At 41.9% G+C, this 288,358-nt stretch overlaps 3 protein-coding genes and 4 pseudogenes across 12 annotated transcripts in view; 2 read left to right on the top strand and 5 right to left on the bottom strand.

The window, feature by feature from the left end:
• Nucleotides 1-16,754, bottom strand: part of AP3B1 (adaptor related protein complex 3 subunit beta 1) — a 208,541-nt gene extending 191,787 nt beyond the window's left edge. For 3 of the 7 annotated variants that reach the window (XM_059694255.1, XM_059694261.1, XM_059694257.1), the window contains exon 1: nucleotides 16,462-16,754. In XM_059694255.1, the coding sequence (XP_059550238.1) occupies nucleotides 16,462-16,589 (128 nt within the window). In that variant the 5' untranslated portion in view covers nucleotides 16,590-16,754. Of the gene's footprint in view, nucleotides 1-10,296; nucleotides 10,316-16,461 lie in introns of those variants that run through there. The other 4 variants (XM_059694259.1, XM_059694256.1, XM_059694262.1 and 1 more) reach the window with 4 other exon arrangements.
• A 36,512-nt stretch (nucleotides 16,755-53,266) lies between these two features.
• Nucleotides 53,267-53,768, top strand: LOC132232426 (mitochondrial import receptor subunit TOM22 homolog; annotated as a pseudogene).
• Nucleotides 53,769-69,340: 15,572 nt separating this feature from the next.
• Nucleotides 69,341-148,928, top strand: SCAMP1 (secretory carrier membrane protein 1). Of its 3 annotated transcripts, XM_059694249.1 has the most exons (10): nucleotides 69,341-69,568; nucleotides 88,820-88,897; nucleotides 91,700-91,774; nucleotides 115,988-116,086; nucleotides 117,010-117,118; nucleotides 119,213-119,341; nucleotides 125,095-125,254; nucleotides 129,697-129,798; nucleotides 133,681-133,798; nucleotides 146,125-148,928. In XM_059694249.1, the coding sequence occupies exons 1-10, from the start codon at nucleotides 69,512-69,514 to the stop codon at nucleotides 146,287-146,289; spliced, it is 1,092 nt and encodes a 363-aa protein (XP_059550232.1). In that variant the 5' UTR covers nucleotides 69,341-69,511; the 3' UTR covers nucleotides 146,290-148,928. The 3 variants fall into 3 exon arrangements, with proteins under 3 accessions (XP_059550232.1, XP_059550234.1, XP_059550233.1); XM_059694250.1 differs by lacking the exon at nucleotides 91,700-91,774 and having other exon boundaries at nucleotides 69,348-69,568; XM_059694251.1 differs by lacking the exons at nucleotides 88,820-88,897; nucleotides 91,700-91,774 and having other exon boundaries at nucleotides 69,343-69,568.
• LOC132233493 (protein SET-like) lies at nucleotides 94,552-95,527 on the bottom strand (annotated as a pseudogene).
• Nucleotides 142,948-145,740, bottom strand: LOC132233496 (DNA primase small subunit-like; annotated as a pseudogene).
• A 7,244-nt stretch (nucleotides 148,929-156,172) lies between the features above and the next one.
• LHFPL2 (LHFPL tetraspan subfamily member 2) lies at nucleotides 156,173-288,140 on the bottom strand. Of its 2 annotated transcripts, XM_059694252.1 has the most exons (4): nucleotides 288,065-288,140; nucleotides 235,144-235,201; nucleotides 179,997-180,632; nucleotides 156,173-160,211 (listed from the first exon to the last, which is right to left on the bottom strand). In XM_059694252.1, exons 3-4 carry the CDS (start codon nucleotides 180,427-180,429, stop codon nucleotides 159,955-159,957), a joined length of 690 nt encoding a protein of 229 aa, XP_059550235.1. In that variant the 5' UTR covers nucleotides 180,430-180,632; nucleotides 235,144-235,201; nucleotides 288,065-288,140; the 3' UTR covers nucleotides 156,173-159,954. The 2 variants fall into 2 exon arrangements, with proteins under 2 accessions (XP_059550235.1, XP_059550237.1); XM_059694254.1 differs by lacking the exons at nucleotides 235,144-235,201; nucleotides 288,065-288,140 and adding an exon at nucleotides 180,820-180,907.
• LOC132233495 (ADP-ribosylation factor-like protein 2) lies at nucleotides 224,999-235,204 on the bottom strand (annotated as a pseudogene).
• Nucleotides 288,141-288,358: the final 218 nt, after the last annotated feature.

Raw genomic sequence — 288,358 nt, 5'->3', positions numbered from 1 at the left:
TTACAATAGCTAAGATTTAAAAACAGCCTAAGTGCCCATCAGCAGATGAGTGGATTAGAAAACTGTGGTACATCTACACAATGAATACTACGCTGCTGTAAAAAGAAGGAAGTCTTACCATTTGCAATAGCATGGATGGAACTGGAGAGCATTATGCTAAGCGAAATAAGCCAGTTAGAGAAAGATAAGTATCACATGATCTCACTCATTTGTGGAATATAATGAACAACATGAACTGATGAACAAAAATAGAACCAAAGTCATAGAAGCATCGAACAGACTGTCCTACCTATGAGGGAAGGCAGGGGGTAAGGGGAGTAAGAGATCAACCAAAGGACTTGTATACATGCATATGAGCATAACCAATGGACATGGGAGGGGGGGGGGGGAAGTGAGGGCAGGTGCTGGGGGCGGCCTGGGAGAGATCAATGGGGAGAAAAGGAGACTTACGTAATTCTTTAAACCAGCGGTTCTCAACCTGTGGGGCCCGACCCCTTTGGCGGTCAAAGGACCCTTTCACAGGGGTCGCCTAAGACCATCCTGCATATCAGATATTTACATTACGATTCATAACAGTAGCAACATTACAGTTATGAAGTAGCAACGAAAATAATCTTATGGTTGGGTCACAACATGAGGAACTGTATTTAAAGGGCCAGAAGGTTGAGAACCACTGCTTTAAACAATAAAGAATTTAAATTAAAAAATAATAAGTAAAAATACCCAACAAAAATAATAAACAGCCCTAGCCAGTTTGGCTCAGTGGATAGAGCACAGCCTGCGGACCAAAGAGTCACAGGTTCAATTTCGGTCAAGGGCACGTACCTTGGCTGCAGGCTCCTCCCCAGCCCAAGCCCTGACAGGACTCATTCAGGAGGCAACCAATCTATGTGTTTCTCTTACATTAATGTTTCTGTCTTTCCCTCTCTCTTCCACTCTCCCTAAAAATCAATGGAATAATATTCTCAGGTCAGGATTAACAACAACAATAAAAAATAAATAAAACATTTAAAATTATTTAAAATAATAATAAACAGGCAAAGTATAAATCATGAGGTTCGTGGTATAAGGGAAAAGTAAAACAGAGGGAAAGAGAATGCAGAAGGGAAAGGAGGAGGCAATTTTAAATAGGGTGGTCAGAGTAGGCTAAATAAAGAGACAGCTGAAAAAAATATCCTTGGGTGAGGATTAACAAACAAAAAACCTGAAGGTGAAATAAAGTGGGTTTCAGACAAATAAAAGCTGAGGATCTGCTGCCAGGGAACAAAAGGATATCATTTAAAAAGGAAAATGACATAACTCTATATGTATATATGTCCTAAGTTTATAGTTTCCATCTATAAAGCAAAAGCTGACCGAATAGGAGAAAAACATACATCCACAATCATAATTGGCAATTTTAACACACCTCTCTCAAGCAGACAAAAAAAATTTCATAAAGGTTAAGAAAATCTGAACAATTAATCAACTTAAGTTGAGACACACAGGGCACTATATTCAACAACTGCAGAATAACGTTCTTCTTAAATGCACATAGAACATTTATCAAAATATATGCAAATAAGATCTCAACAAATTTCAAAGGTCTGAAATCATACAGAGCATGTGAAATTTAACTAACAATCAGTATCAGAAGAATAACTACAAAATGGCCAGATGTTTAGAAATATAAGCAACATACTGTAAATGACCTATGAGCCAAATAAGTCACCAGGGAAAATTTAAAATATTTTGCACTGACTAATGAACCTGCAACATATCACAACTCATGAGATGCAGCTAAAGCAGTACTGAGAAGTATAAATTTACATTTCTAAATGCAATATAAAAGATTGAAAATCAATAACCCAAGCTTCCATCTCAAGAAACTAGAAAAAGAATAGCAAATTAAAGGCAAAGAACAAGTTAGAAAAGAAGGATAAAAGAATTCAATAGAATAGAAAGCAAACTATAACAGAAAAATCAACAAAACTAAAGGTTAGTATCTACTTCGAATAAGTTGTTATGAAGACAATGAGAAATGCACTTATCACTGGGCCTAGCACATTCATTTATTCAATATCCACTATGTGTCAAGAATTATTCTAAGTAGTGGGGTCCCTGACTTTTGAGACTTACTTCCTAAGTGAGAATTTAGGGGGAAGGAAGTATGAGGGGAATTACAGGAGGAGGAATAGGGAGGGAAGGAGGAAGAGGAGAAAATATTAAAGATTGGGGGAATCTTAGAAGCAATAAAAAACTGAAAATTATAAGCAAAGAATCTTGTTAAACTTCTGCATTAAAAAATGACATAAGCCCTGGCCGGTTTGGCTCAATGGATAGAGTGTCGGCCTGCGGACTGAAAGGTCCCAGGTTCGATTCCAGTCAAGGGCATATACCTTGGTTGCGGGTACATCCCCAGTGGGGGGTGGGGGGTGCAGGAGGCAGCTGATCGATGGTTCTCTCTCATCAATGTTTCTAGCTCTCTATCCCTCTCCCTTCCTCTCTGTAAAAAATCAATAAAATATATTTTTTTAAAAAATGACATTAACAAAAAATAAAATGAATTTGGGATTCATCTGACAGAAGTAGCGATTTTCTTAAAATACAAAGAGCCTTAACTAATCAATAAGAGCTGACTCAATAGGGAAATGGACAAAGGACGTTTAAAAGTATTTCACTGAAAGAATAAACCAGGGTCCTCAAACTACAGCCCACAGGCCACATGCGGCCCACCGAAAACATTTATCCGGCCCGCCGGGTGTTTTTGCCACCGCTGCCTGTTGCTTAGCAGCTGACTAGTTTTTTTTTTAAATTATAGTCCGGCCCTCCAACGGTCTGAGGGACAGTGAACTGGCCCCCTGTTTAAAAAGTTTGAGGACCCCTGGAATAAACCAATACATAGAAGGGAGAAGACTTAATGCACTCACAATTATAAGGATTCAGTGTAATAACACTTTACACTATAAGATTGGCAAATATTATGAAATTTGATGGTATCCAGTATTGGCAAAAGTATAATGAAAACAGACTTTACTGTTGTTGCAACCCATCTGGAAGGTAATTTAGCAATATCTATCATAATTTAAAATGTAATAACCTTTGATCTACAACTCTATGTCTAGGATTTTTTTCCTACAAATACCTGGTAGATACATTCACACAATTATGCAAAATTTTATGTTTCAATATTGCTTATACTCAACAAAAGTATTATCAATCAAATATCCCTCAAAAACAGAACCAATGAAAGAGAGTGCTGGGAAATATTATATAGTGATGAAAGAGATTGAAATAGCTTCATATGCTAACATGGAAAGGCCTCCAAGATATATGAAGGGAAAAGCAACATACATGGAGGTTTTTATATATATTACTAGAGGCCCGATGCACGAGATTCGTGCACTTGGGGGGTGGGGGGTGGGCCTTCACCCTCAGCCCGGCCTGCACCCTCTCAGTCCATGAGCCTGGCTTCTGGCTGAGCGGCACTCCCCCAGTGGAAGTGCACTGACCACCAGGGAGCAGCTCCTGTGTTGAGCGTCTGCCCCCTGATGGTCAGTGCATGTCATAGCGACTGGTCATTCCAATGTTCGGTCAATTTGCATATTAGCCTTTTATTATATAGGATCATTTGGTTTTTAAAACATTTTCTGGAAAGATACGTACGAACTTGTTCATTGTAACTAACTCTGGAGTTTTGGTCATGTGAGTTACATCCCTTCTATATCATGGATTAATTGGCCACTAACACTTGCATTTATAACATATAATTATTTAGCCAAGTGATTATAGTATTATTTTATAGAACTTATAATACTATCTAATTTTAGTATTACAAAGTCTCTATGAAGCATGTTTGGCTATTATTCCCATTTAATAGATAAGGAACTGAAGCCTAGAAATTATAAGGGCAACAAAGAAGTAAAAGATTATACAACATAAGAAATTCTTAATTCATATAACTTTTAAGTATACGACCAGAACTAGAAAATGACAAGAAATTAAACTTGTCTTGTTTTGAAACCAACATTCTTCACATTTATCACATTGCTGCCAATTTCTGCTATAAAGTTGAGCACATTATATGAACACATTTCAAGAACTGTAAAGTAATACCTTGTAAGTATAAGTCCATAAGCTACAGTGCCATACTTCCTCCCTAATCTATAATCTGCTATAAGAAAACTGTTGTTGTTTTTTTCTCTTAAATTCAAATTTTTTATGAAAAGAAAACTGATCACTGGAATCATAATATACACTAATTCTAACTATCCTCAATAGTAATCTAAAACATCTGTGATACACTTCCGTCTAAGTCAAAATAAATTTTATTTTCACTGACATTATTTTGACTGTATTTAGTTAACATTATCTCATGTAGATTCATCAGCTCAAAATTAATTAGTATTACGGAATAGTGTATTCCATCCAAACAATTCATCTTTGTTGGCTCACACACCTCACTGCTATTGGCATGCCACTGTAATAATGGGCATGGTGCCACAGTAACAGATGGGCATATACACAGACATGCCAAAGAGTTAGTGTGTGCATCAAGTCTGAGTATTAGCATTAGGTTTTCCTCCAAGAAATTCATAAACTATGGTAGAATAAATGTAAGTTTTCTAAACTGTGTTAATAAGATATGCCAACTCAAAGCTAGATTAATTTTTAAGTTCTTTAAAAATAAATAATGAAAACTTTCTAAGGCCACAGAAGGCAAGTTTTCCATCTGATGAGTTTGGATCAGCCTTCTGTGTAGGGAATTGAGGAAACCAATATGCAATCTCTACCTCAGAAAAGCTCTGTCCCTGAAGCATTTGAAAAATCTCAGGAAAAAATTGTTTTTACAAAGTTACATAGCAGTGTTGCAAGATTAAAAAGTCTTGAGATATGTCACACAACACTGAATATACTTAACACTATAAAACCATACACTTAAAAATGATTACGAAGGCAAATTTAATGTCACATGTTTTTTACCGCAACTAAAGAAAAAAAGTCACATAGTCCCGCCAAGTGTCCTGATGAAGGCTATCCAGGCCTAGAAAGAGAAAAAAGGTCATACAAAGTCCTACTTGACAGGAATAAAATCTAAAAGTGCAAATAACTGAAACTTATATAATTATTTAAAATTTTGCCATCTGTTGAAAAACCACTGTCATCTAAAAAGTAGCCAATTTAAAAAGACTATGTTATTTCACACGTTTTAAATTTTTGAAATATATAATATACATACTATTGACCAAACTATATTGAAAAGTTTTATCATTTTTACATTAATGAAAACAGTTTTAAAATACTAAGAATGCTAAGGGAAAAAGTCATTTGTGGACACTATCATCCAAAATCATTTAAATAATGTTCTAGGCACCAGAATAGAAGGTTGTATGTGCGTGCGTGCTGCGTAAATAGAAACTATCTCTGACTCCCACTTCCAAGCATTTAACCACACTTTTTCTTAAAAAAACAACAACAATGTTCAGCCCAGCTGGTGTGGCTCAATGGTTGAGTGTCAACCTATGAGCTAGGACAGGGGTCCTCAAACTTTTTAAACAGGGGGCCAGTTCACTGTCCCTCAGACCGTTGGAGGGCCGGACTATAGTTTAAAAAAAAACTATGAACAAATTCCTATGCACACTGCACATACCTTATTTTGAGGTAAAATAACAAAACAGGAACAAATACAATATTTGTATTTGCATGTGGCCCACGGGCCGTAGTTTGAGGACCCCTGAGCTAGGAGGTCACAGTTTGATTCCCAGCCAGGGCACAAAGTCCTCTACATACACAAATCCAAAACTCACTTGTTAGTAATCATCCTACTTGACCCTAATCATACTACTTGACACAATTACTCCAGGAATGTGATCTCCTCTTTTTACACTCATTCCCTTGGTGTCTCATCCAGTCCATGATATTTAATACTATTACCTGATGACTCCCAACAATTGCAAACCTCCAGCTGTTCAGGCAAAAAACCTTGTGGCCACCCTTGATGTCTTTTTCTCTCACCTACCACATCCAAACCGTCAGCAAATTTTATTGGCTCTACCTTCAAAATACTGTATTTTCAGTCACTTATCTCTACTACCACCAACCTAATTTAGTCATCATCTTCTCTTGCCTGGATTACCTCCATAGACTCTTTGCAGATGTCCTTGCCTCAGATCTGCGAGTTCAGAAGGCAAAGTGATCCATTTAAAAAGTAAATTGGATCATTTCATTCCTCTGTTCCAAACCCTCCGATGGCTTCTGTTCTCACTCGGAGTAAAATCAGAAGTCCTTAAATGATTTACAAAGCCCAAATCAATCTGGCCCCTTAGGTCTCTGACCTTCTCATCTACTAACTTCCCCCTCCTCTTCACTCACTCTCCCCCAGCTATACTGGCCTCTTTGTTGACCCTCACACAAGTCAGAAATTATCCTGCCTCAGAGCCTGAGCACCTCTGAAGACTCTTGTATTCTTCTTACTGAACACTCTTCCCCAGACATCGGTATGTTACTCCCTCACCTCATTCAGACATGTGCTCTATTAACAAATTCTCAAGGATCTTTTCCTTGACCCGGCTTTTTCAAACTCAACCCAACCTCCACTCTCTCTATCCTATTTCTCTGCTTTATTTTCCTCCACAGTACTCCTTGTCATCAAAAAACCAACTATATATTGATTTGTTTATTGCCTATCTACCCTCCACTAGAATGTATGCTCCATGAGAGCAGGCATTTTGTCCACTTCTTAGTCCCTAGCATCAAGAACAGTGCTTAGCATACAGATGGCACTCGTATTTGTTGAATTGATAATTTCTAGTTTTTTAAAGTTGGGAGAAAAAACACAAGAAATAAACAAACAGGTCCCAAGTACCCTGGACTATAACCTCTTTGAAGCAGGAAATATATCTGGCATACAACAGGCACTTAATAGTTAATGACTGATTAAAACCCATTCTGCTCAAAACCCTCCAATGGCTTGTCTTCTCAGTGGAAGTAAAATTCCAAGTTCTTACCAGGCCCTACATAATCTGGTCCCCTTACCTTCTACTCTGCTCTTACTTCTCTGCCCTCATAGTACTGATTTCCCCCCACCCTTCACGACCACATTTTTAACCTAGGCTTTAAGAAATGTAGAGAAAACCCATTCCTAGAGTAAAGTTGGGTGATACATAGCTCTGCCAACCCATAATTTTGGAACCAGGCTTATTCATGAGTCTCTTCCTTATCCAGCTGCCATGCTAACTCACTCAGCTGAAGGATTAAAGACACTGGCCTCCAATTAGGTCTATTCCTACCAGAAATACAAATAATCAGCCCATCAATAAGCAGACATCGACCATAAATTGTTCACTTGTGTAAATCTATGAACTCTTTCCAGTTGATATGCTAAATAAGTCTTCCCTAAGTACACAAACCAGCAAATGTTATTCACAGTAATATGAAATATATGAAAATCATTTCTTCCTGATTATTCTACTTTGGGCTCTTCGCTTTAAATTTTGAATTTGGACTGCAGGCAATTTGTTTTTGTCAACAGTTCATTTATATACACAACTGCAACAGTGTCAAATTATTTCACTATAATACATTTGTCATACCATGAGCACTTTAACCTTTGATGCAATAAAAGAAGAACATGTCAACCAACCATCTGTCTGCCTTTTTTGTTTTAATCATTTAGTTCTACTATGTAGTTCTAAATTCTAAGTTTTTAAAAAATAATGTTTTAAGTAATGGTAAGATTTCAAATTTCTAGATTTCCTCCTCAATTTCAGCAAGTCAGTGATCTTAAAATATCCTATGTCAAAGGATGAAAATCCTTTTAACTGAATATTTGTTAAGATAATTTGTAAAAGTCAGAACTGACTCTCCTCCAAGAATAAAGCAAGCCAAGCAAATACAATGTAACACCTTTACAATCTGTTGGAAAGGAAAACTCTGCTTACAGGCAGTATTTCATCTTTTTTTGTTGTTTAATGGATAAAACCTTATTTGATTTTAACTGTATTTAAAAAATTAAATTATAGAAGGCCTACTTGAGTAATCAACCCTTTGTAAAACTAGCAGTCTTATTCACGTGAAGACAAAACAACTCATCCAGCCAGGAAGGCACTGCAGATACCACTACACAGTTTTTTCTCTTAATAGACAGACATCTTGGAACAAAAGACAGTTACTTAAGTGAAACATCAATAAATCATTGAAGTTGGCTAATATTTTATGTGCCCTTTGTAAATAAAATAAAGTAGGATTCAATTTACATAAAGGGGCGGGCAAAAAGAAGTTTATAGTTGTAAGCAAAACACAGAGTTAACAAAGCTATTGTAATAATCATAATCTGCATGTCTTTTTCCATATGAACTGTAGACCTACTTTTGCTCACCCCTGTAAATAGCATGCCAAGTATGTTAACATCTCCAGAACTAGAGCTAATGACCATAAATTTCAACCAGTTAGGCAGAATTAACAAAATAGATTTGCTATCAAAACTGGAGTTATTAGAACTCAGTATGCAACAGACTGCTGTATTTCAGAGGAAAGAGGGTAGAGGAAAATTAACCAATGAACTTATATGCATACTACAGGCCTGGTGCATGAACTCATGCATGGGTGGAGTCTCTCAGCCTGGCAGGCGATCGGGGTCGACTGGGGCCACAGGAGGTTGGCTGGGGGGAGAGGTCACGGGAGGTTGGCTGTGGCAGCGCACTGACAACCAGGCAGCAGCTCCTGAGTTGAGCGTCTGCCCCCTGGTGGTCAGTGTGTGTCATAGTGACCGGTCAACTGGTTGTTCGGTCACTTAGGCTTTTATATATATATATAGAGGCCCGATGCACGAAATTTGGGCCTCTGCCTCGGCCCCCGCTGCAGCAGCTTCATCTAGAAGGTCATCCAGTCTAATTAGCATATTATGCTTTTATTATTATAGACATGCACAGCCCCTAGACCAGGGGTGGGCAAACTTTCTGACTCGAGGGCCACAATGGGTTCTTAAACTGGACCGGAGGGCCGGAACAAAAGCATGCATGGAGTGTTTGTGTGAACTAATATAAATTCAAAGTAAACATCATTACATAAAAGGGTACGGTCTTTTTTTTTCAATAGTTTTATTCATTTCAAATGGGCTGGATCAGGCCCACGGGCTGTAGTTTGCCCACGGCTGCCCTAGACAGACAACAGTGTGGGGAAGGCCTGGGGAGGGAACAGGAGTGGGGTAGAGGGTATCAATGGGAGGGGAAAAAGGGACCATTGTAATACTTTCAACAATAAAGATAAATGCTAAAAAAAGAAAGAACTCAAGGGATTTAAATCTTCAGAACTTAAAGATGATGATAAGGACAATAGTATTGTTAATGTAAAAATATTCAAACCTGCCCTAACTGGTTTGGCTCAGTGGATAGAGCATCGGCCTGCGGACTGAAAGGTCCTAGGTTCGATTCCGGTCAAGGGCATGTACCTTGGTTGCGGGCACATCCCCAGTAGGAGGTGTGCAGGAGGCAGCTGATCGATGTTTCTCTCCCATCAATGTTTCTAACTCTCTATCCCTCTCCTTTCCTCTCTGTAAAAAAAAAAAAAAAAAAAAAAAATCAATAAATATATATATATATATATTTTAAAAAAATATTCAAACCTCTAAAGAATTTTTGTGAGTTTATTTGAGCCAAACTGAGTAGAATCTCAATGGTTGGGATAATTCTCCAGAGAATGGTGGTTTTTCACCTTGTTTTATATATTATAATCAAAAAAAGGAGCCATAAGTGGGTTACATGAAATCCATTGGTGACAGATTAGGGAGGCAGGAAAAAGCAAAACGGGTGGGGGGGAGGGGGAGGGAACCTCTGGGATTGGATAAAAAGTAAAATGATAGATAGACACTTCTTTTACTTAGGTGGGTGCAGGATAGCTAACAGTCAACAATCAACATGGTAACAATAACAGTGAAGGAATTTATGGTTCTCTGTCCTAGAGTCCAGGGGTCTGGAAAAAGGAAAGTTACAAGTTACTGACATTTCATAGGTGTGTTATCTTACATGCAAAAAGACAACAGGCTCAGTTAAGATAAAGACTGACCTTGTGCCTTGCCTGGTTTGGCTCAGTGGATAGAGCATTGGCCTACAGACTAAGGGGTCCCGGGTTAGATTCCAATCAAGGGCACATGCCCGGGTTGCGGGCTTGATCCCCAGTAGGGGGCGTGGAGGAGGCAGCCAATCAATGATTCTCATCACTGATGTTTCTCTCTCTCTCCATCTCTCCCTTCCTCTATGAAAAAAAAAAAAAAAAAAGACCTGGTCAGGGAAGATACCAGCTTAGGACATGACTACCTACCATAACTGCTTTTTAGTTAAAGTTTTAATTTCAGACCATCCTTTGTGGTTACTGTAGATCTTTGAGTTTGCAAAACTGCCATGCAGGCCTTCTCAGCTTGTCAGGTTAGCATGTGGCCCCTTTCATCCACAGTGTGCCATAGAAATCACTAGTGGATTGTATGTTCATGCCTGAAACCTTAGACTCCTAAGCACAAGAGAAAAGAATGCAATGAGGAAAGTCTGTACCTCTTCATAATATGCCAACATTTCAGCATCTCAAACTAAAACATGTTTGACATTTCAAACTCCAGCATTTCAACTTTCTTCAGTAAGTCATACTTTATATTTAAAAAGGCTTACAATAAATACCTTTTGGTAGGTATATTACACTGAAAGGTTGAGAATTATTTCACAATTTAATATTAGTTATATACTTGTAATACTGTTAGTTTTCACTGGCCTTATCTCGCCAACTAAATTCTAAGTTTCTTAAAGGCAAAGTAAAAATCTCATAATTATTTTGTATTTTTGTGCTGAAAACACAGAAGAATAAACTATAATCCCAAATTTACAAATAAAGATGTCTTTGAAGAGAAGAGAAATTTAAGAAATCCTGATTGTAAAGTTCATTTAACACCTATGTGACAATTCTGAGTCAATTAACCCTAGTCACAGCAAAGACTCAAGCAATGCTGACAATAACTGTAATGCAGTACAACACAACAGGGATACCAGAGCAGGTTTTCAGCCTGTATAAGGGCCTTTGAATCAGTCATGCTTTACTTTTCAGTACACTGGCTAAGGACATGGTAAATGTTAGAATCTGAATCATTCAATTGAATAAAGGACCTGGAAATACTTATTAAGCAAAATTATGAGCTGAACGCTTTGCTAAGCAGCTTCATATAAATTATACCATCTAATATTAGGTGATTGTGTGAGAGATTCCTCTATACAATATTCAACAAATAGTCATTGAGTCACTATGTAATCTGAGAATACTGAATGAGATAAAGTTATCAATGAGAAATACTAGGACAAGTAAAAACGAAGTGGAGCAAGCTTTGAACACTGAAACTATAAAAGTGCTGAATGAAAAAATTACAAAAATATGGTATACCAGTGGTTCTCAACCTTCTGGCCCTTTAAATACAGTTCCTCATGTTGTGACCCAACCATAAAATTATTTTCATTGCTACTTCATAACTGTAATGTTGCTACTGTTGTGAATCATAATGTAAATATCTGATATGCAGGATGGCCTTAGGCGACCCCTGTGAAAGGGTCGTTCGACCGCCAAAGGTGTCGCGACCCACAGGTTGAGAACCGCTAGTATAGATCCTAATTAAAATACGTTATAAATAAAAATGGAAACAGTCACACACAAAAAACAAAACAAGTTTAGAAGCTCCTATTAAGTGACATCTGGGACTGGTTTTCTTCATTTTTAATAAACTCAAGAACATCCCTATAAAAAGGTTATGCTAATTCAACTGCAATTCTGTATCCTTCCTTAAAGAGAGAAAAAGTAGTGGAGCTATATTTAGATTTTCTGTAATTACAGACAAACTACAGACCCACATAATCTCCCTAGGAGACTCCAGTGGAAAACACTAATGTTAAAGTTAAAGGGTTATATGAAATGTAACTTTCATGGCTGATGTTATAATAAAATTGACAATAAATAAAATTTAAGTTAAAAATAAGCAAGGCTTTACTAATGCAATGAAAATACACTGATGTAGTACTGACTATATCTTAACTACACAGGAAAGCATATAATCTAAACAAATGAGAAGTCCAGCCCAATTTCAGCAGGGACTAAAAATGCTACCTTTCAAAGTGTTCAGATGGCACTCCACTGATAAGTTACTGGTTGCTAAGGTCAGCTTTTAATTGTTAAACCTAATGGCCTCTTTTCAGCCTATATTCTATTTGCCCTCACTATGAAATTCCTAACATAGTTAACTATTTCCTCTTAACTTTCCTCCTAGCTTCTTTTTCTTTTTTTAATCTTCCTCTGGTTTCCTACCCCTCTGAGCACTGTTTCTCTTCCTAGTTCTTCTTCCATTCACACCTTAGGGACTTGTCTAAACTGCCTTTTCTTCTAACAAGAAAAGTTCTCCCTGGATGATTTTATCCATTCCTGTGCTTTAATTACCACCTACAATTCTAAATGTTGGTGCCCTAATCTGTATCTCAGCTGAAAATGCATTTTCTTTTGCAGTTCTCCTGGTTTCTACAAACTTTGTCTGAAGAACTCCCCCTTTCCTCCACCTAACAAAAACCTTCTCAGCCTTTAAGATTTAAAATGTCACCAACTCAGTGAAACTTTCACCAACTTTTCAAAATAGTGTTAGTTAATATTCTAGTTTAGAAATCACTTATCTCACAAAATAGGCAAGATTATCATGGAGATCAAGGAACTTGAACAAGGCAATATTACAAGTGGAAACCATTAACTTAAATCCAGATCTTCTCACTCTAAGTCCAATCTCTTTCTAATACACTGAGTTGCTCTCAAAAGAAACAAGATCAGAAAACTTAGTCTTACTATTCTTAAGAAAATGTCATTGGTCTTGTTGTTTCTTTCTAGAAATTAATCCCTAAGTAAATGTTTAATCCAGAAATAAAATTATTAAAATTATTTTTAAATTATACACACAGCCAAATGGTAAAGATAAAACAAGAGCTTCATTAAGTTAAAGAAAAAAATGATATAGGAAAAAACTAAAAGCAATAAAAGTTTACAATAGTCACAAAACAAAGGAATACAAAAAATTTAATTCTTTACATATTAAGTGAAGAAACTGAAAATCCTGAAGCCAATAATCTAATACACAGACTTGGTTAACCAATAAATGATATATAGGATCTTTCATAAAACCACCTAAAACTCCCTAATTATGGTTTTGTTTAAAGGGGAGAGGGAATAAATAAGACTAATAAATGTGATTAAATTTAGAAAACAAAAATCATCAATAATCCTGTGACTAGGAAGTGATTAGGCATGCTGGAGATGGTCAGTGAAGGATCAAAGACAGAGCTCTAGAACAAGAGGCCACAGAGCAGAATACTGGAAAGAGTCAGAGAGTTGAAACATTTTGCAACCATTATGAAGACTGGTTCAGGAGATTCATCAATGGTTGCTAAATACAGGGGTAGTGAATTTAATGAGAAGCAAAATATCTGCATGGTCTCAAAGTGTCCCCCCACAGGCAGATTATGGGGGGCAGGGGGAATAATGGACAACTGGACAAATTATCATGAAGATGGGTATCCTATGCCTCTGGATGTAATAGTCTGAGAAGGCCGCATCAGCTATGGTAGCACTATAGCTAGGGATACATAACATGAATCTAAACAAGAAGAAAAAACACCAGTAAACCCAAATTGATTATCATGCTATAAAATAATTGGCTTGCATTTTTCAAATGCCAAGTTAATGACAAAGACTAAGGAACTAGACCAGATTAAAGAGATTACATAGATTAGACAACTAAATGAAATACAAGATCCTGTACTAGAAGGGAAAAAATGCTAAAATAAAAAATTATTTATTGGAACAAATGACAATGCTGGATTACAGATTGTAGACTGTATTGATGCTAAATTTCCTAAATATAACAGTACTGTGGTTGTGCAAGAAAATATCTTCATTCTTAAAAAATACACACTAAGGTAAAGGGACATGAAGTATACAACCTAGTCTCCAATGGCTCAGAAAACATAATGTGAATGTATGTGTATGGGGAGAGAGAGAGAGAGAAAGCAATGTAGCACGTTTTAAAAAATTGTTGAGTCTGCATAGAAGGAAGTTTTCTGTATTATACCTGATTAGGCATCTTGGAAATAGTCCAATGAAGGATCATCATTTTTTGTAAATCTGAAACCATTTCAAAGTAAATCATCAAAAATTAGAGAAGAGGAACAGGGTAAGCTTTTATGCTTTTTACATAAATTTTGTCATTTGGCTTGTTTTTTTCTAAGCAAGAAATATAACCATTTTATGAGAGAATATAGGCTCAAAAAAGATTAAGTGACCACTTCCAGAACAGGAGTCTCCTTGTTTCTATACAACCCCATTATGTTGCAATTCATTGGCCAAAATGTTTCTAATTCCTGAAAGCTTCAAGTTCACACTGTCTACAGCTACTACTCAAAATCTTCAACTTTTAATGAGTTGTAAGGCTTCTCTAATAAAAGCACTATAAATTTTAGCAAATAGAATAGCATATCCATTATTTGTCATTGTTTGTATATTGTTTCGTGTTCACTTTTACAAAATCACATGGATACGCTATTCTATGCTACTTGAGAAAGTAGCGTATCCTAGCGCAGTGATGGCAAACCTTTTGAGCTCCGCGTGTCAGCATTTTGAAAAACCCTAACTTAACTCTGGTGCCATGTCACATATAGAAATTTTTTGATATTTGCAACCATAGTAAAACAAAGATTTATATTTTTGATATTTATTTTATATATTTAAATGCCATTTAACAAAGAAAAATCAACCAAAAAAATGACACGCGTGTCATAGGCTCGCCATCACTGTCTAGCGTCTAGGTGCAAATTCAGTCAGTGCAGTGTTCTAGGGTGTGTGTGTGTGTGTGTGTGTGTGTGTGTGAGAGAGAGAGAGAGAGAGAGAGAGAGAGAGAGAGAGAGAGAGAGAGAGATCTTGAGCAAATTAATCATTTGCAAAGTGGGATCAAAGAAGTATCTGGTCCCAAGCAATAGAATTGTTAGTCACACTGAATGAGATAATAAAGGTAAAGTATTACGTACAAATATATAAGCACTGAATAAATTTTAGCTATTTTTATTTTAATTCAACCTCTTTAAGTCACCTCAACTGGTCATAGTCAAAGTCATACATTTTCCCCCCAATATCTGATAAAATAGGATATCAGAGGCTCTAAGAGGAAAACATCTTAGATATTCACAAACCCGAAAAGTAATTAATTGTAAGCAAATCACATTCAAAACAGACTGACGCAGACTTATGGATTAATTCAACAGCTGAAACCTTTTGCTAATAAAGCTGTAGAGCTGCAGCAAGCTCCTTGTGGAAACAATCCATCATCTAAGAGCACAGATGAAAAGAAATTAGTTATCTTACTGTTAAATTTTTCTAACCGCAGAATAAGGAAAAAACAAAACAAAACAAAACAAAAAAAACCTGCATTTTATATGCTGCATATAAGATTTCAATCAGCTTCATACGGTCAAAATTTAATCCCAATTTCAACTCCTAGCACTGCCCTCTCTTGTTAGTAAAATTTAAATTTAAATTTAATTATCCGCTTTGGCACCTCCAAAGTCAGGAGCACAGGTACTTTACCTTAATTTAACATGAATCCAGTGACAACCTATTATGTGACCAAAGCTTTTAGTACTGACAGATTAAAAATAAGAAAAAATGTAAAAATGATGACAATAAAATGTAAAGTTACTATGATTCTGTAAGTTTAAACCCCCCTCCCAAAACAAAACCATTTGGAAACCATTTTTCGGTGGTACTTACATTTATTTCTCCTTAACTTTTTAAAAACAAAATGTATATTGTTTCGTGTTCATTTTTACAAAATCACATTATTAATTTATAAAATGTTAGGTTTGTTCATCATAACACTAAATACTCTCTAATCATATGCGTGTTATTGGTTGCGCCTGGAGGGGGGTCTGCAGGGCAAAGGCGATTGTCCGAGAACATCAACGTCTGCACAGTCTGCCCACTCACCGACGCCTGCCCTCCTTGCTTCCACTCCAGGGGTTTCCCGTCAGCAGCACTCACACTCCAGCTCTCCCCCTCACCTCCCCGAACTCGCCAATGTGCGAATTTCTCCAACTCTGATCAAACACGCAGTCAATGGCCTACAAGTGTTTAATCAAATTTCCGTGTCCCAGACCCACTCGGAGTCTCCGGGGATGGAACTGAAGCTCTCCAAAAGGTTCTTCTTTCACTCAAGTTTGAAAATTGCTAGAGACCCCCCCAAACTCTCTCCCCCGCACCTCCCACCACTCCCAGCTGACTCGCCCCCACCCTCCGGAGGGAACGTTACCGCCGGACCCGGACCCGGTGCGGTCTCGGGGCCGCCCCACTCCTCTCCCGGAGCCCGAGCCCGGCGCCCCCGGGGGCCCAACTCCTCGGTCCCATCCCTGCACCCCAAGCCCGTCTCCTCACTTCTTCAAATCGCTGCTGAAGAGGCCCACGGCACCGGAGTTGGAAATGGCTGAGGTCGCGTCCTGACCCAGCTCCGTGGCCTCCCCTCCCCCGGAGTTCTCATTGTAAGCGAAGCTGTTGCTGGACATCGCGGCGGTGCCGGCGGGGGTCGGGCCGGTCCCGCTCGGGGTTCTCTCCGAACAGCAACTGCCCGCAGGACGCGGAACAAAACTACTTCTCCAGCGGAGGGGCACGCGCAGGCGCTTCCGGGCTCGTCACGGCTGCCGAAGCCAACCCGGCGGGCCACCCCCTGCGCATGCCCAGTGTGCAAGCTGTCCCGAGCCCACCGCAGGCCACTCCGGCGCCGGCCTGGATTTCCCTTCTCCGGGTTTTTGCGGTACCTGAGAGGCTCCAGCCCCAGCGGTGCCTAAGGCTGGTTTCCAGGCTTTTAAAGTTCCATGGAAGGGAGGTACCCATTCTGCCCATTTTGATCCTATAAAGGAGCTTCCCAGACCCACGTGGCTCCTGCTGTAAACCAGTACCTTTCAGATTTCTCCTGAAACACCATTTACACACCAGATCAACTTTCCTAAACACTTCATGATCTCTTTTCCCATTTAAGCTGGTTTCTCCTCTCCCTCCAGCCACCCTGGGCCCTGCTTTCACAGCCACCCCAGGAACCTTGATCCAGTAGCCCTCCATTTGAATGAAACCTTTCTCTCCGCTGCATTTTGTAAGATGAGCATTACTGATATCCACACCTGAATTTTTTTAATACAAAAAAGGAGAGCTATATAATTTTCTAAATAAAATACGAAACAAGTACTAAATGCAAACATTAAAATTACCCAGTAGTTTTTTTAAAATATATTTTTTATTAAGATATTACATATGTGTCCTTATCCCCACGTTGCCCCCTACGCCCCCCCCCCCCCCATGCCCTCACCCCCCTGTTGTCCGTGTCCATTGGTTAGGCCTATATGCTTGCATGTAAGTCCTTTGGTTGATCTTTCCCCCTTACCCCCACCCTCCCCTACCTTCCCTCCAAGGCCCGACAGTCCAATCAATGCCTCTCCATCTCTGGATCAGTCCTTATTCATCAGTTTATGTTGTTCATTATATTCCACAAATGAGTGTGATCATGTGGTATTTATCTGCTCTCCAGTTCCATCCATGCTGTGGCAAATGGTAAGAGTTCCTTTTACTTCTTCCTCTTCTTAAAGAATACCTTCCAGCATTTCATATAATGCTGGTTTGGTGGTGATGAACTCCTTTAGCTTTTCCTTATCTGTGAAGCTCTTTATCTGACCTTCAATTCTGAATGATAGCTTTGCTGGATAAAGTAATCTTGGTTGTAGGTTCTTGCTGTTAATCACTTTGAATATTTCTTGCCACTCTCTTCTGGCCTGCATGGTTTCTGTTGAGAAATCAGCTGACAGTCGTATGGGTATCCCTTGTAGGTAACTGTCTTTCTCTTGCTGCTTTTAAGATTCTCTCTTTGTCTTTTGCTCTTGGCATTTTAATTATGATGTGTCTTGGTGTGGTCCACTTTGGATTCCTTTTGTTTGGGGTTCTCTGTGCTTCCTGGACCTGTAGGTCTATTTCTTTCACCAGGTAGGGGAAGTTTTCTGTCATTATTTCTTCTAATAGGTTTTCAATATCTTGCCCTCTCTCTTCTTCTGGTACCCCTATAATTCTGATGTTGGTACGCTTGAAGTTGTCCCAGAGGCTCCTTACACTATCTTCATATTTTTAGATTCTTTTTTCTTTTTTCTTTTTCAGTTTGGTATTTTTTGTTTCTTCGTATTTCAAATCTTTGACTTGATTCTTGGGATCCTCTTGTCTGCTGTTGGATCGCTGTATATTATTCTTTATTTCAGTCAGTGTATGCTTAATTTCTAGTTGGTCTTTTTTCATATCCTTCAGGGCCTCACTAAATTTATCGGCAGTTTCCATAAAATTCTTGAAAAACCTTATAAATGTGGCCTTGAACTCTATATCCAGTCGTTTGCTTTCCTCCATTTCTGTCATTTGTGACCTATTTCTTTGTCTCTGCATTTTTTATGCTTCCCTGTGTTGATAGAGTGGCTTTGTGTGCTAGGTGTCCTGTAGGGCCCGGTGGCTCAGCCTCCCCAGTTACCTGAGGTGGACACTCTTGGTGCACCCCCTTGTGGGCTTTGTGCACAGTCTTGTTGTAGTTATGCCTTGATTGCTGTTGGTATCACTGGGAGGAATTGACCTCCAGGCCAATTGGCAGTAAGAATCAGCTGTGTCTGCAGTGGGAGAACTTCTGTGCTGAAGACACCCTTCTGGGGCAAGACTTGCTTCAGTGGGGCTTTGGTGCTCACTGATTCTGCCCCCTGAGTGTGTCCCTTATGGATCTGAGGAGTTGTAATCTGGATGGTCCCCCTCTGACCACTGGGTATACTGGCTCTTGGATCTAAGGAGGTGCTAATTTAGCCTCTGCCTGAGGTTACCCAGCAGGAGCTAAGAAGAGAACTGCAGATTCCCCTTCCTTTTTTGGAGTTTGGAGGTGCACAGATGAGGCCCAACTGTGAAGCAATGCAAGCTGATGTGGGGCCTTGGGCCTTCTCTTGGAAGTTCTGGGCCAGGGCCCCGCTGCAGTTTGTTAGGTAATTTTCAGGTTGCAAAGGGCCGGGGCATTCATATGCAAAAGACTCTGCCGCAGCCTGGGTGGGGCGGGATCTCAGGGAATCAAAGGGTGGAGCAAGCAGCTATGGCGGATCCTCAACCCTGCCCTAAAGGGCCTCCCGCATCTCAGTGTCCCGATAATTGCTGCAAGCGCCTCTGAGGGAAAACTGCCCTCAAGTTCCGAGTTCTGCCCGCTGCCAGACAGTCCACTTTCTTTCCGTATGAGTCCTGGGTCCCCAGAGACTTCCCGGAACCGGAGTTCAGAGCAGTTGGGAGCTTGTGACTCCCTCCTGATTCAAAAAGACAACCGCGTCCTCAGGTGCCCGCCCCTTTTCGTGGGCTCGAGCCTCCGTACCTCTGCACTTTACTTCCGCAAGTCCTCTGAGTCTACGTGTGCTTTTCTTTTTCCTTCTAGTTGTAGAATTTCCACTCAGCCAGCCTTCCTGTAGTTCTGGATGATGTCCGTTTTGTCTTTTCGTTGTATTTTTGAAGTTGTTGTGGGAGGCAGCAATTTCCGGTTTTTACCTATGCTGCCATCTTGGTTTCCTCCTACCCAGTAGTTTTTTATCTGATAAAAAATTTTTAACATTAAGAGAAGTATTATACTTGTTATATAATTATATTTTACATATTAATAGATATTGAAAACTAATAACACTTCATCAGTTTTCTGGTTTAAATAAATAGTAAACTAGAAATAGAGGGAAATAGTCTTACTGTTTTTATGCATATGTAAAGAGATAGATAATGTTAAAATACCTCCACAAAATATACAAAGTAAAACACACGTCATATTTAATAGTGAGACACCAAAGGCATTCCAGCTAAAGTCAGAAAAAGGACAAATATGCCTATTAACACCATTACCATTTAACACTGTTTTATAGATCCTAGTTAATGTAATAGGACAAGAAAACTAAGTAGTGAAAAAGAAGAGAGAGATTATAATATTTATAGATATGATTGTCTTGCTGGACAATCTTAGAGAAAATTATTAGACCTTTAAAATGATTCAGCAGTATGGCCAGATTCAAAATCCAATAACACTCCTATACACTGATAATATCTAACTAGAAAATGTAATTTTAAAAAGATCCTATTCCACAGTGGCAACAAATAAGCCTTAAGAAATGTATTAAACCTAAGTGAAGAGAAATTATAAAATTCTATAGTTTAAATATGGGGTGTGCGGGTGAAGACATGAAAAGAAAATATGTTTCTGGATAGGAATATTCAAGTAAATCTATATATTTAATGCAGTTTCAGTCAAAATTCTTTCTTCTTACTAGATAAATTGAATCTAAAGTTCATCTGAGCCCGGCCAGTGGGGCTCAGTGGTTGAGTATTGACCTATAAACAAGGAGGTCATGGTTCGATTCCTGGTCAGGGCACTTGCCTGGGTTATGGACTTGATCCCCAGGGGCATGCAGGAGACAACTCATCAATGATTCTCTCTCATCATTGATGTTTCTATCATAACTAATTAATTGTCCTAGTACCATTCAGTTAGGAAATACTGTATTCAATGAATGGTACTAGGACAATTAATTAGCAAAAAATAAAGTTAGATCTCTATATTAGCTTCCTTAATTCAATCACATCTGCAAAGACACTTTTGCCAATAAGGTAATATTCACACTTTCCAGAAATTAGGATTTGGGAATATAGTGAAGGTCATCATTCAGTCTATCATAATCTCTAACTCACACAATACCTATAAGTAAATTCCAGATTGCTTAAAAAGAAACCACAGAAATTGAATAAATTTCAGGAAAATATTTTAGGAATTGAAGGGTCTCATGGTTGAGGATTGGACCAAAAAAGCCTCTCAGCATAAATACAGGGTAGAAACAATAAACAAATATTTATAAAACAAATCCTATATAATAAAAGCCTAATATGCTAAGTGTTCGGTCGTCCGGTCATCTGTTCAACCAATCAAAGCATAATATGCTAAGGCCGCTCAACCACTCGCTATGGCGTGCACTGACCACCAGGGGGGCAGACGCTCCGACTGGTAAGTTAGCTTGCTGCTGGGGTCCAGCCGTTTGGGACTGAGCAAGATGGGCCGGACATGCCCTGAAGCCCTCCTGTGGTCTCTCCCTGGCTGGCCAACCTCCCACATCACTCCCTGGCCTTGATCCTGCACAGGTGGGGTCCCTCTGCCTGGCCTGCACTTTCGCAATCTGGGACCCCTCAGGGGATGTCGGAGAGCCGGTTTCAACCCAACAGCAAATGACCGGTCACTATGATGCGCACTGACCACCAGGGGGCAGACGCTCAACGCAGGAGCTGCCCCATGGTGGTCAGTGTGCTCCCACAGGGGAAGCACGGCTCAGCCAGAAGCCTTGAGCCAGGCTCACAGCTGGTGACCACAGTGGCGGTGGCGGGGAGCCTCTCCTGCCTCCGCGGCAGCACTAAGGATATCCAATTAACGGCTTAGGCCCGTGGGGAGTGGGCCTAAGCCGTCAGTCGGATATCCTCTGAGGGTTCCTGGACTGCGAGAGGACACAGGCCAGGCTGAGGGACCTTCCCCCCCCCCCCCGAGTGGACAAATTTCATGCACTGGGCCTCTAGTTCTATATAAATAGTTCTAGCAGTCTTTATAATCAGAAAATGACTCTTTGTGTGTGTGTGTGTGTGTGTGTGTGTTTTAATATTTCTTTATTGCTTTCAGAGAGGAAGGGAGAAGGAAAGAGACATAGAAACATCAATGTTGAGAGAGAATCATTGATTGGTTGCCTCCTGCGTGTCCCCTAATGGGGATCAAGCCTGCAACCCAGGATGTGCCCTTGACCAGAATTGAACCTGGGACCCTTCAGTCTGCAGGCTGATGCTCTATCCACTGAGCCAAACCAGGTAGGGCTTCTTATGGTTTTTAATAGAATTTAAACTTTACAGATTAGTGAAGACAGGAGCTTTGAATTTCACAAGTATTTTCTAAGTGTTCATCATTTGAGTTTATTATTATAAGGAATAAAGCTACTTCTATTTTAAAAAAATATTTAAATTTGAATTATAAACAATAATATGATCTTTAATAACTATGAGTTTTCATTTGCTAAGCTCTTTTTGAAAAAATATTTATTGTTCAGAGTATTACATATGTCCCCCTTTTCACCCACTGACCTCTTCTAGCCCAGCCCTGCTCCTCCACCCCCACCCCAGGCCATTTGTTAAACTCTAAAAGTTTGAAACTCCAAGTTAACTAATTTACATGCACTTATCGTGGTCCTAATTGATCTGTTCCTCCTTTACATTTCTTGACTTCATTTTCCCTAGTTTACTATACTCCAGACAGTCTGGCCTTTCTGTTCCTTGTAATCTACCAAGCTTGTTCTGACTTGAAAGACCTTACTTCCTGAGCTCTCTGCCAGCAACATTCTTCCAAAGGGTCTTCAAAAGGCTGGTTCCTTCAGCTTTACTCAGACTTTATTCTATTCATCTGTTAAAGCAAATATCACCTATTCAGAGAGGTCTTCCCTAACCACCCAATCTATTATGACACCTCCTCCTGATCCCCACCCCCAATGGTTACAGAATTGATTGGCTCAGCTGATGTGTTTAGGTAGCTATGGGCCACTCTCTGATACATATTCCTCTGGAAGCTTTGCAATGCATTACAAAAAGGACATTTTTTTTCCAGATAGAGTACAAAGTTTCTTTTGCCAAATGAACATGAGTTGCCATGCCCTCCTGTTTAGAGAAACCACATGATTAATTATTTTGGAACATGAAGAACTCTTCTGTAATTGAATTTATGCAATCCTACAATTTACCAAGCATTTGCGGATTTTCATACTTCAGGTTTTCTAAAACGGTACACATCTGCAAATGTATACCTTAAAAATGTCATGACCTCATTATTATATTTTATAATAAAACTAGTGGCCCAGTGCACAGATTCATGCACATTGAAAGGAAATTAATTAGAATATTTTAATTTTGCTATTCGCCCTTTCTCTATAATAGAAGTGTCAACCAAATTCACGATTGATGATGACAGATTGAAACACACATGTGCAATTGGTGCCAGTGAGAGCTGTATATGTATCACGCATATGCAAGTCAACGTTTATTTTTAAATTGCCAGTGCATGTCATATGTACGGGCCAGTTGATCAGTTAGATGGTCAGATGGACATACAGTTGACCACTTAGCTTTTTATATATATAGATAGATCTGAAAAAATGAAATGTGATTAACCCTGATTAGATAATTACAAATGTTTATTTCAACTGATGATTTAGGAATAGAGAGACTATATTATTAAACTAGGGGCCCAGTGCATGAATTTGTGCACCTTGAAAGGAACTGTGGGCCCGCTCAGCTGCAGTAGGCACAGGGGTGGGTCTCAGCCCATCCTCTGTACTCCCGCTCGGCCCCTCCCACTGCGACCCCCAGGTCTCCTGTCTGCCAGCAGCCCCACTCCTGCCACCGCCACTCCCATGTGCTGACGGCGCTGGCCCTGCTCGCACCTGCTGAAGGTGCAGAGCGATTGGGGCCGGCGCCATCAGTGGGTGCGAGCAGCAACTGCTACCCCAATCTCCCCTCAGGAGCAGGGGTAGGTGAAGAAATCCTCAGGGGCAATCAGGACAGGCAGCTGCTGCTTACACCCACTGATGGCGCTGAGCAGTTGGGACCAGTGCTGGGCACTGGCAGCGGGTGCAAGCAGAAGCTCTGGAACTGGCTGCGGGTGCAAGTGGGGCCGGCACCAACAGTGGGTGTGAGAGGCAGCTGCTTGCCCTGATCTCCCCTCAGGAGCAGGGGGAGATGGAGAAGCCCTGAAGGGCAATTGGGGCCGGCGACCACCATTCGCACCTGCTGATGGCACCGAGCGATCAGCGCCGGATGCCAGCAGTGGGTGAGAGCGCCAGGCAGGACTACGGTGGGTGTGCAGGAGCAAAGAATTGTAAGTAACCACCAGAGCCTTGCCCCAATGGCAGCGATCAGTGCCCCACCTTGGTCTGGTGCCCCCGCTCACCTGCTCCACCATCCCACTGTGGCTGGTGCCTGCCATGTTCTGCTCACGTCAAAGCGACCGGTTGTTCGGTTGTTCCGGTTGTTACACTGTATAGTCAATTTGCATATTAGCCTTTTATTATATAGGATACCACAAAGGGAACATTTTAGGCCATCCTATATAATAAAGAGGTAATATGAAATGGTCATTATGCTGTGATGCCTAACAACCAATCAGCAGGAGGGCAGGGCAGCGAGCTACAAGCAGTGGAGAGCTACAGGAGGGCAGGGCAACGAGCTACTTGCGGCGGAGAGCTACCAGCGGTGGTGGGTGGGATGGCCAGCTGAGGCAAGCAGCAGCGCGCATGGATTCGTGCGCAGGGCCACTAGCTTATATATAATTCCCTTATTTTATTTAAGAATTTAGATGGCCTTATCTCAGAAGCAAAGGCTTACGTTATACAAAATGATCATGTGTTGTTATACTTTTTCTTATAATACATTGAATATTTGTAATCAGTCCTGGGTTTTGAAAGAAGTTTAAATAGCTAGGAAATGTGCGTAGCCAAGTGAAGCACGACTGAAGTACAGGCCTACTGGTAATCTAATCTCATGTCCTCTCTGAGTTTCACCGAAGTCAATGAATATAGATTTCCTTTCTTCCTCACTTTTGCAGCAGGAAGGATGATCGGCCAGACTCAGATTTGAGCCCTGATTCCATCTCTAGCTAGATGTATGAAGGCAGGCAAGTTCTTAACCTTTCTGAGACTCAGAGGTTCTAAAAATCATTATTTAAAAATAAGACTCCTTTTTTTTTCTTTTTTCAAAAAATTTTTTTTTAAATTCTCACCTGAGGATATGTGTTTATTCATTTTTTAGAGACAGAGGAAGGGAGAGGAAGAGAATGAGAGAGAAACATTGATTTGGTTGCCTCCCTGACCTTTCGGCGTAGAGGATGATGCTCCAACCAAATGAGCTACACGGACTGGGGCAAAAATAAAACTCCTTTTTGAAAAAGGAAATAACACTGTACCAAGTAGAAGTAAACTTCCTAACTTCTATGCTAATAAAATCTATAGACTTGCTCCTAAATGTTGAAATGATATGACCGGCTCCCTTAGACATCCTCTAAAACTACTCTCTAAATGTTAAAGCTCTGAAGTATTTACATGCAGAGAAGCATATGAATATTTTATTAATACGGTTAACAAATACATATGGAACTCACCTGGAACATGCTGGAAATCATATAGGGCACACACTTGAGGACAAGCCAAGCCTTATCCTCAAAGACATTATAATAATAGAGGAGATAACCCTCTACAATGAATAGGTACAATACTACAACACAAGGCAGTACTGATGAAAATATTTAATAGCAATATATTGGAAAATACTTAATTTGTTTTTATAAATTATATTACATAATTCAAAAATCATTCACTCACATCCCATTCCATTGTTATAGTTCAATTGTCTTACTATGTGCCAGGCACTATTCTAAGTTCTTTGCATGCATTAAGTCATTCAATATTCATACAATTCTATGAGGTAGTAGCCATTATTAGCATCCTCATTTCACAGTTGAAAAAAACTGAGGAACTGGGCTTGAGAAACTTCCCCAAATTCACAAAGGTAATAAATAGTAGAGCAGGTCTTTGAACCAAGGCCAGACTCTGAGGTCCACACTTTTAATTACTCTACTATAACTATACCACTTCTTCACATACTTAATAATATATCTTCTTGCAGGTTGTGTCATATCAATATTTACAAAACTTATTTGTTGCATAGCATATTTCATTTTACAACTAACCCTCTCACGATGAACTTTTGACTTTTTTCTAATCTTTAGCTATCACAAATTATGCTTTCATCATAATTTGATGGTAATATGTTTTGTAGTATATTGCTACCTATGATTCTCTGCAAGGCAATTCTATGACTATTACAGGACCCTGACGTGGCATCACCCCCATTACTGTATCACTTCTCACAGATAAAAGGGAGATTTACTAAGTGCAATGAGAGGAGAAAACAAATTGTGAGCAAATGATAAAAGAAATCACAGAGAAAACAATAACATTTGAACTAGATCTTAAAATATGGAAAAGTTAATTTATGCAGGTAAATGAGGTACAGAGAGACTTCATAGTAATGAAAGAATCAGAGGCATTTTCATAGACATTAGGATAATAGAGTAATTCTATATCTGAAGTGAATATAAAAGTCTTAAAGGCTTAAAATTGAACAATATAGTTTTTGAGGTTAATAGTTAAAGGAAATCAAAAAGCAGGTCCTACAATGGTCAGAAATAAATCCTTGTGATACTATAAAAAATTTCCTAAATCACTGACATAGCACACTAATGCATTCAAATGTGTCCATGCAGCTGGAGCAAATGGTGCCACAACATTTGGTATAATCACAGATGGAATGATTATAATGGAAGTAAAAAAGCAAAAGGGATAAAGCAAAGCTGAATGGCCTTAAATTAGGTGGTAAATCACTCAATTTAAAATCTTGTAGTTCAGAATTCAAAGCAAGGGCCCATGTTTGAGGAAACTAATGGAAAATTGGCTAGAAGTCATTCAGAAGGCAATGAAAAAGAACACTGCATTTATAATGGAAAATATTTCAAATCACTTTAAAATTCAATGTTAGAATAGTTAAAGAAATCATGGCACTACAACTTGAGGAAATATGAGCCATTGTATATTATTAACATGCGTACTATTTTCTTAATCAGGACTTTTTTTGTTGCAAGCAAAAGTATCCCCATTAAACCAACTTAGCAAAAAATAAATGGGAAAGAAGGGTGTGGGCGAAAAGATTTATTTTTTTCTATTTACTTTCTTTTTTTTTCTTTATTGATTAAGGCATTACATATGTGTCCTTACTCCCCCATTACCCCCACCCTCCAACTTGTGCCCTCACATCCCCTTAGTGTCTGTGTCCATTGGTTATGCTTACATGCATGCATGCAAGTCCTTTGGTTGATCTCTCCTCCTCTCCCCCACCCTCCCCTGCCTTCCCCACTGAGGTTTGAAGGTCTGATCTCTGTCTCTGGATCTGTTTTTGTTTATCAGTTTATGTTGTACATTATATTCCACAAATGAGTGAGATCATGTGATATTTATCTTTCTCTGACTGACTTATTTCGCTTAGCATAATGCTCTCCAGTTCCATCCATGCTGTTGCAAATGGTAGGAGTACCTTCCTTTTTACAGCAGTGTAGTAGTCCATTGTGTAGATGTACCACTGTTTTCTAATCCACTCATCTGCTGGTGGGCACTTAGGCTGTTTCCAAATCTTAGCTATTGTAAATTGTGCAGCTATGAACATAGGGGTGCATATATCCTTTCTGATTGGTATTTCTAGTTTCTTGTGACATATTCCTAGAAGTGGGATCACTGGGTCAAATGGGAGTTCCATTTTTAGTTTTTTGAGGAAACGCCATACTGTTCTCCACAGTGGCTGCACCAGTCTGCATTCCCACCAGCAGTGCACGAGGGTTCCTTTTTCTCCACATCCTCGCCAGCACTTGTTTGTTGATGATAGCCATTCTGACAGGTGTGAGATGGTACCTCATTGTCATTTTGATTTGCATCTCTCGGATGATTAGTGACTTTGAGCATGTTTTCACATGTCTCTTGGCCTTCTGTATGTCCTCTTTTGAAAAGTGTCTTTTTAGGTCCTTTGCCCATTTTTTGATTGGATCATTTATCTTCCTTTTGTTAAGTTGTTTGAGTTCCCTGTAAATGTTGGAGATTAGGCCCTTATCAGTGATAATATTGGCAAATATGTTCTCCCATGCAGTGAGCTTTCTTGTTTTGTTGATGGTTTCTTTTGCTGTGCAGAAGCTTTTTATTTTGATGTAGCCCCATTTGTTTATTTTCTGGAAGAGATTTATTGACAGGGGTTGCACTGCCTTCAGATATTAGTGGATCTAGGAGCTCAAATGATACCCTCTGGGTTTTCTTTCCCATCTCTCAGCTCTGCTTTCTGCCTGTTGGCTTCATTCTTTTCTCCCTCAGACAAGCCAAGGATATAGCTGAAGAGAGCTTCAACTTTACAAGATTACAGTTTAGCAACCCACATGAAGTGGAGTCTATTTTCTAGCAAATCACCAGGAAAGAGCTCTGACTTGCCCAATTTGGATCATGTGCCTATCACTGAGACTAACCACTGTGGCTGTGGAGATACATTATTATGACTGGTCAGGCCTAGGTCATTGGTTCACACCTTTGACTGAGGGAAGAAACCTAGAATCAAATGATTGAGGCGAGGAAGGCACAGTTCCACAGTAGACAAAGGGGTGCTGGTACTGGATAGAGGAGCAGGGATGCTAAATAGACAGAAACAACAAATTTCAACGTCATATAGCAACGGTGAAAATACCTGTTACAAAATGTTACGTAAAAATAATAGAATAAAAAATTGTATCTATGCTATGATTACAACTACATAAAATTTTTAACTCATATTGACCAGAGTAAAAGGAAAATTATTAAATAAAATAAGAATCACTACCAAAATAAGAAGCATTTGGCAATAGTTCCCAAGCAGGTACAGTTTTGCCTACCCACCTAGCTCTTTGGCGGGCAGGGAGGGACATTTGGCAATATCTAGAGACTTTTTGGCTTGCCACAAATGGAAGAGTGATACTGGCATCAAATAGGTAAAATCCAGTGATGCTGCTAAATATCCTACAACGCACAGAATAGCACCCTTTACCCCCCAAAACAAAGAATTACCTAACCCAAAATGTCAATAATGCTACTATTGAGAAACCCTGGCAAAATGAAACAGAAAAAACAAAACAAAAAACACACAATTTTTTCTTTAAAAAGATATGTTGTTGTTTGCTCAATAGAAGCAAGGAGAAATAGGAAGGAAAGGAAAAAATGGAAAAGAAAGCAAATAAAAATGATGGATGCTGATCTCAGAAATGATGAAAGAATTAGGGGCACAAGTATATTGGAAATCTAGTCCCTTCTCTACATTTAACTGGCAGTGTGACCTTGGGACTCTGAGATTCGGTTTCCTCACTGGTAATATAAGGAACTGAGCTTATTAACTTGCCTCTGAGGTTCTTCCAGCTCAAAAATTCTATAACATTATCAATGATAGGTAAGCAGACTCAGGAAAAAGCTAATCAAGTTTTAATGATCTATATGTTCCTGGCTACTTTTAAATCCTGGACTTCCTTGCTATTATGGACACATTATTGGATTTTTCCTTTTGTTAATATTTTTGGTATGAAATGAGTTACGTTGCCAAATTTAAGCCAAATAGACTTTTTTTTTCAGACACTGGCAACAGAAAAAAGTAACACACAGTCCATTTATTAGTGCTCTTTTTTTTCAAATTTTTAATTTTCTTTTAGTAAGAAAGAACACGTAAGTCTGGACTCTGAAAAATTCTGTTATGAGTCTAAAAAGGCAAGAGAATTACTTTAGAATAAAAGAGATTAAATAAAGACCAAATGCAATATGTGAAACTTGATTGGTTCCTGGATTTAAAAAATAGTATGACAGATATCTTTCAGACATTTAGGGAAATGTGACTATGGACTGTATATTAGATGATATTATTGAATGAAAGTCACCTTTTTAGGTGTCATAACGATATTGTGGTTATTGTCCTTATTTCTAGGAGGTGTATGCTGAAATATTTATGGGTAAATTATCCTGATACCGCAAATATCAAGCGGATCAGGAAGAATAGTCTCCATAAAACATACATAAAAGATATAAAAATGTTTTGATATACCTATCTATCAAGAAAGAGAAATGTGGCAAAAAATTAATATTTGGTGACTCTAGATAAAGAGTATACATGTATTCTTTGTTTCATTTTTTAACTTTTCTATCGGCTTGACATTTTTTTGTGTGTAAACAAAAAGAAAAAGCACATATATCTGAAATGTCAAGGTTGTAAAGGCTCTTAAAGTTCTAGCCAATTTCTTTAATGTACCCAATAGAGAGTAGACCTCAGTGTGAATTGGAAGCCTCAAGTGATCTTCTTCGCCCACGTAAACTGCTGAGCTGCGTGACTGAACATTATTTTGTAAGAGTCATCCACTAACACCATTGATAAAGGAAATGGATTATTAACTTTCAATTAAATGTGATTATAAAGAAACTAGAGGCCCGGTGCACGAATTTGTGCATGGGTGGGGTCCCTCAGCCTGGCTGGAGATTGAGGTCAATCTGGGCAATCTCGCCCAGTCCCAATTGGGGCTGATCAGGGCCGGCCAGTTAGGGGGAGGGACTGCAGGGAGGTTAGCCGGCTGCAGGAGGTTGGCTGTGGGAGCGCACTGACCACCAGAGGGCAGCTCCTGCATTGAGCGTCTGCCCTCTGGTGGTCAGTGCGCATCATAGAGATCGTTTGACTGGTTGTTTGGTGGACCGGTTGTAACAGTCGCTTAGGCTTTTATATATATAGATGTGATAATAACGTAAGACCCCATCACCACACAAACAAAATAAACCAGAAAAATACACACAGCGTTTTTCCAAGAAATGCACTTGCCCATTAGTTATATTTATCTCCCGTCACCTTTTCCATTTTAAGCTTTGAAAATCAATGTAAAACACCTCATGATGTTAAATACTCTCTTTATACCTATCAGACTGTACTCATCAAGTATTAGAAAACTTGATTGTTTTTATACATCATGTCTACATCACAGAAATTTTTAAATAAGTTTTCACACTTAAAACTGATCTAGAAACACTTCAGAGGCATAGTGTCCATTACAATCAGCATGGTTTGTTGACTAGGTGGGTTATGAGGGGAGAAAGGTGAAACTCTGTGGTCTACTGATGCAAATATGCCATCCTAGTCAATGATACAGGATTTCTCTCAAGCCAAAGACATTGAAAGCCTGTCCTTTCGCATAGTAGCTGGAGCAATAATGTGCTACAAGTTGCAGTCACACTGCCAATTAGTTGCAGAGATGGGACCTGAAGTCAACCAAATAAAATGCTCATTGAATTAGTGTTTTATCCTCTAGGGATCAATGGATTTTATTTTGTCTACAGAAAGATCACTAATGACACCTACATTATCTTTCAAAACATATTTGTCTCTTTTAGCAAAGGTAGGAGGTAAAACTTATTTTAAGATAACTTTAAGATGAGAGCCAATATTATTCCCATATGTGTCCCCCCCGAATGATTCTAATAAATCACAGGATTAAGTAAATTATTTTGGACTAACTTTAACCAATCTGTAGGTCTCCATTTAGATTAAAGTTTCTCAAGGGTAGTGACTGTATCTTACACTTCTTGATGTCTCTCTACCTAGCACAGATTCAGTAAATGCTATTGGTATTTCTTGCAATGAAAATAAAGGAAACTGCTAACTCTATTAATCCAGTGCAATTTTTGAAAGATAATAAAGTTCTTTACTGTATAGTTATTTGATACTAGAGGCCCGGTGCATGAAATTTGCCTAGGCCTCACTGACAATCGAAGTGCAATGTCTGGCGTGGAAGAGCAGGTCCCAGCTGACCTCTAGGCGATGGGCAGCACCTGGGCCCCTGGGTCCCGTGCGCCCACCTCTGCCTGAGTCACGGCACCCGAGTCCCCACACGGAGATGCGGTGGGCACGACCAGACGCTGCAGGCCAGTGTGCAGCGTGGGCCTCTGTGCTGCCCAGTGGCGCTACACAGAAGCTGGGTGGGCAGCATGCTCTCTCCTGGCCGGCCTCGCAGACCCTCTCCTGTGCGCACCCACGGGGAGCCTGAGTGGCCCCTACAGTCCCAGCTGCTGCTGCCAGGCTCACCTGGAAGATGCTGTGCAGGGGCAGGGCAGGGTCCTCGTGGGAACCCTGCACTTGAGCGTGGGGGCTTCCCAGGTGCATGAGCCCTGGCGTCCTGGTGGAGGGTAGCAGGGGGAATGAGAGCGAGCTTGGCGGACACCCCACATTCTCAGCACACCTCTGTTCCCGTCACCTCCATCCCTAGGTAGCCAGCGAGAGGTCACCTCGCATCGCTGATGCCTGCCATGTTCTGCATTGCCCCCTGGTGGTCAGCGTACATCATAGGAAGCGGTCTAACTCCTGGTCTCCCAGTCAAACTACTGGTCGAACAACCACCTGAGGGAAATATTTGCATATTAGCCTTTTATTATATAGGATTGCCTGGGTAAAATTCTATTGTTTGAAGAGTTTAGCAAAGGTTATAAATTTTAATTAACTCAGAGAGAGTGATGCATACTTGAGAAGATTTTATTTCCCTTTCATAATTGCAATCGATAGGATAAAATTGTCCTCAAGCAGTCATTCCTGTCACATTAGCATGTACAGTAATAGTTTGACGTCCCAAATGATATGTTCTCCCATTGTTTCATGTTTCTTGACTGTTAAGGCTAATAGAAAAGGCCCGCATTCATTAGAATAAAAATGTACTAAAAATATAATCTGACCCAATTAGTAAAAGAAGCTCTTTGTCTGGGGAAAGTGGTAATTCCAGTTGTCGGCAGCAGAGGTAGTTGTTTTCACAGAAAACACGAGATACTAATTGCTTATATTTGAGTTTCCTAATATAATTTTAAATGTTAAAATCTTATAAATTATTGATTTTAAGTATTATAATTCCTTATCTTGTCTTTTTCTTTTTGTCCTCCCCGCCCCCCTTTTAGCAAGTTTATTTTACTATACAGGTCATTACTATCAATAATTTTTTGTTTACTCAGTTTTTAACTCTCTAATTGGGTCCTCAATACTATGATAAGCATAAATATCCCAGGTTGACACTAGCATAATTATACTACTTTTATACAATGACTGTTTCCTGTTGCTCCTGTAAGAAGATTTTAAATTAAATTTAACAAATATTTATTAAGTAATCATACAGCGATAGTACTGTGGAAGGTGGCATGGGAAAAATAAAGATGAACAAATGTCTACTTCAGCACAAGAGGTTTAAAGCAAGAGTCTGGGGATAGAGAATATCAGACACTCACCTTTGAAAACGATTTCATTCCAAATCCTCTCATGAGACTATGTTAGGGCGGTAGTGTCCTGAGATTAGACTAGTGTCAACATTCAAAAGAATAAGAACAAATCCATGTTGACCTATTTGGTCCCTTTCTTCTTCCCCATTAATGTTGCTGCTAGAGCAATTACCTCTACTTACTGAGTAATCAGTGAGACTGTGAGTGAGTTACTTAACCACTCTCAAGTTCATTATCTCCAACAGTAAAATGAAGATAATATGAGTTTTAGAGGATGATAATGGTGGCCAAATGAGATATGGAATTGTGAAAGTATCTTTATAGTGCCTGTCACCTGTAGGTGCTCAATAAATATTAGGTGTTTTTTTTTCTTTTTCTGTGTGTCTCCCAGTAGCACATCAACCCAATTGGAATATCTAGACATTTAGGACCACAAAGGAGTATGGCAAAGATAAATGGTAATACTAGGCTGTTGCCAGTGATAATGCTGTTAAGATGCTGACTTCAAAGCTTCTATGCAGGATAATGTTCTTCTATTTAATTGTGTTCATTTCCCCTGCTCCCCTCACTCCTCAACCCCTACAGCCCTCCTGAGAGTCCCAACCCTCCAAGGCTCCTTTCCCACTGAGTACCACACTTTCATAAAGTTCCGTAGTTAAAAAAAGTTGGAGATAAAACACAGCAAAGCACACACATGTTGATAAAGGAATAATAATTTAGATGGCCCCATGAGAGCAAATACAGGAATAATGATAATAAAAATTTAACATATTTTATTTTTCTGATATGTGGGAAATTGGGCAAGATTTCTAAGAGAGAATGGATAACTTCAATCACTTTCAGTATGCTAAAAATCATTTTAAGATATTGCCAATGAGTCAGCGAGATAATGCCTTATAAAACTAGAATGTATTTGTTTTTATCATATCCATGATGACCTGTAACAGTTTTACTGCATAGAAATAGATATGAATGTGTGCATCTGTGTGAAGCCCTAGGCAAATCAGTAAGACTAGCACATTGTTTTTACCCTCTTTAAACAGAGGGCAAAAATAAATAATTCAACCAGAAACTGGTGTCTTTTGGCTGATCATGCATTTAATTTAAAATAAATATAGCCCTGGCTGGTTTGCTCAGTGGATAGAGTGTCAGCCTGCGGACTGAAGGGTTCTGGGTTAGATTCCTGTCAAGGACACATGCCCAGGTTGCAGGATGGGTCTCCAGTAAGAGGGATGCAGGAGGCAGCTGATTAATAATTCTCTCTCATCATTGATGTTTCTATCTCTCCTTCTCCCTTCCTCTCTGAAATCAATAAAAAAAATATTAAAAATAAAATAAAATAAATATAGAAAAATTCCTGAAATATACAACATGGAAGCTATATTGGGACTATGTTGGGGAAAACTTTTGTTTTGTCCTGATTAAAGAAATTTTACAAAAATTGAAGTAGCAAGTGCTAACATAATAACATTTTATGTTTACCAAAAACATACTTTCCTGGAGTATTTTTATTTAGTCAATTTTTTGTCTAACAAGATAATATTTTACAGTGAAAACCCGTGACCTGATTTTATTTTTTTCTGCTGAACTCAAGAGAATACAATTAAACCAGAAATTACTAGAGTTCAGCAATACTAAAATAGCTAAACAGCTGAAATGGTATTGATAAATTATTCATAAAATGTAATTTTGATGATAATTTAATATTATTTAGTAAAGAGTTTAATTTCCTATCTAAAAGTTATTATTTCCAACTAGGAAGTCTTACTCCAAATAAATTTATATTTTTGTTATATAGTAGCAAAAATTACTTGAAATGGCTGGAGGCAAAAAGAGAATAACCCTCTGAGCCCAGCAAGTCATAATATTTCAATGTAATCTAATGAGTAGAGTGAATCAGTAATACAAAATCATTGTCGACTATTTTTGCTCTTCTTTCTGGCACTAGAGTGAAGAACAGCATTTGTGGAATACTGAGCATTTCAAACAAGAGCCAATGTAATTTAAATTTTTATTGCTACATTTAGTCCTTGGCTTTAAACAAACAGAAAAAAAGAAGAAAGCTCAAAAAACATAATTTGCTAAATCACAGTACCAATCAGATCAGGAACAATCCAAATGCGACATTTGGCTTTCCTTGGTTTCCTTCTGTGTTGCTAAGACATTGGACATGACTGAATGACAAGCAATATTTTGCAGAAAAGGAGTTCAGAATGTTCCCTTGACAAGGCTGAGATAGGAATATGGAGTCTGAGGCTATCTTCTTATTCTGTAACTAAGATGCTTTTGCTGCACTTCCCTCTTACTATTAATTGCCCTTGGGATGATTAACATTGGTTCCAAATTCCCAGTTCACAGGCTAATCAATCTGGTGAGGCTCCAGTAAATCTGCTAAGTAGCTTAGGTCAATTACATAAAAAATTCTATTCTTCCTCATGGAACAGAGTGTGGAATCTCAGAGGGAAGGCGGGGGAGGGTGGGTAGGTGGAAGGTAATCAGCCAAAGACCTTGTATGCATATATGCATAACCTGTGGACACAGACAATAGGGTGCTGAAAGTCTGGGGGTGGGGGGGAACAGGCTGGAAGGAGTCAAAGGGGGAAAAAGGGGACATATGTAATACTTTCAACAATAAAGAATTATTTTTAAAAAATTCTATGCTTTCTTAGAGGAGCAATCAGTGACCCAACATGTTAGTCATCAGGGTACACACACACACAGGGGTTTTAAATATAGCATAACCTTTTTTTTTGCAGTTAAAATCTTAAATTTGAATCCCCTTCAATGAGCATCTAAAATACCAGCAAGCCCTGGCTGGTTTGGCTCAATGGATGGAGCGTCGGCCTGCGGACTGAAGGGTCCCAGGTTTGATTCTGGCCAAGGACGCATGCCTACGTTGCGGGCTCGATCCCCGGTCGGGGGTATGCAAGAGGCAGCCAGTCGATGATTCTCACTCATCATTGATGTTTCTATCTCTCTCTCCCTCTCCCTTCCTCTCTAAAATCAATAAAATATATTTTTTAAAAAAAAAATAAAATAATAAATATATTATTTTAAAAATCACTTAAAATGTATTGATTTTCTACTACATAACAGTTTACTGTGCTGGACACAGTGAATATTAACTTCTATAGCATCAGATAAGTATTTACTGAATGATCACCCTGTGCCAAGCACTATTCTATGTCCTTCTTTGTATGAATCAGTCCAATTAATATTTGCAACAACTCAAAGCAGGAATAAGTCATGAGTTCTTCTCTTAGATTTGGGCAAGAAAGGCCCCACTCTGGTCTTCGTCTGGTTATACCACTTTCTGCAGGACAAGGCAATGTGCTTTCCTAGAACCTGCCACCTCCCTTCTTAACCACTTTGGTCACATGAGACGTTGGCAATGCCTGGCTAAATGGTCTAAGACCACTTTAGGGACTGTGTGACCCTTTCCCCTTTGTCCATTTTGCTTAGCAGTGATGGCGAACCTATGACACACATGTCAGAGGTGACACGCGAACTCATTTTTTTGGTTGATTTTTCTTTGTTAAATGGCATTTAAATATCTAAAATAAATATCAAAAATATAAATCTTTGTTTTACTATGGTTGCAAATATCAAAAAATTTCTATATGTGACATGGCACCAGAGTTAAGTTAGGGTTTTTCAAAATGCTGACACGCCAAGCTCAAAAGGTTCGCCATCACTGGAGTAGAGCGTGCCACTTCTATTGCAGCTGTAAGTCCTTTGATCAACTTTGAGAGTTTGTCGCTCCATTATCTTTGACACACTTTCTTCACATGGCTTTTGGCTCACCATTCTCTCTTGCTTTTTCACGGAACTTACTCACCTGCTTTGTCTCCTTTGCTATTTCCTCTTTATACTCCCCAACATTTGAATGTTCATGAGCCTCAGGGCTCAGTCTTCAGTCTTCTTTTGTCTTTGCGGTCCATTTCTAAGAGGCCCTATAAATATGGGCAGAAGATTCTATCAAATCTGTGTGTGCAGACAAACCAGAGTTCCCTTAGAAGAGCCACCAAAGTGAAGGGCTCAAAAACAGCTGAGGAGAACAGTTAAAGGAATTGGTCTGGAGGAGAAATGTCAGAGTGATGCAATGATTGTATGTCTTTAAATACTACTTTTAAAGGCTTCCAGGTAGAAAAGGGATTAAGCTTTTTCTGCATGTCTACATTAGGGATAATCAGGACAAGTGAGTGGGAGCTTGAGAGTTGAAGAGATCAAATAAATATGGAGCTTTCTAGTCATCATAGCAGGAATGGCTTTTCTTGACAAAGAAAAAATGCTCTGGCACTCAAAGTATGTGGTCATGGATCAGGGATCTGGGGTTGGGGAGAGGGGAGGGAGTAATCCTATAAAATCGATCTCAATCATTGGAAGGACTATAGAGTTAGATTATATAATGTTTGAGTCTACTCTAGTTTGGGGAACATATAGTTAATTCTCACATTAATAAACATAACCATGATAGTCATCACAATTCCAGAAGAGAAAATTAAATCTGGCCTATGAGAAGTTAAATCCAAATGAAAATACAAAAATTTTTGTCATTGATTTAACATTCACATTTTATTCTGTCCTCTTTCATTTTGAGAAAGGAATCCATATGAAGCAAATCTACAAAGGAGAGCAGTAGAGGTGAAAATATCACAGAAAAGGCAAGTAGTTTGACGAGTAAATTCATCGAGTTGAAACAAGTATGAAAACTCATTACAACCTGAATTTCTCACACATTTCAGTTTCTCCTCCTCTTTAAACTTCCTAATAGAAAAAGTTGAATTCACATTATTGCCAACTCCACTATTTGTGCTCACTTCAATAAAAAAATAAATAAATTAGAAATGCCTCCCTTTCCACATTTAGTTTAATTTGGAGTGTTATGATCTCTCGGGATTTATTTTCTGGTTTCTCAAAAGACCAAATCTTGAAAATCTCACTTTTAAACCCATAGGGTATATGTCTATTTCTACATTATTAGAGCGGGTAAATTGAGAGGGAATAAGGTTTGATTTAACACCTGTTAAATTCTGTAGACTATATATCAAAGAAAAAGTAAATACAACAATAAAGTTCTATTTTATTTTATACTTGAAGATAATCTTGCTGACCATTGTATAACTTGTATATTAGTGAAATTGGAAAAGAATAAATTTATAACCTCATCAGCTTTTATCGGTGTATATGTTTCTTTCTCCAATTCAACAGTTTTGTTAACTCATTAAAGGCAGAAAAAGTCTTTTTTTAAAAGTCATCAAGTCTCAAATAAATCACAGATAAAATAACAGTGATTCATTGAACACGTTTTGTGTGCCTGGTGCTTTACATATATTATTTTCTATTATTAGCAAACTGCTTTGTATTTACAGATGAGAAATCTGATACTTAAAGAGTTTTAGTTACTGCTTTTCCAAGGACACATAACTAACAAGTTGCAGGGTCTCTAGATTCAAAGTCTGGCTTCTGTTACCCCATCCAACAGTATTATCTACTACTAGAAGCCTGGTGCACGAAATTCATGCACTTGGGGAAGGGGGTTCCTCAGCCCAGATTGCAAGAGGGCGCAGGCCAGGCCAAGGGATTCCACTGGTGCATGATTGGGGCCAGGGAGGGATGCAGGAGGTTGGCTAGCTGGGGAGGGACTGCGGGAGTGCTCCAGGGTGTGTCCATCCCATCTTGCTCAGTCCCTATCAGCTGTACCCCAGCAGCAAGCTAACCTACCAGTTAGAGTGTCTGTCCCCTGGTGGTCAGTGCACATCATAGCGAGTGATTGAGCAGCCTTAGTGTATCATTAGCATAATACACTTTGATTAGTTGAATGGATGGCTGGGTAACCAGACACTTAGCATATTAGGCTTTTATTATATAGGATGTTACATTCCTTATAAAGCATGTGGCAGGGGCTGTTTTTGCCTACCAAATATCCATTCTCTCCCTCTTTCTTATTGTAGAACACTGAATTTTAACTGAGCACTGTTTTTCAGCCTCCCCTGCATCTAAGAATGAACAGGTGACTATAAAATATATGGAATATGTAATCTGTAAATGGAATGTTTTCTGGAACTTCTTTCTCCCTCCCGACCCCACCCTTGCTTTGTGAGATGTCCATGGTATACCTAGAGCTTTAGCAACTATTTTGACCCATCAGAGGACTGAAGTTGTTCCCCTCAATGTCAGGCTAAACTCAGATGTTTTGAAAAAGGATAAACTTTTGAAGGATAATTCCTTCATAGATAAAACTTAGAAGATAATGTAGCTAATATGAAGTGTATCAGGAATTAACTATTAAAATCTTTCTGTGTACTGTATTAGGCCAAAAGTGCTTACATTTTTACACGTGAAAGAATAACATAAAGATGTCTCTAAAATGCGGAATCCTGGGCTCAAGATTTAGAGAGTCTGACTAAGTTGGTCTGAGGGGATCTTTATTTTTAGCTAGCACTCACAGGCATTCTAATGTTGATGCCCTGTATCCAAAAACTTTGTTTAGAAACTATTAACTCTTTTGTGCCACATATTTTTATTATCAATTTAGCCACTGTTAAATAAATTTGAATTTGATTCCGTATACGCTATGCTCATAAAAATAAAATATTATTTAACTAGAGGCCCAGCGCACGATTAAACCGTGCACGGTTAGGATCCCTAGGCCTAGCTGCCATCAGGGCCATGTCCACCGCCCAGCATTGCTCCTCCACCTCCGTGGCCCCTGCCCCGTGAACCTCCATGCTCACAGCCTCCACCCTGCGAGGCTCCTTGGCCTCAGCCGCCCAAACCCCGAGACACTCCTCTGCTGCCCCACGAAGCTCCGTGCTCATAGCCCCCCGCCCCACTCCTCCACCTCGCCTCCACTGCCCTGCGGAGCTCCACGCCAACAGCCTCTGCCCCGCGAGCTCCTTGGCCTCACCACCCGGCGAAGCTCCATCCTCACAGCCCCATCCCGCTCCTTCACCTCGTGTCCACCACCCCTGCCCCGCAACATTCCTCCGCCTCAGCCACCCAGGGAAGCTCCATGCTCACAGCCCCCCACCCCGCAAAGCTCCTCCGCCTCTGCGGCCCCACCCCACCACGCCGTGAGAGCCGGACCGGCCCTTTGGTCATTTGGGCTCACAGCTCCCTCCTCCCGCCGCTGTGCCATGGGCGGCCAGGGGTCCACAGCTCCCACTCCCTCAGTTCCCTAGCCTGCTGTTTGGTCGTCTGCCCGGGTCGTGATGGCACCTGGCTTTTTATATATATGAGGATGGCTTCCTTAAAATACACCCTCTTAATGTGGGACACTGTGGGCTACTCCCAGATCAGCCATGCTTGGAGCCACCCAAATAAATAAATGGTAACTGTCATTACCACATGTTCTACAAAATTTTTTAAATTTTTGAATAGATATTCCATTTGCCAGGGTTAAAAAATCAAGGTGTCCTGTACACCAAAAGGTGGTGGGTTTCATTCCTGGCCAGGGCACATTAGTGGCTGGAGGTGGAAGGAGTCAGAAGTGGCTGCTAATGAGTACAGGGTTATTTTAGGGGTAATAAGGATGTTCTGGAACTAGAGAGTGCTTGATAGTTGCATAACTTATGGATATACTAGAAATCAATCCTATCTAATAAAAGAGAAACATGGTAATTAGTGTACGACCGCTACCCTTCCCATTGGCTAATCAGGGCGATATGCAAATTAACTGCCAGCCAAGATGGTGGCCGGCAGCCAGGCAGCTTGAAACTAACATGAGGCTTGCTTGCTTCAGCGACGGAGGACTCCAACGTTCCCCGCCTGCTGCTGCAGGCCTCTGAGCTGCAACTCTAAGCAACAAATATAGAAGCTAAACAAAACCCCAGAAACCTGCTTTAGTCTACCGGGCTTCAACCAGCAGGATCGCAACATTGTAAACAAAGGCCAGATACCTGCTTTCAGCAGTGGAGGCCTAAGCTAAAGCTGGCCCAGAATAAAAAAGAAAAAAAGGAGCAGTTGGGAGCTTCAGTCACTAGCCAGCCTGAAAACAGCCCTCAGCCCCTCACCCAGACTGGCCAGGCACCCCAGTGGGGACCCCCACCCTGAAGGGTGTGTGACCAGCTGCAAGCAGCCATCATCCCCTCACCCAGGCTGGCCAGGCACCCCAGTGGGGACCCCCACCCTGATCCAGGACACCCTTCAGGGCAAACCAGCCAGGCCCAACCCGTGCACTAGGCCTCTATCCTATATAGTAAAAGGGTAATATGCCCCCCAGCACCGGGATCAGTGGAGCCGAGAGGCCTTTGGCACCGGGATCAGTGTGACAGGGGGCAGTGCCCAAACCCCCTGATCGCCCTGTGGCTCTGTGTGTGACAGGGGGTGGGGCCACAACCTCCCTATCCGCCCTGCTCTGTTCGTGACAGGGGAAGGCGCCCCAACCCCCTGATCAGCCCTGCTCTGTGCCTGATAGAGGGGAGCTCCCCAACCCCCTGATCGCCCTGAGGCTCTGTGTGTGACTGGGTGCGGTGCCCCAACCCTCTGATTGGCCCTGCTCTGTGTGTGACAGGGGGCAGCGCCCCAACCCCCTGATTGGCACTACTCTGTGTGTGACGGGGTAGAGCCATAACCTCCCCATCGGCCCTGCCCTGAGTGTGACAGTGGCGGCTCCCCAACCCCCTGATCGGCTCTGCTCTGTGGGTGATAGAGGGCGGCGCCCTCACCCCCTGATCCACCCTGCTCTGTGCATGACAGGGGGCGGTGCCCCAATTCCCCAATCGGCCCTGCTCTGAGCCCGACCAGGGGCTGCACCTAGGGATTGGGCCTGCCCTCTGCCACCCGGGAGCTGGCCTAAGCCAGCAGGTCGTTATCTCCCGAAGGGTCCCAGACTGCGAGAGGGCACAGGCCGGGTTGAGGGACCTCCCCCTCCCCCCGAGTGCACAAATTTTTGTGCACCGGGCCTCTAGTAAATTATATATTTTAAAATGGCGACTTTTACATGTGAATTGTATTTCAATTTAAAAAATAACTTTGTACATATCATTTCATATGAGTATAGATATTCTTATAGAATAAAATCCCAGAAGTGGAATTGGTGTGTCAGTGTGTCAGAAGTCATGCACACTTTTACTTTGCAATTTTCATAGATTTTGCTGAATTTTTCTCTAGGTTTGTGTACCAGTTCATACTCTCATCAACATGTATGAGGGGGCTTGTTTTATCATAACCTTGCCAACACAGTGTGTTGTCAAACTTTTATCAATCTGATAGATTTTTAAGTGATATCTTGGTATTATTTTAATTTGCTGCTCTCCTATTATGCATGAAGTGGAGTTGTTGTTTTTGGTGTGTGCGTGTGTGTGTGTGTGTGTGTGTTTGTGTGTGTGTGTGTGTGTGTATTTATTTATTTATTTATTTATTTATTTATTTATTTATTTTGCCTATTTCCTATCAAGTAACTTTAATTCATTGGAAATGTTTGCTTGTACTGCCATGTTTTACAACATAAGAATCTGTAATTCTTATGGCAAGAAGGAGCTTGCTCTGTTTCCAACCCTCTCAATCAACCCCAATTTTAGTTTTACCCTTCAGCTCAGTATATAATTACTCAAATTGCAATGATTCTCTCTAGCTACAAATTGTACCTTTACAGAAAATGAACCAACTGATATCAAGAGAAAATAATTGCTGAGTTTTTAGCCTTTGGATCTGAGCTTTGAAAACCAAACAAAAAGTTGCAACCTCTCCACACTACAATAATCTCTCAATCCTGACTTCTGAATCCCCCCGCCCCACTCCCCTCAAGGTTAAATCTATGATTTATAGCTCTTTTCTTCTAGCTAGAAACATAGACCATATAAACACTGTTCATTACTTAAACACATTTATTTGTATAGTTCCCTTCATCACTGATGATTAATGTGTAATAACTTGGATCACAAAATGTGCCCATTTTCTGGGTGGAAAAACAGGCTCTGATGAGAATTTCCATGTTGAGATCAATGGCTAGTCTATCTGCCAATAATGTACAGCTATTTCAATTTTCAGCGGTAATATTTTAGATTCTACAATTTCAAAACAAATATTTTTACTGTAATTTCTAAAATGCTCTCAATTAAATTCATTTCCAAGCAGATGCGTAATTTAAGACTTAAGTAGTACTTTACACCAATTTTCTCTTAGGATTTTCCCTACCTAGATCTGAAGGCTTAACATCTCTGAGTCTTAGAAAAGTTGTTCAAGATTGTAGAAACAAAAGTCACAATTGCATTGGTTATATTACATTAGTGTACAAAAGCCACGTGGTTTGTGGCTGCCATATTTGACAGTGCATTTAAAATAATTCCATCATTATAGATAGGACCAGTTTCATTGGTGTGCAACCCAAGCAGCTACACAAAGCCCCAAGCTTAGAGGGATCTGTGTTTGTTTTAATGCTTTGCTGTTGCTGTCTTGAAATTCTTTATAACTTTTAGACAAAGGGCCTCACACTTCTATTTTGAACTGGAACTGGCAAATTTTGTGTGGATCCTGATGGAAGAAAGTTGTATTTGGAGTGCTTTATTATGCATCAAAGTAGTAAAGAAGACAGGTTATAGTTGCAATAGACCTTATTGGAGAAGGGAGATTTGAACTGCTCAATGTTGCCATGAGCTTGTTTCTCCAGCCTAGAATAAAACACTTGTCCAGCCTCCCCTGTGGAAAAAGGGCCAACCAGATACAGATCTTCACACAAGATTTGTACTTGTGTGCAGCATAGCTGGGTCCTGCCCCCTTGGGACTGCCTCTTGCACTGACCAGCTGCTCCTACCCCATGTCTATCCTGGAACTAACCCTAAAGAAAAATTTTCCCAAAACTCACTCCAAACAGACAAAACTCTGAATTCAAAATCAGTGAGCAAGTTTTTACGTAGGAATAATTCTCACATGGGTACAAATGTCTTTTGAATCCAGTCTTCTCATTGCCTAAATACTTTCAGATAAAGTGCCAAGGTGAGAGGCAAGCCCATATTTAGATTCATAGCTGCCCCATAAACTGCAACAACCAAAACATGCTGACTTATCTGAACTACAATACCAAACCTTACATTTTCATCTCCCCATGCCACAAAGTTCTCACAATTATGATAGGTGGGAATGTTCTGTATTTTCCCGTTTTCCCATGCAAATCCTATGCCTGTTTTTTCACTTACTAAATAAACTTGCCCCATTATGGTGATAATAGCTTTTAGAGAAGCATGGAGTAACAGAGAGTAGCAGCCAGTAAAGCTCTTTCTGGGGTGTTTTCCTTGAAGTTTAGGAGTTAAGGAGCTATTATTTGTCAAAGAGAACATAGGGATTTCCAGATGTACAGCATTGGTGAATTTATCTCAAGGGATGTTGGGAAATGAATAATGGAAGGAGCACAAGCTATGTGCCTGGGAAGAAAACTTCAGGGCAATAATTACCAAGATTATAATGAAAACCAAGTGGTAATTAGCTCTATTGGTTAAGCTAATTAAGGGAGCAAAAAATACTTTGAGAAAATAAAATTTCAGATGTTTAATATTATAGCATTTTTACTACAACTTCAGAATAGCTTTGAGAACATGTAAGTGTAATTTAGAAGATAGGTCTCTATATAATGGAGTGGTAGGAGTGGCAATAAATGGTGTTAAAAGCACATTAAAAGCTGTATGTAATTCACAAGTCCATACTTTGGATTAAGCATGCCAGAAAGTGCTTGTGTTTAATGTCATATCTGAGCCTTCATTAGATTGTTGTGCCTTTGAGTTTCTGCAACTGAAAATTATAGAGTTAGCCATAATATTTTCCCCACCCAAATTGTTGAAATCTGTGCTTTTATCATTACACAACACAAAGAAAAAAAGGAATGTCTTATATCAGAATTATTTTGTACTTTCACAACCAAAGTTACCTGAATGAAGACCCTTTACCCATCCATCTATCCATTCATTCATTTGCTCATTCATCAAACAACAAGATTCCCCCATTATTCTTTGCCAGATGCTGACCTAGGACATAGGGTCACAAAAGCAAGTGAGGTAAGGCTATTGTCTTCAAGTAGCTTGCAGTCTGGTGGGAGTAGAAATATCTGTTTGGTGGATGACATTAATTTGGAGAAATTCTTAGTCATTATTGTTTCTGATATGTCTTCTGTTCCTTTCTCCGTTCTCTTTCTATTATTCCCATTATGCACATGGTACATCTTTTGTATTGTCCTACAGTCCTTGGATATTCTGTTCTATTTTTTCAATCTTTTTTTTTTGTTTGTCTTTCATTTTGGGAGGTTTCTATTGATATATCCACAAGCTCAGAGATTCTTTCCTAAACCCTGTCCAATCTACTAATAAACTCATCAAAGGCAGTCTTCATTTCTGTTACAGTGCTTTTGATCTCCAGCATTTCTGTTCATTTCTTTCTCAGGATTTTCATATCTCTGCTTTTATTGTCCATCTGCTCATGCATGCTGTCTACTTTATCCATTAGAACCCTTAAAATGTTAATCATATTTGTTCTAAATCACCAATCTGATAATTCTAACATATCTTCCATGTCTAGTTCTGATGCTTGCTCTATCTCTTCAAATTGTGTTTTGGCCTTTTGGTATGCCCTGAAATTCTTTTCTTGAGAGATGGACATGACATACTGGTAAAAGGATCTGCTATATACAGGTCTTTAGTAATGTGGTGGTGAGGTTTCTGGGGAGGGAAGCATTCTGTAGTCCTAGGACTAGGTCTCAGTTTTTTACTGAAAATATGCCTATGGCCTGTGAACTACTCAAGTGTTTCTCAATTTTTCCACCCGTTATGTGGGACAGGATGGCTAGAATTGGCTATTAGGTGGGCTGGAATTGGCTATTTCCCGTCTCCCAGATTAGTTAGGCTCTGGTAATATATATCTCAGCAGGTTAGGCTCCGGTTGACTAGTTTCTCCTGAGGGCAGGCCTTGTGAAGAAGAGTGCTCTGGCATTTCAACCTTGTTCCTTTCCCCCTCCTTCTGCCCACAACATGAGGGGATTTCTCTCCAGTATTCACCATGAGAACCTGGTCAAGCTTTTGAAGGTAAAAGCCAAAAAGTGTGGGGCTCCCCTATGAGTGGGTCCCTGTGGAGTTTTTAACTCTCAGACTTGTGTACATTGAATCCCCAGCAATTTGTCTATTACAATCCAGGTTTTCCTACGTTGGCATTGTGTCCTCTGGCGGTTTCTGCTTGTGAGTCTTTGCTCCGGTGAGCCATGACTCCTTGTATTCTCCAGTTTGCCTCTCTACTCTTGGGGGCAGTGGTTTTCCCTGTGTCCTCTTCTCTCATGGATCCAAGAAGAATAGTTGATTTTTCAGTCTGTTTCTCAGTCTTTTTTTGTATCTCCTTAGATACGAAACCAGAAACCAGAAGTAGAATATTTTAATACTATTTGTATTGTCAGATAAGGGTAAAACATTTTAATTTCCACTTCCCTGACTTGTGGTGACATTGGCATCTTTCATGTATGCCTTTGAATCTAATCTTAAAAGATGAGTCAGTGTTCAGCAGAGGGAAAAATATGAGCAAAAGCATAGTTGTATGAATTGTCCACAGTTCCCAGGGTGTTTTATGGGCACTGAAATTGCTTAGGATAGAGGATGAGAGAGTGACTTCAAGAAAAATGAGGCTTAGAGTAGAGAGGGCCCACAGTGCCAGTTGTTTGGACTTAATCCTGCCCCATAGTGCAGAGCTATTGAAGGGTTTTAAACCGGGCTGCAAAAGGTCAGATTTGTTTTTGGGGAAAAAAAGTAATCTCTCAGCTGTGAGAAGAGTGAAATGGGATGAAAGCACAGAGACTGAAAAGAGAAGATCAAATTGGAGGGAACTGCAGTGGGAGGGCAGAGGTACAGGGCCTGGAGGTGGAGGAGTAGCGGGGCAGATGGGAGAGGGGTTAGGAAGACAGAGCCATGGCACCACCTGCCAATTATCTGTGAGGGTGGGAAAGTGGGAAGCCAGTTAGAGAGTCAGTTTTCCATCTGAGTGTTGCTGTAAATGGCTTTACATAGAAAAAGACAGTTACAGAGTAGTTAAATTTCAGTAGGGTTTCTACAGATATATTTTTCTAACTTAAAAAAATGCACATTTACTTAAGAGACAGACAATATTGGCTGACAAGAACCAGTAATAAATGAACTGCAAGGGAAAACTAATAGAAAAATATTTTTTAAAATGAAGGGAAAAAATGTAAAATACAGGTGATTGAGGATATGAAAGAAAAACAGAGAGGTTTTAATATTTGTTTGTTTGTTTACATATCCTTTACATACAACAGCATATGCTCTGAGAATATAGAGTATTAATTTATGGGAGACAATAGATTCTGAAACATAAGTCTGATGAAAATCTCAAAGTGACCACTACTCCAAACCGCCATAGTTGAGTTCTCTTAAGAACCTGAGTATCACCGTGCAGCACTCCCTTAACCTCCCAATGCTGTTTAATATAAAGAGAAATTATTACCCATATTTTATAGACTGGAGTCCTGAGGTATGAAATAAGTTATCTGTTAGTTATTTATTATTAGGCACTTATTTCATTGCTGGGGTAATTTTCATCTGAGTTCTGAAATCCCTTAACATTCCTGGACTGCTTCCCTTCCTCAGAGTGTTTTAGGCACAGCAATTACTGATGCTATTTCTCTAACTCTGTATATGCCAACCTTTGGATAAATACTGATTTATCTTGGAATCAGTGATACTTTTTAATGTATGTCTGTAAAAATCATCTTTGGTTGAAGGATACTGTGGAAAACAATGCTTTGTATTATCATCTTCCTAAAACTCCCATGAAATAAAACATATTAACTTAGGGAATGTATAAAAGCAACATTGGGCATTTCCATCATTTTAATTTTATAATTTAATTTTGGCATAGTTAGCAAATATGCTGTGAATGTTGGTGCCCCCCGCCCCCAACTAACCCACATTGTAATGAATGGTGTTAGGAGGTGAGCCTCTAGGAGATGATTGCATCATGATGCTGGAGCCCTCCTGAAGGATTAGTGTTCTTATAAGAGAGACCCCCTGCTTCTCCCACCATGTGAGGACATAGCCAGAAGGCGCCAGCTATGAACCAGGAAGAGCGTCCTCACCCGAAGTGCAGGTGCCTTGATCTTGGACTTTCAGCTTCCAGACTGTGAGAAATAAGTTTTTGTTGTTTATAAGCTACCCAGTCTGTGATATTTTGTAGTAGCAGCCCAAATGGACTAAGACAAGCACAAAGAAAAAATAATAATCATCCATATTCCTGCCATCCTTAACTAATCACTATTATCATATTGTCATTGCCCTCCTCCCCCATTTTAAAAAGAAAAATTAGTCTAGTCTCATACTTGTTTCAGGGAATTCAAATAATAGAATTTCACAAAGAAAGAAAAATTAAAAGAAACTGTTGAACTGGAAATAATTTTGTTGTTGTTGTTAATCCTCACCCAAGGATTTTTTTTATTGATTTTTAGAGTGGAAGGAAGGAGAGAGAGAAATACATCAATGAGAGAGAGACACATCAATTGGTTGCCTTCCTCACATGCCCCAGGTCTTGACTGGGGTGGGGATTGAGCCTGCAACCCAGGTAGATGCCCTTGACTGGAACTGAACCCAAGAACCTTTAGTCTGTTGGCCGATGTTTTAACCACTGATCAAAACCAGCTAGGGCTGTAAATAAATATTTCTTTGCCATAAAATATATTATTTGCTGCAGGACTCTAAATACTCCGACATGTTAAAAGGCTGGATTCACTGTCCTTTTTAAAACACACACACACATTTTAATTGGATATATCATCAATGACTAATGACTTTCTGCTAAAAAATGAGAACTGTAGCATCTTTACACTCGCTCCAATCTCTTTATCCTACCCCAGTTCAAAACATTACCTTCTATTTTATAATCATAATTCTCATATAAATTTTAGCAGGCATGGCTAATGCACTGAAAAACCCTCTGTCTAAACCTCTGCCATTCTCAATATTTTCCACATGGAAGCAGCTGCTCCTGAAAACTCTCTCCCCCACTGTCAACTTCCAACCACAGCTTTTCAACACAATCAACAAGTCTGACTTCCTTTCTCCTGCCCCCACATCTCTAATAAGGTCCAAGAGAAAGGTAAGTGGGAAAATGCCTAGAGAATTAATAACTACAGAGTTTTACTTTGCTTGTGGGAGAGGGAAAGAAGCTATGAACATTCATGCATTAATAATTTTGACTCTATGATTTTTTGTAACACTGCAATGATCTAGAATGAGGAATGTAAACAGTAGAACTCAAGTGATACAACTGGCTTCTGAGAACTTAACAAGGAAGTGGTGACAGGAAGTCCAGGGAGAACAGGGTCAAGAGGCAAAGAATGATGGGAAGGGTATTTCCAGTGTTTCCAGTATCAGAGAGCCTGGCATAGGGGCAGCACCCCCATCTCAGGGGAGTGCAGCCAGTCTCTACTCATCTCCAGGCTTCCTACTCATTTAAACAGAAAGCTCAGTATTTAGAGCTAAACATCTGGCTTGACAGCAGGGAACATGTGTTAATGGTAGTTCAGAGGAATTGCTGTGTTTGCAGCTGTTTCTTCTTGATAAAATAATTGTTGTTTCAAATGGGGAATTATTATGTAGAATCAGAGTCAAATGAAAAAGTGGTGTCTTACCACAGCTTGATTTAGCGGTATATAAATAGGTTTTGGGAAAGGAAGGTATAACATTATAAAGCAAGATCATTATAAATAGTAGATAAGGACTTTCCTAAAGAACAAAAGGGAACAATTCCAGAGAAATGTGACATGTGACAAGAGGCTTGGGTCACATGTCAAATCAATGACTACACACGTTTTCTAACCCTATTTCATAGAACACACACACACACACACACACACACACACACACACTTACTTGTTTAATCTGCTTTGCCCAGATTACAAACTTAGTTGTGTACTGAAAGGCACAGAAAAGCTGGTTGAAGCAGCTATTTGTATGATTTAAAAATATTTCCAAAGTACTGAGCCAAGGGTCAAACTGTAATTTACTTGCAAAACTATTAGTTGAAGAAAGAAATTAATTTAAAAAAAAATTTTTTTTTTTGCCTGTATCTGCAAAGAGCAATTGAGAGAGTGCAGATGACTTAGGTCCTAGGGTGAGAAGGTAGCCTGGGGGACTAAAAAGAAACAGAAGCTGAGAAAGAGATTGCAGAACATGCTGCATGTGCTGATTTTCTTTTCCTGTGATACTTGGCCATGGTAAAGACCCTAAACTAGCTAAACATTAAAAATGTGAAGGTCTTGCCGAAACCGGTTTGGCTCAGTGGATAGAGCATCGGCCTGCGGACTGAAGGGTCCCGGGTTCGATTCCGGTCAGGGGCATGTACCTGGGTTGCGGGCACTTCCCCAGTGGGGGATGTGCAGGAGGCAGCTGATCGATGTTTCTCTCTCATCGATGTTTCTAACTCTCTATCTCTCTCCCTTCCTCTCTGTAAAAAAATCAATAAAATATATTTTAAAAAAATGTGAAGGTCTTATGTTACAAGGGCAGAATAGATGGAACTTGGTAAGTACAGGGTAGCAAGAATTTCAGAACTTGGAAAACACAAAGAATCTGGATGTAAACTGCTCCTCAGACTGGAAGATCACAATTGACTGATTCATTTTTCTCAACTCACTGATTCATTCTTCTGCCAGCTCAATCTTCTATTGAACCCCTTTTGCATGATTAATACATTTTATCTTATTAAAAATATTAATATAGCCCTGGCCGGTTTGGCTCAGTGGATAGAGCGTCGGCCTGCAGACTGAAGCGTCCCAGGTTCGATTCGGGTCAAGGGCATGTACCTTGGTTGCAGGCACATCCCCAGTGGGGAGTGTGCGGGAGGCAGCTGAATCGATGTTTCTCTCTCATCAATGTTTCCAACTCTCTATCTCTCTCCCTTCCTCTCTGTAAAAAAATCAATAAAATATATCTTAAAAAATAAAAATATTAATATACATGTACCATATAAGCACTTACATTTTTATATTACCATGAAATATTTACAAAAAATTGGTCATATTTTAGGCTGGAAAGGAAATAGTGCAAAGTGTATAATTTGTATTTGCTACATACTCAGATCACAAAATGCAGTAAAAAACTAACCACTTTGAAATTTAAAAACACCCTCCTAAATAACTATTGGGTCCAAAAAATAAAATTGAAATGGAAATAACTGATAATTTGGACATTAAAAATAATGATAATACCACACTTAAAACAAATGGGAGTGGTTCTTATTTTTAGAGGACAATTCATAGATTAAATAATTTTATCACTGCAAAAAAATTTTAAGTTAATAACTAAGCATTTACCTAAAAATCTAGGAGCATAATTGCAAAATAAACTTAAAGAAATATAATTCATAAAAATTGGTCACAATTTAGTGAATTAGAAAAAGAAAAACAATGTATAAATCCAAAAATATAGTTTCTTTAAAGTTATATTTTATGTTGTTGGTCTTTAAGATGGTTACAGATAGATAGATAGATAGATAGATAGATAGATAGATAGATAGGTATTTGTATTGATTTCAGAGAATAAAGGGGAGAGAGAGAGAGAGAGAGAGAGAGAGAGAGAGAGAGAGAGACATAAATGATGAGAGACAATCATTGATCGGCTGCCTCCTGCACGCCCCACATTGAGGATCGAGCCCACAACCAGGGCATGTGCTCCAACCAGGAATCAAACCATGGACTTCCTGGTTCATAAGTCTACACTCAACCACTGAGCCATGCTGGCTGGGCTAAGATGGTTTTTTATAAAGATTATGAAATAGACATATTTTGGTCAAAGCAGGTCATTCATAGACAAATCAGGCCATATCTAGGGCCTTACATAGGCTATACACTACTATAATTTTTCTCTTAATATTCAATAGTTTTTACTTGATAATATTTCTTATTTTATTCACACATATGTTGTTTGAATATCCACACAATATCAATGTGCCTGCATTTCCACCTATATCTCTAGGTGGAGGTATATTTATAAACATTTCTGCAGCAGAATAAAGTAAATATTGTCAGGAAAGGAGTGCTGTTTGAAATAGAAAAACATAAACATGTTTCTCACTGGACTTTGGACTCTGTAAAAACTAACTGCTCTTCTGGATAACTAAATCAACAGAGATTTCAACCAGCTGGACTATAATCACACACCAGTGTAATTGGTGCCTCAGGGAAATCGGTGAAACTGGAAAACCAGTTAGGACAGTGGTGAGCTATTTCTTGGATCCTGGAATTTTTCCTTAAGCCTGGGTCTGCTGCAACCTTTTGCAGCAAGGATTCAGGATCTAGAGAAGGGGCTGATGTACAAACGGATACACTACACAAGAAATATAAATTTAGAAGGCACAAGGAGCCAGGCGGAGACCTTACTCTCTAGCAGAGAGGCTCTCTGAATCCCCAAACCCATTAGCTTTTATTTACTAGAATACACATTTGCCCTTTAGCAAAGCAAACAGGCATATCAATGGTAAAGTTTGGTAAACAATAAAAGGATTACTAGGTTAGGGGATTGCTTTCAGCCATTCGCCAAAAGCAGGGCAATATTATGCTGATTTTCAGCCCTTGCTGAATATCAAAGTCCATTAGCCTTCCAGTAGGCTTCTTGCATAATTACGCTATCTACTTGTTGGTCTTAGCCTCCTGCATGGGTCTTCACTTCTCTTTGTTCTGGGTGTGGCTCCTTTGATGAACTTCTAAAATCATTTTGTTACAAACAAGGACCTAGCCATTGTTCTTATGGACACACCAAACAGAATGCAGATGTTTCCAATTGAGATAAATTTTGTTTAGAAATATAAATTCTGTGTCTTTCTTGAATGAGGCTACTACAGAGTTAGGAGGAAAAATCTTTGTACTAAATTGAAAAGAATTGTTCTTGAGAGATGAGAGTGCCTTTTTATTCAGTTATTAGAGGCCCAGTGCACAAAATTTGTGCACTCAGGGGGGGTCCCTCAGCCCGGCCTGTGCCCTCTCACAGTCCGGAAGCCCTCAGGGGATGTCTGACTGCCACAGAGGCGGGAGAGGCTCCCGCCACCACCACTGCGCTTGCCAGCTGTGAGCCTGGCTTCTGGCTGAGCAGCACTCCCCTTGTGGGAGCGCACTGACCACCAGGGGGCAGCTCCTGTGTTGAGTGTCTGCCCCCTGGTGGTCAGTGTGTACTTGTCACTTTTCATAGATTGGGGGGGACCAAAGGATCTCTGAGGGTGTGGATTGGGAAATCTCTTCTGGAGAAAGAATAAAGGTGGGCCCCCCTACAGCCATGGCTGCCATAGTCGCTGCCCCTGGTCCAGGTGCTCCCCTGCCCCCCAACGAATTGCTTCTGAAAGGTGATGTGGAGAAGACTGAGGGGGAGCTGGAAGAGGATGAGCCCAGTGAGACCCGCTCGGAGAGACTCTGGGGTCTGACGGCAGAGAGGATCTGGTCCACAGCCGGAGCCACTTTTGATCTCTCCCTTTTTGTGGCTCAAAAAAATGTACAGGTTTCCAGGGCAGCCTTATGGATCGGGATACCTTCCTTCACGATCCTGGTTCTTCCTGTTCTCTTTGAGACTGAGAAGTTGCAAATGGAGCAACCGCAGCAACTGCAGCAGCAGCAGATACTCCTAGGACCTAACAGGGCTGTCAGGAGGAAAGCCAGGGGCTCTACCTTCACTTCCTGGAAAGATCTAGATTGTTACTGCTCTATTTGACCTGTCTTGGTGGGAAAAGTTTGCAAATTCAATACTGTTTGAACTGATTTTTTTTCTTTTTCTTTTTGGCACCAAAAAAACCTGGTTGGGGAAAATTTCCCCTTCATTGTCTCATGGAGAGACTCCCAACTTGCAATTGTGCCCTCCAAGCCTTCCTGACTGACTTCTCTCCTCACTCTGACACCACAGTGCATCGATGCAGATGGTCACTCCAACTCCAGCCATGCTGCCTCTCCCTAAGTTACTCCTAACCCGAAGGTCTCCTCAGCGTCTGCTTGCGGAGTAGGAACTGATGCCAGTGGGAAGGATGTACCCCTGACCATTAACGACCATTTTGTTTTGACATGCACACTATATGAAATACAAAATGCATTACAGCTGTAGCTGGAAAGCAGCCACTGTGGATTTCTATGTCTGCTGGAAACGATGGAGGGCTGGCAGCAGTTTTAACCGCAGGATGGGTACTGCAGAGGGCAGAGCAGGAGCTCACTTCCTCTGCACCTTTTGGCCATTAGACCTGTGTGTGTGTCTAAAAGAAAGTCAGTGCTCACTTTTGTAATTAAATACTTAAAATGATTTAAAAAAGTAAAGGTGGCCTTAGGTTAGATTAGAGGAAGAAAGGGCTTCATCTTCTCTATTGGTTGATGGCAACAGGACCAGACTCTGGTTGAGGAGGACATGATAGAGACACATAACCGTAGATGACAGGATGACCTTGGCTACTTGTGGCACACTGAGGACTAATGAGGGAAAGGGCTGCAGAGGATCCGTAGTGCAGGCAGTGGCTGACTGACTCTAGGACCAATACTTACATTTCCATTTTATATTTTTTTCTTTTGTATGTTCTAATTCTCTTTTTATATTTTTGAGCCTTCAGTAAATTTTTAAGTGCTACAGTCCAAGGTTCTTCATGTGGGGAATTAGGAATCGGGCTGTGTTTATAGCTGAGACAGTAGTTTACGAATGTGAATTTTCCTCCTTCTGTACTCTTCCTGAAGTCAGCTTGGTGGTAGTTATCAGAAAATTAAATTGGCATTCTGGCTGAGTAGAGAGTCACATGCAAGGCAATAAGCTGAGTGCAAGTGGACACTATTGCCAATGTGAAACAGCTTCCCCACCTCCAAAGGGGGGAAATTGATTAGGGGTTGGGCCGTGTTTTCATATTATATAGATGGGACTATCTAGCCAGCAGATATTTTAGTTGTAGATGTCAGTCACATAGGAAGAGTCATTCATGCCAGCTAGGCTAACTTGGCAATTAAATTGTAACAGCTTGTGGTACTTTACAACTACTATAGAAAATGCAACTGAAGAAATAAATTACCCATGGTTAATAGTTAATTATAAAATAGTGAGATTATTACCATCTCCAAAATGCCTAATATTGAGCAGAATATGATAAACACAGAAAATTGAGTTTATACCAAATGAAAACCAGATTTAAAACGAATGCAGCCTGCTTCCCATATGAGTTTCTCTCTACAATCTCTTTGACAAGATTGAAGGGACAAGTTGACCATCAAGACATGGAAACAAATGTTTATACGTTAAAACAGGTATTGTTTGGCATTGCTTTGTTTATGGGCCAAAGGTACAAATTTCTCCTGTTTCTTGGGAAATTCTGTGGTTTTTGTTGCTGTTATGTCATGATTCCTGTAATACTGCTTTAGGAGTCTTAAACACATGCTGAAGGGATTATTTGCTTTCTACTATAGCATGGTGGGAAACTTACGTTGATTTGCAAAGTACTGTAGTTCTTCAAAGGCCCAAACATTTTTTTGTTTATTTATTTATTTTATTATTATTATTTTCAATTCTCACCCGAGGATATTTTGCCATTGCTTTTTAGAGAGAGTGGGAAGGGGAGAGACAGAGAGAGAGAGAAAAACATCGATGTGAGACACATAAATTAGTTGCCTGTTGCATGCTCTCTCCCTCCTCTCCCCCTGCACCAGAGGCCTGGCTGGGGAGGAGCCTGCAACCAAGGTACGTGCCCTTGACTAGAATCAAACCCAGGACCCTTTAATCCACAGCCTGACACTCTATCTACTGAGCCAAACCGGGTAAGGCAAGGCGCAAACATTATTAAAAATGTAATTTAATATGGGCAGATAAGAGGAAAGTGCACATAAGAAAATAAGTATCTTTTTATTTTCAGCATCAATTTTGTCACAAATATGTTGCAGTTCAGTTATTCTGTGTATATATAAAACTTCTGCAAATTTTGACAATTAAAGAGTCTATTTTGATTGGTAAGATATAGCTTGTTTGGACACAATTATGAACTTTATATTCATCACAATAAATTATATGTACACTTACACTGTACAGATATTTTAATGAGCTAGAAGAGGGGTTGGCAAAACATGGTGTGAGGACCAAATTATCACACCCATTTTTATGTATTTTCTACATGACTGGAGTTGGTCAAACTGCAAATTTTGAGGGCACACTCTCCAAGACTGCTATCACTACACTATCAGGAAGTTTGGAAGATTCCAAAAACCACTCAAACCTAGTGAATTTAATAGTTCACTAGAAGTGTTCATAGCACTCACTGAAAGTTATTATTATACTTACAATCATGATTTATGACAGGGAAATTATACATATTAAAATCAGCCAAAGGAAGGGAAACATTAGACACAGCTTGGGAGGGTTCTTAAGGCAAAGCTTCCGTTGTCCTCTCCCATGGAGTAATGATCCATTACCATCCCAGCATCAGTATTTGACAGTATCCATGAATTGGTGTCAGAGTTTTGTTGGAGCTTCATTTCATAGGAATAATGGATTGATTGATTACCCACATGATTGAATTCAGTCTCCACATCCACTGATACCACATGACTCAAAGTCTTCACCCTAAATCACATGGTTGTTCTTTCTGGCGTGGCCAGCTAGCACCCTAAACAAAGACACTCCTATTAATGATGGCATCGATCGCCTTCCAGAAGCATTTTTATACCTGTTGATCAACAGTAAATTAATTACACATTTAACATACAATTAATGCCAGTATCAATGTTTAGTCCTAAGCCATTAATGGGCAAATGTTACTGGTAAGAAAAAGGATGGTAAGTAGGGAGTATTCTTGCTAGGGTTGGATTTAAACCTCTGAACATTGTTTTGTGCTTTTGTGCATTGAGTAGGTTGATTAAATTTTGGGAAAGGTCCAGCAGTAAGGGCCTTATTGTTCCATCAGTAAACTTTTACCAAGAGCCTCCTTTCAGCAAGATAACCAACAGGCACACAGTTCTCCAATTGTTCACTTATCTGCTCCAGATAATGTGGGAGAAAAAATGGTGAGAAAAAAGTGGTGATTTACACGCTAAGGCACAGGTTATTGGATTCAAAGCAGTTTTTTTTCTAGATTTGTAAAGTCAATTTTTTCCCCCTAATTCTAAGCCCTGTGAAGATTTGGCCTTTTTTACACATATTATTAAAATAAAATTTAAGCTATATTCTTTCTCCTGAACTTATTTGTAAGTTGTTTCAGTAATCGATTATCATTAAAGAAATTGAAAGTAAAGTAGAAAAAGAAAAATAGTCTATTATTTCATTTATCTTCTTTTCTAATTTTAAATCTTAAAAATGAAGGTGTGCCTTTCCTCTTCATACTCTATGTAACTTACCTTTTCCCATTTATTATTATACTTGTTCTTACAAATTATTACAGATTAAGAAAAACATTTTAATTGTTATATAATAATCCTTGCATGGGTTTAGCATTGTTAATTTAACCATTTGACTTTTGTTTTCTACATTTTTCTCAAATGGTGTTTTTGCTTCTTTGTTTGTTTGGTGGAGTAATAAACCAGAATATCATTCCAAAATCCTTTTTATAAATTTATGCAAGCTGATAGGATAATCCAGAATCTTTCCTCTAATGCAGCGGTTCTCAACCTGTGGGTCGCGACTCCTTTGGGGGTCGAACGACCCTTTCACAGGGGTCACCTAAGACCATCAGAAAACACATATGTAATTACATCTATAACAATATGATATAACTAGGGGCCCGGTGCACGAAATTCGTGCACTGGGTGTGTGTGTGTGTGTGTGTGTGTGTGTGTGTGTGTGTGTGTGTGAGGGGAGTGTCCCTCAGCCCAGCCTGCCCCCTCTCATATACTGGGAGCCCTCAGGCGTTGACCCCCATCACCCTCCAATCGCAGGATCGGCCCCTTGCCCAGGCCTGACGCCTCAGAGGCGTCAGGCCTGGGCAGGGGACCCTCATTTCCCCCCATCACTGGTTCTGCCCCCAGCCCAGGCCTGATGCCTCGGCCAGAGTTGTAGACCCCCATCACCCTCTGATCACCTGATCGGCCCCTTGCCCAGGCCTGACGCCTCCGCCAGAGGTGTCAGGCTTGGACAGGGGACCCCCATCTCCCCCTGATCACTGGCTCTGGCCCCCGCCCAGGCCTGAGGCCTCTGGCCCAGGAATCATGCCTGGGCAGGGGACCCCCATCACCCTCTGATCGCTTGCTCCACCCCCCGCCCAAGCCTGACGCCTCTGACCCAGGCTTCAGGCCTGGGCAAGGGGACCATCATATCCCCCCAATCCCCGGCTCCGCCCCCCACCCAGGCCTGATGCCTCAGCCAGAGGAGTTGACCCTCGTCACCCTCCGATCACCAATCACCGGATCGGCCCCTTGACCAGGCCTGAGGCCTCTGGCAGAGGTGTCAAGCCTGGGCAGGGGACCCCCAGCTCCTCGCGTTGCAGGCTCCGCCACTGCCCAGGCCTAATGCCTCTGGCTGAGGCGTCCGGCTCAGGCAGCGGGGACCCACAGCTGCAGCGGCCCCGTGATCATGGGCTTTGCTTTAGGCCCAGGCAAGGGACCCCTAGCTCCTGGGACTGCCAGCTTCGACCGTGCCCAGCTCCCATCGCTGGCTCCACCCCTACTTCCTGCTATCACTGGCCAGGGCGGAAAAGGCGCCTGATTCGCTGATCATGGCTGGGGGGCAGGGCCAAGGTGGCCCCAGGGCCGCCTTGGCCCTGCCCCCCAGCTCTTAGCTCCCCCCTGGGTTTCCGATCACTGTCAGTGGCAGGGGGCTTCTTCCTGCTTTCCCTTTCGCCTCCCTGCATTGTGCCTACATATGCAAATTAACCGCCATCTTGTTGGCAGTTAACTGCCAATCTTAGTTGGCAGTTAATTTGCATATAGCCCTGATTAGCCAATGAAAAGGGTATCGTCGTATGCCAATTACCATTTTTCTCTTTTATTAGATAGGATAATTACATATTATTTTTGTGATTAATCACTATGCTTTAATTATGTTCAATTTGTAACAATGAAATTGGGGGTCACCACAACATGAGGAACTGTATTAAAAGGTTGCGGCATTAGGAAGGTTGAGAACCACTTCTCTAATGGATATCAATTGCTTATATAATAAAACACATGTATTTACATAAGTTAAATTTCATAATCAAGTCAAATAAGTTTCTTATTTATAATTTTCTTTATCTTAGCGAATACTAAGACGTATTTAATACTATATTCATTTGCATGTTTAATCAATTGAATTTTCAGAAATGTTGCATATGAGGAAGAACAAAAATTAGTGTTGTCGAGGAACTATCAGTGAAACTTATCTTGGTCAGTGTGGTTTGGCCTGAAATGGGCAGTCACCGAGTAAGAGGATTAGAGGATGCCCTTTACAATTGGGCCACCCAGTGTGGTTTCAATCTCAGCTCTGCCTCCTAGCTGTTGTCCTGGATACCTCCACCCTGTCCCCTTTTCTCTGCAGGTCATTTTATCATGACTTCCACCTTCCACCTAGAAGTGCATGACACTGCCCCCTGTTGCCCAGCCTGACCCCTCAATCCACTCTCTCAGTATTGGCAAGGTTCTAAGTTCTGAAGTGAGGTATTTTTTTCCTCATGCAAGGCAGAGCCGTCTGTTGTCAGTTCCTTGCTGTGCTTCTAGTGATAATAGCTCTTTATGTAGCTTCCTTTCTATTACAGCATTTTTCTCCCTAGAAATTTGGCATGAGTTTCTGAGGGCTCCATCAGAAGGCAATCGAGGGAAGCATCTCACACTGCATCCAGAATTGTCCTCCCTCTCAGACCCCAGCCGATGTCCACAGGATAAACCTGGGTTCTCCTATTCCCTCCTCTTTCCCTGAACTCTTTCCCCACCAACCACATTGCCCATGAGAGGATAAAAAAAGAGTTTCTGTTCCCCAGTGGCTTCAGGGCCTCGGGCTTAGAGGCTGGCTGTCAGCATCTCCCCCTGCTCCTCCCAGGATGCTCCTTGATCCTCTTTAAGCTGTTCCCTGGCGAGCCTGTCTACCGGCCACCCTGACATGGTTGGACCCGTCTGAGATCTCCACTTCTTAACTTGCGCTAATGCTCTGGAATCCTGATTCCATTGATTTTGAAATTATTGGACTTGACTTTTTTGTGTTAACAGGTTTAAATTCTCACATTGCTAAATCTCCATTGATTTTATTTTTTAAATTCATTTGTGTACCAGACAATTTAATCAGGAAACTGGTCTAATACTCTGGTGAAATGTGATCTATTTCTTCAGAACTTTGCCTGACAAAGTAGCTGTTTTCTGTTCTTATTTTATGATCACTGATGTTTCTTTGCCCTTTATGGTGAAAAGTGGGTGACAAAGCAGGCAAAGGGAAGGCAAATTATTTTTTAATTTTATTTGTTTTACAGAAATTTTATTGTTTCTAAAAAATCTTTTTAGGCCTAGCTGGCATGGCTCAATGGTTGAGCATCAACCTATGAACCAGAAGGCCATGGTTTGATTCCCGGTCAGGGTACATGCCTGAGTTGTGGGCTTGCTCCCTAGTGGGGGGCGTGCAGGAGACAGCCGATCAATGATTCTCTCTCATCATTGATGTTTCTATCTCGCTTCCCATCTCCCTTACTCTCTGAAATCAATAAAAATATTTAAAAAATTTTAGAAGCCTTACTACAGCTTTTATGCACTATAATAAAATATAGAATTATATGGCAAAAATTCAGAATGTATGGTGAAAACTACTATTAACAAAGCAAGTAACAAAAAGAGATTAGAAAAGCCATTAGGTGAGTGAAAATTTGATGTGAAAGAAATTTCTTTGGCTTTATCTCCATCGATCTATCCATCTATCTCTCCATCCATCTGTAAATCCATTCATTTATCTATCCATCCATGCAATCATTTACCTTCCACCTATGTCAGATGTTCTGACCATCAAGGATGTGAAAATGATCAAGGTGTGGTGTATGCCCCACAGGAATATATAATCTAGAGGGGGACAGAGATGTGTCAAGAGGTATGGCATTCCTTTGGCCATGTCTGACTTGAGCTGTGGTAGACAGTAACCACGTACACGGATGGCTCCTCCTAGTATCCACTGAGTTTCTCAGCTTTACTGCCTCAGGGATTTCCCTGAAGCTACAGCACTGTGTGTGTGTGTGTGTGTGTGTGTCTGTGTGTGTGTGTGTGTGTGTGATTAACAGCCTAGGGAAAATCCCAACCAATGGAGGACAGGAATTGGTAGCTAAATGCCTCTGTCTTCTCATCCATCAAAGGACAATTATAAGGAACGTTTTACATGGTTCCTCAGAGAATCCCCACTGGGATTTGAGCCCCAATTACCCACAGTTGTAAACTGCTTAATACTTTCCCCTTTATTGGCTCTCCTTTATTTACTTCGTTCTTCCTTCTTCCTCACTCTGGTTTCCTTGGAACACCATCCACATACACTGCTTGTATCCAGTTTCCTTGTCACTTTTACTCAAGGTCCTGCTTTTGACAGAATCCAATTTTTGTATTTAATACAAAATAATAATTTCTATAGGTGATAAAGACATAAGCAGAATTCTCTTGTTCTATAGAGGACGAAATAACTAATTTCTTGGGTAGGAGTTGCCAGGAAAGTTTATAAGTCAATTGCAGGAGCCAAAGAAAGGAAGAAATTTGAAACTTATAGTTGAGAGATAAGGTTCTCCAATTTCTTTAACTAGAGTTTAACATGGGATATGTAGTCCTTGGATGATATAATGAAGGATAATTTGCATATTTCCTGTTATTTGAGTGAGTTACATATGCCTGAGTTTTTATGGGCTTTTGGGAGGAGTCAAGGATGAAATAATTTGGAGCTAATGCCCAATCCTTGAACTAAGCAGATTGAAGAACAAATAATAGGACAGGTCTATGTTTTGACCACTGAAATCATTCCTTGGAACAGGGAGGATGTCTGGAGGTAGGAGAACATCAGAAAACCCAGGCTTGGTCCAAGGATAATGGTTGTGATCAGGGATGAAAGGACAGTTTGCTTGCAACACTATATGGTGGCTTTCTACTGTCTTGTAACCAAGCTTCCAGGGCAATGTGTGCCAGATTCCAAGATAGAGGGGCTGTGAATATGTAAAGAGTGTCAAAAGGAAAAGTTGTGATTCATCAAAGCATTGTAAAACACTAAAATCCTGAGAACCTCTCTGGGGAAACCCATTCACCAGAATCTAGATCTTTGGCTAAGATCTCTGGAGAGTATGAGGTTTGAGAAGGTCCATACTAGTGTTAATGGGAGGAACAATGTCCTTCTTCAGCTCCAGAGCCTTAAACTATACCAAGAGACAGGCACAACTATCAAAGTTCCAGAGGTCACAAATGGAGGGAAATCAACTGTGGCAGCTGTCCCACAGACTGGTCAGATGAAGGAGGTTATGCAACACAGATGGGCAAGAGCTCCGGCTCTCAGACCCAGCGACTATGGATATAGTTATCCACATCCTTCTGGCTGTTTCTCCCCAGTCATCTGGTAGTCAACATAACCAACAAGATTATGGCACTTCTCTCATTGTTGTTGAACAACAACATGAAATTCTCTCCTGGGGCAATATAATAAAACCTAATATAGAATGCAATGACAAACAGTACAAAACTCCAGATATGAGGTGTCTATTGTTCATAATAATTCTTAAAATAACTTTCAGATTCACTTCACCTGTCTGGGTTCCCATTTTCTCATTTGTAAAAGAGAGATAATAATACTTATCTCCAAAGGTATGTCATCTATGAGAAAATGTGTGCTGAGCCTCCAGCATCTCAGTACCTGACAATGCCAGACATTCCAGGTAGTTTAGCTATCTCTACCCTCTCCTCCTGCAAGGTAAGGAAGAGAATAACTGTTCTAAATAAATCTGATTTCTTTTTAAAAATTCCTCAGCATTGAAGTAAAGAGGGAGCATCTGAAAGTAACCTTTCTTTTTTAAAAGACCTGATAATCAGGTTTGGGGTACTTCTTTGGGAAGATCAGAAAAATGGTTAGATTGCTGTGATTATTTTCTTTCTTACAATAGTATCCTAAAGATTTATACATAGTTTGCAATTTAAAAATTATAAATTGTTTTTCTTTTGAAGACTTTTGTTAAATTGCATAGACATTAGGTAATATCAAATATGATTACATAATTTATGGCTCATGAAACAAACAAAATCAATTTTCTGGAATTGCACCTAGATAAAAATAATGGTAGTCTACCTTCTATCTCTTTACACAAACCATCCAATGTAGTCACAAGCCTGTAATACTTATTTTACTACATTTACATATTGCTATATATTATATATCACTACATTTATATTTTACTATTTATGTATAAATGTATATAGTATATATGTACATATAATATAGTATGTTATATGCTACATAATATATTTTACTATAATACTATATTTTACTTTTGCTTATTTTTTATAGCATTTCAAATATGATCACTGATAAATGCCTCCTTAATATTTAGGTATATGTATCTGTATGTTCATAATGTACATACTAGTATATATACACAATAATATATTTCTGTCTTGCAAAATAAGGATAAGTTCACCATAACATTCTTTTTTTTATATGTGCAAAGTTGTTTATTGCCATTTTCAATGTTACATTTAAAGGTAACATTAAATGAAAGCAAAATGGTTAAAAGATTATGGCACATTTACACTATGAACTATTTCATAGCTAAACTAGGAAATAACTGCTATGTAATGAGGAAATATTAATAAGCTAACATTAGTGAACAATATAGAATATATAATTGAATAGATAAAAGGATTTCATCCATGCAAATAATACATGAACCATAACATTCTTATGCACTCTTCTAGGAAATAAAATGAGCTCTGCAGTTAGTTCTTGCATCGCATTGGCCCAATACCCTTTGAAATTCATCCATGGTCTTTCTATGAAGTTAACGTTTAGAATTCAGAATCTCAGTCCAGAAAATTTTATCATGCAGCTGCACAATTCTGTTTGTATTGACTAATAAATTGGTTGCTCTTAATCTTATATTTGGGCTCACTCTGACCAAAGATGTTATGTGGCAATTACTTTTAAATATTTTTTTAATTGATTTCAGAGGGGAAGGGATTAGAAAAGAGACATAGAAACATCAATGATGAGAGAGAATCATTGATCAGTTGCCTCCTGCAAGCCCCACACTGGGGACTGAGCCTGCAGCTTGGGCATGTGCCCTGACTGGGAATCATCAACGTGACCTCCTGGTTCATAGGTTGATGCTCCACCAATGAGCCATGCCAGCTGGGTGGCAATCCCTTTTATAAGCAAAGTAACAGTAAACACAATTATTTCTTGAGTACCTTCTTTGAGCAGAATACTGTGTTAAGCTCTGTGAATACTATAAAGATAAAATTTCTCCCTGTCTTCAGAAGAGAGATAGATACATTCATTTACTCCAAATATTGTGAGCTACCATATATGCTGGGCATGTACTAATGATTGATACCCCTAGGATATGGTATATCATGAATTCTATAAGAAAGATTCAAACTGTTTTAGATACTATGGGAAAGGAGAGACAAATTTGGATTAGGGGTAGCCAGTATGGATCTATTCAGGACATATTATTTGAAACTGGCCACGAAAGATTGATTGAACTTTGACAAGTGGAAAATGAGAGGGAGGAGGACATTCTTGGTAGAAGGGACTCTATGTGCATCTATAGTCTTAGTTACACTGAGACTCAAAATATACACTTATTTTTGTTATGCTTCTTGTGTTCTGAACTACAGAATACTTTTGTCGTATGAATCATAAAAGAACAACACTGTGATGTAATTATCTGAAGGATTACCCAGACCATTCAGCCTTTTGAATAGCATATAATCATATGGGAAAGGGTGATTACTTTAGATACAGTTAGCTGGAGTTAGCTTAGGTGGTGAGCTTGGAAGGCAGTGAGCTGGATAATGGGTGGTAGTGTGACTACCTTACAGTTCTGTAGGTCAGAACTCATTAGGCTAAAATAAAGATGTCAGCAGGGCCAGGTTCCTTTTTGGAGGCTCTTGGGGAGAATCATTTCCTTGTTCGTTTAGGTTGTTAGCAGAATTAAGTTCCTTGTGGTATCTCCATTTCCTTGCTGGCTGTCAGCTAAGGACTGTTCCCAGCTTTTAGAAACCACTCAAAAGGGGCTCATGAACCCCTTTCTCCATCTTAGAAGCCAGCAATGCTTCTGCCTTCCACTATTAAGGATTCATCTGATTCCATCGAGCCCACCTGCATAATCCAGGATAATCTCCGCCTCTCAAAATCCTCACCTTAATCACATCTGCAAAGTCCCCTTTGTCATGTAAAGTAACATGTTTGAAGGTTCCAGGATTAGAGTGTGAACATTTTTGGGGGTGCCATTATTTGGCCTACCACACAGTGCCTTGTCTCCTCTGCCACCACCTAGAAGTGTAGCCAGTGGCAGAATAGAGAGCGACATATGCTCCTGTTAGGGCAGTGGTTCTCAACCTTGGCTGCACACTAGAATCACCTGGGAATCTTTTTAAAAATCCCGATTTCTGGGCCTCATCCTCCAGAAATTCTGTTTCTTTGTTACTAATGTGTGGCCCCACCCCATAACAAAGAAACAGAATTTCTGGAGGATGAGGCCCAGAAATCAGGATTTTAAAGATTCTCAGGTGATTCTAATGTGCAGCCAAGGTTGAGAACCACTGTGTTAGGGTGTCTGGGTATCAGTTACAGTAGTCACAGAGGGGGCGGGGCACAGTTAGGTAGGGTGAGCCACTGCCACAGATAAATCAAATGGTAGAGCTGCCCAAAGGACCCGAGATATCATTTAGTCATGTCCTAGACCAGTGATGGCGAACCTATGACATGCGTGTCAGAGGTGACACGCGAACTCATTTTTTGGTTGATTTTTCTTTGTTAAATGGCATTTAAATATATAAAATAAATGTCAAAAATATGTCTTTTTTTTTTACTATGGTTGCAAATATCAAAAAATTTCTATATGTGACATGGCACCAGAGTTAAGTTAGGGTTTTTCAAAATGCTGACACGCCGAGCTCAAAAGGTTCGCCATCACTGTCCTAGACCTTCCGGGAAATTTCTTGGGAATGGACCCTACTCTTATATCTAGTACCCTAATTTATCTCCAACATATAAAATATTGTTTACTGCCTAGTGGGCATTCAGGAAATACTTCTTGACTTACTATGTGGAAACTCAGGTCAGAAGGGTGAATTGGTATGATTAAGGTCACACAGCTTGTTTATGGTAGAGCTGGATCAGAAACTAGTTTTGATTTTTCATTCATTGTTCTATCAAATTTAGAAGGCACCTCCTGGAAAAATGAACTACTTCAACAAATGAAGCCGCCTGTATGCTTTCTTTCTACCTTGCACATAGCATCTCTTCCCTCTTTATAAAATATTGCTAACCAAATCTATAAATGTAATGTTTGCATCATGAGTCAATAGGTCTGAGTTCTGTTCTCAGTTTGTTCATTTTCTTTATGGCTGAAGCAAATTACTTCACCTGTTCAAACTCAGTTCATTTATCATGAGAAATGCTAAGGTTCCTTTCAGCTCTTATGTCCTGTAACTCCACATTTCATGAAAGCTAATGAATTAATAAGCTTACCCGTGGACCCAGCATACACCTGAATATCTTTATATGAGTGTTCTTTCTTAAAGTGTTGTCAGAACATTACCTCTATCAGAATCACCTGTGGTGATTCTGCAATTGTTAAAAGAGTGAATTTGATTAATAATTGTTGATTTGGAAATATTTCCATTAGGCCATACTTCTCAACCCTTTTTACCTCTATAGTAATAGTAGCCATAAAAAATAATTATATTTATGTGGTTTACTGAGGTAAGAAACCTTAGACTTTTTGCCAATGTACATCTCACAGAAAAGTCTGTCCTAAGTATCATTAAATGAAAAAAATAAGTTGCAGAAAAATATACAGGGTGTCCCAAAAAATGTATACACACTTTAACAGCTGATAGTTCAATTTTGAAAATGAAATGTATTTTTAATAAACATTGCCTTTATAATTATTTAGTGTGTATACATTTTTTTTGTAACACCCATATATCTGTTACCATTTTTAAAGACAATGCCAAAACTTTGTATGAGTATATGTCTGCATGATTATGTGTTATATATTGTATATGATTATGTGAGTGTAATGTAAATTATATAGACAATATTATAAGAATATTAAAAGGAACATACCAGGTTGTTAATGTAAGGAAGAGACAACAGAAGACAAAGGATAAAAAACTTACCAAAAAAAAGCAAAAACACCGTATGTATGCTATGAATCTATTTATGCATTTATGTAAAATAATGTATTTGTATATAAAGACATTTAAAAAATAAAAAAAATTCCGATTCAGGGCCTCTATCTTAGATCCCTTAAAGCAGAATCTTAGGGATAGGAGATGTGGAGAGGTGGGGACCTGCACATTAACAAGTATTTCAAGTGATTCTGGAACAATGTAGTCTGTAAATTTTTGCATTAGGTGCTAATGTCACTGGCGGTAAACAGCATATTTGGAAATTTCCACTCTGCAATTTCCACCAAGCAGGCTCAGCTTATCCTCATTGTCTTGGAACATATTAGATGCATAATAAATACCTGCTGATTATTTGGGTCATTTGGAGGACAGATGGAGGGAGAGAGGGCCAAAGTGCTGAGAGAAGCAGATCAGCTGGGCTAGATCAAGCCTAGGAGAGATGAGGAAAAGCACCTGGGAACAATGGGCTGGGCCCCTTTGCCATTTGCAGACATTCAACAAATACTACTTAGGCACTAGATTCATGAGGGAATTCTTCTGTGTCTTATTTCATTTACTTCTTCAATAATCCTTTACAGACCCAAAGAGGTGAAGTGAGTAGCCCATGTAATATCATAATTAGAATTTGAACCTATAATTGGGTTTTGAGCACCGAAGAATCAACCAGATACGAGGCTGCTGCTAATAGGGTGGTGAGCACAACAGATTGTTTGCTCTTTTTCATATCTAGAATCTTGCAGCTCTGACAGGATCATCCCTGTCTGTTGTGAGTTATTAGTCGACACTCCTAGTCGGCTGCCTAGAAGCAGCTTGTCATATACCCTAACCTGGATCCCGCCAAAGACAGATCACAGCAAAATGTGATTTTTGTTTTCACAGCAGGGGAAAAGTGTTTCCCAGCTGACTTTGCATAGCACAAGCCTTCAAAAGGCCAAGGCAACTTCCCAATCTTCGGCACCTACCAATTCTGGCTCTTTGTAGCTTCATCTGCAAAGTGCTTTTCGGTTAGTACAGAAGGAAGATGAAAGTAGAGGAAAGAGATACCCTTAGTTCAGGGGTAAGGTAATGAATCGTTCAAATAAATTCCTTATGCATGCCCATTTTTCAGTAACCTCATCCCTGGTGTTGGGGAGGGAATAGGGAAAAATCAGAGGTGTATATTTTGTGCCCAAATGCTTGAAAGTCAACAAAACGGCATCTTTGTTGTCCACTAATATTAACTTGATCTCTCGACTTGTGGCCTTCCCCCGCTTGCTCACCTGTCCCCCCGCCCCCCCCCCCCCCCCCCCCACTGATTTCCGAAGTAGCCATTTTGCAGATTCCAGAGGATGGGAGCTGGGGCCGGACCTAAACCTCTGCAGAGCCAATCCGGATCAGTAGCCCCGCGGCTGATCTCCGATTTGGCAGCAGAGGGACCGGAAGATGGGAGGCTGGGTGTGCCAAACTCCATTAGCTAGGGCTGGGCCTCCAGGACAGGGGGTTTGGAGCCAGCTGCAGAGCTTCTCCCTTCCCCACGCCTCTCCGTAAGCAGCTGTAAGTGTGGTTAAATAGCCACTGGCTCCCCGGTGTGTAGCCTGCGTCGCAGGCTACCTTCCCGACCTGCGGCCGAGGTGTCAGCGGACATACTTTTTTTGGTCCACAAAATACCACCTCTTTTCCGAATCACACGTGGCCGGTTTTAAGTCGATGACAACACAATCAAGTCCACCTAAACCAGTTGCTGCTCAAGATGAGATGCGGTCGGGTAGCAACTGCCGGGGTTGCGGGCTGGATCCCCCCCCAATTGGGGGCGTGCAGGAGGCAGCCAATCAAAGATTCTCTTGCATCATGGGTGTTTCTATCTCTGACTTCCTCTCTGAAATCCATAAACATATTTTAAAAATATAAACACATAAAATACCCATGTTGTAAAAAAAAGAGATGAGATGCAGAATCTCAGTCGGGCCCAAGGAATATAGGACGGATCTAGCAGCTCGGAGTCCTCGTTCCAGGCTTCCTCCGCCCCCACGCAGTTGTCGCCAAAGCCCGGAGCGCGGGATTTCCCCGAGGAACAGGACGGCGCACGGGAGCGGCGGCGCGGCCGGGAGCGGCGCACGGGGCATGCTCAGTGGCGCGGCCGGCTGGGTGGCCCAGCAGCTGGACCCGGATCTGCTCGGCGCTCGGCGCGGCGGCGACGTGAGCGCGCAGGGGGGCGGCGGCCTCGCCTCGTCTCTTTCTCTGCGCCTGGGTCGGGTGGGTGACGCGGAGCGCGAGAGAGATGTCGGATTTCGACAGTAACCCGTTTGCCGACCCGGACCTCAACAACCCCTTCAAGGTGAGCGTCGCCCCCAGCCTCTCCCGCCGCCGCGAGGTGTCCTTGTTTGGGAAAACCGACAAGTTCCTTCGCGCCCACCGCGCCCGCCCCTCGGCTGCTCTCGGCCGCCTCGACTGGGGCTCCGGGCCGCGGCGGCACTCCTTTTGGGGTTCGCACCCGGGCTCCCTCGTCACTGGCTTGGGGGTCGGAGCGGAACCTCTTCAGCTCCGCGTCCGGACCCCCTTCCCCACGTCCCCGACGGAGGAGCGTCATGCCCTGGCCCGGGAGTGGGCCCGAGCGCCCGAGGGCTCCCGGCCTCCTGTCGGGAGCGGGCCGGGTGGGAGCCCTGGCAGGTGGAGTTGTCACCTGCCAGGCTGGCTCGGCTGGCCCGGCCCGGCCCGGCCGGCGGCGGAGGGGGAGGGAGGGAGCTTGCCCTCCGTGGGGTTGTCATGGGGACCCGAGGCGGCGCCGAGGAGCTCTGCCTGGAGTGATGGCCGAGGTGTGTAGAAGAGGTGAGGGCACCGAGTAGGCTGCAATTAAAAAAAAAAGGGGGTGGTGGTGGTATTTTTATTTCTTAAACTTGTGTTGCGCTCAGAGATACTTGTGTGGCGCTGCCACCCCTCTCTCGACATTTAGGCTGAGGTGGAGGGTCTGCTATCGAAGTAAAAAATGAACACACCTGTCAAAGAATAGCGCAGGCGGACGATCGCCTGCCCACCTAGCTGCTCCTGGGGAGGGGAGCGCCGGGCTGTGTTCCAAGCTCCCCGTGCGTCACCGGTCCTCCGGGCTGTATCGGGATACCGTTCCCTCCCCACGTGAGCTCCCGTCCTTCTCGGAGACAACCTTCTCCATCAGCCGCAGCCCCGGAAGGGTCTGGCTCAGGAACGGCCAAGGGAGGAGACGGAGGCGTTCATGATCTGCGCTTCCCTGAGTGCGGTAGCTAAACAAGTAGCTGCCGAAAAGCACACCGGGTTTGTCCATGAGCTCCGCTGCCTAGGACGTGAAAGTTGTTCCCAAATGCTGGTTGGAAGGGAAGTCGTTTCTTTATTTCCCCTGGATATATGCGGTAGTAACCTGAATTCGTAGTCTCACAAAATGAAATCGTAACTTTTAATTTGTGGTCACATGAGTGCCACTCTTGGTTTGTTGAGTTTACATTTCTTCTTTTGACTCCTGGTTTGATCTCTGATGAAGAATCTGGGAGAGAAAAAAATATCCCAATTTTGATTTTTCGCCTGATAATTTGATGGAGGATTGTGTTAATTAGATGACCCTGGTTATAATTGACAACTGGACGCACTCTGTATAAACGTAGAATGGACCCATTTGTCACTATCCTTTGCCTCTAATTTCACTTGAGAAAATTCTGTGCAACTGGCATGAAACTTTCAGGTTTTTACAGATGATATGGTTGCATTTTGAGGAGATTTTTCTCACTCAGAAGTGTAGTATGTAGTGTCCTATCATTCCATGTTGTGGAAAATCTGATTATTTAGTCATAGAACTTCTAAAGAGAGACTTCATAACTTGTCAAATGGGTGTTATTTTAAAGTTATAATATTAAGAACCTGTTAGATTTTCCTAATTCACTTAATTCATTAATGCTATTTTTCAGTGTCTGACATTGTGGCTATCAGTTTCCTATTTGGTCATTCCATTTCATACCATATTTCATATATCTGGTTCTCTTTTATTTATTAAATTTTTTCCTTTATATTGAACTTATTGGGGTGACAGAGGTTAACAAAATTATACAGGTTTCAGGTGCACAATTCTACAGCGTGTCATCTGTACACTGTATTGTGTGTTCACCACTCCAAAGCAAGTCGTCTTCCATCACCATTTATCCCCCCTATACCTTACTCCACCTCCCCCTACTCCTATAGCTGGTGTTCTTGCTATTGCACAACATTGTCTTCTTCTTAGCCCAGAATGCTCTTTTGTGACAGCTAGTGTTGCCATGACACTTTCCTCTTCTGCCACACATAAGGTTTCTGTACTAATTCTAACCCCCAAAATAGTTTTAAATACTCATTGATAGTGGCATAAAATTATAAACTCTTTGTTCTTTATAAGTGGATGCATACAGAGGGTAATTTTTATTCAGGTTCATAAAATATTTCAAGGGATGGATAATTTAGGCCTAAAGAAGACCTGATTGCACACATGTTCCTGTTTATGGTCTTTCCTTGTTTTTATTGACAGTCCCAGCACAGTGTATCTGACCCTTTATCTTTCCATTTGTTTCCAGCGGCCCTTCCTCTTTCAAAGTCAAACTTGACATCTATAGCATATTCTTTCTTCCTTCACTTTTGCCTGCCTTCCATATAAATGTCATTTTTGAAATAGCATTTCTGGTCCTCTCTACCTAAATATAAAAAGTTTCTAGATCGATCTTTGTATTACGTTATAATCACCTTTCTTTTCAAATATGTCAATATTTTCAATATTATAAAATAAAGTTCATATTTTCAAAATATATGATATTTTATATTTGGCAACTACCCAATTTCTTGATTAAAAGCTACTTGATTTCCATTGCTTTTTCAGAGTTTTAAAATATTTCTTTTGCTTCACTTTTATGTTAGGAACACTTTTTAAAATATTTTATTGATTTTTTACAGAGAGGAAGGGAGAGGAATAGAGAGTTAGAAACATCGATGAGAGAGAAACATCAGCTGCCTCCTGCACACCTCCCACTGGGGATGTGCCCGCAACCAAGGTACATGCCCTTGACTGGAATCGAACCTGGGACCTTTCAGTCCGCAGGCTGACGCTCTATACACTGAGCCAAACCAGTCACGGCTTAGGAACACTTTTTGTCAGCATCTTCATTTGAGCCATGTCATGAAAATAATTTCTGATGATATGTCTTTAGGTAATGTGACTAGTGGTTTACTTGATTTTATTAGCTGTTGTAAAGTTATTTGCTGGATTCAGTTCATTTTTTTGATTAATTGCTTTATTTTAGGAGTTGTGATAGGATCAGTTAATGAGTTTATGGCATTTGATTAATTTTCATTGTGCATCAAGAAACTTGGAATAACTGGAAATGTATAATAATCTGAAAAAAAAGATTATTATATGGTCGTTTTTGATAATCCAATCTTTAGTAAAATGTGGTTTTAAAGCTAGAGAGGAAAAATATTTTCTGTATAGTCAATGTATTTATTGAGTAATTGCTGAATGTTATTCTTTTCAGTTATCATTCTTTCAACAACTATTTAAGAAACATTTCTATTTTTAAGGATATTAGCTTAACATGGCAGCAAACATGCTTGGAAAGTGAAATAAAAGGAGAGAGTTTAATAACCAGAGGAGAGATCAGTAATATAGGATCTTATAAGTCAGTGAAAGAGTGTATGAGTACAAGTCATTATGAGTGTGACTTGTTCAAAGGAGGGAACAGTAAGTGGCCAGAAAATTTTCATGTCTCCTAATATGATTTAGTATATGGTATTAATGTGCTAATTGATTGTATTAGAAAATTCACTGTAGAAATAACAGTTAATGTAATTTCTTAAAATAGAATAAAAATATCAAAGTTAGGAAAGGAAAATCTTAAAATGTATTTAGTTAGAGCTTATTCTATGTATGAAAAAAAGCCTAGATACATGCTATTTTACATTTGACAATGACCCTAATTTCTTCTTGATTAAGAACCTTTTGATTTCTATTGCTAGCTTGCAACTTGCTCATGGTTGTTTTTTTTTTAAAATCCTCACCCGAGGATATTTTTTTCCATTGAGGGAGAAGGTGAGGGAGAGGAAGAGGGAGAGGGAGAAAGAGAAAGAAACATCCACGTGAGAGAGACACATTGATCGGTTTCGGCCAGCATTGGCCCCTACTGGTCTGGGATGCAACCCAGGTGTGTGCCCTTGACTGGAATCGAACCCGAGACCCTTTAGTGCACAGACCAGTGCTCCAACCACTGAGCAATCCTGGCCAGGGTTTGCTCATTGTATTATATCCAGGTGTAGGTAGTGCAGAATTGGCATTAGAACTTAGATCTCCTGATTCCAAGGCACTTATTTGGTTGCATTTTGCACAACAGAATTCTTGTTTTGTATTTGGTGCATTTGATCTTGGCTTTGTCACTAACCAACCATGAGACCTTGGAAAGTTACTTAGCCACTCTACATCTCAGTTTACTATTCTGTAAAATAGGATAATGGTACCATTACCTTCTCCATAGGATTGTTAATAGGATTAGGTGAACATACATTTAGCATGTAATAAGTGCTCAATGCATGATGGCTTTAATCTGATAATAATAAGTAGTATTAATAGTAATTCAAGGAATTGTATTTAATTGCATATAACCATATTATTCTTAGCTTATTAATTTGGTGAAGTTCATGTTCCTTTTGACTCTTCTAGAGTGCTAATAGTAGTTTTTTGGCAGGTCATAGTTGAGGAATTAAGGTAAAAAATAATGAAGTGGTTTGCCCTGAGCCACCCTGCTAGACTAATTCCAGGTTGTCTGAATTCTAATGCTTTGTCACTGCATATGCTTCCTCTCTAATTAAGTAACTCTATTAAAATGGAGCACAATGTCCATTTTGTTTTGGCCTCAAAAATTAATTCTCTGTCTCTTAAACATGGCTTACAACTCGGCATTCTTATTTATGTTATCTTTTAAGTTATAGTAATGTTGAAAGTATTCTAAGAATTTAGTTGAAGTTAAAAATTGAAAACCTCGTCATTAAAAAGTGACCCATAATTCAAAGATGTTATCTATTTTGTTTTCATTTACATTAAGTTGATGTCACTCCTCCCTTATCCATTTAAATTTTAAGATTGGAGATGTTTTAGCATTAGGAAAGGATTTTGAGGATTTCTTCTGTAGTAGTTTAACATTGCAAAGCTTTATATTTCAACATTAATATGGACATAGTGATAGTAGTAGTTATTGGTATTTTACATTCAGATCAACTGTGTAAGTTCCCACTCTTTTTTCTTAGGTTGATGTTTTTAAAAAGCTTGTGTTCTGCTGCTGATTATATTTCATCAAATTAAGATGCATTATTATTTACCATTGTCTGTTATCTGTCACTGTATAACAAATAGTCCCAAAATGCAGTGGCTTAAAACAATTATTTGCTTACTATTCTTTTGCTTAGCTGGTCAGTTTGTTTACTTTTGAATGTTAGTGGTTGAAGTCATTCAGGTGGCTTCAATTATCTAGCCCAGCAATTTTCAACCGGTGTGCTGTAAGAGTTTTTAAAATATGTAATACCTGACTAATTTAGTCAGAGGCACAGACCCCTTTTCCCTTAGATTGTCAAATAAAAAAATGACAACAGCCAACACAACAGTAGTCCTCTGGCATGAATGCCCTGTCTTGAACCATAAATGTATAGGTCACATAATAGAATTGCATCTTATTGGTCATGTCGCATAATAAGGTTGCATCTGATTGGTTAATTCTTGGTACCAGAAATCCTTATATACAAGTATAGGCACCTGATTTTTTAAAAAGTCACTTTGGAGCAAAAAGGGGAGGTAATTACTATTATTATTATTATTATTTTGTAAATTAAAATTATACCTGTTTTTTGTCAGATTGGCAAAAAATATAATTTTTGTGTGTGTGTGCTGTAGAATTTTTGAAATTAGTTTATGTGTGCCATGAGATGATGAAGGTTGAAAATTGCTGATCTAGCCTCTTCACTGAGGCTGGATTGTTTAAGATGTCCTCATTAAAGTATCTCAGTTACCTGGGGCTGTCAGTGGGGGACAGCAATTGGTTCTCTTTCATGTGGCCTCTCTACTAGGAATAGTTTAGGTGGTTTACATAGTGGCCACATTGTTCCATGAGGATAAGAGCTGAAGCTGCAAGGCTTCTTGAGTCATTTCACTTCAGCTACATTGTTAGTCAAAACAAGCCACAAAGCTAGCCCAGATTAAAAGGAGAGGGGAGGATTAGATTCCACTTCTTGATCAGAGCAGCTGTGTCCCTCTTGATACAGACCTAGGACCTGGAAAGATATACCCAGAATCAAATGGTGAGACAGTTACAGGATAACCTCAATACACACTTCTATTCAAATAGGGGAGGAGGGGGAGGCACGATTGCTGGTCCATAGCAAGTCTGAAATCCAGCCAGGTTCCTGTATTTATAGTCCCCTACTTCAGGGGCAGTGAGTGTTCCTTGATTAGGTACCAGTTCTACTACCTGGAAGTCTTTCCTTAATACGTTCCTTTCTTCTGCTTTTGGCTCCACCTTCTGAGAAGTCATTTTCCTCTGTCATAAATGACCCCTGTTTGCAGCTGAGTAGCATTTTCAGTCAGCTTCCTACCTGTTGAAAGTTGGGAGCTCAAAAGCCTCTTTTCATTTTGAAATGTCTCTGTTCCTTTTAGTTCAGATTGGCACAACTCTCTTAACAATTTCTTGTTAATCTTATCAGGGTTCAAACTGTACCTTAAAACACATCCATTATTCTTTTTTTTAAATATATTTTTTATTGATTAAGATATTACATATGTGTCCTTATCCCCACGTTACCCTCTACCCCCCCCCCACCTCCCACTCATGCCCTCATCCCCCCCCCCCCCCCGGTTGCCCGTGTCCATTGGTTAGGCCTATATGCTTGCATATAAGTCCTTTGGTTGATCTTTCCCCCTTACCCCCACCCTCCCCTACCTTCCCTCCAAGGCCCGACAGTCCAATCAATGCCTCTCCATCTCTGGATCAGTCCTTGTTCATCAGTGTATGTTGTTCATTATATTCCACAAATGAGTGAGATCATGTGGTATTTATCCGCTCTCCAGTTCCATCCATGCTGTGGCTAATGGTAAGAGTTCCTTTTTCTTCTTCCTCTTCTTAAAGAATACCTTTCAGCATTTCATATAATACTGGTTTGGTGGTGATGAACTCCTTTAGCATTTTCTTATCTGTGAAGCTCTTTATCTGACCTTCTATTCTGAATGATAGCTTTGCTGGATAAAGTAATCTTGGTTGTAGGTTCTTGGCATTCATCACTTTGAATATTTCTTGCCACTCTCTTCTGGCTTGCATGGTTTCTGTTGAGAAATCAGCTGACAGTCATATGGGTACTCCCTTGTAGGTAACTGTCTTTCTCTTGCTGCTTTTAAGATTCTCTTTTTGTCTTTTGCTCTTGGCATTTTAATTATGATGTGTCTTGGTGTGGTCCTCTTTGGGTTCCTTTTGTTTGGGGTTCTCTGTGCTTCCTGGACCTGTAGGTCTATTTCTTTCACCAGGTAGGGGAAGTTTTCTGTCATTATTTCTTCAAATAGGTTCTCAATATCTTGCCCTCTCTCTTCTTCTGGTACCCCTATAATTCTGATGTTGGTACGCTTGAAGTTGTCCCAGAGGCTCCTTACACTATCTTCATATTTTTGGAATCTTTTTTCTTTTTTCTTTTTCGGTTGGGTCTTTTTTGTTTCTTCGTATTTCAAATCTTTGACTTGATTCTTGGGATCCTCTTGTCTGCTGTTGGATCTCTGTATATTATTCTTTATTTCAGTCAGTGTATGCTTAATTTCTAGTTGGTCCTTTTTCATATCCTCGAGGGTCTTACTAGATTTCTTGAGGGTCTCACTAAATTTATCGGCGGTTTCCATAAAATTCTTGAAAAACCTTATAAACGTGGCCTTGAACTCTATATCCAGTCGTTTGCTTTCCTCCATTTCTGTCATTTGTGACCTGTTTCTTTGTCTCCGCATTTTTTATGCTTCCCTGTGTTGGTAGAGTGGTTTTGTGTGCTAGGTGTCCTGTAGGGCCCAGTGGCTCAGCCTCCCCAGTTACCTGAGGTGGACACTCTTAGTGCACCCCCTTGTGGGCTTTGTGCACAGTCTTGTTGTAGTTATGCCTTGATTGTTGTAGGACCACTGGGAGGAATTGACCTCCAGGCCAATTGGCAGTGAGAATCAGCTGTGTCTGCAGTGGGAGAACTTCTGTGCTGAAGACACCCTTCTGGGGCAAGACTTGCTTCAGTGGGGCTTTGGTGCTCACTGAGTCTGCCCCCTGAGTGTGTCCCTTATGGATCTGAGGGGTTATAATCGGATGGTCCCCCTCTGACAACTGGGTACACTGGCTCTTGGATCTAAGGAGGTGCTAATTTAGTCTCTGCCTGAGGTTACCCAGCAAGAGCTAAGAAGAGAACTGCAGATTCCCCTTCCTTGTTTGGAGTTTGGAGGTGCCCTGATGAGGCCCAACTGTGAAGCAATGCAAGCCGTTGTGGGGCTTTGGGCCTTCTCTTGGAAGTTCTGGGTCTGTCTGGCCCAGCTGCAGTTAGGTAATTTTCAGGTTGCAAAGGGCCGGGGCATTCATATGCAAAAGCCTCTGCTGCAGCCTGGGTGGGGCGGGGTCTCAGGGAATCAAAGGGCGGAGCAAGCAGCTATGGCGGATCCTCAGCCCTGCCCTAAGGGGCAGCGCGTCTCAGTGTCCCAGTAATTGCTGCAAGCACCTCTGAGGGAAAGCTGCCCTCAAGTTCTGAGTTCTGCCCGCTGCCAGACAGTCCAGTTTCTCCCCGTATGAGTCCTGGGTCCTCAGAGACTTCCCGGAATCGGAGTTCAGAGCAGTCAGGAGCTTGTGACTCCCTCCCGATTCAAAAAGACAGCCGCGTCCTCAGGTGCCAGCCCCTTTCTGCGGGTGCGAGCCTCCGTACCTCTGCACTTTACTTCCACAGCTCCTCTGGCTCTCAGCGTGCTTTTCTTTCCTTCTAGTTGTAGAATTTCCACTCAGCCAGCCTTCCTGTAGTTCTGGATGATGTCCGTTTTGTCTTTATGTTGTTTTTTTTGAAGTTGTTGTGGGAGGCAGCAATTTCCCTGTGTTTATGCCACCATCTTAGTTTCTCCCCATTATTCTTTTTGAGACAATTGTTTTTATGTAGGCTACTAGATTGTCAGGGTGCTTTGGATCAACACTCTTAAGTTATTTAGAAAACCTTTTGTCTAGGTTGAGCATCTCCTATGGCCAGTGAAAGCTCTCAGGCAGGTATAAGGGGAAGCTGCTAATGGGGGTGGGGTATTTTTTTACCATACTAGTATTTGAACACAGTTTTATTTTGGTCCCATGAGTCTAACAATAATCATAATGGAGATGATGGTGACTGAAAAATTTTGAAAGTAAACTCTTTTACTGATATTACCAAAACAAAGTTTTTGTGTGGCTTTTTTGGGGAGTACAATTATTATTTAGTAGTGCTGAATGCAGATTCAGGAAATTTATTGGATATTTTCTTAATATGATTCACCAGTGTGATATAGTTTCTGAGAAATATATATTGGATTAATGAAATTAGTGATCATTTTTAAAAAATGAAAGTATAATATTCTGTTCTGATCTATCCCACAGGTATGCCAAGTACTTATTTAAAGAGTTGGTTGAACAAAGTAGAATGTGCCCAGAGAAGAAGTCAGAATAGTCATGAGTCTGGAATCAAGCTCTAGGAAGAATAATTGAAGTTTAGATTACTCAGTAGGTTTCCGTCTACAGAGGCTAAAGGGAAGTACGAGACATTCAGATATTTGAAAAGTCTTTATTGGTTGAGTAAATAAACTGATTTTGCTTCAGAGAAAAAAAAGATCTAAGGCTAATTGTCAGAGTTTACATTGAAATACTTTTGTCCTAACAAAGATTTAAAAGCATCTGTTAGAATAGCCTGACAATGCTTTTTTTTTTTGGTAATGGAGTTCCCCAGTACTTGAAGGAATTCAAGCAGAATTGGGATGACCTATCAGAGATGCTGAGGTAGAGATTTTTTTTTATGTTGTTTTTGATTTTACAGAGGGGGGGGGGAGTGGCGAGAGGGGGAGGGGAGGGGGCGCACATTGATCTGCTGCTTCCTGCACACCCCTACTGGGTATTGAACTTACAACTCGGGTTGTGCCCTGACTGGGAATCAAACTGGTGAACTTTTGGTACATGGAACGATGCTCAACCAACTGAGCCACAGCGGCTAGGGCTGAGGTAGACATCTTTGTATCTTAAGTTTTTTGTACTTTGAACTCTGTAATTACATTTTTGTACCAGTATGGACCATTTTGTGAATTAATAAACTCTTATCTTTTAATGTGTTGGTATTAGGATTGAGTCTGATCATCTCAGCTAGAAAGGAGGCTTCATGTTTTAGGGGCCTGCTATGCTCTGAGCCTCAGTTTCTGCTGAGGGAATAGCCCTTAGTGGTTGCTTACACAAAGGTGATCATGTCCTCTGTTGTGTGACCCTTGCCACACTGGCCTCAGCTGACTGGTCTTACCAAAAGTACCCGGCCCAAGAAAAGCCAGTCTCTGAGCTTATCAGAAACAAATAAAATTGTTTAGTCCAAAAATTTTGCCCCAATAGGAACAAAGATAGCTAACTGTGCTATCAGGAAAGTGAATGAAAGCAGAGAGAGACAGAGAGAGAGAGAGAGAGGGAGGGAGGGAGGGAGGGAGGGAGGGAGGGAGGGAGAGAGAGAGAGAGAGAGAGAGAGAGAGAGAGAGAGAAGGAGAAAGAAAGAAAGAAAGGTAGTTGTAGTGGGAATAACTGTGGAAAGACATGAGGAAAGAGCCTAATTATCTTAATTATGAAACACTAGAGAAGAAATCATCTGGCCTGGACTTCTGAGGGTTATTTTCTAGAATTCTTGTCCCTTATTAGAACTGATCTTGAGCTACAAGAGATATTGCCATGTCTTGAAGAATTCCAACTTCTGTGAAACCTGGCATCTTTTTTTAAAAAATAATCCCTCCCTTCCCCCAGCATTTGAGGTGACCAGAATTTGTTTCATTCAACCAGAATTGCCAAAAGGTAATGCAAGGTAACATTTTCTTGTGAAAACCGTGATAGAGTTAAATCTGTATTTAGACTTAATATAGATCTGAATGGTAGAGTATAGGTCTACATGATAGAATTAAACCTGTATTTAGTTTTTGGTGGTAGAGATGTTTTTAAATCACATAGGGGAAATTTCCCAACTTTCAATAGGTGTGGGAAGTAAAAGATGAAGTGGAGGGTGATTGGATTTGACTTTGTACCAAATCTTATCACTTTATGCATATATACATAGCCCATGGACACAGACAATAGTGTGGTGAAGGCTTGGGAGTGGAGGGTGCGGGGCAGAGGGGGTCAATGGGAAAAAAACAAAGGGGACATCTGTAATACTTTCATCAATAAAGATAAATTTTAAAAATATGTTTTTATTGATTTTTAGAGAGAGAGGAAGGGAGAGAGATAGAAACATCATCGATTGCCCACCTTCTGCACGCCCTCCCCCGCCACCTCTGGGGATTGAGCCCACAATCCGGGTTTGTGCTCTGAAGGGGGATTGAACCTCGATCTCCTGGTTTCTGGGTCTGTGCTCAACCAATGAGCCGTGCAGACAGGGCCAAGTCTTACCACCTTTATTTTGTTTGTTTTGTTACTCCTGAGGCAGCCTGTACTGCCCTATAACTTCTGACTTCACATGGTAGACCAGCATGGAGCCCCTGTTCTCCTTCCTTATGCAAGAACTGCCACAAGAAGTCTTTGTAGACCTATACACAGAGCAATCCAATAATCTCCTTCTCCCTGGTGGGTGCTTTTAAGAATTAGTAATATTAGTTCTTCAGTTGATGGATATTTGGGTTGTTTCTACCTTTTGACTATTATGAATAGTGCTACTATGTGTATTTGTGTACAAGTTTTTGTTTCAACACATGTTTTAAAATCTCTTGGGTATATAGCTAGGAGTGGAATTGCTAGGTCATATGGTAACTGTTGAATGATTTGAGGAACTGTTGGACTGTTTTCCAGAGGGGCTGCACTATTTTACATTCTTGCCAGAGGTGTATGAGGGTTCTGCTTTCTCTACATCCTTGTCAACACCTGTTATTATCTGTTTTTTATTCTAGCCATCTTAGTGGGTGTGAAGTATCTCATTGTGGTTTTGGTTTTCATTTCCTTGATGGCTATATGATGTTGAAGCATATTCTTATGTGCTTATTGGCTATTTGTATATCTTTGGGAAAATATCTATTTAGGTCCTTTGCTTATTTTAAAATTGGGTTGACTTTTTTGTTATTAAGTAGTAAGAGATTTTTATATATTCTGGGTACAAGACCTTTATCCAGGTGTATGACTTACAAATATTTTTTTCTATTTGTTGATATTGTCTTTTTACTTTCTTGTTAATGTGCGTTGAAGCACAAAAGTTTTAACTTTAAGTACAAATTATCTGTATTTTGTGGCTTGAATTTTGATATTGTATCTATGAATCCTGTGCTAAATCTGAGGTAATGAAAATTTAATCCTATGTTTTCTTCTAAGAGTTAATAGTTTTAGCTCTTTGAGTTAATTTTTGTTTATGGTGTGAGGTAAGGTCGAACTTCATTCTTTTGTATGTGGATATCCAGTTATTCTAACACCATTTGTTGAACAGACTGTTCCCCCCCCGCCCCCCCATTGAATGATCTTGGCACCCTTTTAAAAAATCTCTGTACTTTTTCTTAATCTTGCTAAACAAATGGAATATTTTATCTAAAAAGCTCTTTATATTTCATGCAGAATGGCTCCCAAATACCTGATGATTGTCCTTAGAGTATATATATGTTAGCTTGCCCAGCTTTCAAAATTGCCAGAGCTAGTGTTGCAACTGCTTCTAAATCTCTGCTTGCTTTAAGATGTTGTTTTTTTTAAGAAACAATGTGATAATGGGTTTTACACTTGTTTTTAGAATATAATTTTGAACACACTATCAATATTACCAACTTGATTTTTCTTTTTCCATAAAAGAAACACTTCCATTTATTTTACAAAATACAGATGAATTACTGAATACATATTGGAACCTCTTAAACTAATAAAACAAGGGAATAAGTGTATTATTGTAAGGTGTTTTGCATGAGTGTTGTGAGATCAAACATTGAGTATTGGTGGGATAAAACTAGGAAGAAGGGATTTGTAATAGCTATACACTGATAATTTTAACTTGATAAGTTAAACAAGGAGAGATAAATACAACACTTGAATGCAAGTGACTTAGAATGTGTAGCTATTAAAGGTTTTTGCTTATCAGTCAAAACAATGGATATTGTAGAAACATTATTACACAATAAATATAGTGGCCTAGTTGTATGCATGCTGTTGGCAGCCATTTTACTTGTGGGAATCCTCTAATGGTGGTTAGAATCCTCATATGGGCATTTGGAATACATATAGAAAGTGGTGAGAAATGAAAGTGGAAAGTGGTGGGAAAAGAGTAGGAATATTGGCTAGTCATGGCCAGGAGTTGGTATACTAGTGTAATTTTACTACCATTTAGCAATTTCCCTAGAGCTGTTAATACTTGTTTTAGGTTGATTTAGTCAATCTTGTCATCTTATTTTTTGGCATCTGAGTCATAAATTTTAGTGAATTTGCTTGCAAGTAAGTGGCATATTGTAAAAATGCAAATTAATGTATTTTCAAAACTAAAACCAAGTATATTACATGCTTTTTCTATTTGATTAAAACAACTTTTTATGGAAATGTTTATATTTGAATCTCAGGGGTACTTAACCACCATGTAGAGTTGAGTTTTCAGGAAAATATTCTATGAACTATATGTATTGCAGACAAACATTTCTGTGTCTTGAACCTGGTGTTAGAGGGGTTAGAGCAGGGGTGGGCAAACTTTTTGACTCGAGGGCCACAATGGGTTCTTAAACTGGACCGGAGGGCCGGAACAAAAGCATGGATGGAGTGTTTGTGTGAACTAATGTAAATTCAAAGTAAACATCATTACATAAAAGGGTACGGTCTTTTTGTTTTGTTTTGTTTTATTCATGCCCACGGCTGGGTTAGAGGAAGGAGTAAATGAACTTTGCAGAGCTTTGTCTTCCACTAGCAGAGGGGAGTAGGTAAAAGGGTGGCTCTAGAACCAGGCCGCCTATCAAGTTTGCTTTCTTACTTCCTAGCTAGGTGACCTTAGACAAATTACTTAATTTATCTGCCTTCTGTATATAGTTGTTTTGTTTGTTGGTTACATTTTTTTACAGTTCCAGGAGTTGTTTTTTCCCTGCTGAATCAAGACAAAGATGGGAAGCTTTTAAAATAACAGTGCAAGATTATCTTTGGTTGCAAGATGTGATTATTTATCCTCCCTATTTCATCCCTAAATTGCCTATATTTTCTAAGGCAGACTGTAATTTTTATTAACTTTTGGGTATTAACAGAAATAGTAACAAAGACAAAACATACAAATTATTGGTTGTCTTCCAAAGTTTAGGGCTTTTTATATATCATAAGAACTGAGGGTAATAATGAGAGCTGTTTATTTTTATGACAGATTACCTTGTGATGTAAGTTTTCTTTAAATTTGGAAAGTTGTGCACACTTGTTTGTTTAATGTCGGTAATTTTTGAAGAGGACTGTTTTCCAAAGTGGCTATACCATTTTATATTCTTGCCAGAGGTTCTTTTTATGATATTTGAGTCTGTTCTTAATGTTATGATTACTTTTTGAAGTCATGGAAAGCTAGCAGGAGGTGAATTCTGGTCTCACAACTGTAATTCTGAACATTTCCCCCTCCATCCCCCCCTCCCCAGATATATTGTTGTAGAGAATGCTTAGATTTGGTGGTACTATGATTTTAAGTACTGACCTGGGGAGCTTACCTACCAAGTTATCAAGAGTAGATTATTTGTTTAGCCAGAATTGGTTTCATAAGAAAATCTTCTATGAACTATACATTTACTCTTAAGTGGTAAAACTACATTTAAAAGTTAAATACTTATAATATGACCTAATTACTAAGACCTTTTAAAATTTGTTCACATAATTTTTGCTTGGCACATTTAGTGGTATTTTGGTATTTCATATATTAAAGGAGCAGATGACATGATATACTGTATATAGAGAACCCTAAAGATAAGTGAATTCAGTAAAGTAGCAGGATACAAAAGAAATATCCAAAAATCAGTTGCATTTTTATACACCAATAATGAGCTCTCAGAAAGGGAAACTAAGAAAACAATCTTATTTACAATTACATCGAAAAACCCCACGTAGGAATAAATTTAACCAAGGATGTAAATAGCCTATACTTGGAAAATTATAAGATACTGAAGAAAGAAATTGAAGATACAAATAAGTGGAAGCATGTACCATGTTCATAGATAGAAAAAATTACCATCATTAAAATGTTTATACTACCCAAAGCAATCTATGGATTCAACGCAGTTCCTATCAAGATACCAATGGCATATTTCATGAAACTAGAACAAATATTCCACAAGTTTATATGGAGTCACAAAAGACCCTGTATAGCCACAGCAATCTTGAGAAAGAAGAACAAAGTTGGAGGAATAATTCTCTCTGATATCAAACTACTATAAGGCCATAATAATCAAAACAGCATGTATGCATGGTACTGGCATAAAAACAGACGTATAGATCAATGGAACAGAATAGAGAACCCAGAAATAAACCCACGCCTCTATATCCAACTAATATTTGACCAAAAAGGCAAAAACGTATAATTGGGTAAGATAGGCTATTCAATAAATGGTTTTGGGCAAATTGGACAGATATATGCAAAAAAGAAAAAGAAACTAGACCACCTTCTTACACCATTCACAAGAATAAACTCAAAGTGGATTAAAGACTTAAATCTTAGACTAGAAATCATAAAAATCCTTCAATCTCTGGGTGATAAAAGAGTCAATAGGCACTGCTGATTTTAAGTTCGCCTTCTTCTTTAGCAGTCATTTATCTAGATGGTAAGAATTTATCCATCTTTGTAATTCCTGTCCCATAAATCATTTCACCAGTCATTCATTGTCCATTCCCAAGTGTTTTTTTTTTTTTAATTTTTAAAGACCTAAAATATGCTCTTTGATTACTTAGAGTATAAATCAAACTTAATATACATTTGTTCTCACATTAATCAAATCTGGCATGAGCAGGTTTGTATTTTGAAAAACTCCCCATTCTGGTTTATCATGAAGAATAGATTGGGGAGCTGGTCAGAAGATGGGAAGAAGACAAGTAAAAAGGCTATTGTAATTTACATGTGAGAAATACTAGCATCTTGATCTAGGGTTGGGGGGCAGGTGGAGAAGTGGATAGAAAGAAAGGAAAAGGAGGGAAGGAAGGAAGGAAGGAAAGAAGGAAGGAAGGAAGGAAGGAAGGAGAGAGCTGGGGCTGATAGAAGCTTGAGGGTGATATATGGTTGAATGAATGTTTTTGTTTTTATTTGATTGTGTGCATTTTAGATATGACTGGGACTTGAAATGTAGGTGTGAGCCATCCTATCGAGAGGAAGCAGTTGAACATAGAGAAAAGGATAACTGAAGGTAGAGATGCAATTTAGTTATCGAGAGAGGTCTCCCCCCAGCCCAACCCCTCAGCTAAGTTTTGTCAAGTTGGCTTTAACTTTTGAACTGTAGGGAGTATCTAATACGAAGAAAAATAAAGGATAAATTAAAGACTAGACTTATATTTGTGTTATTCTCCCTCATTTTTTGAAGGGAAAGAGAAAAAAGGGTAAAATGAGTTAAACAGTAATTTAACAGCAGTTTTTGATTAGTGAGTGTGTTGTGGATCAGTATGTATGCTAGTGAGCAGTAAGTATTCATACCTACTAAATTTAAATACTAGAGGCCTGATGCACGAAATTCATGCAAGGGGCTAGGCCCTGGCAGCCCCGGCTTCGTCCAGAAGGTCGTCTGGACAGTCATTCCACTGTTCAGCTGTCCGGTCTAATTAGCATATTATGCTTTTATTATTATAGATAGTTAATGGCACAAACTTTTTATGTAGAGTTTTAATGGAATACAAAATGGTAGAGAATATTGGTTTCACCTGTTCCAGTTTTAAGGCATGAAGATGGGCTCAGGTTACCTTAGGTGATAGAAATCTATTGTTAGGATTCTTGTAGGAGGGAAGGTAGCCCAACAATCACTGAAGTTGTACTGAATTCATTCTCTGGAAGCTAACAAGTTGTCTCCTCAAGCCACACCTTCCTGCCCTCAACTTCCTTCCACCAAGTGGTGGAAGTCATTTTCACATGAAATCAATATGTATAAAACAGGAAAAAATTGAGTTGCATTGATTCAAATGAAGATTAGAGGGTTGATCTGTTGCCCTCTTTTCCCTCTTGTGCCCTCACACTTCCTCTTTTTCTCTTCACCTTGAGGACCTTTTAAGGTTCTGCAGTACCATATGAAAGAAAACTCCTGTAACAACAAGATATTACTCACTAACTAGAATAACTAGTAACTCTGTGTGCTCTGTTTTTGCTTTGGTGATTCATTGGCAACTCTAGTTATTGCCATTCCCTTCAGATGCTGTACCTACTGCTCTTTTTTCTGGTCACTATCTGGATCTACTAAGTCTTCACTTGCTGACTATAAACCCAGTTCTAAATTAACTGCAGCAATGCCAAATCTAAAAATTTGATTACAATATTCATATTTTTATTTTCTTAATTTTCTCCTGAAGGCACACGTTCCCTCTTGATAATCTTCCTGCTCTTCATTTTTAGAAAGCTTGGGAGGGGAATCCTGGGAAGTAGAATGATTTCATTCCCTCCTTCCCATGTTCTTGTGGAGCAAGCCTAGGACCTTTATTTTCTGTCTGTGCTGTACTTTTAATTTATCCTTACTACTTGAATTTTTGTTGTTGTTGCCAAGTTTGAGGTTCGTTAATCAGTAGCTGGTTTCATTTGGTTAAGGCAGAAGGATTTGGCAAGGTGAGGGTGGTTATGAGAAAGTTGATAAGGCTGGAAAGGTAGGCAGGTGCTGGGTAAGATGGTCAGAGCCTTGTATCTCATTTCAAGGAATTTGTATGTTATCTTATAGTTAGTGGAGAGCCTCTAAAAAATTGAAATAGATGAGGGACATAGGAGAGGAGTTGGAAGAGGGGAATGACAAGGTTAGCTATTAATTTTTTAAAGGTAATTTTTATATCTGTGTTGAGGAAGATAAATAGGAGAAGGTACCTTATAGAAAAGAGAGCAGTGGTCTTCAGACTAGCAGCACCACAACACCTGGGAAATACAGATTCTCAGGCCTTCCCCCAGACCTATTGAATCAGAAATTCTGGGGGTGGGGTGCAACAGTCGGTGTTTTATTTGATTTTGATGTATGCCAACGTTTGAAAGTAAGGATATGGAGGCCAATGAGGTTACATTTCAGTTTGCAAATGTTTTTCACATTAATTATGTAGGTGATTTAGTTGAGGTGTTCATTGTGTTTGTGTTTCATATTCATAATTACATTCAGAATCAGAGAAATCCTATATATCCTCCTATATAATAAAAGCCTAATATTCTAAGTGTCCAGTTGTCCGGTCGGCCCTTCAACCAGTCAAAGCATAATATGCTAATGATATGCTAAGGCCGCTCAACCGCTCGCTATAACGTGCACTGACCACCAGGGGGCAGATAGTCGACCAGTCACTATGAAGTGCACGGACCACCAGACGCTCTGACTGGTAGGTTAGCTTGATGCTGGGGTCTGGCTGATCAGGACTGAGCGAGACAGGCCAGACACGCCCTGGAGCCCTCCCGTGGTTCCTCTCCAGCTGGCCAACCTCTCATGTCCCTCCCTTGCCCCAATCATGCACCTGCGCCCTCTCGCAATCCGGGCTGAGGGACACCTCCTCCAAGTGCACAAATTTGTGCACCGGGCCTCTAGTAGGGTAAATATTTAGGTTATTTTGATTGAGTTATTTGCAGGAAGGCCTAATATTAAAAGATTTGAAAAGCTGGGATAGTGTGGTAGGTAATCTATTATACTTGGGAAAGGGGAGACAGTCCAGGGTTATGTGGGAAAATTAACTATGGTCAGTGGAAGTATTGGAGTAGAATAAACAAGTAAGAGGTACTCAATTTTGAGTGCTCTAGATGTTACCTGTACAAGACATTGATTTGTAAAGTGGTACTTGGAATCTGTATTAGGGAAAACTGATGGAAGATATAAAAAGGGGGGGGGGTGGGGGAACCTGAACTCTGTGTGGAGTCTGAAGGAAAGGATGGTGGGGTTTTCCAAGATTTGTTAAGATGCTCTTGTGCAATCAGTTACACAGCTATTAAGATGTGGTCTATTTTCAGTCTTTATATAATTGCGGGCGTCTGATTTGCATCTAACCCAGTCTCCTTTTGTTTTTCTTTGAGGGTGCAAAGGCTGTGTGTTTAAATTTCAACTTTGTTGAAATGGAACTAAGTAAATCTGATAATCTTCTTTATTTTCCTCTGTTAGCTTTGCTGGGTGACCAAAAGTACAGATAAAGCAAATGCTTTGTAAATTGTGTCTTAAAGGATAAGTAATTTTTTTTCTCCCCTTCACATTTTATTCCAGGACCCATCTGTTACACAGGTGACAAGAAATGTTCCACCAGGACTTGATGAATACAATCCATTCTCGGATTCTAGAACAGTAAGATTATTCTTAATTGAACTACTTTTAAATGTTAAAAGTGAAATTAAATAGCAATTATATACCAATTATGTTTTTTTTTAGTTGAATGGTTAAATTTATTTAAAACAGGCTGTTAGTATTTTATTTAGAATTTAGCAATTTAATTTTTTTAAACAGGAAGTAATATCAGTAGTAATCGAAACTTACTTTGATGGTCCTAATGAAATACTGCAAATTTTCTTTTATGTTCTACAAATTAAGTTGCTAACAATCCCTCTAATATGTAAATCTTACTGCAGTTCTTTAAATAGGAGAGGGAGGTTTTTTTTTTGTTTGTTTTTGTTTTTTGGGTATAGGTGTTGTCTTCATGGTAATGTAGGGTGATGTTTTCTTACAATGAAAGAGACCTATGTATGTAACTGTACCATGAATATTTGTATGATTGTCATTTGAATTATGTTATTCTAAATAGTATTAGCTGCTGGTAGACTAGAACCTCTGGAACTTTACCTGGCCTAGGAACATATTCTTCTCTTCAAAATTCATTGATTTATAAAATGTAGGAGTACGAGTAAAAATCCTTGTAGAACAGGGATTCTGTACCCTAGATGCATATTAGAAAAACCTGGGGAACTTTATTATACTATCCATTAGTACCCTAATCTCTTATAGTTAGGGCAGTTTTGTTGTTTGTTTTTATTTTAGCCCTTTCATTGTGAACCAATTTCGAGAACTACTGAGGTAGGTTCTGTTGAGAATTCTCCTTCAAAATTTCTCTGGCAAATAATTTTGTCTTCTCTGTTTGAGTATTTACTTAAATATCATACTTATGAGGTCTCTAATTTTAAACAGTTGTTGGCTCTTGAAATATTAGTCATCCTCTTAACAATACTAGAGTTGTATGCTTGGTTGTACATATCAGGATAATGATCCTTATTTGATCACCTTTTTCAGATATATGTTTTCATAGTATAGGAAATAATTTTAAAAGGTTATGCAGGAGCTCCGGTCAGGTGGTTCAGTTGGTTGGAGCATCGTCCCATACACCAAAAAGGTTGTGTGTTCGATTCCTGGTCAGGGCACATACCTAGGTTGTGGGTTCAATTCCTGGTTGGGGCATATAAGAAAGGCAACCAATTGATGTTCTCTCTCATATTGATGTTTCTCTCTTTCTCTCTCCCTCTTGCTACCTTCCTTTCTCACTTCCTCTCTCTAAAATCAATAAAAAATATCCCCAGGTGAGGATTAAAAAATATTACGTAGAATTTCACTTGGAAATATTTTTCAAGATTTATTATATTAACTTTTAATTTTTTGGAAGAGCTTTGTATAAAGTAAAAGCCTTAAGATAGGAATGAACTTTTAAATTTAAAGCCCTCATTTAGCATCCTTTGCTTATGTGTAGTAACTGCAACCCAGGCTGGTATCACTACAATTTAATTGAGCAAGTAAATTTCAGATTGAACCATGTTAAATGGCTAATAAGTGGACCAGTTTTGACATGTAAAAATGTCAGTTTCATTTGGGGGGGTGGAGATGTGAAAAAGACTTGAAGTCTACTGATAAAGAATAAAACAAAGTTTTCATATAATTTTTTAGAAGATTTTACTAGCAAGAAATAGGTTTAACCTTGACAGGAGCAACTTTACTTTTTTTTTTTTTTTTAAATCAGTGATGGTATTCTTTATCAAGTTGTCTACTTTGTGTCATGTGCTTTATCTATATTATCTTATTGGATTCTTATAACATTCAAAATGGCTATTTTCTAATAAAAAATCTGAGACAAAGGCCATTCAGCTTGTAAGTGGCAGAACTGGTTTACTAACGCATTTGTTTTCTATAAAACCTTTGCCTTTTCCATTTTGCTAGTAGTGTCTTTAGATTTCCTTTTATATCTAGTTTTCTGTTTGAATGGACATGTTAGGGCAGGGGTGGGGAATGTTTGGTCTGCGGCTGTATAAAGGCCCGTGAAATCATTTGTCTGGCCCTGCCAAGGCATTAACGGTGAATTAATCAAATGTTTGAACAAATATAGCAGGCTAATTTTTAAGTTGATAATTTTGTATGCCTTCGAATGATGTTATAAATATCTAAATGACCCTTGGCAGAAAAAAGTTTCCCCACCCCTGCTTTAGGGTATTTAAGGAAAGCAACAATTAAATATTCAAATAATTTAAATAATTTATATATTCACTCTATATTCTAAACTCAGAGAAGGGAGTTGTCACAGTATAAACTAAGTCTGTTGGCAGTATAATGGAAGGCTATTGAGCACTTGTGAATGGCTAATGTGAATTGAGATGTGTTATAAAAAATGGATACTCTTGAGTTTTGAAATCACTTTTTTGTTCGACCTAAAATGCATTTTCCTAATGAACTTATGTTGAGCATGATGGGTGAGTTCCCTGGCCTATCCTCTAAAATTTAATGTATAAATTACTAGAAGAATTCGTTCATCTTTGAGACTTGGTATGTATTTATGGAGAATGTTTCCCTTTTAAATTAGGTAACAGTTAAAAATGCATACTGCAATTTGGTTTTCACTAGTTTCAGCCACTGATGATGGCATTCATGGCTTCAGACAGGATGGCATTCATATCTTCTGGTGGGACATATATGTGTTGGGGGAGTGTGGAGCTGCTGATACAAATCATTAGTGATATTTTTCAGGGCTTTAGTTTACTGTCATATTGATTTTCGTCAAGGATAGGCTACCTGGACCTTTTCTGTTCTGCTAGTTCTTGCCATATATAATTTCTGTCATTTATACAGAAGAATCCTTTCTGTCATATATATAGTAAGATCTGTACTTTCTGGCAGAAAGAAGAACCAGGAGAAGAAAATGCCCCGTTTTGGTATGCCCACATTGTTATTTCTGACCATAAAGGGACACAGGTAATTGATTTATGAAAATAAGAGCTGCCTCTAACTAAGATAATTCAGGACATAAAGATAATTCATACTGAGAGTCATAAAACCTGGATTCTATTCCAGACACTGGCGCTGATTAGTTGGTAACTTTAGGCAAACCATCTTATCTCTTTGGGCATCATTTTTTTTTTTTTTTTAGTATATTTTATTGATTTTCCACAGAGAGGAAGGGAGAGGGATAGAGAACCAGAAACATCGATGAGAGAGAAACATCAATCAGCTGCCTCCTGCACACCTCCTACTGGGGATGTGCCTGCAACCAACGTACATGCCCTTGACCGGTATCGAACCTGGGACCCCTCAGTCCATAGGCCGACGCTCTATCCACTGAGCCAAACCGGCCAGGGCTCTTTTTTTTTTTTATGTGTAAAAATAGAGGCAGGGTGGAAAGTGTTGAGTTGAATTGTTGAATTATTTCTAATATAAGTTTTTCTTTTGAAAATGGATAAAAATTTTAGCTCCAGGGATTGAGGAGATATAATTGTATTTAGCAGTTTACCTATCTCTAATACTGAAAAAACATTTTCTGTACTGTAACGCCTGTCTTTATTTTTTTCTTGTGCATTTCCTTTTTAAATCTTTTCCTTTCTCCTTTTCTTTTTACTATTTTTTTTTTTTTTTTTTTTTTTTAGAGCTTATTATCTGTCCTTTCTGGAACCACTCTTTTTGTTTCTAATCCCAATTAATGGTAAATATTGCCTTCTATCCTCTTAGTGTCATTTGTTAGAAATACCTGTGTCCTCTTTAGCTCAAAAGCTTCTTCTTCTTCTTTTCTTTTTTTTTTTTTTAACACCTAATCAGTTGCCACATCCTGTCACTTATACCTCCAGGAGATTACCGGTCTGTCCTTTTCATTCCTATTAAATTGTCCTAATTCAGGTACTCCTGTGAAATAATATAGTGGCCTATCCACTTACCTTTTTCTTCTTTTTTGCGCTGTAACTGTAATTAGAATTATTTTCCTAAAGCAGAGGTCTTATTAGGTCTACTCTCCTTAGAAATGTGCACATGGATTAAGCATTGGCTATTTAGTAGTGTGGAAATGTGGGGCCCTACATGATTTGACCTCAGATTGCCTTAAAAAATTTTTTTTCTGGACTCTTATTTAGAGCAGTTTTAGGTTTACAGAAAAATTAAACAGAATGTATAGAGTCTTCATGTACTTACCCACTAAACTGTCTTTTTAGTGCTATCCTCTAATGTGCCATTTGCTCCAGCTGAAGTCATCTACTGACTAACATCCAACTCTTTTGAGACCACCACCCCTTAGCCTTTTATCAGTCATTGAATGGAGTCAAGAGAGACTCTGTGGTCACACTGCCTGGCTTCCCTACATTATCTTCACCTTCTTCACTGGGTCAAGATGAACCTCTCATACTAGATACATTACTTTTCTATTGCTGTGTAACAAATCACTACAAACTTAGCAGCTTGAAAAACTGCACATTTATTATTTCACAGTTACTGTGAATCAGTAACCGAGTCACTTGCTCAGGGTTTCATGAGGCTGTGATCAAGGTGTTATCTGGGCAGTATTCTCATCTAGAGGCTTGATTGTGGAGGAATCTGCTTCCAAGCTTATTCAAGTTGTTGACATTGCTGGCTATCAGCTGGAGATAGCCCTCAGTTCATAGATGCCATCCACAGTTCCTTGCATGTAGCCTTCTCCTGATGCTCACCTAACTTCATCAGGTCTTCAGAATATCTGTCACTCTAGTCTGATAAGATGAAGTCTTATATAATGTAACATAACCAAGAGAATGACATCCCATCACATATATCATATTTTGTTGGCTAGAAACAAGTCATGGACCTGCTTGTACTCAAAGATGTGACTCTAGGAGGGGATAATCATTAAGGTTCACTTTAGGGTCTGTACACTACACTGAAATAAGAATATGTTGCTCATCATCTCTTCACATCCATTTAAAAGGGTCAAAGTGGAGCCCCCCGAGTATTTATCCCTTCTACCCATAACATTTGTCTAAATTCATCAGGACTAATCTCATTATTCCCCCCCCTTTGTTTAATATACACATTTAGTTTTATTGTATGTAACAAAGCAACTTGTACACTTTTAATGTTTAAAACAGCAGCATCTTTCCAGTGAAACAAAAATAAAATTTAAAAATAAACAGGAACAAAATTACAATAGAGAAATGTCAATTCCGAATAAGATCCTATAGGTTTTGCTGATTGTTCCATCAAGTGGCATGGCTGAAGTCATCATTAGGAGAATTGTATTTCCTGCAAGGATGTCCAGTAAACATCACAATTAAACATGCCAAAGGAGAAGCCATGTTGTCAAAATGCCCACTTAATCCACCCAAACATTTCAAACCCACCTTTTGCTGACCTTCTATTACCTCCCTCTTTTAAAGTTTTTTTTTTCTTTTTTTAAACGAGAAAGTAGACAAATACATGTTGGTAAATGCTAACTGTCCATATTCACATAGAGACATAGTGTAATCTCTCAGCCCAATATACAGAGAAAGGAAGAACAAAGCTAGAATTCTGTGCACTACTACACTGGGGCCTAGGAACCTCCAGCTTCCAGCAGAGCTAAGGGAGCAGAAGGTTTTTCTTTTTTCCCACAGAGCACGGTGGTGTTGATTTCATAACGTTTTTCTTAAGACAGGAAGGGGTAAAAATGAATTTGGAACAGAAAGGGGCACAGAGTCTTTTCCCATTGTATTCTGCTGAAGGTATCTCCCTGCCCCCCAAATAAGGTGAGAACTATTGTGTAAAGGAGAGAAAAGAGACCTCAAAAACAAGGCGACTGAGCACAAGGGGGGGCGGGGGGGGGGGGAGACTGCAAACCCAGGGACTGGAGAAAATTAAAAAAGGTTGGAATCCATCAGTGTTCATTAGTCATCTTCTCCTTCAACTTCCTCTTCTTCCCCCTCCTCATCTTCATCTTCACCTTCATTCTCATCCCTTCTTCATCAATATCTTTCAACCCTTCCTCTTCATCATTATCATCATCATCATCATCATCTTCTCCTTCCCTTCTTCATCATCCATGTCAGGAACCAAATAGTGCTGTAATGGATTTGGCCAAATGTCATCTTTGATGACTCCTCCTAACTCATCTGCACCTGCATCAGGATGGTCAATAAGCCAGGTAAAGAAGCTCTCAGGTTCCTCAGGCTGTCTCTTCCTGCTGGCTGTATTCTGTGTTTGACTTGAACGTTTCGTCAAATCCTTTCCAGATTTCCATATGATTTCAGTGGACTTTGAAAGTGAATCGCCAGATAAAACTCTTTGGAGAGAACTTTATTTTCTTAGTAAGGATTTTCATAAAAAAAAAATCTATTCTGTAACCTGATTTAATATCTTCAAATTCTGTCACTTCAACTCTTGTCAAATAATGCAGCACTTCTTCATCCTCTTCTCCAAGCAGTGCAGTCACTTGTGGATGTTTGACAAATATTGTTACCCCAAAATTTGGGATTTTGATGATCAATTCTGACCTCTTCAGAAAAAATGGTTGGCGGAGTTTGTTATATTTCTGTTCTACTTTCAAAATCTCCTCACTCGATTGTTCATTAAGTCTATTTCATTTTGTACATCACCAATATGTTCAATTGCTTCTTGCTATTCTTTTTCTCCTTTTGGCAAGTCCTGAGGGGTTGGCTTCTTTTCCAGCTTGGGGGCTGGAGGCGCTTTTGATTTCTTCATTTTGGGTAGAAGCGAAGACTGGCGTTTGGGGGCCATGCTGTGAGGTGAGGAAAGTCCGAGGATCTGAACACTGGGAAGTCACCAGGCTTGAAGACACTCTGAGCACTCTCGTTATGCCCTTTATTCCTATTTATGTCAGTCTCTATAAGAAGTCCCATACTCCCAGGGTGCTTTTAATCTCTTGGATTTTAATCCTCATGGTTCTCTGCACATTCCTTATTCTGTACCCTTGTATTTCCTTAATTTCTGAACTTTTCTATTGTGCTCTCTAAATGTCACAGTCCATTTTCTTTTTTCTTTTTTTTAAAATTAAATCTTTATTGTTCTGATTATTACATTTGTTCCTCTTTTTTCCCCCCATAACTCCCCAGTTCCCACCCCACCCTACGCCCTCACTCCCCACCCACTGTCCTCATCCATAGGTGCACAATTTTTGTTCAGTCTCTTCCCGCATCCCCCACACCCCTTTCCCCCCTAAGAATAGTCAGTCCATTCCCTTTCTATGCCCCTGATTCTATTATAATCACCAGTTCATTCTGTTCATCAGATTATTTATTCACTTGATTTTTAGATTCACCTGTTGATAGATGTGTATTTGTTGTTCATAATTTGTATCTTTACCTTCTTCTTCTTCTTCCTCTTCTTAAAGGATACCTTTCAGCATTTCATATAATACTTGTTTGGTGGTGATGAACTCCTTTAGCTTTTTCTTATCTGTGAAGCTCTTTATCTGGCCTTCACTTCTGAATGATAGCTTTGCTGGATAAAGTAATCTTGGTTGTAGGTTCTTGGCATTCATCACTTTGAATATTTCTTGCCACTCTCTTCTAGCCTGCATGGTTTCTGTTGAGAAATCAGCTGACAGTCGTATGGGTACTCCCTTGTAGGTAACTGACTTTCTTTCTCTTGCTGCTTTTAAGATTCTCTCTTTGTCTTTTGCTCTTGGCATTTTAATTATGATGTGTCTTGGTGTGGTCCTCTTTGGATTCCTTTTGTTTGGGGTTCTCTGCGCTTCCTGGACTTGTAAGTCTATTTCTTTGACCAGGTAGGGGAAGTTTTCTGTCATTATTTCTTCAAATAGGTTTTCAATATCTTGCTCTCTCTCTCCTTCTGGCACCCCTATAATTCAGATGTTGGTACACTTGAAGCTGTCCCAGAGTCTCCTTACACTATCTTCGTATTTTTGGATTCTTTTTTCATTTTGCTTTTCCAGTTGGGTGTTTTTTGCTTCTTCGTATTTCAAATCGTTGACTTGATTCTTGTGATCCTCTAGTCTGCTGTTGGGAGTCTGTATAATATCCTCTATTTCAGACAGTGTATGCTTAATTTCCAGTTGGTCCTTTATCATAACATTGAGGGTCTGACTAGATTTCTTGAGGATCTCACTACATTTATCGGTGGTCTCACCAGTCTTTTCGAGGATCTTACTAAATTTATCGGAGGCTTCCAGAAAGTTCTTGAAAAACCTTAAAAGTGTGGTTTTGAACTCTATATCCAGTAGTTTGCTTTCCTTCATTTCTGTCATTTGTGTCCTGTTTCTTTGTCTCCGCATTTTTTATGCTTCCCTGTGTTGATAAAGTGGTTTTCTCTGCTAAGTGTCCTCTAGGGCCCAGTGGTTCAGCCTCCCCAATTACCTGAGGAAAACACTCTTGGTGCACCCCCTTGTGGTCTTTGTGCACAGTCTTGTTGTAGTTAAGCCTTGATTGTTGTAATTAACACTTGGAGGGAATGACCTCCAGGCCAATTGGCTCACAGTCCATTTTCATCAAAATCCCATGTATCCTTATCATTTTCTATGAGTGTTTTCTCTTTTGCTCCGTGGAAACTGGCCTGTTTATGAGGACACTCTTCCCTTGCAATCATCTTAAAAACTAGCTGTTTTTTCTCTCACAGCTCTCAGACAATTGGGCATAAAGATAGGGTAGATATGTTATTTCTCATTTCTGCTTCCAGACATTCTTCCTTTTTCTTCTCTAAAAAATACCCACCTTTGAATCTCATGTCATCAGATTATATTTGGGTCTCACTACTCTTTGTGGATATCATCTACTGAGCCCTAAATTTTATTACCCCTCATTTCTTTTTCTAAAAATGTCTTAATTTTAGTTCTTGATTTACCATTACTCTTTCTAACATTATTTTTTAAAAATTAAAACATACATATTTTTACTGATTTCAGAGAGTATGGGGGAGAGAGAGAGAGATAGAAACATCAATGATGAGAGAGAATCATTGATCGGCCTCCTCCTGCATACCTCTACTGGGGATCGAGCCCACAACCTAGGCATGTGCCCCAACCGGGAATTGAACCATGATCTCCTGGTTCATAGGTTGACCTTCAGCCACTGTGCCACACCAGCCGGGCTCTAACTCCATACTTATTTTGAATTCTTAGTGGTTGTATACCCAATATTCTGCCTCTCAATGCCTTGACTTCATTTCTTCCATTGATTTTTGTCTTCCATGTTATCTCAAGTCATTCTCTCCTCTGGTCATATCCTAGACTCATTATAGCCACTTACTCTTCCATAATTTTAAATTCAGGTTCTTTTTTGTCATTCCTCTAGTTCCTCAATATCAACACATCTTTAAACTCTACCAGGACCTCTAGTTTGTTTATCCTACTTTGCCACTGCCCTTTATTCACCTGTTGTTTTCTCTCAACTTAAATTCCACATTCAGTTATTATAATCACTCCCTTGCATGCATCTTCAACTCCTTGCCTTCCCCCTACTCCCTTATTTTAACATAATCCCTTGGCTAAAACCCAAGCACTGGTTAAATACAACTCTATTATCTGCCCATACCCTAGTAGCTAAATGTGGTTGGAGAAACCATGTGAAGGGTCTCACTTTCAGTTCACGACAAGCTCTGAATTGTGCTGAATATTCTAGTTATTTAACTGTCCACTCTCTTCTTCCTCTTTCCTTATCTTTAAAACCTTTCCCCCATCTTCATTCTTGGCTAATAACCTTATTTTACTGAGAAAGTTAAAGCAGTCAATAGAGAACATGCAAGGACTTCCACCATCACATCTACCTACCAGCATTTACACTCATATATGCTGCTTTCTTGACTTATTTACAGATGAACTATCTGTGCTTCTGTCTAAAGCCATTCTTTCTATTTGTGCACTAGATTCTATACCTCCTCACCTTAAGAACTTTGCTAAATCGCCCCCACCTGCATCATTTGTTTTTTTCACTTTCTGCTGGATTATTCCTATAAAAAGTATGTTGTGTTTTCTTCCATCTGAGGGGAAAAAAAACCCCCACAAAATTCTATTCATGTGTTTCAACAGATTTTTTTGAAAATATAATTAATATAACATACACTCATTTAAAGTGTACAATTCAGTGGTTTTAGTGTAGTCATAGAATTGCACAAGCATTACCAAATTCTAATTTTAGAATATTTTTGTTCCTCCCACTTCCAAAAGAAACTCTACCATTTAGCCGTCACTTCACATTCCCCCTCCCTTTTCAGCTCTAGACAACTACTAATTTATTTTCTGTCTCTATAGATTTTCCTATTGACATTTCATATAAATGGAATTCTACATTATGTGGTCTTTTGTGTCTCCTTTTTTTCACTTAGCACAGTGTTTTAAAGGTTCTATATTGTGGCATGTATCAGTACTTCATTTCTTTTTATTGATTAAAAAAAAATTTTAATGCTCACCTGAGGATATATTTTTAAATAAATCTTTATTGTTCAGATTATGACAGTTGTTCCTCCCCCACCCCCCATAGCTCCCCTCCACCCAGTTCCCACCCCACCCCATGCCCTTACCACCCCCCACTGTCCTCGTCCATAGGTGTAAGATTTTTGTCCAATCTCTTCCCGCACCCCCCACAACCCTTTCCCCCCTGAGAATTGTCAGTCTACTCCCTTCCTATGCCCCTGATCCTATTATATTCACCAGTTTATTGTGTTCATCAGATTTTTTTATTCATTTTGATTTTTAGATTCACTTGTTGATAGATATGTATTTGTTGTCACTTTGTTCATAATTTTTATCTTTACCTTTTTCTTCTTCTTCCCCTTCTTAAAAATACTCTTTAGCATTTCATATAATACTGGTTTGGTGGTGATGAACTCCTTTAGCTTTTTCTTACCTGTGAAGCTCTTTATCTGACCTTCAATTCTAAATGATAGCTTTGCTGGGTAGAGTAATCTTGGTTGTACGTTCTTGCTATTCATCACTTTGAATATTTCTTGCCACTTCCTTCTGGCCTGCATAGTTTCTGTTGAGAAATCAGCTGACAGTCGTATGAGTACTCCCTTGTAGGTAGCTAAATGTTTTTCTCTTGCTGCTTTTAAGATTCCCTCTTTGTCTTTTGCTCTTGGCATTTTAATTATGATGTGTCTTGGTGTGGTCCTCTTTGGATTCCTCTTGTTTGGGGTTCTCTGTGCTTCCTGGACTTGTAAGTCTATTTCACTAGGTAGGGGAAGTTTTCTGTCATTATTTCTTCAAATAGGTTTTCAATATCTTGCTCTCTCTCTTCTTCTAGCACCCCCATAATTCGGATGTTGGTACGCTTGAAGTTGTCCCAGAGGCTCCTTACTATCTTCATATTTTTGGATTCTTTTTTCTTTTCCGGTTGGGTGTTTTTTGCTTCTTTGTATTTCAAATCTTTGACTGATCTTGGGGATCCTCTAGTCTGCTGTTGGATCTCTGTATATTATTCTTTATTTCAGTCAGTGTATGCTTAATTTCTGATTTGTCCTTTTTCATATCCTTGAGGGTCTCACTAAATTTCTTGGAGGTTTCTAGAAGATTCTTGAGTAACCTTATAACTGTGGTTTTGAACTCTGTATCCAGTAGTTTGCTTTCCTCCATTTCTTTCGTTTGTGACCAGTTTCTATGTCTCTGCATTTTGGCTGCTTCCCTGTGTTGATAAAGTGGCTTGTGTGCTAGGTGTCCTGTAGGGCCCAGTGGCTCAGCCTCCCCAATTACTTGAGGTGGACACTCTTGGTGCACCTCTTTGTGGGCTGTGTGCACAGTCTTGTAGTTAAGCCTTGATTGCTGTTGGTATCACTGGGAGGAATTGACCTCCAGGCCAGTTGGCTGTGAGGACCAGCTGTGTCTACAATGGGAGAACTTTTGTGTTGGAGACACCCTTATGGGGCAGGACTTGCTTCATTGGGGCTTTGGCACTCACTGAGTCTGCCCCTTGAGTGTGTCGCTTATGGATGTGTGGAGTTGTAATCTGGCATGGTCTCACACTGACCACTGGGTACACTGGCTCCTGGATCTCCAAGGAGGTGCAAAGTCAGCCACTGCCTGAGGCCACCCAGCAGGAGCTACAGAGAGAACTGCAGATTCCTCCTCTTTGTTTGGGGTTTGTAAGTGCCCAGATGAGGCCCAGCTGTGAAGCAATGCAGGCTGCTGTCTAAAGCAGGGGTGGGCAAACTTTTTGACTCGAGGGCCACAATGGGTTCTTAAACTGGACCAGAGGGCCAGAACAAAAGCATGGATGGAGTGTTTGTGTGAACTAATATAAATTAAAAGTAAGCATCATTACATAAAAGGGTACGGTCTTTTTTTTTTTTTTTTTTTAGTTTTATTCATTTCAAATGGGCCGGATCCGGCCTACTGGCCGTAGTTTGTCCACGGCTGGTCTAAAGCCTTCTTTGGGAGGCTTTGACGCTCTTTGACCAGCTGCAGTTTGTTAGGTTTTAGATTGCAAAAAAACAGGCCATTCATATGCAAAAGCCTCTTCTCACAGCTTGGGTGGGGTCTCAGGGAATCACCAGGGCAGAGCAAACAGCAATGGCTGTCAGTCAGCCCTGCCCTGGAGAGGTACCCGGGTCTCTGTGTCCTGTGGCCCTGTGCAGGAACAATGATCGCTGCGAGCACCTCTGAGAGAAAGCTGCCCTTGTGTTCTGGCCTAATGCCAGACAGTCCAGTTTCTCCCTGTATGAGTCTGGGTCCCCAGAGTTTCACCCGGAACTGGAGTTCAGAGCAATCGGGAGCTTGTATCTCCCCCCGATTGAAAAAAACAACAGCGCACCCAGTTGCCAGCCCATTTTGCGTGCGCCTCTGCACCTCTGCACCTCCTACCAGCTTCAGTGCACTTTTTTCTCTCCTTCTAGTTGTAGAACTTCCACTTAGCCAGCTTTCCCGTGATTCTAGATGATATTTGTTTTGTCTTTTAGTTGTAGTTTTGATGTGGTTGAGAGAGGCAGCAAGTACAGGTGTTTACCTATGCCGCCATCTTGGTTGTTTCTCAGGATATTTTTTCTTAGGTTGTTTATATATTTGGTGTTATGTGTAAGAAACCATTGCCCCGCTGAAGGCCATAAAAACTTACCACTGTGCTTTCTTCCAAGAGGTGTATAGTTTTAGAGTTTACATTTAGGTTTATGATCCATTTTGAGTTAATTTTTGTGTATGGTAAGAGATATGTTTAAAAAGTCATTCTTTTTCATGTGGTTATCTACTTGTTCTAGCACCAGTTGTTGAAAAGACTTTTTTTCTCATTGTATTATCTTGGTGAAAATCAATTGATGAGAAATGTAAGGATTTATTTTTGGAGTCTCAGTTTTATTGTGTTAATATATATATCTATGCTTATGCCAATACCATACTGTTGTGATTACTGTAACTCTATATCAAGACTTTATCTTGACCTAATTTTCTTTCTATCCAATTCTGGTATCCATTTTCTTCTCTGAAGTATTTTCTTTGTTTCCCATTGCTGCAGAACTCCTCTGAAGAGTTGTCTACTTGTTTTTTTGTTTTTTTTTTCTCAGTCCCTTCTCCTAAAAGATACTTCAATAAGGTTTTGTTCCCAACAATGTACCAAAATGCAATTGTCATGGTAGCTCTTGACTTCCACATTACCTTATCCAATGGTAAATTTTCAGTCTTAGTCTTAGTCTATAATCAGTACTGACATTCAATCAGTATCACATTCTTGAGACACTTTCATTTGGCTTTCAGAGCACTTGAGTTTTTCCTTTGCTGGTATTTCTCCTACTCCTTCCCCTTAACCCCAAATACTGGAGTGTATCAGGAGTTAGGCTTTGCTGCTTTTATCTATTTATGCTCACTCAAGTGGTGATTTCATCCAATCTTACAGCTTTAAATACTATCTATATGCTGGTGACTCCCAAATCTACATCTCCAGCACAGACTACTACTCTGAACACCAGACTCATATATTCAACTGCCTACTAGATATGTCTACCTGGATGTCTTAGAAATTGCAAATTCAACATGTCAGAACTGAACTGAATCCCATGCTTGTAAATCTGCTCATTTTCATTCTTTCTTATTTCTGTCCTACTGGTTGGTTAGTCCAAAACATTGGTACTGTTTCACTATTTCCATTTCCTTATCTCTCACACTGTTTTGTCAGGAAATCCTGTTGGCTCTTCCTTAAAAATACATCCAGAACTGACCCCTTATCTCCATAGTCATGACTTGGCTTAAGCTGTGGTCATCCCTTGCCTGGATTACTACAGTGGTGGTTTCCTAACATACCTCTATCTTTGCCTCACTTTCATTTATTTTCAACTCAGCAGCCAGAGTGATTCCTTAAAAAAAGTCGATCATTTCAGTCCCCAGATTAGAACTCTTTATGGTAAAAACCGAGACTCCTTAAAATAACCTATAGTTTGGTCTCTAATATCTCTGTTATTTATCTCCTTACACTCTATTCCCTCATGTATTCCTATCCAGCACACTGGTCTTTCTCATGTATGTTGGGCATTCTCCTGACTTTGCACTGACCATTCCCTCTGCCTAAAATGATCTTTCCCCCAGATATTGGCAAGGCTGACTTCTTCACTTCCTAATCACATTTGTAAAATTATCCCCACTCCACCTTTACTCACAACCTATTTATCCTGTTTGTGTTGTTGTTGTTCCGTAAAATTTATTGCTTTCTTAAGATACTCTACAATGTGTGTGTTCAATATACGTATTGTTTAACTTTCATTGCTAGAATGTAAGCTCTGTGAAGGTGGTAGGGATGTTTACCTGTTTTGTTCATTAATACATTCCAAGTGTCTGTAATAGGTTTTGATACATTATAGTTGGTCAATAAGTGTTTGATGAATTTATGAATGAGTATGTATGGTCATGCTTCTGTTTCTTTATGTGCCTTTCTCTATTTGGAAACTCCCATTCATATATATATATCCTATATAATAAAAAGCTAATATGCAAATGGTTGTCATGCCCTCATGCCATCATGCTGTAACGGCTCAGACCCTTAACACTGCGGGGAGAGGAATGGGGACCAGCCAGGCACAAATTAACTCGCGAGAGAGGAATGGGGACTTGCCAGGCACAAATGAGCTTGCAAGAGAGGAATGGGGACCAGCCAGGCACAAATGAACTCACGAGAGAGGAATGGGGACCAGCCAGGCTGTGAACTGGGAGAGGGACAAGCTGCCCACCCCATGGTCCCAGGTGCCAGCTGCTGCACTTGCGGCCCGTAAGAGGGACAAGCCGCCTGCCTCGCGGTCCTGGGCGCCAGCGGCTGCACCTGTGGCCTGGGAGAGGGACAATCCACACACCTCATGGTCCCTGCGGTCCTGGGTGCCAGTGGCTGTGCCTGTGGCCCAGGAGAGGGATAAGCCGCCTGCCCTTTGGTCCTGGACACCTGCGGCTGCGGCCCCAGGCGAAGCTGCCTGCCCATGGTCCTCTGTGTCTGCCGCTAGCCCAAGCGAAGCCGGCCTGGGTCCTGGGTGCCTGTGGCCGGCCAGAGGAAGGGAAGCCTGGGTCCTAAGTGCCTGTGACCAGCCGGAGGAGGGAATCCTGTGTCCCAGGTGCGGGGCAAGGCAGAGGTGGTTAGGGGTGATCAGGCCAGCAGGGGAGCAGTTAGGGCAATCAGGTCAGTAGGGGAGCAGTTAGGGGTGATCAGGCAGGCAGAAGTGGTTAGGGGTGATCAGGCAGGCAGAGCTGGTTAGGGGCGATCAGGCAGGCAGGTGAGCGGTTAGGAGCCAGCGGTCCCGGATTGCAAGAGGCAGTCAGACATCCCCCAAGGGGTCCTGGATTGGAGAGGGTGCAGGCCAGACTGAGGGGACCCCCCCCCCTGCACAAATTTCATGCACCGGGCTTCTAGTGTGTATGTATGTGTGTGTGTATATATATGTGTATACACACATATATCTTCTTTCCATTATGCATCTCCTCCCCCAATTATTCTCATCTTTAAAAGTCTTGTTTTAAAATGGTTATCTATTCTGATAAAATTATTTCTGTTTGTCCCAATTCTAACATTAGTATATATCATTTTCTTTTCTTTTTTAAAAAAATATATTTTATTGATTTTTTACAGAGAGGAAGGAAGAGGGGTAGAGAGTTAGAAACATTGGTGAGCTGCCTCCTGCACACCCCCTACTAGGGATGTGCCCGCAACCAAGGTACATGCCCTTGGCCGGAATCGAACCTGGGACCCTTCAGTCTGCAGGCTGACGCTCTATCCATTGAGCCAAACTGGTCAGGGCAGTATATATCATTTTCATACTAATAACAAGAGAATCTGTGTTAAGCACAGTCACAGTCAGTTCTTGTCTGCTCAATCAGAGGCTGATAAAGTCAGTGAAAGCTGCAGAAAGTTTTAGGTTTCTTTTGGCAGTCTCTCCACTAGGTGGAAAGGATAGGACAGTGGTTTATAGAAACTGTAAACTAGAGGGGAGTTCTCAAATTTCAAGGTGTTTAAGAATCACTCTAGGACACTCCATGACTTAAACGAATCTTGAACATTAAGTAATTTATTTAATTTTGGAATTTTCAGTGCAAAGATTTCACTGTATTATAAACAGTCCATCTATTATTGTATTACCATGATTGTTATAATGCTCTAAATTCTATTGAGCCAAAATATGTATCTTACTATAACTTTTATTTATTGGTCCTGGTTTAATTTTCCAAAGCTACATAGAGCAGGCAACTGTCGTATGGTAATTTCTGTTAAAATGTAAAAATTAGAAACAACCTAAGTATCCATCAATGAATGACTGGATAAATAAAATTGTGTGTGTGTCTGTGTGCGTATGCACATACATATATACATACTAGTAGACCCACACAATGAAATATTATTTAGCCATAAAAAAGAAGGAAATCTTGCCGTTTGTGACAACATGGATGGATCTGGAGGGCTTTATGCTAAGTGACATAAGATAGAGACAAGTACCTTTTGATCTCATTTATATGTGGAATCTTAAAAAAACTATCAAGCAATTGAGCTAAAAGATATAGAGAACAGATTGTTAGTTGCCAGAGACAAGGTGGGGATGGGCAAAATAGGTGAAGGGGAGAGGGGGAGGTAAAAAGATAAAAACTTCCAGTTATAAGTCATGGAGTTATAATGTATAGCATGGTGACTATAGTTAATAATACTGTATAGTATATTTGAAAGTTACTAAAAGAGTAGATTTAAAAAGTTCTCATCATAGAAAAAATATTGTAACTACATGGGGATAGATTTACTAGACTTATTGTGGTGATCATTTAGCAATATATACAAATATCGAATCATTATGTCATATACCTGAAACTAACAATGTTTTATGTCAATTATACTTCAAAAAAAATAAATAAAAGAAATAACCCTTAACTTTCACAGAGATGTTTTAAAATTTAGTCTACTCCTAACTGGTGAAATTTCATCCACCAAGGGAGAAGGATATACAGCTTTGCTCTGCTAGACATTGTTTTTTATTCTGCCCCAAAGCAGCTTTCTTCCTGTTCTCCTGACTTGTCTGATTGTTTTCCTTCATCTCTGCCCTTCTGTTTTTCTCAATACCTAAGGTTTTCCCTAGGGTCTGCCAGAGCAGACACAGTTTCAGGGTTGTCAAGAGAAGACCTCATCTTACTCTGGTACATTCATTTGTACTAGAGTGGCCACTTTTTCCCTATAGATAGGTTCACTTTCCTTCCAATCTGTAGTTTTTGATGAGTGTAAAATAAGATGATGTACTTAGAAGTGACCATGGAGGCAGAAAGATACTCCTTCTTGCATCTCAGATTTCCCTTCTGGTATCATTGTTCCTATTCCTAAATTAGAAGTTTTTTGTGAGGGTCTATTGGTAGTAACTTTTTCAATATCTATCACCTTGGTTCTCAAATGTAATTTATGGGATTTAGAAATCGACGTTGACACTTTTTCTCTCATCAGCTTGGCATTCTGTGTGGACTTCCATTTTTGCTGTTGAGAAATTAGCTCTCAGTCTTAGTAACTTTTTTTTATGTAGGTTTGTGTCTTTTTTCTCTTGCTGTTTTTAGGATCTCTTGTTTTTAGGATTTGCTCTTTCACAATGAACTATCTAGTGTTATTTTTTCGTAATTTAGCTGGGTTTTGGAGTTTTGACTTTGAGAATCAGTTTCACAATGAGGTATCTAGTGTTATTATTTTTTTCTTAATTTGGTTGGGCTCTGGAGTTTTAAATTTGAGAATCACTGTCCTGACATTCTGTTTGGATATTGACTCATTCTCTCTGTTCTCTGGAACTCTTTAGTTTTTTAGACTTTCTCACTCTGTTATCTCTCTTAACCTATCGTGTTTCCTCCCCTCACCCCTCTGCTATGTTCTGTGCAATTTCTTTTTTTAAAAATTAATTTATTTATTTTTTAATTGCTTAAAGTATTACAAAGGGTATTACATATGTGTCTTTCCCCCCCCCCCCCCCGCCCTTGACTATCCCCTGGCCTCCCCCACCCCCCAGCGTCCCATGTCCATTGGTTATGCATATATGCATGCATACAAGTCCTTCGGTTGATCTCTTATACCCCTCCCTCCTGCCCCCCAACTTTCCCCGGCCTTCCCGCTGCAGTTTGACAATCTGTTTGAGGCAGCTCTGCCTCTGTATCTATTACTGTTCAAAAGTTTATAATGGTTTCTATTATCCATGAATGAGTGAGATCATGTGGTATTTTTCCTTCATTGACTGGCTTATTTCACTTAGCATAATGCTCTCCAGTTCCATCCATGCTGTTGCAAATGGTAGGAGTTCCTTCTTTTTTACAGCAGCATAGTATTCCATCATGTAGATGTACCACAGTTTTCTAATCCATTCATCTATGCAATTTCTTTAGACCCTCTTCTATTTTTCTAATTATCTCTTTATCTTTATCATTGTGTAGTCTGCTGTTTAACTTCTCTATTGTAATTTGAATTATTACAGTTTTTTATTTATTTATTTATTTATTTATTTATTTTTTGCTTAAAGTATTACAAAGGGTATTACATATGTATCCATTTTATCCCCGCGCCCTAGACAGTCCCCTAGCCTCCCCTATCACCCAGTGTCTTATGTCCATTGGTTATGCTTATATGCATGCATACAAGTCCTTTAGTTGATCTCTTACCCCCCTACCTCCTGCCCCCCAACCCTCCCCGGCCTTCCCGCTGCAGTTTGACAATCTGTTTGAGGCAGCTCTGCCTCTGTATCTATTATTGTTCAAAAGTTTAGAATGGTCTCTATTGTCCATGAATGAGTGAGATCATGTGGTATTTTTCCTTTATTGACTGGATTATTTCACTTAGCATAATGCTCTCCAGTTCCATCCATGACGTTGCAAATGGTAAGAGTTCCTTCCTTTTTACAGCAGCATAGTATTCCATCGTGTAGATGTACCACAGTTTTCCAATCCATTCATCTACTGATGGGCACTTAGGCTGTTTCCAGATCTTAGCTATGGTGAATTGTGCTGCTATGAACATAGGGGTGCATATATCCTTTCTGATTGGTGTTTCTGGTTTCTTGGGACATATTCCTAGAAGTGGGATCATAGGGTCAAATGGGAGTTCCATTTTCAGTTTTTTAAGGAAACTCCATACTGTCTTCCATAGTGGCTGCACCAGTCTGCATTCCCACCAGCAGTGCACAAGTGTTCCTTTTTCTCCACATCCTCTCCAGCACTTGTCGTTTGTTGATTTGTTGATGATAGCCAGTCTGACCGGTGTGAGATGGTACCTCATTGCTGTTTTGATTTGCATCTCTCGGATGATTAGTGACTTTGAGCATGTTTTCATATGTCTCTTGGCTTTCTGAATGTCCTCCTTTGAAAGGTGTCTATTTAGGTCCTTTGCCCATTTTTTGATTGGATTGTTTATCTTCCTTTTGTTAAGTTGTATGAGTTCCCTATAAATTTTGGAGATTTTTTTAGGCCCTTATCAGATATGTCATTGGCAAATATGTTTTCCCACACAGTGGGTTTTCTCGTTGTTTTGTTGATGGTTTCTTTTACTGTGCAGAAGCTTTTTATTTTGATGTAGTCCCATTTGTTCATTTTTTCTTTAGTTTCAAGTGCCCTAGGAGCTGTATCAGTGAAGAAATTGCTTCGGCATATGTCTGAGATTTTGTTGCCTTTGGGTTCTTCTAGAATTTTTATGGTTTCCCGTCGTACATTTAAGTCCTTTATCCATTTTGAGTTTATTTTTGTGTATGGTGTAAGTTGGTGGTCTAGTTTCATTTTCTTGCATATATCTGTCCAATTTTCCCAACACCATTTATTGAAGAGACTATCTTGGCTCCATTGTATGTTCTTGCCTCCTTTGTCAAATATTAATTGAGCATATTGGTTCGGGCCGATTTCTGGGCTCTCTATTCTATTCCATTGATCTATATGCCTATTCTTGTGCCAGTACCAGGCAGTTTTGAGAACAGTGGCTTTGTAATACAACTTGATATCTGGTATTGAGATCCCACCTACTTTGTTCTTTTTCAGGATTGCTGCAGCTATTCGGGGTCTTCTTTTATTCCAGATGAATTTTTGGAAAGTTCGTTCTAGATCTCTGAAGTATGCTGTTGGTATTTTAATGGGAAGTGCGTTGAATTTATAGATTGCTTTGGGTAGTATGGACATTTTAATGATGTTGATTCTACCAATCCATGAACACGGTATGTTCTTCCATCTGTTTATGTCTTCCTCTATGTCTTTTTTCAACGTCCTGTAGTTTTCTGAGTAGAGGTCTTTTACCTCTTTAGTTAAGTTTATTCCTAGGTAGCTTAATTTTTTTGGTGCAATGGTAAACGGGATTGTTTTTATAATCTCTCTTTCTGAAAGTTCACTATTGATGTATAGAAATGCCTCAGATTTCTTGGGGTTAATTTTGTATCCTGCTACATTGCCAAATTCATGTATTAAGTCTAGTAGCTTTTTGATGGAATCTCTAGGGTTTTGTATGTATAATATCATGTCGTCTGCAAATAAGGACAGTTTTACTTCCTCTTTTCCAATTTGGATGCCTTTTATTTCTTCTTCTTGCCGAATTGCAATGGCTAACACTTCCAGTACTATGTTGAACAGTAGTGGTGAGAGGGGGCATCCCTGTCTTGTTCCTGTTCTTAGGGGAAATGGTGTTAGTTTTTGTCCGTTGAGTATGATGTTGGCTGTTGGCCTGTCATATATGGCTTTTATTGTGTTGAGGTATGATCCTTCTACTCCCACCTTGCTGAGAGTTTTTATCAAAAATGGGTGTTGAATTTTGTCAAATGCTTTTTCTGCATCAATTGATATGACCATGTGGTTTTTTTCTTTCAATTTGTTTATGTGATGTATCACGTTTATTGATTTGCGGATATTGTACCATCCTTGCATCCCTGGGATAAATCCTACTTGGTCATGGTGTATGATCTTTCTGGTGTACTGCTGGATCCGATTTGCTAAGATTTTGTTGAGGATATTGGCATCTATGTTCATGAGGGATATTGGCCTGTAATTCTCTTTCATTGTGTTGTCTTTACCTGGTTTTGGTATTAGGGTGATGCTGGCTTCATAGAATGAGCTTGGAAGTGTTCCTTCCTCTTGAATTTTTTGTAGTAGTCTGAGGAGGATAGGTTTTAGTTCTTCCTTGAATGTTTGGTAAAACTCCCCTGTGAAGCCGTCTGGTCCGGGGCTTTTGTTTGATGGAAGCTTTTTGATGACTGCTTCCATTTCTTCCATAGTTATTGGCCTGTTGAGATTTTTAGATTCTTCCTGATTGAGTTTTGGAATGTTGTATTTTTCTAGGAATTTGTCCATTTCCTCCATGTTGTCTAGTTTGTTGGAGTAGAGCTGTCCATAGTATTTTTTAGCAATCATTTGTATTTCTGTGGGGTCTGTTGTTATTTCGCCTCTATCGTTTCTGATTTTATTTATTTGGTTCCTCTCTCTCTGCTTCTTGGTGAGTCTGGCTAGAGGTTTGTCAATCTTGTTTATCCTTTCAAAGAACCAGCTCTTGGTTTCATTGACTTTCTGTATTGTTTTTTTGGTCTCTATGTCATTTATTTCTGCTCTAATCTTTATTATCTCCTTCCTTCTGCTCACTCTGGGGTTTTCTTGTTGCTCTCTTTCTAATTCTTTGAGTTGTAGAGTTAGATGATTTACTACCATTTTTTCTTGTTTTTTGAGATAGGCCTGTAGAGCTATAAACTTCCCTTTCAGGACTGCTTTCATTGTGTCCCATAGGTTTTGGATTTTTGTGTTTTCATTGTCATTAGTTTCCAGGATGTTTTTAATTTCTTCTTTGATCTCATTGGTAACCCAATCAATATTTAATAGCATGCTATTCAGCTTCCAGGTGTTTGAGTATTTTGGGTTGTTTTTATTGTAGTTTATTTCTAATATTATGCCATCGTGGTCTGTGAAGACGCTTTTTATGATTTCAATCTTCTTGAATTTGGGGATACTTTGCTTGTGACCCAATATGTGGTCTATTTTTGAAGATGTCTTATGAGCATTTGAGTAGAATGTGTATTCCCTGGCTTTGGGGTGAAGTGTTCTGAAGATGTCTATTAAGTCCATCTGATCTAGTGAGTCATTTAGGATTGCTGTATCTTTGCTGATTGTTTGTTTAGAGGGCTTATCCAGTGCTGTCAATGGTGTATTAAAGTCTCCTACTATGATTGTATTGTTGTCGATCTCTCCTTTGATATCTTCCAGGAGTTTTTTTATGAATTTGGGTGCTCCTACATTGGGTGCATATATGTTTACCAGGGTTATATCTTCTTGTTGTATTGATCCCTTTAGTATTATGAAGTGGCCTTCCTTATCTCTTGTTAAGGCCTTCACTTTGAGGTCTATTTTGTCCGATATAAGTATTGCTACCCCAGCTTTCTTTTCCTTTCCATTTGCCTGAAAGATATTTTTCCATCCTTTCACTTTCAGTCTGTGTGAGTCACTTCTAATGAGGTGGGTTTCTTGTAGACAGCAGATGTATGGGTCATGTTTTTTTATCCATTCAGCCACTCGATGTCTTTTGTTTGGAGCATTTAGTCCGTTTACGTTTAAAGTTATTATTGAAAGGTACTTGTTTGTAGCCATTTCTTTTTTTGTGTGGCTGTTTTCTTTCTGAGCTTTTTATTTCTTATTTTTATACCAGTCCCTTTAGCATTCCTTGCATTGCTGGCTTGGTGGTGACAAACTCCCTTAGCCGTTTTTTGTCTGTGAAGCTTCTTATTTCCCCTTCAAGTTTGAATGATAGCCTTGCTGGATAGAGTATTCTTGGATTCAGTCCTTTGCTTTGCATCACTTTGTAAATTTCAGTCCATTCTTTTCTGGCCTGATGTGTTTCTGTTGAGAAATCATTTGACAGTCTAATGGGAGATCCCTTGTATGTAACTTTCCGTCTCTCTCTTGCCGCCTGTAAGATTCTCTCTTTGTCCTGAACATTTGCCATGGTGATTATGATGTGTCTTGGTGTGGGTCTTTTCGGGTTCACCTTGTTTGGGACTCTCTGGGCTTGTGTGACTTTTTTCTTCCCCACCTCAGGAAAGTTTTCTGATATTATTTCTTCAAGTAGGTTTTCTAATCCTTGTTCATCCTTCTGTTGTTCTGGTACTCCTATTATTCGTATGTTGTTTCGTTTCATGTTGTCCCAAAGCTCCCTTAGGCTCTCCTCCTGTCTTTTAATTTTTTTCTCCAATTGCAGTACATTTTGGGTGTGTTTTGCTTCCTTGTCTTCTAATTCACTAATTCGGTCCTCCGCTTCTCCTAGTCTACTGTTGATACTTTCAATGGAGTTTTTCATTGCAGCTATATCACTCTTCATTTCTTCTTGGGTCTTACTTAAGTTGTTGATTTTTTCATCTGTTTCTTCTAGCTTCTCCCATATGTTATCGATTTTTTCATCTGTTTCTTCTAGCTTCTTTCATATGTTATCGATTTTTTCATCTGTTTCTTCTTGCTTCTTGTAGAGGTTGTCGATTTTTTCCTCCATCCGGTTTATGCACTCTAGGACCCTTATTCTGAATTCTTTATCTGTCATGTTGCATGCCTCTGTATTACTTAGCTGCTTTTCTGGAGAGTCCTCCTTCTCTTTCCTTTGGGGGTTTCTTTGTCTACCCATGTTTGATCTCACTGACATATCTAGACGTTGAGTCGTTCAGTGGTTGCTCCCTTGGTGGCAGTGACTCCTTGGTCTGTGGTTGCTCTTCGGGCGGTTGCGGTAGCAGCTGCTCTTCAGTTGGCAGCAGCTCCTCTGGTGGGTGCTGTTCACAGCTGTGGTGGCTCTTCTGGCTGGTGGGGCGAGGTTTCACGTACAGCTGCTGTTCCTCAGCAGAGGATGTGGTGCTCAGGAGGTTGCTGTTGCTTGGATCTGCTGCGTTGATTTAAAGGCACAAAATACAACACAACAAGGCACCACGTACCAGGCACTATACACAAATATATTCACGATATTAATAACCCCAAATAAAGGTGACCACCTGAATTAAGAGAATTAGGGGATAAGGAAGAAGGAAGAGAAAAAGATAAAAGAGAAAAAAGAAAAGAAAAGTAGGGACCAAAAAAAGGAGTGCAAAAATGAAATTGGGAAAAAGGAGGGGGGAAAATAAAAGCGAGAAAAGAAAAGAAAAGAAAAAAAAAGAGCGAAAAGAGAGAATGAGGTGGAAGAGGGGAAGAGACTTTTTATATGAGGAGAATACTCCTATAGAACAGCCATTAATCCCAACAAATTCCAGCAACAGCTCCCTGGATATGAATGCAAACTAGAAACAACCAATAATATAACGATGAAAATAGAATGGAGAACACTAATCCCAAAATAAAATAAAGAGAAAATAAAATGGCACTTTAAAAAATGGTAAAATGGTAGCAGTAATAATACTGGTTAAAAATAAGAAGGTAGTAATTAAAAGGGTAAAATCAGGTGATGGAAAAAGAAGAAAAGAAAATAAAAAAAAAGAACAGAAAAAAAAAAGAAAAAAAATTGGTTTCTTAGTTAAAAAGTGAAAAAAGAAAAAAAAAATTGCAGTTGTGAAGGCCCTTCGGTTCTTCTATTCTTCAGTGTGGCTCGCCTTAGACCTTCCAGGTATTCAGGAGAGTGTTGAGTTTCCCTGTGATATACTGTTCCTCTGTGTTGTAAACCACAGTCCTTATTTTAAAGCATGCCGCATTTATTTCCCAGACTGCCTTATTTTGTGTTTAGCAAAGAGTCATTTTGTGGGTCAGCCTCTGGGTGGCAGTGTTCTGGGGTTGGCCTCTGAGGCTATAGGGCCTCTCTGTCCAGTGGAAGTTCACTGCCCAGAGCTGACTGCGTAATAGTTAGTTACCTGCGCTATGTTGTTGCTGGGATTGAAAATCCCTCTATAGGCCAGACCCTGTTAACTCCCAGAGACTGATCAGGTTATCTTAATCCTTGATCTCATACAGGGTGGAATCTGGGTGTGGCTGTGCTCCTTGCCTGGGGGCTGGGGGGAGGAGTCTCACTCTCTGGAGAGGATGGCTGCCCCAGTCCTGGGCTCAGGGGTGTCTCAGCACTCAATTCACTGCCACCTCTCCCGGCTCCCCCTCTTTCCCCAGTCTCTCCCCGGATTCCACTCCTCCGCACACTCTCCCTCTCTTCAGCACAGGTGAGTGTCTGTATCCGAAATGTCCCATGAACAGGATTCAGTGAAAACAAACAAACAAACGCCGGCCGCGGAAACAGGGAAGGCTTGGTTTCTGTAAGCTTCTTCTCTTACCGGGACTGCATGGTCAGGTCAGCTCTTCAGGCTGCCCCCTTTAGGCTCAGTCCTCCGTGATCACAGAACCCAGCTCTCAATTCCCCCGGCGGCGCCAGGAATCCCGCGGTTCTCCTTTCCCCCCGTCAGGGGCTGTGCCTGTCCCAAGGGACGCGGCTGTCTGCCACGCGGTCTCCCTCTGACTCTCTGGGCTCAGAGGTCTGGCAAACTTTCCTGCCCAAATCCCTGTTTTTTTTACCTTTCCAGGGGAGTTCTGTTCTTCCTGGCTGCAAACCCTCTCACCAGCTGAGCAATTTCGCCAATTCGGTGTGAGTGTTACTAGTTTCAGCTGCTCACTCCATTTGCTCCGGGACACGACCTGGGACGCGTCTGCCTATATCGCCGCCATCTTAGTTCCTACAAAAGTAATTTAAAGCCCTGGCCGGGTATCTCAGTTGGTTAGAGCATCGTTCCGATATGCCAAGGTCAGGGCACATATAAGAAGCAACCAATGAATGCATAAATAAGTGGAACAACAAATCGATGTTTCTCTCTCTCTAACTTTCTCTCTCCCTTCCCCCTCCATCCCTCCCTCACTCCCTCTATCTCTCCATGTCCCTGTCCCTCTCTCATCCTCCCTCTCTCCCCTTTTCCCCTTCTTTCCCTGCTCTCCCTTCTCTCTCTCTCTCTCTCTCTCTCTCTCTCTCTCTCTCTCAATAAATAAATAAATAAATAAATAAATAAATAAATAAATAAATAAATAAATAAAAGTACTTTAACATTAGTGTAGTATATTGGGGAGGAGAAAGCAAATAATAGAAAACTATATAAGCAAAAGGTACAAATCCCTCTGATATTAGTTTGCTGAGATCTTTCAGAAATTTTTCTGAACATGTACAAATGTGTGTTTATAAAAGTAAAAATTGTCATATACATACTGTTTTATAGTTTGCTTTATTTCATTTAGTATTTAAAAATGCATTCTTCTGTAACTGTAACACATTCCTTTTAATGATTGAATTCCTTTTAATTTCATCTGTATATATAGTAATTTAACCAGTTCCCTTTTTATGGGCTTGTAGATATCTACCTACTTTTTGATCTTGCAGCTTTCAAATACTGCTGATCCCTATCAGCAAAGTGGAGGTTGTGCAGTTTATTTCACATTACCTAAGGTCTCTCCTCTTAACTCTTTTCAAGGGTATTAGTGGGGTTCTGTCAAGAGCTATCATCTTAGGGCACTGGCATATACCTTTCTTAAGAGGGAAGAGTTGATAGTTAAGCTTGGTATAAACCTTTAGTTTGGTGCTATGTGTATTTTACTAAAAAGAAATACTCAAAGGTGTTTATTTGTTACATGTGGTATCCTAGAGGAGATTGTTTCTGGTGTAGTGTTAGAGGTAGCACCCAGATTGAAGAGTACAGAAATGAATGAGAAAATGGAGATGGAGAGCTTAAGCAGGTCTTTGTCGCAACTTGACTAGGAGATGGTAGGGGAAGAAGAGAGGCAATTCTTGGCATTTTGTTTTTGTCGGTATTTTGCCTTTTGAAAGAAGTTGAAGTTGGATCTGTATGTTATGTAATTTGCCATTTTCTTAATTTTCCTAGCCTGCACCAGGCAATGTGAAAATGCCGAATGTACCCAGTACACAGCCAGCAATAATGAAACCAACAGAGGAACCTCCACCTTATACACAGATTGCAAAGGTTAGTTCATGTTACATTTGCAAATTCATATGGAAATTATAATATCAGTATCATTTACTTCCAGAGCTAAATAATTTTTTAATTGTTGCATTCCATATTGTTTACTTTTTAACTTACTTTTGAGTCTAGGTTAGCCACCTTGTAGACTCTATAATGCTCACATGTCTTTTTCAGCTTATAACATTTGCTTTATTCCATGATTAGCAATTATTGAATTGTATACCTTGGTATACAGTTTTTATAGTGAAAATTTTATTGCCTTTGGTATCACTTTTTAATACACAATGCCATTACAGTAACAATGACAGAATAATAAATCTTACTGGAAGAGAGAGTTATAATGGCTAAGCAAGAGACATTGGTAGGAATATATGAAAAATACAAGATCAAAGTAGATGACTAGGAATGCTGCTATCACATAAAGGCAGGTGGAGTTATAGATCATAATTTCTGAACCATGTCATTTCATGCCATTATTTTATAAAATATAAGATGTTATGAGTTCTTGCATTGAGAACCTTATATGCCATTTAATCCAATTCATAAGAGTCAATTCAGTTGCTCTTCTCTCCATTTGTCTGTTTTCCTCAACACTTCCCTTTGTCTTTGTTATTCACTCATTTAGGCACAGAGGTGACATCAGCTTATTTTCATTTTCCTGATTACCTTAGGACTCTGACCACTCTTAGGATTTTTTCTGTCCTAATGTGCCCAATATTCCATGAAGGTTTTCATAACCAAAAGATCAAATGGATCAAATATCTATATAATATTTTCTGAAACTGAAATCTTCAGTAAATTCCTATACTTTGGAAGAACATTTGAATTAGGTTTCTAGCATAGTAGAGGGAGAAGAGATAGCATATCAATGTTTCAATATTTTATGCTTATGACAACCTATTCATTTACTATTTTTTGTGTAGGAACATGCCTTGGCCCAAGCTGAACTTCTTAAGCGCCAGGAAGAACTAGAAAGAAAAGCTGCAGAATTAGACCGTCGAGAACGAGAAATGCAAAACCTCAGTCAACATGGTAGTATCCAAGATGCTTGAAATAAAAATAACTTTAAACACTTTAAATAATGTCTGCACTGGCTCTAGGTCATTTGGTTTGTGAATAAATTCTTCCCTGTTTTCCATTCTAACAAGGAGATCAGACACAGCAGATAGTCTACTTGATACTGTGTAGCTCTTTGAAATTGGCTGATTTGCATAGTCTTTTGATAGATTAGAACAGTGTTAGCCTTATCACACAGAAAGTGAATTCAAATATGATAATTTTGGTTTATTCTAAGGCCAGGAACCTTTGATTATGCACTTGAACTGTCTTTGCTTCTAATGAAATTTTATGAGTACATGGGAGTGTGCCCTACATTTGACTCTTCTAGTTTAGTTAGCCTACCAGTATTTTCAAATGATTTATCCCTGTCCTCACAAGTATTTTGTATCTGTTAAATCATGTGAAAGAAATAAGTCTGTGGTGACTCTAGAAAATTTAGGGTATTTTGATGATGCCAAAGAAATAAATAAATGCTGAATTGATTATTAGCTATGAAATCTACTCAGGCTATTATTACCAAAGGCCACTTCAAGAGAGTATTTTAGGGAAAGCTAGCAGTCTCTGGGTATGAAGGGATAAGAGAGCTAGACAGGACTTGAGCCATTGTTAGTATGTCTGGGATAGTGATGGGATGACAAGACTAGGACAGCAATAATAAATTATCTGTTTCTTATCTTAGAATGTGTAAATCCAGGGGCTCCTGAGGATACATTTATTATGGGCCATTTTCTTATTTGCAACATCAGAGACATCTCTAAAAGGAGAAACTAAAGGTGTAATTGAGATCAACATTTCTGAAATACCTATAACTAAAAGCTATCCTATTTCCTTAGCATTGAATAATACAAGTTATTTCTATGAGAGACATTTTAGTAAGGGTTGTAATAAAGAGTGGGAAATTAAGAGTTAGATTTGTAGTATGTTATACATTTAATCCTCAATACAGTTCTCTGAAGGGTGGTAGAGTTGTTATTCTCATTTTTCAGATATAGAAACACAGTCTTTAGAAGCTTAAGTAAGTTGCCCAAGGCCTCCTAGACAGTAAGTGGCCAGGCACGTCTGGTTTCAAGTCCTGTTCTTTACATTCGTGCTCTGTTGCATCTCAAATAGTGTGAGACTTGTATGAGAAATGCATGAACTACATGAAATTAGAAAAGAGTGATAACAGTGGAGACATGTGTGGGAGGATCAGAAATAGGTCATGCTTTTTTCTGCTATGAAATTTTTTCTGGTCAGTAAAATCTAATTTTAAAAGGTTGTGAGATTATCATATCTAAAATGATAAAATGGCCTTTAGATGTTATTTTTACTCTCTATATTTAATGTTTGACTTCTTGCTTTAATTTTATATTTTCCTTATTGTTTCTTTATTTTCAGTCTAATTGCTTTATATAGACCCTTTACCTTCCCCCTTCTCAGTTTGAATTTGTTTTTTCTCTAGGTTTTTGAAGGTGTTATAATTCCTTAGTGTCTTTCTCATGACTGTTTCATGTTTTCTTATAGTTTTGTAATTTACTTATATGTCTTTTGGATTTTTTTTGAGACTTTGGGATTTCTGAATTTGATACTTTTGGTATTGGTTAATTTTGTGTGTGTTTTTTTCATGGAGCTAACAGTAGAAAATTCCAAAGATTCAAAAGCTTGGTCTTCCCTCTCCACACGGGTTAGAAATTATATTTAAAGATGTAAGACCCTGAGGAAGAAATTGTAGAGATTTAAAAACTGCATGACCTGCATGTGAGAGCCAGACTCTTGGGACTTTGAAAGAAATATTTTAGGGCAGAGTCACAGGGTATGTGTCCCTATGCTCTTTTTCCTTTTCTCATTTCAACTGTGCATAAATGGTTCCTGCTAAATATTATATGACCCTGGAAAATTATTTTACCATCCAATGCTTTAAAAGACATAAAGACTGACTTTTAGAGTTCTCCAAGAATGTAAAGAATATAGTGTTGTATTTGTAAAACACCTATTAAAACAATAGATATTGTTCTTTATTCTGAAACCAAAAATAAGAATAGCACATATTTGTCCTAATATAAATAACTTTTTTTTTTAATTTTGCAGGCAGAAAAAATAATTGGCCACCTCTTCCTGGCAATTTTCCTGTGGGACCTTGCTTCTATCAGGATTTTTCTGTAGACATTCCTGTAGAATTCCAGAAGACAGTAAAGATTATGTACTACTTGTGGATGTGTGAGTACAGAATAAATTATATATTCAATAAATTTTATATTTTATTGTCAAAACTCACCTTTTTTGGAACTCATATTAAGGATAGTATCATTAATTGGCCTTTTTCTATAGATCTTCTAATTTTCAGAGCGAAATATATATTTGGGTACTTCAAAATTGTACTATATGTGACAATCTAAGTTCTTAGCTAAAGAAAACTTATATATTAAGAACTGGCATTCTCTTGAGGAAAGGTCTTTTCTGTTACATAGGTAGAATTTTGCAGTTATTTCTTTTCCTTGAAAAATCTTCTCTGGGCAATATTTACTTTGAAAAAAGTAGGCATATATTTTTATGTAAATGAAGGCCATTAAACATCCTATTAAAGCATTATGACTATTTTTAAAAGGGGCTTAAAATATTATAATATTATAAACTTATTTTTCTTATAGCTTTGAGTACAATTTATACTTCATTTTCAAGTGGGGATGAATACTAATATTATTTAAAGTACCTAATTAATATAGGAGGTTTTATTGAACAGGACATTATGACATACATTTTAGGTTATGATGCTCACATTGCTTTGAGTATAATTACAACTCACGGTATACCATAATAAAATGTCAAGCTGTTAATAGTTTGCTGTATGTATACAGAATTTCCACTTACTCTGTTTCATTTTCATTCCAGTCATCTCAGTCCCATTTAATATCATCATGTCAGTAGGAGAGGTAGCTGTCACAACTTCTCACCTGCACAACCTCTGGGTTGATGGATAATTTGTAGGGCGCATTCTTGATGGAGGAAATTTGTGTGTTTTTACTGTATGATCAGGGAGCTTTTCCCCCCTTCAAATATGAGGTAATTTTCCTCAAAATCTTTTAGGAGCATTCTTTATATAATGTGAACTTCCTCTGGAATGTGAGAAATGATTCCTTATGGATAGTACATTTTTAACCCTCATTTTGTGTTTGTGTTTGTTGTTGATGTAATATATTTTGCTGAATCCCTAGTATCAGCAAGGATTATACTAGTATATTGTTAACATTAAAGGTTTTTATTCTGTGTATGTACATGCTAACCAACTCATATTTTACTTAACATAATCATATACATGCAAATATATAATAATTATTTTTCAATGGGCAGAAATTGGCTTAGCATTTTAGGTATATGTTCTTTGGCTTAGTGAAAACCATATTTTGATGGTAGAGATGGGGGTTGGAAGAAAATTCAATAAGGAATTTAGTAAATAGAAATTGAATGGGGAAGATGATTAATTTTAACCCAATGATTAACTGGTTTCCCAGTGCCAATTTGTTTAAAATAGGTCTGTTTTGTCTTAGAAATATATAACTTTGAGGTTCAATATATAACTTTGAGGTTCTTAGAAATGATATAGTTGGCTATAGTTTTTCCTAATCCTGTTCATTTGGCAGATCTGTTAACTGTATTCAAACAGTGCCCAAGATTCCAGTTAAGGTTCTTATTTGAAGAAGCGTTAACCTGGAACAATGTGAAATCTAGTACCAGCTCAGTAATGCCTCTAAATTTCATAGAATAGAAGTATTTAAATAAGTTCTTTTTAAGACGTGTCCACTTGTTACTGATTTTAGAGTTGACTAATGCTTTTACACTCTAATGATAATTACAATGAGCTAACATTCATTGAGGATTTACTTTGTGCAAGGCACAATGATAATCACTTTTATGTACATTGTGTTATTAAATTGTAACCACACTATGAAGCAGGTACTATATTACTTAGTTTTGTAGATAGGGAAACTAAAGGATAGAGAATATGAGTTACTTGTCCAAGATGACACAGGAAGGAAGGTTGGAGTTGGATCGCTTGACTCCAGAGCCCAGAGTCTAGAGTTACATGTTATTCCGCCTTCAGAGTACCAAAAATGAAGAAGTAATTGACATTTTAAACACAAATACGACAGATATGCTTTCAAAGATACCTTAAAGTGCTTAGTAAAGCAAATTGAAATTTTATATGAAGAAGAGTCATTCAGCTTGCAAATGAGGTCAACAAAATGGACTAAATATTTCATTAGTATTCTACCTACATTTGGAATCCAACAAGTGGTTTGGAATTGGATAGAAATTAGCAACAAAGTCATTCATTTCACATTACCTTGCCTTTCTGTGTGTTTTGATCTTTATAAAGTGGACCAATTGCTTAGTAAGTAGGCCTAAACATTTTATTCTTCATTGGAGTGTAAATAAATGACTTTTTTATTATAGTTGTTGGTTACTATAAAAACACTTTGAAAAAGATCTTAATAGATTACACAAACTTAAATTGATATCTTTTATCTAAACCTGGAAGAATTTCTATAAACTTTAAAATTCTCATACCCATATATTTTCTTTTTTAAATAGATTAGTAGATAAACCTTTAAAAATTATTTCTCTAAAGGCTGATATTTGACTTAGGACAGTGATGGCGAACCTATGACACGCATGTCAGAGGTGACACGTGAACTCATTTTTTTTGGTTGATTTTTCTTTGTTAAATGGCATTTAAATATATAAAATAAATATCAAAATATAAATCTTTGTTTTACTATGGTTGCAAATATAAAAAAATTTCTATATATGACATGGCACCAGAGTTAAGTTAGGGTTTTTCAAAATGTTGACACGCCGAGCTCAAAAGGTTCGCCATGACTGACTTAGAATGTTCTGAACATTTAATACTTTTAAGGCAGTTAGATGCCATTTTAGTGTTACAGAGTAATACTTTTCTATCTCACAATCTTTTCAATTCTGTTTTTAAGCCCTCCTTAACAGAACTACTTTTATTTTGAGGCAAAATATTTTGAGTAAATTTGTTAGTAAGGAAGCTTTCATGAGAGTTAGAAATCCTAATGGGACTAAAGTACTCCCTCTGTCCCATAATAATAGTAGCAGTTGATGAATGTAATTTGTCCCATAATAATAGTAGCAAAAGAAAATAAATATAGAACGTAACATTTATTATCAAAAAACTAGATTAAATTAAACAATAAATTAAAAATAGTACTCCTAATTTTTATTTTGCGTGTTCAGATAGTTTCTGGATTTTTCAGTAATTTCGTTACTGCATTTTAAACTTGTAGGTAGGATCCCTTGGCTGCGAAGCTTTGCTTTCCCTATATGCATGAGCTTAAAATGATTGGAGCCATCGTTCTTCATTGCTTCCAGCATAACTTGTTGAAATGACAGAAATGTATTATCCAGTATTTCGGGAGAAATATTATCAAAGGCTAATATGGTGCCTCTTCTGCTAAGAGGAATATGTCTAAGTTTTTCAAGTTTTTCTCCATAATCTTTGCATTTACGTCCACAGTTTTGTTTTTTACAAAGAATCAACATTAGCATAAGATTCTCCTTGACAATTATTTTCGGAAGCACATTTCCAAATTCTTGATATGGTCATTCTGTTGCACTTAACCCTTTGCGGTCGTTTGTCTACTCTCAGCCACCAAAGCTTTTTTACCGTTCCGGTCGTATGTCTGCTCTCAGCCCCCACAGCAAGGAACCGTACGAATCTTAACTCTATTCATTCATGTATCAGTTCATAATTTCTCTGAAAGCTCTTAAGTGTCTAAGCGACCTTGTCACGAACCAAAACATTGCCCCGACAAATCGGAGATATCGAAACTTAATATAAACAAACGCGATCGTTCCACACTCGCCATGCAAAACACTGTGGAGAGTCAGTCGCCTTTTGAGAGTGAAGAAATCGACAAGCTTCGGAGATACTTCGCAGAATTTCAAATAAAGCTTTACAAGTTACGTTTAACTGTAATTAGGCATTCTCGCTTGTTAAGATATTTCAAAATAATACTCCAAAATGGCAAAAAGAAAGTTACCGAAAGAAGTGTACTGCGAATCTGAAAGTAACGATGAAGAGTTTTATTTTGGCACCTTGAATACTGACTGACGTAGAAAGTGATAACGTTTGTAGTGATTCTACTAGTAGTGACGTAGTTCCAAAAAAGAATTAATAAATCTTGTTTATCCTTCATAATCTTGCATGTTATGTATCATTGCTCTTTCAATGGAAATTAATTCCGGCCAGTACGACCCCCATGTCCAAATTTAATACGACCACAAAGGGTTAAATTGTTTTGCAGCTAACGTAATTGCACCTTTCTGCAACTTTTCCTTTTTCTTTTGATGCATCAAGAACTGGACTATCGCAGCTCGATCTTTGCTTGAAAACTCTTTTTTTCATCTTACTTTTATAATGGGTTGATATTCAACTGAAATAAAACAATTGATTTCCATCAGCGGATGAAATTAGAAAAATAGTTATAATTTGTAATAATTAGATTAACCTAAAAATTGAAAGATGTGTCAAAACAAATGACAGATGTCATGAAACACTGATTTTGATTTGAAGGCTTCGCAATTTTGTGCTACAACATAACAGCTGCATTCGCCAATAATTCCCATTTAAATATTCACTTGCTACCATTATTATGGGACAGAGGAAGTTATTAGTAAGTCGTTCTTGTGTAATAGAGGGGAATGGAATTTTAAGGCTGGAAGAGCTGCATTTTTATAGATGAAAAATTGAAATACACAGAGATTGATTAGCTCAATAGTATTATATCACTATTATCTAGATCTTTTCCTCTGGAGCTTTTTCTTCTATTTTAGAGATTGTGTATTTATCTAGTTGTTAGAGCAAATTAGATGAGGCATCCTAGAATGTGTGTTTTTGTCCTGTTTCATTAATCATTACTCTTATTTGATGAATAATTTAAAGAGATTTTATAATTTGTTTTTAATGTGAGTTTTTTTATTTAGATTCACTAGGTTTTTATTTATTTTTATTCAAGTAGTAGTTTGTCAATATTCTTTTATTGTATTGATAATTTGCATTAAAAATTATTTTCACTCATGAAAGAATTTATTTTCTATAATAAATTCAGCCAGTAATAAATTTTTGAAAGTGCTTAAAATGATTATAATGAGTAAATGTGGTTTTTAGGATTATAGTGTATAGTTATATGTTATCCAGACTTTTTGTTTTTGGTCTGTCAGGGAAAGTAATTATTAATAACATATGAAGAGTTTGCCAAGATCTATTTGTGTTAACTAAAGAAAGGTCTGCCACTGGAGCTGAAATGCATCATAGTGTACTTTTTTTCTTTAATAAGTGTAATCTTCTACCAAAACACAGTTTGAATCCCAGGACTTGAAAAAAAAATGGACAACTCAGTGAAGAGGAATTAAAAATCCTGATTATTTTTAGTCCAATGATTCCAATTTTATTGTTTAAAAATGTCATAATGAGATTGCACAGGTTACTTCTCTTCTGTGTATAATCTGCTTGGAGAGACGTCTGCAGACCCACTCTGTAAAAATATAGTTCTGAGTGTAGGATCTTTTCCCTCCCAAGTTCTGGTTCCTTTCCTGGCAGGCACTACTTTCTTCCTGAGTCTTCAATCAAGAGACATATCACATGTTCCCTTCTCAGGGGAGAGGCCCTTTAGGTAGTGCTTCTCTGGTTTACCTGTGTAATTGCCCTTGAAAAAAGGGCCAAAAAAATTTTTGCCAAACAGTGCATCTATTAGGACTCCTTTTCCTGTGATTACTCTATTTTCAAATCAAATGCATAAGAAACAACAATGTTTTGAGAAATACTAAATGAAAACATGGTGTAAAATACATTCACTCTTGGGAAGTATTTTTTTCATTTATAATTTTTGTTGAATGAACTCATAAATTGATTGTAAACATTTCTATTTTGTTTTTTGATTCCACAGTCCATACAGTAACACTGTTTCTAAATATCTTCGGATGCTTGGCTTGGTTTTGTGTTGATGCTACAAGAGGGGTTGATTTTGGATTGAGTATCCTGTGGTTCTTGCTTTTTACTCCTTGTTCATTTGTCTGTTGGTACAGACCACTTTACGGAGCTTTCAGGTAAAATATGTGTACTTTAAAATATGCTCTTTAAAACCTGTGAAGTAAATACTCATGGTACACTTTAATGGGAAAATTGGCATTTTCATTAAAAAATTTTTTATTATTGTATAACACCTTCAGAAAAGTCGATATATCATATGCATATGTATTCAATCACAAGTGGTCATTATAGCCTAAATCTTAAATGAAACTAGGTAATGTAAATGCATGTAATGTTTAAAGTGAATCACTTTCACCTAGCAACTTTGTAAGTATGTTCTGTGTAAATTCACTTTTGGTTTTTCAAAAGACAGCAACATTTTAAAACTATTTAGACTGTAAGATGAAGTATAATACTTTTCATGGTATATTTAATTGTTGGTTAGGAGTAACATTTCCTAAATGCATATTCTGTGGGCAATTAGTAGGTGTTGTGGAAAAAAACAGTTCATTAGTTTTCCGTTTGGGAATAGCTGGATAATAAAGTTAAGCAAGTTGCTTCATTTTAGGATTTCTTAGACTCTTTAAGAGCCTAGTGTGTTTTATGATTTGACCATGAAACCATTATTATTATACTTATTATTTTGTCAAGCACCTTTTTAGACTATTGTTTTAAGAAATAAACATTGGGAAATGCTGATTTAGATGCTAGCACTGTTTGAGTCCACATATTCAGTTCTTTATCAACTCATTTTTATTTGAATAAACTAATTTATGAATAATGAACCTCTTTCAACTCTCATGAATGAGAGGTAGCATTACTGAGAAATAGGCATGTACCAGTATTGTGCAGATGATATATTAGGGAAATGAGAGGGTCACATTCAATTATTTAACTTTTTTTCCATTTCAAGATAAAATTTCTTTGGTTAACTAGAATGTTTACCATCCCCACCTCACACACACAAAATATGGAATTAGAAACCCAGATATGTAAACAGATGGGGTTGGGGGGACAGAAAGAAAAGAGAGAAGATTGAGAATTTGGAGAGAAAAGGTGTCACTCAACAGAAAACTAAATTGGTTAGAAATAAAATGCAGGGGAAAATAGGTGGGAGGAGAGAAAATGAAGAAAGAACCTTTGGGTATATATTGAAATATGGGAGGTTGGTTGTCAAGGAATGGGGCGAGGGACCTCTGTAAATGTGGGTTGGAGAGAAATTAAAAGGAACTATTTACTTTTTTACACGATGTAGGAAGAGAGTTCTTTTCCTTGTTATATAAGCCTGGCTCACAAGGTTTATCAGTTTTTAATTTTTTTGACATCTGGCCTCTGCCTGCCTACTTTCGTTATGTTACCAGTATAACCGTAATGATACTGGTGGGTGGCAATGGGGATGTATCAATTTGAAATTTTAAAAGTGACCTGAGACTAGAGATTTTGGATTTTAAACCTCTATGACTAATGTAGCCAAACAGACTATTAAAAACCAGTTTTTGCCCTGGCCGGTGTTGTTAAGTGGTTAGAGTGGCCCTGGGACCACAGGGTCACAGGTTTGATTCCCAGTCAAGGGCATGTACCTGGGTTGTGGGTTTGATCCCTGGCCCCGGTCAGTGCATGAGTGGGAGGCAATCAGTCGCTGTGTCTCTCTTACATCTATGTTTTTCTCTCTCTCCCTCCCATTCGCCCCTTCCACTCTCTCTAAAAAAATCAATGGAAAAATGTCCTCAAGTGACAAAACAAACAAAAAGCCAGTCTTTTGCCATTTATTACTTGAAATCACTCAGTTCCTTTTATTCTCTTTCTTTGCCAGTTGTAGGCTAGATTTTTAGCTGAATTGCAAGCCTTTAGAGTATATCACAAATATGCTAATTATCTGGGTTTCACTATTTGGAGCAGAACTGAGGAAAAAAAAATTTATGGGGAAAGTTGAAATTAGAATATTTGAAATCATTAATATACCTACTCAGTGTATAACTTCGGGATTTTCTTCATCCAGAAAGCCAAGTGTTGGTGAGCCAAAGTATCTTTGGAAGTACTTAGTAAAGTTTGTTAAACATTTATTAACCGCAGATTTCTTCCATAAATATGAAACTCAAACAGGATACATTGGATATGATTATTTATATTAAATATAGGATTTTAAAAGAGATTTTACTTATTCATGTAGGTGCTTTACTAGTATTTGAGATTGGTTTTGATAGAGATTTCTGCCTTTGAGAAAGGGCATTCGGGACATTTAAGGGCTTTGTATTATATTTTAAAAACGATGATTAAGAAATGAAACAAACATCTGAACATACTATGTAAGTCCGTAGATAATGGGTAACTAAAACTTTTTAGGCTGGGCTTACATATATATACATACATGTATATATATGTATATACATGTATATATATGTATACATGTATGTATATGTATATATGTATATATGTGTATACACAGACATATACATATATATATATATATCTTTTAATCCTCACTTGAGGATATTTTTCTTTCTTTTTTTAAAAATACATTTTTATTGATTTCAGAGAGAGGAAGGGAGAGGGAGAGAGAGATTGAAATATCAATGATGAGAGAGAATCATTGATTGGCTGCCTCCTGCACGCCCCCTACTGGGGATTGAGTCTGCAACCTGGGCGTGTGCCCTTGACTGGAATTGAACCTGGGACCCTTCAGTCCGCAGGCCGATGTTCTATCCATTGAGCCAAAACCGGTTAGGGCGATATTTTTCCATTGATTTTTAGAGAGAGTGGAAGAGACAGGGAAAGACAGAGAGAAACATCGATGTGAGAGAAACAATAATTGGTTGCCTCCTGCACGCACCCTCACCAGGGCCCCAGGCTGGGGAGGAGTCTGCAACCGAAGTATGTGCCCTTGACTGGATTCAAACCTGGGACCCTTCAGTCTGCAGGCCAATGCTCTATCCACTGAGCCAAACCAGCTAGGGCTATATGTGATTTTAAAAGTTAAGTTTATTAGGTATCAGAATTAAACTTGGAGTTGCCATTTTGTCATTTACATGTGTGTTTTTTAAAAATATATTTTTATTGATTTCAGAGAAGAAGGGAGGAGTGAGAGGTAGAAACATCACTGATGAGAATCATTGATCTGCTGCCTCCTGAACACCTCTTACTGAGGATCAAGCCCGAAACCTGGGCATGTGCCCTGACCAGGAATTGAACTGTGACTTCCTGGTTCATGGGTGGACGCTCAAACACTGGGCCACACTGGCCGGGCTCATTTATATGTTTTTAAAATATTATAACTGTTCTTAATTTTATGCTTCCCAAAATCACTAAGCATTATGTAAATACTTTAAAATATTTATTAGGCAGTTATTAATGCAGCAGTGTGTTGTTGAAGAAGTATAACTATTGGAAACATACTGAGAAAAGGTTAGAATTCTGGCTTCCCCACTTAAAAATTGTGTGCTTCTAGGAAAATGCAGTAAAAACTAGCAGTGCCTTAGTTTGTTGAGTGTAAATTGGTGATAGTATTTGCTGAGTTGATAAGAGGATTAGAGATAATGTATGCAACAGTTTTGGCTTTGTGGGTGGTCAACAGTTCACCAAAGATGTATGGATGACAAAAAGCACTTGAAATAGTGCTCAGCAACATTAAGTATTAGGGAAATGCAAATTGAAATCAGATGAGATGTCACTATATACCTGTTAGCATGGCTAAAATGTAAAGGGTTGACCATACCAAGTGTAGATGTGGAGGAACTGGAACACTTATATACTGCTGTTGGGAATATAAAATGGAATAAATGCTTCATTAAACAGTTTGGCAGTTTCTTAAAATGTTAAACATAAACTTCCCAGGTGTTCCAGAAACAATATAAATGACTATCAGTAGGTGAATGAATAAAATTGGTCTATCTATACAATGCACTGCTACATAACATTGAAAAGGAAGGAACTTTTGACACATGCAACATTGAGTGAATCTCAAAATAATTTTGCTGAGTGAAAGAGGCAGACAAGAAAAAAGTATATAGTGTATGATCCCATTTATATAAAACTCTAAACTATGAAAGCTATGCTGACAGAAAGTAGTGGGGTGGAGAGGGAGGGATTACTTATGTGCACAAGAAACGGGATAAGTATGATTTTTATTGGAGAAGGTTCATGGGTATATACATATGTCAAACCATTGAACTGTACATTAAAATATTTGCAGTTTATTGTATGTTAACTATAATTCAGTGAAACTAGTAAAAAAAAGGAAAACTACATTTTTTTGTTAAGATGTTTTGTTGTACAGCTGGAAGTTGAAAAGTGAGGTTGCAGTAATAAAAACAATATCATCTAGTATTTGGATAAAGGTTTCACATATATTATGTTATTGTAATATCAAGCCTCAGGTAGTTGCCGCTGGTATATTTAAAAATATTTTATTTTTTAACATTGAGTGTCAGTCTGCGTGTGAATATAAAGGTATTAAGAAAAATGACATTTTCTCCTTTTTTCTCTCCCTCCCGCCCCCCCTCCCCCCGCCTTTTTTAAAAAGGAGTGACAGTTCATTCCGATTCTTTGTATTCTTCTTCGTCTATATTTGTCAGTTTGCCGTACATGTACTACAGGCTGCAGGATTTCACAACTGGGGCAACTGGTAAGTCATTTACTACTCTAGTTCATCTGTTCATCTTGTATCTTTATGTCATTTTTGGCTTCCTAAAAATAGTTAACAGAGAAAAGCCACATTAGCAAAAGGAAATAAATAAAAGTAAAAATTGCAGTTTTTAGTATTTAATTTTCTAAGATATAACCTTTTGAAAAACCATTTTATTTGAAAATTATGTTCCCATTTTTAAAATTGGCACATTTTATCTAGTTTAAATAAAATGTGTATATCTTGGGCACTAAGAGGAAAATTTGTAAAAAGGAGACTGAGGAGTGATCAGATAAGAAGGCCAAGGACAGTGGAAGGGAGAGAAAAGAAATTCAAGGGTTTTAAGGAAAAGGGACCTATTATGTATAAAGCACTATTTTAGGTATTACAAAGCTGTTTTCATATACACACACATGTGCATGGACATATGTCTTTGAAGAGTGGAATCACTGTATCACATACATACATATATATTTTCTTTTCTTTTTAAAAAAAAATATATTTTATTGATTTTTTACGGAGAGGAAGGGAGAGGGATAGAGAGTTAGAAACATCGATGAGAGAGAAACATCGATCAGCTGCCTCCTGCACACCCCCCACTGGGGATGTGACCGCAACTAAGGTACATGCCCTTGACCAGAATCGAACCTGGGACCCTTGAGTTCACAGGCTGACGCTCTATCCACTGAGCCAAACTGGTCAGGGCTATATTTTCTTTTTTATTGAATTTATTAGGGTGGCATTGGTTAGTAAAATTATATAGGTTTCAGGTGTATAATTCTATAATACATCATCTGTATATTGTATTGTGTGTTCACCACCCCAAGTCAAGTCTCTTCCCATCACCATTTATCTCCCTTATACTAACTCTTCTACCTCCTCCACATCCCTTCCCTCTGGTAATCTCCATACTGTTGTCTATATCGATGAGTTTTCTTCTTGTTGTTGTTTTTTTCTTAATCTCTTTACCTTTTTCACCTAGCCCCACAACCCCTCCTCCCCTCTTACAGCTGTCAGTCTGTTCTCTATCTGTGAGTCTGTTTCGATTTTGTTTTTTAGTTTATTTTGCTGATTAGATTCTACATATGAGTGAAATCATATGGTACTTGTCTTTCTCTGGGTTATTTCACTTAGCATAACACTCTTCAGGTCTATTCATGCTGTCACACAAGGTAAGATTTCCTTCCTTTTTTATAACCAAATAGTATTCCATTGTATAAATGGGCCACAGCTTTTTTATCCACTTATCTACTGATGGACACTTCATCTGATTCCAAATCTATACATATATTTTTAAATAATATAATCATTCTCCGTATGACAAAATGGTCACTCATTAGGAGGTCCTAAGAAGTGGACACTATTTGGACCCAGGCTAGGAGGTAATAGCAGATTGTTATCTCCCTTCATACACTGTGGAGCAAACACTCCTTGAATGAAACAACAGGTGGAAAAGAGCACACCTCTAAATTTATCTTCCTCTCTGAAATCAATATATATATATATATATATATATATTTATTTTTAAGAATTCAACTTTAAATTTGTAACTCAAGTTATAAAAGAAAGAAGAGAGAATCATCGATAGACTGGAGAGACTGCCTCCTATATACCCCCTACTGGGGATTGAGCCCACAACCCAGGCATGTCCCCTGACTGAGGTTCCAACTGAGACCCCCAGGTTCATAGATGGACATTCAACCACTGAGCAACACTGGCCTGGCACAATTGAATTTTTATAAGATAAGAGCATATTCTGGGCAAGTTTACTGCAGTGTACATAAACTAAAATGAGCATGTAACTACAGTGTATTGAGGACTTACATTTAGTATGCTACTACTGAATTGGAGTAGTGACTGGCAATCAGATAACTTTCGGTAGCTTTGCAGATCTAATGCAAATAATATATTGATATTTTAAGTCCTAGGAAAAAGCATTCATTATCTTTTTTATTTTTTAAGATTTAAAAAAAAAATGTTTTTATTTCAGAGAGGAAGGGAGAGGGAGAGAGAGATAGAAACATCAATGATGAGAGAGAATCATCACTCCTGCATGCCCCCTATTGGTGATCAAGCCCACAACCTAGGCATACGCCCTAACTGGGAATCGAACAGTGACCTCTTGGCTCATGGGTCAGTGCTCAACCACTGAGCCACATAGGCCGGTGCTTTATTACCATTTTAAATAGTGCTTAGTCTTTGGCATTTGAGGAAATGTTTTAAATATTTAATTAAAAAATACTGCTTATGTTAAAAGCACAAGTTTTTTTTTATTATGAAATTGAAGTAATATCTTACTCTTTAGCACAAACTTTGAAAAAGTGTTAAAATTGAGCACAGCAGCATGTGCAGTAATGAAGTAGCACAGGAGTCTGCAAGTGAGTTTTGCATATATGATGACCTATTTTAAGATGAATCTCATGTAATTCAGCAGATTTAAACTATTTGAGTTAATTGTAGATTCACATACAATTATAAAAAAAATAATTCAGAGAGATCCCAAGTATTCTTTCCCTAGTTTCCCCCAGTGGTAATATCTTGGTCAAACTATGGTATAATACCAAAACCAGGATTATGACATTAAGTCAGGATAGAGAACACTTCATCACCAAAGGATCCCTCATGCTGCCTTTATAGCCACATTCACTTTCCTCCTGCTCCGATTCCCTCCATAATGCCAGCAATCACTAATCTGTTCGTTATTTCTCTTATTTTGTCATTTCAAGAATTATATAAATGGAATTATATAAATTATATAATTATATAAATGGAATTATACATTGTGTAACTTTTGGCTTTTTTCCCCTCAGCATCATTCTTAGGCAGTTCATTCAGGTTGTTGTGTGTATTTATTCCTGAGTAGTATTTCATGGTACGGATGTACCACAGTTTGTTTAACCAGAGTGGAAGGACTCTGGAGTTCCTAGTGTTTGGGCTATTATGAATAAAGTCTAGGGCGGGGGGGAAAAATGGACACATATATAATGCCCTTTGCAATACTTTAGCAATAAATAAAAAAATAAAATAAAATAAATAAAGTCACTATAAACATTTGTGAACATAAATTTTTATTTCTCTGTGATAAATACCGAAGATTGTAATTGTTGGTTCATATGGAAGTTGCATATTTAGTGTTTTTTAAGAAACTGACAGTTTTCCAGAATGGCTGTACCACTTTACATTCCCACAAATTATGTGTGAGTGATTCAGCCTCCACATCTTCACCAGCATTTGGTATTGTCACTGATTTTACTTTAGCCAATCTGATAGGTGTGTAGTGCTATCTAATTGAGGTTTTAATTTGTATTTCCCTAATAACTCATGATGTTGAACATCATTTCATGCGCATATTTGTGATCTTTGTATCCTCTTTGTGAAATATGTCTTCATTTTTTTTGCCCATTTTCCTATCTTTTTTTTTTTTAACTGTTGAGGTTTGAAAGTTCTTTATATATATTCTGGATGCTAACCCTTTGTTGGATATATGGTTTGCAAATATTTTCTTCCATAGTTAAGCAGAATTTAAAATGAACTCTAAAAGAAAGTAATAATGAACTCCTAGGCTTAAAAAATATAAAATCTGATGGTATACACTTAAGGCTGGAGGTTGATATCTGGGTTTGAATTCATACTATGCCATTTAGCTGTATGACCTTGGGCAGGTACTGAGTAACTCAGTGACTCAGTTCCTCACCTGTAAAATAGAGATTAAAAACAACATTATCTTATAGGATTGTTGTGAGAATTAAATGAGTTAACATGTATAAAGAACAAGAACATTGCTTGGTTCATAAGAGCTGAATATATGTTAGTTGTTAATGTTATTTTTTAATGTGCATTGATTTATTTACCTAATTATACTTTCTTTTTGTTACTTCATAGTGGTTGGATTTCATCCCTTACTGGTCTCAACAAAAGTATTCCTGTTGGAATCATGATGATAATCATAGCAGCACTTTTCACAGCATCAGCAGTCATCTCACTAGTTATGTTCAAAAAGGTAAATGAAATTTTATGTCTGCAAATTTTTATAGTGAAACTCATTTTCCTATTTTGCTCTTATTGTAACCTCAAGCCATTTTTTTTTTGTTCTTTTTGTGCAAGTTTGCTCTCTGAGGATTACTTTTTACAATTAATAGTTAATGCATAGATATATTTTTGAAAATGGCATCACATTTTTAACTTCCTATAAAAAGGAAATACTTTAAAATCCTGTTAACAAGGCTTTTTGCATTAACTGAAGAGTCAACCTTATTTTTAAAATTTGGATTATTTAAAAATATTCTGATTTCTTTTTTGAATATTAAATATATTAGCCTGATTAATGAAGTGTGATGTGTGCATTTTATTTGTATTTAAAATGTAAAGGCAGTTAATTATTTATATAAGGTGTAAAGTGAGCTAGTGACAGGTTCAGGCTGGGTTATGACATGAATTTTTGTTTTTAGTGACTGCTCAATTTTCTACACTTCTTCCTATTGAATTCCCATGGCTGTTTTCACAGCCTTAAAAAAAAAATCATTACATAGTGTAGGAGAGAAATCCGTGTTTTTATTTATTTATATAAAGCTTAATGGTGTTTTATGATGCATTACAGAAATGTTTTCTATTCTACATGTGTTCAAACTTGATATAGAAACCCTTGGAATAACACCTATGTTTTAAAATGATAGACTTTTGATAGGCCTCACTCTGAAGAAAATAAGTCTATACAACATTTTTCTTTATTTTTTAATGCCCAGTTAATTGAGATATGTACAAGGAGTGGATAGAAATAATTATACCTTATATTTAAGAACACTCTGTACTCTTGAAATATTTTACTTGTACATTTGCCTTTTGTCCTTCTCAAAACTCGCTGAAGGTTAGACTATTTTTTTTTCTGTCCAAATTTTGCTATTCATTTTCTGTTAATAAAGCTTTTATTTTCTGAACTGCACACACATACTATTGAAACTCAGCTTTCTAAAGCTACTGAATCCTAGTCATTTTGCATTCTTCCTCCTCTTTGAAGCCTTCTGTGCTATAGGTGACTCCTCTTCCTCAGTCTTCATAATTGTGTTCTGATTCTTGAGCCTATTCTTTCTACTTCATTTATTTATTTGTCCATTTCATTAGTAAAAGTCTTCTTAAATGCAGTCAGTTCACTGCTTTTTGTGCTGTAAAATCTAAAGACCTCCAAACAAACCTAGCACTCTGAAGATTTTTGAAGTGGACATGGGGTGGGAAATGGAATAGTGGTGAATGTGGGAGGTAGGACTAGTCCTTTTCACAGCTCCTGGATCCAGACTTTCTACTCTAGTCAAACTGTACTATGTATTCAGTTTCTTAAAAATACATCCTGCAGCTTCCTTTGCCCCAGTTCATGCTATGCTTAACTTTCAGGTTGCTTCATCTCTATTAGTGTTCTTTCAAGCACTTGTTCAAATCTTCCTGCCTCTTCCACAGAATCTTTCTTAGGGATTATGTCATCCTCTCTTTTATCGGGGAATTTGCTGTCTGTATTACACACTGGGATCTGGGCATAAGCCACTTTATGTACCTTATAGTGCACATTTTCTGGGTACCCAGCTTGTTAAATTCCTCCACAGTGAATATATCTTGTTGCATTGGAATTAAATGAGAAGAGCTTCGGAACCACACAACTCAAGTCAAAAATCTGACACCTTCACATACAGCTGTATGGACTGAGGCATGCTTCTGTAACCACTCAGGTTCATTACCTTCACCCATACTCTAAGCTCATGGCAGCGGGACCTAGTCTGTGTGCTTTCAGGCTGTATTCCTCACATTTAGAACAGTGACTGGCAGTGATTGGCATGTGATAGGTATATATATATAGGTTGAATGAATGAGAATAACTGCTACTTTTATGGGGTTGGTGTGAGGATTGAATGAAATAATGAATGTGAATTGCATAGCACAGGGCCTCAATTAAAATTAATGTTCTTTTCTGGTCTTTTGACCTCTTTATCATGTTATATTCAGGGTCTGGTCTGATGTGTAGTTTTGTTGAGTAGGTGCTTGTATCAGTCACTGTTCCATCAGAGAAACAGAACAGAATAAAGCTATTTATTGAGATCAATTGGCTTATGTGGTTGTGGGGGTTGGCCAGATCAGTCTGAAACCCACAGATGGGCGGTCAGGAAGGGTTGTAAGCTCAAGCAGAAGCTGAAGCTCTAGTCCACAGGTGGGATTTTTTTCTTTCTCAGGAAAACCTCAGTTCTGTTCATAAGGCATTTTAACTAATTGAATCAGGCCCACCCAGATCATTCAAGATATTCTCTTTTTCTCAGAGTGAACTGATTATAGATGATAACCATATATGCAAAATATCTTCACAGCAACACCTAGATTAGTGTTTGGGAACTGGAGAGTATAGTCTGACCATTATAACATCTCTTTGGACAATTTATTATTCCAAATATATCATAGGGGATGCTTTCTAAAACTAGAAATGTAATAAATTTAGAGTACAGTAGAGGGTTTTGTGGTATGTTGCAGGTTCCATTCATTTGTTAAACAACCATTGAAGAGTATGTGTTCGTTTGCCATATGCTCAAGGAGTTCACATTGTGGTGTGGAAGAGAAACAAATGAATGGGTATCAAAATCTGATGATTTAGTGGCCATTGTGTGGCCAAATATAGGGAGCACACAGGAGGGACATCTAACTAAGTTTTGGAGATCTCTTTTAGTAGTGAGGTCTTTTTGTATTGCCTTGGGTGAGAGATCATGATGAACAGGAGTTACCTAAGTAAAGGATTAACGGGGAAGGAGAGGATAAGTAGGTACCAGGTAGCAGGGATACCATTTCATATCTAGCTGCAGGGAATAGCATGGTATATACAGGGAATTAAAAGTAGCTGAGAATGGATGGGAAATAAGCTTGGTGCTTGAGTCCTGCAAGGAGAAAGTGAGCTGTTGGTGATAGAGGAGAGGGAAAGATGAGGCTGAAAAAGTAAGTGTACTTTTATTCTGTAGGTCTTATAAACTAGGAAACCTTGTTAAGAAATTTGGATCTTGCCCCAGCCAGCTTGGCTTGGTGGATAGAGCGTCGGCTTGTGGACTGAAGGGTCCCAGGTTTGATTCCGGGCAAGGGCACATGCCCGGGTTGTGGGCTCGATCCCCAGTAGGGGGCGTGCAGGAGGCAGCCAATCAATGATTCTCTTTCATCATTGATGTTTCTATCTCTCCTCCTTCCTTCCTCTCTAAAAACAATAAAAAATAAATAAAAAAGTAATAATAACAAAAAAGAAATTTGGATCATCTTCAAAGAGTAGTGGTGAGCCATAGAAGAGGTTCAAAGAGGAGAGCAGTTGAATTGATCTGATTTGAACTTTAGAAAGACTATTCAGAAATAGATTTGGGATTTGTGGGGCACCAATGTGGTACTTAGAGAAATTAAGACTTGGATATAAGCTAGGAAGCTGGTTACTACTAGAAAGTAATGATGGTAGCCTAAACTGAGAAAGTGGCAGTAAAGTAACCGTAGCACGGGGAAAATGAGCAGGTAGTGATCGATTTGACTTGGGCCTGAAAGTGGGGGATGAGGGAAGACTCAAGGATGACAACCCAGTCTTTTAGATGGTGGGTCATTCAGGAAGAGAGCATCAAGATGTTTTCAACTTACACACGGAGAGTTTAAACTTCTAGAGGGGCCTTAAAGTGTAATTAATCACTTTGTAGGCTTTTGGATAATAAGTTGGGAGCAAAGGAAAGAGCTTTAGGCTGGATTTCTAGACTTGGGAAGTATTGACTTCTTGATGTAAATGGAACATAGAAGGTGAATATGAAGTGAGAAGAGGGTCTAGGGTAGAATACTCCCAGCAATTAAGAATCTATTGAGGGAAGAATGTGGAAGAAATTTTAACCAGCAGTGGTGGTGGTAGGGAATGTGTGGCATAGATGCTTAATAGAGTCAGAGTGTAGAGGAAGTGTTTATTTTGCAGCTGCTGTGTAACTGACTGCTGTGTACAGCACTCTGGTCTTTGACCTACAATGTTCTTCTCCAGGTAACAACAATTCTTCAGGATCCAGTTGCATGAAAAGAAAGGTTTTAGAGCTGTGCTAGTTGTATTCCAGGCATTCAAAAGAAGTATGACTGCTTCTCAAATCAGTATATTGATATGGAAATTGTGCAACATACTATATTTTGGTTGGCTTTTTTTTCTGTTACTACATAATTAAAGAAGTTCCCAGTTATTTCTTTTTTATATGTGTTCACTGTCTTTCAGTCTGTATAAGCTTTTAAACTTATCTGAATCTCATAGTCTTTATCTGTGAAAGAAGGAATTTAGATGAGATGATTTTGTGACATACAATCAATGGGGATAATATAAGCTAAAATGTGATTTGAGCTAGCTTTCATATTTGTAATGGCATAGATTTCTCTTTGATAGAAATTGAGATCCGATAAAAGCACCTAATTTTTTCTTTTTCACTTGCTCAAAAAAAAAATTAAAAAATTGGCATTATGTAGCCATAGTTTATAACCACTAGGGGTCAGGCTCTTCATAAACCCTCTAAAAGTTATCTGTGCACACACTATTTTAACTCTAGAATTGTTATGTTTTATTCGGCTATTTTGTGTTTCCATCCCTAGCTAAACACATTCTGTGATATATGTTTATTTCTCTTACAGTGAATACAATTTTGAGAATTTTGTTGGCATTCTGATATCTTGTATAGTTGGAGTAGGTAATCATTGGTATGTAGAATTCCCAGTATGAACATTATGGTAACTTAACATTGTTTCCCTCGTAGCATCATCTTACAATCCAAATTTTAAAAAAATTGAAATGCAAGAATACCTGTCTCTTGTACCTCTTCATAAATGAGGGAATAGTTCAGCCGTACCTTTCACAGATAGATTTCTTAAAATTTTCATTAGATTATTTCTAAATGATGTTTTGTTTTTTAAATATCTTCTTTCTATAGTAAATGATTAGAATTGAATAATAGTTTGGGGCTAAGGCAGAGGTGTTATAAGTGGGTCAAATAATAAATGAATGAATCACAGGGGAATATGTATGAGGGGTATCCAAAATTTCCCCCTTTTTAAAATTTGTGTGAGAGCTAGAATAACTTAGTATGGAAGACATAAATAGATAATACATAATTCATATTCCTCTTGGGTCCTAGTTGTGAATGATTATTTTTTCCATGAAACTTTAAAAATTGTGTATAGACTTTTGTGTCCACATTCATCAGGTAATTATTAGTAGTAATTTAGTAAATCAAGTATTTATAATGCTATACATAACATATTTTCAAATCTTTATATATATATTTTAACAGCTTCATTGAGGTATTTAAATATGCAGTTTACTCATTTAAAATGTACAATTCAGTTGTTTTGAATATATTATTAATCTTTAAAGATTGTGGGGAAAAATATATAACATAAAATTTGCCATTTTAATCAGTTTTAAGTGTACAAGTCAGTGACATTAATTATATTCATAACATTGTATAACCATTACCATTGTCTATTTCCAAAATTTTTTCATCACACCAAACAGAAACTCTGTAGCCATTTAGTAACTCCATTTCCCTAATCCTGGTAACTACTAATATACTTTCTGTATCAGTGAATTTGTCTATTCTAGATATTTCATATAAGTGGAATCATACAATATTTTCCTTTTGTGTTTGACTCATATCACTTAGCATAAAGTTTTCAAGGTTCAGCCATGTTGTAGTATGAATCAGAATTTCTTTGTTATGGCCGAATAATATTCCACTGTATGTACATGCTACATTGTGTTATTAATCTGTTGGTCACTTCGGTTGTTTCCTCCTTTTCGCTATTGTGAATAATGCTACGTGTGAATATTGGTGTACACATATCTGTTTGAGTTTCTGCTTTCAGTTTTTTTGGGTATATACCTAGGAATGGAATTGCTTGGTGATCAACTTTTAGCTTTTTGAGGAACCACCAAATTATTGTCCATAGTGGCTGCATTATTTTGTATTTCCACCAGCAAGGGTTCCAATTTCTCCACATCTTTGCCAACACTTGTTATATTCCATTTTTCTAATTATAGCCATCCTAGTAGGTATGAAGTAGTATGTTCACTTTTTAAAAAATTAACCTCTGAGATAATTACAAACTAAGCATTTTACTTTGTAACACAGATACGTATAGTCTACTAGAGCAGTATTGCATTTATTTGCTAACTTTTTAATAACGAAGATAATTTTAGGCCATTTGTTTAATTCCTAGCAGATAAAGAAACAAATACTTATTCAGGGGCTTCTGCCACAATTTATGTCTTTATTAAAGGGTGTAACAAAAAATGGAAATGTTCTTCCCCTAAAGGAACTAAAAGCATGTGGGGTATCAGACATGTAGAAGCCCTCCAAAAGAAGCAGCATAATTTGCATCCCTAAAAGATGTACTAAGTGTAGGAGGTACTCACAATAGGGAAAGCCACAGCTAGTTCACGCAGAAAGAGGACAGCAGTATTGGAGTTAGGCCCCAAAGGATGAGTGGGATTTCAATAGCATGAAACTAAAGTTGGTAATTCAAGAGGTTACAGAAGGGGGATATCTGACCTAGATCTATGGGCGAGAGGCTTTATAGAGGATTTCTTGGAAATGGTTGATTGAAAAAATTGGGCTTATGGATCCATAGTTTATTAAAAACTCAAAATAAGAATAAAAATATTTCAAAAACTCATTTATTTGTATTTTCCCAGCTTTTATAAAAGTTAAAATAATTTTGGTACGACAGGGGTCTTATATTAATAAAAGCATGAATTATTGAAATTGTGTTTTATAAACTTTAATGAAAATATGTTTGGAAAATTTTGATTAAGTAAAGTACCATGGTTCTTTACTTTCCATCTAATTTTTTTTTTTGTCATACACCACCCCAGTGTACACTAAGATATTTTTGAAGGTATATTAAGGAAGCAGCATTCCCTTCTGGAATTGCATCTTGTTAGTGACCCATATGCAGATATTTAAAAATTAATTTTAAGTTTTATTAGTGCAACATATTTACATAATTATTTTATCCTGAGGAAAACTCCCAGAGACAGGGTAACAAATATTCTTGTTTTATGGAGGTTTTGAGTGGTGATAGTATGTGAGCATTGTGCACTGAATACTTATGAAGTCTTTTCCCTCTAGGTGGCTCTCTGGGCCTATATAGATAGACTATTGAGAAAGTGTGCTAGTCCTACCTTTATTTTGCCTCTGTGCTCTGTGGGGCTATGAATTTTATTTTAAGTGTTTAAACTATGAAACCTGTGAATATATCACATCAGCTACTCAATACGAATTTGAAAAAGGAAATAACAAAGCAAATTCAAACAAATGTTTATTACATGTCTATAAACTTGGGGGGATCTAGTGAACCTGTAATTACATTGCACTGTGACTGGGTCTAGTAAGTAAAGAAGGTTTATTAGATTTCTACAATGTACTTCATTTACTAGAATCTAATCATATGTACTCACTCTGAGATAATTTCTTGAACATAGGAATTGTAATTTATCTATATTCTTAATGTTCTATTAAAAATGTGATTTTGAAAGAGGAGTAGAAATAATCTATACTTATAATAGTGCTATGGTTACTAGAAGAAAGGACTTTTAGGGTTTACCAATATGCATACTTGTCAGTCCTCTCCTTTTCTCCCTAACATTTTCACACTTTGATGCATGATAATATTGCATGGCCTTGCACCACTATATCAGAAGAATTCAGGAGTGCCTGGGTATTTTTATCTTTTACCCTGACAGTTCTTCATTCCTTAATATGCTTTCTTCCCTTGCCATCTGTAGAAGAGTCCTTGTTTTTTCCCCCTTCCTCTCCTAATCATTCCTTGTTGCTGTCGGTACCTCTTAAATATTGGTGTCTTAAATAGACTTTGGTACTTTTTAAAAAATATATATTTTATTGATTTTTTACAGAGAGGAAGGGAGAGAGAGAGAGAGTTAGAAACATCGATCAGCTGCCTCATGCACACCCCTACTGGTGATGTGCCCACAACCCAGGTACATGCCTTGACCGGAATTGAACCTTGGACCCTTTAGTCTGCAAGCCGACGCTCTATCCACTGAGCCAAACCAGTTAGGGCTTTGACTTTCCTCCTACTTTGCGTGTGTGGTGTTTTAAAAATTGCACAATAGTCTTTATTTTTCTCAAAAAGTTGAAAAAGAGAAATGCAAGACATTTCAGTGTGTTGACTGCATTATAAAGTGTTATATGTAAACTAAATTTTTTTTTAAGATGGTGCAGCTATAGAGAAAAAAATGTTAAAGGAAATGCAAAGGAAGGAAAATTTTCATAAATCACAGAAAGTACCAGCCTGATAGCTTGCTTCCCAGTGTTTCTCAGAAGATAGAATGCAAACCAGAAGGACTGTTTTGTTTAGATTGGTTTTAAAATCAGACAAAAGAAATTTGACACTTCAGAATCTATCACAGAAAATCAACTATGGAAGAAATAAAAACTTTAAAATTAAATTTAAGTATCTGGATATATAGAAAGTTCAAGTGTTTTGACAAGTATAATAGGTTTTATGTAGGTAAAGTTGGTTAGTTTTTCTAAGCTGCTACTTTATGATGTAGACAAATCTAATCATTCCAGTTGTTTTATAAGGGAAGAAGTTAGGAGCTACAATTGCAACAGTTGTAAACAATACTCTAGTAGGCCCTAATATTATTATCTAGTAACTCACATCTTTTGAATTCAAGTTTTGGTAGATTTAGATGTTCAGTTTAAAACTATTTTTAAAAGATGGGCAGTGGGATGTGGCCTGACCTATAAAAATATCAGTAAGCAAAGAAGTGACTGAATATACACTTTAGGTATAATTAACTTAAGTATCTTAGACTTAAGAACAAAGCCCTCATTCACCTAGAATATTCACTCCAGAAATATGGAGGCTATATCTAGTGAGCTGAGATTAAAGTCATGGGCATATTACTGCTCAGTTACCTCTATATATGGCAAGTGGTAGAAGTGGGTATTTATATTAGAAATCTTAAAATTATCTTTGTATAATATTAAATTTTACAAATTTATCTGCAATCCATTTATTTCTCCCAATATTGATCCTTCCAGGAACCTGTACATTCTTCTTTGGTAGTCTTAGGAATCTTTTTAACATAGTTATTTTTCAAGAAAAGGAGATTTTGCTTTGGGCATTAAAATACATACCTGGTTCTGCCATATTTATTATTAAATATCTCTTGAAGTATTTGATTCGTGGTTGAAGGTAGGAGTTATCCACATTGGAGGGGATTTGTTATTTTCGGAAGTTTTTTTGTTATCTTCTTGAGAAGTTCTTTTTGGGATTTATCCAGGTTTTCAAGAAACTGTTCAAATACTTTTACGTGAAGACCTAGACTGGTCTAATAATCTATGGTTCTGTGTTTGATATGGGATTCAGCTTTGTTCTCTTCTTTTTCCTCTTCATTAGTGGAAATGGCATCTAATTCATGGCAGATGGAGCTTACAGTTGGAACAATAAATGGATCAAACTGATGCATTTTCTGTAAATCAGTAGACACTGAAATTTGACCTGTTTTAGGATGAACACTAGAAGGGCTTCTTAGCAACTGGTAGAAGTGAATACTTAGATCAGAAATTACGTAGCTAACACTGATATCCAGCTATGGAAAACAGTACTGGAGCATGATCTCCCACTCAAGCCAGGCTCCACATTTGTCATATTTTATGTCATTTGGATATCTGGCTACTTTCTTCAGATGGTCCTTCAAATGCTCCCATTGCTGAAGTGAACTGTGATCCTTTTAGAACAGCGGTTCTCAACCTGTGGGTCGCGACCCCTTTGAGGGTCGAATGACCCTTTCACAGGGGTCACCTAAGACCATCGGAAAACACATATATAATTACATATTGTTTTGTGATTAACCACTATACTTTAATTATGTTCAATTTGTAATAATGAAAATACATCCTTCATATCAGATATTTACATTACGATTCATAACAGTAGCAAAATTACAGTTATGAAGTAGCAACGAAAATAATTTTATGGTTGGGGGTCACCACAACATGAGGAACGGTATTAAAGGGTCGCGGCATTAGGAAGGTTGAGAACCACTGTTTTAGAAGCTGTGTTGAAGGTCATCATGAATTTTGTTTCAGGAACACTAGCTTAAAATCTATCTTGACCAACCAAGGCATATTCTTCAAAGTATTTATTTATTATGTTTATAGATTTTCTGACAAAAGGGTGAATTTTTTCATTTTGGTGCAATTTCTCTCTAATATCTTGACCACCCTTTACATACTCAAATACTCAACTATTCCCAACTGTACTGTGGAGGACAGTTTTCTAACTGATTCATTATAGACCCAACAGTGAACACCTCTTCTAGAACAGCGGTTCTCAACCTGTGGGTCGCAACCCCTTTGGCGGTCGAACGACCCTTTCATAGGGGTCGCCTAAGACCATCCTGCATATCAGATATTTACATTACGATTCATAACAGTAGCAACATTACAGTTATGAAGTAGCAATGAAAATAATGTTGTGGTTGGGTCACAACATGAGGAACTATATTTAAAGGGCCAGAAGGTTGAGAACTACTGGTCTAGAACATACCCAGAGACAATGTTTAAATTCATAGTCCTCTTTCAGTGCTCGGTTGATGATGTGTATGGCCATTGTCATGAGGGTCCAGCACTTAGAATATATGTCTGCAGAACTACAACATCTCTTCACATCATCATAGTTTATGTCAATGTCAAACACCAGTTTGTTTTTTTATGATCCTGAAAAGCTCTCAGCTTCACTGTATTATGTTTATTGAGTTTGTGGGAATATACTGTACCTATATCAATCTCGTATGGATTCAAGGTTGTTGAAAGATTGGTAGCGAAATGTAAATATCATCTTTTAGTGTGAATGTAAATTAATGGTGTTGAGAGTAATTCTCTTTATCACTCTGCCATAATTGAGCCAATGATAATATTAGGTGAAGAGAAAGAGCTCCTATAGCTTAAGCAGCTTGGGAAGCTCAGCGGGGTCAGATGCCTCCATGGAACTCAGTACTCAGCCCCAGCAGGATAACCGCAAGAATTGGAACCACACTGGAGCCTCTACTTGGTGTTCTTCATGGATAGTTTCATTTGTCAAAATTGTAGCTACCATGTATATGCCAATGGTTTCCAAGTCCATGTCTCTAGCCCATTCCTCTCTTGAGCTCTAAACCAAATCATTACCTGAGTAGGTATTCAGTAAACATTTGTAAGAATATATGACTGTTTAGAACCTAACCAAGCATCTCCCCTTCTCCCCCAAATCAGCCTATCCTCTCTATTCTTTTTGAAATGACTTCCTCGTATCCATACTTAACTTGAATGTCTTTGACTCATTCTACTTTTTTTCACTTGACATTTACTCTTTAATTATGAGTTCCTATCCAGGTTGGGGGAAAGGACTGACTTTGGTGCTCTGACCCCATCCTCCAAACCTGCTTTGATTGCATTTCATTCAGGCTTCTAATTTAGATCTAATCACAGTGCAGTGTAATTACAGATTTGATTTACGGTCTCTTCCTCTCTCCCCCCCAAGTTTGTAGGCATATAATAAATATTTGTTCCAATTTGCTTTATTATTTCCTTTCTCAAATTTGTATTAAATTGAGTGGCTGATGTTATATGTATTGATATGCTTCATTGTTTATGCATCTTAAAACACATGCTAATAGAGTATTTTTGATCCTTACCCATGAAAAGAAATCCCAAGATTTGAGTGATAGATCAGTATGGACAGACAGTTCACAGAATTGTTTCTTTGTAAATCCTTTAAAACTTGACCATTCACAAAAGGTTAAATGTATACAGAGCGGACAGCAGAAGTACCTTTGAGGACATAAATAGTGCTTGGTACATTAAATGATAAAATTATATAGAGGACTATAATATGGTCAGTAGTGTATATCTAGCCAATATAGAAATAGGTAAGGTGTTATTTTCTTTGATTTGTCTAGGGTAGTAAATTAATGTATTAAAGTCAGAATGTATCTTGTTATGTTGAACTAATTAGGTACAGCAGAAAACAAAGCTTTTTTCATTTGATTAAGTTCTTTAAATTATTTTTGGTTTGGTGTAGGCATAATTATTTTTTCTGGATTGGGGATTAAAAGGAAAATCTATGTTAAGAAAATATTTAAATACAATATTTTGTGTCAATGTGATGGCTGATGTTTTTGATCTTAGGAATCATGCCTAGAATCTACTCCTTTTTTCTGAGTCATGTTATAATTAATTAAAGAGCTATTGAAAGTGAATGTATAGATGACCACTTATCTTCTTCTGCTTTTTTGTTCCTACGTAGGTACATGGACTGTATCGCACAACAGGTGCTAGTTTTGAGAAGGCCCAACAAGAGTTCGCATCAGGTGTGATGTCCAACAAAACTGTCCAGACCGCAGCTGCAAACGCAGCTTCGACTGCAGCAACTAGTGCAGCTCAGAATGCTTTCAAGGGTAACCAAATTTAGAGAATCTGCAAACAATACACTGTTACCTTTTGACTGTACTTTTTTCTCCACTTACTGTATTCTATAAATATTTTTATGTTCAGTACACACAGCATGTATATCTCCTATTTACTTGTTGCATGGGCAAAAACCAGAAAAACTTCCTTGTCTTATTATTTACCTAACAGTTTCTTAAGATTTTAGTGCCCCTTGCAGAAAAAAATATTACATGCTAAATAAATATTCTCCATATTTTGGGGGCGATGAATGTTCAGCAAATTATTTCAGTGACAAGACACTAAAATTAATATGGTACTTATGATTAAAAATGCACTTAGTAATAGCTGCAGTCATTCTTTCAAGAATCTTAGACTTAAGGATTACACATTGGAGCAGTAAATAGATGCTTCATTTCTTTTTTCTTATTTATATTGCAGAAATAGACCATCAGAGACTTGTGGATTTTTAGATTGACTTGCTTTTTTTAGCAGTTTGTCACCAGTGAAGAGCCTATGTGCATTTCGTAGTAGATAATGTAAATTTTATCTTTTTATTTTCTTTTTTTAGAGTAGCTGATATTTTGATATCATTCTATGATCTTGCATGGGCACCAGGTTTTTTAAATTAAAATAATTAGTATTTTGGGTTCTGCACTGCTTATGGTTGTACAATTGGGGAGTCATTTGTAAAATTTTAAAAGTGATTTTCTGTAATAGTTTCTTTTAAATAAAAGTTTATTGGGGTGCAATATGAGAATATAATATGTAGTGCATTATCCAAAAGAAAAGGTAGAAAATTGATGGAATAGAATGTACTGATGAGAATACCTTTTTTTTTTGAATTTTCAGTATTCATATCATAGTAAAATATTACTGTATGAAACTTTGGTATATTCTGTGGCTACTCTTTTTAATTGAACTGAGATTATGTTTGGCAGCTCTTTGTGTGTGTGTGTGTGTGTGTGTGTAATTTTTAACAGAGGTATTAAAGTCTAGTCTTAACTTCTTGTCCATAAAGAACGTACAGTATTTAAGGGATTTTTTTTTAGTATCTCATCTTTAGTGGCATTAAATATTAAAAGACCCTGGCATTTTACATATAATTGAATTTCTAATACATATCAGTCTTTCAAATTTTGAGACAGACTGAATATATTAAAATTTTTCAGTAATAGAAAAAAGAAAACATTTAATTTGCACCAAGCAAGAAAATATACAGTTGAACGCATTCATTATGAATATAATCACTTTAAAATTATTACTATGCAGCACAGGAATTCATTCTTATAGTATATTTGGGTTGAAAGTTTGAATCATCTTTAATACTGATTAAGAGACTCAATGCATTTGTAAAGTCATTATATTGTGTTTTACAAGTAATTAGCTAATTTAAGATTACAGAATAATAGTGATTTATTCAACTTGATTTTAAGTAAGGATCATTTATTGGATTATATTATTTGATATTGCACATCCCTTAAAAAAATCAGGTGGGCACAAATGGTTAAATTATTTTCATTTTCTCCCCAAATCTGAAGTTAAAATGAAGTCCATGCTGGGGCTGGATGGTGAGTTCTTACTATTTATGAAAGAAGCTTGGCATGATAGTGCTACTAGGTGACATAGATCCATCCCAGTGGTGTTTACAGATTTACTTGGGACTTTATTGTAATATACTTGGAATGTATTTCTTTTATTTTAATGAAAATAGGCTTCCGAATATGAATTTAAAGCTGTTTGTGAATATTTCTGATCAGCGATAATCTCCACCTACTTTCTCAACCAAATAAGCCAGTCAAGTTTTTCAGAATCTATAGTCTTATTGAAAATTTGTTTCATCAGTGTGCTCTATTGAGTGTGGATTTTACATATATTGAAAACGTTCACCACAAAATACAACAAGAACACCATGTCCATATCTCAAGCCCATTTTTTATTTTTCTTTAAAGTGCAAATGAAAGCTACATCATAGAGACTTTTGAAAAATGCTGAGATACTTTCCTTCAAGAACAGGAATACCTTTATCCTGTAGAACTCCCCATTGCTAAATAGCAAAGAATAATTACAACCAACAGTATCTTTTTGTGTAGATGGGGAAAATATAGTTATAAATTCAGTTATCTGGGTTAATACAAGCTTATGAGAGAATTGTTTCTTAAGAACATAAATGTGCATTAAAATGAGGGCAATGCTTACAGATTGATAAGGTATAGGGATTTTAAATTCTTAAATTTTCTATTAACAAAATCAGTAAATAGTCACATTTTCACCCAGCAAAAGATTGGCATTTGTTAGTGTTTTATGCTTCATATTAACATTACCCATTATCAGAATCATGAAATGGTTTTTTACAGTGTAAGCACCCATGTCATTTTTTAGTCTGCAATATTAAGTGGTGGCTGTTTTTATTTAAAACTGAAGTTGGAACACTGGAAAATCCTTCCTCAGTGACTTGTAATTTGGGACTTGGATTATTTATGTAGGGATGTTTGTATATTTTGTCAGTGAGTAATCCTGCGTTGCCATCATGGTGACTGTCATGGTTCTATATAAATGCCCTCCATCTGTCCCTCTAATGTTGCATGTCTCCGGTGGTTTGGAAGTTTTGTATATTTATTGTATTAACACAGAGTGTTCTAAAATAAAATGCTGTTTAATGGATGTTTGTTTGTATAATTTTAAATACTTCATTAGCATTTCAGAGGCAGAAATTATGCTGAGGGTTTAATGTATATAGAAATTCCACATTTGAATTTAAAAAAGAATCTGTATAATTCTGTCATTTGCTTACAAAATAAACATAAAAAAGATTAGTTAAAAACTCTCATCAACATAAAATGACAACTTTTCTGTTGCATTAGACCTTTATAGGTAGAGGAATATGAGCTTCACTCATAGTAAATATTTTGACCACTTTAAGGTCAATATACACAGACTGCCTAGAGATTTAAAATGGAAAAATGTGTTTTGTGGTTCAGATTTTTCCTAGTGGGTTAGAATAAGTGCCTGTGTATTAATAGGTCATTGATGTGAGTGAACTTGTGTTCTGTTTCCTAACCTCGCTATCTATTGCTGTTTTATGTATCAGTGAAAATACCTGTTTGATTTTTCACTGGTTATTTAAAGAGGATGTTAAATCATGTTCATGATGAATCTTATATTGAGAAATATGTGTTCAATTAAAATAGGAACAGCATTTTCAATTTGCTGGGTTTACCTAAAAAATGAGTTTGAATTGTCATTGGATATATCTCCTTCTATAAATCATGTTGTGATAATGTATAGTTTGCATTTTTGAGGGAATTCATGTTAAATTTATTAGTTGTTTCTGTAAATTATTTGTAGTAGCATAATGTTTTTATCTTTTTCTGAAAACACTGAAATTAGCATTTAATTTTATCTTTCTTGGTAAAAATGTATGTTTAGACTGTTACTATATAGAACTTATCATTTTATCCATATTTCCCCATTAGAACTACTATGACTGTCACACACCATTTCACTGTATCTCCTTCCATTTTTTCCTTAAGGAATATGTTTAGAGGAATCTGTTGATTTCCTGTGATTAAGACCTTTAGGAGTGAAATAAAAGTAGCTAATAAGTGAATGATGGTTAAAAATAAAAAAATACCTTATTTGATGCCCTAACTGGTTTGGCTCAGTGGATAGAGTGTCAGCCTGTGGACTGAAAGGTCCCAGGTTCGATTCCGGTCAAGGGCATGTACCTTGGTTGTGGGCACATCCCCAGTAGGAGGTGTACAGGAGGCAGCTGATTGATGTTTTTAGCTCTCTATCCCTCTCTCTTCCTCTCTGTAAAAAATCAATAAAATATATTTTTTAAAAATACCTTATTTGATAAATTTTGAAGTACCATACTATAAATTTATTTAGAATAATATGTTTTAAAACAGAGTTGTTTTAAGTGCTTGTTTATTAAACTAAAAAGTTGTATCTCAATGGTTAAATATTATGTAAAGTGAAGTATTTCCATTAGAGATTAGGTTATTGATTGGTATTTTTAAACCTATTTTATGGCTTTATCACAGTATATAGAGAGCAAGAAAGAAATCTATCAAAATTTACTAAGCCAGGCATTGCCACTGTTCTGTCCTAGATACTAGTAGATACAGTATCTTTCATTGAAAGATTCTAGGAAAATAGGGAAAGACTTTTCTCTTGTGTTCCTACCATTCCTGAGGGTTCCATATTTACAATTTAACCTTGTGATTTTGGTAGGACAAAACTTACAAACTGTAGAATTTTCATTGGCACTGTTAATGTTTTCAAATGGCAAGGGACATGGGAGCCACCATGTAGCAATGCAGTGAGTGTTAAATTTTATGTTTATCTAAATCTTGATTTGTTGTTCGGCTCATATCTTTCTGGGCTTGGCATGGCTGATGTAACTAAAACCATCTTGCCACTAAAACCCATTTTATCTTTTCTCTAATGGGGACAGAAAATAGTTAAGTCTCTTCTACCTAGTAATGTTTCACATACGTTATGTATTATCTTCTTTTCATTTAAACAGTCCTAATTTATAATAGTATGCAAATTTTATTTTTTTAACACTTAGATATAATCCCACAATTCTCCATAACTTTAAAAATATTTTGTGGGTCAGTGATTCTCAAGATAAATCATGGTTGTGGTAGTTGTTATTATTGGCAATTTGTACGATTCTTCAGGTGTTTCGGGGCTAGGAAAAAAAATTGCCCCAAATCACTGTGTTTTATCTGGTGATCAGGGTGATTCCTACAATGTTATAGTCACCTCCATGAAAACTGAGCATACTGGGCATACACATTTCTCAAACTCATTTTTTTCTGGTATGAAAGTAATATATGTTGAACAATTGAGAAATATGGAAAATGATAAATGAGAAAATAAAAATAATTTTTCATTTAGTAATAGCACTGCCAATATTTTATTGGATTTTCCCCATTCTTTTTCTATGCATACATAGTTTATGGAGTGAAGGGATATAGCAATGTTTAACTTTTTGAATTGATAAAATTAATACACTTCAGTCTAAATTATAGGAAATATTTGTAAGCAAAAGAAGGTAAAACTGCTCATAATTTTATACCCATAAATAACTACTATTAATATTTGGTTTATATCTTTCTATTTTCTCAGAAGACAACTTTTTCCCTAAAATCAAAAAATAAGATTTCCCTCTATATTGTCATAGATCCTTTTAGGGATGTTTATCGAGCTCTCACATGCCCATTTCTTTGGGGCCCCTGAACACTACATTGGTACTGGATGTCATCTAGCCATGGTGGACCCATGCTTGGCTCATTACATTTTTTTCTGGGTAGATGTGTCCACAACTATACTGTTTTAGTGGCAAGATGGTTTTAGCTGTACCACATTCTTCCATGAGGAAGGAGTCACCATCAAGCTGAAGAATGAAGCAGACATCAAGGACAAGTGGGATGGAAGGACATAGGAAAAAACCTTGATAGCTTTGCATTTCCTGTATGGGGCCTGACTGCTCACCCATATTTCGTCCCATTAATCCCAGTAATATTTTTATTCTGTTTTCTCCCTGAGCTAGTTTGAGTTGGTTTCCTGTTACTTTCAACTGGAGAATTTTAACAAACACAAAGGTTTGTAATCTTTTTGCAATTATGATGTAAATAATATGTTGAACTTTATTTCACACTAGAGTCCTGGTGCACCGGATTCATGCACTGGTGGGGGGCGTGGCCTGCGGGGATCAGCCCCTGTGGGAGCGCTGCTCATCCCCGTCAGCCAAGTGGCTGTGGCCGCTCCCTGGTCCGGCATCTTCCATGGAGCCGGAGCACTCACCTCTCTAGGGGACCCGGTAGGGGCTGGGTCCAGGGACGATAGCATGGAGAGGTGGTGGAGTAGGCCTTACTCCCACAGCAGCCACGAATCTGCCTTCCAGCCTCCCGGGTCAGCTCTGCGAGCCCAGCGGTGGTGCTGCGCAGCCTGCAGGTGTCTGGAGGAGGTGGCAGGGGCGAGGAGGCGATGATTGCAACCCGAGTTCCTGCCTGTTGGCCCGGGGTTTGCAACGGGAGCAGCTGCTCATTCTGGTCAGCTGAGCGGTGCTCCCACTGTGGTAGTGCACTGACCAACGGGGGGCAGCTCTGGCATTAAGTGTCTTCCCCCTGGTGGACAGTGTGCGTCATAGATACTAGTCAACCGGTCGTTCTGGCCGTTACGCTGTTCGGTCGCTGGGCTTTTATGATAGAGGATAGGATTGCTGAATGCATTTCTATAACATTTAATAGCTGTACGGCTAGCTACCTTTATGTACGTGTATCATAAACTATTTTTGAAGTCCTGTTATTCCTTCAGGTTCTGTTTTTTCATTTTTTTATTATAAATAATTTATCAAGGAATATATTGTAGCTAAATTTGGGGACCCAGGCTTTTTTTCTTTTCTTAGGACAGATTTCTGGGTCAAAGCATAGTTTCACTTTTTTGAGACCTTTGATGTGCATTGCCAAATTGCTCTCCAGAAAATTGTATCAATTTATATCTCCATCAGCAGTGTACGAAAGGACCTCTTTATCCACACTCTACCAACATTGGATGTCCCTTTTCTAAAAAGTCTTCCCTATTGTAGGTTTTGACAGATAATCAGGTGGTTTATTTTCTGAGCATTCTGGTTTCTCATAGATGGACTCGTCCAATACTACCTGTTTGTTTTTTCTTGGTTTTGATAACTAGGAGTGACCAGGTAGCCTACATCCACAGTGAAATCATCTACTTCCTGAAGCTCGAAGCTAAAGATGATTCGTACAAGTTGGAAAAAGAAAAGGCGGCCTTAGGCAGCCAGCCATTGAGCCTCTCTAGGTAAAATTAGATTGGTTTTAACACCAGGTGATGTTCATCTTCACAATTTTTTTAGAAGTCTTAATTTTTGAGATCAATTCTAAATGAGATTCTGTCTGGACAGACAGAAGATTTTCTTAATTTACTTCTAATAACTTTTACTCATTGAGGGCATACTGTATATCAGAAACTATACTAAATGCTTTACTTATGGTATTTACTCCTCACACCAAACCTATGGTGTGATTTCTATTATTGACCCAATTCTTATAGAGTAGGAAATTATCCTGATCACCCAGTGAGAGAACAGAATGCCTGTCCCTTCTGGGAGAGGCAGCTAGACCCATGTCCCCTGACTCCTGCCAAGTGTGAGGCTGCTGCCGCCATGTGGTGCCACCTCTCTCCAAGACCCTGTTTCTTTTCCATCCTTCCACATTTCCAGTAATTCATATCCATCTTTTAGGGACAGTGGATCCTAGGGGAAAAAATCAACCAAGAAAAAAATTACAGCATATATTTCTGATGTCTCCAGACCAAGGCCTACCTCCATAATGTGTGAGTACCTGCTGCCTGCTCTTCAGCAGTATTAACTGACTAAATGGTCTTTTGCTTCTGTATGTGTGTTTGGAGAAACTTTAATTGAAGACAAATCCCTAATTATTAGTTTAACTCTGAAGAAAATATGCCTTTTATTTAATTATAACAGCTGCTTATCCTGGATAAGAGATTATAAGAAAATAACAAAAACTTGTCAAAACGGTCATTTGTTTTACTACTGTCATAAACCCAATGGATTTTTAGTGGCTGTTTTCAGGATTGAGTAAACTGAGACACATGGTCCATCTTCAGAAGTATGAAAAATGACTAGGTTTTTCTCTGAAAAGGGAAGAAAGAGCAGTGTTTTCATCAGTTGTCATCCTTTGGTGTGGCCTTTTTTGAATTATAATTGGAAATTATTTTAGCAGTTTACTACACAGAGATGTTGGCATCCTAAGGGTTCTGTATGGGCCTGCTTTTCACCCTAAATATTCCAGGTAGAAGGAAATGACAGCTGTTTGAGAATGTAGACTTTGGTGTCAAACCTGTATTTGAGCCTTGGCTTTGCCACTTACTAGCTTTTTTTTTTTACCTGGGACAAATGACTTAATTTCAGCTAAGTAACTTAGTGACAGTTAATTTATCTATAAAATGAGGATAATAGTTTCTATTCATTGGGTTTTGATGAATAAATGAATTATATGAAGTGCTTAGCACAGTACTTGCACATAGAATGTGCACAATAATTAAAAACTCTTGCTGTCTGCCCATGTGTATTGATGGCTCCCAATTCTCTTATCTCCAACGTGGTCTTCTCTCCAAAGTATGTTCCTAGCTGCACAAGGGACTTCTCCATTGGAAGCCTAAGCTGGACCTTCCCACCTTCCCTGTCTCTGTTTCTCTTGAATTCCTGATCTTGGTGGTTGCATCACTTTCCTTCCTGTGCCCAAACGAAATACCTGGGAGACATGTTGGACTCTCCTTTTCTCCCTTTACCCCTTCTAGTCAGTCTCCTGACTATCCATGCTTTCCCCCTAACATTTACCTAATGCATCTCATTATCTTTGCTGTCACTTGCCTTAATTCAGGCTTTATTCTCTTGAGAATACATTATAGTGGTTTTCCCCAAACACAGGCAGTTGGTGGACTGCTTGCCTTCAGGTGTTAGACTTTTGAGGCTATTTGACTACAAAAAGCCAAAGAGCTGTTAATATCTAATTTTTGATTGGTTTTTCTTTTCCTATGTGGTTTTGCTACTTCCTCTTATTTATTTATGTTTTTATCTATATCCTGTGTCCCTAAGCAAAGTGAACAGTTCATGTCTTAAAGATTTATCTTGCAGAACTCTTCAGGGTGAGGAGGAAGCTGCAAGGAAGAAGATAGTGGTAGGGACAGCAGTAGGATGGTCCCAAAGACATGACTAAGCAGCTGATAGGGGTTATGAAATAAAGACAATTATTGGTTCTTGCTGATTTAAAGAGTAGGCAAAAGTTTACTTTGATGATCTTACTCTTTAGCGTTTGAGTTGAAAAAGGTACTGAATTATTGGAAACTACTGAAATGACCCACTTAAAGGAAATGTCAGGCATAGTCAAGACTGTGCTTAAGTGGCTTTATGTAAAGCAAAGACTTTAAGGAGAACTAGGAGTAAGTTGAATGTGTTCCGGAAGGGCAGTCATGGCAAGTTCATCCAGCAGCAAAATTGCTAAAAACTAAGGATGAGCGGGAAGCACATGCGAGGGTTCCCAGCCTCTGCTGAAATTTAAAGCCAGAGTCCTTTCTTTTGTAGATTAACTCTTCAGAATGATGCAGTAACAGCTGAAAAAGTAACTTGAAATTTCCAATTTTGCACAGGTAATTTAGATCATAATTTGAAAATTTTTTTCTTTAGTGACTTGGATAATTCTGTCAGCTTTTAATTTTGGTTTCTATTAGAAACTTGGAAGTTGTCAGGTATGTTTGGAAACCAAAGCATAAATGTAGTTTCAGGTGTCACAGGCCTTAGATCAGGAGAATAACCATTTTTGTTTATTCTATCAAGTGAGTGCTTCATGAGATATAGAGTTGAGTAAGAGTTTATGAAAAGGGTTGTTGGTGTCATCTTTGAGAATTCGGCTTCTGGATGAGGCTCTTTATGGGCAGGTTACTTTCAGGAAATGTGGATATGGAACTGTTCCATGTTTGGCTTTTAATTTTGGCGTTTTTGTTGGAATAGGAGAGAGTGACCTTCAGTAGACCTTTTTCTTTGTCATTATTATACATATTTCGTTTTTTGTAAAGCCTTGAGTGCTTTGGAGCATTTTCATAATTCTTAGTTTTACTTTAAAATTAAGACATTTGTATAGTATTTGAGAGGGTTTTTCTCCCTCTTTATAATGACATTGATGCTTCTCTGAGGAATAAATATATATAGTACCTATTTTGAAGTTAAAGCTAACCTAAGGTAGGTATATATATCTGTTACTAATAAATGGAATAGTTGAAATACCTGAATATCTTTTTTCCTGATCAAATTATATACATCATAATTGAAAGAAATAGACTTAAAAGAATCAAAATGAGTTTGCAAAATCTGGTTTAATTCAGATCTGGGGAAAGGAAGGGAGCAACATGTTGTGAAAATACATATGCACAGGGACCTAATCAATGCTAGACAAACAATGTATTAATTTACAATATAATAGAATAACCACAAATTTGAAGGCTCAAATCGAGTCCATCAGCGGTAAATACAATTTCATATTTGGCTCAAGTGGCTGTTGAATTATCAAGTGGTGCTGAGTTCCTCCAAAGCACCTAATGACTCCCCCCAGACTTGGAAGGAGTTTCACCACAGTCTCAGAAGAAATCCCAGTCGTGCCTGTAACTCTTTTGGCCCTTGGGAGTCATTGCTGCCCAAATACAAATGCAGGCCAGGGATTTCCAGTGGCCACGTGTTATTGCACAGAGAAGTCTGTTCTAGGCCAGACTCTTATGGCTAAGAAGGTGTGAGATCAGCCCTTAAATAGTGGTCTAGCATTAACATGGTCTATCAAAGCATGTTAAGAAATAGCTCCTTAGTGATTATGTACCAGCTACTAGTTATCACACTAACAGAAAAGGCAAAAGGGCAGCTTCACATTTCACATGAAAGACTAGCATTAACTGGGCCTGCCTGCCAGCTTAACGTTCACATAAATCTAGTGATTATTTTAATTTAGACCCAGAAAAAATGATTTCATACCAGTCTTTTCTTCACATAGGTTTGTGTAGCATTAAAATCATTATGGGTTAAATACTAGGCCATAAAGGCAAAACTGTTTAACTCTCCTTTGCCAAAACAGAAACAAGCCCTGTTCTGACGCCTGTCCAGTTTCCAAAAAACAAAGCATACATACACCTTTGTTATTGCACATCTTTCACACAGACTTGTGTATGTATAATATATATATATTTTAAATATGCTACACATAAAAAAAGACTATGGCACTTTACAGAATACGTGTTTTAACAAAGATCATTACACCACAGATGTTTGAAAACTATACAAAAACCCTTACACAATTAATGTAACATTGTTGAATTAGCACACAGGTTTAAAGAATCCACAGAGTCCAAAACAAGTATTTCTGCCTTTTTGGAGTCCATTGAGAAGCCCAGCCATCACAAACTTTAAGCACAAATGCAGGCAAAAATAAATAAGACTTTTCTGGTAGTTGTAATGGTGCAGGTATATTAGATTTTTAGACTGAGGCAATTAGGGGATAGAAATTAGAAAAATAGGTGTGGGTCAATCAGTCTAATTATTTTGTACACATTTATTTCAACATATTCCTCATATTTAGTGTGTTGTTCTTTTTAATCAGCTATGCAGTTTTGGTCTAGATTTGCATGATTTTGAATGTTCCATTCCTTCCAACCAAAGCTTGGCTAGTGAACTGAAGGTTTAAAAGGCCCAACATTACCGCTTACTAGGTCAGTGTTTGAGTAGTTTCAGTGGTTTGGGGTTTTGTGTGTGCATGTGCTTTTTGTCTTCTGAGCATTGAGACTAATGAAGTAGACACTGTCAAGTGACTTTTATTATCAAGGTGATCTAGGGATACACTGCCACCTTAACCAAGGAGCAGTTGGGCAGTAGGGATGAAGGACTTGCTCAAAGGGTCCTCTGGGCTATGACAACTTGTCTGTAAGGAGAGTGAGAATGTAAAATTCGTGTTAGAAAATGGGTTCTTTATCTTATACCAAAAAAAAGTAGAGTGAATCTTCTGATGATACATTTAAGAAAAATTGGTGTTTTTATCAAAATTATTTGCCTGATGAAGCGAATTTCTTTTTTTAAATGAAAATTATTGCCAGGGCTTGCTGGCATCGGGACTTGGTTAGAGCATATAAACACTACATCAGGTACAGGAGCCAAATCCAGTGGCTGCCATAACCTATTTCTGTGTAGTGTCAGAGATAGATTAATGTTTCCTGAACCCTTCTCTTGTTAAGGAAAGTCATAGGATTTACATTTTGCTTATTCTGAACTTTGGACTAAGAGTGGTGAGCTCATTAAGGCCTGATTCCACACCCTTTCTTCTCCTGCCCTTAACTCTTAATCTATAAGAAAAGATGGTTTCTGGTATAGTCCAAAGGCCAGAATAGAGTGAGACTTTAGTTGTTCCATTCCATCGACACATAAAGGAATTAGTTTTTCTGCACTAGGCATGGCTGTAAAATCTGAATCAGGGTTCTATGTCTGGTGGCACTTAGTACATAATACCTTGCCCAAACAATGTATGTAATTATTTGTTAAATTTTCAAAATGAAGCAAGCCCTCAAGTGAGCAGATTCATAAACCAAAAGAGACCTAATCCTTCCAGAAATCTGGCAGGTCCATCCCACTTGCTTAAGTTGTTATAGAGTGTTTCTGTATCATTCTTCAATTCTGATCTTAGGATAATATCAGACTAGGTTCTTTCTGGCCACTTCGATCATTTCAAAGTAAATATGAGGTGATGGCTAATACCATTTTCCTGAATCAATGATATTGTTAATTTATAGAAACTAGATTAAAAGCACCCAGAACTTTTTTAATAGTGGTAGTTGATTCTTTTTGTAAACAGGTACAGGCAGGTGCTATAAGTTTGGTCTAGCTCTCTTATTTTGCATTAAATTTCTACTCTGTTTTCCTGGGAATGAAGCCTTTGATGCAGCTCAGCATTTGCAACAATTTAGTGTTATTTTAGTCTGCTTTCAGGATCAACCAGTAACTAAAAAACTTAAGTCCCATGATTAGCTCTTTTTTTAACCCTTTTCGGTCCAACATGGAGGCTGACTTGACAGACCAGGCGCTAGGAGCAGGTCCAACGTCGAGGCTGAGGTTGACACTGCAAACCGATTCAACATTCAATCCCGTCAATTAATTTGGACCGCAAAGGGTTAATGCACAGAATGGCATTTTGCTGCTGTTGGGGTTGAAAATATAGCTGACTACAGCATGGTTACCAAACAGTGGGAAAAGGTCTCCCCGTAAGTGCTGAGGTTCTGGCAGTTTCTCCCAGTGAATATCTGAATGAGCCACATCTGGTTTGGAGACCTCTGTCCTGGAATGAGGAAACAGTGAGGTTTCCTTTGGCAGTCAGTGCAATCCCAAGCCTAGGAGAAAAACATGTGATCTCTGGTGGAAGAGGAGGCTGGGCCAGTGCTGGCGCTAGCTTGGCTGCTGGGAAGTGGAATGCATTTGTCTCCACTAGCAGGATTTTTTAATTCTCATAATCTTATAGGCCCTTATTTTTTGCTTTAATCTTGGAGTGACAGTTCAATTGATTCACCTGACCCTGGAATTTAGCTTCCAATAAGTTCCACAACAGAATTCCACAGTCCCTGCTTGATCCCGTTGGTGAGCGAAGAAAGATCGTGTTTTGCTATGATGCCTTTTAGCACACATCCCACTCCCAGTAAGTGTGTAGTCTTCAACTGAGACACTTGAAAGAACCAGGAGGAAACAAAAACCCCACACCTCTGAACAGCCAGCAAGTCTGGCTAACAGTCTCTTCTGGTTACCAGAGAAATGCTGCTTTCATGGTTGAGAGCATTCTCCTTCACTGTGCCTTGGGAGTGATGCTGTCTGACACATGTCAGGGTTTATGTACTGTTTTCATGTTCCATCTCTTACAATTTGCACTGTGGCCCTCATGTGCAGTCACTTTGCTTGGCTGGATGTTGCCTCTCATTGGTCCTGTTAAGGCTCAGGGCTGTGGAATGTGGATTTGGTAGTAAAAGGCTAGTTCTTCACTTGACTCAGATGATGAAACCAGAGGTGAACTGTTTCACAAGGATAAACAAGGAAGAAAATGGTATAAATGTCTCTTCCAAATTAAAGGAGGCAGATGAGGTTTTTCCCCTCTTCAATCTCTTCCTGTACTTTGTCACTGGAGGTTGCAATTTCTGCTTGTGCGGAGAAGATGGCACAGATGAAGGTGAGGACCATCCCACCGATGGCAGTATAAAAGGCCCAGCCCAAGGAGCAGTCTCCAGGTTTGTAGGCCGATGCGTAGTGTCCACAGTAGGCAACGGCCTTCTGGCAGCCCCAGCCAGCAGGGTAGAGTATCAAGCCGAGGATAAGAAACAGGCCTGCAGGGCAGAAGAGAAAAGAGGTGACAACCCCGTGGCTCCACAGATTTGTTGTCATTGTTACTTGACTTACCTTCTTTGGGCTATGGCATCCTTTCTGCAATAGCAAGTGTTAGGGGCTGTTTTATACAAGTAATCTGGCCTGATCAAGAACTATTACCACTTTATCAGAAATATTTTTAGCCTCTTCTGTACATGGTGGAATGTACACCCACTAATCATTTCCCTTCCAGGAAAGCAAATAAACTTGTTTCTTCTCACAGGGCTCTTATTGAGGTGAGAATTTCCCTTGGTCTAAGGCAGAAATCAGCAAACTAAGGCCAAGTAACTGTGGCCTTGTTTTTGTAAACAAAGTTTTATTGGAACAGAGCTCTGCCCATTCATTTATGGATTGCCTAGGGCTGCTTTTGTGCTGGAACAGCAGAGTGAGCAGTTGCTACAGACCCTATGGCCTGCCAAATTGAAAATATTTAATGTTACAAAGACCTGATTTTTAAATACCAAGGAGTTCTATCCTTATAAACTAATCTTGGCTCAATTTTCTTTTCCTACCTTTACTAAAATTCTCTGGGTTTATCATACCAAAGCTTCCAAGTTACTTAAAGCAACTTCCCCACAGAAAGAACATGACTGAATCTGTGGTAATATTAGGTGTGAAGGAAAATGAGGGACAGTGTTTAAAACCACAGGTCACAATTTCATAGCGCTGTCTTCATCCTGTGATAGTATCTTCTCACCAACCATGGCAGTTCACTACCTCCCAAATTAATCCCAATGTTCTAGTCCAGTGGTCGGCAAACGGTGGCTCGCGAGCCACATGCAGCTCTTTGGCCCCTTGAGTGTGGCTCTTCCACAAAATACCACGTGCAGGTGCGCATGTACAGTGTGATTGAAACTTCGTGGCCCATGCACACAAGTCGGTATTGTGTGGAAGAGCCACACTCAAGGGGCCAAAGAGCTGCAGTTGGCCGACCACTGGTCTAGTGTGAGCTAGAACACAAATCAGCAAGATGACCACAGCAAAGACGCACTAAATTGAGATGGTCAGTTAGTAGTTAAGAGCTCAAAATTGGGATTAAGATAGAGGTTTGAATTCAGCTCTGACATTTATAAACTGGGTGACCTTAGAAAATCGTAACCTAAGTATGATTCCTCACCTGTAAAATGGGCTAATGTTTAATTCATAAGGTAGTTGTGAGTATTGAAGTATGTACAGAGTACTCTCTACACCCATAACAATAACAGCAGCAATAGAACTGGAACACAGACTAGTACCTGACAACAGGATATAGTTTTTTGCAGACCCCTCCTATACATAGCACAGTTTAAAGCAGTGGTTCTCAACTTTCCTAATGCCGCAACCCTTTAATACAGTTCATGTTGTGGTGACCCCCAATTTCATTGTTACAAATTGAACATAATTAAAGCATAGTGATTAATCACAAAAACAATATGTAATTATATACATGTTTTCCGATGGTCTTAGGCGACCCTGTGAAAGGGTTGTTCGACCCCCAAAGGGGTTGCGACCCACAGGTTGAGAACCGCTGGTTTAAAGTGTACCAGTTATGTGTAAGTGGGTCAGCTTATTTTTTAGGGTATATTTTGAAAGGTGTAATGATTTGGGGAGAGGAGAGAACCCAGACTACAATTTAGTCCCCTTGAAAGACTAAACCATTCTCATCTGAACAGATCTTACTTAGGTGGGAGATCCAAAAATTACTGATCTAATTTTTTTATGTTCCCAAAGCCTGTGATAAATCCTAATTAATCCCCACCTTGTTCCCTAGGAAACATCACCAAGCAAGGTACCTGGAATCTTGTACTTTCTCCCTCAGGTTCTAAGTTACCACCCAGGGACTTAGATTCAGAGGTGCTCTCTGGCATGCAGGCCCCGGGCAAGGAAGTGTGAACTGCTCTGCCTTATAAAGACCAGTGTGTTCGTATTTTAAATGTGGCTCCAATTAAATATTAGTTACACATGTTGTTAGTATTACATGGCTTAAACAAGCCCAGTAAGCAAAATTAATGCATTTTAATATGATAGGGACAGAAGACAGAAAGCATGGAGTTTGTTGTCACATAGCAGCTCTGCTACCCTCTGCCAGGCTCACAAAATACCTTCATTTGGTTGTCTCAGATCCTTCAGGGAAGTAGGCAGACTTAAAATAATGAGTACAGCCAGGAACATTCACTCTAGTTCTTCCTAGCTCTCTTAGGTGCTTCCTTTTATGATAGCTCAGCTAAAGTTCCCAAAATTGTTTAGGCCACCTGAAAATCTAGTGGCTGCTACTGGCCAAATGTGAATGACAATAGGGAGACATGCTTATGAGTTATGCAAAAGCCTCAGCTTCAATATTTATAAGCCCACAGGGCATTTCACATGGGAGAGTAATAAATAGTGGACTGTGGTATGTCTCCAAGTCTTAGTGGCTGTGATGTGTGCCGAAACCACACTCTCTCAACCTGGGCAGCCAGCCTAGACAAACACAGTGCCTTATCCAAATTCTCCACGGGGCAGAGAAGTTGCCGCTGTCTACCCTACCCTGGTTGCTGACCTCTGCTCCCAGCATTCATCAGAGTTGTCATTAGCATGGTTGATGCCATGAAAATGCAAGCCCTAGGTCAAGGGAAAGAAAAGAGGGCCTACGGGTAAGCAAAAAATGAAAGTCACCTTGATCATCAGTCTGGGTGTTTAGAAAAAGGCCCTTCTAGCAAAGGAATTCCAGACAGTTTAGTGACTCAGGTGGACCTTTCAGCTACTGCCACACTGCTCTTGGGGCCCAGCACAGCTTCTGAGCAGCTGTTCTGGTCCTAATAAGCATCCCTTAATGAAGCACAAACATCATCTGAACATAATCTTTTGCTAACTAGTAAAATTACAGAGAAAAAGCCAATTAAGTTTTCCCATCTCTCAGAGTAAAGTCCAGCCCCCTCTCCCTGGCTTTCAGGCCCCATGTGATTCAACTCCTTACTACCTGTCTAAACTCATCTCTGCCTTTGACACCCTTGTTCTCTGCTCTGGCCACCTGGCTCTTCCTTGGACACACCAGGCATACTCCGGCCTTTGTACTTGCTATTCCTCTCACCTATTGTGCCCTCCTACCAGGTAGCTTTCAGGTCATCTTCAAATGCCACTTCCTCAGTGTGGTCTTCTGTTCCAAACTATTTAAAATTCAACCACCTACCTCTCCCCTGCATGCTGTCCTCCTTCCTTGCTTTGTTATTTCTTCTTAGCACTTACTACAGACACAGACTATATTACTTTGAGTCATATGAAGCTGTCAATATTTGACCTTTTTTTTAACCTGAATAAATGGTCAGTTTATATGGCTCAACCTACTATTTTACTTCATTATTTTGATTGTTATCCTAAACTTTTAAGCTCCACGGGGGGAGGGATTTTTGTATATTTGTTATAAAGCTAGTGCTTAGGATTGAGTTTCACATAAGAGCTGAGCCAGGATATGATCTGATTTTCCTATGCAGCTTTAAAAAGGCAGTTCCTGCCTGACTCTCATGGCTCAGTGGTTGAGCATCGACCTATGAACCAGAAGGTCATGGTTTGATTCCCAGTCAGGGCACATGCCCAGGTTGTGGGCTCAATTCCCAGTGTGGGGCATGCAGGAGGCAGCTGATCAGTGGTTCTCAAGTCTTATCATTGATGTTTCTCTCTCTCTTTCCCTCTCCCTTCCTCTCTGAAATCAATAAAAATATATTTTTTAAAAAGGCAGTTCCTAAAGTTGGGCCAGCCCGTAGTGGTGTTTGGGGCCTTTCTACTGCCTTACTGCATCGTTTCAGGGTGTGTTTGTTATGTGGAAAGCGATAGAGAAAGTAGGACTAAGATAGTGGGCATTTGATATTCTTTTGACTGGCACCTCTCCCAGGGAGAGGGCCCAGCTGGGAGGAGAAGGAAAAGTACACACAATGATACTGGCCAGTAACCAAAGAAAATGGCTACTCCTGAAAGGAACTCAGAGGGCTTGTCATCTCTGCCATGGTTCTACTTGATAGGATGCACCCAGAGTCATACCACTTTCCACAACCTTAAAAACTATCCTAATCCTTGGGTCCTCTATCTTCTCTTGCTAACCACCTCCCAGTTCACTATACCAAGAAGATGCCAGCATCTGTTCATTGTGGGGGCCACCTGGGGAATGACTCAACCTTACTTGGGGAAGAAAAAATAAAAGGAACTGATGGTTAGTCACTTGGACTCCCCTACAGATGCCACCACACACTGGAGATAGAACCCTGACAACTTCAGAGACCCACCTTATATGCTTTCTCATGATCAGCTGGGCACCAGCTATTACAATGCAATGTTTATCTTGCCCCTCTGCTATTTTAGTAATATTTCCCCCTACCTGGAATGAGCTTTTGGACTCAATCCTGGATTCCCATCTTGCTGCACAGGAATTTTCAGAGCCTCTATGGGCAACTTAAACATGTGGTTTGGGTTTAACTCAAATAATTAGATTCCATGAGCTGTGTCTCATCACTGCATTTCCAGTGCCAAAAAACATAGAAGGTGTTGAAAAAAAAATGAATGAAACCCACCAGGAAAAGTAAAGTCATGGTCTTCCTGCTTTCTTATCAACATTCGGGACTATGATTAGACCAGCCACAAAAGTATAGCTCTTAGGTAACTTTTTTGCTACTGCCCTGGAGTTAAACAATGTGATATCAAATCCCTTAGGTGGGAAGAAAAACATCTCCATAATCTAGCCAAGTCCCCAATTTTGGAAAGATGAAGCATTGCTAAATGCATTAAATAATATTTTGCTTGGTCTAAAGATTCCCACCTCAAGCTTTAAGGACATGGGATGCTAGCAATGGAGGACCCAAGTCTGAACCACAGCTCCTAAGTTTGTGAAAAAGTGGGCAAAGGCTCCATGGCTATTTCTCATCTTTCCCTCCCGATCAGTCACAGTTTTACAACCTGCTGGCCAAGGGAAGGGACTCAAATTTTGCTTGTTTTTTTATGGGTACAGAAGAACGCCATTGTTCCTGTTCTGAAAAATGTAAAAACTAAAGAAAGGCTGGCTCCTTTCTACAGAATAACAAGCAGGTCTTTGGACATCACACTTCTACTTCCTCTTCAGACAGACTTCTAGACTAAATAGTAAAGAGTGACTAGCCCTGGTTTGCAAAGGAAATTTACTACGGACAGGAAGAAAGCGCCATCTGTTAGTGCAACTGGCAATATGTGGAGGCCCATAGTGAGAGACACGACAGCTTTCACAGGGTTGTAATCAGGAAGCTCATACTAAAGCTATGAAATTTCCTACTGTCTGGAGGGTGCATTCACAGCAGACAGCTAGTAGCAAGCTTAGTATCTTGATAAACCTGGGTTCCAACTAGGTAATTCCTGAGGTGTGTCCACTGAGTGCACTCAGGTGCCTGTTCTGACACCAGGCACAGCAATGAGTGGCTGTGACGAGAAGAGGAGTAGGAGAGCACTGGGTTCCATAGGCTAAACATTTTCAGACCAGTGCTACTCAAGGAATCTGGTCACATAATACACATCACCATTCCCTGAACCAGGGCCCTCATCCTAGTTCACATGTCACCACTTCCTGCCAGAATGTTATTCTCTGTGTGCTCCTACCACCCTGTGAACATCTCCTTTCAGCTCTTTATCACATTGTTATTTTTGTATATTTAATCAGCAGATTTTTACTAAGTTACCTACTAAGTGCCAGGCATTATTTTTAGCCCTGAGGATATAGCAGTAATCTAGTCCTTTGAGGGCAAAAAAGTTTTATTCTTCATGGTATATGTCACAGTTTTGTCTTAGCATTTACCATAATAAGCCTCATGGGTGTGTTACAGGTTAAAAGGGTCAAGAATTCAACTTATTTCTGGCTTTGAAACAGCCATTGACTCACATAGGAACATAGCAAGAGACTCCATTCCCCTTTCAACATATCTCTGAGAAAATGAAAAAAAACAACAACACACAAAACACCAAAAAAGTCACCCAGTGTTGATTATCCCTACCAGGTCTACCCTGTGACTCACAGGTCTGGAATATGGGCCTAGCTAAGCCTTTGCTTTGGTTTTGTTGACCCAGCTCAATTCACTATAGCATACGCCCAGGGGGCTGTTCGGCCACCACCACCCTTCCCCTTCCCCCTTCTCAGGCAGCCATCTCTGTAGCAGGAAGCAAAGGCAAATAAAGCAAGAGGGTGACTAGCTTCCTGTATCTCATCCCCATTCTGGGACAGAACTCCAAGAGCATTCCAGGCTTTCGGGGGTGCTAGCTTGAAAAAGTATTGCCAGTACTGGATTAACGTAAAACTAAGACAGGAATAGTCCTTGCATGAGTTTCAGATCATCTGCCAGTGTTCTAACTCCAGGTGAGAAGGTGGCCTCATTGGCTTTTCCATTTTAGTATCCTTTGCTGTTTGTTCTTCCTTACCTTCCCAACATCTACGCACTGGGGAGCTAGGCTCAATCCTCTGTCCTCTTCTCTACATTCTCCTTATTGATCACAGTTGATCCTACAGCTTAAAATACTACGTCTAGGCTGAGGTCTCCTGAATTTTCTCCAGCTTTGAACTCTAGATTTGCAAATCCAACTGTTTACTCTTGACCTCCAACCTCTACTTGGATATCTAACAAAGTGCTTGAAAATTGTGTCCAAACCTAACTTTTGATTCCCACTCCTCACTTTAAAACCTAGCCTTTATCCTGTGGGCCTCATCTTAGCACATGGGAGTTTAGTTATACCCAGTAAGATCAAAAACCTTAGAATCATCTTTGACTCCTTTCTCTCTCAGAGCCTACATTACTCCATCAGCAAAGCACTGGCCTTCATTCTCGCTGTTCCCTTTGCCTAGAAAGCTCTTTCTTCTGATTACCCACATGGCCAACTCCTTGATCTCTTTCAAGTTTTTGATTAAATCTTTTTTCACTGAACCCTACCCTGACTTCCTATTTAATATTACACTTCCCTCCCCTTATCACCTCAGCATACGCAATCTCCCTTACCCTGGCTATACTTTTTTTCTTTCCTTCCACAGCACCCATCACCTTTAACACACTATATAGTATACTTTTTTGATTTACTGTCTGTCTCCATCAGTCTAAATGTAAACTCCATGAGAATAGAGAACCTTATGGCTTATTCTTTATGTATCCCAATTGCTTAGGACAATATCTGACATGTAATAAGGTGTTCAGTAAATATTTATTGGATGAATGAAAGGAGAGGAGCTGTGATACAGATTATGTTCTATTTTTAACTGAAGCTAGTGTGGAAAGTTCTTGCCAAGTGTTGTAAGTGGTTAGAGGAAAGGCTTCATCTGATAACGTGAATCCCAGGGGTTGACAATTTGGGCTAATAGAACGAACACCAGCCATACTTACTGGCGAAACACACACAGGCTCTAACCATGGGGCTGGCCTTTTATTAGACTGAAGCACTGCAAACTTCCTTTCTGGCTACAGAAATAGCTGTTTGTGGAGATCTCACAGGAAAAAGTAGTAAGTCAATTAAATGTAATCAGTTTTAAGTTATCTAGAGATCAACCTTAGTTGAGCCTCAAAACTCTGAATGTTTCCAACTATGCTTGGCTGCGGTGAGGACAGCTGAAAAGACAGGCTGTGGCTAACTCGTGGAAACTGCCCAAGACACCAACTGGGCGGGAGTAGCAGGGCAGGGGTAAACCTGGAGAAGTGCAGGAAAATGACAGAGGCAGAGGGGTAGACAGGGGAAATGAAGGAGATGGGCCATGGCAGTTTGCAGAGAGGTAAGGGTGGTTTCTAGAAGCAGCATGAGCCTGGAGAATGGAAAAATTAACTGAAGGAGTTAACACTGAAGGCAAGAATGTAGAACTTCTCTATAGCCCAGGAAAAAATCCACTCCTGTCAGCAGCACAGAGGGCAATATCTCAATCCCAGGGGTTGTGGGGGAGGGTGTTTCTGTGCTTCCAGTAGAGGAATAACATGTTAGTTATTGATTGTCCTATGTTAACTCTAAGCCTGGGACCATCAATTGGGACAGTTGATGTACAGAGTTATGCAACAACCTTATGCATGTTAGTTGACATTTATCTGTATACTGACTCCTCTTTTCTGTTTAAATTGCCTCCCTGTCTCCCCCACCCCCCCATCTCCTATGCTGACATTGGAAATCATTTTGGCAGTCTGCAATAGCTATTTGTGGGTCATTAACTGTTGTTGGGTGGGGACATTTTCTCTTTCACAATACCTTAAGGCACGTGTGCCATGAAGTTTCAATCACACTGTACGTGCATGCCTGCACGTGGTATTTTGTGGAAGAGCCACACTCAAGGAGCCAAAGAGCCGCATGTGGCAAAAGGTCAGTATTATTGAGGTTGTGCTTGTAGGAAGGTGCATCACATCCACTTCCCTATCCATTGAATTTGCTATGGAGCTACTTTCCACCCAGAGATCATGGTATGCACCTGTCAGTTCTCATGTGCAGGGACTTGGGAAACACTCTAGTGATCATTCTCACTCACCAAGACAAGGCTAAACTAAGTTCCTTGCGCTATTTTAAGAAAGAAAAGATTCAACTTAAAGAATTTCATGGGTGAAATAGAAATAAAAATTATAAGTAAATGGTTCATCAACTACCTGGAAAACTAACTAGAACAATGATAGTAAAAAATAGAAGTCTTATTATGACATAATATATATTTGTCCCATATAAAATAGCATGGGTTCCAAGGCTGCCTAGATGCCTCAAATTCGTATGTATTTTACACTCATACGAATTCCTAGTCAATGGTGAACTTACTGACAGAGGAGAGGAGTGTGTTCCCTATTCCTTGGCTTCTGTGCCTCCATCCCAAACCCACACTCAGTTCTCTACACACAGTGTTATTGATCAAGTTCATGTGTCATTTCTGGTTCCCATTCCTTTCCAGTCTTCACATCTTTGAAAGGTTTTCTATGATAAAAAATGGTAAATTCCAAGTAAAGATGACATGGAGTTATTAGTAGTGAATTTTATAAATTCACTAATACACTAAAGCTGGAAGTTTGTACAGGTGATTAGAATCTTTTAATAATCATACTGGTAATTGTTATAATAACAATGGCAGCAGTTCATGCTATGAGAACTACAGTGTGCCAGGCACTGACTAAACATTAAGTATAACTCATTTAGTTCTTGTGACAGTCTTATTTGAGAGATGAAGAAACTGAGGCACAGAGGGATTAAGTAAGATTACACAGCTAATCAGTGGTGGAGCTGGGACTTAAACCAGGCAATATGTCTGCAGAGCCCCCTCCTAAGCCATCACACTAGACTGCTGCTTTACTGCAAACCAGTGACTAACTTCTAAAACAAAAGCATTTGTCCAGCTGAAGATGGGAAACTGATATATACTCAAAGCTACTGAGAGGTTAGAGAGCAAATGATGAAGAGTTATCAAGTGAAAAACCCTGAGTGCTGTGAAGGGCTGTGGCGAGGGGAAGGCTGCACCCAATACAGGGTCACCTGTTGTCAGTCAGGTTGATTTACTAACCTAACAGTAAGACAAGATAAAGAAGTTCCATGCACACCTTCTCTTCCATTACAAGTGTCACCAGCCTACATACTGCAACATAGATGCCACTTTGGCTTGGCTGCCTTTGGCCAAAGTAACTTCTAGAAAGAAAGCCTAGTGAACAGGACAGAACAATGCAGGTTTGCTATGATGTCCTCTTCTGCAGGATGAAAGAAAACTGCAATAAAGCACAAAACCCTCAGGTACCAGAGGGGCAAAGATAGGCAGTATAATCTGCTTACATTGTAGTCTTTGCTCTGAGATTCTGTACGGTTGGGAACCCTCTAAACTCGCACATCCACCTAGAACATGACTGCAACCCACAGGGAAAACGCCCTCTGTCCTCTCCAGGACAGATGGATGTTGCCGATCAGACCAAATCCAGTGCTGACAGCATTCTTAGGCCCCCAAATTACATCCCTTCAAACAGCCCTTCTTAATTCACAGAACAGAGCTGATGACCCCTTTGTCTTTCCTGACCTCTTCGAGCCATTATTCATACATGGTAGGTTTGAGTTCCTCCTGCTCATCTCAGTGTCCACATGCAGAAGATGTTGCTCTCAATCTTAGGCATCTGGCACTCATGAAATCTTGCTTATAACAACTGCTTATAACAACCAGACAACTGGTGGTCCCCAGGCCTCTTCCTCCACCCAAGGAGAGTGCTGGGCCTCTGCCTCCCAAGCCCCAAAGCTGATGAGTGCTGATATTCACCTGCTCGACCTCTCCAGATGCCAGGACAGGCCACTAACCTCAGGACCAAAATTCATTAGCCATTCAGAGTCAAGCATTTTTGAATGACATTTATAAAAAAGAGGAATATAAAGTATTATAATATGAATCAAGGATTTCTGTCCAAGAACTGTTTGTTAGTCTATACCTTTGAAATTACTTTGCCTATTAAGTTTTTTCAACTTCTTAATGAAAATTTATTCTATAAAGCCCAAATAGAATTTGGTTTTAGTGACTGCTGGTTCTGAAATGATTCTTATTGGAACTTCATGAGATGGCTCCATTAATTTTGCTTAGAATTGAGACTTAACCAGCCTTTGCTAAATCCTTTACACTTTTCAAATAGTTTGCTATTTGAAAGTTACAGTTGTGCTAGCACAGTGAACATAGATTTACTGAGCACCTATTATGTACGTAGCAGGCCCTATTCTGAACACTAAAGATAAAACCTTGAAAAAGACACAATCTATTCCTCTGCTTATATTCTAGAATAGTGTTTCCCCCACACTTCTGGATTTTACACACTAATACAACAGCCAGAAAAGTTGGGAGGTTAATATATTTATTTTGCTAATCTAAGGACACTAAAAATAACTATTATCTCCTCTCATCATCATATATTTTGAAGACCAAAAGGCTAAAAGATATAATCTAAGAACAATGGACAGTTCTTTACATTGAATACATTGAGCTCTATAAAATCTTACTCAGGTCCACTCGGCACAGAGTGGACCTGCCCTTGTTCAAGGGAGTAACTACTGAGAGGCCCTTCGGGATGGGGCCCCATCTAAGAATCCTCTTTTTACCCTGTTGCTTGCACAGTAAACAGAGTAAGGAGCCTCTTTCTGAGTAGTCTAAAATCTAAACTTGTTTTCATTGTACCTCATTTTAAAGTTTCAAGAGTTTATGGACAGGCTAGCCTGGGCCTAAGGTTGATATTTAATAAATGTTTGACAGCCAGGTCAGGAACTGGAGGTCAGAGGGTTCATGGTAATGAAAGGGGTTTTCAGCAGATGACCACAGTATCCTTGTAGAGCAGAGCCAGCTTAGTGCATAATCAATAAAAAGGTTTTGAACCAGCAAGATTCTGAGGGGAAAGAGAGGAAAAGTGAAGGATCAGGTGTCAATTTTTAAAAAATGCTTGTATGAATCCTCACACTATCTCCCTAGAAAAATCTAGTAGGGTACTTGTTTTCTACTAAAAACATTCCCATAGAATTATAATTGCAAGAAAAATACTCTTCCAGGGTGGGGGCTAAGAGCAGATGACAGCAACATGAAGAGAATTCTTTGGAAGACAATCAGAGCAAAGTTGGCAACCACAGCCCCAAGAGGAAGTTTCTGTTACAATTACTCAGAATTAATGACCACCAGTTAAGAATTGTCAGATGCCCTTAGAATATGTGGCGAAACAATCTATAAGATGCATTTCTCCCTTGCTGAAATCTTTCTCAGCATTGATTCATGTTTATATGCACACTAGAGGCCTGGTGCACAAGCGGGCCGGGGAAGGACCGTGGGAGGGCTCCAGGGTGTGTCTGGCCCATCTAGCCCAGTCCCAATTAGCCGGACCCCAGCAGCAAACTAACTTACTGGTCAGTTCATGTCATAGCGACTGGTCGAACAGTTGGACACTTAGCATATTAGGCTTTTATTATATACTAGAGGCCCGGTGCACAAAAATTTGTGCACTCGGGGGGGGGGGTCCCTCAGCCTGGCCTGTGCCCTCTCACAGTCTGGGACCCCTTGGGAGATAACGACCTGCTGGCTTAGGCCTGCTCCCTGGTGGCAGAGGGCAGGCCCAATCCCTAGGTGCAGCCCCTGGTCGGGCTCAGAGCAGGGCCGATTGGGGAGTTGGGGCGCTGCCCCCTGTCATGCATAGAGCAGGGCGGATTGGGAGGTTGCCATGCCACCCCCAGTCACGCTCAGGGTAGGGCCGATTGGTGGGTTGGGGCACCGCCCCCTGTCACACTCAAGGCAGGGTCGATGGGGAGGTTGTGGTGCCACCCCGTCACGCATAGAGCAGGGCCGATCAGGGGGTTGGGGAGCTCCTCCCTGTCACGCACAGAGCAGGGTCAATCGGGGTGGGGAGCTCCCCCCTGTCATGCACAGAGCAGGGCCCATCAGGGGGTTGAGGAGCTCCCCCCTGTCACTCACAGAGTAGGGCCGATAGGGGAGTTGGCACACTGCCCCCATCACACACACAGCAGGGAGGATCAGGGGGTTGGGGCACCGCCCTCTATCACCCACAGAGCAGGGCCAATCAGGGGGTTGGGGTGCCGCCACTGTCACACTCAGGGCAGGGCCGATGGGGAGGTTATGGCTCTACCCCGTCACACACACAGCAGGGCCTGTGGGGTGAGGGGGTTGGGGCGCCGCACCCTGTCACGCTGATCCCGGTGCCGGGAGGCCTCTCAGCTCCGCTGATCCTGGTGCTGGAAGGCATATTACCCTTTTACTATATAGAATAGAGGCCTGGTGCATGGGTGGGGACTGGCTGGTTTGCCCTGAAGGGTGTCCTGGATCAGGGTGGGGGTCCCCACTGGGGTGCCTGGCCAGCCTGGATGAGGGGATGATGGCTGTTTGCAGCTGGTCACACACCCTTCAGGGTGGGGGTCCCCACTGGGGTGCCTGGCCAGTCTGGGTGAGGGGCTGAGGGCTGTTTTCAGGCTGGGACTGAAGCTCCCAACTGCTTCTTTTTTTCTTTTTTTTTTTTTTATTCTGGGCCAGCTTTAGCTCTGAGGCTCCAGCTCTGAGGCCTCCGCTCCTGAAAGCAGGTATCTGGTTTGTTTCGGTTCTATAATCAAAACTCTGTATCAACTCCAGCTCTGAGATCCCAGCCGGCTGAAAGCTGGTTTCTGGAGTTTTGTTTAGCGTCTATATTTGTTACAATGTTTGAAACTGCAGGCTCAGAGGCCGGCAAGGCAGGCGGGGAACGTTGCAGTCCTCCGTCACTGAAGCAAGCAAGCCTAATGTTAGTTTCAAGCTGCCTGGCTGCCGGCCGCCATCTTGGCTGGCAGTTAATTTGCATATCTCGCTGATTAGCCAATGGGAAGGGTAGCAGTTGTATGCCAATTACCATGTTTCTCTTTTATTAGATAGGATAGGATAGGATTACTTTACTGACAGTTTCTACAGCCTTAATTCCTAACTGTTAAATTGCATCCCAACAAGCTAATTTAGCCAGATTATTCTTTCCAGTGAGTAAATAATAAAGTTGTACTTCACATTCCAAGTGAGCATGTTTTCTGAACTATTTACCTACAACTGGGAGAAATTTATGAAACACTGTCTTGATAAATTATTCATCTGACATGTGGGGTCAAGAAAGTGCTCCTGTTTGACTATAACCAAAATACATTGATATTTCAAAATAAGCTGCCAAAATAAATAAAATGCAGTATATTGTAGAGTAAAAGACACAAAAAATTTAGTTACTGAGCTATGAAATATTCAGGATAATAAGTAAATTTCTTTCCTACTAAGGTCTTGGGGTCCAGATAATGTTAACTAATGAAGCAGGCACCATCTTTTCAGCATGAGGTCCCTGCGGTCAGCCTTGAAACACTGAACACAGCCACTGCATTGTACTTTGAAATTTTTAATATTGGCTATATGTATTTTTTATTTCATCTGTACTGGGGCTATCATTAAAAAGAGAAAAAGATTGCTGGCCATTCAATAAAGCTACTGGGAAGATTGTATACAGGACTGAACTCATTTACAGATATGAGATGCGACAGCCCAGTTCTTCATTGGAGATGCAGGTCACGTTTGAAGTAGCGTCACAGCTGAGAATACGACCATTGCATTAAGAGTGCCTGGACTCTGTGAATATTCAGAGCCACACTTAAGGGATTATTTGTTAATGCAACCTGAACATAGACCATCCATGTCTCTGTGATAATTTATGGCTGCAATTAAGTGGTTACCATGGCAAACCACTTTCCACATTTTATTTGCATATCAATTGCTATATCTGAATTTTAAGAGAGTTGCAGTTTTTTCTAGATCTTCCAACTGATTATTTAAAAATAGATCCCAATCCCTAGATTTACTTAAATTAATGCCTGCTTGGTCCACTTGCTTTCAAATAGTAGCTTTTTTATCTAATGACACAGTTGAGTTCTTTGTTCTCTTTATATGTGTGTGTGTGTGTGTGTGTGTGTGTATAAATTATATATATATATAAATAATAATTTATAATTTATAAAAATATATATAAATTATAATACAGGCCTGGGTGTGGAAACTCAAAAAATTGTAGACCTGAGTCTACAGGTCTTTGCACTTAGTAGGCATCCCATAGAAACTCCTTGAGTTGAAATTTAATTCTGGCTGCCTTATAGCAGTTCTGCATTCTTTAGTTTTTACCAAGGGATTACTGAAGGTTGATGAATTAGTAAATGTGCCATAATCAGTGCATTCTTACACTGATTTAGACATAGAACTATTAGAACTGATTTCTGGTGGAGGTGTTATCTGTCTGGAGAGCCAGAAATCAAGAGCCTCGTTTTGACGGTCAAAAGCTCCCAGTGCCTCTTTCTCAGAAGGAAAACCAGGGGATGCTCCCTATACTTTCCCCATGCATTTTCTTTGAGGATATTTTGAAGTTGGGCAACCAAGGTCGCACTGCCTTCTCAGAGAAAGCCAGGTGGACTTTTCAGGTGTAAATTTATGGGGCAAAGTCCCTGTGAAAGTCAGGAATCTCTTCCCCTTTCTGTCTGCTTTTTAAGCCCCTCTTCTTATCTCTCTCCCTTCCATAGTGCCTGCCTGATCTGATCTTTTTGGCCTGGGAGTGAATGGGTAGGGCATGGGATAAATCAGAAAGGTTGCTGGGACCGGGTTGAGATGTGGTTTACCCTGTGAAAAATGACAATTAGAATATCAAGTCCTGGATAATGACCAGGTATATTTTATATGCCTATATCCATACTTCCACATACATTCTGTTTCATGACAAAGCAGTTCCACAAGCAGCAAAGGCAAAACTCTCCACTTTTCTGATTCTTACCCTTTTATTCCTCCCCCTTTCCCCTCTTCATAATGTCCTCCTTCATCCTCAATTATTGCTCACTTGCAATAAAGCTGAGTCTGCACACACCAAGTCCTGAGCTGCCACAGCCAGGAGCAGTCCCCATGAGCACACTCTCTACCCCAGCCCAGTAGAGGCAGAGTTCAGCCCCCAGCAATCTATCTGGTCAGACTGGTGGAGCAGCTTGTGAAGCAATCCTGCTGGACTGAGACGGCTGTAGACAGATAGAGGGCTACAGGGAGTAGAGAGCATGAGAGCCAACCAGACACAAAGATGCAAATAGGCCTAGGAGGGGAGATGGAAGACAACAGGCAGCCAGGCCGGCATCTCATGAGCTAGTTCAACCCTCATGGCAACCCCAGTGGAATAGGCCAAGCCAGCACAAGTGAGCCAAATCCTGAGCTCATTTTAATGGCTTCTGTCCCAAACCTGAGTCACTGGGGATTCCACAGATTTCAAGACAGCCCTTCATGCATTTCCAAAAACAAACTGCTTGATGCTGTCATGGAAAACCTGGATCTTTGCATTCTATGGTTTCACTATGGATTACATCCAGGTCACAACCTAAGGAAGACAGCTGGCAAATCACCCTGCTGGGCGATTACCCAGCTTTTGTAATGAATCCCAGAGGGCTATGAGCCGATGTGTGTTTCTGGCTCTGCCAAGTCCTGGACAAGTCCTCACCAATAAAGACCAATCAGTCTGAGATTTATTCTGCAAGGGAAGCCTGAGAAGCCACCTGCAATCAACACTCAGCTGCTAGAACCTGCTCCAGAAAGGAAAGGAATGGAGAATGTATAAGTCAAGGGGAAGAGAAGTGAAAGAGATTCTTTGCTTCCCTCTCAATTCAACTGCTATCTTCTGCTTTTTTTTAAAAAAAATGCTCTGAGGATACCTTAGTCACACCAAAGTCAGAGGACTGCTCTGTACTCTTCAGCCTTAACTCAGGCAGGCTTTTAAGGGGCCAGAGAATAGCACTATGCAGTGGTTGATTTCAACAGAGCAAGGTCAATTATAAAGGCTTTTATAAAAGACACCCCTATTCCTTAGAATGCAGCAATTCTAGGAAACATAAAAAATGTACTAAAACCTGCCAAGAAAACAGAAATACTTTAAGTTTTATCACATATACCTACCACTTATTACTTATTATGTGCCAAGACCTGTATTTAAGCCATTCTCATATATTATCTAATTTAATTCTCAAAACATTACACCCATTTTACAGGTGAGAAAACTGAGGCTTAGAGAAGTGAGGTCAATTGGGCAACACATCACAGCCACGTTAAGGTGAGATCAGGACTGATCCAGGACCATATGAGGCTTGAATTTTTAATTGCTATTAAGAGTGAGTATGGAACACTAAGGGCATTTATGCACAAATACTTAGGAAATGTCAGCTGGGTGTCCACATAATGGGCCTTGAAAGTAAATCCTGCTATCGGGGTTAACTTAACCGTGAAGAGTTGTATTTTATTATTATTTTATAAGTAACCCAGATCTTGAGATTTTCACTGAAGTAGCAGGTTCTTTCACACCAGCTTCTAAAGTAAAAATATCAAGATTATTTATGTTATGTTTTTTATAGACAACGAAGGCTATAACACCTATGGCCTATTCTTTAAAATTAGGTATAATAAAGGAATATTCTTACAAATCTTGTAATTGCTCAACCAATTGCATTTTACAAAATTGCCATTTTTGCCAAAATGAAAGGTGCAAGAATAGTCTGAATGTATTTCCAAAGAGTTATGCTGGCAACAGCCTCCTTTCTCACCATTTGTTTCGTTGTCAAATAGATCCAGGCAGGGCTGAGAGAAAGCAGGCAAGAGGAGAGAAAAGACTGATGCTCACAGCTGCGGCAAGTCCTTGGCTGAGGCTGACCACATGCTGTTACAGATTGGCCAAGAGGAGAGAAAGCAAGTCAGCTGCTTCGACACACTTTCTCAGCCATAGATCCAAGGACCATGGCTGTCAGTTATGTTAGCTTGAACTGCCTGGTGTAGACCTCCTTGAGGGGAGAAAGAGCCCACTGAGCATCCCTTACAGATGCCTCTCACCCAACCCCAACACGAGGGAGTCGGCGGACTAGTCCTTCTTTCCTGTGACGACTTCTCAGAGAGATGCTCAACTGGAAGGAGAAAAGCAACAGCTTTCCCTGTATTTCAGTGCTTAGTCTTAGATCAGTGGGCCCTAGAGAGATAGTCTGATTATACAGGAATTTCTGCCTCCTGCCAATTTAAAATTTTTAGTAATTTCAGACTTAAGATCCTGTGTGTATGCAGAGGGAACATAAGTGATGGGGGTTGGGAGAAAGTTAAGATTTCTTTTAGGAAATCTAAACTTTGGAGGAAACCTGTGACCAACAGACTTGCAATGGGGATATGCTGCTACTTTCTTCTCTTCAACCCTTCTTCCCAGAGGCCTGAGACAGTCAGAGAGAGAAAGAGGGAGAGAGATAGAGAAGTCAGAAATAGCTCATTGGAGTGTGTGAATAATACTGAAGATATGTACTAATCTTTGTGCCAAAATGAACGTTCTTGCCATTTATGTGAAACAGCCAACAAGAGCACCAAAAAAAATTGTTGGACTAGTCCACTTTCTTAGAGACTGAGTTCAATGGACTAAACACTATTAAAAACTGCATGCAAATAGTCTTTAAGACTGAAGGGTATCTAAAGTTATTTCTGCATGACTGTAAAAACAGGTGTGGTGGTATAGCCCAAGAAGTCCCAGCCCTTACTCTAAATGGCCACTAATTTGCTAGAAGATACTGTTTCCCAGGATGAAAAGCATTCCTAGGAATGACAAACCCATTTCACCTGCATACCAGCATATTGATAAAGCTCACTGTAAATGCATGGAAAATTGCCTCTCTGGTCAACCAGAACTCTTCAATAGGACTAATAAATTGTGTGCTGGCTTCCCGTCATCTGCATGTTCACACTGATTCCTAAAAGCTTTCGGTAATACTTCTCAACAAAAGTTTGAAGATATACACATGAATATAAACACAAATCCTTGAGGCCCTGTGTGTCTGAAGGGAATAAAGATAAACTTCAAATTTCAGAAGTGAATAAAAAAGAGGACAAAGTTTCTTCTTCCTCTAACCAAAGCTGAAATCAAAAGTCTAAGGTAAAAAAAAAAAAATCTAAGGTAAAGTCATATTTTCCAAACTCCCTATTTTTCAGAAGAGGAACGCCGGGATACAGAGAGGTGGTACATTTATCTCTGGGCCCATTACCCCCTACACACACATACTCCCCCCTTAAGATCTGAAGAAGGAAAACATTTATCTTATCAGCTGTTTTTTGGGGGAAAAAACCTGTGTTTGATCTATTTACTTGGAAGCCAGCCTGCTGAGCTCAAGAGTTTGCTATCAGGCAGACCAGAGTGAATTCATTTAGGCTGTTTCTTTCCAGGCCTGGACACCAGGCCCAGCGCTTATCCTCACTGTCAAGGAGTTCTGTGCACACACTTTAGAATTTGCTGAGGGATGAGTCATTGTGCCCTTCAGTTAGGGTTGTAGGTGGATTGCTGTTTCTCCTGTTAGAGTTCAGAACAATAAACAGCTTGGTTATGATTGTTGAAATGTTCATTTCTTTTCTGAAAAAGCAAGAGTCTATTCCTCTGCTTCCTTGAGGATGTCTTCACTCTGCCTCGCATGTGCGCGTGTTTCTGCCATCTAGACCAAGTCCCTTGAGCCCAGACAAACTGACTCCCTCCCTCTTGGCTCAGGATGCACCTTTCAAAGCCACGTGGCAAAGTCCATGAAAGAACTGTTGGCCTTGGAAGTTTCTTGCAGCTCACAGCCTCCCCTCTCAATCACTGTAAGGAGCTCATACTTTTCTCTCCACCAATTTCTAACCAGCTCATCAGTGAAAAATCCCCAGAAAGTGGAAGTTAGTTTATATTTTCTGATCTGCACGGAACATTCTCCAGGCTCCAGGAGACAGACAATTTAAACCAGCACATGAAACTCAGAGCAGCTAGCTGATACCAACTCCTTCCCAGCTTGCTGCTTCCCCTACCAAAGCTGAAATCATGGGGTTGGGCTGACTGATGGCAACCAGCTCCCAGCTCCCCTCCCTGAATGGACACCCCACACTCACATTCCTCCTCAGCATAGAGTGCTTGCTGCAGGTGGGACCTAACTCCTCAGTGGATGCACTATGTAGAAAACATGCTTTTAATTTAATGGGAAAAGCAGAGTCATTGTAGTTTCTTCAACAAAATCCAACAACTTAGAACCCGAGGAAACAGCAATGAACAGGAACATGAGAGCAGAGAACAGACACTTCCCCCAAAGACAGAGTAAAACGGGGAGAGGGCAGTGACCAGGACAGCGCGCCCACGGTGCTGAGGACAGACTTTTGCAAAATCAACCTGACCAGACAGAAGAGGGTCTTCAAAACGTGCAGTGAGTAAGCAAGTGTGTGCTCCCTGCACAGAGCCCCTCCCGCTCCCAGGCCCCGTCCCTCCTCACACGCTTACCTGCAATTCCTTGCAACAGCCCACAAACGTTGAAAATACTTTTCTTCATGATGCTCTGCACACACATGGTGAAGACGGACACCAGGGCCACCACGCAGAGGATGAAGATGCCCGCGGCTAAGAAGATGGCAGTGGCCTGCCAGAAGCCGCTGGCGATCTCCCCGAAGTTCTCCGCGTAGGGTCCGCACAGCGTCTCTCGCGGGACGTGCTGCACCCCGGGGTTGCGGATGCAGCGGGCGTAGATGCCCAGGGTCGGGTGGTGGGGCTCCGAGAGGCCACCCCGCTCCTCGGGATCCGTGCCGCCGCCGCCGCGGGTCTTGGCTTTCCCAATCAGCCAGTCTGCGCTCATGAAGGCGATGAGCTCTGCAAACGCCACCACAATACTCAGGAGGGTCCAGAGCATCGAGCGACAGGTGACAATGACATGACACATATTGCTGTTCAAGGCGGAAAGAGGCAGGAGTCCACGGAGTTAATAATAAAAAGCCGGTGGAGAAGGAGGCTCAGGCGGCCTCAGCAGGAAGTCGCTGCTGGGGGGACTCACTCCCACAGCCCAGGGCTCCTTTCTCCGGGATCCTGGCGCCGGTCCTGGGCTGTCATGCTGCCATGTCCGGGCTCCGAGCTCAGCAGCCTCACCTAAGGGAGAAGAAGAGGAGGAGGCGGTCAGCAGCGCCAGGCCCCGCCCCTGCAGCGGCAAACTTGCCGGTCCCCAAACCCCAGTGTGAGCGCTGGCTGCGCCGACTGCCTGCGCTGCTGACCTTCCCGCAGTCTTCCACTCCCACCCCCTACCCTCCCGCCGGCCACCACCAGGTCCACACAGAACCTGTGGAGCGGGTCCGGCCCCCAGCCAGCACGCGGCCCTTCTCCTGAGTTTGTGGTCTTTGTTTCCTTCCCGAACTCTCTGAACTGACTGGTGGTTCCCCTTATCTCCAGGCAGCGTGACAAAGGCAAGAGGCCCCGCCAGCCCCTCCACCCACCCCAGGGGCGCCCGCTCCATCATCCTTTTAGAAAAAGTCGAACAGCACAGGGATCCAGACAGATCTAGACATACTGGCAGTGAACCATCAACAGGCGGGCTTGCGCTTTTAAAAGTTCACAGGTCTCTTTGCCTGCTGTCTTGGTACTAGAGCAGCTAACTTTGAAAAACTTGCACCAAAAGTTTTTGCTTAACAGCAGAGAGCAGCAACACCTAATTTTATTGCCTGGGAATCAAATTACCAACAGAGACATAAGAGTACTTGCTTCATGGGTAAAAGAGAATAAAAGGAAACAATGCCATAAAAAAAACACACATTGCTACACAAACTGCTTTTTCACCCATTTTCTCAGTGTCATTTTTAGATAAAATAAACTATACTAATTAAAATGCAAGAAAAAAAGAAACTCAAGAGTTTGTGACTTAGTCACTTTGAGAAATTATTTAAAAATGACTATTGACTAAGTGTCTTTCCCACTGAGTGGATTTGTTGACAACAGAAACTTGCCTGTAAAGAATGAACTGTCCCGATTCATCACATGGGCCTCTGCCTGAGCGTCCACTCACCCCAGGTCTGGAACTCAGCATGCCCATTGTTTCTGATCTCACAAGGACTCATTCTCTTCCCAAGGACAAATGGCTTCATTACCAGAGGGCTTTGCTCTAACAGCTCAGCCCCCCCTTCAGAGGAGCCTGAACCCTGACAGGGGCCATAGTGCTCATTGGCAGCCCCGTTTTCTGCCCCTTCTCCAAGGTCAGGAAGCACTGCACAGCTCACATCTGACATCTGGGTGCATGGCTCTGTTCTGAACGATTAGATCTTATTAACCCAGGTCATGTCAACTGCATAAGAACTACAAAGCCCCGTGGCATGTTGGCAGCTGGTAGGGCAGGGAGTGAGGGAAGATGGAGGAAGTGGGGAAATAGGACAGCCCAGTGCCAAAGTTTCTGCATCATGCCAGCTGACGTCTAGTGAGGGGTGACTACTTATCTCACAAAGCACAAACGCATTTGAAAGTCCTCACCCATTGTAGTTTTGCAACGTACTATTTTAGGAAATTAGCGCAATACTAGAAACATAGGCACTTAATAATTGTAAGTGTGTGTGTAATGAGGCTGTTCTGGGTCGTGTGTTCAACTGCAAGAGTTTCAGAATCCACCAGGTCTGGGTTCCCAATCCAGTAGCACCACTGACTGACCATGCTCTGCTTCCTCATCTGCCAGATGGGGACAGTAAGAGTGCCCTGCCTCACGAACCTGTGAGGAGTAAACAAGAACCTGTTCAAGCACCTTGCTCAGTGCATGGCATAGTAAGTGCTCAATAAATACCAACTCCTTTCCCTCAGGAGCTTTTCCCCTAACGTGGATGACACTGGTCAGACAACAATTTAACTGAAGGAGCTGCTCAGTAGATAACAGAAACTTGGCCATTGCACACAGAGAACGATTAAGCACAGGCTATTTAGAGATGAATGAGGTCACTGTGTCTAAGCTTCCCTGGTGGGCTTTCAGGGTGGGGTACTGGTCTGACTTTCTGTTTCCCCACTGCCTACTCCAGCTGCAAAATTCCACTGTGGAAAATCAATTAGCATCAGGCCAGAAGTATAACCTACTCCTACTCACTGATTCTCGAGTCCCCATCCCCAAATATCACCAAATAGAAACGCCTTTGAAGAAAACTTAACAATACAACAGAGCCTTGGAGACTGTTTATAATGAACTGGCCATTCTGGATGAGAACAAGAAAACAGGTCCACAACTCCCCAGAGTCCCTTCCACCCTCATGAGCACTTGGAGCCAACAGGTGGGAGCCCAGCCTGTTAGGAGAAAATGAGGCTTCTACAAAGTCTTCCAATTTGATTAGAAAACCAATTTACTGTTATGCCAGCCGATCTCCATCCCTGCCCCTCTTCTGTTTAGTGGCAATTGCTCAGTGAATATAAACCTCTACGTATTTTTCCTTTGGGAGAACCTCAGGACTCTGCTACTTCTTAGGTGGCGTGGATGCTAATTAATATGCCAAGTGTCCACCATCTTGGCCAGCGAGCTCTGCTTCAAGTCAGGAATACAATTAGTTTGCAACTTCTGAAGAAAAAGGATGTGAAACTTCAGAAGGGAAGATGGCACTCACGGGCTTAGCAAAATGGTCCATGCCAAACCTAAGGCAGGATTATTTAGGGACCCGTGTGCTTAGTGTAGGCTAGATAGTTCCCTGTCCTTTTGCGCTAAAACAATCCACTGCACCAAAATCTTATATCCACGCCTGAGTGGCTGGGGTGAGGCCTTTATTCTTCTTTGTTTGTTCTCCCAAGCTAGTTTGCTAGTTACTGCTATGACAGAAAGAGCCAGGATAGCAAGACTGACAAAAACGGAGCATCCAAGGAAAGTCCTCAGGTTGCAGGAACAAGGGAAACCTGGAAACAGCACAGCAAGGGCTCCAGAGTGGTCTGTGTTCTGGAACGTGTCCCACTCTGGCTGTGCCCCACGTGCAGGGATGCCTGCTGACACAGCGTCCGCACCAAAGCGGAAGTAGATCCTTGTTAACCACAGGGATTCGGGCACACAAAGTCTGAGCATGCAATCCACTGCTGCTCAGTGCACTTCCTGCTTCTTCAAAACTCACTTAGTAAAACCAGGCCCTCAGTGACATTCCCTATAAAAGTCTTCTATCCATGGGCTACCCAATCCATTCCCCTCCAGGGCACCTGGCTTTACTATCACATCACTGATGGTTAAGGGTCATTGGACTCCCTCTGACGTTCAGAAAATGATGCTATGCTTGTCATAACGATCCGCGGAATAAAGCCTCTTGGCAAGTAATAGAGAAAAACACCAAACAAATGAGAATTCTGCAGAAACCTAGAGTAGTGGAGGAGCTGATAAATGGTTGGTCCGTGCAGTCGATTATCCCTGTGTTCTCCTCAGAGCCCTGATAGTTACAGAGCCAGGCCCGCTCTGTAATGCGTATCATGGGATCCTATCCCTGGCAGCTTCGCTGTCAGTGAGAAGGGAAGAAAGTGCATGGGAGGAGAGCCCCCAGTGCCACCTGGCTAGGAGGCTCCCTATAGAAACCAGGAGCCAGGTTCCCTTCCCCTGGAAAGGCAGAGGCAACCTGAATGCACTGCAATCACAGCTGCACCAGAAACCACACTGTCCACACTGCAGAGCAGCCAGGCCCACGAATGAGGCCACGGCAGACACAGTTCTGAAGAACACTACCTTGCTTGCTCACCCTGGTCTGGTTTTCAAGTTTATTATGAAACTTCGCAACACAGACATAAGCTAAAGAGAACAATGAACACCCAGACTGCTGTTAGCATTTTGCCACGCTTGCTCTGTCACTGTGGTATACACACTCACCAGCACTCACACACAGACATTTCCGTCACTGCGGTATACACGCTCACCAGCACTCACACACAGACATTTCCGTCACTGTGGTATACACGCTCACCAGCACTCACACACAGACATTTCCGTCACTGTGGTATACACGCTCACCAGCACTCACACACACACATTTCCGTCACTGTGGTATACACGCTCACCAGCACTCACACACACACATTTCCGTCACTGTGGTATACACGCTCACCAGCACTCACACACACACACATTTCCGTCACTGCGGTATACACGCTCACCAGCACTCACACACAGACATTTCCGTCACTGCGGTATACACGCTCACCAGCACTCACACACAGACATTTCCGTCACTGCGGTATACACGCTCACCAGCACTCACACACAGACATTTCTGTCACTGCGGTATACACGCTCACCAGCACTCACACACAGACATTTCTGTCACTGCGGTATACACGCTCACCAGCACTCACACACAGACATTTCTGTCACTGCGGTATACACGCTCACCAGCACTCACACACAGACATTTCTGTCACTGCGGTATACACGCTCACCAGCACTCACACACAGACATTTCCGTCACTGCGGTATACACGCTCACCAGCACTCACACACAGACATTTCTGTCACTGCGGTATACACGCTCACCAGCACTCACACACAGACATTTCCGTCACTGTGGTATACACGCTCGCCAGCACGCACACACAGACATTTCTGTCACTGTGGTATACACGCTCACCAGCACTCACACACAGACATTTCCGTCACTGCGGTATACACGCTCACCAGCACTCACACACAGACATTTGTGGACTGTTTGAAAATGAGTTTCTGAAAATGAGTTTCAGATGTCTTGACACTTCACCTCTAAGTACTTTAGCATACACCTCCTAAAAATAAGGACATTCTCCTACGTAACCACAATAAAATTAACACGCCCAAGAAAACTAACAATAACCCCTTATATTCAAAGCATAGTCCACATTCGAATTTCTCTACCCTGCCCCATTTTAATAGCTGTTTTCTTAAAACCATGACTCAATCAAAGCTCATGCACTGCATTTAGTTATGTGTCTTTAGTTCCTTTTAGTCAAAAATAGTCCTTCCAACAATAATCAATCCCTCCCTGCCCATGTTCCCCTGATACTGACCGTTTTGAAGCTACCAGGCCAGCTGTCTTATGGAATACCCAACAGTCTGGATTTGTCTATTTCCTCACACGGCCATTTTAAAATTGCTCTCTATCCTGTTTTATAGAAACTGGAGGTTAAATCTAAAGGCTAGTTTAGATTCAGCTTCAATATTTAGGGGAGAATCCTTGGCAGGTGATGCTGTATACTTCCTAGTGTGTCATATCTGGGAGGACAATGACGGGGGCTACACTTCCGAATCAGAATAACTTTACGAATGCAGACACATGCGTGCGTGTGTATCTCGCTGCCTGTCTATCTAGAGAGAACATGCACAGGTCCTCTCCGGTCCTAAAGAATCCGAATTGTTGTGAGGAAGTGGTCAGAAGGCGGGCCGGGGCAGAATTCTGTTTTGAAGGCTCCTTGGGTGGATCCCGATGCCTCGGTTGAGAAGCCCTGTCCTGAGAGATGCCATCCCGGAAGCTGAAGAAGTCTTTTTCCACAGGACTTCCATTCCTAAGACAGGTTTGCTGTGTTTCTTGGAGATGGAACCACATTTTCTATGTAACTTATAAAAACACAGCGAGATCTGCAGGTCGAGGGAGGGAGCTGCAACTTTCAAGCGGCCGACCTTCTCCGGAGGGCACAGCTTGTCACGATGAGGAAAGATTTGTGTGACCATAAGGAAGGGCCATCCTTCCTCTAACTGCAGAGCCTTCCTTTAAAAGAGGAACAACCTGGGCCTGGCTGGTGTGGCTCAATGGTTGAGTGTCGACCTTTGAACCAAGAGGTCATGGTTTGATTCCTGGTCAGGGCATATGCCCAGGTTGTGGGCTCCATCCCCAGTGTAGGGTGTGCAGGAGGCAGCCGGTAAGTGATTCTTTCTCACCATCGACGTTTCTATTTCTCTCCCTCTCCCTTCCTCTCTGAAATCAAGAAAAATATATTTAAAAATAAATACATAAATGAAAATAAAAAGGACCAACCTGGGCTGCCAACGCTTCTCTCCTGTCTTGCTCTCTGCCCTCCACTCAGCCATGTGGAGGGGGCATTCGGCAGTGGACCAAGCCATGTTGGGAAAGGGCAATGAGCTGTGTGAGGTGGGGTGGCGGTGTTTTAAGAGCTGTGCAAACAGGCCTGGGATAAAATCTCCACTTTGCCACTAAACAGCTGTGTGTCCTTTATATTTAACCTCTGCCAGCCTCAGTTTCCTCATCTGTAAAATAAGGCTAACAGCATCTTCCTCACGAGACTACCATGAGGATTAAGAGAGAAAGTGTATGTAAAATCATCAGCAAGGCTTCCAATTCATTGTGCTCGACATATCTTAACTATTATCAATCATTATCCATGATTAGCTTGAAATATTTGTGGTTCAGTGAGTACTCAAAAATGTTAACTCCTATTATTTTTTTAATGGAGAATTTTTTTCTTTATTGAGAAACTGAAGACTTGGGTACATCAAATAAAACCTATTTCAGGGGGCGGGGTGGGGGAAGGAATCAAAATCCACAATGGGGGGGGGGGAGTTAACCCTGTGTGGACCATAGCAGAACCCAGAGACTGTATTCTTTAAATTGAAAAATCCTAGGTGTTTCATAATTGACCTTTGGTTACAAAATGACCTATTAGATTTACAGTTTGTGGTTCTTGGTGTTAAGGTCCATAGGACAAGCTAGGAAGTCTTCAAACCTTGAGCTGAATTCCATGAGGGGTAATTTGGCTTTTGAATCATTTTGTCCCTGCCTAAGAGGTAGCGGCAGCAACAGCGCCCACTTTCTGGGCAGCTTCTTGCTTGGCATGATGAGCCTGTAGAACCGCCACAGCTTCATCCACCCGGAGCGGAGAGACTCGGGGACTCCAGCACGTGCAGCACTCAGAATTGACGATCTCTAGACGCATTCCCGTAGTCTCTCCAGCCAGGTTCGTATGCACGGTTTGGATGAGTGGAAACAAACGGTCTCCCAGCACCTGCTTCTGTTCCTGGCGGGGGTGCTGCGGCCAGCATGGAGGCGGTCAGGGGCTCCTGCCCTGCACACGGACCGCAGGCTGGGTGCCTGCGGAGGGGGTATGGCCTTGTCTGCAGCCTCTTGGGTCTCAAAGTGAACAAAGGCATAACCCATAGAGCCGTTCTCATCACACCGCACCTGGCAGGGCAGAATGTTTCCAAAAGCAGAAAAGTATCCTCACGGGCCTCGTTATCTACCGACTTATCCAGGCTCTTGATGAAGACGGTTCCCACACCAGGTTTTCTCAGAGGGCCCCCTCTGAGACCACATGGTGCGGATTGGCTTTCCCCTAATTACATCCAAGCTCATAGTCTCCAAGGCCCCCTCAGCCTCAGCCAGCTGCTGGAAACTGACCTAGGCACAGCCCAGGGGCTGGTGATCATATCGCGGCGACCCGCACGGACAGTGCCGCCCGCAGGGCTGAGCCCTTCACAAGGCCTGGCCTCGGTGACGTCCACGTGCAGGTCACCCACGCACAGGGAGGCCGTGGGGTAGCTGCTGGCGGCAGCGTCCATCTCCCTGCCCCACCGCCCCAAGCCCTGCCCGGACTTTTTACAGGGACCACACAGGACAAAGGGGTTCTTCCCGGAGCAGGGCCGCGCAGCTGGCTCACAGGTGGCAGAGCTGGCGCAGCTCGGAAGCAGGAGGCACCCAGGAGACCACAGGGCCACAGACAAGAGGCTCTCAAAAGCATCATGGCCCTCCCTGGGAGTTTGTAACTTTCAGCTGTCCTGGTCTGAAGCTCCAAATTTCCAAAACAAGTTTATTAAATTGGGGCCTTCCCTCCAAATTACAAAAATTCCTAAAGAGCCAACAAAATGGTGCCTGCGCAGCCTCTGGGATACAGGTTTCTCTTTAAATAGAGGCCTCGGGCTCCTGGCAGTTAAAGGGTTTAAGGTTACAGCCGCCAAGGAAGAGGGATGCAAAATATCTGTCGGTGTTGGGGGGGAGGGGAGGCGGGGAGTGCGTGGACATGGCAGCTCACCACCCACAGGATCCACAGACGGGACCCCCAGGTGCGGTGGGCAGGCCTGAGGCTGCAAAGGTGACTTCCCGGAGGAGGATTAGCTTTATCTTTAAAATCTTTTTTTTTTTTTTTTTAAAAAGAAAGAAAGAGAGAAAGTGTTTTCAGTTTTGTTTTTAATCTCTTTCTCTCTTTTTCTTCAGGCTACTGAGCCCGAAAAGTGGCAGAGGCTGTGGCGACCCCGGACGGAGAGACAACTCCTCTTATTAATGATAACTTCGCTGCACGGACCCATGTGGTCCAGACCATCAGTACACTTCGAAGGAGAACGTATGTTGCTCCTCCCTCACTGGCAGTTTCTTGGCTGATGCCTGTTCTCATGATCTCCATCTCCTTGGACATCACGTGTCTTCTGGGGGCCCGGGTAGGAGAAGGACGTGCTCCCACTTCCCCAGGATGGAGAGCCTCTAGAGTGCCGCTGCTTCCAGTGTGGTCCCGGACCACCCGCCTCCTCGGGGGCCTAGGCCACCCGCTCAAAACACCAAGTATACTGGGTCCCCCTCCCTCACACACTGAATCAAACTTTCTGGAGGTGTTGCCAGAAACTGCATTTTTTACAAGCCCCCAGGAGAGTCCGGCAGCACCGGGAGGGAGGGAGGAAGCCTCAGGAGCCCTGAGGTGGGCCTGCCTTGGTGCGGGGGAGGGAGAGACTGAAGACAAGAGGCAGGGAAGTGTGGCCCAGCCCGTCAGGACAGAGCCAACCACCTGTCCTCAGCACAGCTCTCCAGCCTCACAAGTCACGGGGACCAGCGATTGTGCAGGGGAACCAGCTGTCCCCCTGGCTCATGTGTTGTCCCATAATCCTCTCAGGGCATGAAGGGGCTGCCCACACATTCAGGACTTCCTTTTTTCGAGCACAAAAGAAGCTTTGGAGCTGTAGGGACAGGGCCGAGACGCACGTCTTAGCACATTGCGTGACTTTAGGAAAAAAAAATACAGCGACCAAAGGAGGTTTTAGAAACTCTCACCGGCCCTGGCCACCCCCTACAGTACACGCTATGGAAAAGCACACATTTTGACTATTCAAGAAGAGGGTCCTAATGCACTAATAACTAATAATTATATTGTTCTCTGAGTTACCGGCTCAGCATGCTCAACACTTCCTGTTTATTGCCAACATCCACCCCATGGCCTCGATAGTTCCCTTTCCTCCAGACACTCCTGGGAAAACTCACGCTGTGGTTCTCAACCGGGGGCAGCTTTGCCTCTGCTCCCCTCGCAGGGGGCATCTGGCAAAGTCTGAGGACATCTTTGGTTGCCACACCTTGGGGGTAGGAGGGGATGGGGCTACTGGTATCTAGTGGGAGAGGCCGAGGTTGCTACCTACCACCCCGCAGGGCACAGCCCGCCCCCAGGAAAAAGCGGTGTCCGCAGTCAAGTGAGAACCCTGCTCTGGCAGCTCCCAGCCGAGAGCAGTTTTTATATTTGTAGGTGCAACTTAAAACAGATTTCTAAAACCTTTACATTTTAAAAAGGTATATTCTAAAGAGTCAAGTCACACAGTCTCATCTGGATGGACATTCACAGTATTTACTGAATTAAGCAAACCTTCTGTTGTTTTTCTGAAAAATTTTAAGGTCTGGGCCAATCTGTGTGTCCAGGCTGGCAGGCTGGCGGGATGCAGGATCTGACTTGTCAGAGGGGGCAGACCTTGACCGGTTTCTGGGTCCCAGCAGCTTCTCCCAGTCACAGACCACAGTCAGCTTTTGTGTCCTGTACTCTCTATTCTGCAAAGTGGCAAAATCCCCACCTTGACCCCAGTTATTAGGACTGGGAGTGCATTTGCTGTTAACCTTCTTCATCTCCATTCCTCCTGAAGGTGCTGAACTTGCCTCAGAAAACACCAAGGTTGGCCCCACGGCCTTGGCGTCTCTTGAACTCCCATCCCCTCGAGCTGGCCTGGGCCACTCAAACTGTCGGGAGCTTACCACGTAGGCTGCTTGAGTTCAGGCCTCTGGTGATGCCCTCACCCCAGCGTGGCTCCCCGCCCCTCCACGCTTCCCTCTCCCTTGCACCCCTCGGCGGTTTCTGCTGCTGTGTGGCTTCTCGGGGCAGAAAGGTCCTAATTCTTCAAACCACCTGACCAGCCGCTCTTATTTCTCGGCCCGGAGCTCCCATCGAGCTCCTGCTCGTTGTCAAGTTTGTTAAATCACTGGCCCAGGCCAGTCACATTTCCTTCCAGGTGCCCATCCCAACTCCTCCTTACCCAGTCAGTCACGCTCTGAGCACCTTTTCTTTTCGAGAGGGGTCATTTTTACATTTCCGTCCTGAGGCATCGGCAGCCCGAGAGCAGGTCCGTCCACCTGTCTGGTCGTAATTTCTAAAAACTAACCTTTCCCTTCTACAAGTGTCATCTAAAAGTCATTAGGAGGCTAGTCTACCTTTATGTGCCCTGCTGCTTCATTAGACCGGAGAGACCGAAAGTCCAGCTCTCCGGGTAGGTGCTAAAGTTTGATTTGACTCAGATCCTATAAGCCAGGGGCGATATGCCGATGCCCTGTACATACTGTGGGGTCAAAAGGTTTTATCGTTGCCGAAACCGGTTTGGCTCAGTGGATAGAGCGTCGGCCTGCGGACTGAAAGGTCCCAGGTTCGATTCCGGTCAAGGGCATGTACCTGGGTTACGGGCACATCCCCAGTAGGAGATGTGCAGGAGGCAGCTGATCGATGTTTCTCTCTCATCGATGTTTCTAACTCTCTGTCTCTCTCCCTTCCTCTCTGTAAAAAATCAATAAAATATATTAAAAAAAGGTTTTATCGTTTATTTAGATGGAATAAGAACTTGAAGAGTTGCCTTTTGATGCCACTGTTTTATGTACTTTTAAACAAAATGTATTTTTCACATTCATAATGAATTCTGTGATATCAGGCAAAATGTACATCTTAAAGTGAGCCTCATTAGTCTTTTCAGGATTAGTGAGAAAGTACAGAGTTTTAATAGAGAAAAGTATCAAAGAGTAGAAAACAAAGAACTTATACATAAAAATCAAGATACACAATTAATGCCCTCTGTTTAAGTGGCTCCACTCTGAGCATAAACAACCTGGGAAAGATGGGCTTCCAGCCCGTCTAGAGGACAGCTGGGCAGCCTCTCCCAGGGCTGGGAGCACCACGGTTGTTCTCACAGCAACTGCAGGCCTCCCAGGCCCTCTGTGCAGAGGCAGAAAGAATAACTGCTTGTTCGCAAGATCAGTGCCACCAGGTTCCCTTCCAACAGCTTAAGAGCCCAAACATGATAAATGGAGAGGATTATGCCACCTGTTATTTGAGTCTCTCTCACAAATCCATAAAACACCCGAAAAACCATGAATCAACTAGAACCAGAGGCCCTTCCGTACTGGAAGCTTCTGGAAAAGCCCTTGTGGAAGACGGGGTTATTATTTCAAATACTCTCCGTGCCTCCTCCTCAGAGGTTACATTTTCCCAGCCCATTGACGTCAGGCCTGACCACGGGCCCTGCTTCAGCCAATCTCCGCTTCTGAGCAGACGCGTCCGGAGCTGGTGCTTTGCTGTCCAGCTCTCTTCCCTGTCCCATGAGATCAGAAAAACCCCAGACAGAGCCCTCTCCTCAGCCGGGGGCCCGACAACACGCAGCAGAGGCACCGCGGACCTGATGCACAGACACGCAGGGTGGGCGAGAAACCAACGCTCTGCGGCCAGTGCTGAGATTTCAGGGTCACAGCACGACCCACCTCTTCTGAGGGCTCGGCTCCCGGCAGAGTCTGAGTGCCTGCCCACCCATCCTGCCTCTCTTTGGTGTCAGGTTAAATTCAACGTCACCATCCCCTACCACGTACATGGCACAGAGCTTTTTGAAATCAAACAGTAATAAACATCATCTCGTGACACACATTACAGCCTGGCAACTATCTCAGAAGCATGTGCCATATTGTTAGTCACTGCTGCAATAAAGGCTTTGCTCTCCTAATATATTTACTTTAGGGTTAATGGATGGAAGCGCTGGGAGGTAAGGAAACCCCCGTTGAGTCAACGAGATCATCAGAAGCCACTGAGAGAGGCAGCTCGAAGAATCACTTCCCACGCCAGGCTGCCCTGAGGCCTCTTACCAAACGGCCGACTCACTTGGAGCTGCCCCTGCTTTCCTCCCTCTGCTTCCGTTTGTTCCATCCCAGGGTGGCACCTCCTGCAGTCACCGGTTAGGACTGCAACTCGGAAGTCTGCTCCTAACAAGCACAGGAAGATCTGAGCTTTGTCTGAAGGAGAAGCCTCAGTCAAATGGCAGCTCCGGAGACACTTCTAGGACCAGCGGGTACCAGGTGTTGCCACAGAGCAAAGCTGCAGGGCTGCCCGCAGGCCTGTCGCCAACATGGGCCAGGCCAGGACTTCCCAAACAATGGAGACCACGGGGCTAGAGTGAGGGCCTCAACTAGCAGAGGGGCAAGAGATCATGGAGGAGAACGGGAGGATGACAGGCCTCGGTCTCTGGCTACCGAACGGGAGGTAATGGCAGCTGGGACATAGACCAAGCAAAGCAGAGAGCAGGAGCCGCTGCGCCAATGCCTCCGGCACAAGGCGGAAGCAGGGAGTCGCAGGTGCGCCACCTGCCATGACCCCACTTAAATTTTTTCGCCTAGTCTCCATGAGAATCAGAATATTCCTTCTAGAAATAAGGGCATTTCAGAGTGGAAGGAGGAAACATACAATAGGGTGAAAACTGGTGGATTTCTGGGAGACCCTTATCAGCTCATGAGTGTGCCTGCCATGTTAAAACTGAAATTTGTTATTTTTCAATTACAATTGACATTTAACATTATTTTATACTAGAGGCCCGGTGCACAAAAATTTGTGCACTGGGGGGGGGGGTGGTCCCTCAGCCTGGCCTATGCCCTCTTGCAGTCTGGGAACCCTCAGAGGATGTCCACCTGCTGGCTTAGGCCCACTCCATGGGGTATCAGGCCCAAGCTGTCAGTCAGACATCCCTCTGGCAGCCCTCAGGGGATGTCCACTTACCAGCAGGGAGCAGACCTAAGCTGCAGTCGGACATCCTTAGTGCTGCTGAGGAGGCGGGAGAGGCTCCCGCCACCACCGCTGTGCTGGCAGCCATCAGCCTGGCTTGTGGCTGAGCAGAGCTCCCCCTGTGGGAGCGCACTGACCACCAGGGGGCAGTTCCTGCATTAAGCATCTGCCCCCTGGCGGTCTGTGTGTGTCATAGTGACCAGTCATTCCCAGTCGTTCTGCTCTTAGGGTCAATTTGCATATTACCCTTTTATTATATAGGACTGGTTTCAGATGAATAGCATAGTGATTAGACGTTTACATGATTTTATGAAGTGATGCCCCTGGTAAGTCTAGCACCCACCTGACACCACGCATAGTTCTGACAATATTATTTACTATAGTCCCTGTGCTGTGCTTTACATCCGGGACTATTTTCTAACTACCAATTTGTACATTTTTGTCCCTTCACTTTTTTCTCTCCCCCCTCCCCCTGCCAACCTCGCTCCCATCTGGCAAACATCAGTCTGTTCTCTGTATCTACGAGTCTGTTTCTGTTTTTGTTTGCTTGTGTTGCTCTTTAGATGCCACAAAACTGAAGTTGTTTTTAGTTAGGTATTGACTCCTTTTGAACCTAGTTCTTTAAAAACAAACAAACACAGCAATAAAGTGTCACTTTATAAACTCAATAATTAGTACAAACTAAAAACGTTAATCTGGAAGTAGCCACAGGTACTTTTAAAATGGCAGAAAAGCTTTTCTTTCCCTGCCCCTCCTCTGGCCCTAAAAACCAGAACCATTAATGCTACCGACAGAAGGAAACCGGAGTGGTTCATGTGAAAACTGCCCCTCGGTGCCAAGGTTCCGAGCAACCGTTCAGGAGGTGATGTGTACACAGCAGAAACCTCATCCCAGAGTGGCCCAGGGGACAGGCCAGTGGGACTCCAGCCCAAGAACTTCCTGGAGGGCATAGGGCAGGAGCAGCCCACAGAGCGGCCTTCGCCCAGGATCCCATTAAAACAAGCACATCACAAAGCTCCCAGCAGCCACAGGTTTGCTTGCAAAGCTTTCAGGGGAGTGAAGCATTTCTAGTTACTCACTACAGGATATGAACGGGGCCTAATAACCAAAGCAACCCATACCTTTAAAAACCAAGAGCTAACTGGGTCTCTGCCCAGGGATCAAGGCAATGCTAGTCATTGCTCACCACCTTAAAAAACTCCTACCTTCTCACTGAGGTCACTGCTGTTTCTAACCAGTACTGCTAAGCAGTAGTGGGATTAAGGGTTTTAAAACGATTTAAAGTAAAAGGCCAAAGTCTAGTGTAGACTATGTTCATATTTATAAAAGCATCACTGAAAAGTTCAGTCTCACTGGGTTTCTTGCTGTTGTTTTTTGTTTTGATGCTGGCTTTTACAACCTGCAGGCCTATGGCCTGAAGCGGCCTGTGCTGTGTCCACAGTACACACTGCCTGACAGCAAGCTTAGAGAAGGATCTGAAAACAGCCTGAGTATTTACACATCAAACACACAATAAAGAACAAAATGTACAACGTACATGTGTGCAAACATGACTCTTTATAACTTAATTTATGTGTAGGAGATTTCCCCTCTCTAGTGCCGTCTCATATTTAAACCCATGAAATACGGTGTGATCAGGACTGCATGCAGACACATACACACACACATAACTGACGATTTTTAAACATCTAAAAAATCAGCAAGACAGACTTGTCCACTGAAACTACACTCAGTTCATTAAACACTGTCCATCTCAGTGATTTCATAGCCAGAGATCAAGTTACCCGGTGGTTTTCAACTCTCCCTAACTAGAATGCCAAACTAAAAACGGCAGGCAGGCTTAAACGTTCCTCATCTATTAACTAGAGGAATTCCCCAGATATTTAGGATTCAAACTGTGTTTTGCAAACAGATGCTTATGTGTCATTCCCAAAACAACACGCTCTTCGAGGAAAAGCAAGTTCATTGTACAGTTGCCAGTAGCTTCAGGTACTTGCAGATACGGAACATTGTACAGTTGCCAGTAGCTTCAGGTACTTGCAGATACGGGACAATCTGTAAATGCAGACAACAGTCTTGGCCTGCGTTGCTGAACTGGCCTAATGACTCAGGAATGTTCCAGGCAGCAGGAGGAGGTCCAATGAGCCTAGATGAATCAGTGCAGACTCAGAGTTCAAGGCAGTCAGAGAAACCCTGTTCTGGAAATCTGAGCCCTGGTACTTGTTCATAAGCTCCACTATTCTCTTTCTGGAAACAGGGACTCACTGTTAACAGCTTTAACAATAGTGAGGCATAGTAAATAGAGATACAGTTCAACTGGATGTCTCACAGGAAGAGAGTATGTATCAGAAGACCAAGCCACTAAAAAATGAAAGAGAAATCCCTGGGAAGGCTGGGAGAGAATGGCTTTCGGTTCACTTCCTTAAGAAGAGACAGCCCTAACTTCCTCTTCCCCAGCCCAACTGCCAGGGCTGCTAACCACGGCGGGTGAAGAGGAAGCCTCCCCGTGCCATGCACTCCAGGTGCCACAGTGGGCTCCTGCCACCATCCTCCAGGCATGCGCCAGGCCAGAGTGGATGACTCACTAGAACCCGCATGGCTCGGTAACCGACAGGTGCCAGGCAGAAGAGCCCGGGGGATGAATGAAGGGGAAAACACAGACCGTGTTTTGGTTGGGTGATAAACAGGAACATGCCCGGAGTGCTGACACCGTTCTCTGAACTACCAGAGTCATTACAGCACACGACTTCCCACAGTCCTGCTCCCCAGGGGCCTCAGGAGAGAACACCTACAGGTGGCAGGGAAAGTCCCCGCATCCCAGTGCCAAGCTCTCCCATGACAATTCTGGGTCCCAGCATGAAATATGGGCCAGGCAATGTTTGGGGGAAGGTCTCACCCCCAGGTTACGGGTGAGCTCAACAGCCACCCTTCTCAAGGCTGCTACCAACCCCGCTGCTCCGCCCTTGCAGACCAGTGAGCTCATCCAGAAAGGCAGCATCGGGAGTGGTTCAGCCTGGAGCCAGACTGTCTGGATTTGAATCCTGGCTTGAATCCTCGGGCACCTTTGCACCTCAGTTCCCGTTTGTCAAGTGGGGTGCTAATGGTGCCGACCACATAGGCTTGTTGTGAAGATCAATTAAATAAAATAAATAACAAGTTTAGAACAGCGTTTGGCACATGACAAGTATCCCATTCACGTAGCCTACTCTTCCCGGAACAGGCTCCAGCCTCTCGCCCTCCAACCCCATATCAACACGGCCACCTGAGGTCACCCTCCGGCACTGCCATTTAGGACTTCCTGTTCGGGGCCACCTGGCATGTGGGCAATTAGCCTCACCTTCACATACCAATTTCCCCTGGAAAAGGAGTTCTGCGGCAGAAAGCACACAAAATGGAGCCAGACCTACTTCAGTGCTATCACCCTGCTGGACCCTCAACCAGCTCAAGCCTTTGGACAATGAACTTTCCTGAAGTGGGAGTGATCAAAGTATCTACCTCACAGGGTGCTACAGGATTACAAAACCCATGCATGTAAAGCAAGGTATAAATGTAAGTACTCGCTAGGTGGTGGGAATCAATACTATAATCATCATAGTGGTTAACATTTATGTTTCTGTTCTTGAAGGTCTGTCTGTCTCCACACAGCCACACATACAAAATCATCTTCTAATATCATTAATTCACTATAGTCTGAAGTTTGTCAAATGGCAAAGTCATATGTGGGGGGAAACACCAGATAGGAAGCAGGGGGGAAATGTGGTTTCTGCTCTCGGCTCTCAACTAACTGGGGTGTGAGCATGCACAGCCCCCTAACTACTCTGGCGTCAGGGTCTCAAGTACAGAGTGAGAGGGGAGGCTCTGGAGATCACCACCGTCACTCTGGGCTCCCAAAGTCAGTCATTTCAAGCACGTGACCACCTTCACCACTTTCTCCCAGACCAGCGGCTCCCCTGGAGCAGGTGGCTCTCCAGGATCCACACCTCTGCTGGATGGGAGACAGGGACCCCCCTTAGATTATGACGAATGCCAAGTGCAGGGGCAGAAGGGTCTTATCTGACCACAGAGCAAGTAAACCAGGGCCTGGGGCATACCCGTGGGCACTGCAGAGGGCCATGACCAAAGGGCCTGGGCTAGACTGGCTCCTCCTTGCGCCTTTATTCCTGGGGTGGAGAACCCACCTCTAGCCCTTCACTCCCAGTTCCCGAGTGTCTGAAAGTCTTGGAAACACAGCAGAGCAGTTCCACTCCAGTCTTGTAACAGTTGGAAATGAGGCCTCCCCTGTCCTCAGCATCGGAAATGGCGCCTGCTCAGAACCCTTCTCAGTTCTGAAAATCCACACTCCTAAACGGGTCTTTCCTTTCTCAGGGTGCTTTTGCTCCCTATTCTGGAGAAGTAAAATGCTTGATCATGAAGAGTTTCATATCCATAAGCCAGAGGACATGGTAGGGTGCAGAGTTTCAATCACTCTTTAATAAAGGGTGCCAACTGATGAACAAAAGCCTCTCAGTGGGAGTTTCTCCAGCGGGAGAAGCTGAACACAGAGAACCCATTTTAAGTGCTTTGGTTTCAGGCAGGAGTCAAAAGTCATACCCCTTTTATTTCAAAACATAAACCGTATGAAACTGTCCCATAAAATTAGTATTTGCTGCTGTTATTCTCTGCTCCGGGGTGAATTATGAAAGTGCAATTCTCTCATCAGTTATACATGGCCCCAGAAGGCTGAGTTGCATCTATCCAGGGGCACTTATTTCTGATGAGTATTCTTATTAATGACCTAATAAAACGTCTCATTTTGTTATGATCAACCAAATGATTCAAACGATATTTAAAAATGTAACACTCCAACCCAATAGCCTGCTGATGAATCTGCTGGGCTGACATTAATTTAAAGTGATTTTCAATTTTCCGTGGCATTACCAGTGAGATCACGGATAGACCTTTTTCTAAAACATTTTTTTAAAATCAAATTTGGTCCTGCCCAGCCGGCATGGCTAAGTGGTTGAGCATGGACCTATGAACCAGGAGGTGATGGTTTAATTCCCAGTCAGGGCACATTCCCGGCTTCTGGGCTTGATCCCCAGTAGAGAGCGTGCAGGAGACAGCCAATCAATGTTTCTCATCGTTGATGTTCCTATCTCTCTGTCTCCCCTTCCTTTTTGAAATCAATAAAAATATACTTAAAAAAAAGTTTGGCCCCAATGCTATCAAAGGCAATGTTTTACCAAGGTTCAGTAAAATTGATTTGATTATAATGATAAGCACAGTTAGCAGAGGCCAGCGATGAGAGGTTCTGGCAAGACAAATTATTTGGCGGTCAACCACACACATCCCAAATTAGTAGGCAGGCTGCAGGCACGAACTGTGAGAACAAAGCTATGTCAACAGCAAGAATACTCACAAATAAGTCCAGTTTCACTCCTAACTTCCTGATCTTTGTCCCAAACTGTCCTTTGATGGAAGTGGCTACTCATAAAAGCAAGGGCTAAACCCCACTGAGCCTTTGTCATGTGGGCAGGAACCAAAATGCAGAGCTGGAAGGCTGGCTATGTGTAGGTGGGAAACCAGTTGTGTGAGAGTGTGTGAGAGTGTGTGTGTGTGTTTGTGTATGTGTGCGCGCGTAGGAACACCTCCCTCCCCGCAAAAGAAACCAAGGGCCCAGAGGCTTAAAAGGACAGAAGCAATGGATCTCTGAGATAATGGGTGAAACTGTACCAATTCTGCAAAAATAGCTCTTATTTTTCCCAGGACCCAGAATATGTGATTTCTTGATTTTTCCTTTGTTTTGTCTTGTTAAACTGCACCCTTCTTTGAAAGTAATGCTCATTAAATAGCTGCTACAACTAACGCACTTAAAAAAGACTCTGACATTGCCAGCTTCCCCAACTGGAGATTTCCTGTGGATATGCATTTGTTGAGCCTTACTGGCCATAGTGAGCAGCAACAGCCAACTTCAGCTGGACTAAGCACTGAGGTTCTAAAGCGGAGAGGCCAGGCAGGTGCCTCTAGGAGCCAACACCATGTTCAAGATCTGACTGTCCAGGGTGTGTAGAGCAATATGCTGGGGGGGGGGGGGTGGCGAGGGCAGGCGGAGACACAAAGATACTCTTACTTCCTCAAGAAACTGTCACTGAAGTTGGAATCAGGAAGCTCAGATACTGAGGCCACCAAGGAGCATGACTAGCCACAGAAATGGGCATGCTGAGTGGAGGGGGGCAGCATGGGAAGGGAAGAATCTTGAGAAAACTGTAAGGTTTTATCAGGAATATAATAACTGTGAAGTAAATTAACAGTTAGTTCATTCATATCAGAGAGCTGCAGTTGGGATGGGGGTGGGAAGATTGGAGTTTTTCTGCTTCGGTTGGATAGCCCCAGGATGGTTGCACAAAAACCCTTCTTACAAGACGGCTAACGGGCTGGATCATGCTGGCATTGCTTGTTTTCTGAGCCAAAGTGAAGTGGCAAATAACACTCAGGGTTGTTGTTTGTGTGTGTGTGTGTGTGTGTGTGTGTGTGTGTGTGTGTCTGTAAGTAGAAATGATGTCTGAAAGGGTGAAGGATATTTAATCCAGGCATATCTGCTAGCTAGTTATTATGACGAATTTAAATAGAAGAATGAAAATTAACCTTATGTTCTAACTCCTCGTACCTATTCAAATTTAGTTTTTAAATTACAGGATTATTGTGAACTTTTAAAAATGATTTCAAGGAACTAGGGTGACTTTTAAGTGACTCTGGGTTTCTGGTCCAAATCCTATGAAGAAAAATTCCTCGGCGACACTGCATTTAAGAGACAAACGTGCTCCGTTGCCATCAGCGCACTCGGTGCAGAGGCCTGGGGACCCTGGCAGGGCTGCTTGCCCCTGTGACTCCGTCCTGGAGCAGTCTCCTCGGGTCCTAAGACTGCGGTGAGTGCCAGCTGTTATCATTTAAAGTGGTAATCTGCATTTGATAGAATAAATATGTATTAATCTGGCTCAGGAAAAAGCGAATGACCACACTCAGGGAAGAGTCTGGGAATATAAAGTGTGATCCCCAAAAGAAATTCGCAACTCTTTTTGCAACCTGTCCCTTCCCACTAAATTCTCTCTCAGGTCCTGACCATGTGGGACCTTCTCAGAGAGGAAGGTGCTCCATTGGCCGTGGCTGAGAAAACGACAAGCATTTCATCGTGTAAGACATTTGATGCTATGAGAACCCTGATTTCCTCAACGGAAAGAAAGCAAAGCTGAAGCGGCCTGGCTGGCAGTGGCCATTCCTCAGAAACCACCCAGCCAAATCCTGAAACCAAGCGGTGGACTGATCTCATTTTGCCTCTAGACAGAGTGAAAGACAGGCCACATTCACATACCACCAATGGGAACTTCTGACGTCCATTCACAAGCCTGGTTCTGAGTTGGCGCTGGGACAGCAAGTGACCATCCTCAAAAGGGTCACGGGCTCGTGGGGTGACGGACAGGGCGGTAGGTGGGCACAGCACAGAGCGGCCCTGGCCATGGCAACAGTCCTGTCTGGAGTGCGAGAAGGCTGCCAGGAACAGTCCCGAGTGCCTGCCCGGCTCGGGTCAGTGTCGCCCCTGAACACACTGGGAACACATGTCCTCAGGGGGGCTGGATCTGTGTGTCCAATACATAATGATGAGGGGCCCCTACAATATTTTCAGCATAAAAGTGACAAAGTCAGACTTGCATTTTAGACACAGTTGCCTGTGGGATACCCGCAAGGGTTAGGCGAGTACCCGGAGGGAGTAGACCTCCTGAGTAAGTGTGTCTGCTGCACAAGCACCTTGCACACACAGAGGCGTGCACAGGCTCTGCAGGGAGCTGTTTGAAGGCGGGCAGCTGAGCCCCCGATCCTGGGGACTGCTGCCGGGGGTGTGGAAGGGGCAGGAAGGGGGGGCGCACCTGGAGGGTCAGGAAGGCCAGTCAGGACGACCTTGCAGTGAACCAGGCGAGAAAGGGAAAGGCCCAGACGAACCGCGTGGAGGGGCCGTGGTTAAGAACCGTGCAGGGGAGACAACAGGACTCGGCGGCTACAGGCTCCATAGGTCAAGAACGACACAGACTCGAACAAACACTTGAATATTTCTATTCCCTGGAGTACGCATAGGGGAGATGGGATGTGCTTGGCAAGGTCACGAGTCAAGTCTGGATCAGGCAGCCCTGGAGGGCTCTGCGGTAAGGAACGCCAGGGGTCTGAACGTGATCTCCCAGGGTGAGGCGGAATGAGAAGATAGGAGGACCCACCCTGGGAACGGAGATAACACCAAAGGGACCAAAGAGCAGGCCAAGGGGGAGGAACAGGAGGCGGAGTGTTCTGGAAGGCAAAGCAGAGAGAGAACAGAGGGGTGTCCTTGGAGCCCAGCAGCCAACAGTGCCATTCACATCCTGCCATACAAACATTTTATCCTGAAATGCAGTAAGGGGATCGCTGAGCAGGAACTAAAGTGTCTCACTGTGGTCCGAGATACACTTCAAAATGCATTCTGGCTGGGTCCATGATTCACTCCCCGCCCCGCCCTCCCCATCCCCTGCAGTTTCATTAAAAGAAAAAAGTCGCAAGGATACTTTATCTGAAGAGTCCTTACAATCAACAGGCAGTTAGCACAAGGTCAGGCTGAGGAAGAATGTGAACAATACCGCGCTGGAGAAGCTGCTGGGGCGTGAGGAGGGGGCTGGAGGGGAGGAAACGGCTGGACAATGCACAGATGTCTACGTTTTCGCTGCCAGGAGTTCAGACAAACAGGAAGACCTTAAACTTCTCCAACTGGGGCGCTCGGTTTGCCCAACTAGCAGAGGGCAGAGCACGTGACTGGACACAAAACAGAAGGTTGTGATTAAGGCTTTGAGAACTCCTCCCCACAGAACCTACATCAGCCTCGTGGGCAAAGAAACTGGAGCAGGCTTACCCTGTGCCCAGACCACGCTCTCTCAGCCCTCGGGCCTCCCCACCGCTGGTCCATGGGGTCTGAGCTCATGGTCTGTGGGGTCATGTGAGCTGCACCCACTCATGGGACCCAAACAGGGCCAAGGCACTACAATTTCACAATTTAAACATTTCCTGCTGACATCTAGCAGAACTTATGTGCACTGAAGTCTCTGAGTGAGAACCAAAGAAAAAAATGCCTGGCGCAATTATCCAAACACCATGCCTACTCCAATAGCCACATCACCAGAGTAGTATAAGAATGATTAGACATCCTCTGCACTTCAAAAGCTAGGAATAGCATTAAATGCCTTCTCCTTGTAATCAGGTATATGTTTTCCCTATTCAGTAATGTAAAAATAAATTCTAAAACTATGCAAATGAGGAATAGTTCTTAAAATAACTAAGGTTCCGGAAACTCACCTGAGTGGCACCCTTAACTATTAAACACAAATACTCTGCTACGTCTCTAACAGGGTTTCTCAACCTTGGCACTTTCAATATTCGGGGCCAGATAATTCTTTCTCATGGGTGCTTGTCCTATACATCGTGTGATATTTAGCAGGACCTGTAGCCTCTTCCCTTTATATGCCAGTAGCATCTCCTAGTTGTGACAATAAAAAATACTTTTAGGTACTAAAAAATGCCCCTAGGGGACAATTCTGCTCTAGAAGGTACCCACTTCTGGTTAAGATACAGGATCTAGACTGAGATGAGGTTCAAGCCCTGGCTATGGCACATACTAGCAGAATGAAGTTGGACAAGTAACTAACCTCCTGATGTCTCAATTCGCCTGGCTGTAACCAGGGATGATACTACTACCTACTTCACTGGTTGATATGAACATTAAATGAGAAAATTCATGTAAAATGCTTTACACAGAGCCTGGCACACAGTAAGCATTTAGTAAATGGTAGTAATGATAACGGCTAAAGAAGACAGTTGTTGACCCATGACCTTGGAAGACAGAATCAGGTAGGTCATTCATATGGCCATCTGGTTAAAAACAAACCGCTCACGGAGCGCATGTCTGAACAGCCCATACGAGGGCACTTAGGTTAGGATGCTAGAAACACAACGACAGGTCAATGCTAACCTTGACGGAAACCATGCTGCATTAATCCCTTTTGGAATGAAAGGTAGGAATAAAGGAAAAGTAAGTGCATTGGAAAAATAGCTACAGACCAAATAGAACGATCCTGCCACAAAGAGGTAAAGGTAAAAATTTAGCCCGGCTGGCATGGTTCAGTGGTTGAGTGCCGACCTATGAACCAGGAGAGGTCACAGATCGATTCCCGGTCAGGGACATGGAGAGGTTGCAGGCTCGAGCCATAGTAGGGGGCTTGCAGGAGGCAACTGATCTATGATTCCCTCTCATCATTGATGTTTCTATCTCTCTCTCCCTTCCTCTCTGAAACCAATAAAAAGAGATTTTTTTAAAAAAAATTACACCTTTTAACAACTACCTGGGCCACAACCTAAAATAAATATGCTAAATTTGGGGAGAGGGTACCCTGGCAAGAGTTGGTGAATACCTACACCGTTAAAGAGGGTCACTGGGGAGGAGAGGACAGCCCTCAGTTGATGCAGCAACAGGCAAGTAATAGAGGCACAGACGTCAAAGGAGCCCGAAGCTGCGAGCTCTGCATCTCTCTGGCCAGGAGCTGTCTCACAGCTTGCTCCTGTCAGCTCAGAGGAGCCTGGGAAGTAGGGGGCAGAGGCACCTTCCCAGAGTCCTCTGCCCTTGAGGAGAGCAAGTGGGAGCCTCCGGCCAGATCTCTCCCAGGAGCTGTTTCCTGGCCCCTTGGTGGGGCTGGCGGGATTTAAAACCTCTCAGTGGGAAACTGTACCAGTCAGAAAAGCCCCCTCTCAGCCTCCTCCACCAGCGTCTGCAGCCCTGAGCCCACCTCCGCCCCGTCCTCACGTGGGAACAGAACATCTGTCTCTCCCACTCAGCCCCACATTCGAGGTTCACACACAGGCTGGGTTTGGATGGAACCATCAGAACGCAAACACTATGAGTCAATCAGCATCTAAACCTTTTTGTTAGGAAAAATGTGGCTTTACCCGGTAGCTGAAGTCTAAATTAAGCTGCTTAAAACAGTCATCTGACTCACGGAGAACGCCACACATTAAATTGGGTATCTCTTCTAACCAGTCATTCAAAAACACAACCAAGTCTTTGTGAGACAAGGCCTGGAAACAGTGAAATGTCCTCTTCATTGTCTTTTTTTCTGACCCACATTTTACTTTTATCTCCATAACATGCAGTTGTCTCTTCATGTCATTCAAGTGCACCATATTTTTCCTTTCTTGCTAAAGTAAAATAAATAACCCAGAAGAGTAGTAGGTTTGTGCCCAGCATTTAGGGCCGCGCACATTAACATTCAACAATGTGCCCACACATCTGTGACCTCTGAGCCCAAGTCTTGTCCACACAGAACCCAGTGGAGGCGAGTGGTTTTTCACCCTGTTATATTACACTACTGCCAGTTGAATGCACTCTAAGAACCAAATGAGGAAAACAAGACAACCCTCCATTCTTTCCCGGAGGAAGGCCCACACTGCCCTCCATTTGACCCCAACATCAAATCAAAGACATCACATGGCATTTACGTTCTAGGGCAACTTTGACAGGACAAAAACGTCCACAGCACAGCTTAGCAAGTAGAATGTTTGACATAAATGAAGTACTCAACAGGTAGTAGAGGTCAGACATTTGAGAAACAGGCAACAACTATATAGTTGACTTAAAATCTCCTAAACCGTTTTGAGAAACTCCAGAAAGCTGAATGCTAACCTCACTTTGTCAGAACTGATTTGGGAAACATTCAGTCCCGCCTGAAGGAGAACTGGACTTCCCCAGCCAACATTGTGTCAAGTCACCATTCCCAGGGTTAGTTCCTGTCAGTGTTCTGTCTGAGTAACGAAGTGTTTCTCTCCCACCTTGGCCGGGAGGACGAACATGGGGCCAAACACCTTGGAGACAGAAAAACAAACAAACTCACTTGGGTTTTTAACTCAGCTCTGTCTGGAAACCAGGAAGCAAGACTGAAGATCAACCTTCGGGGAAGCTCTTAATGCTGAGATTTTCCCCTAAAAGTTCAAATGAGAAGTCCCCGAGAGTTCAGGAGCGAAGAAGACTAACAAATGGCAACCTGACTTTCGGATTGCCCCCTGGGTGACACAGTGCACCCCATTGCTGGGGTCATGTTTAATTCAAAAGGATCGGAAATTTGGATTGGCTTCCTGTCCCATTATTTCACCTGACCCTTGTGTTTGCAGGTTTTATATACAAAGTCCCTGCCTAAAGCTGGAGGGCATGGCCAGTTTCACTGTATAGCAGGTCCTTGAGTAATGCCACTTCAATCCACACCATTTCGTTATAATGTTGACGGGAAAGGACAATCGGTTTCCAGCAGGGGCCACTGTCTGTGTGTGAAGTTTGCTGTGTGTGGGTTTTCTCCCGGGACTCTGGTTTCCTCTCGCATCCCAACGATGCGCACGAGGTAACCTGGTGTATCTCCACTGTCCCATCTGAGTGAGTGTGGGTGTGAGTGGCCCTGCGATGGAAGCGCGTCCTGTCCAGGCTGGGTACCCGCCTTGTGCCCGGGGCTGTTGGGAGGGGCTCTGGCCGCCCATAACCATGAACTAGAATTAGTGGTTTGGAAAAGAATGATCTTACTTGTTTTTATTCACCTTTCTTAAAGGTAGGTATAGCTCACATTTATTTCGGTGTTTAATAGTGGAAGTGTTTTGGGTCTTTATTTAGAAGTTTGGTGAACGCTTTGTGACCAGAAATATGCTATAGGAACTTAACTCTTATTTATATCAATTAGCCTAGGGTAAAACTGGTTTTGTTTCCAAGAACCTACCGACAGCATTGAGGACTTATTGTACTTCTAATGAAGCCAAGGAATGAAGGATTTCAGATTTTACTTTATTTACATGCAAAGGAAGGGGAAAAAAGATTATGGAATTTTCAAATTTCATTATTACAACAGTTTTTAGTGCCATCAGGAGTAACTGAACAATGACATTCAACAGGAAAAATCAGCTAACTTCCCTCCACCTGCCCCAGTGTTATTTGTCCAGACACCTGCTGCTTATTGAACTGCCTGGGTAAGACTGAAGGCAGGACGCTTCCTGCCCTGAGTGCTGGAGAGAGAGAGGATGGACGCGAGCTGGCGTGATGAGCAGTAACATCCAATACTCATCAATCTCTGCCTTTCATCTCTCTCGCTTCTCAGTCTGACAACCCTTTTTACTTTCTGAACCTGACAGCTGCTAGGGCTTCTTATTGATTACAATCGATCTCTGAACCACCACCATCTGTCTACAATAGGAACTTTCTTTAGGGCAATTGTGCTCCCAGAAAACAAAGATCCTGCTGTTTAAACTGATGCATTTCCAGCCAGCATTTGCCACAGAACCGTATCTGCTGTGCCCTTCTGAGTTAAAATACACCTGTGAGATAAGCACCATTGTCCTAACTCAATGCTGTTTCCACACCCCCATCTTCATCTCTTTGAAGGTCTGCTGTGTCCTTCCCAACTCATCGCTGTGTTTGTGCATTTGGTGCAGACGGTGGGTATGCAGCAGTAACTAACCACGGTGGTGAAATTACAGTCTCACACAAGCGACAGGCATGTGCTCAGTGTCTACCACGAATGCACGACTGTTGAACATCCTCACCACTTTGAGGGAAGTGCTATTATCTTGTTTCACAGATGGGGCTACTGAGGGATGGGCCATTTAAGTAAATCAATAAATATAGAGAAGTCCCTCCAACATCCAAGATACAGCACCCACATTCAAGAGGCTAAAAAATACTGAGAACCAAACTTCCATTTTAACAAGCCTAATGCTAACAAATTTTGAAAAATTGCTTTTTAAAAACACATTCATCTACTGAATGCCAACCGCACAATGTTCGTTGGCAGAACTTTGTCAAAAGCAAGCACCTTCATACCTTAAAATTAAAAATTTACCCAGACCATCCTGGCCAGGTAGCTCAATTGGTTAGAGCGTTGTCCCTATACACCAAGGCTGTGGGTTTGATCCCTGGTCAGGGCACACATACAAGTATCAACCAATAAATGCATAAATAAGTGGAACAACAAATTGATAGCTCTCTCTCTCTCTTTCCTCTAACTCTCAAAAATCAATTAAATTAAAAAAAACCTGCCCTGGCTAAGTGGTTAGAGTGTCTCCCCATGCAGCAAAGGGTTTTGAGCTCCGTCCCCACCTCTGTTCAGGGTGTATACAAGAGGCAACTAGTTGATGTGCCTCTCTCACATTGATGTTTCTCTCTCTCTCTCTCTCTCTCTCTCTGAAAAGCAATGGAAAAAATATCCTCAGGTGAGGATTAACAACAACAACAAAAACTTTAAAAAAAATGAAAAACAAACAAAGAACGCCTGTCTTTAAAAAAGTCTGCCCATACCAACACCTGGAGCCCTACAACAGATGCCTTCGTAAGAACTGAGTACTTTCGCTGGTGACCTCGTTCTACCGCCCCAGCATCCTGTGAAAGGCTGCAAGGGGCTGGTCGAGCGCCTCATCTTCCCCTGAAGCATGAAGCCACAGACTGGCTCTGAAGAGGGTGTTGCAATCTACAGACACCAGGGCTTGAGCGTAGGATGGAGCCCGGCCTCGCAGCGAGGCTCCTGTGGAGCTGGATAAGACGCTCACAGCTTTAAAAACAGAGGACATTACACGAGGAGACAGATAAAAGGATTCATGAAAGAAATCACTGCATTTTTGCATTACTATAGAGCTTCATGAAGGGAAGGGAAATCATCTGACAGACTGAATCATGAATTTGTGCAATGCAAGAATTTATCAAAGCATCGGGTATGAATCATAGCCTCAAATGTTTTCCAACATCCTTGTAAAAACCAGCCTATGAATGTAGCAACTCTCTAAAAGCACTTGCCTTTTTGCTTTAGGTATTGACTCCGCTAGCAATCTGTACAAACAATTAACAAAATCTACGTGAAGATGATATTTCTGGAAACCACAAAAAGTGGGGAAAATACACAGTAATGTTTCCACCCAAGTGATTCTAGTGTCAGCTTACTGCTAGGAAGTCCATCTCACTCCCTGTCCTTCCACGTAAGCCCAGAGACGCAAATCCAGGAAAGGCCTGGAGGAGACGCCGCCACCCGATGGATGGTGAGCAGGGTGCCGGTGCAAGGCCACGGCACTCTCCCCTGCTGCCCGCTGACCGGTGGGCACACCCGGCCAAGCCAGCGTCCCACACCAGGCAGTGCATCAGGGGACACAGCTCCGGTTCTCTCTGCCACCACAGCCACGGACATCCTTCCCAGCGGGACCAGCAGACTGAAAGCCTCTGCTTCTTAGGGACACGAGGGACTCGCCGCTCAGCTGCGGGAAAAGCTAACTTAGGTCTAACCCAGCCCATTATCTTTCCAAAAATCAGAAGACGTTGCTCACATTCCTGGTACTGCTGCTCCCCCAGAAAAGAGTGCCTCCCCTTTACAAAGACACGTTGCGAGTACTAAACATTAAGGCTACGCTATAGAATATTTTTAAACAAATGAAGCTTTGTTCTATTAGGTATGACAGTAATTCAAACCATATGAACCAAGGATTGCCTGTGACATTCCTTAGCGGATGTGTGACAGATATATATGGGAGTAAATCGGACAAACCATAGTCAGTATTAGTTGGTCAATGTACTGTACACACTGTGGGTAGGGGGTGGGAGGTGCGGGACACCGTGGGAAAGGTAAGGAAAAGCACAACTTGTCAATCTCTTTGAACAAAGGAAATGGAGGGGGCGGGGGAGCAGCCCACTGGGGCTGGGAAGATGTCAGTGCTGGAGCTAAAGGCTCCTATTCCAAGGTCAGAGCCCCTTCTCAGCAGAAGAGAAGTAAAGAAAGCGTCGCTTATGGTTCTCCCTGCTTGTCTGGGTTGTTAAGTAATAACCCATGTGCCAAAACGCTAATCTGCAGGATCAGCTCTGAAAAGAGGAAAAGCACTCTGCCAAGCATTTATCAACACCTAAAATTGTTTCTTTTCATTCTCAGAACTAAAGCTGTTTTATTAAATATTTTAAACCTGAAGTCCGCCGCTCCCCTCCAAATGGTGCAGGTACTACCCCAGATTTTAAGCCATTGCTCAAGGAAAGAAAGGAAAACAAATGCCAGTGAGGCAATTAGAACAAAAAAGTGGAGGCCCAGAGCCCTGCCCTGCCCTGCAGGGGTGCAGACACCACGCCCCAGCTCCTCCGAGCCTCAGCAAGGCTGCTCCTTGCTCAGCCTTTCTGCACAGCCCAGGGAGCAGCACCCAGAAGGGAGCACCCTAGGAGGGAGAAGCTGGGGAGCTGGGGCCAAACCAGCATGTGACACCTGCTGGATGCTGATGGAGGGAGAGGACAATGGCTCTGGACGCCGTGGCCCTGAGGAGGGAAAGTGGGGGCCAGACACCTGGACTCAGGAAACCCTGAAGGGAAAGCAGAGGGGGCTCTCAGGGGCCAAAGGCCGAAACCACAGGAAGGGCAGCTTCCCAGGCCTGGCCCAGCAGTGTGCTCGGGCCCAGAGAGGAGCAGGAAGTCAGTGGGACCTGGAATCAGCCTGGTGCACAGGAGGAGCCCTGGACGCGGAGCCCAGGCGCCTGCTCCTCGTCCAGCCCCGCCCTGAGCCGGCTGTGTCCCTGGGGAGGGTGCTCTGGCCTCCGTGGCTCCTCCAGACCAGAGGCAATTAGAAAGTGAGGTGTCAGGGGCCACTCACAGCTCCGCCGGCTGTGACTCAGTGATGAACTGTCCTCGCGCCTCACCCACCCAGGCTGACTCACTCGGCCGCATGGCCACTGCTGGGCTTTCTTTTTCTGACCATCATTTGGATTTAAAACAAAACAAGAACCCGAAAGCAGAGCTCCAGATGTGGGCTCACTGTCCCTACTTTCCATGTTACTGAAGCGCCTGCAGGTCCTTGGGAGAGCAATGGCCTAAGCTTCGGCCCCCAGGACCTCATCAAGTCCAGGATCAAGTCCAGGGCCTCCTCTGCCCAGGCAGGCCCTCACCACCCCCCTGGCTCTGACAAGCTGCCCATTCCTGCCAACCTGGTGTGGGGGCGGGGGGCGGGGGGAGATACAGAGCCCAGACACGGCCCAGGCATTTCACGCAGAGGAACACGGCTGAAGTCACACAGCCGCCTCCACGCGAGCGTCTCACATCTTAGAATATTATGGTCTGCCCTGTACTGTAAAGTCCACAGAAAAAATGTGAAAGCTTCAATGGCATTTTGTTTCAAGTTGAGCAGGTTTGCTAGAACGTGGGAAGAAAAGCCTTCAGCTTCATAGGATAAAAGGGAAGAAAACCCATTTTCTGGTGTGGGCCCCTCCCACGACGCTTTAGTTCTTTGTATCCCACAAAAGGAAACGGGCTTCGCCTGAGCCCTGGGAGACACCACAGGGTAGGACACACAGGAATGGTCTGGCCGAGGAATCAGAGAGCTAAGTGCGTGAGGACCCTGGCCTTCCATCCAGAGATAAAAGCAAACCTCAGCAAGCCCCCTGGTGCAGAGACCTCCTTCACATCTCAGTCCTACTCCTGCTCGTCTCATTTCCTCAGTGCTCCCCACGGGAGGGGCTGGCCACAGCGCCCGCATGAGGGAGGGAGGAACTAAGAAGTGCAAACACCTAGGGCCCCTTCCCCAGCAGAGCTGCCCAGAACTGGCACAGCCAGGGGAGAGGGAGGGGGCAGGAGACAGCACGGGAGCTCTGCCTGCTAACTCCCAGCCCCTCCCAGGCTGCTGACGCCCTCCAGGCCCTGAGCCCCCTGCACGGGAAATGGGGAGGCTGAGTCCCCGCTCCCCTGACAAGCCTGCTGGGTGCCCCTGAACTCCATTCCTAACCACAGACACATCAGGACTGCTGCCCGCCGGTCTCTGTTACTGCAGCTTATCCCAGAGCTCCTCCACAGACCTGACCACACCATTTCCACGACACAGATGGACAGCGATTTCTGGATTTCAATCAAAAGCACAAGCCGGGGCCTCCGGTCTCAGAATTGTAGTGATCAGACAACTGGTCATACCCTTGGGAAGGACTTGGGCCTTCTCCCTCAGGGAGGCGAGGGTCCATCACAGACCCACTAAGGAGCTCACTGGCTTTTCATCTGTGAAGATCGCTCAGTCATGGCTCTGCTGCCAGGCTCCACTGCAGGTTCTGAGGAGCCCATGCCAAGAACTCACCAACTCCACGGGCTGAAAGCGGCTCTGGAGAGCACACGGGATTATGGGAGAGTGGGGGGGTACCCACAACACCCTGACGCTCAACCACTGACTGAGCAATGCCAGTCAGACTCTTGTGTTATTATTGGTTAATTATTGTATTATTTGTTCGTATTATACCTTTAAACCTACTTTCCCCACCCCTGTATGGAATGAATGAATGAATGAATGAATGAATGAATGAACGAACGAACGAACTCACATGGGGGTGGGGAAGGATTCTGTTATTCAAACAGAACTTGGCCAGTAGGAGGTTGGTACCTCTTCAACACAGTCAGCCAGATGTCCCCCAAAAAGATTCCCCCAAAGAGATAGAGGAGTGCCATTTTCCCGCCTTGAGAAGAAACCTCTGCAGCTTATGGAGCCGGTGCCAGCTCTGCCTTCGTCACTCTGTCAGCTCTGTCCTGCTGTTCTCCAAAAGGCCAGGTAAGGAGCCTCCTCTCACGGGATGGTTTTATTCCTCCCAATGCACTATCTACCTTCAGCCTCAGGAAAGTTTTAAAATTATCGAAATAATTTATTCACAGCTTTTATGTCTGGGCTATTTTTTTTTTTTTTTGCCCTGACAATTTTGGTAAAGTCTGCTCCGTTAGTCACCAAACTAGAGGCCTGGTGCATGAAATTTGAAGGGAGGGGGTCCCCTCAGCCTGGCCTGCGTCCTCTTGCAATCCAGGACACCTCGGGGGATGTTGGGCCTAAACCGGCATTTGGACATCCCTCTCGGAATCCGGGACACTGCATGCACCAGTGACCATACTTTTCATACAGGGGAAAGGCTGTTGTATGGACAGCTACATTTTTTGCCCTGATTATAAAAGTAGTACATGACACGATCCTCCTGAGGCAGTAGTACCATTTTCCCTATCTCATGGGTGGAAAAACTGAAGCAGAGAGAAGTTAAGTAATTGGCTTTGTCACACAGTTATAAGTGTCAGAATCAGGGCTGACCACAAAATGCGCAAGCCAGAGTCCATGCATGTCATCACTGCATCATCCTGTTTTTTCAGTGTTAGAGTAGCCTTGCCAGGTTTTAATTTTTAAATCTAAGAGACTGTTCCCAATATATAGGGTAGGGTCCCTAGGCCTGGCTAGTGATCAGGGCCATCTGTGGGGTGACTGGCAGGCGGGGCCATCAGGCCCCCGCCCCCTCCTGCCTTGGCCGCTGCCGCTGGTTGCCTCCCTTTTGGGGGGCAGACACTTAATGCAAGGTATAGAGCGTCTGCCTCCCGGTGGTCAGTGCACATCATAGCGACCGGTTGTTCTGCCATTTGGTCAATTTGCATATAGGGTTTTATTATATAGGATAGTACATATTACGTCTACAGTGTTCGGGGTCTCCCAACCATACGCATGTTGACCAGCAAAATCATGATACACAATACTAGGAATATTGAAGTGTCACCACCACACCATGCACGGAAAATGTTGTTGGGATAACAAGAAACACCTGCCAAAGCACTTGCCTGTTCTCAGCTTAGGCCAAATACAAGATGGTAAAAATAGAGTGGGTAACTCCCCAGTCTGTGTGCCTTCACCCTTCCTCAGAGTCCTGAAGGTCATGGTGAACTATGTCACTCAAAGTCTGACGCTCCCTGGACCAGCAGTATGGGCATCACCAGGGAACTCATCAGAGCTGCAGAGCCTCCCAGGCAGAGCTCCTGAATCAGAACCTGCACCCAGCACTCTCAGGCACGCACAGTGTAAGCACTGCGCCAAGGCCCTCTCCTCCCACCCCAGCATCCCCACCTCACTAGCACATGTACATTGGCCTCAGATCTGAGATCTGCCTCTGCTCCCGGGAGGCCACTGAAGTTTTCTCCGAGGGGCCCAGCTGCCATGGCTGGCAGTCCACCCACCTGGCTGCAGCCTGGGCCCCGCTGGCCTCCCTGCGGAATGTCCGAGATGGCTAGAAACGTGCAAGGCATTTTGTCCCTCAAAACGTTCATTTCTTCATGAGGAAAAAGATCTATTTTTAGGTGTCAACTGCCAGGGTATCCTGGCTCACCCAGTGCCTCTCCTCCCACTTGCCCAATTAGAAAGATCATATTGTTTCCTGGCATACAATTCCAAGGGCACTGAGCACAGGCAGGGGACCCGGAGAGGGCTCCAAGAACAGCTCTCAGTGAATGGAAACAAGATGATTTCTGCTCAAAGTAATTTCCTCAGCACCCACCCTTTCCTCCCATCACGGACCCCATGCTGAAGGGACGCCAAGGCCATGTGGAAGTAACGGAACACCAGCATATGCAAGACATATTTCTGCATCCTCAGAACACAGCAGAAAGAAGGGAGAGCCAATCAGTTAACTCTCTCTTTATCCCACCCAAGTTGAAAACTTAATAGTCTAACCCCAATTTCCCAGATGATAAATGAATCCAAGTTTTTTTTCCTTATATGCAGGACTGTGCCTAAGAAGGAAGGGTGTAAAATTCAGAAACTTCTGACCTATCTGTGTTCTCAAATTCTGACTTTTTAGGGGGACACTGGGAATGACCATAAACAACAGAATTTACCTTATTATCTTGGTGTGCTACAGGGAGGGCAAATATGTCTGGCCATTTCCCTTTTTTTTTGCTTACAGTAGATGGCACTAATTTATCACAGTGCTTTTCCTAACCAAATCTAGATGCTGCCTTAGGGTCCTTCTCCACAGAGCCCAATCCTGCAGAATCTCAAAGCCCATCCCATGGCTCCTGGATCAGCACGGACATTTGAATACGAGCCCCCCACTCCCCTTCACTGAAGTTTGCACACCGAAGTCTGAGAAGTGCTGGTGCAAGCCGCACCAAAGTGAAATGGACTGTCTACCCCCGGTCTATTTTACTGGTTTCTCAACGCTACATCCCCATTTCTATTCCAACATCTCCTGAGGTCTCAATCTGGAAGCTTATAGACTAAAGATGACCCAATTTGTGGCTTTTCTTGGGGGGGGGGGGGAATCAGTATTCCTGTAAATAATGGGCCTACATTTCCAAATGATAATAGGTGATTAGAGCTAAGTAGCTGCTGCTCTCTAGAGTCTCCAATTTACCCCAGTCTCTACTCCTCCCTATTGCTTTACAGCAGACCATTTTCACTCGTTCTGGCTGTGAACCTGAATGTGTGACTATACCATAGGCCATAGTTATTTCCAAAACCAACAAGAACCATCACCGATGACACCATCCCCGTCACATCCAACTCTTTTCTCTACTTCTGAAGGTGAGTCCCACCTGCACTGGCACAGTCTCTCTTCCCCACCTGATGCCTGTGCTGGGGAGAGGAGCACCTGCAGTGTGAGCTGCCTTGTCATCTAGTTCCTGTCCTGTTGGAGACCCACAGGTTGCCTGAGATCTGCACATACCCCGCCCCATGCGCCCCCCCCCCCTAGATCTTTTCTATTGTCTAGTTCCCAGCGTGAAGCACACACCAGGAACCACAATCCTTAAGGGCCCTGCCTCTCAATAGCCATGTGATGACCCTAGGCAAGCCGCTCACCGCACCCCCACCCCCCGTCCCCCGCACAGTCTGTTTCCCTGTCTGTGAAATTGTGGGAAGCACTAAACCCAGCACTCCAGAGCTACTGTGGGAAACAAAAGACTGTTTGTGAAGTGCTTAGCAAAGACCTACCATACGTACGCACTCAGTAAAGGTGGTTATTGCTATTATTATACACAGTTGGTGCTCAAAAAATTCCTTAATGATTGACTTTCCCATCACCTCTGACTACCCCACTTCCCAGAGAAACTGAGAGCTTCCAGGCCCTCTGCACTGTCCCCTGGGATAGGGAGTCATGCATGACAGTCCATGCGGACTGGTCTCTGGACTGGCTGCCCACATCAGGATCCAAGGATGTGGAGTGGTGGGAGCAGACCTAAGACCATATGCTGGGCATTTTCCATAAACCCTGCTCCCCCCTCCCCCACTTCTACACAAACCAGCCAAATGTTTTGCTTTTAAAAAAAGTTATTAGCATTTCCATAGGCCTCCCTTTGAAGTTGATAAGATATATTTTTAAATTCCATTCTAAGCCACACTAATCTCTCTTCTCTGATCTCACACTGCTCTTGGTGAGGACCACACAGGTCAGCATTAATGCTCTCACAATGTATCACAGAGGCCCACAGCTCTGCAGGACAGCTCTCAGTGGCCTCTAAAGGTGATTAGCACGGTGTGTGGCCAACACAAGTGTTTTAAAAAGTACGCGCACACGTGTGTGCACACACACCCCCGTTTCCTTATCTCAGTCAAAACAATCTTTTTTTTGCATTGATGTTGTACCATCAAAGTGTTAAGCAATGTAACAAACATAATACACGCCATACCCATCGATATGCATTCCCTTGTGTGCTAAGAGACATGTTTCATGCTGACTAAACTATGAAATGGAACTGTTCCAGTTCTCTTTGGTAATGTCTGAACCATACCCGGGACAGTAAATGAAAAGGGACAGAACTGGGTCACTGTCCTGTTTGTTTCCTTAAAGAGGGATTGGTGACGATCTCTGTGCTGCAGCCTTTTATCTGCCAACGCTGCGAAACTGATGGGAGAAACATGATGCGTCTTTCCCAAAATAATGGTTTCCATTCGAGTTCCTCCTTTCAGTTCCAAATGATCAGCCACTGATTGTAACAGGCCATAGCGCTTGGCCTCAGCTGTCCTTGGTGGGAACCATGCTGGCCTCACAGTCTCAGTCTTTGGAAAGCGGAAGGGTCACGGGAGGGAACTGGTGGGGAGGAGGGCCGGCGGGAGGAGGACCACGCCTGCCATGTGTAGTCTCCCTGAGATGGGGAGGAAGTGGAGGTGTTTGGGATCATTCCTGGCACCTGTGTTCTGTGGCGTGGATTCAAGCATCCTGTCGCCTCTGCCCCTCCATAACCAGCTTCGACTTCTAAATGGCACATGACAGCAGCTACGAAGTTCACTATTTTAATAGCAGAGCTGGGCAATAGGTCCTCCTGCCTGAGAGTCAGACAGTGCTCCCCTTGAAGGGCTCTCTGGGGCTGATCTGGAACCACCTGCTTGTCTGAATAAAACACAGGCCCTGCCAGCAGCACTGCCTTGTTATGGGGACACAGAACTGCCCTCCCACAACCTTGGCCTTTAGCAACAAGGAAACCCCCAGGTCTGTGATCTCCTGTGTCTTTGGTGAGGGAACAATGCTGGCCTCTGGCATTGCCAGAGGGAATCATGGAAGGTTTAGAGCAGAGCCTGAGGTCTCCAAGAGGGAAACGGTAATGAATATTAGCAGTAGGAACAAAGCACAGAAAATCCCTTACCTCCCACTAGAGGAAGCGGGTCTCTTGATTAACTGCTTGATACATCACCAGTGAGTGGCTGCCCCACCTCCCCACCACCACCTCCCCACCATCCATCACCCCCCCTGCTCCAGACCTGCACGGTGCTGCTCTCAGCACCGACTCTAAATCAGCTGCCTGGAAAGGAGTCTAGCCGGACCTCGCAGCTGGCGAGTAGTGAAGGTGGGAGAGGTGAAACATCTGGGGAACTGGAGGGCGGGGGAGAACGTGGGGACAGCATCCTCCAAGCACTTATTGATAAAATCTGAACTGACCGGAGGCCCAAAGGCCTTGGGAGCACTTTCTTTACGTCTCTCGCCCACTCCTGAGGCCTCCTGCCCACGCCCAAGGCAGCCGGAGCACAGCAGCCGCGAGGCCTGGGGCCGCCGCGGCGGTTACAGTGCTCGTATTTCACATGTGCTGTGGCTTGTAGAAGCCACTTCACATTTACTGCCGTGTGGAAAACGTAAAGGCAGCCACGGCCTGTCACACTCGGTGGCGGGCTCGTGGCCGAGCCAGTCACAGAGTCCTCAGGGAGGGAGGCAGGGTCCCTTTCATAAACTCTTGCAGTGCAGTGTGTGACGGGCCCAGCACCTGATAAATCAGTTACTGAAACAGATCCCGGCCTTCCGGTGGCTGGGGATCCAGCAACACTCCAAAGGGGGGCAGTAAAAAAGAAACCCATAGAGTAATACTGTGCTACAGAACCCACACAAAAGAGAACTTTCAGTTCAGACGTGCATGGCAGGAAAATGGTGATCATTAAGGCTGCAGCGAGTGCCTGCCTACCTGCTTAGCGAGGGCAGCTGTCAGCTGCGCCCACCTCGCCTACAGGCGGCAGAAACCAGAACCGTTGAGGCTGTTAAACTAAAGAAAATAAAAAGCATCTCCATGTAAAAAATATATTTCTGTAGTAGAAATAACATTAGAATGCTTTGAGTTTGAGTTATGACGAGGGTCCGCTTTAAGAGGGAAGCCATTTGTAATTCTAGAACCCTTAAATTGCAGAAACTTAATAGCTCTGTGACCTTTGTAGTTGTCTTTTAGAAAAAAAAACCCACAAAAAACACTGAAGTCAAGGTTTTTGTCCAGCTACCTTCACACCCTCGGGAAATACTCTGCAGCGTGGTGTGAGGGCTCTGATTCGCCATGGGGGGGGGGGGGGAAGCTAACAGTCTCCCAGGGGCCTCCTGTTACCCAGGGCGCGCGCTCTCCAGCGGGGTCCCGGGGGAGGCGCGCTCTGTTGGAATGGGAAATGTGCTGTGGCCCAGGCAGGAGGATGACCAAACACCCATTTTTACAGCGCTGCCAAGCCCTTGTCCTAGTCCCACCGGAATCTACTAGCAAAGGCGTTTGCGAATGGTTTCCGGGGACTTCCAGGAATCGCCTGCTGGCTCCTCCCTGCTGCGGCCAGTGTTTGGGAGGCAGCGGACACGCTGAGCCTGTCCTGCTGCTCTCGGAGCTCCAGCCAAGTGGACCTCCTGCACGTGCTCACCTCAGTGCAGGTGCCTCCTCACTCCTTCTCACCTCCACCTGTCCTCCAGGGTCGAGTGCGGACGCCACCTCGTCCATGGAAGCCTTTCCCTCTAGGCTACTCCCCTCTGAGGACCGCGCCTTTACCTGTGCCCTTCAGCGCGCAGCACTTCCCACAGCACAGGCCTGAAGAGCACGTCATTCCCCCTTACTAGACAGTCCCCACACTCCTCGGGCTCCGCCTCGCCCATCACACTGTCACATCCCCACCGGGATGCGCGCTCGGTATCTGCTCCGAAAGTGCCGATGGGCACCTCCCAGAGCTCTGCCCTGTCCACGGGAGGGAGTGTGTGTCCTGGGCAGCACTGGATGGCGGTTTCCCATCCTTCCTGCTGAGCTCTCTGGGTTTTCCACTTTCTCTGCTGCCCTTCTGAGAGGGCAGAGCATGGCAGGACAGTCATGCCCTCAGCCCTGTCCCTGAGATACAATCCTAGACTGGGGGCCTGGCCTCCTGGGTGCAGCGGGAGAAGGCGAGGAGCCCCGGTTGCTGCACAGGCCCCAGAAGCACAGTAGCCCAGGGAGGCCACGGTGGGGCTGAAGAGTCTTTCCTCAGCCAGTCAAGTCGCCTTCAGGTACCCAGCCAAGGACTGCAGGAGACAGGGAGATCTGTGCACAGTGACAGCAAGGACAAAATATCAGGGGGCCAGGGCAAGACATAAAGCCACCGTTACACGCAAACTGGAGGCAGAGAAGGTGACTTGGGAGGCGTGGCAGGAGCCTGCCTGAGAGGACCTGCTGCTCCATCTGCTGCTTCCATTTCTAATTCCTTATATTCAGGAAAGCATTTGGGCATGTGATATTGGCATAAAATCATTTTGTGCATTTTCCTGAATATAAGGAAATTAGAAATGGAAGCAGCAGATGAAGCCAAATGCTGGCTGCAGACCCACTTCCAGTGGCCAGGCAGGTGGGAGGGGCAGGCTGCAAGCACTCCCTCTGGGCTGTTGTGAAGGGCTGGAACCTAAGCATGGCTGACCTACCTAGGACCAGGATGGGGAGCCGAGGGTGGCTGATCAAAGTCACTGACCAGCCCGCAGTGCCAGGGTAGGCATGAGAAAGAGATGCTTGAGTTGCCGATGGAGAGCCTCCCAGCTCTCTGAGCACCCAGGCTGCTGCAGACAGTAAACCCCACGAGAGCAGGAACTGTGTCTCCTCTACTTGCTGTCATAACCTGCACAGAGCAGGTGGCCAGTACCTCCCTGCTACGTGACACCTCAGAAGGTAAAACAGCTCAGATCTTTGGCTGGGAATCATCAGAGGGAGCACATTTTAAACACAATGTGCGAAGGGCAAACCGGCCTGGTCCATTCCTGATGCAGGAGGGGATGAGGTGGGCATATATAATCTCTAAATCAAAATCGAGCGTTGCTTCCTTATAGGCCCACCATTTTTACAAGAAAAACTTAGCCAGGAAAACATCAGTTGTGATTTTAGTCGATAGGATTAATATGTATTATTGGTCTGCATCCTCAAGTTGCCGATGTGCAGATGTGGTGAGGATCCACAGCCTTGCTGACTGCGGCAGTTTTAAAGCTGCTTGTTCTGGCAAGGTCAGGCCACCTTGGCGTGAAAGCCAGGCCAAGGGCAGAAAAGCATGCCAGTGAGTCTTGAGCCGTTTTCTTGTGCGCACGGATGTGCATACGCACATGCACACACACACACGCACATGCACACACACACAACAAAACACAAAAACAAAAATACAACCAACGGAAGAAACTGCTTTGGCAGGCACTGAGCTGCGTCTTGGTCTGCTTTTCAATAACTGGGTCAGAATCTAAACTTTTCTTTCTTTTCTAAAAGAAAACATTCCCTAACCAAAATATGGAATTCATCTGCATTGTAATCCCAAGTGGAGAGCAGACTCATTTCCTCTTGATCTGTCTCACTTACTCCCACTCGATCTTGCTTCTCATGGACAATGAATGGAAACACTCCCCTGTAGGAATTTCAACCGCCCTCTCTGAGACAGATGTTTTGGAAACCACTGACAAGCCGCCTGTCACTCTAAGGCCAATCACACACGCTTCCAGCCAGTTGGGTCCAAACCATGAGGTGTTTCTGCACAACCATCTCTACTATGACCTGTACAGTCTTAGCTATCTGCCACCTCAGATCGGATGAGTATCTGCAACTGAGCAACGTTTCCTCCATGTTCCCTTTCACCAACACAGGCCTCCCTGGGCGGCCACATCTGAGGCTCTATCTCAGCAATGGCATCATCATCTGCTGAATTATCAAGAATGGGCTTTTCCAGGCGCGTCTCTGTAAAGACCTAGCACAGTCAGGTCCTTCAATGAAATGGTTACTTTCAGGAAGTGAGCTGGGCACCTGGGAAAGAAAATGAACTTTTATAAGCCACTGGGGCAGTGTTCATAAATTTCAGCTGGGCAAATGGGGCCCTCCTGGCTTGAAAGAATTATTACTCAGTGCTTCCTAAGCACCCACATAAGTTCATGTTTCTCCCTGAGGGCCTCACTCGCGCCAGAAGAGAAACGTACGACCAGCTTTAGTCTTGTTTAAAATGGGTGTGATGCATGGAGGCAGATCATTCGAGCCACCTGGATGTGCTGTGAAATAGTTTCTCAAACAGTTCCAGCTTTTCCAAATGCACCTATAAAAACAAAACCAAACGCCTGCTCAATTCACTCTTTAGCAGATCTACTTGGCTCCATATGAGTCAACAACATAGCAGAGAGAAGTTTCAGCAGAAACTTCCGGTGACTGACAAGAATAGGACTAGGTTCACGTGCATCTGAAGGGGCATGAACCAAGTCAAGAGCAGACCCTCAAGAGAGACCCCTCCTTACCCAGCCTTTGCTAAGTAAGGCCATTATACAGAGGATGAGTTGGAGAAGCTAAGGCAGAATCTAAGAACACTCAACATTTAAAAACTTAAAACCTGTGCAAAGGTTATTCTCATGTGCCTGAGCAATGGACTTCAAGACTTCTGTTTTCCACTGCACCAATACGACTCGACTCGGGAGCCACTAAATCCAGGCACAGACATACTCCCAGAGCTGCACATGCCTGTAGCATTAGTACACACTGCTGAGGTTAGCCTATCACCTCCTTTTCTCTACATTCTTTTTTCTATCAATGAGATCATTTACATGTAATACTAAATTCCAACTTTATATGGAGCAATCTTTGAGTGGAATGACCATTAAGTTGTAACTATAATAAGACATTTTCTCAAACTAGGTATCTTTAGGTAGTCCATTTACCAAAACCATTGGGGGTGGGGGCTGAGGGTAGGGGGAGAGAATACCCACACAGAGACAAAATTAAAAGGGATTAACAGAGAACATCAATACAGAACATTTAACCAGAATAGGACCAAATGACCTATCTCCAGCTCCATCACTGTATTAGCTGTGCGTCCTTGGGCAAATTACTCAATCTCTGAGCCTCAGTTTCCTAATGTGTGAGATGGGAATAATAACAGAACCTGCATTTCCTAGCATGGACCATGCACCTGAGGCATAGTGCTCAGCAAACGAAAAGCTCTCAATAAACGGTCGCCTTTATCACGTGATTCTCAGTAACCTCAACTCCAGGACTTGCTGGTGCTGCCGCAAACAGCACAGTCTGGCAGAGTCACCTGCATCAACGACCAGAATTGGCCTCTTGTTCACCTTGCCACTCAGAGGTCCCTGTCTGCATGTTCCGTTTATACTGACTAAGAGTTTCCTGATGACAGAGCAGTCACACCGAAACATCTATTTGTTTAGCTCTTTGCTTTTTGCTGCTTCCAAATGCCTGTGGATTGATCTATGTGGATCCTAGAAATGTAATCGTTAGTTGCTTGGCTAAGGAGGCTTCTCTCTGTGTTTGTTTTTACTAGAAGTCAGTCCGCTGAACCTGCGGTTTGCAAACTTTCTTTCTGAGCATGGAACACTATCAAACAGGATCTGACAAGCAACTCCAGTTCTGCATATGAAACAGATAAAAGCGGAGCTGTGCCGACTATAAAACAAAGGGTTGACAAGGGCCACCTTGATCCCACCACGCCAGGCAGCCCCTAAAATGCCCCTAGGAACTGTAGCATTCTGTGGAGCATGCTCAGAAAACACTGACCTAAATGGCTCTCCCAATCTGGATCTGGCCACAGGGCCTGAACTTGAGTCTCATTGGTGAGCTCCTGCCTTTCATCTCCTAGTTTCATCAGGAACAAGAGTCAGGCCCACAAACCACGATCCCTTGCTCACTGGCGTTCCTAGCGTGACTGTGGTCGGTGCAGATACCCAGACCCTGATTTTCTTTGTTTACTGACTGAACACTGAGTTACAGCAACTCCCCCCGCAAAATGCCCCGGGACCACAGTGTTTACATGGCTGTGCCCACCAGTGTGCAGGATGCATGATATCATTATTACTGGCTTCTGGAGAAGCCATGCTCCACTTACAGTTCTCTGCACCCATTAGGCCATGCCATACAAACCAAGCTCAAGGCAAAGACTCAAAAGAATTTTTCAAATAATTATCCATGAAAATGCCGTTCCTCTGGTGAAATACACACTCCTTACAGTGCTTATGAAGCACCAGCAGTTTCCACACATATGAAATGTTCCAGGGACAAAAAGTTAGAGAGAAATCCGGACCGGGGGATCAGAACACTGGAGCAGCTGGGCAAAGTCATCTCTGCAGAAAGCCCCAGACAAGGAAGCAGGCCCCTCCTCCCTGTTTAATTGCTGCTCAGCGGAAGCATGACATCGACGTAACTGTGGGAAGGCGAGAGGCAGAGGGGGGCTTGTTCAGGGTGGTCTGAGGGAGACCAGCCAGGAGTGATGGGGCTGGAGCCAACCAACCAAAGATCCCAACCAATCGTGAGGAACACAGTTCCCTCCCCAGAAAAAGCCGTTTCGCCTCCCAGGGGACCGGCTGGAAGGCTCCCAGCCTGAGTCATTTGGAAACAGACTTTACGCAGCGCTCCAGAGTTTCCCAGGGGAGCGATTGGCCATGATGAAGGGGAGGCTTCACGACCAAGTGGGTCTTGTCCAGCTCCAACTCCCATGATTTCTGGAGCCTTCTGCTTCTTCCCAGATCACAGTGGCCAGTCCAGCCGAAGCATGACCGTGAGGATCTTCCGGTCTGAGCATTTTAAGGCCTGGGTGTAGCTATGGACATGGCTGAGGCCTCCCAGCTGCGGCAGAGGAGCCCGAAGTCAGTCCCAGCATGTGAACAGCCCCACCTGGACTTGGGGTGCTGAGAAGACGGAGGGTGTAGTGTCCCTGGACATGGTGCTGCCAGGCCCAGGCACTCAGCAATCAGGGCTCAGCAAGGGGCACGGCCCGAAGCCCCTCACCAGGGGGCTGCTGAAAATGTGTCCCTTTCAACATCTGCTCATCAGATTTGCTCTTAGGAAGCAGTAATAATTAAAGCTACCCTACGATGGGAACACGGGCAAGTCTCACATCCCACAGCGGGCCGGCGAGTGGAGCAGGTGGGCCACACCCGAAGCTGTGTCTGCTTCAATCTAATCAATACGCTGAAAGAATGAAGCCTCAGTGACACTGGTCACCTTCAGACAGCTGTCGCCAGCCAGCCCTCAGCACGATGTCGCTGAGCGCAGGTGGGAGGGACAGCTTCTCCACCGGCTCCTGAGGCAGCACTGGCACGACCCTCACCCGACCCCTCAGGCTGCAATTAGGTGCCATTTTCTGATGCTGTTCATCACGTGCCAAACACATTATGTTAACTGTTCACTTGCCTCAGGTTTCTGGGAAATTCCTGTCCAGAAATTTCGTTGTAAGCCAGAAGAGCCTCATGGAAAGTATCTGATTAAGCACCCATTTTTTTTTTCTTATTTCAGAGTTTTCGTTGGGTGCGACTGCTTAAGTTACTATATCCGTTAACTATTGTTGTGTAACAAAGCTCCTCAAAATTTAGTCAGCTGGCGAAGGTTTCATTCACATGCCTGGCGATTGACACTGCCTGGCGAGGGGCCACCACAGCGCTCCTCCTCTTGCGGATGAGAGCCTCAGGGAGTTCCAACAGGGCGAGGCAGACGCTGACAGACCTCTTGGGGTCAAGGCTCTGGCACTCACTTGTGCTGCATCTATCACTCCAAGCAAGTCAGAAGGCCTACCCAGACTCCAAGGGCAGGAAAGCACAGCTCCAGCTCTGGATGGGAAGAGCCAAGTGGATGTGTGGCCTTTGTAAATCTACCACATGTCAGCATCTCCCCAGAGTGACATACAGAATACATGTTAAGATTCACTCTGACTAAATTTCCCAAGTTTAAAATTCAGTGTAAGTAACATAACCAATAGCAGAACAGGAGGCCAAAAGCTATCCTTCTGCAAGGGGCTGACAAACCATTAAAGAACCACGATTTCTTAACCTGCCTATTTGGCCACCAATCTGTACCCTCCCACACAATTTTCTGCTGAATCAGAAAGAAAAAGCTCACCCATCCTCAAAACCAGGTTCTCCATCGAAAGCTCTCAATAGCTATGATATGGGGGGGGGGGGGGATGATCTAATGCTCTGGTGGGAGCATAATGGTCCCAGTGGAGAGTGAAGATTCACGTGGGATGGGCAGAGTCAAGTCAGCGTTTAGGGCAGTTATGACAAGAGCACTCACAAGACAGGAACAGCAAAAGCGTCTCCTCCAATTCAAGGATGAGACCCCCGTCTCAGCCCCTGCACGTGGAGAAGAGCACCAGTGCACAGCGAAGGCATGCTGCAACACTGGATGCTACACACAAAACAAAAAACAAGCCATGTACGTTTTCTATTTGCTCTTGTACTGGGGAGAGTGACTGACAAGGGGTAGACAAAAGCATCTATGGATCTGGTTGCTGGGACTGGTTCTCACAATTGATTGTTCTTACACTCATTTTATTCAAGGGCAGAGATTCTCCCAAAGATACACAGCAAATCAGGGGTCAATTTACTACATTAGAATCAAGATAGCCCAGCATTTCTTTATTTGGTGTCAAATACTTTTAAGTCTTCATCTTATGCCATGAAGTCATCAGGGAAACATCTCCTTGGAAGCCTGAATGCAGTTTCAAAGGATGGGATAAAAGTGTATCTGCAGAGGAATGGGGAATTCCATGACAGAAAAACAGTCCCTGGGTGATAAAAGAGGAAGTGGAAACTCCTAAGGCAGAAAGAATCATGAGTGTACCACACAGGTTCTACAAGCTCCATTTATCATCCTGCACCTACGTTGTTTCTACAATGGCAGGATGTTTGGTGGGAACTTGAACATGAGCCAATAGAAATGGTATCCACTTTTTTTTTTTTTTTTTCTGGACAAGGAACAGTTTATTCTCACAGCCGAGCAAAGGGTGAGGCCCAGCCCTGATAGCAGCAGAGGCAGCCCCCGCCCAGCCCCAGCCCTGCAGGTGGGCTGGCTGGGTCAGCAGCCAGGGTGACAGCCCACCTGCCATGGGAACGGGGCTGGTCATAGAGCAGCAGTGGGCAGCAGCAGGTCATAAAGGGAGACAGGAAGTGTTCGTTGGGCTGGCTGATTCCCACCCACCACGGTTGGTGCTTGTTGAGTGCCTGGGTGGGTGGGTAGGGGAGCAGACTGCAAGGTAGGGGCACCTGGCGTGGCAGTCAGCCATGAAGATGAGGCGGGAAAGGTCATCCAGGAGCCAGTCGATGCTGGGCAGCAGGTTATCTCTGGTGCCGGTGCCGCAGCCCTGGATGCGCCAGTAGTGCCTGCAGACAGAGTCCAGCTCCAGGGCCTCATGAGTGGCATTAGAAACAGTGCTCCGGGCCGGTCCTGCCTGTTAGCCAAGATGAGGATGCCTCCAGCCAGGGGCTCCTGCTAGCAGTTCTACATGCGCCGGCAGTCGGTGCTGCCCACCACCCAGACAAGAACTACTGCTCTCAGAGTAGCTCTTTCTGCCAGTAGGACCACAGGGACTCCTGCACAACATCCCAGATGTTCTTGAATCCCCAGTGCTCCAGGGTCTTGATGCTGAAGCCCAGTGTCTGGGAGGTGTTGTCGATGTCTTCCCCGCTGAACTTCTTGAAGATGGTTGTTTTGCCAGCGTTGTCCAGGCTGAGCATGAGCAATCGAAGCTCCCACTCTTTCTGCTTCATCTTCTTCAAGATGGTCAGAAGGTTCATGGTCCCCAGAGCCCCCTCCCAGCTGCCATTTCTTCCACCTTTTGACATTAATGTGGGAGAGACGGTGACAGCAGGGGCAAGGCCCTCACGACTTCCACAAGCGGACTTCTCCCACCGGCCTTACAACCTCACTACAATGGTATTTCAGTCACACCAAACTACTCATGGCCTCCTGACCTGGCTCTGCACTTTCAGGCCCTTACCTTTGCCAACCCTCCTCTCTGCCTGGACTTCCTTTCTCCTCCTTCATCCCTTAGTGAAAACTAGTCATTCTTAAAGCCCAAGTCACATGTCTCAGTTCTGGATGCCTTCCCCAAATGGCATAATTGTTCCTTTCTTTGTTCCCATAAAATCCTATTCTTTGTTGCCAGCCTCACACAATAGGTCTCAATGATTACGTACCTGATAGCTTCGAGATCTTATCCCCTCATCCCCTAAAGGACACTAACAGCACAGTCAACAGGACGGTAGGACACCTTTTCCATGTTAAGATATGTCATCAAGACTGTTGTGTGAGTATAACAAAAGGGAACATCAAAATGCATATAGCGGAGAAAGTCCACGAACAGCACTGGATTCTACCTTCTTTCTTTCCCCAGGAATTTCTCAAACTAATGAAGGTGGCTCTGTTCAGACTTGGCTGGCCACAGATTTCCCTCAGATTTTTGTTTTCTTCCAGATCTGAGTGTATGGAAAAAATCTCGTAATTTCCTTATAGGCCGAGTTATAATTCCATAGGCTGGTTAGCAGTGAGGAAACCTCAACTATAAGGAGCCTAACAATCCAGTTGTCCCATTTGTTACTCTAATGGCCTATCGGTGTTTGTTACCAAGGCACGAGAAACAACATCAAGACGCCTCTCAGAGACTCTCCCTATATCTTCCCTTCCCAGTATCAGGGTCAGGATCAGGAGTATCAAATTCTCAATAGCTTTTAAATTCACTCTGACTTCTAGCAGGTACTGATGTAATTTAAGTACACACTGCTAACAAACTGCACATGCTTTGTATCTGACCCTCTGAGCTGCCTCTAAAGTGAACTTGTTAAAAACGTAGAGCAGTGCACTCAGCAGGCACAGCCAGTGCCTACCAGTGTCCCCTCAGCTCCCACTCCAGTACATGCAGCAAGCACCCAGGCCCTCCGCCTGCAGACCCTCTACCTGCAGGAGCACACCTTCAGGGCTGGCCTCAAGAGCAGATGTCAGTCAGTGGCAGATGTGAGTTGGAGGAGACATACCCAGCTTGTCAGCTCCTCAGAGGGGATGATTCTGAAGGCCGTTTCCTGGAATTCACCAGGGACTGAGCAACCCGTTCAAACACATCCCTTCACTGGTTCTCTTCTCTCCATATCCCAATCCCTATTCCCTCAATGCTTGCCAGGATTACTCCCTAATAACTACTTGTGCTTAGATCCTTATCATAGAATCTGTTTTGGGGGAAACCCAGTCTAGGAAAAGTACCAACAGTAAAACCACTTGACACTGATAAGGGAAGGCAGACCCATGGGGACGCCTATATTCAGGTGCAGTAAACATACACAGTAAATAAAACACGGTCACAGCATATTCATGCGGAAGAACCTTTCCGTGTCATAGTCATAATGAGCCTGAAAGGCTCAGGAAGCAAACTGAGCTGTCTGAAATCTCTGGGAGTTAGTGTGTCATGTGTGTTCTAAAAACGGATTGAATTTCATTGGCTGTTTCCAACTTCCATGGTCTTAAATTTCCCTTTATTCTTCCCAGCACCATATTTCCCATAACCCCTGAAGAAACGTATCCCCGGGGAAGGATATTTCGCAATCTTAATAAAGTCTTTCAATCCTTGGGAGACAATTCACCATATTTTCATTCTCAAAAATATTAATTCTACTCCCTGAAAGAATCTTATGAAAATATTTGTATTCCTTGCCCGAGTTCTCTGGGAGGTGAAGTTGAAAAGCTAGCTAATAAAGAATAATTCTATCCAGGAGGAGGAACGGGTTCATTTTGGAGCACACTGCATTAGAAGTGCCAGTGGGACACCAGGGGACGACCACCACTGGGCAGTTGGCTATGTGGGTCTGCAGCCTGGGGGAGAGTTTGGTCTGGGGAGGTCTGGGCTGTGGGTGGCAGCTGGAGTCCCGGAGTGGACTAGATAACTTGGAGAAGGCAAGGAGCTAAAGGAGAAGAGGGTCAAGGAAACAACGACTAAGAGGCAGGCAAGAAAAGTCAGCCAAGCAGTGTGACAAGAAACATTAGAAGAGAAACAGGTAAGATTCACTTCATGGGTCAGTGAACACTTTATTATGAGCCAGCATATTGTGTTTATTATTAGTATTCTGTCAACAGGAGTTATATCATGTCTGCCCTGGACAGGCAAAGGGGAAACAGAAGTACTAGGGCAGGATACAGGGTGAGATCATAAATCAGTTGTCATAAATGACAATCTCACCTGAAAAGGAGGACACGATCACAAAGGAGAAAATATAAATGGCTATTCTACTTATGAAAAGCATTCAATTTCATTAGTAACAAAAACAGTAAGAATTAAAATGAGATGCCATTCTCACTTCCCAAATTGTCAAAGATTTAAGGATCCGATGATCCTTAGGGTGGGATAAAACAAAACTCATAGACTGCCAATGGGAGGCCAACTTGCCTAGATATACAGTATTTTAAAAACTGAACAGATGTCTGTAAAAGGATATTCAAAGTTTATATTTAATGGTTTAAAATAAATCAGAAAACAACTTAGTTGTCAAAAATAGAAGGTTAAAATGATTTAAATATGTACCATAAGATAGAATATCCAACCATCAAAATGCTTTTTTTTAACAAGAAACTTTTAACGATATGGGGAAATTTCATGCCATATTAAACAAAACAAAAAAATAACTGAACATGAAATTGTATACAGACTAAGCGCTCAACTATGTGAAGAAAGGAATGTACACCTGGGGGCAGGTGAAAAACCATCTTTGCTTTGAGATGTGCAGATATCAATACTGCAAGCATGAAAGAGAAAATACAGCAGCTAAAGAAAACTGTAACTCCTAGGGGTTTGCCCCAGTGGCTTTCTCTGCAACTACCCTCTTAGCAAAATGCCTGGCAATTTCTAGAACAGACTTAACTGTACCTGATGTGGTTGTAAATGGCCAATAAACTAGTTACCATGACCTTGAATAATGAGACAGAGTCCAAGAAAGCAGCTGACCACCAGGGTGACTGTCTTTCCAATCCATAGCCACTGCATGAATATAAGGGAGGTAGAGGGAATGAACTGAACTGCAACTGAGTCAGGTATACAGTTTGAAAATGAAGCAAGAAGAGAGAAATGTGGTGGTGAGGAAACAAGAAAGAAACCAGCTCTTTCAGATTAGTCACACTAGATGTCTAAAGTGGATTTTCAGTCCTATTTGCCTTCATTACTTGAAAGAGATGACCTAAGCTGTGAGTTAATGACAGGAAGTGTCCATTTCCTAACACAACTTGGCTGTGTGCATAGAATAATTTGGATCAAAATCAGGTACATTTCCAAGTCCATCTGAGCTTGCCAAGTAGCTTTAAGAGTTTCTCATAGGCTGTTCTGGGCTGGTAATGTAAGGTACAGATATGGGGGACCAATCCCATCTTTACAGGACGCATGGGGCCCTCACCCGGTAACTAGTGGTTGCCCCCAGCGTGTGAGTACAAGATAGGGAAAAGATTACACAAACTTTATTTTGGTTATTAAATTAATCCAAAAGGGAATGCAGATAAAATCAATATTTAGTTCAGAAGAAGTCAGTTTATGCTAGGAAATCATGACGAAATTTCAAAGCGGGGGAAGGATCTTGGAACTTTTGAGCTTTGTTTGGTGGTAAGCAGGACTGCCATGGTTTGGCAGGGGAAGTAAAAGGGGATACAAAATAAAACTGTATACAAGTACTACTTACCTAACTGAACAAGCATCATATAAAAGCACTAGAAGCCCAGTACACGAAATTTGTGCACTTGGGGGGAAGGGGGTTCCTCAGCCTGGTCTGCACCCTTTTGCAATCCAGGAACCCTTGGGGGATGTCCAACTGATGGCTTAGGCCTAAGCCTGCAGTTGGACATCCTTAGCACTGCCACAGAGGCGGGAGAGGCTCCCGCCACCGCCGCTGCGCTGGCTAGCTGTGAGCCCGGCTTCTGGCCTAGTGGTGCTCCCCCTGTGGGAACACACTGACCACAGGGGACAGCTCCTGCATTGAGCATCTGCCCCCTGGTGATCAGTGCATGTCATAGTAACTGGTCGTTCCGCTATTTGGTCGATTTGCATATTAGCCTTTTATTATATAGGATAAGTACACTTTATAGTGACAATGAGGGAAACACCTCCATTCCATCCCAGTGCATATTCAGTCAGCTGAGGTCAGTTCATCTCCCTCTCAAACAGCAATTTAAAAGTGGATCATTAAAGTAAAAAGCTGTCTATGGAAGGATCAAGGGCATTTCTTGGTATAGACGGAATGACAAGAGGAGTGCCAATTGGTATTCCAATCCACCTGCTGCAGGATTTGTGTAAAGCCTTTTTCATAGACTTTGGCATTTGATCAAAACAAAACTGTGGTTACTAATGTGAAATCCAGAACGTCCTATGGACCAATCCCATTGAACGGAGGACTGGAATCCCCTGTGGAGTAATCCCTCAGAGCACCAGAGTTCACAGGAAGATGGACTCCGGCCACATCAGCACAGAGAAGAGTTTCTTTCCAAGTAGGGAAGTATTCATTCTCCTTTAAACCTCCCCACCCCCCGCCGCCTTCACCTCCTCTCCCCAAGACAAATGATTTCTTCCACTTCTCAAAAGAACAAAAGCCAGTACACGAGAATTCCCTTAACATCCATTCCTTGTACTTTAAGCTTGTCTATGGCAATCCCACCCTTCCTCTGCCAGCTCCTGTCCAAAGCTAACCCATGGACACTGCCCCCGGGACTGAGCAGTTAGCTGCAGCCCCGCCCACCTGCCCCCCCCCCTCATTGTTTCTTGCCAATGACACCTTCCTACCTGGTCTCCTGGTCAATATGCCACTTGTGGTGCCTTCTTAATGTTCAACTTTACTTCTCTGCTTAAAAGAATTTTCATGGCTTCCCAAATTATAAACGGGTCATTCTTCCAAAACTCCTTAACAAATTGGGAGTTATACTTAAGCTCATACTCACTCCTCCATTTGCCCAACATTTACTGGGCACATGTGTCAGGCACTATGCTGGGCAACCTACAATGTACCTGAAGTAGAGGTCTCTTCAGAGACTGTTACAGAAATGGCCCTAGCCAGTTAGACTCAGTGGATAGAGAGTCGGCCTGCGGACCAAAAGGTCCCGGGTTCAATTCTGGTCAAGGGCACATACCTTGGTTGCAGGCTCCTACCCACAGCCCAGGCCCTGGTCAGGGCTCATGCAGTAGGCAACCAATTGATGTGTTTCTCTCACACTGATGTTTCTCTCTGTCTTTCCTTCTCTCTTCTCTCCCCCTAAAAAATCATCCTCGGGTGAGGAGTAACAGAAATGTTATAGAACCAGCTCTACAGCCTAAACATCACCTATCCTTTAGCCATTCACCCAATACTCACTGAGCGCCACACATTGTACTGGGCACCAAGGATGTAACAAAAGACTCAGAACAACCCTCAGGAAGTTTAGGGTCTCCCAAGGGGAGCAACTTTCTATAGAAAGAGAGCACTCCTGCTGGGAGCATCTCCCATACTCCTCTGTCAGGCAGGCCCAGGTCGAGCAGAACGTCTTTCCAGAAAAAAGACAAGCTGTCAACATAGGAGTAACAAAAGTAGGAACAGAACTGCATTCCCTTAAGCTTTTAGTATATGCAATTACTTTGATTTGCTTTTTTAAAAAATCTTGAAAACCCACTGTCTTGTTTCTATTCTATTTTTACCAGTTTCCTATCCAGAGACCACATATTTGACTCACTTTCCCCTCAGTAAAGGGGGAAGGCTGTTACACCCCCTCTTATTAAGTGCTTCCCCTCTCCAATTATCTTCTTCCAAGATGCTAGTGGGAATGAATTCTATACCCTAAAACTGGCATTTAAAAACCTCGATGTTATTAACAGTCAAACCATATGCAAGGAAAAGCCATATTTATTGAGATTCACTAGGTACTACTTCTGTATGCCCCATTCTATCATTTACTCTCACAGCAAACCTGTGAGACAGGGGAGAGCCAGAGAGGGTGTTAGTAACTTGTTCAGGATCATACACCTAATTATAAGGTATAGGCTGGGATTCAAGCCCAGGAAGTTCTGATTACATTTTTTTAAAGTCTGCCCATTTAGAAGCTCCCTAATATCAACACACACCCTAAATTCATGATTTTCAAAGGCTACTCCCAATTTTCACAGAGTAGGCAGGCAGAACAGAGTAGGTGTCACCTTGCCACTTTCCCAGTGAGGGCACAGGTGCCTGGCAGGGCAGTTCCTTCCACGATCCCCAGGATCAGGGAGCCAGACAGGGAGTACTTTGTTGTCTACTGTGTACCACACACATTGCCCTCTTTGCCTCGTTCAATCTTCCAAACCACTTTGGGAGGAAGCGGCGTCCACGTGTAAAGAGGTGGGAGTTCCATCAGGTAGAGAAACCTGCTGTAGGTCACACAGCCAATGCGCACCACAGCTGGGATCCCGGCCCAGGCCTGAGTCCAGCAGAGGCGGGGCTACAGCCTGGGACCGCCTGACAGTGAGGCTCTCCCCCAACCGCAATACAAGAAACCTTCCACCAGTTGATAGCATGTGAGTGACTGTGTATAACAGAAGGTAAGGTCAGATTTCTCTGTAATTCAGACGCTGTAAATTCAGAATGGCCGTGCCTGTGTCTGTCTGACTTGGTCAAGTTTTATTGTACTTGTCTGGGATGAATTCACGGTCAAAATTTAAAAAGACTCCGAGAAGGCTGGTTTTATCTGGTTAAATCCTCAGAGATGGGGATTTCAAGGGTGACTATGATGCAGTTCCTGAAGGCACGGCAGCAAGGAATTGGCTGTTCCCCAGAGCTGGATAAACAGGCCAGCCTGGCAGCAATCCAGGGCGACAGCCACAATGGGGGACTAAATCATCATTGGGATACATCGGAAATATGGAGCCACTTAACTCAGAGGTGAACATGCCACTCCTTACATAAGGGGCGAGATGGCAGACAGTGCCTCCGAATAGAAATAAACACGCCCCTCACCAGGACACCCTCACCAGTACAGACCTGTTTCTGTTTGAGACTGTTTTTGCTCGTAGAACTGACTGAGTAAAAAACAGGCCTCCCTACCAACCCCAAAGTCACCTGGCTGACGGGCACCTGAAATTCTGGATCTGAGCCATGCATGACAGAGTGTTATTAGCCGAATTTTAGACAGGTTTATGAGCACCTGGTTCAGAAAAACGTGCAATAAATCCTTATTTTCAACATATAGGAAAAGGTATATGTATTTTTAATTAATAGTTTTATTAATGGAAAATCAGTTTCTTCCACCGCCACTAAATACATATGGAGCAGATTAAAGATTATCAGTAACGGTGCCAACGATCAGCCTTCTCAGGATACCCACCTGTCTCAGACCAGCCCTGGCTTTCCCATGATAAAGAACTGTGCTCAAATAATTTCATAACTCACAAGTGTTTACAGTTCCCATAAAACAAAACAAAAAACACAAAGAACCAAGTTTCCTAATCTAATGCAAGCAGTTGTTAGAACAATTTGGTAACATTTGAAAAGTCAATAGCTCAATTTATGACAAAACACCAATTTTCCCTCCTCCGGAATCTGTAAGCTTAAACAATCACCTTCCCACAAATGACACGGTGTCTGTGAAGATGCTCTACAAATCCCCTGCACATGGCAGACTCTCCTTCCTAGGAGGGTATCAATTGGTCCCAAATCCATACCTCAAGCTGGCTCCCTTGGCCTGAGCTACATCCTCAAGTTCATAATGAGACCACTACAGGTTGAACAAGACTTGCTTTTCTTGAATGCGTGCTTAGCCCCCATTATTGTTACTAATATTTCCCAAAAGTGGCCTTTAAAAATTAAGATCCATAGAGTTAATCATAAATCACCTGTTAGTCAACTGTTTTCAACTTTTATTTAGGCAATTCCTCTACCTGAGTGGACACTCAGTCATAAAAGGGGTAATCTGAACTGGCCATCTCTACTTCACCTTTCCGAGAGAAAAGATAACAAACAGTGAAATGGTCCACAGAGAAGCTCAAAAGGAAAGACAACTTAGCCAGCTAGGCCCACTATAAAGAGCCCTGAAACTGGTTTTTATGAATAGTAACAGAACAGATCATGTCAGAACTGAAGCATGGAAACTATAGCATTAAATTTAATACCACTCTGAAACTTTACAGGGTCCTTTACAACATTCGTGTATGATCATCAAGTGGTGTTTCAATCTAACCGTCTCCCCCCCCAAAAAAACAAAAAACAAAAAATAAAATAACAACACCGAGTGTTTACCATTCATGGCCCCGAAGTTTGAAACACTGCACCTCTTTCAAGTAAGTTGCTACCAACCTGGAAAGCATTTCCAAAGAATCACTGACAATAAGGGCATCTGATTTCATTTACTTACCTAGTGTATCTGCGGGAATGCCAGGAATTCGCAGTGAACAATTTCAGAAAAATGCCACCTGGAGAAACAAATCGAACAACATGTTGGGTTATAAAACAACACAAAGAAGACATTGTGCAATTTTATGGCTCATTAAAATATGTAATGTTTCGAATACTGGTTCCCAAGCAGTATACCCTTCAACTTGCATTAGAACACAGCCACCGGGAGCACTGACCACCAACACAAGGTCCAATGCACTGATGAGCCAGAAAAACCGAGAGGCAGTGGGGGAGGTGCAGCCCAAGAACATGCACTGAGGATGCCTTCCTTTTCCCTCACAAGGGCACCAGCTTGAAAATGCAACTTGTGTCCTGGAGGGCACTTTATAACCACCATCAGGCTCAAGTAACCCAGAAGCAAATTAAGGAATGAAATATGATATTGTGAATGAGGAAATATCCTGGCAGTACTTTATATCCTTTTCAGTTACTCTGTTAACTTTTTATTTTTTTATTTATTGATTTCAAAGAGAGGGAGGGAGAGAGAGGGGAGGAGAAAGGGAAGGGGAGGGGGGAGGGAGAGGGAGAGGGAGAGAGGGAGAGAGAGAGAGATTGATTGATTGATTGATTTGTATTTCACTTATTTATGCATGCATTGGTTGATTCTTGTCTGTCCTGACCAGGGATGGAACTGCAACCTTGGCGTATCAGGATGACGCTCTAACCAACTGAACTACCTGGCCAGAGCTCTTTAACTTTTTTAAAAGCGAAATTCACAAGGATGTCAAAACTGGAGAAATGAAAAATGGTCATTAAAACTCTTAACACAGTAAATAGAGGAAGCAAGAAGTAAGAATTTATTGAGTGATTAGTCTATTCAAAAATCAAGTGTTCCTTTCAGTGTTCTCAGAGTCTTCAGGTAACCTCAAAAATGCTAAGTCTATTAATACATTCACAAACAGAGAATCCCAAAATGTCTGTTCAGAATTGCTTGGAAATATTCAACAGATATGGAACGAGTTCCTAACATAAAATATCACAGTTAACCATTTGTTGGAAATCTGTGGTGCACCCAGGAATGTGTGGCATCAGACTGTAACCTTCCAGACAGGCAGTGCCACTGACAGAGGAGGAAGCTGATGTTGAAAGAAGCAGAGAACCTTTCCCCGTATCACACACAGATCCAGGGTCTCCACATAGCACTCCTTTCCCTGCCAGGTGGCCCCCTGAAAGCACCCCTTCACGACACAGTCTCTTCATTGCCTCCCAAACAGAAACCTGACAGTCCCTCATGAAAAACTATGGAAAAGAAATTGACCAGCAGATAAAAATTAACTTGTGCTTTTTACATGTTTCAAAGTAATTTCTTCATTTCAAAATGATTAGCCTAATCATGTTACTTAGGACTATAATGGAATATAGCATATGAGTAAAACTTTAGAAATAAAGGGTTTAGGGTGCAAGAAATAGTAAAAAGACAATTAAGAATGAAGAGATATTTTTAGCTCCACCCAAGATGGATCAAACAGAAAACATTCAACAGTCTCAATTCTATGGATAAACAGGAAAATAGGAAAAGGCCATGTGCCCATCTTCTATAATCAAACTTCCAAATATACCCATCATCAAACTTTGACAATGAAAGTCTACACTTCTAACCGGATAACTAGTTAGGTAGCAGCAGCAGTGTTCATCCAAACTGGACCTGGGGTTAAAAAGCCAGCACTGGCTCCAAGTCTCCTCTATTTACAGAAACTATTTTAGTTCAGTAACAGACTTGAAGATACTGGACAATCATCACTGGGTTTCACTTTATAAAAAAATAAATATAAAAAGAATTCTGAACTCATTAGTTCCTTTTTTATAATAGCTTAGGGGAGATGTGATTTTTTTTAAAACATGGTTCTTAATAAGTTAATTACTAGTTAAATTCCAAGCGTTTCCCACAATTTAACATTACTCCTTCAGGGAAGTCATGGGACATCATGATCAGCATTTTTATCTGGAAGTGGCTTCTGGGAAATAAGCCACCAGGATATTATGAATGGGTCTGCTATAAATGGAGGTCTTGATCAACATTTCAGTACCACTAAACGTTACATGGCTCAAGAAATACCCCAACTCGAACAGCTCAAAATCAAAGATAACATTTTTAAACTCCAGGCTGTTACATACAACACAAGCCAAGCTCTGATCTCAAGACCCTAACAGTAACAGAGAAGGTGGGGTCAAATGCTGGCCCCCACCTACCGCTGTCCAAACTCACACTGCTGGTTAAAAGCACTTGGGATTAAGTTTTGGTATCATGATTAAGCTTTTCTGACAACAAAGTCAGATCTTGGGAAACCACCAAAGTGATAAAAAAAAAAAAAAAAAAAGATAAAACGTGCCAATTCTGTGATTGGGTTTGGTCATTAAATAGGTTGTTATAATAATTTTTATTTTTAAATATTATTTCAAAAAATATAGTAGACTAAACATATACTAAGTCACAGAGCACTCAAAATTTCACAAAACAATAGCGATTGCATTAGGCATGAACTCTCAGGCACTGTTCTATGTACTTGATGGGAATGAACCCACTTACTTCCCAAAAAACTAGCTAGTATTATCCCCAAATTAAAGATAAAGTAGCAGGCACAGAGACGTTTAAAGAACTTTCCAGAAGTTAGATGGCTGCAAGTAAGTGAAGATTTGAATCCATATACACTGTCACATTTAATCCTAAAAACTATATAATACAGGCAGGGCAGAAAAATGTTCCCCAGTTTAATTTGAGAAAAACTAATTCTGAGGAGTAAAGACTGATTTCCTCCAAGTGACACTGCTAGACAGCAACAGGGTCAAGAACAGAACCCGGGGCATCTAACAACAAGGCCAGTGCTGCTTTTTTGTTTGCTTGTTTTTATTTTAAATTCTGTAATCAATATGGAACTCAATGTAGAGAGTGGGTCCTGCCTTTCATCTCTGATGAGACACTTAAGGGTCCTCCCGTGGCCTGTGGCAACTGTAAGAACATCAGGGTAGCGTACACAAAGGCACTGTCACGCTGCCCTATCACCATTTTTCCATTTCTTTCTGTGCAATTAATGTTCTTCCCTTACTGGTTGTTAAACACATGGGAGCTTATAAAAATTAGAAACATTTTTCTTTATCAATATTTCGTCTTCATTTTTACAGCTCAGTAGTCTACTTGGCCATTTAAATTATTCATAGCCCAATAAATGGAGGCATTGTTTACTCTTGCAAGTACTGTATTCTAAATAAAATTAAAATCACCGTGATTTTTGAGTTAAAAATGTTTCCTTCCCATTCATCTCCATTTGAGTCTCATGCCCTTCTGGTCCACTTCCGGAGATCAGGAGGAGAAACAATAGCTGTCTTTAAAGCCTAAACACCCACGTGATAGACACCAGCTCTTACTGAATAGAACTGCCAAAAACAGGAAGCAGAGTTAGTTATAAGACCCCTTTCTCAATGATAACTTTTTATGACTTGAAATACACTGATTTGAATTGTTTCATATTACTCCATGCAACTAGAACCAAGAAGTGTAAATTATCTTGGAAGTTAGTTATAAGGATAAATTTCAACTTAACTAAAGAAAGAATGTCCTTTTAAGCAGAGTCACCTCCCAGTGGTCCAGGTTGCCACTAGGGTGGGTTAAGAGGCAGCTGCCCATGATCACAGAAGCTGTAAAAGGGGAAAGTCTTGATAACTGTCCTCCAACATAGCGTCCTTTCAGGCCCCCTGCAATAGCTAGTTCACTACGCCATCTTTGGCAAGCAAGGGAATGCCCATGGCCGAGCCACACATGACATTTTCCAATTCACATTCTCATTTGACCCACACTGTGAGTAGATGGGTAGCTGGACTGGGGGTGAGGGCAGACACATCGTTTATTATTTCCATTTTACAGGGGGGCGGGATTTGAACAACTTAAGGGGAATCACACAATTAGTAAATGTTATAATCTGGGCTCCAACCTAGGACTTCTGGTTCCCAAGTCCAGGCTATTGCCAGCGAAATGATGTTGCAACAACCAAGACATGATGGTTTCCAACCATCAAACATATTCATCAAGGACAGGGGCATGAGCGAGCCCCCAAAACTTGAAGCATGGAAATGAATACCAAAGGAGATAAGCTAAAAGCAAGATACTGTAAGAGGCTACTCCTCTCACAAACCACCCCTCTACCTCACTAAGAAGCACCCTGTATGTTCAGTAGACACTCTCTCTAATGCTCTGCTTACGTGTGTCAACTAAACAAATAACTGTCCAAATCCTGCCTCACGGCGTATGGCCTGTTGATACAATAAATGCTTCAGGAAATTGGTTCCCACTTTGCGGGGAATGGATGACAGCATAATAAGCACAAAGAGCAGTGTCCCATTTCCACAGCTAAAGTAGAAATTTCTCAAAGACCAGGACGGTAGGGTTTTTTGTTTTGTTTTGTTTTGTTTTTTGAAAGTTAATGAAATGCATTGACTCCATTCTGACAACAGGTCCAGGATAACCTCACATTTGAGTCTGACAACCGGAGTTTAACAGAAATGGGTCAGCCATTGAAGGACTGCTGAACCCTGCAAGATTTTCAAGGAAAGACACGAGAGTGTCAAATTTCCCGAAACTGCCTACCACGTAGAGAGAGTGGCAGGCTGCCAACGGCTGGGCTGCGTTAACTAACCCCTGTGAAATGCTGGGAACCTGAACCTCTGCAATGCCTGCCCTGCCACTCAGCCAGAGCGGATGACTGACGTTCCAGTTTCCAGTTTCCAGAGGCCTCATAGACTCTGAGCCAAACGCTGTTCATCACAGAAACTTCCTTTTACTCTTAAGGAAGGAGAAACTACCTGATTAAAAAATCTCATCGACATGAAGCTGTTAACGGGTCAATTTTAAATATCCGGCTACAACAGAATAGCCTACCAATGTGGCAGCAACGAGTCAGACTCATTAAACTGCATTTTTCAACTCATCAGGTCCGTGCATCCAAACACTGCTATTGTTACACACACGTAGCCAGGACCACATTTATTCACACAACTGTTAACCTTTCCCTGTAAGTCTACTGCGCCCGAAGCTCCTTGAGACTATAACCAACTCTCGCTGACTCGTCTCTGTATCTGCTGCACTGAGCACAGTGCCCGGTGTGGAGTGGACACTGCATAATTATTTACTAAATAAACAATTGGATGCCTGCATCAGGACGGCCAAAGGCAGAATATGAGGAAGAGAGGAACGCTGCATTATTAAGATGGAGAAAATCTCCAAGCAAAGGTGACAGCAAGGGTTCCAGGATGAGGAGAAAGCATAAGAGACAAATGACGGCTCGGCAGGCACGGGAGAAGCCGGGTGATGTCCACCCAGGGGACTCCTCAGTGGGTGTTTTCAAAATGCCAGTGTCTGGACCACCCTCCGTGAACTCCTTCCATCCTGAAATATCCTTAAAATATGGACGGTGGAGGAGGGTGAGGGGCAAGTGTGCATGATTAAAGAGCACTCGAGGTAATTCTGAGAAACCATCCTCCCAGATGAAAACTGCTCTTAATTCCCTGGCTTTTAAAAAAACAAAAACACCTTGACTATAGATACGTGATCATTTTGCAAGCCAGGAGCTGCTGTGAATGTGGTCGTGCACCAGCAATGCGTAAGTCTCACACTACCCCGCCCCTTGTTTGAGAGCAGGTCACTGAAGACGGGCACGCGCAGGTCGGTGCAGGCGGACAGGTGAGAGCAGCGAGGCAAAGAGGCGGCCGAGAATAACTTGGACGGGGAGCACTGACAAGCCTTTCCTCTGTTTGACATTTCTTAGCAGTCGGCATTCAAATTCTGGGCATAAACTTTAAGTAGTAACAGACAATGTTTCTGAAAAACAGATGCCAAGATTATAACTAGAAGGAAAGAAAGTACCATTAAGATTTCCAAACAGGGTAATATGGACACAGGCAGGCTGAAGCACACAGGGTGGGGCACAAGTAGGTTTACAGTTGTGAGCATGCAAAACAGTTTATTTCTTGCATTATCATTTATTAGCTATTGTATTATTTTCCAGGGGAACAACTGTAAACCTACTTGTGCCCCACCCTGTATACAGAGCAGTAGAGGCCCTGCTCCCAGGCTGGCGTCAATGATAAACCCCCTGCAGCCCAGGAGTGAGCCTGCTTGACCTTCACAGCGTCACCTTCACACAGCTGAAGCTTGCTAAAGGCACAGAGCGGTCACACCATCAAGACAGGCCAACTCACGATTTTGGAAACACTTTTCCTTTAAAGGATTTAAGGAAAGAAACCAGAGAAAGGGAATCTGCCTCCAAGCAAAGCCAGCTCTAGTGGAGAAATGGAGTGTTTGCTTTCAGAGGTCTGGCTCCCCTCTCTAAAATATTTACTGTTTTGTGCGCTGGTCAGTTTGGCTCAGTGGATAGAGCATCAGCCTTCGAACTGAAGAGTCCTGTTCAAGGGCTTGTACCTCGGTTGCAGGCTCAATCCCCAGCCCTGGGCGGAACGTGTACAGAAGGCAACCAATAGATGTGTCTCTCTTGCATTGATGTTTCTCTCTCTATCTCTCCCCCTCCCTTCCACTCTCTCTAGAAATCAACGGAAAAATATCCTCAAGTGAGGTTTAACAAAATGAAAAATAAAAATAAAAAATTTACCGTTTTCACTTCTCTGCCCATTTTTTGACTCACCCCAGTCAAAAAATACCTATTGGGCACCTGAGTCCCTGCCAGGCACCAGAGACCCAAACACACAAGGTCTGATTTGCTGCTGCCGAGGGAAGGGTCCTCTCTAGCCAAGCAGGCTGCTCCCCATCCTGCCCGCCCAGGGCCCTGGCGCCTCTCCCTCCCCCACCTCTACTGAGGAAGGGCCTGGCAGCCACCACACAGGCCACAACACGCGCAGGTCAGCGCTATCTCCTCAGGGCGATTTGTATCTTAAGTGTCGGTCTATGTCATCGAGGCTTTGAGCTTCCCTACAACTTTAATGCTAGTGACGCAGTGTTACATGTGGGTGACGCAGGGCCGGAGGACAGCCTCAATTACCACAGGAAGCCCAGAGGCCTGTGTCCTGTAGGCCTGAGTGAGCACAGCCTCTGAATGAATGTCAGAGGAGCAAGACCACGGCAAACACGAGCTGCACGAGAGCAGGGTGGTTAGGCATTTACTACTTTCAGGGAAAGACATTTCAAAAGAAATTTGTAAAAAAATCTGTATTGTAACAAAACAAAGGTACATGAACCTTTAATAAAATATCTTCATAAAGCTTATGATAGTGTAAGTGCTTCTCAGTAACGTACAATGTATTTATCAATAAAAATAAATCCACAAAACGCCTGGGCGGTGGAGCCCTGTAGTGACCCTACTCAGTACAACCGCTACCCCGCAAGGAGAACAAAAGCACAGCATTACCCTCTAAGCAGGGAGATAAAGAGGGGGTACGTACTTCTGAAATGTCCTAGAACAACTCTGCTTACCCTAGCAGAGGAATATACTACCACAAATAAACAGAGTGAATTAGGAATAAAGAATAAACACTATTATACATAACGGAAATCTTATCACCGAATCACTGTATTTATAAAGTCTTCCAAATAAACACTAAAACTGAAATAATGCCAACACTGCATGTGGAGAAAGCCAGAGCTTTCTGGGGAGGAGGCTCCCCACTGCACATTCAGCCCGTTCCTAATGAGCGCCCAGTCCACGGCTGACCCCCAGAGCCCCAGCTCCTCCCTTTAGGAGAGCCACCGCATGTCCACCCTCAGTCTAGGTCAAGGTACCCGCCTCCCCATCCTCACTCTGGGTCAGAAGTGAAGACTAAGACCTGCCTTCCCTCCCTCAAGCTTTCAGACCTCACAGTCAGGGCCCTTCTCAGAGGCACCGCACGGCAATATTCTTTTTCAAAACATAAATGACTGATCTTCTAGCCAGGATGGCAGAGGCTCCTGTAACAGCCCTCAGAAGCAGAACCTCGCTGTGACTGTCCTTATAAACAGAAAAAAAAGACACAGGATAAGGAGGATCTGGATGAATGCCCTCAGGCAGGCACCTGGGAAGGAGAGAGAGAGAGGAAACCTGAGGTTCTTTCTCTAATCTCTCCTTCTCTGAGGACAGCACTCAAATCATGTTAAGTTGTCCTGTTAGAACACACCTGTCCCCAGCTCACTTGTCCTGGGTTTTGTTGACCACTCCCCATCATAGGCCATGGTTGGGTGCTCCCCCCTCGTGTGCCTTTCACCCCAAATCTAAAGCTCAGTGTTGAGGCCCCAGGGCTTCTGCCCGTCCTGTCCCCATTTGCCTCTATAGCCTCCCCACTCCACACATGAGACTCTGCTCAAGACCCAACTCAAGTGTCATCTTCCGGGAAGCCTTCTGGAAACTGACTCTTGCCTTTGCCCTCCTCCTACCCCTCCCTTCTCTGAGCTCAGGCAGAGCTCTGGGCATGGCCTCTGTCACACCCAGCTCCATCCATCTGCTGGCTAATGTTTACAAAGTGCAGCTCGAGCATCATTACAAAAATGGCCATGACTCAGTCCTTGACTAAGAAGGGCTAGGCAGGCCCTCCTCAAATCACAGATATTCATATGGCTTGTCCCCTCACTTCATTCAAGTCTCCGTTCAAATGCCACCTCCTTCCCTGACTGCCTTAGCTAAAACAAAACAAAACAAAACAAAACATAAAACAAACAAACAAAAAAACCACAGTGCACATCCTTAGGTCTCCAGCTCCATCCACTATCCTTACCCTGGTTTATTTTCTCCATACCTCTCACTACTGCCTGATAGCCACCATCCACAAAGATAGATGGACAGGAAGCTGTAGACATATCTAGATACAGATTTTTAAGTTAGTTGTTTGTCCACTTAAAATGTAAGCGCCATTGAGGCAAGGCCTTCAATATGTGTTAGTCTGTGCTGTACTGCCCCCTAAATATCTGGAATAGTACCTTGGACAGAGTGAGTTCTCAGTAATTGTCAGTTGACAAATACATGTGTGGGCAGATGATAATGTCCCAACCAAGACAGGAAACGGGGTGCAGGGGGGAGGAGTAGGTGAGGGAGATCAGGTGAGGGTAGAAAGACAAATTTTCTCATTGAGACGTTTTAAGTTTGAAGTACCTTGTTGGGCAATCAGGTCAGGGGGGTTCCAGTGGGCAACTGGTCAGGAACCAAGGAAAGTTTAGAGCAGGTGATATAATTTGGGAAATGATCAGCCTATAGGAGGTGACTGAAGCCACGGGTAAAGGTGAGATTACCCCTGAAATAAGGGAAGAGCTGGCTATTGTCTAATAAAAAAGTAGATGTGTATTAAAGGAGCCAGTGCATTGAAATATCTGATCTCTATCTCAAGGCTTAGCCAAACTACACTAGACAGCAAGAGCCTGATAAATACTCACTGTATATATGAACATCTTTTAATGCTAAGAAAGATAATTTTCAGTGCCATCTTATCTGGGCACAGCATGGATTCAAGAATGCACGCTCACCAAGGCTGTGTTTTTCCTTTTGCAGGACTCTGAGTTACTCTAGTCTGATCAAAGATTACAAGACACTCTGGCATTATCTACAGCATGAAATAATTCTGTCTGACTGTTTATTATCTAGCAGGGGGAAGAAAGCAAGCAGGAACACAATTACTCGTTCCTACCATGTCCATGAACATGAGTGTTTACTGTGGCGCAAGCACTGTAGTCACAGCTTTAAAACTTAAATCCACACGGAGAAAGTCTTCCTGGCACAGACTGAAAAGCAGTGACAAATATGGCAACTGAGCTCAACTCAAAGGCTGAGTTAAATGTAATGGTCCAATTTCAAGATAGAAAAAAAGTCACTGGTTGACTGAGGCGGTTTGCTTTTAAGTTTGTGACTAACTGTAGCTTAACTAAAAATAACCACCCAAGTCAATGATGGAGAAACCGACGTTGCTCTGAGTGGCCTGTTAGGAGCTAGTCCAGGAGGTGAAGGTTCAGCACCACCCAACCCCTGAAGCAACGGGGCTGGGCGCCGAGGTAGGTGCTGCAGCAGGGGGTCTGCAGCGAGGGCCCCAGAGGAAGTGAGCACAGTTCTTCCCCAAGGACAACTAGCGCGTCCCTGCTTTTATCTTTCATTTTTCTGTATGAGAATTCCACTTAAAGTTTGTTTGAAGGAAACACTCACTGTTAAAACCCTTTGGTAGCTACTGACCTAGAGCAAATTAATTCTGGGGATAAAGACAAACAAAAGTTTAAAATTTTTAATTTTTATACCCATCTTCACAACTGAATCAAAAGTACCTTGATGGTGATTACCACAAGGGTTGGTTGGTGCTGAGATTAAGAGGGATGTAAATTTTATAATTCTGTAATGTTTGAATTTTGTATTAACAAAAACTAGTACTTTTCTCATCAGACAAATGTCAGAGATACTTTACTTCAGACTACTCATCTTTCCTATTTTTCATAGAAAACAGATTTTAGCTACATCTAGTTGCTTCCTGAGCAACAGTAAAATTCTAATGAGGCTCCAGACATGACTGCCTTTATGCTAAGAAACAAGAGAAAAATGTTCCATCTGTAGTCAATAGTAAAAACCTATTCATAGAGAACAATTATTTAGGGGAATTGTGTACATTGGAAACATTTTTTTTCCCCAAACAACTCTCAAAAGATGCCTGTACACTATTCTGTTTCAGATGAAAATCAAGTGTTTCATGTTTTAATCACACAATTGTTTCCGTGAAGCAGCAAGAGCACCTGCAGAGAACCATGGACTTGAAGGAGTTAAAACAGAAGTGGGTTTCTCACGCCAGCCCTCCTCCCAGTCCCCAGCGAGGACGGTACATTCGGTACATTCGCCAAGCGCTATGGAGCGCTAGTTCAGTCACCTCTGCTCTAACCTGGCCTTGAGAGTTTTGTCTTCAGTCTGAGACCCACGAACAGCAGACACTGAGACTCTGGCTCACAGGGAGTTTTTCAGGTTTTCCTTGTAAAGATGGAGGCCGGTACCTTCCATCCCCCGGGCGGGGAGGCCAAGCCCTGCACTGCTGGGTCCCAGGAGGAAAAGTCGGCTCCCGAGCCCTCCCACGCTCTCCAGCTCCTGTGACCCCGGGCACACATCGGAGAGGCAGTTGGTCGGGGTTAAAAGTACAGTCTGGCCACAGAGCCCCACCCGGCTAACGGACCCGCAGAGGACTGAACCCTGCCCTGGGCCTCAGCACCCCCATCCTCTGAGCAAATGCGCTGACTGACTCGATTCCTGAGCTAGGCCTCGGATGCATTTCCAAACTCACACACACAGAAAAGGGGATAGGGCATAATTTCTCGAGGGAGAGAAAACTTTTCCTCTCTAATAGCGCACCACTTACCAACAAATGTTACTACAATCCATGATGAACAACAGCTCACAACTGGCTTAAATCCCTTCTCCACAAGATGCTTCTGTAAAGTGGGTGACAGGTCCCTCACCGAAATCTCCGGAGGACGTTTTCCTGAGACCATTCTGCTGAGGAATCAGTTTTGGTTCCCGAGCTTTCCCTGGCGTGAACTGAAGACCCTTCACGCTAGAACAGGACAATTCTTCCTTGTGCCAGGCCTTCTGCTCTCACTGCCCCAACGCTCCCTCAGTGTAACCCAGAGCTGCCGACTGCCGCGCAGGAAGGGCCTCGGAGATGGTCCGTGCAAAGCCATCATTTCATCAAAGAGGGAACTCGAGTCCAGAAAAGAGAAGTGACAAGAAAGTCTTGGTGGCGAAGTCGAGGACGGCAAACGAGGCACTCCCTCCTAATCCTGTGTTCAGGCCAGGGGATTAGAATCAGGTTCCCCCAGGCCCGCCTCCAGCCCCCACCAATCAGATGTGCCTCGGGCACCCAGGAACCCTGGGCAGAAGGGGCTGAGGGCCTGGGACAGCTAGTTTACCTACCTTCTTCGTATATTAGGGTTAAAGACAAGATTTCATTTGAAAGAAAGGGTTTCACAGTAAATAAACATCTTGAAAACCACCACATGGCAGAACTAACTTCAAATAAAAGGAAAGTTAAAAAAAGAGAAAGAACTAAAAGCATAGGGTCTTATTTTAATGAATGTGTCCTTTCATAAATGGAACAAGGAAAGAAAACAGCACTAAAACCAAATGTTATAGCTTAAGAGTTCTCCCCCCTTTTTTTGCCGGCCCAGGGAAAGCACACACACAAACAAAGACGAAGAGGAGAAAAACAAAGGGAAGATAACATATTTAGCTCCTAGGTCCCTGGGAAAGTCTTAAATCCATATTGCATTGACTGCACAATTTCAAGAAACAGAGTACAAAGGACATTAACCTCCTATTTTAAATTTCTAAGATACATCTTTACTAAATAAAAAGGAAGAAGAGTTTTCATAAATTACCTGTGCAAAAAAAAAAACACAACAAAGCAAGGCTCCCAATTTTATCTTCTGCTTTCCCATCTGCTGAACATCTTTAATGGCTTTCAATTTCTCCCATTCCTAAAAAAACAAAAGTCCTTACAGGTGCTCACAAGCCCCTGAACGGTGTCTCTTTAAGGTCAGTGAAAGGGAGGAAATTGTCTCTCACTATGTGGTAGGCGAGAGCTGGCTGCCATTTGCAGAAGAAGTAGACAGCCCTGGGGACACTGGGAATTCAACAAGTCACCGAGAACTATGTTCACTGTGGCTTGACATTCCACAAGGAACCATTTCTTTGACTTTTTAATGTTTGTCATTCTAGACTCATACTGGTGCCAGATGATTTAAAAATCTTGCTTCAGACAATCTTCTTAACTTTTTTAAGGTAATAGCTTCCAATAACATTGAACCAAACAACCTCTTTGCCTTTTAGAGGCCATTTAAATCCAGCAAACTTGATCAGTCAGTAATGCAGTCATTCTTTACAGGAAGTGCCCTCCCACTAAGTGCAGTTCTTTGGGGAGTTTGTTAATAGGCTCAGTCAAGTCAGCTCGGTCTAAGCCAAGTGTCCTCTCAGTGCTATCCTCTGAGAAGATCGAATGTCATCTTCTACACCAACAACCCTTCCGACTTCCTTTCCCTCCCATTCACTCCCACTCACTCCTAACTTTCCACAAGCAGCATTAGCATACAATGCAAATGAGAGACACAGCCATTTCTAGGCATGGAGTACGCAACACGTTTTTAAGAAGTCAAAAGATAATGCCACAAAGTACTGATTTTCCTTATGCTCTAAAGACACATGAATATTAATATGAGTTGTATTATAAACTTGGAATGCTACGAGAGGCCATCCTGGTTAGCCTCCAAGCCGACTTAAGTGACCTAATTCTTATGGTCCACTTTTAAAGATCTCCAGAACAGAAATTCCACAATTGCCACCAGTAGCCTGACTTGTGGTTTCATTTCCTTCAGAGTCAAAGGGGACTGCTTCTCTCAACTTTTTTAAGAAGTTAAACAAGAGCTTACCTCTTTTTAAAGATGTCGTTTGAACCCTGAAACTGGTAACTAAACAACACAAAAGTGAACCACCAAGAGCAAGGCTACAGGCTGACCCACAGGCTGGGAAACGGGCCTGGCTTACTGAGGATGGTCATGCTGCTCTCCGCCCGGATGCGTCTGCACACACCCTGGGTGTCCGCATTAGCGACCAAAGTCCACAAGGTTAAGAAACGACTCTCCAGCTCCTGGAAGGAAAGCAGCTCATGTGCAATGAAGAAGTATTTCCTGCTCACTGGGGAAACTCTTTCCCAGGCCTTCCACACCTTCCAAATGAGGAAAAGAAAATGTGGGGGTTTGGTATCCTTTTCCATTTCTGTTTTTCTAAGGGTCTCCTAAGCAATAACATGCTCAGATTTCCTTCATTGGTCTAAAGCAGCGGTTCTCAACCTGTGGGTCGTAAGCCCTTTGGCGGTCGAACGACCCTTTCACAGGGGTCGCCTAAGACCATCCTGAATATCAGATATTTACATTACGATTCATAACAGTAACAACATTAGTTATGAAGTAGCAACGAAAATAATTTTATGGTTGGGTCACAACATGAAGAACTGTATTTGAAGGGCCAGAAGGTTGAGAACCACTGGTCTAAAGGAATGTTCCACTGAACTACACCCTTGAAACAAGTCTTCTGGAGATTCTGCCCTTGGCCTCCTGGAATTCTTCAATGAAATTCAGAGATATTTACCTGACCCCAAATGTTATCCTAATGAAAACTCTGTTTTTAATTCCTTGAACTCTTCCCTTTCTCTTTTCTTGTCATGCCCTCTGGGAAAGAAAGAAAAGTACAGATGTTGGCTTGACCTCAACTGGCAAACACCAAGAAATCCAGTTCTAATAGTTTCTCAAGAACTTGGGCAGCAGCACAAAGATATTCATTATGCTCCTTTCTCGGGCACGGTCCTTTGCACTTCACCTCTTTGGAGGATCATTGTAAAGACAGGAAATGCCAGCACATTATCTTTGTGACAAAAAAACAAAATGTCAATCACAGGAAGAATAGGGAATATTATGGATTTTGCAAAAGCAAAGAAGAGAGCAGAAAAAACAATCGCCTAAGGAGCAGAGAGGGGGAGGCAGGAGACCACTTTTTGACAAAGGATCCGAATGAGGCCACACCCAGGCTCTGTCCGGCAGGGAGCACATGGGGAGTTTTGGAATTGGGCACCGACAATCTGGGTTTAGTTGCTAATTTCCCTCCGCGCCCCACCCCCACTTTTTTTTTTTTTTTTTTTTTTTTTGCAAAAAGGAAGGTTCCTGGTATGGAGTTCCATTTCAAGTAGTCACATGTACCTCTGTTCGGCTTGGGCTACTACACATACACACACAGCTGGGTCATATGTATTTCAGGGGTTTCTTCCTTCATCTGGGAACATCCCAGAAACATTCCAGCCATGCACAGGTCCAGGGAGACAGAATCCTCAGAAACTAAAATCTCCGTTCGCAATGATTGTCCTCCTCCTCCTCATCATCATGAATTGACTGAGCCCTTTCAAGGTGCCAGGCACTGTGCTGCTAACTCTGTCTTACAGATGGGGCCCTGGGGCGGGGGGGGAAGGGGGCGGGAGATGGAGAAATACCTTGCCCAAGGTCAGACGGCTAACAGTAGCACAGATCCTGTGTGTACCACCTCCCAGTGGTCTAAAAGGCTGTGGGATCTCAGAGCTCAAAGCGGAGGGAATCATAAGCCATGTTTATACAGCACTTTCATCTCCTTAAAGGGCTTGAGGAGGAGGAACAGCACCAACTCCGGAGAACAAATTCCTCGCTTTAAGTACCAGCTTCACCATTTGTGGTTTGGGGGTGGAATGACTCTAGGATAGCCGATTGCTGTCCATTTACTCTCCTCTCCCAGAGCCCCGTTACTCAAACCTCTAAGACTTTATTCCTCGCCTCTAACCGGGATCATCGTCACGCTACCCCACGGGCAGCTGTGGGATTAAGTGGGATGATTCTGTGATGATAAAGCAGGACGCAAACACCGACTGTCCTTCCACCTCGTCCCGTTTGATTTTCACGTTGTCTCACTGGCTCTGGAGCGCCATCCCGCTGGCTTTCCAGAAGCTCTGGGGGATGCAGGAACAGCAGTGTCCCCGGGTCACAGATGCCGGAAGGGAAGCCCAGCACGCACGCGGGGCCATCACACCAGTGGTGATGCCACAGGCCCCTCCTGCTCCGCTCCCTCCTCCACCCTCTGTCCCAGGCACCACAAAACCACAGCACGCTCTGACCACTGAGCCTGTGAAGAGGACTCCCACTCAGGTTTGTGTCCCAGTGGCGATCCCACGCAAGGCTGGCGCTCAGCCCGCTGCTGTCCCCCATGTCGGGGGTATGCACATTAAAAAACAGCAGCAAGAACTTTCAGATTTTATAGAAAAGTTAAGTTTATTCTAAAAGTCTGTCCCATGACCCAATTTGGGGTCCTCTGCTTATTAACATAGGATAAGCTGTGTTTTCTAGCAATTATTATTTGAAAAGCAGCAGAAAAGGGCGTTTCAATTTAACAAGAACTAGAATATTCTATATATAGTGGAATGTTCTTTCTAATTGTTTTTGTCGCCTAATGAGCACTTACTGGGTTTTCAAATTCAGTAAGTTTATTTCTTGATTGGAGGTAGAAAGAAACCTTATAGCTGTTGCTTCAAAAGAACTATCAGATTATTATAATTACTCTTTCCTTTCAATCTTGACCTTCAGTATTAGTAATCAAATAAAGGTAATGCTTACAGTCACTAAAGTCCTTACCATATGAATTGTGAAAAACATATTAAGCAAGGCAATCCCGAATACCTTGAATTTTGCTAACAATATTAAAATGTCTGCCTCACAGCCAATTAAAGTTGGCTATAGAGACTCATTTTCCACAGCCTGCTGCAATGGTTGATGCTTGTTGGCCAAAGAAGCCAATTGGTGCCTTCTTAGTAACTAGGACAAACGATGACAATGTTAGACACTGCAAGCTAACTATTATGAAAGAATTTCACCACTTTTAAGGGCTTGTGAGCCAAGAGTAAATGATACAACAGGAAAAGACCACCAGAACACGCTGACATCTTCACCCTCTGCTTTTGTCTCTACGTCCCACACCTCCCAGACACAGGGACCCGGGCCTGAATCCTAAATACTCCATGTCCACATGTAAGCTATTATGAGTAACTGTGCTTGAAATTTAATTACACATCTGCTCTTCTGCAGCCTTTGGACATCGTATGAATTTCTCTGACAACTGTTTGCAAAGGCCATAATCACAGGCATCTGTAACTGGATCCCAACTACAGGGCAAAACACCACATAATTCCAAGAGGCTTTGGGTCCAACCTTATTTGGTTTCTTGTCTCTCTTGCTTTCTTTAAAACACTGCTGAGCCTTCAGATTGCAGAGAGAGCTGGCTAGTCCTGGAAGACAAAGGCTGGGTCCTCTGTATCACCCTCCCCCCACAGGCCGGGTGAGTCCTTATCATCTCCCTTCTGGCTGTGGCCTCCCTGGTACCTTCGGCAAAAGGCCGCCTGGCTGTGGCTGAGGCAGTTTGACCTCTTGGCAGATGAGGGCCTCTGTGCCAGTTCCCCCTGGTGGTTTCTAAAGCCTCGAAGGAGCCATAAGGATGCACCCTGGCTCCAAGTGCATCAGAAAGGAGATGCGCCAGGACTTCAACTCTTCCACTCGGGTCGCTCAGAAGCCGTGGCTCCGGGGCTGCAGCTGCCCTTTCTAATTATGGCTGGCCACTGGTACGACATGTGACCTTGAACGACACAACTAACCTCCCTGTGTCTGTTCCATATTTTAAAAAATTGACAGCACCCACTTCTTAAAAGGATTTTTGTACTGTTCTATCTTTCATTCTATAAACACTCACAAGGACCAAGGGGGAAAAGTTCTTGCACCTTCAGCCACACACTGATCCAGTGACCCTGGCACATCAGCCTCCCTCTGGGAATCTCAGTTTTCTCATCCAACATCTGGCCATCTCTTCGTTTCTTTATGAGGAACAAAAGCAACAAGGAGCACAGAAGTCCTCAAAGATGAAGCATTGTCAAAATCTAGGTATTATCATTACTGCCATCCTCATTATCCTCTTCAAAAGCTCCATGCTGGGAGTTAACAGCTCTGGAGCCAGACAGGTGGTTAACTCCAGTTATCTAACTGCTCTGGCCTCAATTTACTCATCTGTAAAGTGGGGATGAAATAACAGCACCTAATTCAGAATTATTGTGAGAAAACACTTAGAGCATTAATCACTCTCATTATCCTATAATTAGCCTTGCTTTTTCTTATTTCATTGGAGACCTTTTAAAATAAATCACCTTTTCCAAGGCACTCAACTTTAATGTGCTAAAGAGGAGGGACTAACAGTGTTGTTTGTCCTATCTCATTTAATGCTGCCAACCAACCTGTGTGTGTGTGTGTGTGTGTGTGTGTGTGTGTGGCATAATTTATTGTCCCCTCTTTATGTGAAGTTCATAAAGGTCAAGTGGCAGTTAGGTGGCAGCCAGAATTCAGAGTCGGGCCTGAATGACCCAGACTATGCTTTCCATTGCATTGTTTCCATTTAGATATGAATCAGCAGAAAAATAAAGTTTCCCTAAAAAAATTAGAAAGTCATCTAATTTACATACACAGTGTGGTTCAAAGTCTACTGCAAAAAACAGCTTCAGATTTGGACTTAATCAGTCAAGACTCGGCTTTAATGGCTTGAATGGCACCTACTCTCAACTTCTCTTCCCCACCTCTCCTTAACCTGCACCCCCATGAGCAAGTTAAAGGGGCCCAGCATTAAACCTGCCCCTGCAAGGTGTCACTGCAGAATACGATCTGTGTAGTATGCAAGACTACACCTTACAAAGGACATTTTATATAAGTCTAAGTAATTAGAAAGACATCTAGCTAACACATTTCTATAATCATGAAAATTGACTTATGTGTTATGAAATGCTCTTCATCATTATACAAATGCACTCACTTTCACACACACAGCTGTATGATAGCTAGTGCCTCATTATAGCTTACTTTCGGAGGCGTGGGGGTGTAGTCTAGGAAGACCCAGTCAGTAATAGCACACAAAAAAGGGGGGGAGATCGCTTTAAAGGCATGTTGTATTGAAAGGTTACCTTTGGATTATTATATTTTTCTTTTGATAAGTATCTGGCAAGAGAACAGATACAAACTTAGATAAAGGCATTAACTCATTCATTATGTAAATAAAACTGAATCCAAATTCTTCGTAGTGTACCTAGAGCCCCAAAGTCAATCTACCTGGCCTTTCGATTTTCTTTTACTATTTGTTATTCATTTTTTCCCTTCTCACTTCATATATTTTTATAACCAATGAACACTGCAAGAACAGTTTCTATCAAAGAAAGTTTACAGAGTGTTATTCAATTCTCCCCAGCTCTAGTATTCAATTCAGTCTTCCCTCATAGGAAAGTTGAAAATCACTGAGGCATACATTTGCCTCTTGAAATTTAAGTGAAAAAAAATTGCTGGACAATTGTGCTTAAAACATCTATGAGGTTTATTCCTGGATTTAATAAAGATCAATGTACTTTTATTACAAAGGGTATTTTACATGGAATAAGTTTATACTTCATTACACAAAATAGTTACATCCATGATGGAACAGTTAGTCTTACCAAAATGATGCAGAGCGTAAGGTTGATACCCCCGGAAGAAGGTTATGCAAATGGTAACAGACTATGCCTTACGTAACCACAAGGAAGTTTCTGGTTCTCTCAAGCTTTTGGTTCTATTTAGGGATCTCTGACCCTTTATATCTGAGGATTTGTGACATTTCTGTTGACTAGTAAACATTAACCAAGCTTTCTTGATGCTAACCTAGTGACACATTTAATGCACTAGTTGGTGGCAAAAGAGGACAATCTCAGTTACTATTTTTCATAAAATCCCCTCAGACACAGTCCCTGTCCATATGGATAGGCACTCTACAGAAGTAAAACCCCCTTGACTTGGTATAAGTACAAGTTGACAGAAGAGAATTAAGATGAGGATATAACCCCTAAAACCAGTTTGTCTGTTCCCAGGAACAAGCAACAAATGAAATGCAAAGAACAGGGGGGGGTCGTTGACCTGCAGAGCCCTAACATTTTTCCCTCTGCAGCTTTGAAACTGGTTTACAGTTCCTTTATCTTTATTAGGACATTTTCCTCATCAAATTAATGAGTCACTAAACAGAAGGCTTACTAAAATGTTTACATATGGGAAGAAACTCTCCGTTAAAGGTCTAGCAGAAGAGACAAGCCATAATTTGCCATTGCTTTTCAATGAAATCATCTGGGAAAAGCCAGGCAGAAGAGCTGGGAGAGAAACACAGGATGACACGTAAAATCCAAAGTAAATCCTGAGACCAATGCAAAGAAAGTGTCAGCAATCCTTTTGGCCCTGTAATCCTTACCATCACCATCCCTACCCTCCTAGCTTTAGGGAGCTCTTTCTTCCTGACAACTATCAAGGCACTGTTTGGGCAAAGTTAGCATTGTTAAAACCGCACATTGTGAAAGGTAAGTGAGGAGAGTAGAAGTCAGTGGAAACCTTGTGCTGTGAGGACTTCAGGGAACAAAAAGGCATCTTGTTAATTGAAGCAACGTTTAAAGCATGGAGAGAAAAAAACAAAGGGCAACATGCACATTCATCCCATTTTCCTAGGGTTCTTTCTGGGCCCCCAGAGGCCGTGAACATGTGGTCGCCGGTCCGAGAGACTGGTTCTAACTGGACTCGGGACTGAGCGCCACAAAGGAGAGCCGAGAAGGGTGTGCTGTGTACAACATCTGGAAAGTTTCTAAAAAGAAATGGTTCCCTTGGAATCATTTCCACTTGGTGGTCTTTTCACAGTGGTCAAGAGCACATAATAACCGAATCAGCAAATAGTACAATAGTGTTTTTAACAAGCAACACAGACCTATAGTTAGAAGTCAAAGGGAAGTGACACGTGTGTTAGTGGAATTTCAGCCAAGGAACGGGAGAGGCGAGAAGTACCCAGAGATGGGAAGGCATTCTGTCCCTACAGGACAGGAAGGACAGAGCGCACCCACCCTCACTGGTGCCCAGAGGAGGGGCAGAGAGGCCTCTATAAACCCACAGCACACTCTGCTGAGGGAGTTCCTGTCTCCAAAAGGCACACCAGTGGTTCTTTAATGCCAGAGCTCAGCTGGGTTTGTCCCTGTGTGGTTTCTACTCTCAAGGTGACTCCACTCGGTGGGGAGAGTGGAGTTCTTTCCCCTTTCTCTCTACAAAAGCTTCACTATTATGTACCAAACTGACCCTTTTCGAACATCTTTCACTTTCTTCACTTCTAATTTCATTCACAGTAATTTCTGCCTGATCACTCCACCCTGGTAAAAACCCAGGCACATGTAAACACACACGCGGCTGAATTACTCGTGGTGATTCAGGGGGTTGTTCTTTCTGAATTTCAGACAAGATTCCAAACTGTACAAACAGAGGTTCCTTCACACAATCAGAACAGAATCTACTCCCAGGTTCCCCATGTCCATCAGAGCAAAAACCCAAGGGCAGTACGCCACAGTCACAGCAGCATCAATCGCAGTAGCCAAAGGTGGAAGCAACAGATGAGTGGACATACAAAATGTGGTTCACACGTACAATGGAATATTATTCAACTTAAAAAGGAAGGAAATCATGACACATGCTACAACATGGATGAACCCGGGAACACGTGCTAGGTGAAATAAGCTAGTCACAAAAGCACAAATACTGTATGACTCCTCCTATACCAAATTCTTAGAGTAATCACATTCATAGAAACAGAAAATAGAAGGATGGTTGCCAGGGGCTGGGGGCAGGGGGATGGGGAGTTACTGCTTAATGGGTATAGAATTCCATTTTGCAAGATGAAAGAGTTCTGGAGATGGATGGTGAAGATGGTTGCACAAAAACCCAAATGTACTTAATGCCACTGGACTGTACACTTGAAAGTGTTAAGATGGTTGATTTTATGTTATGTGTATTTTACCACAATTAAAACAAACACCAACAGGCAGTTTCCACATGTGGTTTCGGCAATTTGCACATAATCTGCATCACTGGTTGGGAGCCATCACTGCACAGCAGGGCTGGGTCACTACCAGTTTCTGACGATTGCAGGGGCTAAAGGAGATGCCAAAGGGGCTGCCCATAGGGAGTCCTTTCCCTGGGAGCACAGGGTCTGCACCAGGAGTGCCTGACTCACTTCCCTTCCTGTGGGGATCAGAAGAGAAGCAGCTTACTGCCCTGAAGTGGGATGGGTAATAAGACCCCTGCTTCCCTAAATTAAGGAAGGGGATGCATTCAAGTCAGGAGCCCAAGGCCCTGAGATCCCTAGGGGAGCATTTCCACCTTGTAGTTTTATGCCTGAGGAAGATGGGGGCTGGGACCTTAAAGACACCAGCTGCCTCCCCAATGTACCTCCAGCTTCCCCATTCATGCTCCCATAACAGTATCATTTCCATGAAGAAAAGCCCTTTTAAAAAATTGCTCTACAAGGTCCTCACAGACTTGGTCCTTTTCTCCAGGAAGTCATAATTTATGATATACCATTGTGGCCACACCAGCTGAAACATATGGACAACAGGCTGGGATGCTAAATCAGTGTTTGAGCGGGCAATGATATACTTACAGCACATGTGGTAGAGGTTGAGGGCATACCCATTTTGGGGAGAAGAGGCAACCAGACCAGAGAATGAATAGAACAAGTATGTGAAGAACCTGGGAGCGACAAGCACAGTCTAGACTGGAGGGGAAAGACCAGATCAGGTTTCTGAGAAGGCCTCTCTCACGAGCCAGCTGTCATGACCTGCCTGACTCTAAAGCATCCCTGCAAGCTGACCCAGGGCATCTTGCTTGATGAGGCAAGAAAGACAGGAGGTGGAGAGAGACCTCATTCCTATCAGTCTTCAAGCGTATAGACAACAATAGCAAACACTTTTATAGTGCTTATTATGAGCCATTCTTCTAACACTTTAGTCCAGCCGTGGGCAAACTACGGCCCACGGGCCGGATCTGGCCCGTTTGAAATGAATAAAACTAAAAAAAATAAAAGACCGTACCCTTTTATGTAATGATGTTTACTTTGAATTTATATTAGTTCACACAAACACTCCATCCATGCTTTTGTTCCGGCCCTCCGGTCCAGTTTAAGAACCCATTGTGGCCCTCGAGTCAAAAAGTTTGCCCACCTCTGCTTTAGTCTCACAACCATAGGCACTGTCTTAACCACTGATTGAGAAAGCAAGACATAAAAAGGTTAAGGAGCTTGTCCAAGGTTAACTATTATGCTCTCCTGCTTCTCTGAAAGAACAGCTATGTATATGTCACACTAGTCAAGTCGAGAGGCTGAGGTACGTTCAGCACTAGGTAGCATGGTAGCTCTGCCCCCCTTGTTTTTAGGGCGACAGGCGCAGTAGAGGTTTGTGTAGAGACAGCCTTCAAGTCAGGCTGACATGGGTAGATGTCAGCTCTTACTGGCTGAGTGGCCTTGGGCATGTGAATTAACCTCTCTGAGTATTCACTGCATCTGTAGTAAGTATATGATGTCTATTGCTTCTGTGAGGATTAAGTATGGCTCCTGGCAAATACTCAATAGGTAATAGCTAGTATTCACTCAGCTGAAAGCTCTCAAAACAGGCATCAGACACATAGTCACCACCTAATACGTTAATCAAAATTTTATAATAAATAATGGCTATAAGTCTAAACTGGCATGCAACAGTAGATTCATAGCCACACCACTACAAATCTTGAACAGTTTCTTTGCCATACCGTTTGGGGAAGATTCCAATAATTTTTCTTAAGTGTTCCCTGGGATAGTTAAGAACCAAGACAGAAGGAAGGAAGGAAGGAGGGAAGGAAGGAAGGAAGGAAGGAAGGAAGGAAGGAAGGAAGGAAGGAAGGAAGGAAGGAAGGAAGGAACCAATGGGTAGTACACCGATGTGTTAGTTAGCAGAATGTTTTACTTAAAAACATAGTTTAGTCCTGCCTGGATAGCTCAGTTGGTTTGAGCGTCTTCCCTATATATACATCAAGGGCTCGAAACTTGGTCAGGGCACATATAAGAATCAACCAATCAATGCATAATTAAATGGAACAAATTGATATCTCTCTATAGCTCTCTCACTCTCAAAATCAATCAATCAAACAAATTTTAAACATAGTTTAAAAGTTAATTTAAAAACATTTTACAAGTCTTTGATTCTAGAAAGCCAAACATTTCAATATTAGTAAATCACATATAGAAAATGGGCAGTCTCCAAAGACCAAAGAAAGAACATATATTACACATCACATGTCAAACTTCAGAGGAAACCATCTGATGAGGTTAACCTTCTGAATGGGTGCGAGCACCGCGTTCTCTCCTCCCCAAGAGGGGAGCCTGCTGACCAGCCCCTGGCTGGGCAATCCCCCTGGGAACAGCTATCCCTCAGTGACCAGACAGCAAACTTCATGTGTACCCAGCATGTCAGCATGTTCTGCACTCACACGCAAGAACATAAAAATATTGGGCAACACGGCCTACAGGGGCACAGATGGACATGTTCCAGGGCTGCTTCAAACCAGGATCTAAGGTAAAACAAGCTGGACAAGCCATGTGCAGATGCCCCACCCCGGGCAGGATGCAGGATTCTCCTTCCTGGAGACAGACTATATTGTTACAACAGGCTTTTCTATTTTCCTTACAGACAGCTTCAACTATAACAGCACAAACCAAACATCTGAAATAATGAGTCACCTATTGGCTTGAATCCGAAACACCGGGTCAAATCCAGTTTAAGCCACATCAGTGCTTAACAGCAATGTGAGTACAGTGAGTGGACGAATTTCTGCACCCCCCCACCCCCACAGTGTACACAGACTTTCTATCAGGGGGGATGGTGTCTTGGGAACAAGAGGTACGGAGAGCTGTCCTGGGAGTTCAGCATGGCATGAGGACAATCCATGGCACTCCAGGTCTCTGAAGTGCCCCTCCTTAGAGGGGATTCCAGACAAGAAAAGCCAGAAAAGAAACTCAAACTGATTGTATTTTTTCCTTATAAGCATTTCTGGCAAAGGGTACGCTGGGAGAAAGGGGGGTTTTCCTGAACAACAATGGTATTAAGGAATATCACCCTTATTTGTGGATTTAAGTTAAATTTGTTGTTCTTGATTACAGTAGGTAATAAAATTGAAATGTTCTTTCATCAGTTTTAGGGGGGAAAGTGTCACAATTCTCCAGCTGTTCTGCACCGAAATGAAGAAATGGGTTACAAGAGTTATAATAAATTATAATCAATATCATATGACATCCAAATTATACATTTTTCCCTCCTTCATCATAGTATGTTTACAATTAAAGCCAAATAACCATTATTGGAAACTGACTTGAGAAGACACACAGCTACAAGATTATGTCTCAGGGAAGATGCAATGAGAACGGGCCCTCATTCCACAAGACGACGTCCAGCACACACCAGCCTGCCTGAGCTAAGCTAGCTCCCCGTGGGTGATCTCGCAGGAGATAAAAGCACCCGGAGGAAGACCCCTCAGAGGTACTTCACCTCTGTGAGAAAACGAGTGAAGCATGCAGCCATGAATGATCCAACATCTGAGTGAAGTAGCCCTGGGATGGAGAAGTTCCAAGAGTATTTTTCATGAGTCTCAGAGTGCCCAGTTTTCCTTTACCGTACATCACTTTTACCTCTTCTAAATCATACCAGAAACGTGAGGACGAGACGCACAGAAAAAATTACTGATCTTTGGGCAGTCCTTGTGATTTTTATCCTCTCCCTCCAATCCTGGGTGAATGAGTCGTGTGCCTGTCTGCAACTGTCCCCTGCAGCCCTGTCCCAACTGCCCAGACATCAGGTCCCCCGGAGTCCAAGCACTCAAAACCCAACCAGGAACCCAGAAGGAGGAAGAGGCTCTGAGCAGGGAATTGTTGTCCAAGACCAGCAAACCACATTCTGACGCTGGCAGAACACAATTTATAAATAAACATCCAGAAAAGGCAATTCCTCCTTTTATGATCATGTTGACAGTCTCTTCTGTTCTCAAGTTTTTGCCCTCTTCCCTTTAAAACACAAAAAGTAAGTGGCTTTGCCCTGGTCAGGTGGCTCAGCTGATTGGAGCATCATCCCGTACATGGAAAGGTTGCAAGTTCGATTCCAAGTCAGGACACTTACCTACGTTTTAGGTTCGATCCCCTGTCAGGGCACATACAGGAGGCAACAGATTGTTGTTCCTCTTTCTCTCTTTCCCCCTTCTTCCTCTCTCTCTAAAAAAAAAAAAAAAATCAATAAAAACATATCCTCAGGTGAGGATTTTTAAAAAAGTGATTTTAAGTTGTTTATGTTCCAGTCTGTAAATTCCTATAAAACCAAACATTTAAAAGGAAATTCAATTTGTAAGTACTGACTTCATAAATCACAAAGTAATATTTAACATACCAAACATGATCATTTTGTAAGCAATGCAAATGCCAAGCAAAATCCTAGACCTTGTTCCCTAAGAGAGTCACCTATGGGATCTGGAAACTCACAGAAGATCCACCTGCAATAAACCAGATGGCCTGGGAGGGGGCGGGCCGCCCTGGGCATGGAGCCAGGAGATGAACTTATAAGCCTGGCTTTTCACTTCCTGTGTGATCTCAGATGCATGACATCTCTTCCCTGTTCCCTCAATTCTAAACTGGAAGCACTGTGTCAAACATAATCTAAGTCTCTTCCATCCTAACACATACATTTTTTTCCATTTTCTCCCAATCCTAGAGTTTTTCTCACTTAGGAATCTTACATCTCTTAGTATCGGACAGAAGCAAGGAAAAGTGAAATGTGCCAAGTGCATCTCAGGGGACATGAACAGACTGATCCAATAGGATAAAAGGATGTGGGAGAGAGAGGAATTGGCAGGGCAGATTAGGGAAGACAGTGCATAAGAAGCTTGGAAACTCACAAACTCTAATCCTTCATTCTCTCCGCCTCTGCCCCCGCCCCCCCAACCTTTTAAGGCACTGAACAAAAGAAAAGTTGGGAAGGAGAGAGAAGTGAAGTAAAAGACAGTAAGCCAATGAACATCTGTCAAATGAACGTTATGCTATATTATAGAGCAGAAAAGGGTTTCAGTGAAGAGCCACATGGTCCCTAAACTCTAAAGATTTGTGATGGAATTCAGTGGTTCTCAAACTTCATATGCATTAGCAACGCCAGGCAAGCTTGTTTAAAAAACACAGATGCCTGGTTCCACCCACCCATCCCAAACAAAGAGTCAGAATTTCTAGGAGGCAGAATCAAAATGTTTTTGTTACTCAGGACAATTTGACAACAACTAAATAACAATGGAAGACAAGTGTTGGATAATGCAGTTAAATACGCAGGCTTTTAAAGGCAACTCTGATTTAGTTACAAGGAACAAATACAGGTTAAGACCAACTTTCCCAACACTATATGCCAAGGTGCCCAGAAGAGCCACAGTGAACTCACAGGAGAGTGAAGCGGTATTTACATTTTTTCAAAGAAAAAATAAGTGAACTGTTGCCCGGCCAGTGTTGCTCAGTGGTTGAATGTTGATCTATGAACCAGGGGATCACAATTTGATTCCCAGTCAGGGCACATGCCCAGGTTGTAGGCTTAATCCCCAGTAAGGGGCGTGCAGGAGGCAGCCAATCAATGATTCTCTTTCATCATTGATATTTCTCTCTCCCTCTCCCTTCCTCTCTCTAAAATCAATAAAATCATTTAAAACAAATAAAAAATAAGTGAAATCTTGGCCCCTTACAACTAGATCAAATTAATTCACAGATTGCATTACATTCCTTTTGATGACAGCATCTTTGTGAAATTGTTTTTTTGGTGTGTTTTTTTTTTTTTGCAATTGTTATGATAAAAAGTCAAGTATATTTGAAAATCAGTGTGGAGCAGGAAATGAGAATGGAAATGTCCAAGCTAATTCCAAGGTTTGAGTGCTGAATGGGTGGACACAACTCACTAGTAAATAACAGTGGTTATTTAAGAATGAAATAAATTTTAAAATTTTATAAAGTGAAAAACATTCTTTTTCATTTATATGTATTACATTTTCCAATGGCAACTAAGTTGCTGGGACAAAGACTTAATAGGTTGTTTGTACTTAACCACTTAATAAATAGAACTGTTCGGTATTTCTTTGGAAAAAATTATGAAGACACTTAGAACACCATGAACAGAGATGCTCTGGGCACTGTGGGTCAAGGCAACCTTACAACGAGATGCTTTTCATAGACAACTTAATTCACTTGATCAAAACAGACCTGCTTATGTCGCATTCAGTAGAGAAAGCATTCTACTGCGTTCCACAGAGTGCTTCTCCTGGTACACGTGAGAGCAATGGGTAATCACGAATGTCTATCCACTAATTGGCCAATAACCTCATGAATTCTCTTCTTCCATGTTATATTTCAAATCACATTCCAAAGTAAAAAAAAAAATTAAAAAATCTTGTTTTCATGATACACATGATTATATTTGTGGGGTCTTCAAACACAAGCGAGTCTCATTTCACAAAATTTGAACATACAGTAGTTTCAGTCACCGACTTGTTAGACGCTCCAAGTCCAGTTATCCTAGGTTCTTAAGCAGCAGGAAATGTGGGGCTCTCTAACAGCTGGAATACCCGACTCCCGAGCCCCCGCCCCCCCACCCCGAACTGATCACCAGCCTATTTCTGGCAGTGGTATTTTTTTGTTTGTTTATAATACATCGGTGGGTCCTCTGTCCTCACAGGTGTAATTAATGTTATGAGTTTTATTTTCTCAATTTATGTGAATTGGATTTTGAGTCCTACATGATTCATAGAGATAAAAACTTCCCAAGATTAAAAAGCCGAGGGTAAACCCTCCTCTCAGCAGGCAGAACTTTAATATGAGGAGACCGTATGTCTAACACGGGCTCTGCCTGCCAGTTCAAGGATTAAACAAATAACACCCCTCAGGACTGCCTGCCTACCCTGGGCACCTGTGGACTGGACGTGGCTCAGGCGACAGCGCAGTGGCCAGAGCGAGGGAGACATCCTCTGCAGTGTCACTGCCTCAGCCATTCTGCACGCTGAGCCCTGCAATCTGGGAATTTTTAAATTGACAGCTTCCGGAGTTCTCTTTAGAAAACGCTTGAAAAAAACACAATTTTTGAAGTGATTATTCAGAGTCAAGTCTCTGACTAGAAGAAAATTTTTTTAAGTTACCAAGCAAATCTTAACTGAGCCTTGCAGCAATTTATCTCTCACCTAGATTAGTACTGAGCACGCAATATACTGTCAGGAAGAGCAGCTTCTTCAGGCAACAGGGGAGCTCAATTAAAGGAGCCTTTCCACACCTGAGGTTATTTTGAAAGTTGAGAGCAGTGCACCTACTCAATTCCTATAGTTTTGACATTTTAAAGGGGAGGTTTTTCACTTTGAAATGAGGCTTTCAAGTAAAAAATAAAATAAAATTTAGATATATTCTTGTCAAGTGAGCAAACTAGATACCAATTCTAACAAAAGCCTTGTTATTTCATATTAACCAAATATATGGCCATACCAAAGTTTCAGAGCAAAAGTTAATCAGTGAACAGCTTCAGTTTGGGGTTAATGAAAAGAGAAGCTAAAATTACTGCCTGAGTCAAAAGATACTTTCCTCTACTTTCTGAGTTTCAAAAACCAAATCATAAATCTTTTGGAGAAAAAAAATGACTAACAAATGCAAGCAGACCCTCTCGGTGGGATATCACTAACAAAACACAATGAAGTTGGTAACTCAAGTAAATGCGACGGCTGAGAAAATGCTTCCCACGGGGGAACATAAATAGCAAATGGCCAGGACAACGCTCTGTGATGGCCTGTGTCTGAACTCCAACTAGCCGCTTAAAGGAAAAACTAACTGAAACACCAAAAACACTAAAAAGTAAAAGGAACCACATTTAAATTGGCTCCACACTTGACCAGCACGTTTGCCATTCGCCAGACCCCGCAGGCCAACAGGGCACCCAAGTCAGAAAGATCAAGTAACACCAGGCTGGAAGCCGCCGAGGAAAACCTGTGAAAATACGACGACGTCCAACGACTCCCGCCATTTGGTCTGGGGATGAAAGGAGAAGTGAGATGTCACCGAGGATGACAGATATCTGGACCCCTGACCTCTCTGTGAGGATAAGGTAACAGCGCGAATGCCTCTCCGTGAAGGGCGGATTGGCTTTGCCTTCAGATGGAAGCCGAGATGGTTCTACCATGTTCACAAAACCCCCTCGGACAACGCAGGCCCCAGAGCGGACGGTGGCGGGAGTGCAGTCATGATCACTCGGGAAGCCTCTGCGCAGGACAAGTGCCCACAAACAACGCTAATGATTCTCAGATTCACAGTGAGGGGCCGGCTCTTTAACACGGAGATGTTTGTACTTAAAAAACTAACAGGTGAAGACTAAATCTAATTAGAGTGTCAACATCTCCATGTAGCAGCAAACTTATACCACCAATGAATTCAGCAGCATTAGAAGGGAAAAAACAAGACAAAACAACCAACACCTTCCACCCCTCACACTCACTCCTCAGGGCGGGCAGGAGAAAAGAACAGAAGCCAGAGGACGGAGGGGAAGAGGGGGAAGATGGGGAAGAGGGGGGCTACTTCTCCAGCCCTTGAAGTCATCCAGTTCATCCAGCAGGTGAACCAAAACACTGGGGTATCTCGTCACCACATCCCTACACACTGCAGAACAGTTGTAAATGTTGCGGCTGGACCGCAACACATGCATTTAATGCGAGGAGTAAACTCCTCACAAAAAATTAAAAACTGTTTTAAAAATATATTTATGTGGAACACAAAACGTTTATTAGATTCTTCCCCCTAAAAATACTAAGGAAATATGGCACCTCATTTAAAAAGTGTTTCCACTGAAATTTCTACCAGAAAAGGAGAACATATTTCACACATACCCTGGAGAACGGCAAGTCATTGATCCTGAAATACACACACAGTTAAAGGGGATGATGACAGCAATGAAGATGGGAAATAGAAAAAAAAAAAAATTAAGGCCCAAATGACACTGACATTTCTGTGACTCGTTATAACTAGGTGGCTGCAAGACAGAAAGACTCCTGATTATGTCACCAAAAAAAGTACATTTCCTTACAAAACCAAACCACCTAAAATTTGTATCTGCCAGCTTCTCTAAAGGTGTTTTATTCAAGTTAAGGAAACACAGCCTGGAAAGGAACACATCCGTCTCAAATTCTTTCTTTTTTTACTCAAACAAAAAAAAATACGGCACCAGAAAAGAATGGCATAAATTTTGCTACATAGAGATGGTTGATACTTTTATTAGATTTATTTCTATGTTCTTAGAGAGCGTACAGCTGTCTGTGGGGGAGTAAACGAGGCCGTGAATTTGACATGCTTGCTTTAGACCCTTCACCACCAACAGGCATCACATATAAACCTGAGGGTGAGCCCAGTGGTGAGCGCTTACCTCGGTCAGAGGACGCAGGCCTGGAGCTCAGTGAACGCACCCAAGACAACTCCTAGAGCTCACGGACGTTGGGGAACAACCTGCCAATGCTTTGTAAACCCCAAGCCAGAGGTCTGCTGCCACAGGCCCCCCCGCCGGCAGAGCAAATCCCAGCCGCTCTTGCGCACTGAGCACCGAATACGAGGCAAGCCTGTGCCAATTTATCACTGAACAGCACGTTATTTCACTCAAACCTCACCACCCACAATGAGGCAGGTGCACTTCATGAAGCTAAACAGGCTCAGAGGAGTGAAGGAACAGGTTGGAACCCATGCCTGGCCGGCTCCACAGCCCGTGCTCTTAACCACCACACTGAACTAACTTATTGAGTAGCTGACAGCAAGCAAAGTCTCCATTTAGAGATCTGAAAACTACCGTCCTCTTACCAGCAAAAGGTTTCAAACCTCAGAGACAATCCCTTTTCCTTCCAGTCATTTCTCTCTTCCTCATTACAGGCCCTCAGAAGGCCCCAGCAGCAAGGGAAGCAGCAACAAGGGACAGGTGCTACAAGGGTTTATACTCTTCACCAGCATTTCTCTTCAGGGAAATATCTCCACAAGAAGGGACCCTGACGGAGGGAAAGCAGTCTGTTTAGAGATGTTTGCAGCGGGCTTATTCATGCCAGCCTCAAACTGGAGAAAATTCAAATGTCCTAATATGGGGTTAGCTGAACAACACACTACGACGTACAAAATGATGAAATACTAAATGGGCTATGCAAAATGAGCAGCATGTGGGCAATGCAGCTATATGGAATATAAAATCCTAACCGTGTTAAATATTGCAAATGCAATAGTATTAACCCACCGCTTAAAACCACAAAACGGTCCCACACAGATACAAGTTCAGAACCAAAATAAGAAGATATGCATGACAATTCAATCTGCGATAGTTTGTTGCTATGGTGATCATAAAGCTGCTGAAAAGGAAAATACCAAAATGTCAAAAAGAGACCAATAATAAGATTGTTATGTGATCAAAGAAACGTGTGTCTTCATGCTAACATCACAGGCACACTCTGAGCACTGAAATTAATTTCTGAATTTGCATCATTAACATACCTGTCTGCTCTGTAGCTTCTTGAAGGCTGGCTTTAAAATAAAGTCAATAGTATCCCAGGGAGAGTATTGAGGTCTGAGGTTCTACCTCAGTGCTGCTCAGGAAACATTCCTTTAATCCTTTCTGTTTATTCTAGGCCCTGCATTTATGAATTCTCTAAATCCCTTCTACTTAAACCATACTCCTAAACCGCTAGGACTAAACACATGCTGAGGTTTCTACCAGAATGTACTTAACCCTATGCCTGAGAAATGTGTTTATACAATTTCATAGTTTAGTAATTGCTGAATGAGCTCTTACAAAATAATGTGTCCGAAAACTCATTTTTAAAAATGTGTTTTGTCAGAAAATGTGGCAGGAGGTTTCCATTCCTTCCGTAGGAGGTCCCCCAGCCCCACTGCAGACTTCGCCCGTGTCCATGGCTTCTGAAGGCAGGTGGCAGAAGCCATGGCTCGCCTGGGGCTTAAATTACGTTTTGCACATTATTAGGAGGAGATGTTTGATGAAAGTCTTTCCATTAACTGTTGATTAGCTGACAAAATCAGACATTCTACAGGACATCCAGGCAATCGATGCAACTTCCAAAGCTGGCGGGATCAGGAGCAAGCCACCCACTGAGGCAGCACCAGCCTCTGGATAGAGTGAGATGATGGGAAAGAGATGGCATTGATGGCGGCATCAGCCATTCCAGGAACCTGTTTCATGGCCACTTCTCTGTCACTCATTACTGCCACCATCCTTCAGAATCTCACCAGGTGTTTTAGGATCTTCTACGTCAGCATGACACCCACCAAGATCACAATACCACTTCGGACAGGTCACCTCATATACCTGGCTTCTGCGACAGGCAAATTCACAGAAAGGCAGTGTCTTTACGCTTCTACTTTAAAGTATCAATTTTAACTAAATCATTCTTACTGACATACTTTCTCCTTTGATCTTTCATAAACAACTTAGAAATCAAGACACAACAACCTGTAGATTGGTTATCTTTAGATTAATTAGCTCTACATGTTAGAATTCCTCACAATTTAATATGATCCAAAGATTAATCATTTCTGTATAGAATTGTCAGCAGACAATATTGTTTACCTTCTGCTTACAATCTAGTTTGAGGTCCTTCCAAAGCTTTCAGAGTTGCTATTTAACCCTCACAATCCCCATATAAAGTAAAATTTCTTTACTCAGCCACCTTCAAGAACACAGTTAGCAAAATTAACAAGTCCAATATGAGCTCTGATGAAGCAATAATAAGATTAAACTGTTGTCACCAGCAACAATTCTGTCGTAAAATGTATAACTTGATTCAACTCACTTGATATTTACCAAGAGCCCACTTTCTCGGTAGTGTCCTCAAAACAGGCTTCTTTAAGAAAACAGAAATAGACAAAATTAAAAATGTAACAACCTTATGTATATCCTTAAACATTTAAAAGAAAAAAAAAAAACTGGTCCATGAAACCCAAAGGCCTGGGGACACTGATTTGAAAAATTTGACTGCCTCTCTCCTTTCCCTGAGCCTAAGTGGCCATCTGGTTTCCGATGAGCGTCTGGAGAAGCGGCATTAACTTTTTATACCACCGGGGACTAGGTCGTGAATTACTGCTCAGGGCTCTTTAATGTACAAGACAGAAATTTATTAAATAGCAATGAAGTAGTAATTACCAAATGGTTCCCCGGTGGCGCAAAGAATCAGTAATTAACCACCACTTACTGCAATAAGATTGTGAGTTATTAAATGGCACTGAAGGAACAGTTCATTAAATGGTACCTTAGTGTCCTGAAAGAGTCATTGCCACACGACTCACCATGAGCATACTTAGGCTCTGGGGGGCTCCAGCTGTTCATTGGGAACAACATAAATGGTCACACACTCGCCAGCCCCGGCCTGTAACCCTGAGGCACTGTATGCACTGTGCCCCCTCGGAAGTGCCTGCATTCTGACCCCCCTGTGACCTGAATACTGACAAGACAGCAGCCCCCTGAGCATCACAATCCTGTCTGTGTTCACCAATCCACATCCAAAGCCGTGGTGTGTCTTCTCCCATAGGTTTATATTTTGCCATTTTGTTGTGAACAAAGGACATTTAAAAATAAACTATGATCTAATCACAAATAAAATGTGCAGCGTTTATTCCAACCTCCTCCAAAATGTCTCTTCTGTGCACCCTCATCACTCCCCTCCTCTCGGTTCCCACCTCTCATGCCCATTTCACTCTAGACTAGCCTCCGCATAGCTGTCCCTTCCCTCCAGTCAGTGAGCCCAGGCCTTTAAATCAAAACTCAACAGGAAGAAGTCATCTACTCTAGAAGGCTTGATCTGATGGGGAGACAAGACTCTCCAAAACTATCTTAAAAGTCATCCTTCAAATTCCAGATAAGTTTCAAAAAAAGAAATCCTAAATTGGTGTGGTTTTTTTCTCCAAAGCTAAAGGTGCCTACACCTTGTTATTGCAATAATCTCACCAGGCAAAGTCCAGGTTTCCTAGAGCTATGCAATGCCCATGGGGTGCACATAATGAACTTGAAATACTGACTCACTCTGGACAGTAAAAAAGACACACATTAAAAAAAGTTTTTTAAAGAAGATACTTGATATCCTTATTATTAGATGAACTCAAGAAAGTGTAAAAGGAAGATAAGCAATTAACCAACGAGCTGGTAAAAAGTTTCAGGTGACACCAGGGGATGGACAAATGAGATCAAGGAGATAGAGTTCAAAGAGGTGGAACAACAGGTCATTAATCACAGGAATCTGGGAAAACGCTCCCAGACCGAAGCAAAGGGAGAAAACATTCTGGAAGAAACCAGAGACAGTCATGAAAGCAGGTGCTTTGTAGGAGAAATGCCAGCTACTCCCCTGAAGATTACACCTCCAAAGAAGAACTCAAGAGTTAATTTATAAAATCCCTATCAAATTACAAAATAGTATTTGCTACTTTTACTGTCAAAAAGTTCTCTTTAGCAAAGCTTAAGGAGTAATATGAAAATAGTGAACACAACAGATTGTCCAAAATAAAGACTGAAAGGGGGCACTATTTTAATTGCATAACCTCTGATGTGATGATTTTTTTTTTAAGTAAAAAAAAGACATAACCATACTAGAATAATGTAAGGGAACATTCATATTGGATATACACTGTTGGATTTCAACCACAGAAGCTACTAAATTAATCATTAAACCTGTCCTTAATTACTTATCCAAAGTCTATTTGCCAAGAGAAAAAAAAAGTAGCTAAAACGTTTAGGAAATATTATCATTTAAAATCAACACGAGGCTTTCTTTCATTATGGAGTAATAAAAAATGATTCAACCTTTCTGCAGGTAGTCAACCTGTATGAAAATCCAAAACAGTTATACCGTGACTCAGTAGTTTTAATCCATTTACCGTATGAGATAATTAGACAGGTATAGTACAAGGATGTTTAATGGAGCATTATTCATAACAGGGAAATATGTCACCTATAAGAGATCAGTTAAACAAATCATACATATTCATACAATGGAATAGTCTTCAGATATTAAAAAAAGGTGTCTAAATTTATCGACATGGAAAGATTACCACAATCTACAAAAATAAAATAGAACAATGCTTTATACCTAAGGTCGTGAGTGTGTACATGTGCGTGATGATCATAAAAATATGAGCAATAATTATCTTCAGTGCAGCTCAGATTCAGTTAATGTTTTATTGCTTAATTATTGCCAAAAAAAAAGTTTATGAATTGCTACAAGCCATCAAATAAATGGGAGGATGTATAAATTCTTCCAAGGTACTAGTAGTTCTTAAAACCAAACAAAACATGCAGTGTTCATCAAGCAAGGGATACCAGTTCCTGCCCCAGAGCGGGCAGTCGATTGGGCCAGAGCACAGGTTGCCATACACGTGTGGTCTGGCTCCAAGGACAGTGGAGAGGAGGGCAAGGTCAAATCGGGCTGAGGCACTAACAAAGCCTTTCAAAGTGGAACTCGGCCTGGACTTTGGACTCTGTTCCTTGTTAGTTTCTGCACCATGACAGGGTAAGAACCACCACCTGACCTTGGCCCATGAGGCTCTGGTTCTCAATAACTGATACACCAGAGCCTGAGGAGGAGGTGCTGAGCTGAGCCCCAGCCCCAGGAACCACACCAGAGGCTGAGGTCAAGAGCTTTTCAGGGGAAACAGCCCCATGTGAAGGCCCTGAGTGGGGCAGGAGCTTGGCGGCCGCGGATCAGGACGGTCTCAGGGCTGGGGCAGAGTGAGCTGGGGCTGCCGAGCAACGGGTCCTGGTGTGTCTAGCAAGAAATTTAGATTTTACCTTATGTGCAACAGGCCAGGATTAGATTTTAAGCAGGGAGTAAATGTAGTCTAATTTGCAGCCTAATTGATATTTTTAAGAATCCTGAAAGCTGCTGTATATGGATGGTGTGGAAGCTCAAACTTAAAGTTATACTAAAAATCTATTGTTAAAACTCAGAATGCACATGTGGTACAGACAAGCTCTGAGAACACACACACACACACACACACACAGTAGGCGCTTTACTCTTTAAAAACCCATGAGACACTGTAAAATGCTCCTTTCTAGAGAGTGTATGTTTCTCAGAAACAAGAAAAATAACAATTTTTTGTGGGGGAGAGGAGGAAAGAGTTTTTCCTTCAAAAGGCAAAACAGAATAGTAAGAAAAAATATATTCTTTTATAGTAGAGAACTGTGCTTTCACTAGACATTTTGTTACAAATTAATGCAAAGTTAGCTGCCCATTGATAATGGAACATTTCCTACTCTCTAATTACTATTCAAACTCTGATACTGTGAAAATATCTCCTCTCAGATTAAAGAGAGTCTTTTTAAACTAGTTGAATAATGTTATGGAAATATAAAAGCCACCCTAGTCTTTTGCACAGTTTTCTCTTTAGAAATCCACAATAGGAAAACAGCCAGTAAAGCAAATGGTTAGTAGCGGAGTATGATTTGCATCTTTTAGAAACGGAATGCACTGTATAATCATCCTTCCAAAACTCTGAAAATATGAGTACTATTTATCTAGTGCCTTCTGTTAAACAGTTAGAGTCTTTACAAATACCGTCCTCATAATAACCCATAAAGAGAGGAGAGTCTGCTATAAAAGTTCATTGGGCATGAAAACTTGGCTCAGTTATTCACAGCTTGGTCCAAAAGCAATTATTAAAATTAATTTTTAACAGCAACGAAAATAATTTGGCTGAAAGAGTAAACTAATAAGCAGTCAAATGCTTACCCACGGCACATCTCCTCCACACAAAGGCTGCCATTCCCTGCCCCACTACCCAGAATTGCTTCTATGAAACCAGGCCCTGTAAGTCACAATGGCCCCGAGGCCTGGTGCCAGGGCCTAAATCGAAGGCACTGGACTCCACTTTAAAGCAGCATTTGGTGCTACATTTAAAGTGCCCTTAAAGCTGGCACCAAGGAGCTGGGGAGGTAGTGATTTCCTAATGAATTAAGGCTGAGCCATCCTTCATAATGCATGTGGGATGGTCCACTAATTGCTCGAGGACAGACACACTCACCCCAGCCTCTCTCCTCTGAGCTCCACTACATGCATACCTGAGGATGGATGGGGTGGCTCTTTTTTTAGGTCTTGAGTTTTAAAAGCATTTGTGGGGAAAATATGCCTGGGCAGTCCTGGCCCTGAATCTAGTCTGGCCTCCCTCAATGCCCCTGGGCAGACTGGCCTGGCTTGCCTGGGCCTTGCCAAAGAATCAGGACCACATCTAGCTGGCCCCTAGGAAAAAGGGTCTAATAGAAAAATCTTACAAGACCAACTCTACCTACCTTCTACTGGCCAGCGAGTCTCCTTTCACCTCCAGTGGGTCTCAGGAGGGTGGGCAAAGTCAGGAAGCTTGTTCTTACCAAACTCGGAGTGTCTGAGCCTCTGGGTAAAACCCACTCATTTGAAGGAGAAATAATCTACTTTCTAGCTCCACCTCTAGAATTAGAAAAGCAGTCCTCAATCAGACGATTACAATTGTTTCTCACAGGATTTGGTACCCAAACATAATTTCCATTACAAGATTCGATCCATTTCATTATAAGTCTCTAAGAAAAACTCTAAAATCTTTTTATTATATTTGAACTTAAAATCATAGTAAAACCCATATTGGCTCTGTAAATATAAAAATACAGGCATCCATTTAACTCCTGTTTAGGAAAAGAAAAAAATAAGTCTAAAAGGTTTAGAAACAGGGAGAAGGCCTTAGGGTCCTTTAGATATTTTATAAGACGTAGCTATTGAATACTTAAAACATGCCAAGTATTGCTCTAATCCATTTGATCATCACCAAAACCTATGAGGTATTATTAACCCCAGTTTATAGATGAGGGACTGAAGCAAAGAGACTTCAAGTAACTTCCCGAAGATCACCCAGTGGCTAAATGTTAAGAGCTGGTTTCAAAAGCAGGCAGCTTGGCCTTTTAACTACCAACTGACTCCAGAGCCGGTTCTATCTTAGCAAGTTAGTTTATAAATCAAGGTTCAAGACTCTTTCTCCACCATAAATTGCATAAGAGCCTCTGACTTGTATCTCCAATGCGTGTAGTATTAACATTTCAGGAGTGGTGCCTAAGCAGGCATTTAGGATTCCCGGTCCCTATTCCCTAAAAGTCTTTGGGCAGACTGATCTCCCTCCCAGATCCAACCCCCTTCTCCTGCTATGTGGTGGAGGAGGGAAGGGGAGAGGGGAGGGTCAGCCCTGCCCCAGTTGAGTAAACAGAAAAGGACATCAAGAACATTTAAACAAGAAGTAGCTGTTAAAAAGCAAAGGCAGATGAAATTTAAAAAGAAAAGAAAGGAGAGACAAAGGGAAGACACAGCCCAGATCTCCTGCCTTTTTCTGCATTGCTAAACTGGTAATGAGACTAAAACTCCGGCAGCTAACAGAAAACTGTTTTCCAAAAACAAATCCATATATGGTAGGCATTCTTAATCTGTTCTTTCATAAACTCTAAACCCCAGACTTCAAATTAATTTAGGACCTGCCAGACAATCTTCAATGCACACATCAGTTCTCTTGATGGGAGTGTGTTGAGAAGCCCTTCCCTTTATTCAGCCTAATCTAAAAGAACAGATTGCCCCCCCACCAAAAAAAAATCAAATTTGGATTTAAAACCTAGTGCTATAATGAGTAAGAACCTATAGTCTGACACAAAGGGATCACTCCTTTGGTTCTAAAAATATAAACAACCAAGGTCAAGCTGATGGATATGCAACAGATACAACACCCACACTCCTCCCTCAGTCCACCCCCTCGTCCCCACCATCTGAAGGGGTGCCACCATCTGAAGGGGTGCCAGTCTGGAAAGACCATCCAAAGGTGACTCGCCTAGATGACTTTGCAAAGCTGCTGCCAGGACGCAAGATTTGAAGTGCCCAATGGTGCTCATGCTCTCAAGACCAGGAAACCTTACAAAACAGTCACACCGTCTCCTCCACCACCCACTACCTACTCCCCACTCCCCCTCCTCTGCTATCTGGTCTTCCCTTCCCCTTTCTCCCATTCCCTTGGCAAATCCAAACCACTTGTCCTAGATCAGTGATGGCGAACCTATGACACGCGTGTCAGAGGTGACACACGAACTCATTTTTTTGGCTGGTTTTTCTTTGTTAAATGGCATTTAAGTATATAAAATAAATATCTTTGTTTTACTATGGTTGCAACTATCAAAAAATTTCTATATGTGACACGGCACCAGAGTTAAGTTAGGGTTTTTCAAAATGCTGACACGCCGAGCTCAAAAGGTTCGCCATCACTGTCCTAGATTAACACTGTAACCAACCTGACTATGAATTGCTACTGAACACACTTTACACAAAAATCACAAAGCCAAGAAAAGGGCTTGGGCAAGATTTCCAAAACAGCCACACCCCGATTTCAGAGCCATGCCAACAGCTGCTCAACCTCCTTCACCCCTGGTCTGTGTCCGGACCTGTCCCAGAGAGAAAGGACAGCGTGCTAAAAGGGACACAATGTGGGTGACCCTCACAGCTCACCCTCAGGAAGCCTGATGGTCACTGGCTGTTCCTCACGGCCTCTCCTTGCGATATTACAGCTGAGAGTTCCTGACATCAGTCCGACTATTCTCCCTGACACCAGCATTAATAGTGACACCCTGCAGGTCCATACTCCCGGCATCCGGGACTTGTTTGTATGTTTGCACCCATCTGCAAAAAGTCGGCTTCCCCAACTCACCTGCCCTATTTAAGGAGAAATGAGTTCTGACTTTCCTTGAAGCAAACCCTGGCTTCATCATGCAGACCTCAGAATCCGAATGTCACGACTCCCTGTTGATGATGCATACTATGCTACTTCTAGGCTTTCCTAAAAGGGCCAGTAATTTCACATTTACAGTTGCTCTTAGTTCTCATGTTTAAAAGAGGTAAGTTCAAAGAATTGTATATTTTTCCTCCCTAATCAGCTCAGCTTAAGCAGTGGTCGACAAACTGCGGCTCACGAGCCACATGCGGCTCTTTGGCCCCTTGAGTGTGGCTCTTCCTAAGCCTTAGGAGTACCCTAATTAAGTTAATAACAATGTACCTACCTATATAGTTTACGTTTAAAAAATTTGGCTCTCAAAAGAAATTTCAATCGTTGTACTGTTGATACTTGGCTGTTGACTAATGAGTTTGCAGACCGCTGAGCTTAAGGATCAGTGGTTCTGTGTTCATAAGCACACAGAATGCATCCCTACACCCAAAGATGCAGTGGTTACAACCTACACTTCAATGCTGTTCACTTCCAGGAGACGCACTTTTTAGAGTGCCCACAACCCCAGCACTGGGTTTAGGACAAACTGACGTAACCTTGTAAGAAAAACCACAAGTCTCTGTGCAACTGTTGACTTCAGGGAGGGTCCAAAGCGCTGCCCGGGGACATGAGAGCAATAATCTGGGATGAGGTACCACATGAAGGCAAGGACTCTGACCCTTTCCCCACATGCAGCCAGAGTGACTTCACTTTCATTTGTTTAATAGTCATTACTAAGCACTGTTTATTAAGATTAAAATATTTGTTCATAGTTTAATAGACTATGTGGGAGAGGCATTAAAGTCAGCGGGTGAGGCAGAACATGTGCACGGTCGTGACTACCCTTCAAGAGTTCTTTAGAAAGACCAACAAGCCATCTCTCAAGAAGCTTCTAGGACAGATGGTTGTGGTGGAACACTAGACAAAGTGACTGATTGTTTAGGGGTCACTTAAACCAACACCTTTTTGTAGGTCCGCACATTTTGTGGGTCAGGAATTTGGGCAATGTCACCTGAGGGAACAGAGATTGAAAAGTGCCTCATGTTGTTCGACGGGAGCAGCGCGAGGACAGGATGATGGGCCAGGGCAGAAAGCCCCGACGCCTAGCAGGGCAAAACTAGGAACACAAGAACCCCACCCCCAGGGAGCCTATCCTCCCCTCGCATGTCACTGGTCATGCGGTTTGGACCCCCTGGATCTTTCATATCACTGGTCATGTGGTTTAGAGCCCTGATCTTTCATATCGCTGGCCAGGTGGTTTAGACCCCCGACCTATTCCTCCCTAAAGATAACATCTAGGCCTCAGTTGTATTTCAGCTCCAGGCCCAGCAAAGCAGCAAAACCAGAGGAGTGACACTGCAGCTGCCTCAGGACCAGGTACATTGACTCATGACCCCCTGTCCTGACACCAACCAATCAGTGGAGACCAAGACCCTGAAAGAAGACACCTGGAGAGCTGATGAATATTCTATTAAGATCCTCCCCTAACATGTCCACCTGCAAGAGAGAGAGAAATACACTCAGGACAAAGGACCGAAGGTGTGCTCTCCCTCCCAGGGCACACCCACGCCATCCCCGCAACCTCTAAGGGACCCCATGAGACTTACAACCCGGGGAGCACTGGGCGGCAGCAGCTCGTCCCTGGCTAACTCCATGAACCTGTCTGCAAGGCCCCTTTTCTCTGACTTCCCGGTGAGCTAAAGCATCCCAGCCATTGCCTCTCTCAACTGTCCCACTCCTCATTCGGAGTGTATCTTTAATAAACCTCACTTTGCTTTACTTTCATTTTTCGTTGACCTTAAAATCTTTTTTGCTTTGACAAGAAGAAATGAGGTCCCAGCTGATAACCCCAATCGGTAATAATCTCACTCTCTAAGGCAGTGGTTCAAGGCCAAGATGATTTTGCCCTTCCCATCACCCTTCCCTCAGTCACCAGAGTACATGTGGCAAGGTCTGGAGCCATTCTGGATGGTCACCCCTGGGGGAGGGGCGTTCTACTGGCATCTCGTTGGTAGAGGCCAAGGATTCGGCTAAACAGCCTGTGATGCACATGACAGCCCCCAACAAAGATTTACTCGGCACAAAATGTCAGTAACACCAAGGCTGAGAAACACGGCTCTAACTGAGTAGACACTATGTTCCTCTCCCTGTTTTTGAACGACACATGTAAAGCTGAGTCTCTATGAATTAAATGCACATAACGCTATGGCTCCCCTGGAATATCTCACTTTAAAAGAGGAGTTCTTCTAAAAGTCTGAAAAGTCATCATCCTCATCACAAAACCATTCTTTAACTTAATTTTAAGAGTCACTTTTAATTTAGATGGCCCAGCCACAACAGTAATACTAAACGCAAACTAAACACACACACACAAAACACATAGAGGATTCCGACTTCAGTGGCTCCCAGCCATATGCTCTGGTCTTTTGTTTCTCAGAATAATGAGCTGAAATGCTTATGCATGGATGCAAGCAAAGCCAGATTACAGAGGAACAGGGCACTCTCGCTGCAGGCTCTTCCATCTGTCATCTCCCAGCAGGAGAACAATAGCAGCAATGACACACAGTGGGCTACTCTGACCACACACGCCCTGTCCCCTGCCACCTGCCCCCAAGTCAGCCCAGATGCTTGCCTACATGTCCGTGGAGTTACGTCCCTCCCTGCAGGAGCACTCCCACGTGCCCTGCTGTTTGTGGTGGTCACACACTGGTTTATCCTTATAAACCAAAAGCTGACCACTCACCAGACTGAAAACACCATTTATAAACTCTTCTGGACACCTTTGGGGAACTCCTAATGATCCTTTTTATTGGGTCTCTTCCACCACAAATTTGTAAAGCTATTTCCTAGATCTAACATTAATTGCTATTTTCCTCTTAAAATAAGGTCTCAATGACACCAGTACATGGCACATAAAACCACAATTCCCTCAGTGAAATAAATTACATTGCTGGGTTGGTGCAAAGGACTGGTAGCAGGCCAGGCCTGTTAATGGTGTGTGATGTGTTGCCGTTCTCCCAGGTCAAACATAAACACTTTTCATACAATTTGTTTGGCTTTGCACCCCCTTTGCAACGAAGATTTTACCCCAGGAGGTATTTTAGCTGTCCTACAGAGCAGATCACCACTGAGAACAGCCTTCATTCGGTAGGCTTTCTTCTCAAGAAACACTTCCTTATAAATCCGAGTACAGGACTAATTTAATCTTAAGTGTGTCAAAACACACACTCTAGAACGCCTCTGATCCTAAAGGCAAAGGATACCCTGAGAAATGCCAGTGTGCAGAAGCTGTCTGCTACAGAGGAAGGGTAAACACAGGAAGCTGAGTCTGCAGCAGCTTTGATATGGAAAGAGATGCCTGAAAACAGCTACAAAAATGCACTGAGCACCTCAGCCTCCCAGCAATAATTCAGGACACTTCCCAAAATTATTGGATTACTTAAAGAGACTTGCTCCTTTGGTAATAGTGGTGAGAACGACCACTTACTGTGCCCCAGGTACGCCTTACATAGGTTTTGTCATTTCATATAACAATTCTAGAAAGTGGGTATGATCAACCCCATTTTACAGATGAGAAAACTACGCCCTGAGTGTGGGGAGCAGGGCTGGAACCAGGCCTGCCTGACTCAAGGCTGGGTCTTCCCCACCATAGCTCCTGCCTAAACACGGAGTCCCTTCCGCCTGCGGCAAAATGGGGCTGAAAAGGGCTGTCTCCCAAACACTCTCTTCTCCAAAGAACCTGACATCTAGCTCTCTAATGCTAACTGGTTCAGATACGTCAACAGGCAGCCCATCGCCAAACGAAATCCAGCCCTGTGTATTTAATCATTAACATTTTTAGGCCACAGACAATGCATGCTCTTTAGATTCAGGGTGAGCTGGGTTGCCTCTTAGGTACAACTGGGCTCCAAGCAAGGGCCCGCAGGCACGGCTGAGACATCCTTGGAGCCTGGCCATCCACTGGAAGAGTTTGGCCCGCTCAAGAAGACCCTCTGGTCCTGGCCCTGCAAATGGAGAGATTAAACTGGGGTGATCATCAGAGATTCAATCCTGGTGCTGGGGAAAGAGCACAGCAGGGGAGGACAGCCTCTAGAGCAGTGGTTCTCAATCTTCCTAATGCTGCGACCCTTTAATACAGTTCCTCATGTTGTGGTGACCCCCAATTTCATTGTTACAAATTGAACATAATTAAAGCATAGTGATTAATCACAAAAACAATATGTAATTATATATGTGTTTTCCGATGGTCTTAGGCGACCCCTGTGAAAGGGTCATTCGACCCCCAAAGGGTTCGCGACCCACAGGTTGAGAACCGCTGCTCTAGAGGAAACACGGAAGGTATAAATGGAAGGAAAGAGCGACAGGGCACATCCAAGACCTCTCTGGTTTGTGTTGTAAAATCAGGAGCAAAATGCTTCCAAAATAACCACAAACTTAGAGTTTTATACTCCCAATCCCCATAAAACTGTACTTACGTGATTTACACCTGATTTGAGGAATAATTAATGAATGCATATATACTATTTCATTTTGCAATAAGAAAATTACAAATACGAACCAATCTTCCAACATTCGATTTTGTATAGCAACCTGGAACCCTCTGAATACAGAATTGTTACATTTCAGCTTTTAATTTTGTAAACATGAACACTGTACTGTAAATCTCCATGAACGTTCTACAGTCCCCCCTAGATTGCTTAAAAAACACAAAAATACTGAATTGAAACCCTGTCACATGCAACAGAGTAAGTAAATAAATAAAAAGTGTACCTTCCTCAAGAGACGATGTGAAATGCTTTCCCACTAAAAGGTTTGCTTTCTACATTACCCTTCACAAAAGCTCCAGGCTCATAGCTGAGAAGTCGGACACGCCCACCTCCCTTTTGTTTGTACTTTCAAGAAACCTGAAGAAAATAATCAGATTCTCCCCACATGTAAATGAGTTCAAGAAACCAGATTTTCTAAATATGCTTTTTATCAACACACATGTTTTCTTGAAAATTAAACATGTTTCTCGTTTGCATGGTTTTGCACACAGAATATTTGGGGTTCAAGTAAAATATTTACTCTTCCCTTCCAAAGAACTATGCTAGGACCTACAACAGGACAGGCTCACTAATATTGACACCAGGGCCAAGGAGCAGTGTCCATGAGCCGCTCAAACTCGACCATGAGGGCACTAGCACAGATCCTTCCCAAGGCCTGATTTTCACTGAAAACAAGGTGTGATCGATGACATTGTGCAAGACTAAGTGACTCTTCTTACTCGAGCTCTAATATGAAGCAATGGCAATCATTCCTCTGGCTGCTCCAGAGACCTGGACACCCACCTCTGGCCCACAGAATGCCTGCCAGCTTTTGATCAATAAGTCCTGTGATCTTTAAAGCAGAGCAGAAGCCAATAACCCAGAGGACTCTTTCCGTAGTCATCAATCAGAGTTAGCCTGCAGCTTGTCTTAAGCCCCAGCAGGAGACTGGATGCCCCACTGTGCATTTCCTGGAGAGAAGCAAGGGAACGCCCTACAAAGTCAGTATCTGCTGAAGTCAGGTGAACCGCCAAGAGGCATTGTTGGGAGGAATGGATTTCCAGAAGGAAATGGGTTTTCTCCCAGAGGAGGCACAGAAATTCCAACTGAAAGTAGCCCACTGCCACGGGTTCCAGAGGAAGCACACTCATCCCTGGACCTCAAGGCCAGGTGGTGAAGCCGAGGGGTCAATTTAAAGAGATACACACCCCCAGCCAGGACCAGCGTGGGTGGATGAAACCCCAAGACGCAAGTAATGACACCTCTTAATGTTTGTGAGTCTAGACAAAATTTCCTGGCCTTACAAAATCTCTTTGGCAACTTTCATCTTGAATTAAAGTCCTGTAATATTCTAAATTTCAAAACTCCTTTGTAATGATAAGTCTTTTTGGGGGGAAGTTAAATTGGGAGATAATTTAATTCTTCTCCTCACCAGCCACGAAGCAGCAGCGTGGCTGGCCATCGTGGGTTCCTAAGCACAGCACACGGCAGACCCGGGTTCCTTGGCTGAGGCTGCTGGCAGCAGGGCTGCAATTTCCCAAAGGAGGCCTGGCAGCGGTGGGGATCCTGATCTGCTGGCGAGCGGCATCTCTCTATCAGTGCAGGGAACTGAGTCCTCCTCACCTTCCAGTCACATCCATAGCACCTTCCACACACAGCCTGCAAGTCTGATGCGCTGCAGGGGGCACGGCCACCTGGGCCACAGTAGGAGCGTTGGGGCCCCAGCCGTTGGGAGAGGGGCAACGTCAAGCCTGTTTGTTCCACAGTTGTCTTGATTCATCCGAGGCTGAGCAATTGGGGCCATCAGCTCTCCTCTGCCCACCTCTGACCGAGACCCTCGTGTGGCAGCCCTGCCCCCCACCCATACCCCACGCCTGAGAAAGCCTGTCTTCCCCAACAATTTCAAAGAATCATTTAATCTTGCTGCATCTCAATTTTCTAATCTACCTGTAATCACAGGAAAGCCTCAAGTACACAAAAGCCACTTGGCACCACTTCTTCCAGACTCTTCAGCCTATAAAAACATCTCGAAGAGCACTGGGCGAGGAGTCAGAAGTCACACCTTCATGCGTATCACCCATGCACAGAACAAGTGCATATTGAGCACCTAATACAGGCCAGGGGCCAAAGGCATGAAGGTGAATAAACAAGACAGACCAGGGTCCCTGCCCTCATGGGGCTTAATCAAGTCATTTAGTGTCATTAACTGAAAGTAAAGGGCTTGGACAGGAAGTTCTTTCAAGTGCCTCCCAGCTCACCTAATCTCCGCTCTGCGTTGGTGCCAGGAGGGGACTGAAGCATTCTGGAATGTTCTACTTCCCTGAACAGATGCTATTTTTACTCCACATACATATAGCTGGGGCTGCACATGTGTGACTTATATCCATTCTGCCAAGCATAAACAACTCATTTTCATCCCCGTGTTTATTAGACTAAGTGGAGCCCTAATCTAGAAGGCCCACGGGCAGGCCCAGCTCAGGCTGCCTGGCACAGGGACCCTCCCAGCCTTATTCCTTCCACATGGAGGAAATCTGGTTCCTTCAGATCAAAACTACAGAAAAACAGAAGCAGGTCTGCCAAGGCTTCCTCACATGTTGCCTGGGTTTGTTTATTTCTTCTTCATCAACTCACATCATTTCTGACACTGCATTTCAACTTCCAGGACACAGCTAGAGAGAAAAGCTTTCAAGAGGCACTGAAGTACAGCCAACTTCTGATTAGCCACAGTAATGAAGGAAAGGAAGAGCACGTGGCCAAGGCGAGAGGGCTCTCGCCTCGGAGCATCGCAGGGCAGAGAAGCATTAGTGAGCAAGTGAAGTCTGCCCCTCCCAACCCCTCCTCCCCACCACCAATTCCTCTCAGATAACATTTCAGGAAAGCACTTGGCTGGAGTTTTACCTTCTGGGAGTTCCCAATGGCACCACATCCACCAGAAAGGGAGACGTCTACAGTCTCCATCATCCACGTGTACAGGGAAGTATCAGCCCTTGAATCAATGGGGGGAGTCGATTTTTATAAGAACTACACAAACCGAAGTTATGATTAAATGCACTTACTGGTAGTTAAGGATTTTAGTAGCACTTCTTAATAGTGCTTTTGTGGTGTGTGTGTGTGTGTGTGTGTGTGTGTGTGTGTGTGTGTGTGTTTAAATCAGAGCTGAGTTCACAAATATTAGGCAGTACTTCATGCAGCCCAGAGGGAGATGCTGGAGACTAGGAAGCAATCCGACATGAGAGAGTCAGTGTGAATGATGATGGGTGTGGAACAGGCTGGGCCCAGAAATAAACCAGCAGGAGGCAGTGATGTGCACAACTGATGCCTCTGACTTTTCTGATCTCAGACCCAGGCTCTCCAGAAGTTGCTCAACACTTTGCCTATGGCTGTTTCTGACATACAAACAGCCTTCCATCCACCTCTCTCTGGTCTCCCCCGTCTCCCACCTCCCTTGCCCTGCCCATCTTGATCACTTTTCTCCCTTCATAAGGCAGGCATGCTGCTCCGGGGAATGCTGCCTGCTGCTGGCTGGTCCAGGGAACTATCGATGAAACACACTTCCTCTCTTCTCTTGGAGGACACTTTATCATTCACTTCCTCCTCTGCTTTGCTCTGTTTCTTCTAATTATGATCACTGAGGACTTAATTTGAAAAAAAAGTCTGCAGACAGAATCCCAGATCCCCCTTCCCTACTGGCAAGACCTAAGGCAAGTGTAACCTTTCTGGGCTGTCCTCTCCTCTCTGTAAACGTGGGTAGAAATACCTGCCTACCCAGCAGGGCTCCTATGAGGCAACAGAAATGAACACGCGCTGTGAACAGAACAGCGCCAACAGAAGGCACAGTCTCATCATTCTGTTAACTCCCCACCACGTGGTCTAACACTTTGCAAACGGCTCAGCTCAAAGGAATTTGATGACCATCATGCGCCAAATAAGTCAGTCAACAACAGATGACAGCAAGCCTCCCTCAGACGTGAGACACCACCCCAACTTGCAGCAGGCTCTCTGGTCTGGCCGATTTCTCTATTTTGGGGGTGAATGCATGTTCTTGAGTAACTGGCAGAGTGGTATGGCAGGACCAGGACCGATAGCAATCTCTGTAAGCCCCTCACTCTCTCTCCATTAGGGCAGGAGAAATGCCATGTTCCTGACCACAGTGCCTAACTGACCCGTGTGCCTCCCCAAGCCTCCCTGGTGCTATGGAAATCTGTTCCAGGTTTACCAAGAAGGAAGTGGCCAGCCCAACCCCGCTGAGGCTGGCTGCAACCCCAAAGGCCATCTCACTGTGATAAAGATCTCAAAGGAGCTAATGAAATTATCTCCTCTGCCTTTTATTCCTCAGTAACAACCACAAAATTAGATGAAATGACCCCCTGATCCTCTAATTTAAGGCCGATTTTATTACCGACAACCCCAATTCTCTCTCTTTTAAACGGATATGAGACCCTGAAGACCCGCAGGCCAATGGGATTAGTAATTGCAGGCTTCTCCCTCCAGGCTGGTTCCAGGCGGTTCCCCAGAGGCCCTTCTCCTTCCCCGGGTGGGGTCACAGTCAGTTCAATCTTCATGCTTCAGAGACGTGCCTTTGAACAAGATCAAATATTTCCCTACCCAGCCTGGTGCTCCGCTCAAAGGAGCAGCAGCCCCTTCTCACTCAGAGCATTAATGTCAGCTCGGCCAGAAAGCAAGGCGAATGGAGGTCACTGCTTAATTGTCCACCAGGCTAACCCCAGGCCCTCCAACCAGCACCTTGGGAGGGCTGGTCACCCTCATAAAAAGTCACGTGCACTTTGAACCCAGGAACAAGGAGAATGGGAACTATTTCCCCAGCCTGCTGGGCCGCCTGGGAGCTCCTGCTGTTTGTTTTCTTTTGCAGGTTGTCACCAGAAAGGGTGGAAGGCTTCCCTGCGGCAACCCCAGGCAGGCAGATAGAATGCAGGGGAGATGAGCACGGAGACGGCCCACCAGGAAATAAAGGGCAGGAAAGATAAGCATTGGTGGGGTGGGGTCGGTCTAAAGGGAGCCGGCTTCCTTCAGCTTCAAGAAGGAACCTGAGAGAACAGAATTCTGGAAGCCTCAGAAACTCCTCCACGTAAGGAATGCTCTAGGGAGAAAAGGCATCATTTAAAACGAGGGGTAGTTGCTTGTTATCATTAAAAGAAGTGGAAGAGGAAGTTTTTTCACTCTCTTTGGCCTATTTGGAGAAGTTGCTTGATTCGCTAGTCATCCAATGGCTTCCTTCCAACTCAGGCCCATAATTGTAAAAAGATGCAAAGGAATAGGAAACAGTCCTTTCTTAGCTGGAAGAGGACGTGGGAGTGATCGCAACACCACCTCCAAACCTCCCGTAAAGCAAAAGCCCAAGATAGTCCGTTTAAAACCAACTTTTCCTAGAAACAGGAACTTGAACGTTTTCTTTCAAATCAATAAAACAGTGTGTGTGGGACACACCAGCCAGCCAGTCACATTGTGCATTGACTGTGCTCGGAACATGGAGAAAGGCAAACTCCTCCCAGAGCTGTCAACATCTGGGGGCAGCTTCGCAGGCCTATTTTGGAGACTTGACTTCTGTAAGAAGAAGAAAAGAGAAAGGCCTCACCTGAAAACACCAAGACACCCGCGTGGTATGTGCCATTTATTTATTTATCTAGAGAGAGAGAGAGAGAGAGAGAGAGAGTATGTCTGTCACCAACTGCAGTCTGCATTTCAGCAATCACGGAAATCACCAGTCAGAGATCCATATATTAAATGACACTGGAGTCTGAGACCAGCAGACCAATTGCTGTGCCCACTAGTTGCCTGTGCTCTGACGGTTCTCAAATGTCTACCCTGGACACAAGGGGCCCATGCTGGACAGTGTCTCTGGACCAAAGCCGGCACTCCAGAACAGCTAAATCACACACCCATCCCGATACACAGTTCTACTGCTGAGGCACTAGCAGCCCCGTCTTTAGAACAGTGCCCATTTCATTGCATGAAAGAAGGGCACCATCTTAGAACTCCAAAACCAAACTCTAGAAGCTCTAAGGACATTCAGGAATGATACCGCTTCTTGGCCTCTCTAATGAGGATGATGTGGGGTCGTCCTGGCTCCACGACAGAGCGCTGTGCCGTGTGCTGAGTGCATATCTGCGAGTGAGAACCCTGGGTGGAGGGGGGCAAGCTTGATGACTTGCCGGAACTCATTTTCCCAGCCTGACTGGGACTGTATTCTAAAATAGGAGGCCCTGAGACAGAGCCTCCTAGGAGCCAAGGACGTTGCTAACTCGTGTTACCTGGTAAGCACGCCCCTGGTGTTCGGCAGCGTGCAGACCAGACACGCAACCACCACCCTGCCTTCAGTTTCTGCACAGATGGTGCGACACCAGATACTTAGCAATACCGCAAATTCCAAAACCCACCAAAAAGCTCAAACACACTCATATTTTAACATCTGGGCTTTTAAATGGCAATTCGTTTTCTTAGTTTATTTTTCAAGTGTGACCGACGAACTGACTCCGTGGAGACTGGAAATTCCTGGGGAAAGCTAAAGTCCTCGCTCCATGTGAGCCCTAGGGGACTTGAAGAACATGAGCGGGGTCAGCTGGGAGTCAAATTTCTGCCTTGTCTCTCACTAAATGCTCCTTCCAGCAGCTGCACTGCTGGGTCTGCACCAGGCAGAGGAACACATAGTTATGTGGCTGCTTTTCCCTGGGACCTGTTGGCTGGTGCCTCTACTAGGTGGTGGAAAGCACATGCAGAAACCAAAAGATAACTTCTCTCTCTTTGCTCTAGTGCTGCACACACCCGAACCAAGCAACTGGAAAGGCTGAATAACGAGCAGTGTTCGTGGAAAAACAGGGTAAGAAAGCAGGAGCAAAACCGCAAGACCACGTTGTCCTATGTGAGAGGGGTCTTTGGTTAGATTTAAGTACCCTCCCTCCCCCAGCTTCCAGGAACTCGGGCACCCACCAGTTTCTGAAAGGGTCCCAGGCCCATTCTGGCTCCAACATTCAAGCGAAACACCACCCAGGGGGTTGCTAGTCCCAAGCCACAGGATGAAGCAAAACGGTGTCGAGCCAATCAGCACACCTCGCAAAGAACCCAACGTACTAAGTATGGGGGAAACTGAAATGCACTGACTTAAAGGGTGTTTGTTAAAAAATTATTTAAACCTAAACTGTGTTTTAAAACAAATGCTCAAGCCACTCAGAAATACTTTTATTCCCTCTGGGTTTTAACTGGGAAAGTCTTTCGCTTGCTCCCTTACTGCCTCTACCTTTAGATCCATGTTCAGTCCTAGGGCGGACCAGCTCCCAGGGTCTGGCTGACAGATGTCTCACCCACGGCAGCCAAGAGGGCTAGATGCTCAGGGCCGCAGGTTGTCACTGAATACATGACTGATCCCTCCCAGCGTCACTTACGACTCAAGAGGAAAACAACGGCACAACAACTCCTGACATCCTTTTCAATAGGGGTAAGAATCCAAACTCCTATTGACTGACTATATTATGATAAATTCTCAATTAAGCGTGGTAATGTGAGCAAACAGCCATGTAATTAATCCAAAAAGGCACTCTACAAATCATTTCATGGGTTCAGGAATACATTAGGATTTTTTTTTTTTTTTTGGTGCCACAGTTTAGTTTACTGGGGCATTTTTCCCCTCTTAGACTAACATTCATTCATTTATTGAAAGTCTGTTCCATGCCAGCGACCATGGTAGATGGCAGCTGGCAGCAAAAAGAACCGCACAGACTAGAGGAGAGAGGCAGGCTCAAACCAGCGAGGAAGCTCACCATGGCCGGTGCAGCCTGTGGGGTGAGCAGAGAAGCAGACAGTTTGATAAACAACAAGTGAAATTGGGGCAAGGTCTTCATGAGGAAAGGATTCTAACGCACCTATTCAGGTGGAGGGGAGAGGGTGCCCAGCACAAAGGAAGAGCAGTCGGTGATGAGAAGGCCAGCCATGCCCCGGAGAAAGCCGGTGGGTAAGCCTCTTCACCCAGTAACTGCCCAAGGGGCAGGGACCACCTTACACTTTCCTGAGAGGGGACGCTGCCCTACATTTAAGAATTTTCTTTTAAATGAATGAGAATGTTGGGTGGTGATCAGAGTGCATCGTCGTGGCTAGAGTTTCCCCACAACCAACCTGAGCATGAGGAGGCCCCGGAGCCAACCCTTACCTGTCGAGAAGGGGCTGCTTAACGAGAGGCACAGCCGGTGCCAGCTGTGAACGCCGGAGCCTGCTTCCCAGTTCACCTGAAAAACGACAGGAAAGGGCCGTGTTTGTTAACGGGGAGCAGCCAGTCTTTTAACAGTCCCAGTGCAGACCTGCAGACCATGTCTCGGGCAATCTGGTCTCAGAGCAGAAAACCTGGCCAGAATGCTGGTGTTACAACTCAGCAGCAGGGTGACTGAGCCAGGCCCTTGCCACCTGCTCACAGTTCCCCCCTGCAACAGCCTCCTCGGAGCGCTTC

The sequence above is a fragment of the Myotis daubentonii genome, chromosome 4 (genome assembly GCF_963259705.1).
Source record: "Myotis daubentonii chromosome 4, mMyoDau2.1, whole genome shotgun sequence".
Lineage (NCBI taxonomy): Eukaryota > Metazoa > Chordata > Mammalia > Chiroptera > Vespertilionidae > Myotis > Myotis daubentonii.
The sequence above is the reverse complement of the archived record's forward strand: the minus strand, read 5'-3'. Positions and strand labels throughout refer to the sequence as shown.

Bases quoted from the DNA above. Each gene is read 5' to 3' on its own strand.
- SCAMP1 (XM_059694249.1), top strand. From the start codon at position 69,512: ATGTCGGATTTCGACAGTAACCCGTTTGCCGACCCGGACCTCAACAAC. The intron at 69,569-88,819 runs GTGAGCGTCGCC...ATTTTATTCCAG, and splicing joins ACCTCAACAACCCCTTCAAG to GACCCATCTGTTACACAGGT. The intron at 125,255-129,696 runs GTAAAATATGTG...TTTTTTAAAAAG, and splicing joins CCACTTTACGGAGCTTTCAG to GAGTGACAGTTCATTCCGAT.
- LHFPL2 (XM_059694252.1), bottom strand. From the start codon at position 180,429: ATGTGTCATGTCATTGTCACCTGTCGCTCGATGCTCTGGACCCTCCTG. The intron at 160,212-179,996 runs GTAAGCGTGTGA...TCTGCCCTGCAG, and splicing joins GCTGTTGCAAGGAATTGCAG to GCCTGTTTCTTATCCTCGGC.